The sequence below is a fragment of the Typopeltis vanoorti genome, chromosome 11, assembly GCF_054136105.1.
Source record: "Typopeltis vanoorti isolate ZY-2024b chromosome 11, IOZ_Tvanoo_1.0, whole genome shotgun sequence".
Lineage (NCBI taxonomy): Eukaryota > Metazoa > Arthropoda > Arachnida > Uropygi > Thelyphonidae > Typopeltis > Typopeltis vanoorti.
In genome coordinates this window covers 110,084,781-110,373,138 of record NC_143559.1, presented here as the reverse complement: position 1 = coordinate 110,373,138, position 288,358 = coordinate 110,084,781, and the positions used below count along the sequence as shown (strand labels likewise).

Genomic DNA, 288,358 nt, shown 5'->3' with positions numbered 1-288,358 from the left:
AAAATGCCAAAGACAAGAAGAAATTCCTAAACTGGGAGAACAAATTTTCTATATATCAATATCATACCTTCTGATAAGCCACAAGCACAAATAATGAAATGTGGATTAGTGGGTTTATGGAAATTTTTTCACTTGGCTATGCTACTAATTGTATATTGGATTTTATCCTTCATCCAAGTGTTAACAAACAAAGTTTGCGCCTGAAGTACTTTCAGGGTCGGGGAAACTCGTGGAAAAAGTGGTATAAGTTCTTATCTGGTAATGAGCCAAGTGATGAGAACTTATACCACCTTTACCACGAGTTTCCCCAGTCCTGAAAGTACTTCAGGCGCAAACTTTCTTTCTAACACTTTGATGAAGGATAAAACTGAATAATAAGATTACTGGGTTTCATGAGTGTAAATATTTTCCATATATATTCTTCAATTTTCAAGACAAGGGGCGAAAAGATATCTTCTGCAATGAAACGCAGAAGCTATAGCCACCACGAATATGTAAAAAACTTTTTTTTTAAATAAATTCTGCGTTGTACTTTAAGAAAGTGGAGTGATGTTGAAACATAAACAGAGACTACTGTTCGTTTCATTTATATACAAACTTATGTTTAATTTTACCTCAACATTTAATATAAAAATATTCCAAATTTCACTACATTTCTTCAGTAAAGGGAGTGCAGTTTGCTTAAAAAGTAAGTCTTAAATTTAGAAACCATGTTGGGATCAAACCACAGTTGTTATTCACGTGTTTAGTGCTTTGCTGACAGACACGATTGTGCTGTTTAGAGATAGCCACTAATATTTCTGGCAGAAAAAAAAAAAAGCGACATATGTTTTACCACTTAACTAACATCATTTTATGGCCTTTATCTCCAAATGAACTTAGTGGAAGCACCGTTTTCGCTATTTACAGAACTTTGAAAAGCTTGTAATAAAGTTTTCTCTATATATAATGGAATTTCTAGCTAGTAAACTTTTTTTTTTTTAGATCACACATCCAAAGCCCTGGAGCACTCTAAAACATTAACTATATGGCCTCGTAATTGTGGTGAGATAGCGACTGGTCCATTAGCTGCAATCCTGCTGCGATACTTGAATTACTGTATGTGTTGGGATAAAGGGAGAATAATACAACGCTTTGATGTTTGGCACTACGAATAAGGAGGGAAATGGCTTAGACGGCAGTGAACGTGGTGATAACCCAGGTGAAAATATTAAGCTGTTCGACTGTTTCATAAAGTACCAAATGACTCAGAACAAAAAAGGAATTTATATCTTTGCTGCTGGGTACAGTAATTATAGAATTTTTGAAGTAGTTCAACATTGTCAGTCTCAACGTTTTACTATACTAAAGCAGTATATAGACACTATAATACTCCTTATTTAAAAAAAAAACTCTGTGTACAAATAATTTATAATTACTATATTTGTAATAAAGCCTCCGTAGCTCAGTTGGCGTCACGATGCCTTTGGTGGAATGACCTGGGTTCAAATCTCGTCTAGGAATTACTTTCCACCTAAAAATGAGTTAGTCAACCTCAAACGACGGTAGCAGGATTTTTTATCCTGCAATATATATATATATATATATATATATATTTTTTTTTTTTTTTAATTGAATGGCTAGAATACGAGAAAAGTAAAAACAAAGTTTAATAGCACAACTAGTTTCAGCTTGTATTAGCCTTCTTCAGGTGCACATTAAAAAGAAATAACTATAAACACCACGAAAAGTTAGTACTGTATATACAGGGTGTTCGGGATAAATTTGACAGTTTCGTAAGGAAAAAGAAAATCTTCTTTGTATCTATTAAATTTAATGAATTGACAAAAAAACATTACAGGCAGAGTTAATTACAATACTATCAACAAGATTTACTCAAAATAACCACCATTAGCATCGATCACAGCTTCAATTCTGCTTCGGAACCTCGAACAAGCTGATGCTACAGTCTCCCTGGCCGCAAAAACTGTTTTAATTTTATCCATTAACTGGGCTTTTGTATTACTGGAAGTGCGATTGGTGTCTTTTTCAACTGCGCCCCATACAAAATAATCCATGGGGTTAAGGTCTGGGGAGTTTGGAGGCCAAACATTTGGACTGGTGAAGTCGTAGAAATTTTCAGACAACCATTTTTGACTTTTCCCAGAGGTGTGGCAAGGGGCCGAATCCTGCTGCCATACATACGGCCTACCATTGGCTACCCTTGTTATCCAGGGCTTGACTACAGTTAGCAACTCCACGAACAAAGCCCGAATTCCAATGCCAGGGTTCTTCAACACCTGTTCCTGCAGATTTGCGAGGAATTCTGCTGTACGAACGCAATCAGATCGTCTGCTAGGGATCTTTCTTCTTGCTACATCCTCGTAGTCACCATTGCAAGTCTCTAGTTCATGCCTGATTGTTTTTACTGTATTCAGGGAGCATTGGGCAGCAGTCGTAATATCCTTATTTTGATGGCGGGCACGAATCATCATGATACAAGTTATTCTCTTCCATGATTCAGGTGGGTTTTAGCTATCCATCCTTTCTGACATCTTGTATGTGAATGAAGAAGGGTCCAAACTTTTAAATGAAGAGAAGTGTGTGTTAATACATATAACTTACGGAAAAATATAATTAATTATAAATATGTCAAATTTATCCCGAACACCCTGTATATTTCAACATTAAAGCGTTGAAGTCTGCGCATTCAAAACTGTTCTCTCGTTGGCTTCATTGTTGGGCGTATGCGAGCGTATAGCATCTCGCGAACGTCAGTATCGGATCGTAGCACAGCATCATGACGGGATTGACCGTGGAGATATCTGTTGTGTGGGTAGTTTTTTTGTAAATCGAGATTTTTTATTTCTCCGAGAAACGGGTCAGTTTTAACGTCGAAAAAAAAAAGGAAGAGAACCGTTAGCTTCAAACTTAGCCGTAAATTTTATGTTCGGATGTTGATTATTTAGATGTTCAGGAGAAATTCACGGCCATGGCTGCAAATCAGGAAAATGTGATCAATATATCTTTTCCAAATTCTTGGTTTTAAAGGATAAGAGGAGATGTCTTTAACTTCCAGATCTTCTAAATAGATGTTCACAAGAGAGAGAACCAGTTAATGAAATATTCTCAAACTTAAAATCGCTGATAGAATCTAAGCAGTTCATGGGGAAGAGGTTTTAACGATAAAAACAAATAGTTTAAAAATGATTGATCGGGGAAATGACGCTGTAAGTGGAAGTAAATTTCAATAATGTGAACCGGATGCATATAATTGTGAAACAATTCAGAGTCAAGGACAAACGGAAGTCATTCCATTATGTTTATGTATATTTCGCAATGTAATATCATACAAAAAAATATATCACATACAGCTGACATACTGCTTGCAGCTGTCAAGGAGATCCTGAAATTCCAAAATCTCTTCCCCACGATTTTGTCTTTCCTCGATAAGTGATACATTTGACGTAACTCCATAGCCAAAAGTCACTTGGATTAAGGTCTGGTGAATGCCGTGGCCACAAGTAACTGATTACTCTATCCTCTGTGAAATGGTGACGCAATAATAAGCTTCCTATGTGGGAAGGTGCTCCGTCTTGCATCACCACCGTTGTGGGATGACGAAACCGTTCACCATGTCCCGATAACGCCCAGCGGTGGTACTGCAAGTCATAGGTCCGGTTCGATGGATTTCTTCGAAGAAAAACTGTCCGATAACAAATGTAGCCGTAAATTCTCTCTCCATACTGTGACTTTTAGCGAATGTAAGGCAACTTTGTTGAACTGCACGGGGATTCTATATATATATATATATATATATATATATTATAGGTATTTATTTTTATATAACTCCTGCTCCTGATAGGTTATAAGCCAATAGTAAATTAATATAATTAATATAGTTTTTTTTTTTTTTTTTTTTTTAAGTTCAGCCCATACACGAGAGATTGGTTGATCAACCTATGGTACATTAGTACCGTAGTGGGTTGGGAAAGGGGAAACTTGTTTACATTCGATTTAAAAGACTGTATATATAAAAACCCCGCTTAACGCAAATTCGATATCCGCGATAATCAGCGTGTTGAATGAAACGATACAATTCCCGCTTTACGCGAGTGATTAATCAGTTAACGCGAAATAGTTACGCGAATATTTTTGTCTCCAATCTGCAGCGAGCGGAAAAGCTGGAAGTCATTAAGAGACATGAAAGTGGCGCCAGTAATACAGTGATTGTGCGAGATCTGGGATACAGCGAGTCTACAGTTTGGACTGTATTAAATAAGAGCAAAGAATACAAAGAACAAGGAAAAGTTGCTACTGCTTTTTTAAGCATGCCGATCACCCGAAATAGAAGGCATTTAACGATCGAGATGGAGCGTCTTCTGTCACTCTGCATTGAAGATTATAACCATAAATCGAGCTGGACTGTATAACGTAAGAATAACTCTGGGGGAATCTGATAGTGCTTATAAAGATTCTGCGGCACAGGTCCGTCGCCAGATTAGATCGCGCCCTGAGGCAAACAATTAAATATGGATTATAAGACAAAAATATAAGAAAATCTCTTGTTTTTATTACAAGAGAAATATTAATGCAAAACAATTACATGATATTAATTAAATGTTTGCTCTACGAGATATCGCACAATAAAACTGTTTATAAATTCTTCTGGATTTAAATTATGAGCTATGTCCGTCTCTATCGATATAATTGCTAGACCAACCATTTCTTGTGTCATTGCTGTTTGCAAATAATTTTAATCAGACTAAGCTTGGAAAAACTTCTTCCCGCACTTGCTACACTAACAGGAATTGTTTGCGTAGCGACGGCGCCTGTCGCAATACGGCTGAACGAGCGCCCTTATTAAGCCGCGCAGTGCGGCAGGCTGCTTCTATGCTACACCCTGTCGACGGTACTGCGGGCTCAGAATCCAAGATCTAACATTATTGAAGAAATCAGTACAATTAGAAAATAACTTGGATTTAGTGAACTGGATAATGAAAATGTGAGAAAATTGCTCGATTCCCATTCAGAACAGTTAAGCGAGAATGATCTCCTTCAACTAGAAAAACAGCGTGCACATGAAGAAGAAGAAGAATATGATGATGATGATGATGATGATGATGATGATGATAAGGAGTGCAAATAAGAAGAGAAAGTTACCACTAAGCAGCTAACTGCAAAAGAACTTGAGTATGCTAATGAAATTTTGTTTGATGCTGATCCTGATATAGAACGAAGCTTCGAAATTCGCCGAATTCTTGATAATGCGATCGCCAGCTATCGCAAATTGCATAACCAGATGAAAAAGTTGAGCACGATTCTAACATCTTTACTTAATTTTTTTATAAAAAAGTAGCTCAATCAAATGTTTAGATTAAATGAAAATTTAAGCAATTGGTTTATATTAACTTTGATGATTTTATCCCGTGATATAGCTTATACAGTAATTTTGTTTACAAATTTACGCTAACTGATGGATGAATTATAATTATTCCTATTGTTTATTGTATTCGCTTAACGTGATTTCGCTTAGCACGCATTAATTGATGGATAAATTAATCGCATTAAGCGAGGTTTTCCTGTTGTATTTCTTGGGAATACAATACAGGACGCTAATCACTCGGCTACCAAAACCAGAATTTATTTGAAGTACATCCCACCCACGAAAGATTCTATGCCTATCGTATAATTAACACTGAAATGACAGTTAGTGGACTAATGGTTAAATAACCCAATAATCTTGCTTGGCAGACCAAATATGCAGATTTTTTCCAAGCCACTTGATGCTCCCAATAAACAGTATGTTGGCCCCAGACTGGAGATGAAACATCCATCTTTCGCCTAAAGATATTCACAAATATCTATACCACAGTGAGTTTGACCTAACAGGGGGAAGATTGTTCCACAATACAATAGTAGCAGGGATGAAGGAGGAGGAAAAGAAATTTGTTCTGTGGGTTTCAAGGTGTACTGTTAAGGGATGTTTGGTGGCAGCTGCACGTGTTCCAACAGACAGTACTAAGTCGGGGAATTATTAATACTATTCCAGATGAACATTTGCCATGGAAATATTTATAGAATACACATAATGAAGAAACCAAACGTCTATTCGAAAGCGAGAGGAGTGAGTTGGTAAGAGATGGATCATTGATAAGTCTAATTGCTTTCCTCTGGATTGAGTCATTTTGAGAGACTTTTCAGTTGCCCACTCCAAATATGAGAGCAGTATTCAATAGCTGAGAGGATTTGCGATTTGCATAATGTTAATAGCTGTTTAGAGGTGAAGTAACGTCTTGAGCGAAAGAGAAATCCTAGTTTTTTAGAAGCTGGGGATGCAATGGTTGTGCTGTGTTTATGCCAGGAGCCGCTTGATGTCAGGGTAATTCCAAGAAGAGAAATCTCATCTTGTCTGGAAATGTGAGTGTGTTGTCAAAAATAATATTAGGAGAAAATATTTCTTTCTATGAGAAAATAGGACAGTACTGGGTTTTACTAGCATTGAAATTGACGAGGTTATCTGAACTCCATTGGAGGATGGCTTGGAGATCAGAATTGAGGACGCTGGTGGTTGATGTTCTGTAGGTTGAAGTGAGTTGTGTAGAGTAAGGTGTATCAAATGAAAGTGAGGAGTGCAATATGCTGTCTTCTGCAGAACTGTGTATTGGATTGATCAATTGATCAATCCAATTGATTGGATTGATCAATGACCTACTCCAGGTCAACTGGAATAGGTCATTGATATATAGAAGGATGAGGGTTCGCGAAAGAACAGAACCTTGTGGAACTGCGGCATTAGTTGAATGATGAGAGAATAAGGATCCATCTATCATCATACATTGTGTACGTCCAGAGAGAAAGCTCGCAATCCAACTGCAGAAGTCCTGAGACAGACCAGCTGATAGAAGTTTGCTTAGTAAGCCCCTGTGCCAGAACCGGTCAAAAGCTTTGAAGATAACAAGTGCAACCACTTAGGATTCACCAAACTACTCCATGGCATTTGTCTAGAGATGGGTGATATATGTGTGTAGATCACCTGTTGATCGGCAGCGACGGAATCCATAGCAGTAGTCGTTTATTTGGTGGTTGTTTTTTAGCTGAGTGCCTTCGAGGTAGTGTAGGAGTTGGTAATTGATGGTTTTCTCCATTACTTTAGACAGGACTGAGGTGAGTGAGATAGAGAGAGGTAGTTAGGCGGCAATGATTTGTCGCCCTTCTTAGAATAGGTTGAATATAGGTTGAATCCAGGCTTGGTGGACTACGAATGCATTTTTAGCTGGTCTGGAAATCCTATTCTCGACACCAAACATGGGACTTGTTGAAGCCACATCCCATGCTTGCAATAAGCAAAGCGATGGTCTCATTCCGATGAAATTCATCTCCCAATTAAGAAACAAACGTGCATCTGTCTATGACTAGGAGGAATTCGAACACGGAGCCTATTAGGTGGAGAGCGGATACGCTAATCACTCGGCCATCTAGACCAGAATTTATTTGAAGTACATCCCACCAACGAAAGATTCTATGCCTATCGTATAATTAGCACTGTGCAATGACAGTTAGTGGACTAATGGTTAAATAACCCAATAATCCTGCTTGGCAGACCAAATATGCAGATTGTTTTCGAGCCACTTGATGCTCCCAATAAACAGTACGTTGCCCCTAGATTGGGGGATGAAAAATCCATCTTCCGCCTAAAGATATTCACAAATATCCATGGCACAGTGAGATTTGACCTTACAGCCTGTTGACCAGAGAATGTGGATTGCTATCCACGCGGCTAACTGGTTTACCATAATGTGTGATTAATAATTATATGTTTCCTTTCGCACGCAATCAAAAATTTTGAGAGCTCACAGAGGTATCACCCCCAGATACGAAAATAGCATTTATCAGATAGATTCGTGATTTGTGTAAATAAATAGCTCATTAGGTGAAAATAAAGGCCGGAGCTGAAGCGAAAACGTTTTTTTTTTTTTTTTTTTTTTTTTTTATTCTTAGGAACAGACATATGTAAGAAGTTTATGCCAAGGAAGAATGAAGGTTTTTCCACTAGATATTATTGCTTTCTTCTCAATATGTCTTGATGTTAAAACATTTTAACACTTTATCTGGCAAAGTAAATGTTTCCTTCATATGGAGAATACCGCTACGGGCCCTCTACTTTCCCCATAGAAAAGTTTTACATCGAGTCTCCTGAAAAAAAAAAAAAAAGAAAAACAATGGCTCTTAACTCCTCCCCTTTAAAACCAAAAGTAGGCTCACATGTATTGATTATTTATTCGATATTGGGCAACAGATATCGAAAAGGATTCAGAAGTATCGATGCTTACCTTAGCCACCTGAACAAGCAACATAAAAGAGTAAATTTTATGTTTGAACTTGAAAAGCAAGATTCCATTGCTTTCCTCGATGTATGATTCTTATGTCCTCCATCAGGTGATCTGTCTTTCTCAGTGGACTGGAAACCAATGCACACAAGACAATAGATACTTGTAGACTTCCACCATCATCACCCAGAGACTCGATGCATTTAACACCATTAAACAAACCGCATTATCAGCAGGGCCGACGACATTTTTATAATGAGTTTAATTTTATTGTAGTAAGTTTTTCACATTTGACATCACCAGACGATGTATGATCCCCCACGTATCTTATAGGGTTCTGGGAGTGAAGTCTGTGCTGAAAGAGGAGGTAGAGTCATAGATGCCCTTTCCACACAGGATGATTAGCAAGACAATCACAACCAACCATCTCATGGTGGAGGCATTAACCCTTCTGTCAACATGGCTGGCATAACAGGCTTTTTTTTTAATGTGGTTCCCAATCACGAAAGGTTTTGGAACCCTATAGTACATTCGTACCGTAAGTGGACTAAGGATGTTTTTTCTATTTTTATAAATATATAAAATATATTATTAATATATTTTACATAGTCCATAAACCCTGCTCTTGAGAACAAACATGAAACGTTTCAAGTACTTCGAGCCTCCAATAAGCAGGGCAATCGCCTCAAGCCGATGAAGTTAATCTCCCACGTAAAGACGATAACAAACATCCAGGAGATATTCCCACCTGTTGGTTGGAGAGAAGATATACTAACTACTCGGCCAACCAGACATAAATATATTCCCGTCCACCAAAATGATCCTAAATAGGTCTCGTTCGTATTTGCTACGACTAGGACTGCGTATCAGTATGCTTCATTAAAGAAGACCTTAAAAATGAACTGCATGTTATCAAAAACACTTTCATCAACAACGGATATATATAATGAAAGTACTGTTAGCAAAAGCCTGCAAAAACAACTTATCCAAAAGAAAAACTTTGGCTGCAACCATCCCTTATAACAAATAATAATTAAAAATAATAATAATACAAAGTACAATCTGAGTGTGTGACTTTCAACCCCCCCCCCCCAAAAAAATAGATAAAAAACCCACAGGAGTTTCTCCACTTCGTCTAAAGATAGATCTTCCTCCACAATTATATTATCTGGGGAGTCTACAGAATCTATTGCACATACTGCATTCCTTACATTAACAAAACAGGTAAAATTATCCTTATTAGGAAAGCGCAGCACAAGAACCTCATCACATATCCAGCTTGATGAAAGTCGGGTCTATCTGATCGTATCATTGATCCTGACTGCGCAGTTGACTGACCAGGAACCAAACTATTACACCGTATACCTCTAGTGTTATAGGAAGTACAAACCCAATCACTACGCATTTCTTGTGTGTATGCGTGTGTGCGTGCGCGCGCACTCCTGATGACATCCTTAATAATGACGCTCCAGACTGAGCAAGATTGTATCGATCTGGTTTTGATCTTTTGATCACTTCGTCTTACTAAATCTAGGTAAATGCCATCCTTCTTGAGATGGCAGGATGACATTTACTTAGATTTTGTATATGGAAGGAAATTAAAAATTCAAAATATTGGTTTTTCATGTTGGTAACCATATAGTACAGTTATCTGAATGCAAAATACGTAAAAGCAAGATCGAAACGAAGTTATGGCCAGTCACTTTGGCAAAGTACTAGAGAACATAAATATAATACTGAATTTAATAAACACAGAAAAATAAGATGGAATTTCGATTCTGTCTAGTTACGCTACTATTAATTCTTATTTGGTAGAGCATTAACATACTAGTTGGAGAATGAATGCATAAATAAGGAGATAGAATTTAAAATGGAATGGGGAATAAATGTTTCCATATCTAACTGTTTCCCCTGACGTGCCTAATTCATTTAATCAAAGCAGCGACTTTAACCATAATTAGTTTTCTGTCTTAATGTTCCACAGAATTCTTTTAATGGTGATTAAGCATAGAGAGGTGTGTATTTTTAATAATACTTAAATAAGAGCACCAATAGAATACTGGTGCTCTTAGAATAATATAAATCTTAATATTCACTAAATTTAATAACTTAAACGGTAAAGCAGAATAAGAAATCGGCAATCTGACATTTCGTTAAATGTATTGGAATATCATTAACGTTATTCAATGAAATATTTTACGTTCTTTTGTAATGACAAATATTCAAATGAATCGACGCAGCAAACGATGTTAGAGACCAGAAACGGACGAAGAATTAGTTTTAGAATAATCAATTATTGAAACAGTAATGTACATATCGCCACCTAGCGTCACGTTTTTCACTAAATTCCAATCAAAGTGAATTATAAAACAAATATGTTTAAAATTAATGATTTTCGTACTCAAAATGATGCAGGAATTCTTAAAACGGTTAAAATTGGCATATTTATTAATTTGAAAGAAACTACTGCTTCAAGACACTCGTAAAAATAATATAACATATTAATATATATAACATATAATATGTTATTATAAAGGTATGTGAGGAAATGAATAGACTTGATGTAAATAAGGCTGTAGGACTTGATGCTATTTCGCCATGTATTTTGAAGAAATGTTCCGGAGAGTTAACAATAGCTTTTATATATTTTTAGTATGAGTCTTGCACTGGGCCAAGTTCCGAAGGAATAGAAAGAAGGAAAAATTATCCTGATTCATAAGGGAGGTGATAAGACTAGGGATTTGAATTACAGGCCAGTTTATGTGTGTCTGGATTTGGGAATAGGTGTTAGACAGGTTATTTAGTATGTTAATATGACTCGATTGGTCATAAATAAAACAAAATGACAGTTGGTTAAATACACTCGGGAAAGTATAGGTAGTAAACCAAAGAATGGTTAATTCTTGATAGATATTGAAACAAAAAAAAATGTAATTTAACATTGCGAAGACTTCAAAATATAAGAAAGCTCGCCAAGGAATTGAGAATTTACTAACCTACAATAAGCAATTTAGAATTCATGAAAACAAGACTACCGATTCATCTCTTCCACAGACTAAAGTCATCCTGTCAGAACATATTCAGAAATACGTCTTTAAATGGACAGAATGGTGTGACTAAGGAAATGTTTCATTATATGCAAATAGTTCACTTATTTTACTAATGCACGAATAAAATAAATACATTTATTAAAAATACATTTAGAATTCAGTAATGTGAAATCTTTGCTTTTAAAATTTCTGACGATTTCCTTACAATAAGCAGTGCTAAGTGAATAATCGTAATATTAATAACATACTAATGCGGGTTAGTTGATTATGACGTGCTGAGGAGGGCTAATTCCAAAGACTTCGAAGATATGGTTAGCTTTTATGAACAAAGTGGGATTATCGTGCACTTTTCTATTGTTTCGTACTTTTTATGACGTGTAGACGTTAGGTGCTGTAGTTCTGTGATTTGTGAAGTGTATGGAGGTGTTATCTACTATAAAAACTACAGTGATATATTGGCAGTGAAATTCATCTCCCACTTGAAGACAATCACAGACATCCATGTCCACGGTGTAATTCGAAACCGTAGGCTGTTTGTTGGAGAGGGAATACACTAACCATCCGGCCAATTATGGAGAATAAAGGTATAATTATCCTGGTTTAATTATGAAGAATAAAGGGTGTGTGTGTGTGTGTGTGTGTGTGTGTGTGTGTGTGTGTGTGTGTGTGTGTGCAGCCCAGCATTTTGCTATTTAACAGCGATATTTATTGAGATATAATTATTTCTATTTCGTTCCCTGCAATAGATTCCCCCAAAAGTTCGTTTAAAAAATATTCAAAATAAAAAGCACACTTTTTTTATTTGATTTATTTCTACTTACCTTAAACTGTAATTGCTAAAAGTAACCGTTGGAACTGAATTATCTCCTGCAGTTCGGATAACAATACGAAACATTTTCCCATTAGGCTTGATTAAATCTGAAAGAATAAAGATGTCTTGTTCACTTCTAGAAAACCGCCTGTTTCTGCAAATAACTTTTACCGCTGGAAAAAGAATTAAATCTGACAATTAATCATCATCTACAGTCTGTAATCAAATAATTATTGCCCACCATTATTTTTATTAAGAAAGAACCCACTTTAATTGCATTATTTGCCAGAACTACTAAATGGCTCTTATTATCTAAAGCTATTTTCTTTGGTAGTTTGCTACCAATATCTTTTAAGTAATTAATAAAAATTTTGCTGCAAAAAATTCCCAAGGTTATACCATAAAGAATAAACCAGTAATGATAAAGTGTGTGTGTGTGTGTGTGTGTGTGTGTGTGTGTGTGTGTGTGTGTGTGTGTGTGTGTGTGTGTGTGTGTGTGTGTGTGTGTGTGTGTGTGTGTGTGTGTGTGTGTGTGTGTGTGTGTGTGTGTGTGTGTGTGAGAGAGAGAGAGAGAGAGATCAAATTTGTGATTAAAATGGACCACGGATTCTACAGTCTACAAATCCCAATGACGTCACGAACCATGTTTAAAAGATCAACAATTATCGAAGCATATCCCCCCCCCCTCTTTGTCAAAGTTTGCTAAATAGTTTAATAGCTTTTAAACAAAGATTGAGCTGTAATAACAGAGCGATAGCCTAAAGCTGTTTCATACTAAAATCGATATATCAATCATAAACGTATTCGAGTACGGTAATGGATATTTTCCAATGGCTAGCTAATAAAAGAGACCTTTACGTATTCCATCATGATTTCAAAATTGCCCAATTAAACGAGGTAAACCGCCTAGTGATATTGGGTGTTAGATGCTGTCAGCAGCGAGAGAAATAAGTCATTTCCGACAACGTGTTAGCATTAATCATTGGTCCTAATTTATGGAATGGTGCCAATTATAAGAGCTATTGAAAACCACATTACTCATTGGCCTCGCAACAGCCGGAAGGCTATAAACTTAACAGTTAATTCGCCAATATGTTACACAAAACTAGTCTATAATTCAATAGTGCAAGTCATCATTCATTACATACGTACATTCAACAAAGTTGTTTTTATTTCGAAATTTAAAACAGTCAACTACTCTCGTGAATGGTTTTACGAGCTGAACAAACAGTAACTTAGCAACCAACATATCCAGTCTAATCTTGGTGGAAAATAATTACATCAAAGATTCTTTTTCTTTTTCTTCCTTCACTATTAAGCATACCTAACTATACTGACTGTTCTCAAGATCATTCAGCCAACATCTCCGCCTCTATATATATATATATATATAAACGAAAAAAATCAGTGTCCCGCTGACGGTACAAATGTGCTATAGATTTACAAAAACCGTTCGTGGGTTGGGTTCATATAAAAATATGAAAATAAAGTAAACCTTCAAATATCAATTTATTTTTTTAAAAAAATCAGCTAACGCCTTTTATTTCCTTATAGGGAGTAGCCGAAGCCTTTATACCCTATCTAGCTTTATGGAGACTGAGTGGGCAGTTCAATCTCCACCGGTAGCCAATCAGAGATAGCTTGCCCATATCTATCACTAATTATAGCAGCCATCGATGAAGAGGCTGGCAAACAAGTGCTGCCATCTCTTCGTTCCTAACCCTAACAAGATATGTTACTGTCTGAAATAGTGTGGGTACTACGGTCGATTTTCTTGAGTTTACGGGATGAAAAACCCGCGTTTCCAGGAGAAAAAAAAACCCGCTTTCCCGTACCAGACTAACTCGGGAACCGGATGAAAAAAAAAGTTTAGAAAAAGTTCGTCCAGTCGGCGTCTAGACTTTAACTTGAGTCTAACTTCGAGCGACCAAGCACAGAGGACGCAAGGGCCACTTCCACTGAGTATATTTTATTAACACTAAAGCATCTATGTACAATCAAAATAAATATATGTACAACTATTTACAATATATATACACATGTACATAGAATGCTTATTCTAATTGGCATTTTGATTTACATTTCTTGATATCTTAATAATATATATTATGTACAATTTATTTTTCCTTATTTTTAACATCATAATCTGCTCAGTGTCTGCTTCTTCCTACAGTCCTTTTTTACATGAGTTGAGCAGTATTTTTCTTTTAATGTAACATAACTTTACTATCCATGGAATTCTGTATTATGAATTTAAGTTACCAGTCACATTTCTATTTCCATAAATCATATTTCCTTTTTATAATGAAATTCCTATATTTTTTGGTATATTTCCAATTACATATGGGATTCGATCTACGTTATTGTCTCTTGTGAGGGGACACCTTTCCTTAAACCTATGTAAGGTTTGTTTTAAAATATACAACAATGGATTTTATATTGCTAACTAATCTGACAATATTCATATATAAATATACATATTTATACATGTATGTACATATACACACATATATATATATATATACCTATTACTACTTTACATATAATTCGTCTTCTATGCATATGACTATTTTACTTATAATACATATAATTATTCTTTCGGAGACACTTCTTTATAGACCTTTGTTATGTTTGACTTGACACTTTTACATTTGGACTGTAAACATTTTAGATTGTACATTATACATTTACAGTATATACATTATTAACTTATCATGACGTGTTAAGCGCTATTTGCATATACCATATTTATACATACACATGTAGTTACTTTACATATCATAAATATTCATAACATATAATTACTAAAACTTGTGCCACTTCCACTGAGCTACACAGGCATACTATATCAATTTATTAATTAAGTAAAGTAAGCTAATATACATTCTCAAGATTTCACAGAAAAGTTAGAGATCATATTACATTAAACATACTCATAGAAGATAAAATAATAGATATACAATTTAATTATTTTAGCTGCATAATTGTGTATCTAAAAAGGCAATGATAGAGATGAAAAAATAAATGAATTGCAAAAAATATGTAAAATAAGTAAAGGGACGCTGAGTTAAAAAATTAAAAAAAAAGACGAGAAACTCCACTGAAGTTGTATAAAGTAATGAGCAGCCCTCTGTGGTACATTTAGAAATATGAACTGTTCTTTGATCTTTATCTTAAACAGTTCATATTTCTAAATAGAATGCTGGCAGCAGAAATGAGATTTTCAAGTTTGAAAATCTTCTCTCTCTTCTCTATTTGAAAATATTAACTCTCTCTTCTAAAGTCCTTAATGAAGACATTAGAAGAGAGTTAAGTATTTACAACTTAATGAAGAGATCAAGGAATATAGAGAGAAATAGAAAGGGTGTTTGTAGGATGGAAAGACATTGGCTACCAAAAGAAGTAGATAAATATAGACTGAATGAAAGAGAGAGAGAGAGAGAGAGAGAGAGAGAGAGAGAGAGAGAGAGAGAGAGAGAGAGACCAGCTGCAAAGCGGAAACACCATTGAAGCTGGAACAAATGTCTAATCCCTGATAAGGAGAAGCAGAAAAGTCTGTTCTCATGTGGATACGCAAAACCAGTAGCTACTTTATACCTCCTTCTTCATGCAGAAAACGAAAGAAAGAAAGAAAGAGAGAAATTGGTCTCTCTCTCTCTCTCTCTGTCTCTTTCTCCCTCCCTGAATTTCATGATAAAAATACTTTTACTTGCATAATTACTCAGTTTTTTCAACCTACATAACCGAAAAATGTTTTAAACCTGAGTGAACCAACATTTTTACGTTATGTTTTTCAGTATATTTAAATTAGAATTTACAGAGCTAAAAGGCTTCACTTCGGCGATGCAAAATTCTATAAATTAAGTGGATATAAAATCCAACATCGTTTGAAAGCCGAATACAGAAACTATAAAAGTTTCGTGAGAAAAATGACCAGAGAGCTTGAGGGAAATACACTTGCCGCAGTACTACGAGTTGCCCTAGCCGAACCTTATAGGTGACACGAAAGCTTAAAGCCCCAGTATATTCGCCTCCTATTGATCCAAGTGAAACCTTATCAAAATGGACCAATAGGAGGCGAATATAAGGGCGCTTTAAGCGTTCGTATCACCTATAGGGTTCGACTAGGGCAACGCGTAGTATGGCGGCAAGTGTATTTCGGCCAGCTCTCTGGTCATTTTTCGCAAGAAACTTTTATAGTTTCTGTATTCGGCTTTGAAATGATGTTGGATTTTGTATCCACTTAATTTATAGAATTTACAATATTTTCTAACAGGAATTAACACGCTTCTTATAAGCGCTTCTTGCCTGTCTGGTTGGACGAGTGGGTTAGCGTATTCGCTATCCAGCCAAAAGGCTACCGTTTCGAATGCCGCCTTGAGCATGGATGTTTGTGATTGTCTGTGAAAATACTAATGGTGGTGGTGACTACAGCAAACCGCAACTACAATCATCATCTTCTGCTGCCTCCGTGAATGAGTCTTTGGACTCCTTGGAGGTGTCACCTAATAATAAAGATCAAGTCAAGCTAGGTATATGACGACAACCCTACAGGCTTTCGGTTATGAATTCATTCACACAAAGATAAATATTTATTCAAAAATTAATTTACCTAAATTTCAGTCGCACCAATATTAGATTACGGATCACTTTACTCGCACGGTTTTTTATTTTATTTATTATTTTTTGATGTCAAGAGAATCGCTGATATTCGAAGAGAATTGAATACCTTCGAAAGAAACTGTATGAGAATCGGTTGATTGGTTGAAACTGAATTTATCGAACAAATGAGAGGAAATTTCATTGAAGTTTATAAGTTAGTTCAGCGAAGTATACAAGAGATATAGCAGAAATTTGTTGCAAAAAAAAAAGCGAAAAGAGAGTAAGGAGAAATGTAAGAAGTTTATTACTTTATTCTTCGAGTGTGAAAAAGTATGTGAAATGGCTTTCAGCAACCGATTAATTTATCAGTAGTGAATTTATAGAGCTTTAATATTGTTATAGCTGAAGGATAGATAAATATCAATCACAAACATCCGTGTTCAAGGTTGAATTCCAACCTGTAGCCTGTTGGTTGGAGTGCTTACCACTCGGTCAATAAGGATGGCAGTGTATATGCGAATATAAAATCGCTAAGCTGGGGATTGAAGATTTTTGGTTTAACTCATATCACTTTGATCAGGTATGCTGCTGATCTGTTGTTCGATTAGTCGGTCTCTGATTTGTAAGATTAGTTTTTCTCCGGGTTATTGCGTTTTTTTTTTTTTTTCCTCGCAAAAACATCAACACACTTGGCACTAATGTTTCCAATAAGTTAACTAGAAAATAAGAATCGTGTAAGTTGTGGAATTCGTCTTGCTATACTTGACAGCATTTTTCTCCTGATAACAATCATAATTTAAAAACTATACTAACAACATAACAAACTTCGGCTATTGCATAAAAATTACTTTTATATCCAAAACGATCCATATAATCAAAAATATAAACATTTATTTCCTCTGGTAAATTACACTTTCTACTAGCGTAATATGACTGCTTGTCTGGACAAATCACTGGTCTTTGGATTGCTTCAGTCATTCTTAGGGGTCCATTTATAGATCAATACTGCGTTTTAAAGTTATCTCCAAGAGGAGAATATTCGGAACTAAATGAATCTCCAGACTCTTCCGTTTCCACATCTTCTCCCATTCTAAAATGGATGGATACCACAAGAGCTTAGAAGTAGTATTAACAGCATACATTAACAACATTTTGCTGTTGTCATGCCAACCAGTGTATTTATAGTACTAAAATAAATTTCTTTGCTGGTGGTTTTTTTTTTTCCCCTACTGGAACTAAATCAGCCATGCTCAGTTAATAAGAATGTTTTTTAAGGGCAAACCACCACAGACCTCGGCGTCTTTGATACAACTACAAAAGCAGGATTATTCCATTCCCTCTTTCAAGCCAGCCAACTCGTCTCATTCTTTCCGCTTGTTAATTATCTGGTGTCGTTTATGTGCAAATAAGTCTAAATTAGCAAGCGGCATTATTTTTTTTTTAAGTCTGATCGAGTTTTCTGGGGAAAACAAAGCTCCTAATTACTTTGTGTGTGTGTGAGAGAGAGAGAGAGAGAGAGAGAGAGAGAGAGAGAGAGAGAGAGAGAGAGAGAGAGAGAGAGAGAGACCAGGCGCCAATAGGTTATCCCAAAGGATTTCCGAAGCTTTCTTCGTTGTTTTCCAGTAATCTCCACAGGTGACGAACTCATAGCAGTTAATTCTCTCTGATGATCTGAGGCGAGTCGCTTCTCATTACAAAATAAAGTTCAAGGGCGCAACTTGGGGATTAATTTATTGTACTTAGATTAAAACTTTCTCTGCGCTTTTTTCTCATTTTTTCTTCTCTCTCTCTCTCTCTCTCTCTCTCTCTCTCTCTCCATCCAATTCCCTTTTTTTTGCCTTGTTCATGTTAAGTATAATGTAGCTCTTCAGTAGCAAAGTACGAAAACATATAGACAAGAAAAACATCAAGGTTTGTTTTCTTACATCTTCCCGGGTGTACATCTCTTTCGTGTTCGCAGTAACAAATGCAGAATTTGAAAATCAACAACATAATTTTATAAAACAATAAAAGGATAAAGATTCTCCGCAGCTCAATTGGTTTCGATGATTTTTCAATTTGACTCAACATATTTGGGTTCGAACCCCGTCTATGACGCGAAAAACCTTTATATAACAATGATTTAGTAGGCTTCAACTGTTTCAGAGATGCTTATCCTCTTCAAAAACAACGAAGCGATTAAATCCTCCGTTTTAACACGTTCATTGCCAAATTGAAAATTGGAATTTCGTGTGGTGGCCAATTTTTTTTTATTTTTTTTATTTAGTTAACGACATCCACGCGATAACGCGTGATCAGCCGTTTGGTGAGAGCTCGCATCGCGTGATTGGCAATGAACGTTCATTGCCAAGTTGAAAATTGGAATTTCGTGTGGTGGCCAATTTTTTTTTTATTTTTTTTATTTAGTTAACGACGTCCACGCGATAACGCGTGATCGGCCGTATATAATTTTTCTTGTGTCCTCAACAATCCCAAAATGAAGACAGCAATTTGAATACATGACTTTGTAAAAATAAAATTAAAATGACATTTAAAATCTTTCAAAACATTACTTTTGAGCCACCGTGCCTGTATAGATTTGTTGGTAATAAACTGTCACAGCTGCTTTATGTGTAAAATGCATTTTATGTGGTCATTAAGTTTTACTGCGACTGTTCGTTGATGTCCAGTGTGGTATCGTGATTTCTATTCATGTCAGGCGGAGGTTGTGCATTGCATGGATCAACTATGGACCAATGATGAATGTCCGGCACAGTCAGCATTTTCATAAACCATGGCCATACTTTCAAGCGATAACTTAAGCATTATTGCATACGTTTCTAACCCAGGTTGATCAACTTAAAAAACGTCTTCATTTTGGATCATTTTTATGTGAACTCAGACTTATACGGTATGACTGTAAGTCCGAAAATGTAAAAATAAAATTCGGACTTTTCTTTTTATTTTTGTATCTGATGCATCAGAATGAGTAAAGGCGTGACTTAAGTGAGTTTAAGCGTGGTATGATAGTTGGCGCCAGTGTCTCACAGACGTCTACACTTCTGGACTTTTCACGCAAAACAGGCGTACGAGGAGTAGTGTGATAACCAAACAAATTCAAACCAACGGAAACCTCTGGAGAGAAACAGTTTATTAATGCAAGCGGTTAGAAAAGAATGGCAAAGATGGTCAGAACATCATCTCTGAATGCATAGTTCATCGTACGATCTCACGGATGAGTATAGGAGCAGACGAACATCCCGGGGCACAATGCTGTCAGCTAAGAACAGGAAGATGCGGCTTCAGTCAGCACATGATCACCAACACCGGACAGATGGCGTCTGAAGAATCCCCATTTGTACTGTATTATGGTGATCGAAGAACCAGAATATAGCAGCAACATGGACCATTCCTGTCAAATAACAGCAGACCAGGCTGGTGGCTGAAGAGTAGTGGCGTGGAAAATGGTTTCTTGCCACATGTTTACCAGTTGAACACCCCCTGAATGCCACCTATAAACATCTTCGCTGATCATATTCACCCATTCATGATTGCAGTTTACCCATTGTCGAATGGGTACTTTCAGCAAGACCACCATGCTACAAAGTAAATAGCATGTTAATGTGGTTTGGAGAATGACAACGAGTTTTTGTTACTTTAGTGGCTAGCTCAATCTCCAGACTTCAACCCAATAGAGCATCTCTTGGAAGAGGTGAACGAGCATTTGCAGCTCCAACGAATCTACCACCGCCACCACCACCACCACTACCACCGAATCTACGACAATTAGGCGACGCCATTGTGACAGCGTTGACATATATCCCAGAGGAAGGTTTAGACCCTCAATGCAGAGAATACAGGTCGTTCTTGAGGCAAAATGGGTTCCACTCGTTATCAAATGCTGTTCCTAATAAAGTGGTCACTCCGTGTATATATTCTTCAAGAACATGTTTAATCATTTGAACTGTTCAAGAACATATCCCTGAAATGAAATATTTAAGCATTAAATCAACGCAAAAACTGGGCAACATTAGTTTTGCTGTCTTTATCTTAATATCACATGTTATATAGCTCTGACAGGTACATTTTACGATTGCCTGACTCGTTTGCCCATCATTTCTATACCTGCATCATTTGAGTATTGAATATATGGGTATATTCTTTTCATTTCGATTGGATAAATTCAGATCTGATATTTACGATTAGCTCTTATATACTATAATGTAAATATCCATTATTGTTTTTTTTTTTCTTAGTATAAATGCTAATGGAGGAAACAAATCAAAATATTAGTAATAGTTCCTAATGAGTATCAACCAAACATAGCGAGTAAATAATATTTCTAAAATTCTAAGATACATTCGTGATACATTTGGTTCTTTTTAGATACTTTTATATCCCTTCGTAAAGCTAACGAACTCACTACTACTGCATGAGAAAATTTTATAATATCACACTATCAGAGAGAGAAAAAATGTGGATACCCTAACCCCATTTCTCGTTATATGTATGAAGGCAAAGGATATCCCAATAAGATATTTCCAATCCGATCTATTCCAGCGTATATACTGTCAACGTTAAGAGTTTTCTGATGCTGTTTGCCTCCTCAAATTTCTATTCCATTCGTGGGTAGCCCGAGCAAAAGACTGGTCCTCATGAATTTTTCATGTAAGGCTCAAGGGAATTTCGATATTAGTGTGTGCACACACAGCATTGTAACTCCCATTCGGTACTAGACCAACAGTCGCTCACGAAGGCTGTGTACTCTGGTTAGACTTATAATATTTTGTAAAATTCGCATCTCATCTTTGCAAATGGCCCCCAAATATATTCATGCGGGTGCATGTTCTATCAACAAGCACGCTTTGCCATGTTTCGGGTTGCTCGGGATTTTGTTATTTCGTTAAACTTTTTCCTTTTATTCATAAACAACACAAACACGAATATGAAAATACTTGCTCTCTCTCTCTCTCTCTCTCTCTCTCACACACACACATTGCAAAAAACTTAGCCCATTACAAAATCACATTTTAGACAAAATCGAAAATATTCTTACTGGGCTACATAGAAAAGAATAAAGCATTAGCAGTTTGTTGCCACAATATCTGTATATTTAAAAAATAAATAAATCGCAAGTATATATATATATATATATATAGTAGGAATCTCGTTTCATTATTTTGTCCCAAGCTTCAAAAGTATGCATCGTCGTGTTTTGAAATTTCAAACTTTAATTAAAAATTGTGACCAGCAACTTTGGCAGAAATGTACACTTTTTTTAAAGCCTTACAACTAGCACATTTTTAAATGAGACCCTTCCATAGAACAGTTTTTCCCTGAATTTCCGTTCAAGCATTTATTGTTTAAATTAAGAGGACATTAAATCCCACTCTGAGATTAGGTTTGTATCACATCACATAACATTAACCAAAAGACCATCTTCAGTGTTAAGAAAACAAGGAAAGCAGCATCAATATTCTCAAAAAAGGTCGAAACCGGTCTGGGTACTGAACTTCTCTCATAATGTAGAACAGTAATACATTTCGTAGGAGCTGTTGTTTTACATTATGGGTAAATACTAAGAACAGTGATCGGATCTTGCCCCACCTTTGCAACGAGTTGCCCTGACATTGCACTACCAGGTGTTGGCTTACGCTTGGACTCGTCGAACTTTATATAGTTTCTATATTCGGCATGAAACTCTTAGATTAGATTTCTATCTTTGAGTTTCTTATTCGGCTTTGAAATAATGTGGGATTTAATATTTCCTTAATTTAAATAATTTTTACGTCGCTGAATTGAAGCGCCTCTTGGCTCTTTATTTTAAATAATTTATTGGTTTTTTATACATCACCGAAATGAAGCCATATGGCTCTTGCTTTAGTGATTACTTTTACACCCTGACCGAGATTTCACTAATGAAAATTACGTTTCTCTGATATTTCGATTCGTACAGGGGGGAATCCGGTTGTGTCTGCTCCTATAACACCTTCAAGTTGTAGGTGTTGACGCTATCTCGATCTTCCTTCCCGATCAGCGTTCAACCCACAGGTACGTCTAGTCCTTTCGCAGTTGAAAGTTTTTCTGTCCTCCAGGTTGGGGTTGACCTGAACAAACCCGGACTGCGAAGGCCAACATTGAGGTGGTCCCAAGCCCTTTTCAGGGCGGGGTCTTCCGGGCCAGGTCATCTCCCTTCTTTTCCTGGTCATACTGTTCTGGGTTTGCTCGGCAAACTCATTCCTGTATAGAATTGTCTTCCACATAGTCTTTAGATTTATTTACACTTGTTAAATTTGCTTAGTCTCGCCTTTCTTTTTCCTTTACAGGATTTTTCCTTTTTTAAAGTGAAAAATCAACGACCGTTTTAGAAGCACCCCTGGGGGGTCAACAGCTAAAACAGGTCAGCTGAGGCCTCATTCATCTACTCTACTACTATGCACTCTATCTTTATTTCCTCTACTACTATCTGCTGAATCTCAGCCTATCTTACTCCACAGGCCAATGATGAGATACGTTGAACTCACAAATTATTATTATTTCGATTTCCTTAGTACTGAAAGAGAGTTTTTGCTCTCTGAAGATTTGTACCTGGCCTCTGAAGAGAACCAACCAGTTCGAAACAGCTGTCATGTCTATTAAGTAGTGCAAACTAAGGAAACGCGAGGATTATATTCACGCAAGCTCTCAGGTCAATTTTATGAAACTTTCATAGTTTCTACGAACAGTCGGCTTTGAAATAATGTTGGTTCTAATATCCAGTTACTTAAATAATTTTACATCGGCGAAATGAAGCCGTATGGCTCTTTCTTTAGTAATAATTTGAAGTGATTTCTGACATTCACATTAAACTTTATTTAAAAGCAATATCACATACTAAGGAAAAATACAGAACTTAGAGAAAAATAATTTCATACAAGATGAACCCTTTCTTTCATTGGTCGAATATCAAGGTGGAAACTGCCTTGTTATTTGACCAGTAAGAAATTACAACCATGAGGTATCAAAAATACCCTCAACTAACAGTAAGTTATAATATACGCCTAAGAGTTTAATTTAATTAAGAATATAATTCGTCAGTTACTGGATCAAAAGTTAAGGCGATCAGCGTAGTTCTTATTTTGAAGGTATAAAGAATTAATTAATAATATTTTAGATTTTTATTGTGAATAGCCACTGTAGTTTACAATTATTTATCTCTTTTTTACGATGAATTTCTCAGTACATAATTATTCACAGACTTTTTTAGAGACGACGTCGTTTTAGTGCACGCACGCACGCACACACACACACACACACACACACACACACACACACACACAATAAAAAACGAACCTTTCTTTAAGCAACGAGCGCTGAAACACCAAGTGTTAATTAAACTGGCTTCTTCGCTCATTTAGAGATGTTTTCCATTATCTGTGTACGTACGTTAGAATGTGACACGTGCAGAGTTCAGCATTCCGCTTCTGAGAAATGAAAATAACTAATTTACGAAAGCCACGCTGAATTTAAAAATAGTGGTGGATTTGCAAATGAAGCTGTCTAATATGTATGATCATACATTCTATTAATCATGCGTAAGTTCGATATTTTTTTTTTCATCTGCTTGGAATGAACCTGTGTGCACAATATTTGTGTGATTTTAAAACGCTACATAAGACGTTTGGGGACGATTTGTTGAAGTCCTGTGGAGAAAGAGAGAGAGAGAGAGAGAGCGGTGATCAGATGTCTCTTACGTCATAACAATTTCGCAGTTAATTTAAGAATGTTCCCCTCTGGGCCAACTTCTCTGAAATTTTGTATCCTGTATTTGTAACGTGCATTTCCCATATGTAAATTATGATTATGATTTGACAATGGTTCTGGGGACGTCTACCAGTACAAAATCTGGATGAAAGCAAAGCTGATGTCATGACTGATTGCAAAACAAGCAGTAATGGTGGCTTAATGTCTTGTATAGAGTACTGAAAGAAATGAAAATCAGTGTATCTATTAAACTCATTTCTAATCATTTCTATAGATAACCGCTTCCTCTTTCCATATTATTTTTTTCAACATTTTCATTACAAGCGTTCACCTTTTCCAAGACACAAGATTTGAATATGGCGCCTTCTCCTTACACATGGATAGCATTTAAATGAACTCGGAGATTTTATTCGACTTTAGCTAACCACGTGATCTAATCTCTGCACCAGATATTTGTCATTCATTTCTACTATTCAAAAGAAAAGCATTTACTATGTCGTAAAAATTACAGACACACCTAAGGTTTTATATATGCTTATTTAGTTTTTTTGTTTTGCGATATAGTTTATATTTTTCTTATGAAATTCTGTTTGTGCGAACACCACCCTCAGCTGCCAGTATCGATCCACTGTTCGCGATCCATAATAAAATCACTTTCGGGATTTTATTGTCGCACGTCATACATTGTCGAAATGAATATTAAGAACGGCAGTCGATAAGCTATTCTTCACGGTTCAACTTTTCTTGTAAGAGAAAAATGCTGAAGAAGTTAAACTTCGAAGAAAAAATGGAAGATCAAGATTTGCTGAAAGAAATACACAAGAGGTAAATGTTTCGTGAAAATGGGACATTATCTCCAGGTATTAAATTAAATGGATGCTGAATTTACAAGGCAGTTAATAAGAAATTCCGATTTGCAAAAAGGTATTTCAAAGTAATATAGCGATCGCATTGATTTACAAAAAAAATATTTATTGATATTTCTAGTGACCAGCAGCGGCGGCTCGTGCATAGGCACTGCGGAACTGCAGCACTCCTAGATTTTCTCGATATATAAATATATTTATTTATATTTGCTTGTAATACTTAATTTTATCATCAACAATCCCATACAATTCTCTTATTTTGTATAAAAAATAATAAAACTCCATCTTGTAGCACTTAAGAGGGCGAAGGACGCCAGCAGCACCGTGTTTACCACAGTGTCATATTGCTACGCGCGCAGGTATATGCGTCATAGTGAGATGCGAGTTATTAGCGTAATGCGGCACTGTCCGGTGCACAGTTCCACTGTTGTTTATATGCAGTTGGCGACAGTAGTAGAGTGTTCGCAGTGTTTATCGTGTTTACTCCGTCTATTTAAATATTTGGACATTACAATTAAAGCATTTAATTGTAATGTCCAAATTGAATGGATTTTATTTTTAAGTAATTTTGAATTAACTAAACTGCATAATTTATCGATAATAAACAATATTTTTTCATGTTTATTTTTTTTTTTAATTTTCACTATAATTTTAATATTTTACCCGAACACGTATACACTGTACTTACAGTGTGTATACATATTTCGAAAGTTGCAGCACCCCACGATTTCAAGCCACGAGCCGCCACTGGTGACGAGTATTTAATTAAAATAGCTGCATTTTCATTTGGTCTCCATAAAGCCTTTTTTCGATTCCAGACATTTTTTCCAATAAGAAAAAATCTTGAGATGGTTTTAATTTTTACAGTATATCACGTGATATCAATGACAGTTACCTTCACCTTTTCAACTGAAAAAAATTATCCATCTATGAGGAAAGAATACACATATGAAGAAAGCACATGTAGCGGTAAAGATCCCGTGCATGTGCAGTATGTAGAAAATGCGTGACGCTTTCCTTGGTCAATTGCGATGACCAAAGAATAATCACCATTGTGACGTATTGAAACATAACAACATCCATTTGCCTGACATCCATATTTCTGGTATTTTCTAATGCACGGAACGAGTGATACTTCTTGGACTCCGAAGTTTGTTATCTCACATGAATACCTCAAGTTTCAAAACGCTACTTTTAACAGTTGGAATTCTGTCGTAGACCAGCGTCATCCTCAACATTTTCCGAGCCTTCTGTAAAAGCTGAAACCATTTCAAAAAGTCTGTTTGCAAAACCATTTGCAAATTATTAGAAAATGATTGGGCAGTGATCATTTGAAAGCAGTGAATAGTACAGTCGAAGATCCAATGCTCTGGAAAGAGTTGGCATTCTGAAGAGTTCTCTATTTGAATACACCGAATTTGAGTTTACTCTAAATCCAAACCAAGTTGGAAATACCATTGATCGGAAACAAGAAATGAAACATGTCAGAAAATTGTAATGGCACAGCCAAAACATAGAGTAGTTTTTAAATCTATAAGACAGGAAGGTTCAAGAGTTCTCATGAGATTTCGAATGGGAGAAGTTAGGACTCGAAGTGCAAGTCCTTTTAGAAAGTGCAAACTTTGTTCCTTTTAGAAAAGCTTCCTATCTTCTGTATAATACAAAGACTTTCTATTAGACGGGTAATATGCCGGCCTGGTTCGCAGGGCGATTAGCGTGTCCGTTCTCCGGCTGGGGGTTCGAATCCAGCCGTGGGCATGGATGTTTGTGGTGGTGGGCGGTAGATGGCGCTGGTGTATATGATGGTAGTAGCGATTCGTTGAAGTTGGTGGATTGAGTGGTGGAGACAGAGAGTTGTAGGGTAGGTGCCCTCCCTCGATGAGTCTTTGGACTTCCTGGAGGTGTCGCATAATAATAATAATAATAACATTCTATTCAATCTATGAAATGACTCAACAGAAACATCACCAGAAGCGAACACCTATATTGTTTACGATCTTTATTAGGGATTATTAATGCTATAAATGAAACCTAGATTGAACAAAAAATATATTCTTAAAAAATCATGCAAATGGCATTGTAAGATACTACTTGCATGTCTTCATATCTCAGAATAATGTAAGCATATGATTCGAACTAGAACTTTATCAAGTTCGAGTCATATATCACAGCTAAAAGAACACTTAATATTTTTGTCGCCGTACCTTATTTTTTCGGTTTATCTAGAGCTTTCACTCCATTCTGTCTTCGAATCCTTCTATATATATATATATAATAGTTTAAACCTTCTTTCCTCGCCACTGTTTCTGTATATAAACTGTCTACGCTCAGAGCTTGTTCATTCTATATGATGACGTAGAGAATCACAGGGGACCTACAGTGTAATGAGCTAAAATTATGAAAAATGAAAACTTGTAGACAGAAACAATGCATGAAGAATATTCTGAAGCTGTCATTCATTAAGACTCCTTGGCGAGAAAATACTTCCATATTCAGCTAGTCGTACGCTGACCAATTATGACGGAAAATTTAAGGAACTGACTTGTCGGAGATTTTTGAAGTCTTTCTCGTCTTTTCAGAAACCTTTCGGTTTATACAAGAGAGCTTGTCAGCGGGGTAGCCTATTATATGCGTTTCTCCACAGTAGTTGCTGACAGCTCCATTGACAGTTGCTCCAGCAAAAAATAGCTTTTTTTAAAATTTAAGCTTATTAAGTAGGCAGGACCTGTGAACGATGTCGCTCCAGGGACCTCAAATAATAGTCAGCCGTCATTGCCTGCACACTTCTCTTTCTCGAATCTTGAGCTAAGTCTATACTGTATTTTTTCCTTCTGCTGTTCAGTGTTAAAGGTGCCAACTTGAAGGTCTTATAACATTTCTATTCTTGCATGCCTCTTTTTTTAACCCCAGCGGTGGGTACAGCTGAATGGTTCATATCTAATGTAGTTAATTTGTATTGCCAGAATAGAGAAAAAAAAGTCTAATAACGTTTAAACTATCAAATCTATGAGACAATTCAAAATACATTTTCTTTATCATAAAGTGGTAGCACTAGCTGAAGACCACTTGTCTACGTATGGTGTTATTTGTCTCTTGAACGTTATCATCACCATCATCATCATAAGAAAATAAGAAATAATCACTATCAGTAGCACTTTCAATATTTATATAAATACTTGGAAGAAATAAGTCCTCTAACGCCATTTATTTCCCAACGGAAACAAGAATAATTGTTCTAGGCCTAACTAGCTTTTAAAAACCGACAGGGTGTCCATCTGCACACTTAGTTCTTACCGATAACTGAGTGCAAGGCTACTGGTGATTTCGAAGTCTTAAGAATAAGAGCCTCCATTTTGTGATCCTAAATCATCGTATATTATTATTCTCTGAAATAAACTAAATTTTACTCTCTAAGATTGTGTAAATTCTACGGTCGCTTTTTCTGAGTTACAAGTTAAAAACTGGAAATTCTGAAGTATCTGTGGAAAGACGAGGCTCACAAATTGCCGATAAGATCGGCCAGCCTCATTGGTTAAGAACAGTTTACTATCTCCATGGAATATATAGGGTAATGGAAGTGCTAGAATGTCTCAGACATCTTGGGCTTAAATCCCATCAGACTCTAGTAAGTAGGACTTTACAGTCTAACACAATTAAATGGTTCGCAGCAGTGTGGTGACATCATCTTCTCCAGAAAACTATATTTCTTTTACCCCAACTAAAACAAACTACTAAAAAAAAATAAAAGTTGTTAACAGAAACATAACACACACACACACACACACACACACACACATTGTTAAACTTGGATATCAATACATTCCTCCCCATGTTAAAATTGCCATGCTTCTGAGGTTTTCACATTCGACACATTTGTGAAATGGATTATTGATTTGTTGAGTAGATGTAAGATCAGGTAAGTTGCAAAATGATCAACTAAAAATTCAAAATCTCCTTACCTTTTCATATTTCATTCGCTGGCAGCAGAGCTTCACCGAAATACGAACAGACACTTCATGCTTGGTAGCAGAGTTTACTATTCCAACCAGAAATAATACTTTGAGCTTTGGATTATATAAGAATTATAAATTGATCTAGCTGATTAATTTTTCGACCTTGTATTACAATTTACATTTGTACGTAAATCACTTGAAGCATGCAAATTTAGGATTTTTAGTGCTAGTAACAATATCGCTGAACGTTAACTGGCTCAGAAAGGAAAGATTACATAGCGTCTTAATTATCTCAAGGCAATTAAAATGACAAGGCAGGCGATTTTTCTTGCAAAGGGTATGCTTATGACACGTGCATATCAAATAAAAAGAAATTGGAACTCTGATGTTGCGTGATCTTCACTGCCTATCACACGGAAAACTCTTTTGAAATCGATAAAATGCGAATGAGGTGAAAAATTAAAAGTAAAAAGGCCCAAAGACAATTGGAAACAATTCTTCCCTCTTCGATCTCTTTTACGTTTCTTCTTCTTAAAGTACAAGAATGCCATTGAAAGTTCTGTGCTGTCCTTTATAACAGAGTTACTAAAGAAATTACTTTGGATGGCATCTTAAGTGATAGCCGGGCCATGATTAAAATCTTTCGAAGAAAACTTTGTTAAATAGGAAAGCTGAAAGATGTAGAGGGACACTGTGAAGGAAGATAAAAAAAAAAGAGATTAATTATCTCTACATTTGTGATCCTGGAAGTCTTTGGATGCGTTGATGGCATGCGATGCACTGGAAGTTTTCAACTGCGTGAAAGAGAGTAAACATTGATTAATGTTTGCAACGGCGACTGAAAAAAAAATCTCGCTTTTGAACAGACGTGTTCGTTGTTTAACCCAGAAGTAATTTACCATCTTATGAAACAATAGACAGCTTGGATTAAAGTGTTTCTTAAACAGATTTCTATCTTAAATAACAATTTCAACAGTTGGAAAACAGACTACGAAATCCTCTCACAAGGATTTTAGGACAAAATTGCATTTTCTAGCTAATGAAACCTGCTTTCCGCGCTAAGTATAAGATGGTCCACCGTCTTTTCTGATATATTCTCTTTTGGTATCGCATTAGTATTCTAATTATGACGATAATGCATTCTAAATTTGACTCTGCTAATCGTTAACTTTACATATAATCATTTTCAATGTGTTAGGCTCGAATGCTGTCACGGTAAAGTACCTTGGCGTCATGGAAATCTAATTAATACCATGATAGAACGATTAATTTTATTTGCGAAGTCTATACGTTTCTTGATCTGCGTTTTCATCCAAAGAGGTTATAGTTTAACAACGTTCCGAAGAGATTAAATAAAAATGCAACAAATCACAGAGAAGATCAAATATATATCTGAGACTTATGTAAGTGATTTTTTCCACAGAGCATTCAACTCTCTCTCTCTCTCTCTCTTCCTCACGATCTTAAAAAAAAATCATGAGTGGTCTTCTTTCGGCGATTTTCATCAAATGTGAAAACATTTGTGAAGACTGGTTACTAAATTTGGTGTTTGGAATCCTTACAAAAATTTGCCAGGTCATCTCAGTTTGCCAGTTTTCAATCTAACCATTTGCAGGGGCAAAAATGGACAGAATATGAATAATTCCTTTCTGTTTTGGTGGCATTTAAGGAAATTTCATAATTAAGATCTGTATTAAAATATTAAAAAAACAGCCATTTGGTTTCGAAGGAATTTCATGGCGAAATTAGACAAAACAAAATAAGTCTGCAGAGCATGTGCTAAACTAGTTCTACGTTCTCCCGCTGCTGTGATAACGTGTGGTGTCAACTACACAAGAATACGATAAAGAAATGCCCTTTTAATGATTATCTACGACCATTTCTTATTTTTGTGTGTATTGATTTATCATCATTTCACTTGGGCAATCAGGACACGTTTGCAAGTCAGAGACATGCTGCATCGGTCGATCAAGCACGCGTGCTTGATCGACTGGTGAAAACCATCGAGTTAATCGAAAATCAAATATTCCACTACCAACGGAAAAAATATTGTTTTCTTGTAAAGAGAGAAAATTTTACCTGCAATGATTACAATTCTGAATTTTAAACAAACTCTGTTTTAGATTAAAAAAGAATTACGAAGAAAGATGAAAACGTAATAATTAGTCAAAAGTATACTAATAATTGCCGGCCTGGCTGGCCGAGTGGTTAGCGCATCCGCTCTCCAGCCAAAAGGCTGCGGGTTCGAATCCCACCGTGGGAATGGATGTTTGTGATTGACTGTGAAAATACTAGTGGCGATGGTCGGAGATAGATGGGGTAGTGTAGATAATGAAGTAGCTGCGGTTCGTTGTAATTGGTGGATTGAGTGGTGGAGATGGAGTGTTGTGGAGTAGGTACCCTCCCTCGAAGAGCCCTTGGACTTCCTGGAGGTGTCATGTAATAATAATAATGGAAACGGAATTCATTCACTAAAATAAAGAGTCCAAAAAGCTTCATTTCGGCAATGCAAAATTACATAAATCAAGTGGATATTAAATCCAGCATTATTTCAAAGGCGAAAGAAGAAACTGTGAAAGTTTCATACGAAATTGACTGGAGAGCTTAGGGGAATACACTCGCCAGCATTTACGAGTTGTTCTAGCGCGGACCTTATAGAAAACATGATCGCTTGCCCAACTGTCAACTTCTACTCTACCTTGAAGGTACCCAGCTATTAAGTGACCACCCTTAAATGCAAGGGATATTAAGTGACCACCCTTAGTTGCATTTGATATCTCTAAAGCCTTTGGCCGGGTCTGGCACAAAGGCTTACTAAGCAAACTCCCATGATTTGGACTGTCTCAGGACTTCTGTAGATGGATTGCCAGCTTCCTGTTCGGACGCACACTATGTGTAATGATAGACGGCTCCCTATCCTCTCACCATCCAACTATTTCAGGGGTCCCACAAGGTTCAGTTCTCTCACCGACCCTCTTCCCTCTATATATGAATGACCTACTTCAGTTGACCTTCAACCCAATACACAGTTTCGCAGATGACAGCACATTGCACTCCTCCCTTTCATTTGATAAACCTTACCCTACACAACTCACTTCAACCCACAGAACATCAACCACAACTTCCCTTATTTCCGACCTCCAAGCCATCCTCCAATGGGGCTCAGATAAATTCGTCAACTTTAACGCTAGCAAAACCCAGTTCTGTCTTATTTCTCACAAAAAAGAACCATTTCCCCCAGCATTATTTTCGATAACACTCATATTCCCAGACAAGATGAGATGTCTCTTTTTGGAATTACCCTGCCAACAAGCCTCTCCTGGCATAAACACATCAAAATCATTGCATCCTCAGCTTCCGAAAAACAAGGTTTTCTCTTTCGCTCAAGACGTTACTTCACCCCTGAACAGCCGTTAGCATTATAGAAATCACAAATCCGCCCAGCTACCGAATACTGCTCTCACATCTGGAGTGGGGCTCCTAAAAGCTCCCTCAAAATGCTTGACTCAATACAGAGGAGAGCAATTATTATTATTATTATTATTATTATTATTATTATTCCTGATACCTCCAAGGAGTCCGAAGACTCATCGCGGGAGGACATCTTCAACTGTCTCTACACCTTACCTCTACTACGAATCAACGCCATCTACCACCCACCTCCAACACCACCACAACTAGTAATTTTTGTCTGTAAATTGCGTGTGTTCTGAAGGGCCGATTTGTATGTATGCGGGATGAAAAACCCGAGTTTCCGGGAGAAAAAACCCTGCTACCTCCGTATGAGATCGGCTAACTCACCATCGATTGAAATCGACCAGATAAAGATTCCTCCCGTCGCGACGAGAATCGAACTTAGGCCTATTCCAATCGAAGGGCGCAATGTACCGTCGTTCTTCCAATTGCGCTACGGAGGCGCAATTAGACGGATAAATGATCCATCTCTTACCAACTCGCTCCCCTCACTTTCACAGGGACGTTTCGTCTATGCTATTTGTGTATTCTATAAGTAATTCCATGGGAAATGTTCATCTGAAACAGCATCAATAATTCCCCCACTTTGTACTAAACCCATTGAAACACGTACAGCCACCTCCCAACATCCCTTCACAGTACACCTTGAAACCCACAAAACAAGTTTATTTTCCTCCTCCTTCATCCCTGCTACTGCGGTACAGTGGAACAGTCTTCCCCCTGACGTATTTCCCAAGGAATACAACATACAGGCCTTCAAATCAAATGTAAACAAGTATCTCCTTTCCTAACCCACCACTTATATACGGTACTAACGAACTATCGGTTGACCAGCCAACCTCTCGTATAAAAGCCCCCCCCGCCCAAAAAAAAAGCATTCCATATATTCGCCTTCTATCGGTCCTTCTATTCGCCTTCTATTTTGATAAGGTTTCACTGGCCTTACAGCTGTTTCGAACTGGTTGGTTCTCCTCAGAGACCAGGCAGAAACCTTAAGAGAGAACTCTCGTTCAGTACTAAGAAACTTGAAGTGTCGGAAAGGTGTATTATGAAATAATGCTGGATTTAATATCCACTTGATTTATATGAAATACATTGACGTAAAAAAATATAAAAAAAATTAATGACCCCAAAATTTTCTTTCAAGTTTCTAGAATTTTCATTGCAAAATCAGTTAACGAAAATAAAATAACAATTGCGAAATAAATATCAGTTAGATTATATGATGTTACAAGTGTGAGGAAAACACTATTTGTAATGTCATTAGAATCCAAAGTAACAAATACAACTTTAACAATATTAATATTAATTACTAAATAAAGAGCCAAAGGCTTCATTTCGGCTATGAAAAATTACATTGGCAAAGTGGATATTAAATCCAACATTATTTCAAAGCCAAATGTTTGTAGAAACTATGAAAATTACGTGAGTTGAGCTTAGAACTTACGGGAATGCAATCCACGGCGTCCCCACTTTGCCAATGTAAGTTAATATTAATACATAACACAGTAGTGAAGATTATTAAGTGACATAACCTCTAATACCGGGAAATTCTCGGCAGTCATGGCTATTTAAACTTGGGTGATGAATAAAAACTTCACACTTTTTTATATAATCTTTCCATTAATCATGATTGGCAAGAGACCAGATTAATGAGATTCAAATTTGGTTTAAAGTTTGAAGAGGATAAACACTGTGTAATGGATTAGTCGATGTCAACCGCATATAAAAGAATCCTCTTTAAAAAGTAAGATTTATGTGATATATTTCTTTCCAGGGTATACAGTGAGGGATACCGAAAACTTAAAAACAAAACGCTAAAAGCATTATTTCTATAAACGCATCGTTAGCTATCAAACCTGTGGCAGAAGACATTCCCGGTTGAAATATACGCATGCGCAAATCAGAAAGTTAGCTTCGTAGTTCAAAAATCAGTTTAAATAATAAATAATGATTCGCTTTCTTTCTTTTTTTATTTTTATTTTTAAAAGAATTATTTGATATTTGATTTGCTATTTCATTTATAAAATTGTGCGATTAGAAAGAAAATTATATTAATTTAAATATTATTAATATGAGGATTATTGACATGAAAGAAATCACTCGAAGTAAAGCTAATATAATAAAAAAAATATAGCAGATGTTCTGCTTCTACTGAATTAATAATACATTAAGGGTTTATAATTTCATCCTGATGTCGCATAAAGCACTATCTAAGGTAGAGAAACTTTTGTGTGGCGTGCGATTAGCGGAACAGATATTAAGTACAAGCCATTCTAGGAAGTACCGAACGTCAGGCTATAAACTATGTGGGTGAGAAACATTTAACATTTAGTGGCTGGAGGTGATAAAATAACATCCATATATCTACACGGGCAGTAAAGGTTCCAAGATAGTTAGAGGCGAGTTTTATTACAGCAAAGAAGCAAAACTTTGATAGCACCTGTGTATACCAGACTCGGAACTCAACGTAGGCTCAAGAACGCCCAAGATAAATGCTGACTGCTGATCTCTTTGCAAGTAGACGAAACCGGATAAACATTCAGAGTTCGTAGCAGAGATAAAAACGTGCATAAATTCCTTTGGGGGGAGGGAGACATTGCTAACTAAACTATCACGAACAGATGTGGCAGCAAAGTAACACAAGACAACAGGAAGTATCAGATAGTTCAGGTAATTTTTATCTATTTTTAACTGAATTTGTTCACATACATCAATTCACAAACGTTCACTAGTGCTTGTGGTGGGTGGTAGATGGCGCTGTACGTTGATGGTAGTAATATCGTGCAATTGGAGGATTAAGTAAGGCAGAAAACTTCATAATAATAATAATAATAATAATAAAGTTCGCATTATGCGGCACTTTCAGCCATTGCGATCCCCGATCACTTCCAAGAAAAGAGGCATATTAATAGAAGAAATGCAAAAATTATTGGCGATTTGGATTGAAGCCCTCTAACAACGAATAGTCTTAGGCATATACAAGAGAAAATCTTTTTTTATTGCATGCTATAAACTGATTTACAAGGAAAAAAACAGAGCTGCAGTAGTACTGTAGACTGCATATGTAATTACACAGAATATTAGATTTTCATAGTTGGTTTTCTTACGCTGACATATGCTGTTATAGTTATATATTCGATTAGATGCTGATCGAAACTGTTTTGCACAAAAATGAATTGTATCGTATGTAAGCATCTTTCAACACACGCTAACTCGATAGCTTACTTGTACAGTGAATAAGAAACAAGACAAGATCAGGTGTTTGATTAACTGACTGGCTTCGAGGGGTTAGACAAGGATACCTACTTTGTCCTCACCTATTTAGTGTTTATGCTGAAGACATCATGCCTGTTGCATTCGATAAGCATCAGACAGGTATTAGGATAGGTGGCAGATGCATCACTAATCTGAGGTAAGCTAATGATACAGTACTCGTGACACGAATCTTTAACAAAAATTAATGAGATCAGTAAGAACAGAGGACTTCAACTCAGTCCTAGCAAGACAAAGATTATGGTTCGCAAAGGAAATGTAGATAGGGAAACCCCTGAGAAATGAGTCTACCTTAATGGAGAAAGCTTTGGGGAAGTTAGCAAGTTAGAGTACCTGGGATCCGTTATTAATGGGAAGAATTGCTGTTCAGAAGGCATCAGAAGAAAATTAGAAATGGCTAGAAGAACAGTCAGAGACTTGTCTAAAACCTGAGAGGTGGGTCTATCTCTACAGGAACAAAGCTGAGGATTCTGAATGCAGCTGTTTTTTTTTTCTTCTTTCAATAGCGAATTATAGATATGAAACTTGGAACCTAAGGAATCTGACTGAAAAAGGACAGCTGCTTTTGAAATGTGGTGTTACAGGAGACCATTAAGTAATGAAAGGGGTAGCTATATGCTACCATACTAGGAAAATTATTACGAGCAAGGTGGTTTCCCGTTGACTTCTATATCCTATGACTTGTCGTACTATTATATCCTATGACTGTAGCCTGTATGTTCACTGGGCTCGTTTGCCTGCTTGCGGGATGAAAAACCCCAGCTAAACTGGCAGTAAAAACCTGCTGTCTACACCCAAGACCGACTAACTTAGCTATGGCTGAGGAAGATCCTTAAGCTCCTCAGGTTGTCGACGGGAATCGAACCTAGGACACTCCTTCCCCCTGGTATGTGGTTGCGAAGCGCATAGCTACTAGGCTAACCGCGCGGACAATATGCCTTTAAGACTCGTTAACATTCAGCCGAAGAAGGTTTACAAGAAGATTGTTAATTTCGGAGTTTGGCCGGAATGATTGGCCAAATTCTGAAATCAGGCACATAGAGCTCGAAGAAACAGAATTATAACATGTGTTTCGGACTTTAGCCGGTCAAAGTGTGCAAAATGGCTGGACATTTCGCGAAGTAACTGATTTCGGACACCTATCATATACACGTTAAACCAGCAACACACGTTTTGTTTTAAACATTATCAAATGTAGATAGTAGAAAACTAATTAATTACGAATTCCGAACTAGCCGGTTGGTTTTAAGAAACATATATTAGGAAGAGCTTAGTTGGTTCGAGAGTATTTGGACGTTGGTCTGGTTTGAGAATAGAATGGGATAATTTGTAAATAAGATCTTTTTGTTGTGTTTTGTAGCACATTGAGTAGTTCTTATTGCCAGAGATTTCGAGCAATGTCATTTGGTTTCATTTTCATGAAAATCGATAATGACCTTCTCGATTTCATGGGAATGTTTAGATTGTATTGCATGCAAAGATACTCAGGGGAGTGGGATTTTTGTTGTTGCTGGCATGCTTTTTTTTTTTTCTCTGTCATGAAGAGTAACTAGTCTGGTATGGGAATATTACAGTCACGATAAGGTTCAATTAAATGAGACTTTATAGAACAAATGGGTGGAACCAATGTAACAGGTGTTTCAGCCTAAATAGCAGTTAAACTTCTAAACAACATTCTTTCCTTTCTTTTAGGCTTACACGGTGATCCGAATACATTTTTGAAAATTATGGAGACAACTACCGTGTTTGAATAAAAACTTTAGTTTAATATAACTAAAATCTACATTCGACGTTTCGACCTTTATGTCAAGGTCATCTTCTGGAGCATACAACTATACACAGGCAACAAGCTATATTACAATCAAAATGGTTTGTTAAAGACACTGACCAACCGCTACAACAATTGTTGGCCTGACCTCTGCTGAGAAAAATAAACTAAAATAAAATAAAATAAAATAAAAATAAAATAAAATAAATAAATAAGTAAATAAAATAAATAATAAAAAATTATACATCAACGCTAGAGTCCTATTATTAGTGTTGTCTACTTTATACATATATTAACATCATTCCAGGCAGTTGATATGGAGTGGTTTCTAATACTAGCTAAGAATTGGCTAGAGTCCTGACTTATGCTGGATCTTTCATATTAGGTAGGCTGAATGTGTGCCATATAGATCCTTGGAATTTTTATGCCATCTTTGTTGTTGATATTTGGGTGGTTTATCAGGATTTCGCAGGATTCCTTAAATTTCCTTTCGTACCAGGTTTTTGTGCGGTGTAAGGAGCAGGTGCTTTTCCAGTAGATTTGGTGTAAGGTGTTGAGTGCGTGGTCTGAGAGGCCTGCTTCACCATAATGGTTATATTTAATGTGCCTAATGTGTTCTTTCTTCACCATAAGTAACTTCACCATGAAGCAGGCCTCTCAGACCACGCACTCAACACCTTACACCAAATCAACTGGAAAAGCACTTGCTCCTTACACCGCACAAAAACCTGGTACGAAAGGAAATTTAAGGAATCTAACGAAATCCTGATAAACCACCCAAATATCAACAACAAAGATGGCATAAAAATTCCAAGGATCTGGATGGCACACATTCAGACTACCTAATATATAAGATCCAGCATAAGTCAAGGCTCTAGCCAATCTTCAGCTAGTATTAGAAACCATTCCATACCAACTGGCTGGAATGATGTTAATATATGTATAAAGTAGACAACACTAATAATAGGACTCTAGCGTAGATGTATAATTTTTTATTTTTATTTTTTATTTATTTTTTTATTTTTTTTTTCTCGCCAGAGGTCAGGCCAACAATTGTTGTAGCGGTTGGTCAGTGTCTTTAACAAACCAGTTTGATTGTGGTATAGCTTGTTTCCTGTGTATAGTTGTATGCTCCAGAAGATGACCTTGATATAAAGGTCGAAACGTCGAATGTAGATTTTAGTTATATTAAACTAAAGTTTTTATTCAAACACGGTAGTTGTCTCCATAATTTTCTAAACAACATTATGGCATAGTAACATGTTGGACTGAGCTACTGTGGTTCTATGTTTTAGTAAATTGCGTAACTAGTGGCAATTCTATAATTGAATAGTTAAAGATTCGTTTTATGGATTTATAAATATTGTGGATATGAAGGAATTTTAAAATTATATGCGGTTTTCGTATTTGGCTTTGAGAAAGGACGTGATTTGGGACTAAGTGAAGAACGTAATCTATGAGTTGTTTGGGACACTGTCGAGAATGGAATATCTCTTTCAGACGTGTAATTTCTTGGTTTAAAGCAGTAGCAGAAGATGAACATTTGTAGGCGCTAATGAACTGTGTTAATATGACAATTTGTTTGATACACTAAGGGGTGAGAGGAGGTGAAATGCAAATAATTTCCAATGTTTGTGGGTGGCATTTTGGTATGATGATAAAATTTAATGAGGGTCAAATTTAAGCGGTTTATTTTTATTTTCGATCCTCAGATTCGATTATATCAGTACCACTAAGAATGAATTTGCTAAAAAAAATCACAAGACAACTCCACTACGTCCTATTGTTAGTTGTATCGGGGGTCCTATATATATAAGATTATTAAATATTTGTCAACATTAATTATTTTCAGTTAATGGTACTTATCCTTCCTATACAAGGTAAATGAACACTTAAAATTGTTGTGTAATATCCTACTACTGTAATTAATAATTAATGAACAAATAGGTGTCGCTTTCAATTTATTTAATTGATTCAAATGTGTGCATTAATTATTTATCTTATAGTCCTTTTTCTCTTTGCGATAGTGGCTTTGAAGTAGAGAAATATAAGTTACGAAAATTGGATGTACAAAGAACTTCGGGGTAATTTACCACTGAGTCCAACGTCTTATTATTATTACATGACTCAGTGGTAAATTACCCCGAAGTTCTTTGTACATCTAATTTTAGGCCTTAATAAGAGAACGTTTCCATTGTCTTTTTTTTAAAAAAAGTACTCTTAATATCACAGTGTCATTGCTAACGACGATTGATAGTCTACAATATGTGGAAATCGAAATATTCTCTACTTTGATGCCGAAAGCAATCAACAGTCTTCAAAACATACTTTACCTTCTTCACCTGCATTTATTATGGATTGCATTTTTCTATGTTCTAGACAAATACCGATTTGGACAACAGCAACTATAGTAATGGTTTGTCAAAATATCCCCATCTGCCAGTTGCGTGATTGTCTATTTTCTTGATGGAATTGCCACTCGTGAACAAATAATCTGGTGCAGAGGCGTATGTGTTAGAAAAATAGCTGAAAATAAATGACCATATCCAGAGTAATAGGTACTTTGGTAATGTGAACTTTTACCCCTCATCCTTATATAGGCAGAGAAAGAAGACCCTGAAACTTTGTTCAAATTTATCAAAGAAATTATTATATATATATATATATATATATATATATATATATATATATATATATATATATATATATATATATATATATAAAATCATTTGTATATATCTTTGTCTTTGACACCTGACGAAGTTGGCTTACCAACGAAACTACTTGTGTCCGTATTAAACTTTTATTCTTAATTATCTCGGGGTTTAAGTCATTAAAATTATTAAACACACACACACACACACACACACACATATATATATATATATATATATATACTAGGGGGATCCTCCCCCTGGCGCCTATGCCCCCCCCCCGTGTTCCGGACTGGTAGGCCGGTTCTTGAATTCTGATGACTCGAATTTCGAAGACTCGACACTCAGGGGCTACTCTGAGTGTCGAGTCTTCAAAAGGGGGCACCTCTCCCCTGGCGCCTACGGCTCACCCCTTCCCCCAGAGTTCCGGACTGGTAGAACTGTTCTCCTCGAATTCTGATGACTCGACACTCAGGGTAGCCCTTGAGTTTCAAAACGTTTCAAATAACTTGACAAAAAACGTGACATAAAAAGGCTTATCATTTTATATATATAGGGTCGATATGTAATCTGGTCGATATATATATGTTAAAGTTTTTTACCTTGGGTATAATATACGTTAAAGATACCAAGCTATTTTAAATATAAACCTGGTTTTAACTATTTCCCAAATAAGCAAACAGACAAATAAGTCAAGCTTGCACCTGCAAGTAGTGCAAGTCTTTGTGACCCCGCACGTAGTGCAAGTCTAGGCAACTCGTGGTAAAGGTGGAATAAGCTCTGATCACTATTCTTGATATTTACCCTTAATGCAAGATGTATACATTTATATACATTAACTGACTAGAACCCGAGAAAGTATAACAAAAACCTTTAATAAATCACGACTAGTTTCATCGGTATTCCGACTTCTTCAGGTGAGTAAGAAATAACATAAGACTTATAAAAATAACGAGGTAAAAAACATGGACTTTCTAGCTTAATAAAAAGAAACAGAATAATAACAGTCATATTTGAATAGGTGACCGCGTGCTACTGTTGGCATGAGTAGAATGTGTATGACAGCTAATTTTTGAGCGCCAGTATTGCATTACTGCGCTATGGGAATCAGGCAAATTGTAGCTTAGATTGCTGTTCAAGTGTGAATAGTCCAGAACTATTTCTTTTAATTCTATAATACGTCTTTCAAATTCATCCTTACATATATATAAATTGGTTGTGTGGTCCCAATCGACTTGGTGTTGCCGTTCTTCGAGGTTAGAGTTTGCGGAGAAGAGTACATGACTGGAAAGGGCGCTCGCTCGTGTTCTACTGTAGGAGATGTCACATCTATGTTCCTCAAGATGAAGTGAAACAGATTTATCTGTCTGGCCAAAATAAGATTGACCACAGTCGCACATAACTTTATAAACACAAAGAAAATGCAGTTGGTTGTGTTTTGGTTTTGGTCGACTCAGAAAAGAACGAAGTTTTGGCAGAGTAGCATAGTCGGTCTTATGTTGAATTTCTTCATAATTCTAGATAGTTTTGGGGTAAGAGAGCTGATAAATGGTAACTGTATATGAGTGACAGGGTTGGATTCAACTTCTTGTCTAGATTGTTGGCGTGGTCTCCAACGTTTAGTGATGTTACTAGATGAATATCGTTATTTACGAAGGTGTTTTTCAGGAAGTTAAGCTCTGTTTGTAGGTCTTCTTCTGTGGAAGTGAGACATCTTGCTCGATGGGCAAGGGTTGGAGATGATTCCCGGTTTCTGAGGAGGGAAGTGATGAGAAGAGCCATGCAAATATCTATCAGTGTGAGTGGTTTTCCGAAAAATTGAAAATTTAAGACAGTCAGGTGATGTACTGATCATTTGATCTAAGAAGGGGAGAACGCCGTTAATCTCTAGTTCTGAAGTGAATTTAATGGTCTGATGTTGATTATACATATATATATATATATATATATGTGTGTGTGTGTATATTATTATTATTATTATTATTATTATTTGACACCTCCAGGGAGTCCAAAGACTCATCGAGGGAGAGTGTGCCAACAGCATCGAACGATTGATCCCCTTCCAACTACTAACCGCGCTCAAACTTACTTAACTGAGCCATTAGTAGCACACACACTTAATCAATTTCCTTAGTATTTTCCCCCTGTTGTAAAGCACATCCCCTTGCGGAGATGTATGATGCTATGCATTAAAGGCAATGGTCATACCCATACCAGTTTCGACCTTTATTGAGGTCTCGTCAGTGGGAGCCAGACCTGAAAATGCTAAGGTTGAAGTAATGCAGAGCTTATAAATATTTTACCAAAACAAGTTGCCATAAGGTGATTTGACCTTATTAAATAAAATCTCTGGATGAGAGATTGCTTACTTGGGAAATAGGATTAAAAACTAAGTTTATATAAAATTTCTTGGTATCGTAAATACATAATATACTCAAGTTAAAAAACTTTCTACTTCTATCTCTCATCCTGAGATTTTATTTAATAAGGTCAAAGCACCTTATGGCAACTTGTTCAGGTAAAATTCATAAGCTCTGCATTACTTCAACCTTGGCATTTTCAGGTCTGCCTCCCACTGCCGAGACTTCAAAAAGGTCCAAACCGGTGCGGCTTTGGCTCTGATTTGAGAGGTTCTGCTTGGGGGTAGGTTTTTGCCTGTCTCTGAGTGGGACCACCGCTGAGATTATGGTTCTGCTTGGTGGTGGGGTGAGCCTGCCATTGGGTATAGTTAATGCTGAGAAGTTCTTCTCGGTGATGGGGTGAGCCTGTCACTGAGTGGAACAACGCTGAGTTGGGCGACCTTTCGGGATCGTCTTATTTTTAGAGCCCGCTTCACCTATAAAGGTTGAAACCGGTATGGGTAGTGACCATTGCCTTTAATGCATAGCATCATACATCTCGGCAAGGGGATGTGCTTTACAATAGGGGAAAAATACTAAGGAAAGTGATCGGAGCTTAAATCCACCTTTACCACGAGTTGCCTCGGAATGGCACTACGTTACCAGCAGTTGTCTCAGACTTGCACCGGAGTTCTAGGCCTACCTTTTCACACAAATGTGAAAAGGTAGGCCTAAGATGAAAGAGTCAAAACTTACAGTTTTTAATTTTTGAAAAAGTCCTTGATAGATGACTACTTCACCCTTTTAACCCTCTTCCGCGACGCACTGTCCCTCCACTTACGCAAGCAGATGATATCAGCTGGCGTCGCTTCCTCCTGCTCACCAATGTACTGCAGCGCTGCCACAGTCGTCTTAAACCCTTCCGAATGTGGGATGAGATTTTTCCTGTCATTCAAGGATGCCTCCTCCTCCTCCTCTTCTTCTTTCCCCTGTGTCACCATTTCCGCAATATCGTTGTCAGTTATTTCATCAACTTCGTCGTTTGACATCCATTCTGTAATGTCCTCTGCATCGTCACAGCTCGGTACATTTTTGAGCAACGAAACAAATTTATCGTTTTCATCTTCCACTTCGGTTTCACACACGGGTTCAAGGTTGAAATGTCCACCTTCATGGTCCAAAAGAATTTTCCAAGACTTTACAAGTGATGTGTTTCGAATCTCTTCCCATGCTTCGGCCAACCACCTTATGACATCTAGCAAGTCAATCTTTTTCAGAGTGGTTACGTAGTCTTCATTATTATCAATCGCTGACGATACTTTGTGTTATGCACACTGCACGTAGGAGGAATGTAGTACACGCCCGCTTGCAACGCCTTGGCAAAGTAAATTACAGTACGTATTCCTCATTTTATCACGGAGAATTACTGTATTATTATAATTCTCCGTGATAAAATCCGGGCTCCGGATATATATATAATTAGTTTGAATGACTATATACCGAGAATGAAAAAGAATAAGGTTTAATATTAAGATACTACTAGTTACTTAGTTACCACTAGATACTACTAGTTAACAGAAAGATTACCAAAACAAGCCTTAAAGCACAAGCCATTAGGAAAAAGAAAACCAGGACGTCCTCTTAAACGATTCAACGATGACTTCTAAGGCCGGAACAGGCCATACTAGGCCTAAATCCTTGATACGTATGATGATGATGATGATGATACTACTAGTTTCTTTGAATAAATCAACTTCTTCAGGTATCACAGGCAAAGAATTATATAAAATAACAGAAACATGATAAAATTACATCAACATATCTAGTATAAAAGACAATAGTACATTTTAAAACCTCAACTATATATATATATAGTAATGGTTTGTAAAAATATTCCCCTCTGCCATTTCCATATATATAGAAAGTTTTTTTTTTTTTTTTTACCTTGGGTATACTATACGTTAAAGATACCAAGCAAAGCAATTTTATAAACTTCGTTTTAATCCTTTTTCCCAAGTAAGCAAACAAACAAGTAAATCAAGTATGCGCTTGAAGTATTTTCAGGTCTGAGTCAACTCGTGGTAAAGGTGGAGTAAGCTCTGATCACTTTCCTTAGTATCTCCCATAATGCAAAGCACATCTCCTTGCGGACATGTATGATGCTATACATTTAGGGAAGGGCCACTTCTCAGACCGGTTTCGACCTTTAATGAGATCTCGTCCTTGGGAGCCAGACCTGAGATGCCAAGGTTGAAGTAATGCAGAACTTTTACATTTTACCTATACAAGTTGCCACAAGGTGCTTTGACCTTATTAAATAAAAATCTCAGGATGAGAGAAAGATGTAGAAAGTTTTTTTTTTTTAAATACCTTGAGTATATTACACGTTAAAGATACCAAGCAACACAGTTTTATAAACTTGGCCTTAATCCTTTTCCCCAAGTAAGCAAGTCAAGTTTGTGCCTGAAGTATTTTCAGGACTGAGGCAATTATTTGGAGTAATCTCTGGTTACTTTCCTTAGTATCTCTCATAATGCAAAGCATATCTCCGTGGGGCATGTATGATGCTATACATTTAGGGAAGGGGCCACTAGACAGAACGGTTTCGACCTTTATTGAGGTCTCGTCAGTGGGAGCCAGACCCTTAAGTTCAAAGCACCTTGTACAACTTGCATAGGTAAAATGTATAAGTTCTGCATTACTTCAGTGTATGGCCCCTACTGAGGAGCCTCAATAAAGGTCGAAACCGGTCTGGGTAGTGGCCCTTCTCTTAATGCATAGCATCATACATGTCCGCAAAGAGATGTGCTTTGCATTATGGGAGATACTAAGGAAAGTGATCAGAGCTTACTCCACCTTTACCACGAGTTGCCTCAGACCTGAAAATACTTCAGACGCAAACTTGACTTCCCTGCTTGTTTGCTTACTTGGGAAAAAGGATTAAAACCAAGTTTATGAAATTGCTTTGCTTGGTATCTTTAACTATAGTATACCCAAGGTAAAAAAAAAAAAAATTTCTCTCTCTCTCTCTCTCTATATATATATAAACTTCTCAGGTTTTCTTTTAAAAAAAATGCAAGTTGCATTTATTATTATTTTTTTTTATCCACAGGCATATACCGAAACCATTTAAACAGAAATCAACAATATTTGGTCGTTGAACCATTCAGAAAATTATTTCAGTTAGTTACCATGGATACCAAATCAAAAAAAAATCGATCGTGTAAAAAATCTGCATTTTGTTATGCCCGCTAACAAAATTAAGATTTTGCATCAAGAGCGCCATCTTCAGTGAAAGGCTACATTATAACTCATTATTGATTTTTATAAATAAATTTAGATCTCTTTTTAAATCGTGTTTATGAGGATTAAGAGGGAATATAATAATAAATATACTTTTAATATTGAATTTCTTTTTCTTTTATGCAATAATCAATTTTTAATTTCAGTAGCGCAAAAGCTATGTTTTATTAGCATGGACACCAGTAGTCTTAAGACTCCTCACTATATCTATCGTACCTCTCTTTGAAACCATTAACAGACAAAGCACTCTAATTAACAGACAAAGCACTATAATATATATATATATATATATATATATATAATAAACTGATAATAAAAATATTATCAAAGCAGGAAATATCACTTTCTCAAATAAAAATTAATTCTAGAAACATTGAAACACTTTTGGTAGGGTTTATTTTCATGGGATTATCATTGCCAACATGAATTGTGAATTGTTGGATCAAAAGGAATTTTGCCTTTGGTCAGCTAAAATTATGTGTTCTCCATTGCAATGACACCGTCAACTAATCCATGAGACGACGGCTTATAAACAGTATACGGATGTTAATTCCTGTTTATGCAGTGTCGTAGAAACGGACTGTCCATATCCTAAAGAAAATCCTCAGTGCTTGTAATTAGTTTACAGTTGGATGGATTACTTTCAGAAAGCCAAGATAATGAAGCACCCATGTATTATGTCCATTTGGCTCACAGAATGGTAGAGCTTAGTATTTCTGGTTTTCTCTATAAAAGATATTGTCATGTTCATTACCCAGTTTATCAAAAGTATCACTTTCATAATAAGAAAGTGATCGAACGCTGTGAAATACAGAAAATGTTTTCGGAAAATATGGCATTACTAGTTCGTGTTGTCAAATTTTATTTTCTTAATAAAAAAAGAAATTCATCTGTAAGTGTTTATTAAATTTACTTTTTTTTTTTCGAAGACATATCGGGAAAGGCATATTGAAAATTTACAAATTGATTATTATTTATCATAAAAGAAATCCCAATTATCGTTCAGAAGGTAACGAATTTTGTGTTATTCAGTCCAATTGTTCGATTCGTAGTCTGATTGTTCGCATATGCGCATAAGCTTGCACGAATGGCGCCGTTTACAAGAAACAAGTAAATAGTAAATGCTACTATTTTTCTGTTTCGTTTATTTCTTGTATTCGATACAATTTAATTATTGCAAAATATATTCGAAAAGACCTCACATATGAGTTTAATTTAAAAAACAAACTAATAATTATAAACAGAATCCATGCCCTAAAATTAATTAATAAAATTCATAAAAAATTAATTTTTGTTATAAATCGTTTCATTGATGACTACACTTGAAAACTCGTTTTTTTATGTATTTTACAAGATGAAAATAAATTACACGACATTCCGTAAAAAGTCACTTATTATCATATAAACAATGTGTAGTAATAATATCTGAGCCATGTTGATCATTAATCACAAAAATAATGATTTTTTGTATAAGATTTGTATGCAAAAGTCTTTTTTTTATTCATTCATTCATTCATTCATTCATTCTTTATTTATCATGAAATCTTTCAGCGGATTCATCATTCTGTTTGTCGACAGTTTCCTCTAATATAAATATAACAAAAATGAGCCTATTCTTTAAAGCCTTTTATTGGCGATTGGCCTACTTTTTGTATTTTCTGTGTGTGTGTGTTATCTTCTCTATGCAACTGCTTAACGTGTCATAATTTTAACTACAGTAATGTAATAATAAATTAAGTTAGTAGTCTGTGTAGCTCAGTAGAAGTGTCATTTGCGCTTGACTGCACAAAGGAAGACTTGGTGATTCAAATCTAGTCACCAACTAGAAGAAATTTTTCTAAACCTTTTTTCGACCTGTTCCCGAGTTAGTCGATCTCTGGCATAGGCAAGTGGGTTTTTTTCTGCCGGAAATTCGGGTTTTTCGTCCTGTAAACTCAAGAAAATCGGCCGTCGAACCCACATTATTTTCAGACTTGAAAAATATTGTGTCAGGGTCAGGGACTACGAGATGGCGGTACTTGTTAGCCACCTTCTTCACTGAATACCGATTAATTAGTGATAGCCTTGGGCCAGCTATCTCTGAATGGCTACCAGTGGGGATTGAACTACCCACTCGGTCTCCAAAAGTGAGATGGGGCTAAAACGGCCTCGCCTACTCCCTATACGGAAACAAAAAGGTGTTAGCTGATACGTTGATTTTTCAAGAATTCTGATTTATTTTGGCAGTGGTTCGATCTTGAAACTTTTCAAATGGCACCATAAAGTTATATTCCTTCTTATTGCACTTTTCAATGCAGCGAATTATTTGCTTATAAATATCGATTAAAAAAGGGTCTGTTTAGATAGCAGAGACTACCTATCCTTTTGAAAAAGATGAAAACAGAAGAATGGGAGTCCTTAGGATTTCACTTCACATCGAACTAACGAGCTCAATAATCTAGATAGGTTAGCAGGAGGAAATTTTTATGTATGTGCGAAAAGAATCGTCAAATTCAGCTAACAAAACTGAAATACTAAGTGAACTTTAAAAACTCACCCACGGGATGCTAAAATTATTAACAATTTACATTATTAATAACAGTAAAACAAATATAATAAGTGTACAGAACCGAATGTAACTAAGAATGTAAATATGGTTACGTAATAACGATTTTATATGATTAGAAATAAGCATGGCACAAAACCAAAGTGGGTCACATATGTAATAAGAAATAATTTTTAAATCTAAGACTCAATAATCTAAAAAACAGTTGGCCAAACGAAAGAGATAAGAAAGCAGGAATGAACTCGCACAGTCATACAGACCAAGATAGATTGTAGAGTTATAGAACTATATAGGCTGTATAGGCATGTATTGAGGTCCTGGACTGTTAAGGGGTAGACGTCCCTTGTCCTCACCCGAAGCTTCAGTTCATTCTACAGATGTTCAGCAGGGTTGAGATGAGGGCACTGTGGCGGGTAGTCAAGTGTGGTGACGGTCATGTCCACAAAACACACAGTTACAGGAGCAGCCTTATGACATAGTGCATTGTCTTGATTAAAGAGCCAATAGTCAGTTTCTACGAAACTGATCATTGATAGTATGGTCTCGCAGGACTATACGATCACAGCGCGACCTCCGAATTTTATTGTTCGGGTTATGCACTCTGATAGGAGAAGTTCAGCGAGTATCCACAACCGTCCATCTGCTCGTTAGAGAGTGTAACGTGATTCGTTGCGCCATGATTCGGATTTCAAAGCTTCTACATACCACTACATGTGCTCTTTGCACCGCTGAAGATGACGCTGCATGTTGGTTTGAGTAATGTGGAACTTCCACTTTGCAGTCCTACCATGGAAACCCATGTTGTAAGCACTGGTTCTAAATGTTTTTGTTCAGATTCCAGTTCTAGTCGATGTCTAGAACTCCATATTTAATGTTCCCATACTGTTTTTCGTAGCACCTACGGTTACGGTGACTATGGTAGGGCGTTCACTGCGAGTAGCACTTGCAGTTGACTCCCATCTTAGTATGGTATCACTGATATTTGATTTGGGATGGCCCGTTTTGTCAGTAATTTGCAAAACAGAGAGGCCTGGAGCATGGGATTCTATTGCAAGGCCTCTTTCAAATTCTGTCAGTTCTCTTCTCGCAACCATTTTACCAGGACACAGTTGCACTGAATTGGGAGCATCTTATTCCTCCAATTTATATCGATGACAAACACGTGACTCGTTACATGGCACGATGCACCTTGGCCATGGGAGTGTCCATATTTTCCACTTCACTATTGGATTCTGCAAACTTCCCATTATCGGATTTGATTTCATTCAATGTGCTTGTTTACGAAAGGCACACATTTAATCGAAGCTATTAAATGAAATTCCACGGACATTTCGGACATTTCATAAAACTAATTTCGATAAATGTTTCCACGAGAAAATAGCAAAAGTATGTTGCTGTTGTAGAAGCATCGTATTTTATCCTATATATCCTTAATTTAACTTATATTTTCCAAATACCGCGAGTCCCTCATTCATTACATCATCACATCCGTTTCGATGCAAGATATAAGACGAGAGGTGACTATAATGGTGCTGCTACTTGTGAAAGAGTACGATCATTCTAAAGATGGACGAATTTTCTGGATTCAAATCTAACTTTTTTGAAAAAGCTTAGTATGTAACAAAAGTTATTAGTTCATGGAGTCGGCAACTTGCGGCTCTTTGAATGAATAATTGCGGATCTTTTCGTTATTAAACGATCTATCTAAACATAGAAGTAAAAAGAATTTTTTTTTTAGGTCAGATAACCCCTAACCATATGTCGATACTCAAAAAACGTTAGTTTACATTGGGCACGATCAGCCAGGCAGAACGCTATGCGAGCGCTACTTTGTAGCGAAAAGTAATCGCTACTTTGTAGCGAATAATTATTAGTTTTAGATACATAAACTCTCAAGGACCTCAGGAAGAATTACTCAATATACTACCACTTACAGGACAAACTCGTGAAGAAGACACTGAATCTGCTGTTACCATTTGCTTGTAAGGTAAGGGTATTAATATTAACAAAATAATATCTATTGCGACCGATGGGGAGCCGAGCATGAAAGGTACAAAAAAAGGTTTTGTTTCTTTATTTAAAAAACAAATTTTGCATGACGTGTTTTCCTTTCACTGCATAATCCATCACGAGATACTTTGTGCACAAACTTTTCCAAAAGAGATAACGTTAGTGATGGATTTGGTTGTAGAAATTGTTAACGAAATAATGGCAATACCGCTACATCATCGTGAATTTTGTGAACTTCTTAAAGAAATCAATTGCGAATATTCCGATCTTCTTTTGCATAACAGAATAAGATGGCTTTCCAGAGATGCTGTGTTGATGCGATTTGCCACCTGCCCCTTGGAAAGGTTAAGTTGTTTCTAAGACAAAAGGACCTTGAATATGCACAGTTAGAAGATACTCATCGGTTACAAAAATTCTACTTTGTGGTGGATATGACTTCCCATTTCAACGCACTAAATAAGAAACTACAGGGAAAGGGAAATACAGCAGTTTTGCTTTCAGAAGAAGTGATTTCGTTTGAACAAAACTCATATTTGTTTGCGATAGACTTGGAGAAAGGCACATTATTGCATTTTCCTACGTTGAAGAAATATCAACAAGAACAAGCTGATAATTCCATAAATTTAACCTTTTTTCAAAGAAATTGTGGTAAATATGCGATCTGCATTTAATGGGAGATTTGAGGAGTTTGGAAAGAACAAGGCAACTGTCATTTTTATTGCGACCACTTGAAATTAATCCTGCCGAATTAATATTTATACCTTTTGCTGGAATTGATGAGGCTGCATTTCAACTTGAGTTAGAGGACCTGAAAACCAAGGATTTGTGGAATTCAAAATTTAGAAATCTTAAAGCTGACCTGGAGGAGTTGGAAAGACAAAAATCTACTCTTGTAATATAACACAAATGGTCTGAAATAGAAGATCTTAAAAAGCAAGATCAGATTGTATTTGACACGTGGAATTGTTTACCGGACACTTACATTCAGTTAAAAACATACGCATTTGGACTTCTATCGATTTTCGGATCGACATATTTCTGTAAGCAAATATTTTCTAATATGAATTTTATTAAAAGTAAGTTGAGAAACCAACTAAACAACGTGAGTCTTTCGTCATGTTTGAAAATGAAAATTACGGTGTATTCGCCGCATATTGAGAAACTATCCGAAGTTCAACAGCAAAAGTCGCACTACGAAGATATTTTAAATTAAAAAAATTAAATAAATAGGTGTTATTGGATTTTATACTTATGCTTTTGTAAGGAGAAGGAAATCTTTGTTTTATTATTTAATATTTTAAAATAGCATATAATTTCATGTGACATGTCACCCCTGTGTTTTACAAGTATGATAACGTGTTACTATTAAAAAAAAAAAAAAAACGTGCTGCTCCCTAATTTTTTTTAACAGATATAATTTCAAAAATGTCTCTTCAATTCCAAAAAGGTTGACGACTCCTGTCCTAAACCCTAATCCTCATATTGTTGTCAGTAATAGCGAAAGTTTTGTGGTCGATTTTTCTGAGGCTAGTAGTTAAAAAATCGATTTTTGTGAAAGGAAACCCTGCTTACATTAGTCATGAAAATAAATGTAATTAAATATGAGCTTGTTTAATTACTATAGTATTAAATGGAAAAATTAAGAGCAAGCTATACCTATATACCAAAGCGTATGCTGTTTAATAAAATCACTCAACTAGTTTCAAAGCATTGAATAAAATATCAAAATCGGCATTTCTAAAACCACTACAATTGCAGGTTTTTCCTCTGTGTTTAATTATTATTTCTAATTTTTTTGTCAAATAAAAAATCACTATTTTTCAGTTTTAGAAACTTGACGAATTTGTTTGGAATTCCAACAGAGGCAGCTAAAATTAACACCAGTGTACTGTTTTCAGTTAACTGCATGTGGGAGGATGAAAAAACTCCTTTACCCTCCGCATGAGACTGAATAACCTGTCTTCAGTAGAAAAGTCATTATAAAGAGGATTCTTTCATCGTGAACAGATTCGAATTGGGATCTTCGACCAAGGAATAAATTTCGGGTCATTCTAGCGCTGCGTTACTGAAACCGAATTTTTTTTTTTTTTTTTTGGGCGGGGGGGCGAGTTGAGTAAACGATTTGAGAATACACACATCGCATACGACCTATGACTGAGCATCTGCAATGATCGCTAATTCATAAGTATAGAAATAGAAAACACGAGACAACATAAATTTTTTAAAAAAAGAAAGGAATTTTAATTAGGAAAAGATTTTTGGAAAACTTTCTAGTTTTTTTTCTCTTTTCCTTGGGGGACAGAGTCCCCTCTGGGTGCGCCACTGCTTCTTTACCTTGCTGGAACTACATGAATGTAATTCGCAACAATTGCTTCAGCCAATTATAATACAGATTGTCAACAAAATCTTCCGTGCTTCCATCTAGTGACAGAAATTAGTACTTTAAAAAAGGAATAGTTTTGTCAAAGGAACTACATTTTTGAAATTATAAAAAAAAGTATAAATGAAGATATGACAGTGTAACATCTATTCTATTAGTATAACAGGTTAGAATATTATGTCCCTTCTCAAGTATTTAATTCTAATCTTATTCATGGAAACATCAGTTTGATTACATACCTTTATTTACTATTATTAACCACTGTGATAGCTGAGAAATTTTGAGCCCATCAGAGTAATCGTTGTAAAACAATGTTAAAAAAACGTTTAATTTTCTTGACCAAAAAGCTCTGGAAAGACTTTTAATGGGATTATATTGATCAAGTGCATATAATAAACAAATAGGTTATACCAACTAGTTTCACCAACTAAGGCTGTTGGCATCTTAAGGGCACATAACTGATGTAAGGCACTAAAAAGTAAAAAACTGTTACAAACTATAATCAACCGATTCCAATTATATTAAACAAAGAACAGAGTGCGTACAATACATGCATAGAGCGTGCATGATATCACTTGTTGTTATTTAGGAACGTTCTATAGGTGGCACTATAATTCAGTTCTGGCGAGTTGAAGGATCTGATAAGGGTCTTCCAGATCACGGGCAAGATTAGTCCTTGGTTCCTGTTAAGGCTTTGTATATAGCGGGCAACTGTTGTGGCCTCCTTAAAAATTCGGGAGCGGAAGTTCTCCACCATGTAAGGAATTGTGCTTCTATCCCACTCTGTGTATGGTTCGTTCTTGAGAAATGAAAAACTAACCCCGATTTTTCTTCTCTGTTATTATTGACGTCACCTATGTGTTCTTTTTGCCTAATTTCAAGGCTCCTTGAAGTTTGGCCGATGTAATTCAAGCCGCATGATCAGGGTATGTTATAAACTCCAGCATATTTAGAGAAAGGATGGCTATCTTTTGGAGATCTTAAGAATTGTCTAATCGTTTCTGTGGGTTTAAAGGCCACTCTTATTTTATGTGGTCTAAGGAGTCTAGCAATCTTATTGGAAACAGTCCCTAAGTATGGAATGACGATGGTAGAAATATAACGTATATCATCTTGTTGTCTTTGTCAGGGTTCAGAGAAAAGTATCTTGTGGATGAGTCTTCGAGGAAATCCATTCATGGTAAGGTTGGTGGATATCAGGGATAGTTCTTCCTGGAGGTCATGTTGATCTGTTATAAGGAGAGAGGCACGGTTCTTCAACATGTGTACAATACTAAGTTTCTGAGAAATGTGGTGGCAGGAAGTGAAATGTAAATTACCTCCTGTATTGGTAGGTTTGCAGTAAACTGAGAGGTTCATACACCATTCGGAAGCTGCTTAATTAAAGTGTCCAGAAATAATAATTGGTTATCTTTTTCAATTTCTAGAGTGAATTTGATTGTGTGGTGTAGAGAGTTGATTTTGTTAAGAAAGTCTAACAGGTCCTTTTTTGTGTGGTTCCAAACGATAAAGAGCGTCCACGTATCTCCACCATACTGTGGGTTTAGGGTCTGTTCGAGTTGAGATTTTACTTTCAAAATCCTCCATAAAGAGATCAGCGCAAGATGGAGAGAGGGGATCTACCCATTGCAAGGCCAGTCAATTGCTGATATATGGTTTTATTTCATAAGAAAAAGTTTGATGTTAAACAATGACGGAACAGAGAAGTAATGTCTTGTGGGAGCAAACTTCTTAAATGTTGATGACTTCCTCCACAGGGATGTTAATGAATAGAGAAGTAACATCCAGGCTGGCGAGTAAATCCGTATTGGAGATAGAGATGTTGTTCAGTTTCTCAACGAAATGTTGCGAATTTCGTATATAAGTATCCGAATTATGGATGTGTGGTTTGAGGAGGCCTGCCAGGTGTTTAGATAACAGATAAGTTGGCGAATTGATTCTATCCACAATCGGAAGTAGTGGTATTCCATTTTTATGTACCTTAAGAGCGCCATATAGTCTTGGTGTTAGTGGATGCATGGATTTCAATCTTCGTTTTAAGTCTATAGACCAGTTCACCATGTGACGTATTAAATCGTTGGTACCATTGTGGTTCTTTAGTGTTGGGTCTGTAACTAGGATACGGTAGGTTGATGTATCCAACAATAAGCTGTTAATCTTATCTTCGTAATCACTGGTGTTTAAAATTACTGTTGAATTTCCATTATCTGCCTTCAATATGATAATGTCTTTCTTTTTCTTCAAACTATACAATGTTCTTGTTTCCAGAGTAGTGATGATTTTGTTAGGAGTTCTGGAAGATGAGAGGATGATACTACTTTTTAATCTAATATCATTAGCTATGGGTTCCGGTAACGACGAGACTGCCTTTTCTATATCACAAATGATATCCACTTTAGGGACATTATGAGGTGTTATCGCAAAATTGAAACCTTTTTTAAGTATATTGATCACTGGTTTTGTTAATACATGATCCGATAAATTAAAAATAACTTATTTGCTGTCTGGTAGAGAAGGTTTTGACTTAAAACGTTTTGTATAAAGATCGTTAAATGTTTTTGATTTGGTTTCGTAAGCTTGTTGTAAAGTCTTTATCATAGTTAATAGTGACCATTCTGTCCAAATGCGACCATATATCTTGGTCTAAAGTACTAGAAATATCGTCATAAATCTGATAACAATCTAAATCTATTTGGCTTAAAAGAAATCTAGCATGCTGTATCCGTTCACGTAGAAGTGCCAAACATGTTTTAAAATAAATATGTTTCGCTCGTCTTGAATGGAATTGTAATAGAGATGTAACATCCAGGCTCGCCAGCCTCGATTTTACATCTCTATTCGCTAACATCCCTGTGGAGGAAGTCATCAACATTTTAGGAAGTTTGCTCCCACAAGACATTACTTCTCTGTTCCATCATTGTTTAACATCAAACTTTTTCTTATGGAATAAAACCATATATCAGCAATAATAAGAGTGGCCTTTAAACCCACAGAAACGATTAGACAATTCTTAAGATCTCCAAAAGATAGCCATCCTTTCTCCAAATATGCTGGAGTTTATAACATACCCTGCTCGTGCGGCTTGAATTACATCGGCCAAACTTCAAGGAGTCTTGAAATTAGGCAAAAAGAACACATAGGTGACGTCAATAATAACAGAGAAGAAAAATCGGGGTTAGCTTTTCATTTCTCAAGAACGAACCAAAGCATAGAGTGGGATAGAAGCACAATTCCTTACATGGAGAACTTCCGCTCCCGAATTTTTAAGGAGGTCACAACAGTTGCCCGCTGTATACAAAACCTTAACAGGAATCAAGCACTAATCTTGCCTGTGATCTGGAAGACCCTTATCAGATCTCGCCAGAACTGAATTATAGTGCCAACTATAGAATGTTCCTAAATAACAAGTGATATCATGCATGCTCTATGCATGTATTGTACACACTCTGTTCTTTAATATAATTGGAATCGGTTGATTATAGTTTGTAACAGTTTTTTACTTTTTAGTGCCTTACATCAGTTTTGTACCCTGAAGATGCCAACAGTCTTAGTTGGTGAAACTAGTTGGTATAACTTAGCTGTTTATTATATGCACTTGATCAATATAATCTCATTAAAAGTCTTTCCAGTTAGAAAACAAGTTGCATGGCTATTACAAGTCAAGCAGTGGCTGTTTTGCTTCAAATAACTATGCACCTAATATAATAATGGGAATGGTATGAAAATATTGATAATTTTCTAGATGTTCAGGGTAGTTAGGATGAGGTGGCAGCTAACAAGATAAAATATAAGTTAAGTTGTTCTAGACCTGGGAACAGAGGAAAATTAATGTGAAAGACTGTATATAAGAAAATGAACAGTATCTCAAGCTGTCTGTGAAAGATGGAAAAGGATCATATGTGTTTGATGTGGTAAATAAAATCAAATGTATCCAACTTTGATGACAGTATGCACCCTCCGTTATCTTACACCTGATTATATTAAATAATCATTGTATATCTTCTTCAGTTCCAACTGCTGAACAAGTGTATGGTGTTATACCCTGATACCTTAAGAATGTAGAATTCCCAGTTATCATGGTGTAACATGAAGAGAAAATAAAATAAAACCCCTGTATAAAAGCTAATAGATGAATTATTTAAAAGAAAGAAAAATATTCTTGCATCCAAGTAAAATATATAACAAAAAAAAAGTTTGTTGAATTTTTTTTTTTTGTTATATATTTTACTTGGATGCAAGAATGTGTTTGGCAGGAGTTTTTGATCCTACCAGGATCCTCTCTTCCACACATCAAGCTGATCCTAGGCAGAGATTTTCTGTCAAGGTATGACTTTAAATGTGATTACATAAGGAAAGAAATATACCTATTGGGAAAAAGACAATTTACAAGGAAGGGGCAAACTCCAGAGTTACGTAAGGAAGAGAGAAATGAGCCTCAGGAGAGGAATCATGAATCCCACGTGAATAAAGTGAAGAAATCATCATGAGGAGGTAATCTGTGAAAGGAAATCAAAAGTAGTTAAGGTTAAATCAGAGGTAAATTTCTGCAAGGTTAGAAAAGGGAAGAGAAATAAAAACCAAAGAAATTAAGTACATCAGTTATGAGTATATGGATAATGAATACAAAAAAAAAGGGGGGGGCAAGGATAGTACAAAAAAAATAAAATAAAAGGGGAACCCCGTATATATGATGGGAGGAACACTTCAAAAAAGAATTTTTTACAAAATTTTTTTTTGTTTAAAGGGGGAACCTTTGTTACACCCTGATACCTTACGAATGTAGAATTCCCAGCTATCATGGTGTTAACATGAAGAGAAAATAAAATAAAACCCCTGTATAAAAGCTAATAGATGAATTATTTAAAAGAAAGAAAAATATTCTTGCATCCAAGTAAAATATATAACAAAACAAAAGTGTTTGTTGAACTAACTAATAAAAGAAGGAATATATTAGTGTTGTGATATAAAAAAAAAATTAGCTAAGTAAGACAGAAAGGATTAGTCATAAGAAATTGTATGTGAGAGGCTAGAGATTAAAATATTAAGCACTTAAAAATTTGGAAGGGGGATTAATTTAGAGGCTAGCAAAAAAAAAAAAACAATAGACTATCGCTCAGGGTCAATTCCTGAATTGAGACATCGCCACGTGTGAGTCACAGGCTCACCAACCAAAGGATGTTTGGCAGAAAAACGCCACCCTAATTGGTCGGTGAAGTCGAATCAAGTAAGGGGCGGAGAAAAAGAAATTAAAGAAGGTACCATTAGGGGTCAAGGTATAAAAGGGTTAGAAACCCCCCCACACACACACACACATACAAGGCTTTTTCCTGGATAGTTTCTTCACGAGCTCCTTCGTATAGGTTTCACGTGGTTTTCTTGAGTAGTGGGATTGAAGTTAATCTCCGTCGTCACAACAAGGAAACAAAAGTGAGCGGGATTTTGATTCTGTATTTCCTATGGTAAGAAACGAGGAATGCCATTTAGCAAAAGGAAAGAAGGTATTGTCTAAGTGTTTCATAATCCAGTGACAACTACGAAAAGAGGGAAATCTGTAAAGAAGTCGGTTCCACGTGATGAGTTTCACAGCCATTGTATAGATGATTCAAAGTGTGTCCTTAATTCAAGAACGAAAAGTTAAGACACGTAAGCACAGTTTAATGCCAAAAGAACTTAGGAGTAACAGATTATTAGAGAGATCATACCAGGATAGAATAGTCGGAAAAAGGTAGAGGCCAATATAGAAAACTCAAGAGAAAAAGGTACTGTAAAAATCTTGTGTTAACTGAAAATAGTCTGTAATTGTCATCATTATTCTATTACTGAACTGTTGAAGAGACTAAGAAAAATTATACTAGGACTTTAGTACATGACTGATTGTAATGAAAGTATGCTTGTTAATATTAATATTATATAAGTAATTCATGTCTCCTGAGAATTATGCATGTATATTGTAACGTATAGGAGAGTTTTAAATGTCAAAGTTATGTGTTAGTACAGCGAAAGGATAATTTAATCTACATAGTTTTAGATAGTAAAATAGAGTGAGTTGATCACATATGTCCAAGTGCTACAGCATATAGCGTATTCAGACTAATATAGGGTTAACTAATGTGTTAATTAGATCTGGGATTATACATATGATTTATGTATTGAATTTGATATGGCGGCATGATCGTATTACCCATATAGGATCTAAGCCTTGTGATTAGCTAATGTTATTTTGTAAATATTTTCTTATCACATGAGGAGGTATTAGAAATTGAATTGTACCATGCTAATGAGTTTAATAAACTTTTGTTCATTGATAAAACAGTTGTCTGAAATTGTTGCCAATGCGCCACTTGAAAAACGTACGAACCTAATCACGCGGGAAATTAATGTGTTAAAAAACGAGATAAAGTGTCACGACTGCAATATTGTTTCACATTCAGACATATTTTAGTAATTGCTCCTTGTTTTTGTATTTAATATCTCAAACTAAATGTCCCAAAAGGCGCAGTATAATATAAATATTAGGGACACTAAGGGGAGAAATAGCTTAAATATTTGTAATTTTGGGTGATATCTCGTGCATAGATAATAGCTGAACATAGATAAGCCGAATTTCACTAGATAGAATAATAATCATAAATTGGGACACAACACTGGTTTATGTTTCTTTGCATAATAACATACCATTTACAGAAGATTTTCTCTTGACACTTCTTCACAGGCTAATTCCCCAATTTCAGCTAACAGCTTTTATTCCCTTATTGAGAGTAATTTATGAAACTTAAACATTTATGTTGCTATAAATTCTCAACTATTTGTCACAACCACCCTTATTTTACCTGAACCCAACTTGTTTAGTCTCAAGTTGTTGTTTTTTTGCATTTTTTAAAAAATTCTCAAGTATGCTGCATAAATTTTCTGAACACTTAGTAGAGATCCTCCCTCCACCACTCTTTCATTCCCCTCTATCAATTCAGCATCTGACCTTCAAAAACTTCTGAGTTATGCAGCACAGCCACTGTAAAACTTTTATACCTCCAAATTTGAGCATCATTGATTTGACGTTGTCTAATCCAGCTGCCTTTCTACATTTATTTCTGATGGCTTTTTCTCCCACTCGCATTCAAATATACTGATCCCTGTGTTTCTCTTAAATATTTTATATCACTGCTAATCACACTTAACAATTTTTCAAAGCAATTACTCCAAACAAATAGAATATTATCTTAAATTTTTATGTCACCTGTATCATCTCTGATTCCTTTATTGAATTATTTCCTTTTCTTCATTTTCAAGCTTTTTAATATAGGATCCATAGAATTTTGCAACTTTTGCATATTTATCTTACATATTCTTTCCATAGCATTACAATTGCTTTTCTTTGCATTTCCTTTACATATAGCTTATATATATTTCTCTGTATTCTTTCAGAGCACATACTGACTTGTCAAGACCTTTTGATATATACTTCTCTCGTTCTGCATCTACCATAGTATTTATTGATATCCTCACACTACTCCTCTAGTCATTTGGATTTGTTTCTTCTGACTTCACTGCATTTCCACAGAGATCTCTCTCTCTCTCCTCATATTTAGTGCTTTTTTTTTTCTTGAATTATCTTTAATGTCTCCTGTGCAACCCAACTCTTCTTTGGTTTCTCTGCCTCCAGGACGGTTTGCTCCACTGCATTCTTCATCGCAGATACCACTTGTTTCTATACTCCAGTTCCTTTTCCATAATTGATATCGGTTCTTCAAGCACTTTCCTATAAACATTCCCTGTAATTTCTTTATTCAATGTCACTTGAGTTTCAACTTGATATTGGCAATCACTAAGCCATGATCCAATTCTCTGTCTGCCCCTTGTTTCCAATATTCAATACTGCTGAACAATGAAGTATGCCACATGCTTAATGAGGTATCTGATAAAGTTCAATTCATTGAACTCAATTATTTTATACACAGGAATTATTTTATTATACTGGATACAGCAATTAAAAATTTTATATACTTAATATTACCATTTATGTAATGGAGATGGCTTCCATTCTTTTTTCCTTCCAGCACTTGTGATCAGAAATAAATCTAACATTATACACGGTGGCCCACAACATGCATGCTGCAGAAAGAGCCCATCTTTGTGAAACAACTGCATAAGTTTTTTTACATCCCCAGATTTTTTTTTTGTTAGTTATGAAAAACCACATCACATAAATGCCTTTGATTTTTGGCTTCACAAAGATGGGCCCTTTCTACAGAATGTTCCATGATTTATGGCCCACCATGTATTTCTGAAAACCATGGTTGCTGATCCTTTCATAAAATAATCAGATAAACAGGAGACTCCCCTAAATGTTATTCCCTATAAGTTGCTGTTTTTGTTTTGAGTTTCATCTGGTTTGCATGCATTAAGTGTGAACTGACGTGGTAGACAAGTTTGTAATATATAATTTTCGATTTATAATTTTTTGCCCATATTTACAATGGGAAACAGTATTGTAGTCAAAGGAGGTACCTTGTCCTCTTTTTCCAAATTTTACACATAGTCCCATACTCTGTGCAGATTTGGTTACAATTAATTGATAAATTAAAGTATTCAAAGTTATCCTGCAATTAATTGCATTGGATCAATTAAGATGAGCTCTGATATGCTATACACTCTTAAAACTTTCATACATCAATAAAAACATAATCATACAGTCAAACTGATGTGAATTTTGTAGCACGGGTTGTATAAACCACAATAGCATACCCAATCAAAATAGGCACACGATGCCACTGATATATATGTTTCAGTGTGTCTCTCAAATAAAGTCTCTGATACATCGAGATTGGAAATGCAGATTTGGCATGAATCTTCACAATTCTTTGCTAATCTTTCACTACTAGTCAGCCTTTTCTTGTGTTTCTTGGAAATAAACTTTGAAAACTAAAGAATTTTCTTCTTCAGGTTAAAGAACAGAAGGAGCAGATGTGAGATCATCACAAATTTCTTAGAAAATATTTATCTTATGCATTAATTTGAAATAGGTTTTTAGGATATTCTATTTTATTTCCCACTAGAGTAAAAAATTTCCTTTGTTTTTTTTTGTGCTTTTGGGGAGTGGGGGGGGGAATTATTCACTGTCACAGTTTTGTTGCAGTGTTTTGAAATACTGATAAAATATTATTTGAAATTTTATGTAGAGAAGTATCTGATTAATGCAGGTTGAAATATAATTATTATCTACGCCTTCAAAAATTTAAACATATCAACCAAATATACAATTTCCCTTAATTATCAGTTACTTATCCTCCAAAAATCTTTTCCTTTCTACACAGTAGCTTTGGTTTCTCTGAAAAGCACATACTGATTTGTCGCTTGCCCACCATATACATCAACCAGAAGAACAAAATGATTAGCTGCATCCTACCCCATGAGAAAGTACAAAATAATACAATTTGTCTGGTGCCAAAAATGAGCTTGTTAAAGAATGTCCTTTTCTTCATAGGAATAAAAAATAGTTTTTTAAGCCTTTTTCAAAAGCCGAGTAAGCCAGTTTTCCAGAGAAAATCGAGCCACTCATAACAATCTGGAAAAAAAATACAGCTAAACAATGTAAATAAATATGAAACACAAACATCTACTGTCATTATATTTTTCAGCAAGTACAAAAATGAAAAATGCACTTCTTAATTTTAGAAATTAATATTACTTATCAAAGGGATACTGCCATATTGCAAACAATATTTATACTGGCATGTGTACAATGTGATAAGATGCCTAGGATGATAAAAAGCATTTTCATAGCACAGTTGGAAAAACTTTAATTTTCTGTTTAAGACAAGGGATATTTATGACTTTTCAACAAAAAGTGAGTTAACCAGTCTCGTAAGAGAAATGACAGATTTTAACTGGCAGAAACTTGGGTTTTCACATCCTTGTAAAACAGCAAAGAACACATACAATTAACAGACATATTCTGTTTTAATGGCTTAATTTGCTTCATCCATAATTCCAATCCATTCCAAGTTCAAAATAAAATCCAAAATATAATAACTTGATTTGAAAATACGTTAAGTTGAAACAAGTATTCAGGCATCCTCAGTTTAAGACTGAAACATTAATATACAGGTATCCCTTGATGAACGCAATTAATTAATTCCTCGATGTTATTGTGTATATCAAAATCACATTAATCAAATATAATAATCAATGGTAAAAATTACAATTCATCCACGATCGATTACTGTATTAATAATTCACTTTAAATGGTACTCTTTTAGGAAAGATAAAAAAATGAATGCAAAGTAAATGTTTAATAGATGCTTGTACCTACATTAGTTACTGCAATTTTTTATCAAATAAAAGTTACCGAGAGTTGTTTGAATAGTTTTAGTTTTTTTCTTATAAGCATATATTCTACGATAACAAGCAAAATGACACTCTAGACCTCAGAAAACAAGCATTCTTCGATTAACATTTGGATCCATATCCATTACTTGCTGCTTAAGCAATTCTAAACTGCAAGTTTTCCATCCAATTCTTTGATTATTATCTCCTTTGGACCCTCATCTTCATATTCCATCTGTTCATTGTCTTCGTATGCGCATTGTTGTTCAATTTCAAGAAGATTGTTGTCACTGAATTCTTTTGAATTTGAATCCAATAATTCTTTATTATCTTCTGCATCAACACCATCAAAATCAAGGTCTTCACCAATTGCAATGATTTCTTCAACCACGTTGTTCACAGGATTTTGAAAATCACCCAAGTTATTAGCGCATTCTGGCAAAAGGTTTTTCCAACCAGCTCTCATGCAGCTAGAAGACACTTGCTCCCACGAGTCATTTTTACAAAATTCTTGGAGTGTAATCGCATTTTCTCCCACTGTTGTTTCTACTGCCTTTGAGAATATCTTTTTAAGAAAATAGGCTTTGAAAGTTGCTATGACGCCCATGTCCATGGGTTGTAGCAATGATGTCGTATTTGGTGGAAAAAATAAAACTTTCACATTCTCACACTGATCATTAAGAGAATTTGGATGACCAGGTGCATTATCTAAATATTTTTTTTTAAATACAGCAGAACAATTGGAGCTTGTAATACACCCACTCTTAATGCTTAATGGGAAGAAATGACATCATCATGCTCATGACTTTCTTTCTCTTGGCCAGGAGACACTCCTCGAGGATTGCATGTTTTTGCATGGCAAATTTAAAGGCACGTTAATTAAAACTCTTGCCGCATATATAAAGGGATTGTCGCAATTAATTTCAATGCATTAATCAAATCCTGTGTTAAGCAAGGGATACCTGTAAATATTTCTGCTATCACATGTTGCAGACACCATGTAAAAATATGTAATATTTTTACATACTACATCACACTCAGTTAAGAACATCTAAGTGTGATGTAGTTTCCTTGCTATGAAATTGGACCTTTGGTTACAGTGCCTGGAAGAATAAATGCTGACAGATATGCAAAACTTTGGATAATGTTATACTTCCTACTTTGTGGCAGTTATAATGACCAGACTTATGCCTCAACATGCCTATGCATTAGGTCATATTGAAGGTGAATAGTGAGATATGTCTTAAGGAAAATGATGTAAAAAAACTTGGGTGATCCATCAAAACAGTTTTGGAATGAACACTGAAACACTGGGTGAAGAGTGGACTAGTGTGTTCAAAGCAAAGGTAGTCTCATTGAAAAAAGGATGGTCCAAGTATGATCATAACCAAAGGAGAATTATTGTGGGTGAAATTTAGGTTTATTTGAAATATAGTACTGATCCAATTTCAACATAGTATGGACTAAAAATGCAGCTTAAAATGAGAGAAAGAATTATGCTGAGAAGAAAAAAAAAAGAATTGTTAAAGAATTATACAAAAGAAAAAAAAAAAGAGTTGTTAAAAGCTCTTTCACTGTATCTAGAAATACCAGACTATTTGCATAATCACTGTGCATTTTCTTTGACGTGAAGTCTGACTTCCATCCTTCCCTATTTCCAAGTAGGAAACAGGGAAGGGAAGAATTGTTCTTGGGAAACCAACTTTATTTCTTCATTTACAGCCAAGATTTATAATATTATTGTAAGTTTTTTCACTTGATTATACTATAAATTAAAGATGCCAAAAAGTGATGTGAAGTCATTAGCTTCTATATACAAGTTGCCAGTCCTGAAATTACTTCAGCTTCAGGTGCAAACTTTGTTTGTTTACACTTGGATAAAGGATTAAACCAAGAATATAATTTCTTGGCATCTTTAATTTATTTATAATATTATGATTTCGGTGTATTCACCATGTATTAATTCGGTGTACACATGGTGTAAACAATATATATATGTATGTCACCTATTATAATTATTATTATATTTTCTGTCAATAATGACAGATCTGTGCAAAAAAAAAAAAACTATCACCACTGCCTCTTTGATTTTGAGACTATTATTACCTCAAAACACAGCTGTAACAAAAAAGTAAACAGACTACATTATTCATATCATGATCAAATATAAAGTATATAAATATATTTAAATTAATATAAAGGATTTTATATAAAACTTACATGTAACACTGCTATGCATGTTAATTTTTGAATTCAGCAATTTTCACATTTCCCTTGCATTATTAAAACTAAATAAATCCTCATCTCTTTGAATAAATTCAGAAAATAAAAGGATAAAAATATACTTCACATAGTGAATGTGAAGTTCTTAATGATATACAAATCATTAAAAACAATTGGAAAGCACTTCAACAGATGTTTTATCAATTTTTTAGTACATTCAAAAATGACAAAGGAAGGACAGTAAGGTACAATATTCCTCCAGTACCAAGAATGTAGGTATTATTTACTATATAAACAGAAATCCCTTTCCAAAGATATTTGCAATTTTATTTACACAAACAATACAGCAAAATCTTCAAGAAGTCTCCAAGAAGGGAGACCAGAGAGATTGCAGCAACTATCGTGGCATCTCTCTCTGCTCAGCAGCCTGCCAGGAAAAGTATATGCTAGGTACTTGGAAAGAAGGTGCAGGGGCATAGGTGAGTCAAAGTTCCAAGAAGAACAATGTGGCTTTTGTCCTGGTAGAAGCACAACTGACCAAATCTTCACTTTAACACAAGTCTTTGAGAAATCTTGGGAATATGCCAAGAATGTCTACACATGTTTTGTGGGCTTGGCGAAGACATATGACCGGGTTCCTTGGGATAAGCCTTGGCAAGTAGTAAAGGAGTATGGAGTGGATGGCCAACTACTAGCTGCCATCAAGTCCCTGTACGAATGCCAGGAGTTTTGTGTCAGGGTAAACAGCACAAAGTCTGAACCTTTCACAGTCTCCATTGGTCTCTGTCAAGGGTGTGTTCTGTCACCTCTCCCTTTCATAATATTTATGGACTGGATTGATAGGCACAGCCAAAGCATTGAGTCTGTGTCAGAATTGGAAGATGTAGTATTGGACGTCTGCTTTTTGCAGATGACCTAGTTCTGCTTAGCTCCTCCACAGATGACCACCAGCGGACCCTGGATAGGTTTGTAGCTGTTTGTGCAGAAGTCGGGATGAAGATTAGTGTGTGGCCAAAACGGAAACATTTGTGGTCTCAAGACAACCATCCCAGTGCACTCCACATGTGAGTGGGGTCCCACTGAGGCAGGTGGAGACATTGAAATATCTTGGGGCCATATTCACAAGTGATGGAAAGTGGGACGCAGAGCCAGATACTCGAATCGGCTCAGCAAGAGTAATATTGCAGGAGCTTGGCCGTTTGGTAGTATTGAAACGGGAGTTAAGCCAGAAGGCAAAGCTGGCTGTCTTCAATACAGTTTATGTCCCCATCCTCACTATTCATTACCCAGCTCTTATGAATATCAATATTCATAAGAGCTGGGTAATGACTGAAAGAATGCAGACACGAATCCAAGCAGATGAAATGAGGTTCTTTTGAGGGGTTGCAGGGCTGACAAGACTCGACAGAGTCAGAAGCTCTGCAATTCGGGAAACCTTCAATACTTAACTGCTGATTCTCCGTGTTGGGAGATCACAGGTACGACAGTATGGGCACCTGGTCAGAATGTCACAACAGAGGCTCACCAGCAGGCTCTCTTTGTCAAGCCAGAGGGTGGAAGGCCAAGGACTCGCTGGATAGATTATATCCAAAACGTTGGGTGGACACGTCTGGGAGTCCCATCAGAACACCTGAGCTTGGTGGCTGAGGATAGTGACCATTGGAAGTCCCTCTTGCACAACCCAATTGGGAAAGGTGGGCCTCGAAGATGGATGGATGGATACAGCAAAAACTCTGTTCTAATCACTTTAAATGCAGTGATTCTCAAACATTTTACCTCTGAGCCCCACCTGACAAGAGAAAACAATGTCAGCACCCCCCTTCCAGTTTTATTTATCAAAATAGTAGTCATACTAAGTTTGACATTTTATTCAGTTTATTTTGTGTTTTCTACATACTATTTAGCAGTTTTTGACATAAAATCATTAAAGCATAACAATATTAGGCCTAGAATAAAAATTAGTTTTAGCATTTGCAATTAATCAAAATATGTATTGAAATGAAACAATATTTAACTAACAAGTATTTAATTTTTCTCTGTAAAAATAATCAAACATTTAAATGTCAAAGTCTAATGTGATGGATGGGCCTGCTTTTGAGAACAAAGTTTATCAAAACGTGGTGTCATCAAAAGTTTTTCTTTCTGTATTTTTATTTGTTGTTATTTTTAAAACTGATTTAGGAAAGTAGGAAAGTATTCTGTGCCCCCCTTTCAGGCTATTCCCCCTGGGAGGGTTGTGCCCCACAGTTTGAGAATCAATGCTTTAATGGATTTCCCTCTCCTAAAAAACAATACTAGTCAAATTCAATTGCATTACTACTTAAATTTCAAAAGTTTTGATGGTATTGTATGTTAAAGAGTGACTACAGTAATTACACTTATTTTCTATTGCCATTTCAAATATTTATTAGGAGAGGTTAGAAGTTTGGTTGTCATAGATTATTAGCTGTACCACACATTTATTCAGCTATCACAACTGGTCAAAAATAATATGGAGCTTGCTTTGAAAAATATGACTTAACTAAGAGTTCTATTTTAAATAACTTAGATTTTCTCATATTTTAAATATAACAAAATCTAAGTTACATAAATTAAAAAAAATACTAAAGATGATTCATACCCTTTTCTGAAAAACAAACTTTTTATTGCATAATCTTACAATTCACTTGTTCCTCAAATAACAGCTCTTGTACCAATAAATACATCTATTTCATTTATTCATTTTCTATCTAACTAGAAAATGTTTAATAACTTGCTCATCCTGATTATTCTTACAGTAAAGAAAAAAAAATAAAACATTTAGTTTCTCATTGAGCAACTGACTGATGACTGTTTTCAACAGTCTGAATTTCTCTGAGAATATTAACTTTTGCATTACATCCAGGATAAAAAGAATATGTCATTTTATTTTTTGTGTACAGAGACTTCACGGAATCAACTGCAAGCACCTTTTTAAAAGCTTCACTCTCACTTAATACATCAAGATCCTGTCTTGGAATTTTAATTATATCCAATACCTTACCATCAACCTAAGAAAACAAAACATTATAATTACTTTTATGAAAAAATTCATGAATATTTTATTAAAAACATGAAATGCTGATATTTTGACTATATTTGACAATAAATTTTATTCTTGTTTTAATCCTTTAGCCAAGCATAAGCAAACAAGTTTATATAGGAAGTATCTTCATGACTAGTCTACAATGTGTACAGATGCTGTTAACTTCACATCCACCTCAGTATCCCATAATGCACACTTCCTTTTGGCCATGTATACTGCCATGCATTAAGGGAAGGGTCACCATTCAGACCAGTTTGACTAATTGAGGTCTCATTAGTGGGAGCCAGATCCAAAGATACTACGGTTAAATCAATGCTGAAACTGTTTCCACATACCATATATTTCCAAATATAAGGAAAACGTTTAGTTATATGATACAGTACATATGTTAAATAAGGCTGTCATCAAAGTTTGTGATATGTTAAAAGAATGAAAGTTAGCAAATGAAAGAACAAAAGCAGTATCACACATGAAAGGAAGGATGTGGAGATGCTGGAACTATAAAGTTGTATGGTAATTTCATAAAAGCAGGGGAAAAAACCTTTAGAATCTGAAAATCATAGTAGTATGAATTTGAATTATGCACAAAATAAATAAAGCCAGTGTTAGGCAAAGGACATATAAACAAAAATATATTGAATAAACTGAAACAGATAAACAACTTATATTTATAAAATTTTTGGCATATATTGAGGTCATCTTCTAGATTACATAAGTTGAAATGAACAAACTAGAATAGGGTATTTAAATTTAAATATAACAGGCACAATGTTTAAAATATGAATTTAAACAGTGTGCCTCTGTAGCCTCATGACAATGTTTCTGCTTCCACAATGCTACACTTCCAGAAGGAAAGATTGTTATAGATTTGATTCCAGTTGTCACTAGAGGGAATGCTTTTTTAAGAGTATATCATTTGGAAAAAGTGTTTTAATTGATACACAGCTGCAAGACAGGAAGGCCTGAACATGACTATCATGCTTAAAGATAATTTATCACTTATATATACTTATACTCATTAATTTATTTTTAGGTGCTATATACAAGTAATTTTAAGATTTGTTAATTTTTAAATGGAAACAATGGGATCCAGATGGTTAATTGAATGGATTCTTCTGTTGCACATAACACCAGGAGAATCTATTATGGTCTCAGATCTATTATTCATGTTTTTTTAACAGATTTTTAGTTCATATAAAAATATTGAAAAATATATTGAATTATGGAAACACATATTTGGAACTCTTAGCAAAATTCTGGAGGTTACTGGAAAAAAAGTTTAGAAACAGAAGGAAGAGAGCACAAAAAAAAAAAAAAAAAAAAACTCAGAGATCATAAAATGAGATGAAAACTGAAGATAAGGATGTTTACAATATTTACTTTGAAAGACTGTTAACAAAAGAAGCAGTAACGAAACAGCAGTAGAAAATATTCAAAAGGAATGCAAACAAATCTACATATCAATACTTGAGGTAAATCATCAAAAACCCAAAATGTAGAAAGACAGTTGAAATAGATGATATCCAACCAGAGATGCTCAAATATGGAGGTATATATTTCATAGTTGCTGCACTGCATAATCCAGAAGTCTTGGTTGAGAATCAGAAGGCTGAATTCCAGACAATTTTAGAATGGTGCTCATTAGTATTGATAATGAGAGTATCCATATATATATATATATATATAAGGGAAATAAAACCGAATCGAATGTGACAATCACAGGGGGATTTCTATACTGTGTATTTGAAGTATAAACATCATATAAACAAACTTGAGAAAAGACTAAGAAAAATTGTGGAAGGGAAACTTGGATAAAAAGCAACCTTGATTCAGGCCAAATAGAGACTGCAGGATTATATTTTCAATTTAAGACAAATAGTTGAAAAATCATGGGAATATAAAAAAGATCTCTGTATTTAAGTTTTGTAAATCAGGAAAAAGCATATCACATGATACTAAGGAAAGTTGTTCAGAAGGCTACAATTATAAGATGTAAATGGAATTATACTGAGCAACACACAGTCTATATCTGAGTTGTAAGTCAACAATTACAATAGAAGGAAGCACATAGTATACAAGGAAGAAAGAAGATGGTTTGATGTTAAATCAGGTGTGAGATAAGGGTACACATTATCTCCAATGTTATTCACCATTTATATGGATCACATGTTGAAGGAAAGCAGCATTAAACCTGATATCAAAACTGGATATGTTAATCTCAGCTCTTTACTCTGTGCAGATGATGTTAAACTCTCAAATAAATCCAGTAAAAGTCTGCAGAACTTCCTAACTAAACTAAATAACAACTGTAATAAATTTGGTACGAAAATCAGTAATGAAAATATGAAGACTATCAAAATAGGCTGCAAACATCAACTACATCCTGAACAGGAAACCTACAGAACAAATAAAACATCTGAGCTATTTAGACACAACTTTTAGTGAAGATGGGAAATGTAATAAGGAAATAAATAGACAAAAGAATTAGCAAAGGTGAATAAATCAACGGAATAAATTTATATGAAATAAGAGAGAAAAATTAGTCAAAACTATAAACTAGCTGTATATAAGACAGTATTCAAACCAATTTTGACATATGGATCTGAGAGTAGGATTAGAAATAAAATGCTTGGTCAAAGTTTTTATTTCTACATTGGTGTCCAAAAGCTAGGGACAAACTACATTTTTAATTTATATCAAAACAATTTTCCTAAGGACATAGTTAAGCAGTTAATGTACAGGGCTTACAGAAAACTATGCGGACAGACATTTCAGTATGAAATATGTCCACTCCAAACTGTGATGCAGTTGAACATTGTATCATGCTTAGTACCAAGTGATAGAAGAATTCTTGAGGCAAACTGGGCAACTCCTCCTTCAGAGCAAGGATAAGGCCTTGTCTGTTTTCTGGAGAGACAAGATTTCAAGCAGCAATGCATCTGCCCATTGTGTCCCAAACATGTTCAATTGGGTTGAGACCTGGGGAGCGTGCTAGCCACTCGATTTGATTAATATTCTCGGTCTCCAGAAGTATCCCTGCTGCTCATGTACGATGTGGTGTGGCACTGTCATTCATAAAAATGAATTCTTCACCAACAGCAGCATGGACAATCGAACATGATGTTGAAGAACTTCGTTGCAATATCATAGTCATTGGACCAGTCATAGTCCCTTTCACCAGCACTTGTAGCTCGGCGTGTTCATTAGGCATAATGCCTTCTCACACCATGACCCCAGCAATGCTGTACCTATCCCTTTCAAGAACATTCTTACAATGGTAGCAGTAACCTTTTATGCCAGATCAAGGGTCGTCTAAAATTGGAGGAAAGAGTAATATGCCTCTCATCTATAAAGATTACATTAGCTGATTGGTGTAGAAAATGTACTCTACGATGAGCTGTGGATAAAGAGATGTGCCGACTACAGACCTTCAGGTATATAGGCCTACTTGTTGCAGACGTCTTGCCACAGTTTGTTGAGATATCTGCACACCTGTGCTTGAATGAAGTCGATTTGCAAGCTGACCTGCTGTGGCGCATCAATTATGTTTTACTGTTATAACCAAAAATCTGTCTTTGTGCTCCATGGTTGAATGAGGGCAACCTCTTAGCAAATGTGTGGTGCAATGCTTCCAGAGCCTGGATACACTGATATATGAGATTACAAACTCTCATAATATCAGTAATTCTGTGGCCTTCTTCACGCTTTCTAATAATTCTTCCCTGCTTGAAATCATCTAGATGATGTTTGTGAGACATTACAAGGCATCTAAGTTTGCAACTTTATTCCTTCATGAAAACAGCTTCCTTCAAACACAATTTGCTTAGTGCAGCATTTTGCTTTTATCCTGTTGAGTACTACCATGTGATCCCCTTGCTCGCAATTCGAAAATTTGAATGTGTACCTGCTTTCTACTCTAAATTGTCAGTTATACAAATTCACACAAGCTGATTCGTCAGAATTTGCAGTTGTAATCTTCATAAAGTGTTTGTCCTTAGGTTTTGGACACCAGTGTATTTGATCAATTGCAGTAGCAAATTAAAAATGAGAAAATTAGAAAAGAATTTAGCATTGTCAGCAGAGGTAATCTTGAGTATAGTCATTTAAAAGAATGGGAAGGGTTAACAAAAACAGGTATCTGTTTCAGGATTGCAGGAAAAACACCTAGAGAAGAGAAAGACCAAGATCTAATTGGACTGATATAGTAAGAAGTGCCTTACAAGACTGAAGTATAAGATATGACAATACTGGAGACTCAATGGATAACAGACTAATTTGGAAGAAAATTGTTGATAGGAAGTTAGTAATTATACAAACTTTTTATGTAGTATTATCATGAAATCCTGTACACACTTTGATAGTATATATCAGGAATTTGTGATGGTGGTAATGATAATGATATCTGTATAAAGGTATTGCTTAGTAAAAAATAATATTCTTTATTTTTCTGTATTATTTTACCCCAAAATAGAAATATATGCTTGTGTAAATTCAACTCGTGTCAAATTTCCTTACATAAATAGTAAGGAACAGTGCATGCATGCCCCTTACTATTGAACATGGAGGTACTGCGTATTTGTATGCAGTGTTTGTATGCACTGGAGTAGAAAACAATCATGGTTACAGGAACAGAAGTGGAAAAGTGATCTTATGCATTACACAATAAAATTGATCTTAAGAGGAAAATGAAATTTATAAAGGAAAAAAAAATATCTGGTGTTTCTCTGATAATTATCTTTAAAAAAATATTTTTTTTTAGGTATATAATGTGTTCTGCTGCATATTTAGAAGTTTTCAAAGTTGATTTTTGTGTCACAGAAGACATTAAAAATGTCTTTACCATAAGTTCCTCTTGCTATGTGCAAACGCAACAAACACTCTTAAACATGACGCGCTGCTTCCATATCACAACGATTTCATAATATAATGTGTTTCCATGACAAAAATCTCTATGTTATGCCAGTAAAGATGATTTTAACATTAGTATGAGGTGGACAAAGCACCTGGAGGATAGATCCTAATGCCTTATAGTCTTAAAAGTCCAAAGAAAAATGGATGGCATTCTAGTTATCAAGGAGCTTTATAAAGAGAAGAAAGAAGACACTGCTCACTCATCTCTTAATGCACCAGTATAAACACACTGTGAATACTTATGCAATAAAGTGTGATTAACAGGTTAGTGGATTAAATCCAACTTATGTAAATTCTGAGTTAGGTAAACTTTGCAGAAAGAAACTCTTAATATAAGTAAGAAATGTCTGTTTTTATGTCTGTGCTCACTGAGCACAGTAAAATATACACTTTATCTCTCTCTGCTCAATGAAGTTACAAAAGGATACATAACGATAAAAATTTATGCACTGTTTAAGAGATACTTGTGCCATAATGATAAGAACCATCTATATGTAAACACAAGTATAATGAAACAAAAAAAAAATCTTTTCATTTGCCAGATATTTCAACTGGAAATAACAGGTCATCTTCAGTGGCAGAAGGCTAATATGTACAAGGTAGAATATCAACAAAACTAATTATTTAAAAAGTGGTAAGGGCCATGTGATGATATAAAGAGTAGTGTGATATGGGCATGATACAGTAATTGATAAACTATTGATGTCTGATAAAAATGAGACTTCATCAAATTTCCAGCAAGGAGAGGAAGTTATGATTCAAATTAGGAGATGATTCATTAGGGTTTCATATTATTCTTCAGACTGTGTATGGATGGTTCTTCATAAAAAAATAATAACAAATAAAAAATAAATAAATATATTCAATCCTTAATTCATGAAAATTATTAAGATTTACATGAAAAAAATATCCATTGAGCTTTTTTTTGACTTCCTCTATAATTGATATTTTTAAACTATTTAAAGTTTCAAACATTAAAATATACTATGCTGAAATAATTTTTATTGGGAGACTGTTTCAGAATGAAACATTCTGGTATGTATATTACTATTGTCACATGATCTACGCTGCTGTATAAAAGCAGGGCTTAGAAAATTTAGTGCTGGCTTAACAGTCTGACATACACCTCACTCGCTAGATGTACTCTACCCAGGCTAACATCTCAACTGAATAGAAGAAATGAACTTTAACATATATGAGGGGAGGAGGAACTGAAAAGGTCTGATAAACACCTAGAACACAAATGATGGATTGTGCAACAAGAGAAAGACTTTTTTTCTCAGAGGATTGTAAATAATGCAGCAGCATTGTACCAAGTGTATAACACTTCGTGGGGAATATGCAGAATAACGTGTAGGTTACATGGTTCTGCCTGAACTCCTTCGTGGTGATTATCACAACTTCTCAGTCCCCCCCCCCCCATAAAGTGACCAGATTCAGTAATAAACAGTCATCTAATATATCATATTAGAATTATGACTTATATCACTAGTGCCATGAAATGAAAGAAGTGAATGAAAGCTATAAAGTAAGATAAGGAAATCTTGAGCCAGAATAGATCATAAAGCAAGAAATCTAGGTTTGATAACCTTTAAGAATGTCTTATTTGACAAAAGCATGTATTCCTTCCTTTTTTACAAAAGACATCATGCAAGATGTAGTTAGAACCGTTGAGCTGGACTGTAGTTGTGGAGAAGGCTAATTGAAGTTCAGTTAGGAAATGTAGATCATTTAGATGTAAGTGGTGACTTATTTATGTTTAAATTATAATGATGCATACATGTTTGACCTGTTTGTCAAATTTTGTTTTATCCAGACTGACTGAGCACTGCATCTTAAGTGTCATTAGTGTGAGCAAAGTGACTCATTAGTAAACACTCTGAGCCCAGATTACCATAAGTTAGACTGTTGCAAATTAAGAGCTGCCTGAATTTTTTTTTTTAATGTATACTGATGTCAAACTTTTTCTGATCAAACCTTGTGTGCACCAATTCTATACAATATACAGTACTAAAATAAATGATTAGGTTACCTTAATAACTAAATCCAATTCATAATCCATATCAACTTCTGGCCATGGCTGTTGGAGAACAGATTTTGTCTGTTGGAGGAACGATTAAAAAATAAATTAGTAAGTTAAGTAAGTAATGAAAAATGTTATTTTAAACTTATACTAAAACTAGATTAATTCAGTAACAGATGATAATGGACTATAAGCTTATTACCTGTTCAATTTTATAAGCCCAAGCCGTTATTTGTTACTGAACCTTAAAGAAAAAGATATTTATGAGAAGGAATTATCAGATTTTTTCAATAGGCAACATTCAATTTCTGCCTATTGGAAATCTTTAATAGCATATACATCCATCTGATTGCACATCATCATCATTATGATTCTTGTAGATAGACTTATACGTTGGTAACAAGACTATTAGATTATTTAAGGAATTTACAATGCATACTGGAATATTAATTAAAAGAAACTTTAATAAATATCTCCTATATTTCGGCAATGTCACATTGTCATCTTCATGGGAACATACAACTATGACACATGCACGCAGGCACTACAAAAAGCAAATGAGGCAGAAGAGAGAAAACTACTGTTGTTCCTAGAGTCCTAAAGGTGTCCCTAGCAGGCTATGGTGTAATCTAGCGCGCCTCCTCATGGTGCACCCTGGGTAACGCTAACTGAGCTATAGCGATTTGGCAGCCAGTCTAACACTTAGTTCTCCTGGCTAAGACATGCAGTCAAACAATACTGATTTTTCTAATTTTATTGATGATGATGATGCTAACAAAAACTGGGATTTAGTCTTAAGATGTGTCAACTGAATATCGAGGGAATTAATAGAGCAAAATGTGACTATCTCTGCAAAATACTACAAGAAAATAACATTGACATTGTGCTTCTTCAAGAAACGCATGCTGAAAACGAAGACAATCTTAATAGAAGAGGAAAAATAACTGGTTACACTCTGATTGGTGCTACATACCACCGGAATTATGACATTGCAACATATATCAAGGATGATATAGAAAATGCTCCTGTCCTGACAATGAGATGTGAAAACGATACTCATCTTGTGAGTGTGAAAGTTCACAACATGACAACAGACATGACTTTAACATCTTGGCCTATAGATGTGATACAGACTTATCAACATCCAACAGTATGGACTGGTGATTTTAATAGCTATCATGAAGAATGGAAGTACTGTGATAACAACGATTGTGGTACTACCCTCATTCAAAGGGCAGAAATAAATAATATACATCTTGTATTTGATGCCAAGGATAGAAACACCTTTAGATCATCAGCATGGCAAACAGAGTCTAATCCGGACTTATGTTTTGTTTCAATAAACACAGAAGGGCAACCATTACCAGCAAGACGATATGTACTTTCTAACTTTCCACACAGTCAACATCGACCAGTGTTACTGGGAATTGGTATGACACTACCTATAGCAAGATCCTTTCCACAACTGCATTGGAATTTTAAAAAAAGCAAAGTGGAGAAATTTTGTGAATGAATTGGATAAATGTGTTCATTGGATACCTGCTAGAGTTGCGGAGTACAAGAAATTTGTAGGAGCAATCATATCAACTGCGAAAAAATATATCCCCAGATGTGACAGAAAAGATTATGTCCCCGGATGGAATGAAGAGAGTGATCATGTTTACAGAGAGTTCCTGAAAAGTGAAGATCCTGAAATAGCAGATGAATTACTATATAGCCTGAACTCATCTCGAAAAACAAAATGGATTGATACTGATACGGTTGAAAACCTTGACTTCAAACGATCGAGTAGAAAAGCTTGGAATCTTCTCCAACAACTATCCACAACTAATCTACCTAATAGAAAAAGCACAATTATCTCTCCTGAGAAAATAGCTAATCAAATCATTAATATGTCAAGGGCACCTAGGGACCGTGAACATACCAAGAAAATTAAGAAAGAACTTAGAGCTTTAAAAACAAATGCCCTGCTTTCTCACAATATGCCTCAATCTTCACTATAGATGAAGTAAAAGCCGTCATAAAAGATATCAAAGCAGGCAAGGCCCCAGGCTTTGATGGTGTCCACCCTGAATTTCTGATTAATAGTGAACCAAATACTATAAAATGGCTCTGTGAATTCTTTAATGATATATTATTGACTGGATGACTATAGTCAGTTTAAGAAGTCAAAAATAGTTGCTATTCTTAAACCTGGAAAACTGCCCCAGGAGGCAAAAAGTTACAGACCTATTGCTTTATTGAGTTGCACCTATAAAATGTTAGAACGCCTTCTGTATAACAGATTGTCATCATCATCATCAAATTCCTGCCATGTACCCTCAAGGGGTGTACAGGATATGACAGTACTACATGAAAACTTTACATCATTACTAACTTCCTATCTACAATTTTCCTCCAAATCAGTCTGTTACTCGTCAAGACTCCAACATTATCAGATCTTATATTTCTATTGTTAAGGCACTTTGCCGTATCAATCCACCTATTGTCCATACCAATTATGCAGCATGTCCCGATTGAACAAGCTGATTTTAGAGAAAAACGTGATTGCTGTGATCAAGTGCTGCCTCTAACATCATATATAGAAGCTGGATTTCAGAAGCAAGAAAAAACATCAGCTGTCTTCTTGGACCTAACAGCAGCCTAAGATACAGTATAGCGTAAAGGTCTTATATACAAATTTCTTAGCATTGTCCCATGTAAACAGACTGCACACTTAATTTCTTCCATGCTCACTGGACGTTTCTTTCAAGTTATATTAGGAAATAAAATGTCCTGACAACAAAAACTTAATAATGGTCTTCCACAAGGGGTCAGCATTGGCACCCTTACTTTATAATCTATACACATATGACTTGCCTGTTACCATCTCACACAAGTTCTGTTAAGCTGATGACACTGTAATTGCCATTCGACACAAAAACATAAGTCAGGCTGAAGACGTACTTACAAAAGATCTGAAAACAATAAGTGAATATTACAAAAAACGGAGGCTCCAGCTCAATCCAGACAAAACAGAAGTATCAAGCTTTCACCTTAATAATCACATGGCAAATGTGATTATTAAGGTGAAAGATTAATTTTTGAAGGATGTTTGCTATGACATAATAAGTTTCCAAAGTACTTGGGTGTGACCCTGGACCGCATACTCTCTTACAAGCAACACCTAACAAATGTTTCTGTTAAGTTAAGAACCCGTAACAACATAATACGAAAACTAATCGGCACGACATGGGGAGCAACGGCTGATAATCTGTGGATTACACCTCTTGGTCTAGTTTTCTCTGTTGCCGAATAATGCTCACTAGTGTGGCTAAATAGCACATGTTAAACTTGTTGATAGCCAACTAAATAATACAATGAGACTGATTTCTGGCACAATTAAATCAACGCCCACACACACTGGCTTCCAGCTCTTAGCAACATTGTTCCACCGAATCTGCGCAGGACTAAGGCTCTCTTACAGGAATATAAGAAAATCTTGGAGAACACAGCCCTACCAATATATTTAGATCTCCCAGACTTAAACTGTACGACGATTGAGATCAAGACATCCACCTACAATTAGCCCAACTACTACTACAATCTAACTTTGACCTGAAGCAAAAGTGGCAAGAACAGCGGGAGAGCCAGACAAATGACATCACAAAATTTTCTCTCAAAGAATTACAAGAAAGTTTTGATGCTTGCTCACACCTTCCACAAAAATCCTGGACACAGCTTAATAATAGAATATGAACTGGTCATGGTGTATGTGCGGACATGCTTTTTAAATTGGGTAAATGACCATCCCAGCAATGTGATTGTGGAGCTCAAAGATAAACTGTGGACAATATTGTGACTCAGTGTTATCTCAGAGAATATTCAGGAGCCAAATTGGACTTTTTAAGTGCTACACCCGAGCTCTGAACTATCTGACCAATATGGATGTAACCATTTAATTTTATTGGTTTTTAAAATGACTTTTGACTTTTAATTTTATATGTTTTTAAAGTGAAAGTGTACTGTACTGCATGTTTTGTTATTCATGCCATATGAATAAATAAATAAATAAATATATTGGGTTGTCTTGGCTGCTGGGCTGAAGTTCTCAAGATGCAAGCTTCCCAAATTTGTTGAGGTTTAAAAAGTTTTTTTAGAGCTGAGGCTGATTCCATGAACAATCTTTCATATTTAAATTTGCATGCAGTGATGTGGCTTTCTTCCAACATATTCTGTGACAGGTATACAGAGCATGGTCTGCAAGCCCAGATTGGCTGTACTGGTGAAACCGAATGTAGTCTTTGTGTTCCGAAAACCTGACATTTACTGTCCTGCCTGTTTGGCCAAAGTAGGGCAGTTTACGCTGCAAGGGACATGGTATACCCCAGGTAGGTCTAGTGGAAGTGGTTGGTCTTTGGTGGAGCAGATAAGGAATGCCAATTTTTTATATAGTTTGTAACAAGAAGTCAGGTCATATTTTTTTTAAGATTTTGGTTAACTTTTCAGAGGTGCCCTGGATATAGGGAATGGTGATGGATTTAGTGTAATTTTTATGAAAGGGGAGGTGGGGATTGTGGTTAACTGGTTTTAATATTTTTTGGAATTTTTGGTGGTTGTAGCCATTGGCTAAGAAAGTGTTAAGGATGTGGTTTAGTTCAGTGGTTAGGGCATTGTCATCTGAACAGATTAATTTTACCCTGTTATATAGTGTTTTTATAATCCCATATTGTTGTGATGTGGGGGGGGAGGATTGCTGGTGAATGTATCTGCCTGTATGGGTGGGTTTTCTGCAAACAGAGAGAGCAAAGGATCCATCAGGCTGGTGAGTGATTAGAGTGTCTAGGAAAGGGAGAATGTTGTTTTCCTGTTTTTCCAAGGTGAACTGGATTCTGGGGTGTTGGTTGTTTAAGTGTAATAAGGAGTGGGGTGTATCTGAGCCATGTGGCCAAATAGAGAACACATCATCAATGTAGTGAAGCCAAACAGTGGGTTTTTTTGGGGCTGAGTTTAAAGCTTTCTCTTCAAAAGTCTCCATAAAGAAGTTGGCCAGGAGTGGGGAGAGTGGTGAACCCATGGCTGTCCCGTCTATCTGTTTGTAGAATTTTCCTTGCCAAATAAAATAGCCTGAGTTTATTGTGAAATGAAATAGGGCTGAGATATCAGGATGAAATTTGGCTTGGATGAGCTCTAAGTTTTCCTCGAGTGGGACATTTGTGAATAGGGAGGAGACGTCAAAACTGACTATTGTGTCAGTATATTGGAGTGAGAGGTTTTCTATACTGGCTTTGAAGTAGGCTGAGTTTTTTTGTGTGATGGTGTGGCTCACATAATCATTTCCTACTCTGCTATTTAGATCCCCAACTTTTCCTTTTTAATTGTGTCAGTTGCTTTTTCTAAAGCTTCAAAAAATTCCTCCACTTCTACCTTAGTAGAACCTTCTGTGGGAACATAGGCACAAAAAAGTCTCATTGTCCAGTTCCCCCATTCTGATATTTGCCCACATCACTCTACTTGATATTGCTTTCCATTCAAGAAGATTAGCCTTATTTTTTGTTCAATACTATGGCTACTACATCTTTTCTCTGATTGTCATTGCCTGAATATAACATTTTGTATTTATTCCTCAGAAAGATCTGACAAGTTTTGCCTTTTTTGTTTCCGTCACCCCTATTATGTCAATCTGGTACTTATCCAGTTTCTCATTTAGCTCCATTTCTTTGCCATTCAGGCTTATTATGTTGATAGTACCGATCTTGAACTGTGGTAACGACTTGGGGTGCATTTTAGGATTTGTTCCAGTAGCTGACTTTTCGCTGTTTGCCCTGATTCCCTGGCGAAAACAATGGGGACCTTGTTTAACCAGACAGCACCCCAGCCGGCATGAAATTCTGTCATTTTGTACCATCATATTATATTTTGGTTTAAGCCAATAAGAATACAATTTAGTTGGCTAAATCCCAAATTGCCATCCTCATTTGTTCAGTATCCAGGTAGATACTGTAGATTATTTTATCAAAATATGGCTGACTGTATACCTAGAGTCCGAATAATAAATCAAGTAAGGGTTAAATGGATGAATAACACCATTAAGCTTGAGCTGCAAAAAAAAAGAAACAACTATGGAGGGAATTTAAGGAGAAAGGTGACCAGCAGGCACATGAACGGTATAAAGCCCAGGCCAGAAGGGTAACGAGTGTGGTAAGAAAAGCAAAAACGGATTATGAAAGAACATTAGCCATGCAGGCTAAAGAAAATCCCAAACAGTTTTTTTGATATGTTGCAAGTAAAAGAAAAAATATATATGGCAGAATGATTTTAAAGAGTGCCGATGGTAGGGAGGTAACCGAATCAGTTGATATAGTTGAATTACCGAGCAAGCACTTTGCAAGAATATATCATCCAGGTGGTGACATTGCAGGAATTAATGAACCAATAGATTATACAGGAATTGTGGTGAATGAAGGGGAGGCAAGTAGTCTATTACAAAACCTCAATGTCAATACGTCTGTGGGATTGGATGGTATACCAGCTATGTCGTACATGAAGCAGCTAAAGAATTGTCAGAGCCCTTGACCATTTTGTTTAATTTGAGTCTTGGGTCTAGGTTAGTCCCGAGGAGATGGAAAGAGATAAATAGTTCCACTGCTGTTGTAAATTACTGACCGATTAGCATATCAGGAATCGTTGTCAAGATCTTGGAGAAATTAGTCAAGAAAAAAATACAGGATTGGATAGATGAAAATGGGATACTGTATGGGGGACAACATGGTTTTATGAAGGGTAGATTATGCCTCAGTAACTTGCTCACACTTTATAACACAGTGACAGCTGAACTGGATAAGGGTAATGGGTTTACAGTGATTCTACTGGACCTTGCTAAGGCCTTTGACAGGATACCACATGGAATTCTAATCAGTAAACTGCAGCATATGGGGATGGATATAGGGTATTGGTGAGATGGATAGGAGGGTGGTTGATGGAGAGATATCAGAAGTGGTTTATTCAGGAGTAGAGTCCAAAAGACAGCTTGTGACTAGTGGTCTGCTGCAGGGTTCTGTTCTTGGACCACTACTTTTCAATTTGTTCATTAACGATATAGGAAAGGATCTAAGAGGAACAGTTCATTTATTCACTGATGATGCAAAGTTGGGTAGGGCAATAGTGAATGCAGAAGATGTCAAAATCTTGCAGAACGACTTGGATAGATTGGAGTTCTGGGCTAAGGAGAATAGATGGCAATTTAATGTGCCAAAATGTAAGGTTATGCATTTTGGGGTGAAAAGATTAGCAGCAGTATATCACACTGGTGGAACTGTACTCTAGGAGATTGATGAGGACAGGGATATGGGAGTGTTGGCGGATAGGGAGTTGAAGTTTAGAGGCACATCACAAAAGTGACTAAATCAGCTCATCAAATCACTTGGTTGCTGAAAAATACTTTAACAAGCAGAGACAAACAAGTTATTATTCCTCTGTATCGAGCCTTGATAAGACCCCATCAAGACTACTGCGCCAGGGTTTCTTCTTGATGGGGAGGAGGTGGAAGGATCCAGAGGCGAGTGACCAAGATGACAGCAGGTCTATGGAATGAACCTTATGAGAACAGGTTGAAGATTTGTGGGTTGTAAAAATTGGTGGATAAGCGGAAAAGAGGTGATATGATTGAGACATTCAAATTACTGAAGGGTTTCTATAAGATTAATTCAGAAGATATTTTTTAGAATAGGACTGGTGGTGGGAAGACTAGGGGCCATACATGGAAGCTGGGCAAGAATGTGGTTAGCAATGGTGTTAGAACTAGGTTTTTTACTTGGAGAGTGGTGAATGAGTGGAATAAGCTGCCAGAGTCTGTTGTGGGTGCTATGACTGTGAATGAGTTCAAGGCGAGGTATGATAGATACTGTGTGAATGTTGAATAATTGTTCTTAACATGATGTTAGGGCCTCCCTCAATGAGTCTGTCGACTCCTTAGAGTTGCCCGAAATAATAATAATAATAATAATAATAATAATAATACCTAACAGGGTGCGCCACGAGAAGGTGACGACTGGACATTAGGTTGGAAGCCCTGGTCAGTTCTCCTCATTCCTTTAAAGGCAATTCAGGTCTCCTCTCAGTTATATAGCTTTGACCCTTAAGCACCCGGAAGGGCAAATGGCTAAATTAATTGTCTTTTTTTTTCTATTTTCTCATTCTATGTATGTTATATTATATTGCTCTGGATTAATAATTACATCTAACTTACATCTAATTACAATCTTATTTAAATAACTCTTAGCAGAAAATAACCCTTAATGTAAGTAGGGGATTTCCTTGTATATTAAAATAATTGATTTCAAATTAAATAAGTGTGCACAATTGTTTTTTTTTTTTACCTTATCAAAATATGACAGTCCTTTTGCAACATCAGTAAATCCTATCCATAATTCAGAGGCAAAATGTGGAGCAAATGGAGCCAACATTACTATAAGAGCAGCAAGAGTTTGTTGATATTCCACACTCGTTTTTAAAACTCTCAAAGGAACTTGCTGAAAGAAAGGAAAAAAATTTTTAAAAAAATGCATATTACACATTATTTTGAAAACAAAGTTGTAAGAAGCACGGTAGAATCTTATTTTGGTAAGGTAAACCATGTTTTATCTTATATGTTATAACAGTGCTGAAAAATATACTAATTTAGACGCTGTACTGTAAAAAATCTACTCATACTATAAAAATCTACTCATGCTTGTTCACTAATATCAAGAGCATAATATTTTAATGAACTATTGTTGGATCGTCCATCCTGTCTTTTGATCTGCCATCTTGTTTTAACGTTGTTCTTATTAAGGTTAATTAATTGTATATTGATTACTAATCCAAATATAGAGAAATTTCTATTATACTGCACCACCCTATATTCAGATTAGTCTATGCAAAATAGTGGAATCAAATATTAATTAACTTTAGCAGTCTAATTTTTATATATAGGCCGAATTTGACATCAACATTTAAGGTTCCCGCTAGGTCCGATAATTTTATGAATGGTGCAATGGAAAAGAATCACGCTAACAACAAATTCAAATCAATAAAACAAAACATTTAATGCAGAGTTATATAATATATACATAAGCATACTTTGGATACAAGATAATGCAAAATTAACTCTGTTCAACAATTCATAACATTCACTCAACTCTTGGTATAAAATAATAAATTTAGTTTAATCCTTTATCCAAGTGTGTGCAAACAAAGTTTGCGCCTGAAAGTATCTTCAGGACTAGGGTCAAGTGATACAACACCGAGCAACTCCTTGCAAAGGTGGAGCAAGCTACCAACACTCCTATCTCAGTATCTCCCATAATGCAAAACACATCTCCTTGTGGATATGTATAATGTTATGTAATGTTATGCATTAAGGGAAGGGCCACTACCCAGACTAGTTTCGACCTTTATTGAGGTCTCTTCAGTGGGAGCCAGGCCCAAGTGGAGATACCAAGGCAGAAGCATTAGCAAGGTCATCTCCTCCTATAGGAGCTGCCAAACGGTGTGCCACCTTTTTATTAAATTACTCTGGATTTTCACTTGGTCAGACTATAATAAATTTAGTTTAATCCTTTATCCAAGTGTTGGATAAAGGATTAAACTAAATTTATTATATGCAGAAAGTATTTTACCTTGGGTATAATAAATGTTAAAAATACCAAGCTATTTTAAACCTGGTTTTACTCCATTTCCCAAGTAAGCAAACAGACAAACAAGTCAAGTTTGCGCCTGCACGTATTGGAAGTCTAGCTGATCCTCAAAGTAGTGCAAGACCAAGGCAACTCTTGGTAAAAGTAGAATAAGCTCTGATCACTAATCTTAATATTTACCCTTAATGCAAAGCACATCTCCTGGAGGAGATGTATCATATTTCGTATTAAAGGCAAGGGGCCACTACCCAGACCAGTTTTGACCTTTATTGAGGTCTCATCAGTGGGAACCAGGCTAGAAATACCAAGAAATACCATAAATTTATTATAGTCTGACCAGGTGAAAAATAAACTTTCAACATCTTTCTCTAAATCCAGAGTAATTTAATAAAAAGGTGGCACACCATTTGGCAGCGCCTATAGGAGGAGATGACCTTGCTAATGCTTCTGCCTTGGTATCTCCACTTGGGCCTGGCTCCCACTGAAGAGACCTCAATAAAGGTCGAAACTAGTCTGGGTAGTGGCCCTTCCCTTAATGCATAACATTATACATATCTGCAAGGAGATGTGTTTTACATTATGGGAGATACTAAGATAGGAGTGTTGGTAGCTTGTTCCACCTTTGCAAGGAGTTGCCCGGTGTTGTACCACTTTACCCTAGTCCTGAAGATACTTTCAGGCACAAACTTTGTTTGCATACACTTGGATAAAGGATTAAACTAAATTTATTATAGTCTGACCAAGTGAAAAATAAACTTTCAACATCTTGGTATCAAACATTGAGTCTTTAAAATCTAATTTCTCCCTAATAAACAAAGATAGCTCTAAAGTTCAATATCACTGAAATTCACAGCAAATATTTTAACAATTTTATTCTCTATTTATCCCTTAGTCAGAAATCACATAGTTCAGTCAAGAGGTAGTTATCACTTTAAGGGGGGAAGACTATTAATCTTCTAGCTTCGGCTAATTTCAGCATAAACACCACAGTAAATGTTAGGATTTAACAGGAGGAGTTAATTCTTATAACTTCACTCTAAAATGCTATAAAGTACAACTGTTCTTACCAGAATAAATCCTTTCACATATTATTCACTGAGGCACACTCAAAACTTTAGTTAACTATCACACTGGAGCTACACATTTCAAAAGTAATCTTCTTTAAATTAACTTAATCTTTTATCTCAGCACATCACAAATGCAGACACACTTGCACTAGAAAATTCACTTATTCCTCATATACTACTTTGCAATAGAATCAGTTTTCCACTAATCTTCCTTGAAAGCTCTGGAATTCAACATTAACTTCAGAATTCCATATCAATATTCTGAGTTGTCAATTTACATCTCAATCCTTCGTAATCTGATTACAGCACTTAATTCTTTGTATTACAGCCTCTTACTTAACTCCGTGCTGCTAATAAATTATTTCCTCATCTCTATTGTACTGTTCTGGGTGCTGTTCTTGTGCTGAGTACTCCAACTGTACTCAGTCCCTAGTTCCCCAGTTCTAGTGCTGACTGACTGCTTTTGTTTATTCTTGCTTTCCGTTTATATACCTTCACTCCTTTTTCCCACCAAAACTTGTTCTCACCGTCTAGCTCATATCAACTCCATCTCATGTCCATAACTCATGCGCTACCACGCTCGTTCTTTCTACTTTTAACTCCATCTCCATGACAACAATTAGAGTAGTACATAAGCATAACATAACATTTTACATTTACATACAGAAATAAAATAAAAGGATATTTTTCAATTCAAATAATATAAAATTAAATATGATGAAATTCTTGCACTATTAATATAGAAATAAATAAAATCATCTGAACGTTATTTTTATACAGAAACCTTTCCATTATTAATGCATATCCTAGATTAAATAATTAAATAAAAAAACTCAAAGGTAATTATATGAATAATAGTTTATAACAAGAGATTTATATTAAATAATATCTACAATTGTAGCCTTTGATGTGATGGATTATGTTGGATTCTGAAGGAGTATTAATAATTTTAATTTCTCTTCATTCAGAATCCATCACTATTTGTGCTTTTACTATCTCTGTTGATCATTTTAATCTGAAGAGTTAAAAACAGAGTCAAGTCCATTAAGAAAGAAAAGAACTACATTTAACACTTGCTCATTATATTCATAAACATGAAACACTGCTCCTCGTTATTTAGATACAATGTGTGGAGAAGACGTTACTAAAGTTAAGAAACTGATATATATATGAAAAAAAATTATTGTAATTATAGCTCATTTCAGCTATGTTTTTATAGTCAGCATTAAAATTAAGTATGTATCAAGTACCATTACAGATGTTTAAGTAGGGGGCAGGCATTCCACTTTCTCCAGATATCCAATTTGCATGTGCCATTCCTGTGCAAAAAATATCTTCACATTTATCTTCACCTAAAGGCAATTTGTATTTTTTAAGTTTTGTTAACATGTAACAAATATTCTTTACTTGTTAGGTGTCTTACTCTGGAGAAAAATCCTCAGTGGAAATCTGTATAGAAAATCACAAAGATTGCACCCAACCAACTTTCTTCAATGTGACAAGTATTAGATCATAGTTATGCGTCTTATATTTAATTATTAAACAGTACAATTAAGAACAAAATAAGACATTTGAAGAAGATAAAGCAGATGTTTGCAGAAGCTGATTATAGTGACAGAGGAGGTTTCAGTTAAAGACCTGAACGTTCTGATGCTGCTTGGCAACAGTGTTCATGTTGTACTGACCTAGGAAGTGGCCAAGTACATGGATATCCTGCTCAGAAAAAGGATACATGATGAATTACAAAATAGGAAATTATAATCAGCTGAGGAGAATGCTAGCTCAGTCTCATGATATCATATCATGGATGGGAAGGATATTGGCAGTGAAAGCATTAAAAATTGTTAAACAATGCAATATTATAATGCATCCTTACATTATAATGCCAAGGACAAACTGAAACAATTTTATCATAGGGCAAAAAAAAAAAATTTATGAAAATTAAACCTACTGAATGCAAATGGAATGTGAATGGTATATGCAGAAGAGATTGTTCAGCTAATGAGTTTCCAGTTTTCTAAGAGCTATCAACCTCGAGTATGTGATATGGAGCTTAATGTTACATCTACATTGAATGATGTGAGGGTTACAAAAAAAGAAATCTAGTGACATACATTCATCCTTTGGTCTCTTTTAGAATTACCTATACTGCGGATATTGACTCCAGAAGACCACAGGAGTCTTGAGGTACTCTGCACAAATTAGACAATAAATTCTAGAGGTAAATGACCAAGACCTCCTGTAGACAAAAGAGATTATATCTAGAACTGCTACATGAAAGATGAAGACTGATGGAGATTAATACATTGTTTTCTTTAGCATGCTGCTCACTGCCTAATGTATTATAGGGTTAGAATCTTTGTAGATAGGAGCTACACGAAAAAGACAGATTGTAGCTTTGCCATTATAGTCAGCAATGCCCTCTGATTGACTTTTGTTGAGGAAACTCATTGGGAAATAGACATGTAAAGATACTAAGACATATCTATCACATAAAATAACAAAATGATGTATCACAACATTATTATTATTATACCCTAGATTTCAAAGAGTTCAAGCAAGTTTTTCATTGGGTTTCGAAAGTATGTCATAACTAACAAGAAATTATATCTTGTTTTTCATCTCTTTTCATCAAAATTTTATCTTATCATATGCAAACAAAAGATTGGATGTGAATGGTCATCACAAAATGACCAGTCAATTATTTTGCCAACTAATAAGCATCATGTTGGAGCTTTACAGGCTGAAGTATCAACAGGCATACTATCACTGCTTTACCTCCTATATAGTGTTGAGAGAGTGCACACTTTCCAAAATATGATTTTAAAATTAACTTACCCTCAAAGAACTAGTTAGCTCTTGAAGTCTGGAAATTGCCACACTTACAGATCCATCATATAGGAAATGATGATTAACCTATTTAGAGAAGAAAATGTAAATCACTCACACACACATATAAACTGCAGTTGCATTATGCATGTGTTGTATTCATAATAAATTATTGTAATGAAAACTTAATCATGTGTGTCCATTTTGGTTGGGTGTGCTGTCAAGTGGCATATGCAACTTATGCTACAAAATTCATGTCAATTTGACCATATGATTGCATTTTTATTGAAGAATGAATGTTTTAAGAGTGCATAGCATATCGGTGCTCATCTTAATTGGTTCAATGCAATTAATTGTAGGATAACTTTGAATACTTTAATTTATCAATTAATTGTAACCAAATCTGCAGATCAGGGAACAATGGGTTTGTTTTAAGATATATTAGAAAACAAGTACTCAAAGGTGTAAATATAATAGTAAATTTGGAAGAGGAGTAAAAGGGTTCCTCCTTCGACAGAGTCATACAATCTGCTAAAGTTCTGGCAGAAAATGGGACCTTCATTAGATCATCAACACTGTTTCCCATTGTAAATATGAGCAAAAAAGTTATAAATTTATAGAAAATTATATATTAAAAACTTGTTTACCATGTCAGTTCACACTTCACACACAAAACAAATGAAACTTAGAAAACAAAAACAGCAACTCATGACAAATGACAATGTTCAATTGGATTGAATGACACAATAATCAATCAGAGCCACTGATTACTAGGTGCTATTTTCTAAGTGCTCACCTTGCTTCACTTTATGGACAATTTAAAACCACTGGAATGCTAAGAATTTGACCCACTGCAGCATCTGTACATCTTTTCAAAGGGCTCAAAGGTGTATGTATTTGTGACCGCAAACTCGGTCTATTAACAAGAATGTGATCTCATCGAAAAGTTTCCTCTTCATGAAGCATTAGTATATTGTGTTTAATTTTAGGAATCATGCGAAGCCATGAAACAATTAGGAGAGTCTTTAATGGGAATAAATACAAAAATATAATATCAGTGATACTGCTATTCCGTGGATGTGCAGCACATATCTAGCCCACCCTGAATATTTGCCCCTGTACAAGACATATATAAAATGCAAATGCACTTTTTGGACCAAACCATGACTGAATGGTATTTGTTTTAATATGCACATACAGTATCCTATTAAACTCTAGATGCTAGAAAATGGATGTGTCAAGAAAACATGTGAATTTTGTGATCTATGAAGGACAAATAGCATAAATAGTCAGTACACAGAAAGAGTTTTTCAGAAGGGAATGACAGATAAATGGCATTTGGTGAAAATGTCTACATGAACTATTTCAGAGCACTTAAGCATTCCCAAATCCACAGCTGGAGAGCTAAAGAAACAGAGGTCCATTGGTGGTATCAAGTTCAGGCATGACAAATAGGTCCGAAAGATTGAAAGAAGCTAGCCCTTGGAAACAGTAACCATAAGCAATACAACATTTCCATGATATACAGAGTACTGCTTGCCATGACTTTCCAGAGACGAGGTGCAGGCTAAACAGTCCATTTTGATAGCAATGAAAATAAATCACTTCTGTGTGCACTCACACATAGAACCTGAACTGTGGAGCAATGAATCATTCTTCTAACATGATGGATATTCAGATGTGGTGGATGTAGTAGTTTAATGATGGAAGAATGCTTATCATGATATAGACTAGGTCGCCTAGTTGTACTGAATGGAATTATGACTACTAGATTGTACACCGATGTTCTGGTCAATTATATGTATACACCTTGATTTGGCAATACATTTTATGGTATACCACTCCTAACACTTTCCAATATAATAGCACTCCATGTTAAAGCCATAATTATAAATACAAGGTTTAAATAAGACTGGAACACTCCAGTGGCTAGTAAACAGTCATAACCTGAATCTGATAGCATATCTAAGGAATGAAGCAAAATGCAGAATTATGACATGGCTAAGACAGCTCTCTTCATTAATGAAACTTACTAATATTTTTAAAGAAGGAGTGAAGCAAAATACCAACTTTCCACTAGAAATGAGAAGTCTTAAAAGGATGAACTTAAACTATTATTAGAACAAAAGGGAGGGTAACATGTTATTAATTCCTGTCAATAAGGTCATATTTTGTTTATATATCTGCATGTATCCCACAATTTTTGACAGGAGAGTGGTGAGGTCATATGCATTTCTATATATACATCACTTCTAATCTTTATCCATTAAGAAAGAGAAATCAAAAAGCATAGATTATACTATACTTTATTATATTATACTTAAATTACATTCTTATTTTCACCTATTTCATGTAGCTAAGCCAAGTGGTTTGCTTGTACAGTAGCCTAAAAAGAGAGCAGGGACTCATTTTGTATGATATTGAAACTGAATTTATTGAGCTGTTGAGAGACAACTTCTTTAAGTAGCATGTGACAGAAGGAACTTGAGCTCAAAGAGAGTTAGATCTATTATAGTGTCAGATGGGGTTTCAGTTAAAGATGTAACACACTTGTGATGGCCTGCTGCTTATATTTAGCATAACTGACATTATCCTTATGCAAGTGATATTCCTTCCTGCCTCTGGTTGGTGACAGTGATCATGCAATATGCACTAGGGAAGGGGCTAAGTTTATGAATATTCCATTCAGAAAAGGTTACATGCTGAACTACAAAGCAGAAAATTATGACCACCTGAAAGATATGCTGGGTTCTGTGCCATGGGTCAGTTATTTGGATAAAAAGGATATCAACAATGCATGGGAAGTGTTTAAAAATACTTAAATGATGCGATGTCAGAATGTGTCCCTAGAGTTCTAAGAATAAATAAAGTAGGAGTGAAATGGATGTGTAATCTAATTAAACAAGAGATTTGTAAGTAAAATATGATGTGGAAGGAATATCACGTGCATAAGGATAATGTCAGTTATGATAACTATAAGCAGCAGGCCATCACAAGTGAGTGTTGTACAGAAAGCTAAGTCGGAATATGAAAAGAAGCTGGCTCTGCAAGTTAAAGACAACCCAAAAAAATTCTATCCTTATGCTGCAAGTAAAAGAAAGAATGAATATGAAAGAACTCTAATGAATGCAGATGATATAAGGGAGACTGATGCAGAAGTGCTCGTTCAACTAATGAGTAGCCATTTTGCTAAAAGCTATCAACCTGGTATATGCAACATTGAATTCACTGCCTGCCTCTTCACCATATGAGGAAACTCATGTGGATGAGGAGGAGGTACCAGAGTTGTTGCACAAACTGAATAAGAATTCTGCAATAGGAACTAATGGGATATCAGCACAGATGCTAAAAGAGTGTTCAGCTGAACTGGCTATTCCTTTAACAAGGCTATATAATCTGAGTCTCAGAATAGAGAAGATTCTACAGGAGTGAAAAGAATGTATGGTAATCCCATTGCACAAGGGAGGTGCAAAGACCGATGTATCCAACTATCGACCAGTCAGGATCTTAGGAGTGGTGGTGAAGATTTTGGAAAAGTTGGGTTGACAGAGAATCTCTACTTTGCAATGAACAACATGGATTTACTAAGAGAAGGTAATGTTTTAGGAATTTGCTCATATTCTAAAATAATGTTACCATTGAACTAGACAAGGGGAATAGATACACCATGATACTTTTGAATTTTGCTAAGGCTTTTGACAGAATACAGTATGGAATATCGTTGCATAAACTGAAGAATATGGAATTAGATTATAAATTATTGGTATGTATAAGAGGATGGCTTTAAAGATACAAAGAAATTTTATACTTGGTTTTAATCCTTTTTCCAAGTAAGCAAAACAAAGTTTTGCATGTGAAATATATTCAAATCTGAGCTACTTGTATATAGAAGCTAATGACTTCATATCACTTGCCTTAGTACGTATCCCATATGCAAAACACCCCCCCCCCTTTTCTGACTTTCAGGCATGTATAATGCAATGCATAATAGGAAGGGTCACTACCCAGACTAAGGCAAGTGATATACTAAGATATACTCACATACTAAGGTAAGTGATATGAAGTCATTAGCCTCTATATACAAGTGGCTCAGAACGTGAATATATTTCACGTGCAAAACAAAGTTTTGCATGTGAAATGATTACCACCAAGTATAAAATTTCTTGGTATCTTTAATGTATAATACACCCAAGGTAAAAAGCTTTCTACATCTTTCTCTTATTCAGAGATTTTTTTATTAATAAGTCAAGCACCTTTGTCTACTTCAGTGTTTCCCAACATTTTTTGGATCATGCCCCGCCTCAACGCCTCAAAGATTTTGATGACCACCCCCCCACTAGCATAATAGTCAGCCGAGTTCTGAAAAAGTATAATATAAATATGTACTTTAAATAAAAAAGGAATGTAGGTAAAACTGTTTTTAATTTGACTTTCTTCAATGAATATAAATTCTATATTACACTTTATATATTATAAAACATAAATTGAACTGAACTCGGGAAAATAAATCCAAGTTAATAAGTTAATGCGATCCTTGAGCTTGATGTCTGCTGCAAAGAGTTTTTATTTGAGGTACTAATTCGTCATTTTCAATCTCAAATCCCCATGGTTTGTGATATCCAGATGATTAATATGCACTGGAGTAGAAAACAATCATGGTTACAGGAACAGAAGTGGAAAAGTGATCTTGGTTGATAGGCAAAGAAGAGGGGATATGATAGAAACATTCAAATTACTAAAAGGTTTTTATAGGATTGATGCAGGGGAAATGTTTCAGCTGTGTGATAGTGATGGAAGAACAAGAGGTCATCTCTGGAAATTAAAGAAGAGTGTGGTTAACAAAGGTGTCAGAACAAGGTTTTTTGCCTGGAGGGTGGTGAATGAGTGGAATTCATTGCCTGACTTAGTTGTGAGCTCTTCGTCTGTAAATGAATTCAAGAAGAGATATGACAGATATTGTTTTGCTAGTTTGGGTCTCCCGCGATGAGTCTACTGACTCCATGGAGATACCCGTAATAATAATAATAATTTCTTTTTTTCAGTAGCAAGTCATTTACAGCACTAAAGCCACATTCAACTAAATATGATGATGGGAAGGGCAACAGTTAGTTGAATTTCGGTATTTCGTTTCTGTCTCGTCAGAAAGCCATGCCATTGTTCCTTTTATGTTGAATAAAGTTCTAATAGACTCATCATTTTGCTTTTCTGAGAGTTCTTCTTGATACTGTATTTATGTTGACTGCTGTACTAGTGATGTCAGCTGTTTTTCTCGGAAAGTCAGGGTTGCAACATTGACAATTTATCGCCGACAGTGGTGAGTTTTTTGAGTATATTAGTGATGAGGTGATGAATGCAACATCATTTTCTAATTGCCCCCCCCCCCTGTGGGGCATACGTCCCACGTTGGGAAACACTGGTCTACTTATATATATATGAAATATATATGACTTCTGCATTACTTCAACCTTGGTATCTCTCCCGGGTCTGGCTCCCACTGATGAGACCTCAATAAAGGTCGAAGCCAGTCTGGTTAGTGACCCTTCCCATTATGCATTGCATTATACATGCCCAAAGGGTGCTTTGCATTATGGGATACATACTAAGGCAAGTGACATGAAGTCATTAGCCTCTAAATACAAGTAGTTCAGATGTGAATATATTTTATGCACAAAACTTTGTTTTGCTTACTTGGAAAAGGGATTAAAACTAAGTATAAAATTTCTTGGTATCTTTAATACATAATACAACCAAGGTAAAAAATTTCAAAATAAGAGGATGGCTGACTGACAGATATCAAAAGTAGTATATGGGGGGTGTGAATCTCCAAGATTCAAGGTAACCAGTGGTGTGCCTCAAGGATCAGTCCTTGGTCCATTGTTATTCAATCTGTACATTAATGACATAGGGAAGGATTTGACATGTGATATACAGCTATTTGCTGATGATATAAAGATAGGTAGGGTAATTAAGAATGCTGCTGCTATGCAATAGTTACAGAATGATTTGAATAGGCTGGAATTGTGCTTTGATAAGATCTCACTTGGACTACTGCATGCAGGTCTGGTTTCTGTGGTGATTCTGATACAGTGGAGAGAGTGAAAAGGAGTGTTAAAAATTATATCACGGTTGTGGAATATTGATTATGAAGAGAGACTGAGAGTTTGTAGACTGTAGACACTAGCAAACAGGAGAAAGAGGGGTGATATGTTGAGACTTATAAACTTCTGAAAAGGTTATACAGAATTTTAGTAGATGGAATTTTTCATTTTATGGAGGGTGGGAAAAGAATGTGAGGGTATCCATGGAAGTTGAGAATGAATGCTGTCAAGAAGGGGATTAGGGCTAGATTTTTTTTCTCTCATAGAGTAGTGTGTGATTTGAATGGATTGCCATTGGATGTTATGTGTGCAAGTAGTGTGAATGAATTCAAGAACAGGTATGACAGCTGGTGCGAATAGTATGGCCTCCTTCGACAAGTTCCTGACTCCATGGAGGTCTCTTAATAATAATATCTGGAAATCTCTTATCAAGTCATGCTGTACAACTGATTATGCTTTACATCAGGGGTTCCCAACCCTATGCCCGCGAGCACCATGGCGCCCGTCGACCAATTTGTGTGTGCCTGCTGCTGTTCAGCCGTGTGCTGTATAGTTTGAAATAATCACACAACAATTCATGGCATGCTATATGATGCATGCGTTAATGACACATGACGAGTATTAAATGCATACAATGTAAAGTAGACGCGCATTCGAAGTTGATCATTCCAGTTTAAGAACTGGAATATCATCATATTCTCCTAATTATGGAGCACTGGCCAATGAAATGCAATGCCAAAGATCACACTAACTTACATATATATATTTAAATTTTTATATAACGTAAACTTTTAAGTAATAAAACATTTGATTATAATGTAAACTTTGTATGTATTCATTTAACAAAAGAATTCAAAAAATTTACTTGAAAAAATAGATGGTGCCTGTCGCCCTATCGGTATTTTAGAATGTGCTCTAGGAAACAAAAATGTTAGGAACCCCTGCTCTACATTATCTACGCTATTTGAAACAAGGTAGTGTTTTAACTGCTCTTGGCTCTGAATTGTTGTTTGTTTAAAAAATCAAGTAACTGTTATTTTTTGTTGTCAATTCAGATATTTTTTAAAACTTTGGCATATATTAGAAAAGATGGTCAGAATCTAGAGAACTAAAAAAAGATTAAGGAAATATCTTTCTTTACTCAGGTATTACTAGAAAAGACCAAGAAGGGATCAGTTTATCCTGATCCAAAAGAATATTAGCACTGTCAGAGACTTTAAACCTATGAACAGTAGATGGAGTAGTAAGATTAAAAAGCATAAACTGCTAAATGTATCTATAATACAAATACAGGTATCAACAACTTCATAAAATGATCAAAAGGTGAATCTGTTTCATGACCAAATCAATAACCTTATCTGGTCATACAACTGCTAACTTAGCTTCACAAAATGATTTTGCTATAACTAAAACATTTTTTCCACATAAAATAACACAAAAATGGACCTGGATTGCCACAGATGGAAAAACGTAGAATCAGATAAGGTTTTTATGAGTATGTAATCATTTCAAACAACAGTTCTCCAAAAACTAAAAGAACTAAAGCTACTATGGTCAGACAACAAACTAATAATTATAAACAGATTACATCTTACCAAAAATTGTTAATTCAGCACTCTTGTATGGAGGTAAAACTTCTTAAAAGAAGTTGAAAAGGGTTGCTGACATTTGAAATGTATTGCCATCAATGTCTCCTAAAAATACTCACCTGGCTTGGCCATATCAGCAGATCTAATAGCCTTCCAGTGCAAGCTCTTGAAGGTTATTCCAGAAATCGAAAAGAGAAGACCTAAAAAAACTGGATAGGCAATATAAAAAATTGAGTGTCAATCAAGAAATGGCTGGAGGATTGTAAAGAATCTTTCATGATATCCACCCCAATGATCCTATTGTGGAGTATGAGAAGAAGAAGAGATATTTTTGCACTGTTCTTTCCAGGTTTTGTGGTTGATTGAGAAAAAAAAAGTGAAACATGTAAGCATTTGTCTAATGAATTAAATGAGAATATTCAGATGGATCACAAACAATGTAATCATTCATCTCAGATGTTGACTACATACATAGAAAAATTCAAAATGATGATATGCATTTCATTCAGGTAGTCAGAACAGTGTGTTATGATCTAATACACAGGTTTTTTATATGTAAAAATATTACAAATGATTAATATCATTATTCAATAATTATCAGCTACAATGGAATTAACTACAAATTCAAACTGTGTACAACCAATAAAATTATTAAGACTAAAATCATATTAGATATGGGGAGAGAGGAATCAGCAAATGTTAACAAACAGGTGTCATATTAAAGGAGGTAAGCATATTCATATGAAACTGCACTGATTCAGAGAGAAGATTGTTTGAGACAAAATAACTGCATTAAAAATAGCTAATGTGATTTATTTGAAAAAATGTTAGTCAGAAAAACAAACAAACAAACAAACAAAAAAACGTGATTTGAACTGATAAAACACAATCTATCTAAAATATTCAAATCAGGCAGGATACAATCAACAACTGCTTTTAATTGTGCTAACTTCAGAAATTAAATTGCCACAGTGAAAATATGCAATGTACAGTAGCAAACAATTTTCTTATTTCTGCATCTTAAAACCATACTTTTATAATGGATAGTATTAAGTTATCCTTTGTATCACAATTTAATTTTTGAAGTCTCTTTTTCACTGCGGCCCATAAATTTTCTATTAATGTCAGGAGAGTTACCTGTCCACAGAGGTAATTGAATGTTGTGATTTTCGAGGAACTCTTTCACTTTTTTTTGAAGTGTGGCATGGAGTGAGATCCTGTTGGAAGATGAGTTCTTTGTCCTTCTGAATCTGTGGGGCCACACTTTTCTCCAATAGTTTTATATATTGGTCACTTTTCATCATACCATCAACAGGCACAAGTGATCCTGGACCATCACGTGTAAAACAACCCTGGAACATCTTTTTAGCTCGGTATTTAGGAGCTTGTTGTTTCATTTTGTCTTTCCTAAGGTGGGTGGGAAAAGTCTTTCTCAGCCACTGACTTGCAAACATAGGGTACTCACTCTCCTTGGACAAAGAAATGACTCTCTCATCTAAGAATATGATGAGTTCTTTGTCTTTCTGGGTATGTGGGACCACTGTTTTTTCCCAATATTTTTAGGTATTGATCACTTTTCATCATACTGTCAACAGTCACAAGTGATCCTGGACCATTATGTGTTAAACAATCCCAGAACATATTTTTAGCTGAGTGTTCAGGAGCTTGTTGAAAGTGGGTGGGAGAAGTCTTCTAAGCTACTGATTTGTGAACATAGGGTATCACTCTCCTTGGACAAAGAAATAGCTATCATCTAAGAATATGACATTCTTCCACTTCTCAGCATTCAATCCTTTGTATACTTTTGTCCACTGGAGCCTCTTTTTCTTCATAGCCTTTGTCAACAGTTGTTTCTTCTTTAGCCTGTGAACAGGCCTCTCTGCTTCCAGCAATCTTCGATGAACTGTCATGTCAATAACAACAGAAACCCACTAAGTCTCTATTTAAGTCTACAGCACACAATCTTAATTTCATTTTGTCTTTCCTAACTAGTAAACAATCTTGAGTAAGTGTAGTTTTCCTTTTTTGTCCACATTTTCCTTTCCTCTCAGGAGAAAAGGTACCTGTTTCCCTAAACCTCTTTAAAATCGCATTAACAGTACCCAAACCAACACCACTCATTGGCAATTTGCCTTCAAGTCATGGATGTGTGTGGAGAAAGAGTACATATTTCTGAATGCTTTCTTGGAAATGTACCCATTTTATAGCTACTCAAAATGAATAAAACACTACAAATGTCAACTTGTTTACACTATTAAAAACACACAACATTATTAATAAACATCATGGAGACAGTTAAAACATTAGGCATTCAACCAAAATAGTAAACTAAAACCAAAACCGAAAATAGTAAACAGAAACAAAACTATTGGGAACTGAAACAAAAACCTGACGCAAATTCAGCTTGTTTGGATTAATTTATTCACTACTGTATATAAAAATAACTTTAAAATTAACAATTAAAGCAACCATAAAACAATTACATATTTAGTTTACCTCTTTTAAACAGTAATTTCTACAATCAAACAGGAATTTATCATGCTCATTACACAGCTTTTGGCTTTCCATTGGCTTCTGTTCTTTGGTTCGATGTTTACGAAATTCGCTTACAGTAAGCCATAAGCGTGACTGCCATTTCATAACAGCTGGGAACACTAAAAGATAAAAATATCTTGAATTCTATTCATGTTTATTATATTTATGAATTAAATTTAGAAAAAAAATCAAACAATTTAGGTTAGTTAGGCTATGAAACTAGTATAATATGTTTATTAATTGTGTGCCTCCAATAAGCATGATCTTTCCAACTAGTTTATAGGATAAAAAAATTCCAAGTTTCTGAGCTGAAAAAAAACCTTGCCAATTCTGTATTCCTTATAAAGGTTTATTGTATCCTAGATAGGATTTGAACTTAGGTCTTTCCAACCAAAGGGCAAGTATTGTTCATTATGTGGCAAGTGTATAAAGTGTCTCATGTGTTGTTTGTAAGCTTGATTGACTAAGTAGATAGAATACCCACCAGATAAAATTTCACTGCTTGACGTGAAATCACTATCCTGCTTATTAGATGTTTAAAGTGGCCTTTGACCACCACACTGTTGTATATCAACAGTGCTTCACAGTACTGTAGGCAGGATTCATATTGAAAGAAAAGAACAGAGGAGAAATTCTGAAGTGGTTTTTACATGCTCCCAGGAAGGAAAAAGAAAATGAGAAAGAACAAAATAAACATGGCAAAGAATAACAGAGAAAGTTGGCTGGATGTGAGAGCAGAAGAAAAGCAGAGTTAGTATGACTTTAAACTGCATACTACATTCCCGAGCTGTTTTTTGTGTTATGAAAAGGAATGGGGGAGGTCAAACAGGTTTCTAGGAGGAAACCCCATCTCCTCTATATTAGACCAACTTAGCAGAAGATGAAAAGCCATTATATAAAATGGTTCTTCAATCCTAGATGGAATTCTAACTGACATCATCACTTCCAACTGTTCCATGAATTGAAAAACAAGATGATATCAAAATTTATGAAAGATGTATTATTACTCTCAATTTCATGCCATTTGCAGAAAACTCGACGAATGGCATTTTAAGAGTTATTAGCAAATATTCTGTACATTGAGTTTATTTATCTGGTTAAATGATAGAAATTGATATCTGGAATTTATTCTTCTTAATTGTCTTTTGATAAAGTAGCTGAAATATCCCAATATTAGTAACATCAGTGGTTGTTAGGCTAAATTATCAGGTAAGGGAATGTCTAAAAGTCATGTAATATCAGTATGATAGAAGTTTACTGTCCAAAACAAATTTTAAAACAAATGAAATAAGTAACATAGATATAAATAAGTGTACATACATAGAAGATTTTAGGTTGCTTAATGTTCTATTCTGCAATCTATGTCAATTGTGTTAACGGACCAGCAAAACTATTTTGCAACCAAAACCACATATCTCCTTCACATTGTTCTGATAGCACTATTCACATGAATTGTGGAACAGTGTAATAGAAAAAGTAAATGAATATCATCTTCCTGAATATTTAGTGGTTGTGGATGTTGGAAAAAAACTTTTGATTCTTTAAAGCAGTCAGAAAGAATACATGGCTTAAAACAAGGCTATCAAATACATCAGATTATTAAAAACTATATATATATATATATATATATATATATACACACGCATCAGAATTCAACAGCCATAAGGAATTTGGCATCAAGAGAAGTAAAGTGAGGAGATCTGAATTCAGATTTTGTTTCAGGTTTCTTCAAAATGTCTCATGGGAAAACTATGAAATTAAGCAATAATGGAAAACATCTCGATCATTTACATTTTGCATTGTTCTGTTAACAAAAAATAAAGCGGTTCAGGAAATGCTAAATAACCCTGACAGAGAAAGCAGGAATAAAGATTTAAAAACTAACATAACTAAAACAAAACTGATCGCAAATTCAGATCAAATCAAACTAAAATTAGCTGATAATCCCACTGAAATTGTGGATGACTATACTTATCTCATGACAATTACTTAGCTTTAAGGAAAAACAAGATAAAGAAATAAATAGATGAATCACACAAGGAAACAAATAATCTTTTAACACTCAAAACATTTGTTTCCTTGTGTGATTTGCCTGTACATTCAAAGAATATTTAATAGATGTATTATTCCAATGTTTGCCTATGGACTTGAGATGTGGGCAACAACGAAAAAACAGGAAGACAAGTTGCGAGTGGGCTCAAAGGGTTCTGGAGAGAAGAATGCTCCATATAACAAAAAAGAGATAAATTAGAAATAATAAAATTAGAGATGACTGGAGTAGAAGATTTGTGAAGTATTGTAAACCATGTAAATTAAGAGAGGCTGATAATATTAACAAATGAGAGATGGACCAAATTAAGCACTGAGTGGATACCAAGAGAGGGAAAAAAGAAGGAAAGGTCACTAAAAACACAAGATGAAGAGGTGACCTACAAGATTTGACATGAAATGCACATTAACTAAGGGCAGAAAGAACTGAAAAGTTAAGGGGAGGCCTATATCCAGCAGTGGATGGAAAAAGGATAAAAAAACAAGAATGTAAGATCTTATACTCAACAACATTCAAATAGCATCCAGCATTGTCCAAATCAAAGCTTCCCAAAAGAAAATTATTATCAATCCTTTCTTTTCATCGTCCATAATTTGCATCATCAGCAAATAACCGGATATCCTACTTTCAAGCCATCCATAGTATTACAGCATACTAATTAAACAGCAACAAATAGCTATGTGAAACTCCATTTGTCACATTCATTTTTTTATTCACTGTATATCCATATACACCTGTCACACAGTTACTCTCCTGACCAAGCTGTCAACCTATAATCCATTCCCATTAACTCCAGTATAGTACAATATAGTAGTGATCATATGGCATTTCGAATGAGTCTACTTCTACAATATCATGTGCAGATAAGATGAAGTATAGATGATATATTATTTATAGTAACTACCTTATAAGACTAATATAAAACACTATTAACAAGAAGCCAAATCTTTTTTGTACAATACTAATAAAAATAAATTAAAATGAATTTTTCTTACTGTAATTCTGTAATTAGATAATTATGAGTAGAGAAATTCTAAATCTTGTAAATCTTAAGTTTCACAAACAAATAACAAAACAAAACAGAAGAAAGAAAGAGGCTTCGAATTCATGTCTCTCTGAAAGTTTTGTCTGATAATACTTATACTATAATAAAATTAGTTTAATCCTTTATCCAAGTGTGAGCAAACAAAGTTTGCACCTGAAAGTATCTTCAGGACTAGGGTAAGGTGGTACAACACCAGAGCAACTCGTTGCAAAGGTGGAGCAAGCTACCAACACTCCTATCTCAGTATCTCCTATAATGCAAAACACATCTCCTTGCGGATATGTCTAATGTTATGCATTAAGGGAAGGGCCACTACCCAGACTAGTTTCGACCTTTATTGAGGTCTCTTCAGTGGGAGCCAGGCCCAAGTGGAGATACCAGGCAGAAGCATTAGCAGGTCATCTCTACCTTAGTGCATAACATTAGACATATCCGCAATGAGATGTGTTTTGCATTATAGGAGATACTGAGATAGGAGTGTTGGTATCTTGCTCCACCTTTGCAACGAGTTGCCCTGGTGTTGTACCACCTTACCCCAGTCCTGAAGATACTTTCAGGTGCAAACTTTGTTTGCTCACACTTGGATAAAGGATTAAACTAATTTTATTATACTCTAACCAAGTGAAAAATAAACTTTCAACATCTTTCTCTAAATCCAGAGTAATTTATTAAAAAAGTGTGGCACACCATTTGGCAACTCCTATAGGTAGAGATGACCTGCTAATGCTTCTGCCTGGTATCTCCACTTGGGCCTGGCTCCCACTGAAGAGACCTCAATAAAGGTCGAAACTAGTCTGGGTAGTGGCCCTTCCCTTAATGCATAACATTACACATATCTGCAAGGAGATGTGTTTGGCATATGGTAGCTTGCTCCACCTTTGCAACGAGTTGCCCTGGTGTTGTACCACCTTACCTCAGTCCTGAAGATACTTTCAGGCACAAACTTTGTTTGCTCACACTTGGATAAAGGATTAAACTAATTTTATTATACTCTAACCAAGTGAAAAATAAACTTTCAAATACTTATACTAATAAATAAAGACAATTAAACTAACAGTTAGTTGTCCAGTTACGGGGAGATGGAGGTGTTACATATCCAAGGATACAAAGCCTGGTCGTATCAATACCATATTCCTCAAATACTACCTGTTAAAAAATAAAAAAATGAAAAAAAAAACATTAAGTTATACAAATAGAAAACTCAAGCAGACACTGAAAATAAGAAAGTATTACATAATGTTATCTTAATAATAATAATAACAGTAGCTTAGAAATATATATATCACATTTTTTTAATATATACACCATTTCATCTTCCTTAATGTGATAAGTTAATTTCTAGCCAGGCTGGCAATGAAATTGCCAGCCTGGCTAGCTGAATGGGTAGCGTGTCCGCTCTCTAGTTAAGAGGCTGCGGTTTCAAATCCCGCCATGGGCATGGATGTTTGTGATTGTCTGTGGAAATACCAGTGGTGGTGGTTGGTGGTAGATGGCGTTAGTGTAGTTGCGGTCAGTTGGTGGATTGTGAGTGGCGGAAGCACAGTTGTAGAGTAGATGCTCTCCCTCGATGAGTCTTTGGAATACGTGGAGGTGACAAATAATAATAATAATATAAATATAATTTAATTTAATATATAGTATAATATTAAACAATATTAAACAGGAATTGCATGCGAAAAAGAGGCTATGGAAGAGATATAAGGAGACAGGTGAAGAGATGCATGAGGAATATAAGACACAGGCCAGAAGAGTGACTAGTGTGGTAAGGAAAGCGAAACTGGAATATGGAAGAAGATTGGCCCTAAGATCCAAAGAAAATCCTAGGGAATTTTTTAGCTATGTGGCCAGTAGGAGGAGAAATGACTGTGGAAGAATGATATTGTGGGATAAAAATGGGAATAGAGTGACTGATGCAGAGGACATAGTGGAATTGTTCAATGAACACTTTATTGGAGTATTTCATCCTAGAGGAGTCAATTTTAATGCTAGAGGGATAGGACTGGTTCGAGGTCTGGAGGTACAGGAGGAGAGTGTATTTCAGATGCTGAGTACTCTGGATGTCAGTAAAGCTGTGGAACTGGATGGTATTTCACCACGAGTTTTGAGAGAATGTGCTAGGGAATTGACAGTGCCTTTAACGTGGCTTTTCAATGAAAGTCTGGCTTTGGCAAAGGTGCCCAGGGAATGGAAGGAAGGTAAGATAGTGCCATTGCATAAGAGTGGTAACAGACTGGAAGTGTCTAATTATAGGCCAGTCTGTGTGTCATCAGTAGTTGTTAAGATCATGGAGAAAGTAGTGAGGTACCGTATACAGCATTGGGCAGATGAAGGTAATGTTATCTGTGAGAATCAACATGGATTTGTGAAAGGACGCTCTTGTTTTAGCAATATGCTAGCCTTTTATAATAAAGTTACAAGAACATTAGATGAGGGAAAGGCATATACTGCAATTTTCTTAGACTTGGTGAAGGCATTTGACAGGGTGCCACATGATAAGCTGATATTTAAGTTGCAGCACATGGGTCTGGATGTTAGATTGGTCAACTGGATTCAGGATTGGCTGGCTGATAGGTATCAGAGAGTTGTGTATGGTGGAGCAGTTTCCAGGAGGCAGAGGGTTACAAGTGGGGTCCCACAGGGCTCAGTACTAGGACCTATATTGTTTAACCTTTATATCAATGACATAGCCAGTGGATTGCAGGAGGATATTCAGTTGTTTGCAGATGATGCGAAGCTGGGAAGGATTATTAGTAATAGTGCAGATGTGGTAGCCCTGCAAGAGGATTTAAATAAGCTAGATAGATGGGCAAATGAATGGGGCTTTCAGTTTAATGCAGCAAAATGTAAGGTCTTCAGGTTTGGGAAACATCGATGGGATGCTGCATACTCTATGGGAGGAGTTATACTGGAGGAAGTAGGGGAGACAAGAGATCTGGGGTTGATGATTGATAGAAACCTGAAGTTTAGGGGACATATTGCAAAGGTGGTGAAGGTAACACAGAGGATTGCTGCTATTATGAGAAGGACACTGACCTGCAGAGATAAGAGGGTTATCATTCCGTTGTATAAGTCTCTGATCAGACCACACTTGGACTATTGTTCTCAGATTCCCAGGTCCCCAGATTCTCAGGTCCCCAGGATTTGAAGGGGATAAATTAACTGTGGAAAGGATACAAAGACGGATGACAAAGATGGTTTCAGGACTGTACAAGGATAGTTATGAGGATCGGCTGAGAGAATGTGGACTGCAGAGTTTGGTGGATAGAAGAAGGAGAGGTGATATGATTGAGACTTTTAAACTGTTGAGAGGTGGTTACAGGGTTGACACTGGGGAGTTCTTTCACTTGGTTGAACAGTGGGAAGGAGTGATGACAAGAGGCCATCCCTGGAAGTTACGAAAGGAAACTGTGAGCAAGAGGGTAAGGAGTGGTTTCTTTGTGTGGAGGATGGTTGAGCCGTGGAATGCATTGCCTGATGGAGTGGTGGGAGCGAGAACGGTCAGTGAGTTTAAAGAATGGTATGATAGACTTTGTGTTTCTCAGGGGGGGACCTCCCCTCGATGAGTCTTGACAGACTCATGGAGTCTTTTGACTCCTTGGAGGTCTGAATAATAATAAGAATAATTTAAGTAACCCTGGCTTTTTATAAACCTAATTTTGGTAATGACAGGGGTGTTAATCCCATTTTCACAGTCAGCTGTGTGTGTGCATGTCAATGTGTGTTCACTGACTAGTGTCTTGCTATCACCACCATATAAGAACAACTAACTTGTCTGCAGCTGGAAAAAACCTAATATTTTTTTCAAACTTTAGATAGGACTTGAACCTAGGTCTTTTCATCCAAGTGGCATCACTGATACTACATGAATATAGTGATATTCATATAATATCCAAGATGCATTTGTATAAATGTCTGACAATTGTAAATAATGCAGATATTAAGATGTTTTTTTCATGATTTTTTTTAAAATCATGATGTTAACTCAAACCTGAAACTCAATTTTAACTGATAATCATTGCATATATCAATTTTAATGTACTTTTGGAACATTTGAATAAACAGCAAGCACAATGATATATTAAATACAGGAATATTTATTGTGTTGTAATGAAGGTGTTATCTCATTATAATGAATACACTGGTTCATATTTTCTAACATTTTGGAGTAACCAGTTATTTTCAAAATTGCTATGGAACAAACAGAATGGAAGTATTGTTGTAACTATCACATTCTAATATGTATTGCAAAACACAACTTGAGAGTAAATAATGCACAGCAAAATCACTCTATCTCCATTTCTAGAATGAACAGTAATAGAACACAGAGCTGTAAAAACCTTAAACAAAAAAAAAAAAAAAAAATCATCTGATATCAGATACCTCTAGAACTTGTAGAACTCAACCTGAGACTCAATTTGAACTGATAATCACTGCATATAGCAATTTTAATGTACTTTTGGAACATCTGAATGTGTTAAGACAGTAGTTGCCATATTGTGGATCATAAGTTGCCAGTATGGGATAATTTTATGTGGGTATATATAAAATATGGTAGCATGTTAAAACATCATCACTACTGAGTATTAACTGGCCCTCCAGTATATTTTGTTTACCATGCCTTTCTTTCTTGCCATTAAGTAAAATGGTTGGATGTCACATATCACTGTGCTGAACAAATAGTTGTTTTGCTATGCACTGAATGATCTAGGTCTTTTCATCCAAGTGGCATCATTAATACTACATGAATATAGTGATATTCATATAATATCCAAGATGCATTTGTGTAAATGTTTGATATTGTAAATAATGCAGATAATAAGCAATTCCTCAGATAAATCAGTAAATCATTAAGTTTGTTAGAAAATGAACCCATGTCCAAGCTTTATACTACAACAATTGGTAACAATATAAAAAAAAATCTGGAATTCAGTTTCACATGCTGTTAAAATTTTGACTGTAGTTTCAATGCAACACAGACAGGGTTTAAGAAAATACACATACAGCTGTACAAGGCTATTAATAACAGTTTTTCTAATTCAATCACAATTTAAATACTAATTTTAAAAATAAAAGGCTATGTGAATGTTGATTATTAGGTTTAATGAAATGAAAACAGCATAGAGGAATGATAAAATCCAAGTTTATTAGATCTATATTTTGTCACAGTGACATTGTCAGGGGGACACAATCTCAAAATTGTAAAAGCACACACAAAAACACATAAAACAATACGCAGCAAAAAATTAGATTAAAAGTTTAAAGTCCTATTGTTCTAAAAATTGAGATACAAGTTGAAGAATTCATCATAACATATTAATAACAGAATCAATTTAAATGCCTTTATTTGTAAAAATAAAAATATTTGTACAAATAAAGACATCTAAATTAATGTAAGTGATTCCATTATTAACATGTTATGATGAATTAAAGTCCTATGAAGAGCACCCTCTATGGGTGCTGTTGGCTAGCTTTAGCTGTTGGGCATATTTGTATTTGTATATTTGCTGCAATGAAGCATAGTAGTTTGTTTGTTTTTTCCCCATTTGATTTAAACTACTATGCTTCACTGCAACAAATTTAAATTTGAAAGACTTTTCTTCAAATCGGTAACAGATTTGTTAAACCAGTCTAATCTTAATAAATATGGTTGTGCTAAACTTCCCATGATCTGGGAAACAAATTCATAGGCCTCCTGCCCAACAGCTAAAGCTAGCCAATAGCACCATAGAGAGTGCTCTTCAAAACTAGCAGCCGAGCCTTTTGGTCTCTTGCCAAAGCAATTGGCCACAACTTCTGTCCAACACTATTCCCACCCCTATCACACCCTGATGGCTCTACTGCCTCATCACCCTCAGATAAAGCCAATCTTCTGGCCTCATACTTTGCTTCAAATGCATGCATAACTGATGATGGTAAATGTTCCCCAACCATTCCAGACACCCAACATACAATGCCCCCTATACCCTTTTGCCAGGATGAAATCAGAAAAATACTGTCCCAATTAGACACAAAAAAGTCTCCTGGCCCCGATGGCATTCCCCCAATTGTTCTGAAAAATTGTGCTCCAGAACTGACCCCTATCCTATGTCACCTATATATACTCTCCTACTCCACTGGAATCTGTTCCACAAACTAGAAATTGGCCTGTATTCAGCCCATTCCCAAGAAGGGTGACAAGTCACTGCCATCCAATTACTGCCCTATCTCGCTTACCTCAGTCCTGTCAAAGTTAATGGAAAAAATCATCAATTCCCACCTCCTACACTATCTTGAAGACACTCACCAAATGAATGACTGCCAGTATGGATTCTGCACTGCCGATCAACAGGGGATCTATTCACATATGTCACCCATCTCTGGACAAATGCTATGGAGAGGTTTGGCAAATCTCAAGTGGTTGTACTAGATATCTCCAAAGCCAGGTCTGGCACAAAGGCCTCCTAGGCAAACTACCATCATTCGGACTTCTGTAGGTGGATTGCCCGTTTTCTGTTTGGATGCACACTGTGTGTGATTGGATGGCTCCCTATCCTCGCACCACTCAATTAATCTCAATTAATGCTGGGGTCCCACAGGATTCTGTCCTCTCACCAACCCTGTTCCTGCTGTACATCAACGACCTACTGCAATTGACCCCCAACCCAATACACAGTTTTGTAGATGACAGCACACTACACTCCTCACTTGCATTTGATAAGCCTTACCCTACACAATTCACCTCATCCTACAGAACATCAACCACCACCCTCCACTCCGATCTCCAAGCCATCCTACAATGGGGTTTGGATAACCTCATAAATTTCAATGCCAACAAAACCCAGTTCTGTACTATTTCTCATAAAAAAGAACAACTTTTTCCCAGTATCCTTTTTGACGATACCCAAATTTCCAGACAGCCTGAGATCTCGCTCCTCGGAATCACCCTCACATCAAACCTCTCCTGGCACAAACATATCTCAACCATTGCATCCTCAGCCTCCAAAAAACTAGGATTTCTCTTCCACTCAAGACATTACTTCACCCCTCAACAGCTACTAACATTATACAAGTCACAAATCCACCCAACTATTGAATACTGTTCCCACGTATGGGGTGGGGCCCCTAAAAGCTCTCTCAATACAGAGGAGGGCAATTAGACTTATCAATGATCCATCTCTTACCAACTCCCCCCCCCCACTTTCACACAGACGTTTGGTCTCTGCAGTAAGTATATTCTACAAATATTTCCATGGGAAATGCTCATCCAAAATAACATCAATAATTCCCACGCTCAGTACTAAGCTCATTGGAACACGTGCAGCTGCTGCACAACATCCCTTCACAGTACACCTAGAAACAAACAGAACAAATTTCTTTTCCTCTTCCTTCATCCCTGCAACTGCTGCACTGTGGAACAGTCTCCCACCTGCTGTGTTTCCCAACAAATACAATTTAAAGTCATTCAAATCAAATGTAAACAAATTCCTCCTTTCCCAACCCACCACCCATACACGGTACTAATGTACTATAGATTGGCCAATCAACCTCCTGTGTATGGGCCCAACATAAAAAAAAAAAATAGGACTTTAAGCTTTCAATCTAATTTTTTTCCCTTATTGTTTTACATCTTTTTGTGCTTCTTTTACAATTTTGGGATTGTATCTCTGAAATGTCTTTGGGAGAGAAAAGAAATATAGGATCTAATAAAGTTGGATTTTATTGTTCCTCTGTGCTGTATTTATTCTATTAAACCTAATGATGAACATTCACATAGCATTTTATTTAAAATTTGTGTTTGACATAAAATATCTGATTGAATTAGAAGAAATGTTATTAATATCCTTGTATTAATATCTGTGAAGATCCATCATTCCAGACCATTAAATCTAATAATGCAATCCTGTCTCACAACTTTATGATTTTATATTACACTATCTTCCTGTACCTCCTTCAATTTTAAATGCTGACTTACAACTCATAAAGATAAATAGGAAAACCAAACATAACAATATTCTAGATATCTGGAATAATTATTTTGAAAGACTGCTAAATGAATCAAGAAGTGACGAAACAATAGTAGAAAATATTCAAGAGGAATGCAATCAAGAGCATATATCAATACCAGAGGTAGAAATATCCAAAACCCGATAATAAATAAGTTCTACATTTGCTGCACAGCATAATCCAGAAGTGAAAATCAGAAGGCAGAATTCCAGATGAATTCCAGAATTCCAAAGTGTCGCGTCAGACAGTGTCCCCTTAGAGGAGGTTAAGAAAAATTGTGGAAGAGAAGGTTCAGGATTAGATTTTCACTTTATGATTTAAGATTTAGACACTTTAGATGTTCACTTTTTTTTTCTCATTGAGAAATCAAGGAGAAAGTAGGCAAAGATATCAACTTTCTCTACCTGCATAGTATTTATGCTAAATACAAAATTTGTATAGCACTGGATGAGTTTAAGATTGGAATTAGGATAGTTTTAAAGGAGAGGAATCTAGAGCAAGTTGCTCAAAATATTCCATATAAAAGTTAGCAATAGGGGGGTAGATAATGGCGAGCCCATGGCTATGCTCTCTTTTTGTAATTAGAAAGCGTTTTGCCACACAAAATAACCAGAACGTAATACGTTATGTTCTGGTTATTTTGTGTGGTAAAACGCTTTCTAACTACAAAAAGAAGGCACAGCCATGGGCTCACCATTATCCCCTCCCCATTGCTAACTTTTATATGGAATATTTTGAGCAATGTGCTCTAGATTCCTCTCCTTTAAAACCAACGTCTGGCTTAGATACGTTGATGATGTTTTCGTTATCTGGCCCATAGCCATTAGACACTTTCCTCAGCCACCTAAACAAACAACATAAATGCATACAGTTCACAACTAAGATTGAAAAGCAGAACACGCTTCCGTTTCTAGACACACTTGTCACATGTCTTCCTTCTGGCAGTCTTTCCTTCACTGTTTACCAGAAATCAACACATACTGGCCAATATATACACATAAATTCCTACCACCACCCAACACAAAAACTAGGTGTCATTAATACTTTAAAAAACAGGGCCTTGAAGATATGCTCCAATGAACAAGTGCTTAAAGACGAATTTAAAGTTATCAGTAATATTTTCCTAAAAAATGGTTCCAGCCAAAACACTATCAACAAAATTCTCTACAAGACCTCACTAAAAAACAAAGATAAACTAGACTACAATAAAACTATAACCATTCCATACATTAAAGGGACATCAGATAAAATAAACAGAATACTACAGAAATACAACCTTAAAGCCATCTTTAAACCTCCTGCAAAATTAAAAAGCTTATTCAATTCATCCAAAGACCCATTCCCACCCCAGAGTACACTGTATTTAATACAAATGTAATCTACCATATATATAGAGGAAATAGAATGCACAATTCTTATTAGACAAAAGGAACATAAACAATACATTAAATATAATAACTATGGTGAAGTTATGATCATGCCCTGAACACTTTACACAGAATTGACTGGAAAAGTCAATTCTATGTAAAGTGTTCAAACGTAAATTTAAGGAAGCCTGTGAGATTCTTATCAACCACCCTAATCTTAGCAATAATGATGGTCTAAAAATCCCAAGCATATGGAAGGCACATATTCTACCCAAGGAACCTTTCTCCCTAAGAGTTAATTATAAACAGGACACAAACAACACAAGAATAAAAAGTATGCTGATTATGCATACTTTTTATTCTTTCTATATCATATATTCTTTCTATATGAAAAAATGTTTCTCTGATGTTATCTTAAATACAATATAGCTTTGGTGTAGTTTCTAATTAATTTTTTAATTTTATTTGTATTTTTATTTAATTTATATATATATATATTATATTTTCACTAGAGGTCATGCCAGTAGTATAACCGTTGATCAAATCATTGTCTCTTTAGCATACTGTGTGAAATGTAACTCAGCCTGTCCTTGTTGTGTATACTCCAGATGAACCTTAATATGAAGGTCGAAAAGTCATGCAATTAAATTGGTTATAGCACGGTTCTAAAGTCCATAATTTCTAAAATGAATGCTGATCACCATGTAACACTAAAAGAAAAAATGGATGGTGGATTTCTCAAAACAGTACTTGAGGGTAAAGTCCTGGGAAAGAGGACAAGGTAAATCCTATAAACAGGACACAAACAACACAAGAATAAAAAGTATGTTGATTAAAAGATGAATGGTCTGTCTGAAATGATGGATCTTCAGGTAGTTGAATCCCTAATTATGAGGAGTTTGCCCAAACTTCGACTCATTTCTATTATTTCTCATGGAGGGTCTCCTATTACTAAAACAATTATGAGCTAAATGCCCTGTCTTGTTACAATTAAAACATCTGGGAGGCTCCCTTTTGTCTCCTTGCTCATTATTTCTCTGTGATTGAGGTAGAGACAACTCGAGTTCCCGTTCTGTCACTGCCACCAACTTTTGCATTACATCATCCAGATGGCTCAACATAGGCTGTTGAAGTCTTTCTACGTCTAGTCTGATTAATTCATTAGTCTTCTCTGGTTGAGGGATAGATGATTTTGAAGTCTTATCTGTGACTGCCGCCAGCTGTTTCAGTACTGCATCAAGACGGTCCATTACGGACTGTTGAAGTCATTCAACTTCTTGTTTAACTATAGAACGAACTTCGCTATGACTTGGACTGCTAGTGGCAACCTGGTAGACTGTCTCAGGTCTATTTTCTTCACATCCTTTCTGTGCGCTCTCCTTTTCTTTCCTCTCAGGATGTTCTACCTTTTCAGTGCCCTGATCTTTAATGCTCTCTCTCTCTCTTCTTTGACCACATTGACAGACTCAAGAATGCCTGCATGACAAATGTCTCCAAGCAGTTGCTCCCTCTGTTTTACTGCATTATAACATTCCTCTAAGTTTGATATATCCTTTCCGTATGCTGTCTCCTTAAGATCTTGTTTCAATCCTGCCCTAAAGTGCTGGAAGACGGCCCAGTTTACGTGGTGCCTGTCTTTGTCTGAAACACTTAGTGTGTTGGCAAGATCCAACAACCTGGTATGGTAATCAGACACACTTTCTTTATCCTTCTGTCCTATTCTCTGGAGCTTCCACAGATTCGGTCCCACATTCCTTACCCTTGAGAACTTTGAAATAAGGACTTCTTTAAATTTAACATAATTGGATTTCTTTCAGAACCAGTGAGGAATGAAAATAGGTTTTAGCCTTTCCAACTAGCTTGCTGCATAGCAGAATGAGCAGTTGGAATTCACTCCACCGACCAATCCTTCTCACTTCCTCAATGTACTCAAAGAATGCAATCACATCATCAGATTCATCACCTGAAAACTGAGGGAATACCTGTTAGGGATTAATCATTCTAAAAAACTCTGAATCATCTAACTCTGAGCTTGTAGGTAGGGACATACCTGCATTCATCTTACAAAATCAACACAATATGTTTTTCCTCAAAATTGTAATTAATCCAATAAATGCCTGATTGCTTGATACAATATCAAAAACCAACTTATAGTGATTAAGGATGTGTCAACTTTAAATTCTAAGGCCCTAATCACATCCTGTCGGCTGCACCATTGTTATGTTGTTGTTTTCTCTATATTTTACCTTGTTCTACCTCTAAATAGCCCACTTTCTAATCTACTGTTGTGCCTTCAAAATATTAATTCAGTATTGTTTCCTCTTCGGATATTGGCAAAATTTTTATTATGCTGCGCTAGCCAATATTCTATAACAGAAGAGACCCTTGTTCAGGGAAAATTCCAAATTCAAAAGCATATACACAACATTTATTAATCTTACGCTAGCGCTGTGCAGATTCAGTTAGCAGTCGTGACCTGAATCTCACTTAATCAATAATATCTAATTCCTTCCCGCCAAAAGGTTCTATTTCATAAGTGGTGGTTTGAATTCATAATCAGGCATAAACTCAGGTATAAGGTACAAAACATGTTTATTGGAAAAGCATAAAACATTTACAGTTAAGAAAACTCAAGTACTCAATAGAACAAAACTCACTCTAAGTTAAGGTTCCTACTAAATCACAACAATGAATTTGAGTAAGCTTCCTTCAATTATGAAAGGATAAGATTAAGTGTAAGCATAACACTAATAGGATATAATTCCTTTCACAAGTTATTCACAGAACATGCATTGAACACTTTCATTAATACTCTATCAATAACCATCTTAATTCTAAGATGGTCATAGGCATAGATAAAAAATAATTTAAAATAATTATGAAATTATTATTATTAAAAAAAATTATGAACAATTAACAGTATTCACTTCCCAAAACTTAGAGATTGGCATACAGTCTGAGCAATTGAGGTTTTACCGATTTTTGGAATCTGATAAGTTTGGCCTTGTGTCTCATGCTATTTGGCACTAAGTACTGAGTTCTTTGGAACCAGACAAAGATTCTTCATTCCAGAAAGCTCAAATTTTATCATCCTTCCTCGAAAAATGTGAAATGCTATAAAACTGTTCAAACCCTAAGTGAATAATATTTGTATATTTAAGTCTACAATTCACCTCTGAAAGCTGCTTCACTCTGATTCCTTTTAAGCATTTCTTACACATTTTTCAATATATTCAATTTTATCTTGTTCAAAACTATATGACATTCACTTCCTGTTTTAAATTCTCTGTATACTCGTGTGTCCTAAGCCAGCACAAAGATTTTGCTATCAACAATAACATGTCAGTGAGACTTTTTTAATTTCCTGTGTATTTTCTGCAGTGAATTCAGGCACATCTTTATGTTGAAACATGATGATATAATGACTATTCCAAATCCTGAAAGAAATCCAGCAGGTATATTATTATTAGCCCTGCCATCCTCTCCAAATTTTCTCAAAACTTTAATATATGCCTGGTAATCATTTCATATGCCACTGCCAGATCACCAACAATGACCAACTTTTTCTTTTTCTTTATATTAGCTGCCTTAACTAATGACTCAAAAATTTTTGGTATTCATTTCCTACTGTGCTCTTCAGATCACTGACAACAACCTACTTATTCTTTAAATTAACTGACTTCACTAATAACTCAAAAAATTTCTTCACTTCTTTATTAAAACTTTCTGTAGGAACACAGGCACAAATAAGTCTCATTGTCCAATTCCCCATTCTGATGTTTGCCCAGATCATACTCTACCTGATATTGCCTGCCATTCCAAAAGATTATCCTCATGTTGAATACTATAGTTACTCTTTCCTTTTCTGATCATTACTGCCTGAATCTCCTGTTTATGTCTTACTTGTTTCATTAATCCCAATTATGCTGATATGGTTCTTCTCCAACTCTCCTGCTAATTCCACTTCTTTTCCATTTATTTTTCTTGTGCTAATTTCATTTCATACATTTCTTTTGGTATTCATTCTCATTATATGTCCAAACCACTTCAAGCAAAGTTCACAAACATTTCTTCAACACTTTCTAGTCCCAGATGATTCCTAATATCTACAACATTTATTTTATTATTCCTTGTTTTTGCTGACATTTCTTCATCACTCTACTAGATGTTGATTGCCATTTAAGAAGATTATCGTAATGTTTATGGTTAAGTACTATAGCTATTTCTTACTTCCCTGATCATTACTAAATATAACATCCTGTTTTTGCTATATGGTATTTTAGTAAATGGCATTACTAAAACACTTGGTTTCAGTAATGCCAATTATGTACTTTTCTCACTTCTTTTCCATTTATACTTCTTATACTCATGGTGCTTATCTTGATTTCTGCTGTACTGGAGTTTGTTCTGGTAGCTGACTTTTCACTATTTTCCTTGGTTCCCTAAAGAAAAGAGTGTAAGGGGGCTTGTTTAACTGGGTAATGCCACAGCTAACATGAAATTGCATCATATTGTACCATCATTTTGTTTTGGTTTAAGCCAATAAAAATGCAATTTGGTTGGCTAAATCCCAAATTGCTAGCCCATCCTCATTCATTCAGTATCCAGGCAGATACTAATGTGGCATACCATAAGAAGGTGAAAAACAGACATTAGGTCAAAAGCACTGGTCAGTTCTCCACCTTCCTTAAATTCCTGTAAAGGCTTTTCCCAGTTATTTAGCCTTGCTAAAGCATATTAATAAAATCTTTCAGCAAAATCTTGCTGAAAGATTTTATTAATATACTTGTCATCTTAAATTTTAATATAAGGTTTCCAATTAATGAAGATTCATAAAGGATATTAAAGTAATTTTTCACTTTCTTCATGCACATTTTTACATACATTTATACTTTGCATATGCTAGGTCATATGATATTTGTTAAAGTACATTAGAATTTGTTTCATAAAATGCAAAACCTGATAAAGAATGAAATTCAAGAGCTGAATCTGATGACATTAGAAAGAATTAGAGGGAAAAAAAGAAAACAAGAAAAAAGAAAAAAAAAAGTCAAGCTATTTCAAGAGCATGCTAATGAAGTGTTCCTTAAATTTTATTTAAGAATTTCCCTGTAATTTTAAGTTACATATGAAGAACTGTATCTGTAACAGCTACCTGGTTTCAGGAATCTTAAAATAAGTTCATACAGATATCTGAGTTAATTCCCTAATGAAGTAAATAAAAATATTTAAAAATAAACTAGTCTTGCTAAAAATTCATATATCAAGGAATCACTTATGTACTCAGTATATTTCAGGAATCTTAAAATAAGTTCATACAGATATTAAAATAAGTTCATACAGAGTTAAGTCCCTAATGAAGTAAATAAAAATATTTAAAAAATAAACCTGTCTTGCTAAAAATTCATATATCAAGGAATCATTTAAATACTCAGTATAAATAACCTTGGGATCTACTCCATTATGTTTAGATTTGCTCATTTTTTCCCATTCTACCACAAGTGGAGCACCACTCCCCTTTTCTACTGGACCTTTTCTACCATTTTCTAAAAGAGAAAAAAAAATATAGATGTAGAAAAACATGCTATTCTGGTATGCAACAAAAAGTGAAAATATGTTTTGTTTTGTTTTTTTTTCAAGTACAATACACAACTTTCAACATAATTAGTTTCTCAATGGCTCCCTCACAGTCACACAATTTTTGAAGTAAGTGGATATGATTTTAAGCATTGCATCTGAGTGGTAATAATGATATTATAACATTTATTATACAAAATTTTCATTAATGATTTCTTTCTCGTCCTCAGTGAACATTATTTAGCAATGCAACTATAATAAATGATAAATAATTACACAAGTGTGATTAATAGAATAAACTTAAATTAACAATAAGTGTGCAGATATAAAGCAGAGTGATCTTAGCTATCATTTAGAGTCTAATAGAGTGCCAAGCTGCAATAATGACATTTTCTAAAACTAAACGGTTTCATGGCAATCTACTACTAACAATGTCATATCAAAATTATTTCCAGAGTTCAGATAAATAAAGTCCCTCTTTCCTATTAAAATTAGGTTTATGGAGCAGAGCCACACAACGTTTTTTTTTTTAATATCTTTCCACGTACTTCAAAAATCATGTAAAGATAGCTTTTGTGGAGAAATGTAATTTTTTTCTGCACGCATGAATTTTTCCATGCAATGGATATATTTCTAGTGTTCTTCCAGATAGATAGATGTCAATCTTCCAATCTGACAACAGTGTAATAGATCACAAGAAAGCAATACTTGAAAAAAAAAAAAAACACTAGCTTTAAAAAGACGTGGACTGAGAGAACTGACAACTACAATGGTTTCCATAAATTAAGAAACAAAGAAAAAAAATCGCAATAACTCAAAAACTGTGTGATGAATTTTTATTCAATTCTGTTCAATGTGAAAAGCAGTAAAAGAAATGTGAAAGAAATACCAATAAACATTGTAAATTAATAGTTTAATTCAATAATAAATATTGTTATCTTTGCCAAGAAAGCAATAGTCAAAAACAAAGGTGAAAATGAAATTGTCAAAGTGCCTCAATAAGGAATGCAGTCACCCCTCACAGCAATCAGTATTCAGAATGATTTTCATACTATTTATAATGGTGTCCAGGAGCTTATTTAGTAATAACAATCTCCTACAAAGCTCTCTTAAGAGGGGGCGGGGGTTGAGAGCAGAAAACACATCGACTTAGAGCATCCCATGCATGATCAAAGGGATTAAGATCAGAAGACTTGGCTGGCCTGTCCAATGATCTCTTCTTCAAGATATTGGTCCATGAGCTTCACTTGTTGAGGATAAGTATTATCATATTGTAAGATAAATGTCTCACCTATTGCATCTGTATGTGGATGAATACAGAGGTCAATAACCTCATTTCTATAAGTTGCAGCATTCACGGTTCTGCTATTCTGTGAAAAGCAATGAAAAAAACACCATAAAAAACACCAGGAGGCAATGAGATCCCCCCCCCCCCAAACTATCAAGCTATCTTCAATGTGTCACCTTCACAGATATTAGAGGGATGATAACATGTCCCTGGCTCTCTTCAGCTAAGAGAATGCATGGTATCACTTTGTAGAGCAAAGGACTAATCTGTAATCGGGACTAGCCTGTAAACCATACTGACCCAAATGGCCATGATCTAGTTGACATGGAATCTGGCCCATTTCAAATGTTCTCTACTGTGGCATATAGGGGGCATGCAGACTAGTGGTCACCAAGCATACAGATCACCTTCATGAAAACTTCTGTGCACAGTGGAAGCAGATACCAATGTTCCTGTAGCCAGATTAAATTGTACCTGATATGGGATTGTGCTCCTGTTTCTGCCAGCAGATAATCAGAGACACTGGTCACTCACTGCAGTTTTCATGAAGGTGATCTGTATGCTTTGTGACTGTTGGTGGTGGTTCCACAGTCAAAACCACAGAACGATTCACATAGAGTTATCTGGATACCTCTGCCTGACTTTGGCTAGCCTCTAGTCTTAAGATGGCTTACCACCTGCATTCATCAGTTAAATGATTTCTTTCAGCCATATCCAATAATTCTACTATTACAAAATCACTTCAGACACAAAATGGAAAACCACTCCAAAATGCCTGCTTTTAGGCTGTGGTTCATTTTCATATGCCACTGATGGTATCACTCATTTGTATACAATAACTACACTCAGTGTTACTTCTTACATATATACCTGACTTTCATGTTTTTCTTTTTCCTTTTCTCCACAAGTTATCATGATTTTTCTCTTTGGTCTTTACTTTATGGAAAATCGTTGCATGTGAATCCCTTCATATAGTTTATTCATCAGGTAATGATTACTTCCAGAAGGATAATGGGTCTTGTCACAAGTCTATTCATTCAATAATGATTCCAGAAGGCATGAGAATGACACCCTACTTCATTAGCCAGCTTGGTCACCAGATTTCAATCCAAATGTGGGATGAAGTGGAATGAGCATGCAACAAAGTTTTGCCATGGTCTATTCTGAGGAAAATATGCGATGCAACAAAGTCTGCATAAACCACATTCCTGTAGAACTTTTACCATGAATTCATGAATTTCATGCTCTGATGAGTTGATGCTCTTTGGAGTGTTAAAGAGAGTAATTACTTGCTAACAGGCTAATATAACTAATAAACTAGCCACTCAACAGTAATACAAAAATGAAATAAAAATCAAGGATTATCCATTATTTCTTCCTCTAGCATACACACTTAGCTGCCAATATATGAAGGATATCTGCATGCCAAATGAAATCCATCAGCAACATGCAACAAATAACATATAGTAGATATTGTCTATAAGCTAGCAAAAATTGCTAACAATGGCTACAATACAGGCAGTGGTGAGCTATGGAAATTTTAACAAAGAGCTTGCATCGTCGAGCAAAAAAAGCAGTATTTCACACAAAAACTTTTATTAATACGGCTTGTGTACAAATGCCAATCAAAAAGTATGAAGGGACAACCTGTAAAAGCTATCATTTTTAAACCAATATTTCATGATCTAAATATCAAATATTTGCACACGATCATCTATGTTAATTTATCTTACATAAGAAAAACAATTTTTACTATTAAAATATAATAAGAATAAAATCTTTTATAATCGCACATATGAAATAGTCCACATTTTTTTATAAACAAAATAAATTTCTTTCATTTGTGATAGAAGTTTTAATGATAAACAATCTATAAATAATAAATAAATATTATCGAAGTACGTCATATTTCTCTTTGTTTTATACTTCAAGTGATAATCAACGGTACCAATCAAGGGGCATTATTTTATTATTATTACGGGCAGCTACAAGGAGTCCTTAGACTCATCGAGGGAGGCCCAACATCATGTCAAGATCAACTATTCAACATTCACACAGTATCTATCATACTTCACCTTGAACTCATTTAAAGTCATGGCACCCACAACAGACTCTGGCAGCTTATTCCACTCATTTACCACTCTCCAAGTAAAAAACCTAGTTCTAACACCCTTGCTAACCACACTCTTACCAAGCTTCCATGGATTGCCCCTAATCCTCCTACTACCAGTCCTATTCTCAAAAATATCTTCTGAATTAATCTTATAGAAACCCTTCAGTAATTTGAATGTATCAATCATATCACCCCTTTTCTGCCTATCAACCAATTTCTGCAGCCCACAAATCTTCAACCTGTTCTCATAAGGTTCATTCCATAGTCCTGCTATTATCTTGGTTACTCGTCTCTGGATCCTCTCCACCTCCTCCCCATCGAGAAGAAACCCTTGCGCCCATATCTGGCTACAGTAGTCTAGATGGGGTCTTATCAAGGCTCGATAGAGAGGAACAATAACCTGTTTGTCTCTGTTCGTTAAAGTGTTTTTCAGCAAACAAGTGATTTGATGAGCTGATTTTGCCACTTTTGCGATGTGTCATCTAAACTTGAACTCCCTATCCACCAACACTCCTAACTCCCTGGCCTCGTCAATCTCCTGGAGTACAGTTCCACCAATGTGATATACTGCTGCTAATCTTTTCACCCCAAAATGCAAAACCTTACATTTTTTCCACATTAAATTGACATCCATTCTCCTTAGCCCAGCCCTCCAAAGTATCCAAATCATCCTGAAAAATTTTGACATCCTGAGCATTCACTATTGCTCTAAGCTTTGCATCATTCACAAACAGATACAGATGCATAGTTTCTCTCAGATCCTTTCCTATATTGTTAATGAACAAATTAAACAGTAGTGGTTTAATTTTAGCTCCAAGAACAGAACCCTGCGGCACACCACTAGTCACAGGATGTCTTTTGGACTCTACTCCTGAATAAACCACTCTCTGATATCTCTCCATCAACCACCCTCCTATCCATCTCACCAACCCTATATCCATTCTCATGTGCTGCAGTTTACTTATTAGAATTCCATATGGTATCCTATCAAAGGCTTTAGCAAGATCCAGTAGAATCACTGTAAACCCGTTACTCTTATCCAGTTCAGCCGTCACTGTGTTATAGAATGTGAGCAAGTTACTGAGGCATGATCTACCCTTCACAAAACCATGTTGTCCCCCATAGAGTATCCCATTTTCATCTATCCAATCTTGTATTTCCCTCTTGACTATTTTCTCCAAGACCTTGACAATGATTCCTGATATGCTAATCGGTCAGTAATTTACAACAGCAGTCTTGGAACATCCTTTATGCAGTGGAACTATTTTCCCCTCTTTCCATCCCCTCGGGACTAACCCAGACCTGAGACTCAAATTAAACAAAATGGTCGAGGGCACTGACAATTCTTTAGCTGCTTCACGTACGACATGAGCTGGTATACCATCCAATCCCACAGACGTATTGACATTGAGGTTTTGCAATAGACTACTCGCCTCCACTTCATACACCACAATTCCTGTATAATCTGTTGGTTCATTTATTCCTGCCATGTCACCACCTGGATGATATACTCTTGCAAAGTGCTCACTCAGTAATTCTACTATATCAACTTATTCAGTTACCTCCCTACCACTGACATTCTTTAAAATCAATCTGTCATATACATTTTTTTCTTCATTTACTTGCAACATATCGAAAAAACTGTTTGGGATTCTCTTTAGCCTGCATGGCTAATGTTCTTTCATAATCAGCTTTTGCTTTTCTTACCACACTTGTTACTCTTCTGGCCTGGGCTTTATACTGTTCATGTGCCTGCAGGTCACCTTTCTCCTTAAATTTCCTCCACAGTTGTTTCTTTTTTTGTGGCTCAAGCTTAATGGTGTTATTCATCCATTTAATTCCTACTTGATTTATTATTCGAACTCTAGGTATACAGTCAGCCATTGCCTCCTGCAAACACTTCTTAACCGCCTCCCATGCACTATCAACATCCAGCCCTTGCAGTTTTACATGCCATGGCACTGAACCAATCAAACTCCTAAGCTTGTCATACTTACCAGCCTGATAATTCCACATGTACTCTGTCTTAATTGTAAATTCCACACCTTTAGCCACCTCCCAAGTCAAGACCTTATGATCACTCTCACCAATTGGTGGCAATGCGGTCATATTCATTACAGTCAAATCCTCAGATGCAATTACTAGGTCAAGCACTCTCTGATCCCTAGTATTTTCCATTACATGCTGTCGCAGATAGTTTTCCCTTAATAACTGCATAAAATCCAATTCCTTCCTCCCACGTGTCCTCTCCTCCCTCCAATCAATGCTACCATACTTGAAATCTTCCATAATAATTACCCTCCTTCCACTCATTTCTTCTATTTGCTTATGCATACTATCTCCACCATCTTTTCCATCACCTGGTCTATAACAGCACCCAATTGTATATTTTGTTCTGCTAGCCTCAATCTCACACCAAATGACCTCAAATGTACTCTTTTCTCTATCCTGAAATTCAACTTCTATTCTCTTTGGCTGCAGCTCATCAGCTATCATCAATAATACTCCTCCCCCCATTTTATTCTCCAATTTTATAGTCCTATTTATTTATATGCAATTACTAAAAGTGGATTCTTATTTGTAAAACGGTAGTAACAGTAACTACAATATTTATTTAATAAAATCACTTTGTTAAGTTACCGTATGAGTTTGTCGCTTAATATATTTTAAAAAATCATGTTTTTTTGTGTGTTTTTTTTTTGAAAAAATAAAAAAGTAAACAAGAAGAACAAGCGGCTCTCAAATGTGAAAAAAAATGTAACAAAGGGCTCGGGCGAGTTCCCGTGAACCCTTTATAGCTCACCACTGAATGCAGGCAAAAATTGCTCACGTGTGACAATATCCATTCAGGTTTGTGCAATAATGGACAATGATTGTGACTTCAAATGACTGAAAAAAATAAGAGACTCATATTGGCCAGTAAGAATAATGGCCGTCATAGCCACTGCTGAGTGAATGGCATACTCTCTATAAAACAGGTCATACATTTGAATCTCACTGTGACTAGGATGTTTGTGAAGGTTTTCAATCAACAATTTTTGTGGCCAGTGTGAGAATAACATCCCTAAAACAGAGAAGCCAAAGTGACTTGGAAATGTGCCATCTGAATGCTAGATTAGGGCCCCAGATTATCTGATCCTTAAGCCACCCACTGTATTAGAGGCTTATACCCTTTCAAAGGTGGGATTCACATTTAAAAAAAAAACTGACAATGATGTGATAAAAATCAGGTCAATGGTGGGCACTGATCAGCTAGAGAAACAGCTGATCAGTGCAAGTCAGAAGAATTGTAAAATCAAATGGATGTACCTTACTAAAACATCACATGAATGTGTGGTACAACCAGTGTGTGTGTGTGTGTGTATGAGAGAGAGAGAGAGGATTATGTGTATCTGAAAATACAATGCAGAGGACACTATCCCAAATAGGGTAATGCCCTCTGTACTGAATCACACTGTTAACAACCATGAGAACACATATCTGCCTAACAAACGCAAGCAGTTGCAGTTAAAGTTGGAAAGGAACAGTAACAATGGACACCAGAAAGACTTTAGAAATGGTGCATGGAGTCATAATTTTGGTTGTCCCTATTATTTCAAGCAGGTGAAAGGACAAAGGTATAGCTACAACAACAAAGTCGTGGACATATGCTTGGCCACCAGGGCCGATTTTATCATTAGGCGAACCTAGGCAATCGCCTATGGATGCCAAGACTTCGAGGAGCCAGATTTTGCTACACATAAAAGTATATAAAACCAACAGGAACTCCTGTATTCCATAAAATTCATGTATGTACGCATACCATTTCTTTGCTGGATGTATATGCACGTCCAGCAAACCTGGATAATATTCTGTCCACCTGCTGAAAGAACATAGATAAGAAGTATAGTTTGACAGTCAATAATCCTTCACGCTGAAAAGAACACTTAACTAAATTACTTGGCGTGTGTAGTAGCTATGTTCAGCTGCTTACAGCAAGAAATGCAGTTGCTTGTCGTTTGCTCGGTAACCGGAATCTAAGTTATATCAGACTAAATACCTATGAGTTATATTCATTTTGCTGCTCGTTTTTATCGCATAATTATAGTTTTTAATGCCAGTGCAAAATAAGAAATCCTTTCATACGTTCTTCGCTTCATATATTATCACTATGGAAGATCAATGTCACTATCAATTTTTTGGCTAATTATTTTAATCACCAATACATTTTAAAATTCTCCCAGAACTTGATTGAAGATAATTATTTTTGTCAAACAATTATTTTATAAATTCATGAAAATCCGAATTTAAAAATGAATACAGCCTCTATCTGTTCCAAATTAAGTTTTCTTTTTTATTCATAATCTTAGTTCGAGGTTAGTTCACAGACTGCGCGACAGTCTGCACTTTTAAATTTTGCTTTATAGAGAATCATATGTAAATCTTGAATCATATCATGTAATGCATAATTTTTATAAACGTAATCTGTAGGTTTTTGCATTTCGACTTTCTTGGTTTCCCCCAATCACTCCCTACAAATTGAAATAAATGACAGTTATGAAGTCAACTGTTGTGTACATATTTTCGGTATTATGCGGCAATTTTGAAGTAGCGATATTTTCCCTACACGTTATCCTTCGAAACATGTGTAGGTGCATGCGTCAAAATGAAATTTTATTTCCAAAATTTTCATAACAGAATTAGTTCACCTTTAATGGCTAACTCCTCCCCCCCCCCTGCCTCCCAAAATTATCACCGCACACACAAAATTCTGCTAGATAACATATGTGCACTTTCTTTTTGTTGGAATTCGTTATTTTTCCAAAGTAATTGTACTGTTGCAGTTTTAAGCAAAAGACAAAGGCAAAGAATCTTTGATAAAATACCATTGGATATTAAAAACACTCACAATCGGAAACCCCGAATAATGCAGTTTAACATCATTTATTGTTCATTAAAAAATAAACAAAAAATCGTTCCTAAAATTGAAATGTGCGACCCATATAATTTTATTTTGCAAGGAAAGAAAGCAAAATGTCATATTTATTTCAATAAATGTTATTTAAAAAATATAAATATTTGACATAATATTTCCAATGTAAACAAACGTTTTGGTTATTTATTTTAGCACATGTGAAATTCGTTTTTATTTGGGAAGAGACACAACAAATAAATTGTGCAGCTAAAAAAGGGTCAAATATCGTAGGACAGTAAAGAAATTCCAAGTAATACAGTGCACATAAAGACAATAATCCATTAACGCAGGGGGGGGGGGGGGTAATTGCATTTTAGTATTCTATCTGATGAAACTTATGAAGTTTCATCAGCATTCTACATTTTTATTAGGTCAAAGGGGTTTTGAGTTATTTTTGTGTTTTTAATTAAATAAACTAGTTTCATTTTGTCACAGATGGTTTTTGCTTCTGAACTACCTGGACTATTGTTCTTATCAATATTACTAAATTACAATCTCCTTCTCTGGAAATTTTCTCTTACTAAATGTTTGACTTAGCAGTCTAATCCAGAGATTAAATATATGGTCAGTTTAACCCATAACATTCTTAAGAATATTTCATCCTGTGATTTCCCAGAATCCTGTTAGGAAAGAACAGATCGTTGAGTATTGAACTTGCGATCATTTTGATTTTGTGTGTGCTGCTGCTATTTGTATTAATTAGTGGGTAAGAGCAGTTTCTATATCACATAAACAGAGCATTTAATTTTCAAGTTTATTATTATTTATAAATTAAATTGATTTTTCAGTTCATTTTTTTGTGCATCAAGATTCTAGTTATTTTAGGGTAAAATGTTGAGTAAAAAAAGTGGATGTTAGCGAGCATAGCAAGTTATCTTTACTATTGATTGCATCTACGTTTTAACTAAAGCTGGAATTATTATGCTTATTATTGCAACTTAAAAAAAATCAAATCTGGAGTTGAATAAATCTTAATAATTGTGCAATAAAGTTGGAACTGAATTAATCCTATATATATATTATATTAAAATAGTAATAGATAACAAGATCTTAGAACAGGTGAATTCATTTAACTACCTAGGATGTATGAACACATATGAAAATGAAAAAGATATAAATGTAAAAATTGCAAAATATTTAAAAATAACAGGTGAAATTAACTCTATATTTAAACCAAACCTAGTTCAGAAACAAACCAGACTAAAAGTATACAATACATTAGCCCTACCAGTCTTAATGTATGGAAGCGAAATCTGGACAATAAAACAAACAAAGATTATTAACAACAGAAATGATGTTATGAGAAAACCTGCAAAGTATACCCTATTCGATCACAAAAGAAACGAAGAAATTATGAAAGAATTAAACCAAGAACCAGTAATAGAAAAAATTAAAAATATAAACATAAATAAATGGATGGAACACATCCAGAGAATGAAAACAGAAAGATTACCAAAACAAGTCTTAAAGTACAAGCCATTAGGAAAAAGAAAACCAGGACGTCCTCTTAAATGATTCAACGATGACTTCTAAGGCCGGAACAGATTTAGGCCATGCTAGGCCTAAATCCTTGATACGCATGATGATGATGATATATTATATGCTTTTTATGTGAATCCCGGGTCTCCCGTAAGTAAGGTGGTCTCGCACTAGGCAACAAAATTTACCTTTCACCTAAAGTTGGGTGGTTGAAAAGCAGATACGTTAACCATTCTGTCAACTAAGGAGGCATACTGTGCATGTTACTGCAAACTGAAACGTTTTATATTTATATTTAGATCCATGTTGTAATTCCACAAATATAATGATTTTTGCTACAATTTTTATTACCGTAAATTCAAAATTTTTATTTTTAGTGAGAATATCTGAACTTTACAGTTGATGAAGTTCCTATTTTTACCTTGATTAGCAAGCTTAATTTGATTGCATTTAAATTCTTTTCTTTTTTTTTTTTTAAAAAAAAAACAACTTTTATACAATTATTTAAGAAGTAACTTGCAGCAAAATAAAACAAGTGACTTGTCGCTATTATGCATTGAATCAGAAATAATGGACTCAATTAATTATGATGACATTATCATATAACCAGCCGGCCTGGTTGGCCGAGTGGTTAGCATATAAAAGGCTGCGGGTTCAAATCCCACCATGGGCATGGATGTTTGTGATTGTCTGTGAAAATAATAGTTTGTAATGGAGGACAGTAGATGGCGTTGGTGTAGATGAGACGGTTTGTGGATGAGGTTGAATGGTGGAGACGGAGAGTTGTAAAGATTAATTATGATGACATTATGATATAACCAGCCGGCCTGGTTGGCCGAGTGGTTAGCATATAAAAGGCTGCGGGTTCAAATCCCACCATGGGCATGGATGTTTGTGATTGTCTGTGAAAATAATAGTTTGTAATGGTGGACAGTAGATGGCGTTGGTGTAGATGAGACGGTTTGTGAATGAGGTTGAGTGGTGGAGACGGAGAGTTGTAAAGTAGGTGCCCTACCCTCGATGAGTCTTAGGACTCCCTGGAGGTGTCAAATAATAATATTAATAATAATAATAATTATAGATTTATTTGCTAAAACCAAAGCCAGAAAAAAAAAATTTTAGTTATTGATTTTTTTTTATTTAAATTTGATTGAACTGATTTGATTGAACTTTTATTTTTATACTTTTTTTTAAAATGCAAATATATGTATACCAATGTTGTTTTGTGTTATTAAAATTAGTTATCATGGAAATGTTGAGTTTTATTTTCAATAAACTAAAAAAAAGTGCTTATTTTTGAGGCCTCATAATGATGTTGCGCCTTGGGTCTCCAAAAGTATAAATGCAGCCCTGGACACTGCCTGTTTGTAATGCTGGCGGTGAATGCTCATTTTCTGTACTTAAATGTGTTAAAAATATTTACACAATTCGTTAAGTCAGATCCATTTGAGAAATTTGTCAATTATGTTCATAGAAAATGATATTGTTGAATTATTAGATTATAAATGTATGATAGATAAATTATATAGTTATAACTTATAAGGCATATATAATTGATAAATACTTCATTAATTAGATGTATAAAAATTTATTTGTGAATTACTGAATAGTTTAAAGTCCATTTTTTTTATAATTAAGTTTATTTTTATTTATAAATATTTCAGTTACTGGATTTTGAAAATGGATAAAAAGAAATTGGGTTTTCAATATCGCAAATGTAAAGCGGAAAAGGAAGAAAGTTTGAAAAAACAAGAAGGTGCATTTTTAAAATATCTTTGCCGAGATTGTAATCGCATACAAGAAGAAAATCTTCAAGATTATTCGTTGGATAATTCGCTATAGTTTCGATTAATGAATTGAAGGAGAAATCTACAGATACCAAAAATTGGGTTAAAACATCGAAGTAGAAATTTACAGATCACATGAGTATTGTTGATTCTGAAGCTGGTTGTTCTACAGATCCAATCATAAAAGGATTTGATTTTACAAATTTAAATTATAATGATCCAGCAACTTGGTGTCCTGTAAAATTTTCCAATATCAATCAATTACGTCAACTATTAGTTAAACATGGACCTGAACAGATTCATAATTTGGATTTTCCGAAAGATAACAATAATAGAAGATTTTCAATGACTCATTATACTCGAAGACTATTTAACGGCGAACAATGCAGCGTTTGTGGTTAACGTATTCAAAATCCATGGATTTTGCATTTTGCTTCTGCTGTTTATTATTTGACCAATGGCGAATTAACCTTGCTGATTCTGGATGGAGGGACTGGAAAAATGCTGCTTCTATTTTAGCGGCACATAAAAAAGTCAAAGACACGTTGAAAATTACCATAAGTAGAAAGAATTAGAAATTCAAATAAAAGAAAAGAAAACCATTGATGAAGAGAACTTGCTAGTTATTAGAAAAGAGGAGAAACATTGGGTGCAAGTATTAGAATGACTCTTTGCTTTAGTTCAGGCATTAGCTATTCAAAATTTATCATGTCAAGGAACAAATGAGACATTGTTTTCGCATGGAAACGGAAATGTTTTGAAATTTGTCGAATTTCTAGCCAAGTTTGATCCAATAATGAATGAACATCTTCGAAGAATAAAAGATAAAGATACATATGTGCATTATCTTGGAAAAGATATTCAAAATGAAATAATAAACATCTTCGCCAATGTGATAAAAAAGAAAATTTTAGAATCTGTTGTTGCCGCAAAATATTTTTTCAGAATTATTGACTGTACATCCAACATTGGTCACACAGAACAAATGAACATAGTACTTCGATTCGTAGACACTAGTAATAGCACAGTTTCTATAAAAGAACACTTTTTGGGATTTATAGAAAAAAAAATGCCACTAGAGAATTTTTATCAAATGAAATACTAGGAAATCTAGACAAATTTTCATTACCAATACAAGATTTACGAGGTCAAGGATACGATAACACCAGTAATATGAAAGGTGATGTAAAAAGTGTGCAGCGACGAATTTCAAATATTAACCCGAGAGCAATGTATGTACCCTGTAGTTCACATGCATTAAATTTAGTAGTGAATTGCACTGCTAATACTTTAGATGCCACAGCATTTTTTGACACGGTACATCGCTATATGTATTTTTTTCAGTTCGACTCGTTGATGGGAATGCCTCAAAAGACATAAGTAATTTTACACTCAAACCAGTCTGTGATACATGATGGGAAAGTCGAATTGACTCATTAAAGCCTCTAAGATATAATTTGTCCAATGTTTGCAAAGCACTGCAAGAAATATCTCAAGATGATAGTTTATGTGTATTAAGTAGAAATACCATGAAATTAGATACACGTAGTCTTCTTAAAACTTTAAGGAAGTTCAAATTTATCGCATCATTAGTGATGTGGTATAACATACTTTTTGAAATAAAGTTTTCAAGTAAACAACTTCAGAATACAAGCCTTGATATAAATGGTGCCATAAATTGTATTAATGATACAAAGAATTTCTTAATGAAAATCCGAAATGAGGATGAATTTGAAAAGATGTTAACAGATGCAGAAAAAATCGCTGAGGTCTTAGGTGTAACGCCTAATTTTGAACAAGAAACAGTTAGACTTAGAATAAAAAAAGAAAAATTTGTGTATGAAGCAGAGGATCAATTCATAACAGATTTTAAACAAAAATATAAGGTAGATTTTTATTTTTCAATTATTGATACTGCAATTGCATCTGTTGATGAAAAATTCAAGCACATGTCTACAATTAACGAAAAGTTTGGTTTTCTTTTAAATATATATGAATTTCAAAAAATTACTTCAGCAGAACTGCTTAAAAAATATTGGAAAATTATTTAACACAAGATAATTCTAGAGATATTGATGGAACAGATTTATGTAGTGAATTACAAATAATAGCAAGGCGATTCCAGAAAATACTTCCTCATTAGATGTCCTGTCATACATATGCAAATATAATTTAGAAAATAGTGTTCCAAATGTGTTTATTGCTCTGAGAATTTTTTCGCCATTGCCAGTATCGGTAGCAAGTTCAGAAAGGAGTTTCTCAAAATTAAAACTTACAAAAACTTCCACTCGTGCTATAAACATTTATATATAAATGTTCATAATGATATTATTTTTATAAATATCCACATGTATAGGTGTACGTGTGCTTCTGTGAGTATGACAAAATATATATATACAGCAATCCCTCGATTAGTGCGCCTAATGTGTTCTATAAAACAAGCGCATTAATCGAAAATGCACTAATCGAATATAATAACCTATGGGAAAAAGTATAATTCGTTCCTCAGATCTTTTTTGCACCTTAATTTTTTTATAAAAGAATTAATTAAGGTATGTCTCAGGACCGAGTTAAAGTAAAATCATGAAGCTGAAAGACTATAAAACATATTCAGAATATAAATTTTATTATTCTACTTCTTAACAAATAATTGTAATAAATTTAGTTTTAATCCTTTATCCAAGTGTGAGCAAACAAAGTTTGCTCCTGAAAGTATCTTCAGGACTGGGGTAAGGTGGTACAACACCAGAGCACTCCTTGCAAAGGTGGAGCAAGCTACCAACACTCCTATCTCAGTGTCTCCCATAATGCAAAACACATCTCCTTGCGGATATGTCTAATGTTATGCATTAAGGGAACTGCCACAACCCAGACTAGTTTCGACCTTTATTGAGGTCTCTTCAGTGGGAGCCAGGCCCAAGTGGAGATACCAGGCAGAAGCATTAGCAGGTCATCTCTACCTATAGGAGTTGCCAAATGGTGTGCCTCCCTTTTTTTAATAAATTACTCTGGATTTAGAGAAAGATATTGGCAACTCTTATAGGTAGAGATGACCTGCTAATGCTTCTGCCTGGTATCTCCACTTGGGCCTGGCTCCCACTGAAGAGACCTCAATAAAGGTCGAAACTAGTCTGGGTTGTGGCAGTTCCCTTAATGCATAACATTAGACATATCCGCAAGGAGATGTGTTTTGCATTATGGGAGACACTGAGATAGGAGTGTTGGTATCTTGCTCCACCTTTGCAAGGAGTGCTCTGGTGTTGTACCACCTTACCCCAGTCCTGAAGATACTTTCAGGAGCAAACTTTGTTTGCTCACACTTGGATAAAGGATTAAAACTAAATTTATTATACTCTAACCAAGTGAAAAATAAACTTTCAATAACAAAGAATTGAGCTAACGTAGTTTGGCAGGCATTTCTTTTTTTCATACAACTGGTGGTATGGCTCTATTGCCTCTTCTACTCGTTTGCAAATTTTACTGCTTCTCTATTCATCAGGGTCAGCCTCTGCATTGCTGCTTAAAAACTTCACTTGTACGAAAAATATTATATGCTGCCGATTGTTATAATCCGCTTGCAGGCAATTTTTATGACTGATCATAAACAGTGGTATTCTCGTTCCCAAATGTTGAACAGTTTTGATGTGTGAAAATTAACAATACACAAATGTTATTATGATAAATTTAGTTTAATTCTTTATCCAAGTGTGAGCAAACAAAGTTTGCGCCTGAAAGTATCTTCAGGACTGGGGTAAGGTGGTACAACACCAGGACAACTCGTTGCAAAGGTGGAGCAAGCTACCAACACTCCTATCTCAGTATTTCCTATAATGCAAAACACATCTCCTTGCAGATATGTCTAATGTTATGCATTAAGGGAATGGCCACTACCCAGACTAGTTTCGACCTTTATTGAGGTCTCTTCAGTGGGAGCCAGGCCCAAGTGGAGATATCAGGCAGAAGCATTAGCTGGTTGTCTCTACCTATAGGAATTGCTAATTGGTGTGCCACCCTTTTTTAATAATTTACTCTGGATTTAGAGAAAGATGTTGAAAGTTTATTTTTCACTTGGTTAGAGTATAATAAATTTAGTTTAATCCTTTATCCAAGTGCGAGCAAACAAAGTTTGCGCCTGAAAGTATCTTCAGGACTGGGTAAAGGTGGTACAACACCAGGGCAACTCGTTGCAAAGGTGGAGCATTGTTTTTCAGTTTTTCAGAAAAAAGTTTTTCAACATCTTTCTGTAAATCCAGAGTAAATTATTAAAAAAGGGTGGCACACCAATTGGCATTCCTATAGGTAGAGATGACCTGCTAATGCTTCTGCCTGATATCTCCACTTGGGCCTGGCTCCCACTGAAGAGACCTCAATAAAGATCGAAACTAGTCTGGGTAGTGACCCTTCCCTTAATGCATAACATTAGACATATCTGCAAGGAGATGTGTTTTGCATTATAGGAGATACTGAGATAGGAGTGTTGGTATCTTTCTCCACCTTTGCAACGAGTTGCCCTGGTGTTGTACCACCTTAACCCAGTCCTGAAGATACTTTCAGGTGCAAACTTTGTTTGCACACACTTGGATAAAGGATTAAACTAAATTTATTATACTCTAACCAAGTGAAAAATAAACTTTCAACAAATGTTATTAGGCATCTGGGTCTGAGCTTTTCGACATATTCTCAAATATTATTCTACTCGGAATATTTCCACTATAAAATATTTATCCATAAAAAATACTTAGAAAACTAAAATGACAAATTCCAGAAACTTCTTTCAGAACACAGTTTGGGAAACAATGGTATACATAGTGTACATGGAAGTAGTGTAGTATGCCATTAAAAATAACTTTGTAAAACATTTTAAATCAGTAACTAAATTATTTCATTCTGGTGAGTGATTTTTTAAAATAGTTAGGTATAAAAATGTATAGACAGAAAATTTTTTAAATCTGTAACATTTATTTTTAAGATGTATATTGGTGCACTAATCGAAGTTGGGTATCGAAAAAAATTACGCACTAATTACTATATAGAGACATTGTATAGGGGTGCCTAAATTTTATTTGCCTAGGGGCATCAGATACTCGCGCACCGGCTCTGTTGGTCACAACAGTGTCATATGAGGGAGTGACAATTTAGCATGCTTTAGGCCCTTGGATACTAGTAGAAGGGTTAAATGGTGCAGTCAACTGAACATCACTGCCATGTACATAATTTCTGTTGACCATTTATTTGAGGTGTTAAGTCAATTGAAAAAGTTCCATATTTTTATGTTGTAAACTACATTTACAACCTTTCATGGGTGGGATTTATATACATACAGGATGGACCTTAAGCCATGGAACATTCCATAGAAAGGGCCTGTGATGTGGTTTTTCATAATTAATAAAAAAAAAAGTCTGGAGATGTTCAAAAACTTATAATGCAGTTGCTTCATAAAGACAGGCATTTTCTATGGCATGTTTCATGACTTATGGACCACCCTATGTATATATAAGAGCCTCCATAGCTCAGTTGATATAGACAAAGCACTATGGTCGGAAAGACCTGGGTTTGATTCCTGTCCATGATGTGAGGAATCTTTATCTGGTCTCTTTCGACTAAAGGTGAGTTTAGACAGTCTTATACAGAGGTATAGGGATATTTCAGCCAGAAACTCTGGTTTTTTATCCCTCAGAACAGGCAAACCAGCCCCGTGAACATACACAGATTTAAAGACATGAATACCTAACATGTGATGAGGACCCTATCTTGTTATGCTCATAGTTAACCATGAGTCATATCATGATATGTTTATATATATATCTTGCTATGAACCTCAACAGTGTGGCCAGGGGCGTGCCAGTAGTGTCTGGCACCTGTGTGCAAAACTTTAGTTGGCACTCCTATACCCCTCCCACAATAAAAAAACACTTTATAAAAGCATTATTTTTAATATTTGATGCCAATAAAGTGAGTATTTCATTCTGAATTTTATCTCCTAAATAGGAGGGCATATTTTTAAAGTCAGAATCATTACCTACATCACGTGTGTTCCGATATAAAAGGATCAAACTTTTCTAACATCTCAATGCATTTTAAAAAACTGCCATTGTTGCGATTGTAAAGTTTATTACTTTTACCACAAAGAGCTAGATTTTGTTTGTGTTTTGTTTTGCCTATATTCTGCTGATAACAGCAGAATATAGAATAAAGTTAAAAATACAGCAGATTTTCTTATATATGTTTAGAGCAAATGTGAGTTTGACAAGATTAAACAAATTCAAATGCGCATCATCCTGTAAACTCATGTTAGTTCAAGTTTTTACTTGTTTGTGCTAAACTACTTGTTAGAATTAGGATCAGAATAAAATAAGAACTTATGGAATAATAACAAATAAGTGATTATAAATATTTTGTTTAAGACAAATCTATAAAATATAATTAAAATTTAAACAAAAATGTAATTTATTTTGATATAATTAATGAATAATATTTTTTTAAGTATTTCCTCCTCGCCTGAAATTTTTTTGGTGCCTGTGTGCATTACACACACACATTGCACATTTTGCCGGTGCGCCCCTGAAAGGACACCACAGTGTGAGGAACAAACAGCCATGCTGTCCACCTTAATAAGGTGTAGGACCTCCTTTCACTGCAATGACTGCAGCAACTCTATGGGGGAATACCTTCCACAAGAATACCATAGTGATCAATGGGAATTTTGGAACATTCTTCCTATAGGCATGTAAAGAGGTCCTGAACTCTTGTGGGGGCAGACATCTCTTTACCTCACTCACACTCATTTCATTCTGCAGATGTTCCCAATAGGATTGAGATCAGGACTCTGTGGACATCAGTGAATTGTGGTGACATTCACGTCCACAAACCACACAGTTACCGTAGCAGCCTTATGAAATGGAATTGTCTTGCTGAAAGAGACAACAGTCAGTTATGTAGAAATGCCACAAAGTAGGAAGGATTGCATTGTCCAGAATGTTCAGATACCTCTCAGAGTTTAATGTTAATGGCACAACAAACAGAGATCCGAGTCCAAACCAGGAAAAATGGGACAATATCATCACATTGATATTTCCAAATTTCATAGTTGGGGTTACACATACTGGTAAGAGACATTCACTAGACATCTGTTACACTCATCCATCTGTTCAACAGAGGGTGGAATATGATTTATCACTCCATAACACAGCTTTCCAAGCATCAATGTTGCACTCTACATGCTCTTTGCACCACTGAAGACAATGCTGCATGTTTCTTCAGGTAATGTTTCTTCAGGTAATTGCATATTGCAGTTCTACCATGGAGAGCCATGTTATGAGCCTTGTTTTTGTACAGATATTATTCCAGTTGATGCCCAGAAGTCCAAATTCAATGAGTCAACTGATGAATGGCAGTTTTTATATATTATCCTTCATAGCACCCTACAGGGTGCTATGAAGGATAATATGTCATGTTTGGTGAGTATGATGGGGTCATTCACTTGCAGTTGACTCCCTGCACCTCTATATCAGTATTATATCACTGATTGTTGACTTAGGATGGCTCAATTTATCAACAATTTGCTAAACGGATAGGCCTGCAAGATGGCATCCTATGACAACTCCTCTTTCAAACTCTGTCAGTTTCCTTCTCATAGCCATTTCACCTGGACACAGTTGCACTGACTTGGGAGCATCATATTCCTCCAATTTCTATTGACTCATTACATGGCATAATGCACCTTGCCCATGGGGGAGGGGATCTGTTGACTTCTTTGCAAGCAATATACAGGACACAACAAATATAACTGCCCACTTGCAAGTGGACAAAATAAAGTATTTTTTTATTTAATAAAAAATAAATGTTCAAACAAAATCTTTATAAGATAACACATGCAGCATCTAATCACTTTATGAAACTCCTACTGACTTACTGGACATATCATTAAAAAATAAGAGCAGCTTTTTTTACCCCATTTTTTGCATGGGAAAAAAAAATAATATATATATATATATATATATTATATTATTTTTATTTTATTTTTATTTTATTTTTATGTTGTTTTACTTATGATATAGTAAAAATACTTCTGTTATTGGCATTTTAATTCTGTTCCATTGTCAACATACTGAACAAGGCTTAGATAATAAGGCAAAATAATGCAACATCCATTAAATTTATTTTCATGTGTTTTAGTCTGTCTTTAATTTCTACAAACTATGATGAAGAACTTATACTCTACCATATGTTGAGCCATTAGCTATCACTAGACTTGAAAATACGTATGAAAAGATATACCAGAACAACAACCACAGCAAGTGATACAATATGAATTTAGAATTGATTCTGAGATAGCTAAGAACATGATATTACTTTGTTATGTACATTGGATGTATTCTCAGATTAATTTACATAGTTTGTTGAAGAAAATTTAGTTTTCAAAAATAAATCTTGCCACTGCCATAAGAGACCGTGTCATAGCTTAGGATAAAAAGATCCATCTACATAAGAATTTCCTCATTTTCCTTGATGGGATTCAAATCCAGTCCTTTTTATGACCTAGAGGACTGAGATGCTTTTTCAAATTGCACTAAAAAATCATCTAAAACAATTTGTAGTCACAAATAGAATCAAGGGTGAGGGAGCAGTTGCTTGACAGCCAGGCACACTACCAAAAGTCATTTCAGCTATAATATCAATATAAAAAAAAAGGAGTGCAGCAACAAATGACACATAATCTGCAACTATCAATGCAAACAAAATACTTGATTCAAATGGAATAAAGAAATAATGAAATAAATGATCCTTTGAGAAAAGCCAACTGTATTGAAATTCTCAGCAGCCCTTTCTATTATAATTATTATTATTATTATTTTGTATTCAGATACACCCCCCAACTCAACATCACCAGAGTTAAAGATCGGTACTATCAACATAAGAAGCCTGAATGGCAAAGAAAGGAGCTAGCTGAGGAATTGGATAAGTACCAGATTGACATAATGGGGGTGACTGAAACAAAAAAGACAAAAACTGGTGAGATCTTTCTGAGCAATAAATACTAAATGTTATATTCAGGCAATGACAATCAAGGAAAAGAAGGAGTAGCCATAGTATTAAATACAAAATACAAGGTTAATCTTCTTGAATAGCAGTCAGTCTCAAGTAGAGTAATGTGGGCAAATATGAGAATGGGGAACTGGGCAATGTGCCTTATGGTCCCACAGAAGGTTCTACTAAGGTAGAAGTGGAGAAATTTTTTGAGGCTTTAGAAAAAGCAACTGACACAACGAAAAAGGAAAAGTTGGTCCTTGTTGGAGATCTAAATAGCAGAGTAGGAAATGATTGTCAGACATACAAAAATATTTTGGGAAAATTTGGAGAAAAGAGCAAAGCTAATAATAATGGCAAATATCTGTTGGATTTCTGCTCAGCACATGGACTGGTTATTACTAACACCATGTTCCAACATAAAAATGTGCACAAATTCACATGGAGAGAAGAGGCAAGGAATAAGAAAAGTCTCATTCACTATGTTATTGTTGATAGTGATGTTTTCTCCCTGGTGCAGGACACCAGAGTGTACAGAGGATTTCAAATTGGAAGTGATCACTATTTAGTCTTGAGCAGGATAAAATTGAATTTCTCAAAAGAATAACATATAAGAAAGTTTTAAAGCGAATAAAAGTTGAGCAGCTCTCAGATGTGAACTATAGACTAAAATACACAAAGATTATTGAAGAAAAAATGAAAGAGTTTGAGAACAGGAATCAAACCTTGGAGATTCAGTGGCAAGCCTTGAAGAATGCCACGATTGATTCAGCTAGAGAGGCATGTGGTGAAGTTGTCTGCAAAGATAGAAAAATTAGAACTCCATGGTGGACACAGGAAGTTAAAGAGGCAGTGAAGGAAAAGAAGAAAGCATATCAAAAGTTACTCACAAATAAGTCAGCTTGTGCTGTTAGAGAATACAGAGACAAATGTAAGAAAGCAAACAGTAACTAGCTAAACAAAAGTCATGGGAGGACTTTGGCAAGAACACAAAAAATAAATATCATGACGGTGGCAAAATATTCTGGAGATTGTTGAAGAAGCTTAGGAATGGAGGAAAGAGTGCTGTAAAAGGAGTTAGAGATGATAAAGGTGACATGAAAACAAGAGAAAAAGATATCCTTGAAGTATGGAGTAATTACTTTGAAAAACTGCTAAAGGAAACAAGCAGTGATGAAACAAACACCGACCATAATAAAATCAGTTTAATCCTTTATCCAAGTGTGAGCAAACAGAGTTTGTGCCTGAAAGTATCTTCAGGACTGGGGTAAGGTGGCACAACACCATGGCAACTGGTTGCAAAGGTGGAGCAAGCTACCAACACTCCTATCTCAGTACCTCCTATAATGCAAAACATCTCCTTGCGTATATGTCTAATGTTATGCATTAAGGGAAGGGACACTAACTAGTTTCGACCTTTATTGAGGTCTCTTCAATGGGAGCCAGACCCAAGTGGAGATACCAGGCAGAAGCATTAGCATGTCATCTCTACCTATAGGAGTTGCCAAATTTTTGTGTCACCCTTAGTAGAGTAGAGAGAATAGGTAGAGATGACCTGCTAATGCTTCTGCCTGGTATTTCCACTTGGGCCTGGCTCCCACTGAAGAGACCTCAATAAAGGTCGAAACTAGTCTGGGTAGTGACCCTTCCCTTAATGCATAACATTACACATATCCTCAAGGAGATGTGTTTTGCATTATAGGAGATACTGAGATAGGAGTGTTGGTAGCTTGCTCCACCTTTGCAACGAGTTCTCTGGTGTTGTACCACCTTACCCCAGTGCTGAAGATACTTTCAGGCGCAAACTCTGTTTGCTCACACTCGGATAAAGGATTAAACTAATTTTATTATACTCTAACCAAGTGAAAAATAAACTTTCAACATCTTTCTCTAAATTCAGAGTAATTTATTAAAAAAGGGTGGCACACCGTTTGGCAACTTCTATAGGTAGAGATGACCTGCTAATGCTTCTGCCTGGTATCTCCACTTGGGCCTAGCTCCCACTGACGAGACCCGTTTTCAGAGGCCCCGAGAGAAAGCTCCATGTTCCAGTCCTTCTTCAAACCTATTCCAGCGGATTCCAGCAACAGTTTAGGAGAACCGAAAAGAGAGCTCCGATTGAAGTTCTGCTACCAACAGGGTCCTGCCTTGGTAAGATTCCTTTGTTCTTTTTGTGGTTTTTTTAAGCCTATACACGGCATTCCGCTACTTTATAGGATTAGACTATCCTTGGAATGTCTTCTTCCTTTCTTTGTTTAAGTAATGTCTTCAGTTTTACCGAGGGTAAGAATCCTCGGGTTCGAAATTGATGCTAACATTGAGAAGAGAATATTTGTGACGACTATAATTAACTATGTCGGGGCAGACAACATTTCTGGTGACATCATACCCCTTACGGGAGGGACGGTTTCAACTTGTCTGCAAAAACGCTGCAACTAGAGAAAAACTACTGAAAGGAGTCGAGTGCCATGGTAAAATTTTTCACCCTTTTGTAGTGGGAAGTCTTTCCAAAAGAGTAAGAATAGATCGGTTCCCGCTAGAATATCTTGAAGAAGACACTGACATCGTACCTAAAGTCTTCTCGAAATGGGGAGCCGTGCGTGACATAAAAATTGGCATGGACGCTGACTTCCCTCAATGGAAGTCAGGAGAAGTCACCTTTTCTGTCACGATGAAGGCAGAAATTCCGAATTTCGTCCAGAGAGGATCAGCCAGGGTAATGGTTAGCTACCCTGCTGTAAAATCTGCAAGATTCTCTGACTAAATTGAATAACTGTTGTAATAGATATGGTATGAAGGTCAGCAATAAAAAGACAAAGACAATGAAAATAGGCAGAATCATTGAAAATGTCAACTGTGTTGTGAATGGAGAACCTGTGGAACAAGTAAAACATTTCAGCTACTTAGGCACGATTTTTACTGAAGATGGTAAATTAAATATAGAAATAGACAACAGAATCAGCAAAGCTGGTATGGTGGGAAGTCAACTGAATAAATTCATATGGAATAAGAGAGAAATTAGTCGGAACACTAAATTAGCTGTATACAAGACAGTGTTCAAGCCAGTTTTAACTTATGGATCTGAGAGCTGGGTCAGAAGTAAAACACTTGACCAAAGACTAGAGACCACAGATAAGAGAGTCCTGAGAAAGATTATAGGCGTGAACAGATAGCATCAATGGCAATATCATATTAAAAACGAGGATATTAGGAAAGAACTTGAAATTGTCAGCATCCAGGAATGCGTTAGCAGAGCGAATCTCAGGTGGTATGGTCACTTAAACAGATTGGGCGAAGAAAGATTAGCAAAACAAGTGTTCTCTGCCAGGTTGGCAGCAAAACGACCCAGAGGAAGACCAAGATATAGATGGATTGATATGGTACAAAATGCCTTAGATGACAGAAATATAAGATCTGATAATGTTGGAGTCTTGACAAGTAACAGACTAATTTGGAGGAATATTGTAGATAGGAAGTTAGTAATGATATAATTTTTTTCATGTAGTACTATCATATCCTATACACCCCTTGAGGGTACATGGCAGGAATTTGATGATGATGATGATGATAAAAACATATCGGCCAGAAAATGCATGCAGTTGACACATGCATACACACAAGCATAATTTCTGTCAGTCCACTGAAAGAAATTAATAGAGATTTCTTTATATTATTATTAGGATATTATTAGTTATACAAACATAACTATCTCAACTAAACAGAAATAAGACTGACTCACGTGAAAAATCCACTTGTTGCCGTAACAAATACTGTCCTGTTTTTTGAACACGGAAACTCTGATTTCTAACTGTGCCTAACATCAGAAGGCGGGTGAAAGGCTCAGAATGTTTTAATAATCCCTGGGAGTGTAAGAAATGAGTGAAGAAACGTGCATAGTAGAGATGTAACACTCCTATATAAAAATAACAAGTAATAACATATAAAGTACCAAAAGTATTATTACATAATGTCATGAAAAAATCATGCTACTTTTGACTCATAATCATACTCACTGCATATGAAAATCTACTTATTCCATCTAAAGCAAGGATGAGATACATGAAGCTTTCAGCTCGCAATGTAGATTTTGTGAATCACATATCACATACTTGCCTAAATACATACAAATTCAGATATGATTTTAATAATTTAGTTAGCACAGACTTGTAGATGAGCAAACCAATTCCAACTTCTTTACTAAAAGAAGCAGCAAATGCTTTTTTGAAATGGCAAAAATAAGTGACAAGAAAAATGTGGAGAACCAGTTGAAAAATTTGGATGAGAAGATGGTGTAGGCATTGACTGAAGTCCACGATTGAATTTATTCTTTCAAAACTCAATGTTTAATTTATATATATATATATTTTTTTTTTGCAACCATAAAAACATTAATGTAGCTATTTTTTTAAACAACTGCTAATTGTAAATAGAGAAAGAGAGAGGCATGTTGTCCTCATGGATGTAATATACTACTATAATATAACAAACAAATAGCTTAATAGAAACTTAACAACAGCACAAAATTTTTAATACCCAGATTAGACAAGATATACTGTAATATACTATAATAATATAAAATCCGGCCTGGTTGGTCAAGTGATTAGTGTATCCACTTTCCAACTAAAATGCTGTGGGTTCGAATCCCGCCGTGGGCATGGATGTTTGTGATTTTCTTTGAAAATACTAGTGGTGGTGGTTTGCGGTAGTGTGGTTGCAGTTCATTGTAGTAGGGGGAGTAAATGGTGGAGACAGAGAGTTGTAGAGTAGGCGCCCTCCCTCGATGAGTCTTCGTATCAAATAATAATAATAATAATAATAATAAACCATTCATCCAACCTTCAAAATAACGATTCTTCAATTAACCAACTCTTACATGTCGATCAACTTCTGGTAGAGCACCATGTAATTGTACTGACCCTTCAATTATCATAATTTGCCATTTTGGTAATAAAAGAGTGAGATAAACGGTAGATTACGATGATCTGATCTCATTTTGTAGTCTGGAGTCATATTCTTTTGGCCTCTCTTTCTGGTAAAAAGAAGATACATACATTTTGTATGGGTTGGATTTGTGCAAATAAAAAGATAAAAACAGAAAAAATTGAATATATGTATACTAAAACTAGATACTAAAAATCACAAATTTAAGTTCAGATTGTCTCTAATCCATTGGACTGCGTCCGGGGTAGCCTGGAACAGGTCTGTCAATGCCCTTAAAACTCTGCAGTGGACAGTCCTGGATAATATGATTGATGGTCTATTAATCAGCACCACGGTCACATGTCGGTGATTGACGTAAGCCCCACTTATACATCATGGTAGCACATCTGGCATGGCCTGTCCTCAGGCGGTTGAGTGTGCTCCATTGTCAGGGGTAGCCTGGAACAGGTCCGTCAATGTGCCCTTTAAACTCTGCAGTGGACAGTCCTGGATAATATCAGGTCCAGGTCAAAGCCAGGGGCCTCTGTTGCGTAATGATCTCTGATCTGTAATGAGGTGTCCATTTTTTATTGTTGAAATAAGCAATTCTTCCATTCTGTTTCAGGAGAATATGTATCTGGTTGCTGAGTTTTCCATATCAGGTTGCAGGACTTTAAGTGAATAGGCAGTAGATTTTGGAGGTTCTCATGGATGGGGAAGGTGTTATTTCCCATACATTTTATCCACTCTCTGTTAACGGCAGCTTTCCTCCTTATGTCTGGTGATATGATGTTAGAGAGTGTTGGTAGCCATTCAACAAGTGTAGACTTTATGCAACCTGTGATAATTCTCATTGTATTGTTAAGTTGCACATTGACCTTGCTGACATAGTTACTCGAATACCACACTGGAGCACAGTATTCTGCACACCAGGGCATGCACAGTAGATTTTAAAGTGTTGGCTCCTGCCTCCTGCTGCTCTATTATTTTTCAGTGATTTAATTGCTTGAATCAGTTCATTTTCGGTGAATGGCATTGAGAGGTGGTTATTTTGCTTGACACTTCTATAAACATGGATATATTTGATCCTTATTTCTTTAGAATAGGATGCACTAATCTTTACGTTGTTAGATGTTTGCTGGATTCTAGTTGCTATGCAGTGCTGTAACGAGGGCATGGAGAAAGAGGCACCCACCATGGATGCAACTAGGTTTGGGGCACAAAACGTAAAAAATAAAAATAAATAAATAGATATAAAAGTCCACTATTTTATATTGTATTTTTAAAATTTGGCAATACGTCGCTTTAGACACACAAATTCTGCACCACACTGCAACTCGTTTTGATGTAGTGAATAGTAAGTATTTAACATATTGCATTTAGTAAAATTTAACTTCTTACATTTAAATTTTTCAAAATTTTTGTAATTTTTTGGGTTAGGAGGGTGCAAATTAGACACTTGCATTGAGTTAGGGGGACACAAGTTAGACACTTGCCACAGGCACTTCATACCTTCGTTACTGTACTGTTGCTATGTCTTTAGGAGTGATCCATGACTTCTTTTTGCTTAGAAACTGACGCAGTTCTGAGTTTTTGTAGTAAGGCCCAAGCCTTGTGGCTAGAGTGGGTGAAGTCTAAATTTTCAGTTGTGGTTTTCCAACATTGCCGTTGTTGTTCATTAAGCATTTCTAAAATTCTTGTTCCAGTTTCAGGATCTGGATCTTTTTTTGTATTTTTTGAATAGTTCCTCAGTTTCAGGAGTCCAGCTTGGGGTGTACTGTTTCCAAAAACCTCTTGGTATACATCATTTTGCAGCACCTATCAGTACTCCTACAAAACGTTTGTAATTTTCCACTTCAGGTTGGATCCAACAGATGTTAGATTCAATTTGTTTAGAGTACTGCTCCCAGTTTGCTTTGCGAAGATTCCATCTTGGTCTTTCCGCAGATTGTATAATCAGGATTTGTGTTCCTATAGTGACTATAACAGGTCTATGTTGAGATCCTGAAAAGTTTTCAAGTCCTTTCCTATCAGTGGGTAAAGGATTATCCTCGGCATTGCAAGTGACAAAGCAGAGGTCAGGGATTAAGTCTCTCTTCCATCCCTGATTAAAATGAAGATCAAAAGGGAGCATGTTTTGAAGGGTAAGAAGAAATTAGGAAGATCATAAATGCAAAGAATAGCTGGAGGTAAAGTAAGAAACCAAAAGCATGTCTTTCTCTATGGGTAATGATACAATAGACCATATTAGATGTAAAAGATTCATGCAGAACATTTACCACAATACTGGCCTTGACATGTTTGCATGTCAAATACATAGATAAGAAATGGCCACTGAAACTGGTGTACAGGATATGACAGTACTACATGAAAAATTTACATCATTACTAACTTCCTATCTACAATTTTCCTCCAAATCAGTCTGTTATTTGTCAAGACTTCAACATTATCAGATATTATATTTCTGCCGTCTAAGGCACTTTGTACTGTATCAATCCACCTATATCTTGGTCTTCCTCTGAGTCGTTTTCCTGCCAACCTGGCAGAGAACACTTGTTTTGCTAATCTTTCCTAGCCCATTCTGTTTAAGTGACCATACCACCTGAGATTAGCTCTGCTAAAGCATTCCTGGATGCTGACAATGTAAAGTTCTTTCCTAATATCCTCATTTTTAATATGATACTGCCATTGATGCCATCTGTTCACGCCTGTAATCTTTCTCAGGACTCTCATATCGGTGGTCTCTAGTCTTTGGTCAAATGTTTTACTTCTAAACAGCTCTCAGATCCATATGTTAAAATTAGTTTGAACACTGTCTTGTATACAGCTATTTTTGACTTGGTTAGAGTATAATAAATTTAGTTTAATCCTTTATCCAAGTGTGAGCAAACAAAGTTTGCGCCTGAAAGTATCTTCAGGACTGGGGTAAGGTGGTACAACACCAGGGCACTCCTTGCAAAGGTGGAGCAAGCTACCAACACTCCTATCTCAGTATCTCCCATAATGCAAAACACATCTCCTTGCGGATATGTCTAATGTTATGCATTAAGGGAAGGGCCACAACCCAGACTAGTTTCGACCTTTATTGAGGTCTCTTCAGTGGGAGCCAGGCCCAAGTGGAGATACCAGGCAGAAGCATTAGCAGGTCATCTCTACCTATAGGAGTTGCCAAATGGTGTGCCACCCTTTTTTAATAAATTACTCTGGATTTAGAGAAAGATGTTGAAAGTTCATTTTTCACTTGGTTAGAGTATAATAAATTTAGTTTAATCCTGCATTATGGGTGATACTGAGATAGGAGTGTTGGTAGCTTGCTCCACCTCTGCAAGAAGTGCTCTGGTGTTGTACCACCTTACCCCAGTCCTGAAGATACTTTCAGGCGCAAATTTTGTTTGCTCACACTTGGATAAAGGATTAAACTAAATTTATTACACTCTAACCAAGTGAAAAATAAACTTTCAACATCTTTCTCTAAATCCAGAGTAATTTATTAAAAAAGGGTGGCACACCATTTGGCAACTCCTATAGGTAGAGATGACCTGCTAATGCTTCTGCCTGGTATCTCTACTTGGGCCAAGCTCCCACTGAAGAGACCTAAGATCAAGTTTTCAAGGTCGACGTATGTCTCCGAGTTTGGACTACCTTAAGGATCACTTGTAAGCAGAATTCCAGTAGCAGACCAGTTGTGGTTCAAGGTCAAGTTAGAGCATCCGGTTACTTTCGAGGATTCCGGTGGCAGACCACGAGATCCCCCGAGAGATCTCCAGAAGTCTCCTTTCAACGTTCTTAAGGCTTGGATTGTGTTCCTGCGGTCATCCGAGAAAGCTCTAAGCTGGTGGTAAAACTGACATCAGTGGTAAGAATTGCTTTATTTGTTTTCAATTCAGGGCCCTTCCGTTTTGAACAACGCAAATTGTATGGGAACTTACTTTCGTGATATAGGGACGTCCTCTCTTTTTTAAAACAATGTCTTCGGTTTTACCAAGGGTGAGAACACTCGGTTTCGAAATAGACATAGAGATCCAAAAGAGAACCTTTGCAAAAATCATCATAGATAGAGTGGGGGTGGACAAAATTTCCGGTTTTACACCGTATGGGGGGGGGGATATCAGGTCGTTTGTGCGAATGCTGCAACATGTGAGCAACTGCTGAGTGGTATAGAGTGCAATGGGAAAGTCTTTCATCCCTTTGTGGTTGGAAGTGTTGCAAAAACAGTCAAAATAGAAAGGTTCCCATTAGAATATCTAGAAGAAGATAAAGATATCATAATCAAAGTTTACTCGAGATGGGGAGCCGTGAAGGACATAAAAATTGACATGGACGCTGAGGTTCCTCAGTGGAAGTCGGGAGAGGTCTTGTTCTTGATCATGATGAAGGAGGAAATCCCAAACTTCGTCATGATCGGATCAGCCCAGGTGATGGTTAGCTATCCGGGTGTAAAAAGACAGTGCTTTCGTGCGGATCACTGGAGCACTTAGGCGCGGACTGCCCCAAGAAAAAGTGCAGGAACTGCATGGGGGCAGGACATGCACTATCCCAGTGTGAAGCACCCCTATCTGAAATGTAGGGACACCACCCACAAAATCAACGTTTGTCCTAGTCGGACACTTGCAGAAAAAGCAGGAGGCACTATTTCACCAATCACAGAAGCTACAAGGCAAGACTCACTGACCGCAGACAACACAGCTACAGGCACAAACATCTTAGACCCGGACGTCTTTCCAGCACTCACAGCATTAAATGAAATAGAAACAGAAAGAGAAAACAAAGAGAAAACAGATGAAGCTCTCCCCAATCGGCCTCACAAGAAATGGTATAATGAAAGCAACGAGACATCAAGTGAGGACAAAAAAGACTCGAAGAGCCAGAAAAAAGATAAAACTACAACAACAGAAGCTTTTAAGAAATCTCCATGCAAAAACCCAGAAAGTATGAAGAAAAAAGAAGGAAAAGAAAAGAAAAAAAAATATAAGGTTGTGAATTTGGAAGATGCCACCATTACTGGAAAAACGAACAAACAAGAGAGCCCAAAGGAAACAGAAGGGGTAACCACACGGTCAGCGAAGAAGATCAAAGATTCGTCGGTCAAAAAACCACCTACTAACAACATACGAGCTGAAATTGAAACAATAGAAGAACAAGAAGAGGTCTCAGAAGTAATAGGACAACCTCATAAAGGAACTCCAGGCAAAACTGAAACAAGGGCAATACCAGAATCCACAGAGATGAAAGCGAACTCATTATTACTGCATTATTTAAAAGTGGACTCCGAGCAGAAGAATCTGCTAAAAAAGGGGATAGAAGTTTTCGGAGATGTTGAACTACAACTCACAGGGAAAAACACACCAAACGTGGTCAGCGTGGAGTGGAACGATGTCTTTATAGATTTATAGAAGATATAAATAACATCAACAATGAGGATTGCTACCCAGGCCCGAATGGAGGCGATGAAGTGGGGGATAGCTTTGCGCAGAGCCCTTGCAGCAGTAAATTACTACGGTAATGGCAAGCTACCCGCGCTAATCCTTAAAACCTACAATAGTGAAGAGGAAGAATTAATTTTCGACATGTCAAAAAGGCTCTAGATTATTAGTACAGCTCTGCTAGTTTAAAAAAAAAAAAAAAAAAAATCCTTTAAGTTTTGTTTCTGTTTGATCCACATAGAAGGGGGTATCCTGTGAACCTGGGCTGCGAAGGCCTACATCGAGGCGGTGCAGCTCCTTGTGGACTGCATCACCCAGGCCAGGCTCTTCTCCCGCTTCTTTCAGTCTTAAATTGGTCATTCATGTCACCCAGCTGTTTCTTACTTTAGGTTTGTCCTTGCTAATTGCGCTGGTTTTTTCTCATGTCCTTCTTTCAGTTCCTCTTTGCAAAAAAAAAATAAATAAATAAAAAATAAACTTAATTTTATTAAATTTCATTACTAAATATTATTAACTTTCATTTATAAAAAAAAATGTAATTTTAATCACTTTAAACTTAATCTATTGCTTTTTTTCCTGGAACTTACTCCCTGCGAAACCAAAGATCAAGTAACCTTAAAGTTAGCATATTTATTAAGCAAGAAGTGACAACAATCACCAGCTAATAGCAATTTTTAAATAGCAGTCTAAAGCAGGAAGTTGACGGATATCCTCCACAAACACCATATAAGTTTTTTTTTTTTTGATTTGGACAAAGTTAAATGCGAACCTCAGGGTTTGGTGTTTATTTTTAAATTTGTTTTATGTATGGTAATTTTTTCTTTATATAAAAATTAAAAAAAAAAAAGAAAAAAAAAAGAACAGGTAACAGGAGGTTATGTATATAGACTTCTTAGCCAAACCCACATTGTGGAACGGCAAAAATAGGTTGACTAAGGCCTCTTTTATTTCCTACTACCCTACTCTAACTTTCGTTCTTTCCCCTCACACTGTCTGCTGATCCTTAGCATGCTTTTTACTCCAAAGGCCGATGAGGAGAAACATGAACTCCCATTCGACCTCAATAAAGGTCAAAACTAGTCTGGGTTGTGGCCCTTCCCTTAATGCATAACATTAGACATATCTGCAAGGAGATGTGTTTTGCATTATGGGAGATACTGAGATAGGAGTGTTGGTAGCTTGCTCCACCTTTGCAAGGAGTGTCCTGTTGTTGTACCACCTTACCCCAGTCCTGAAGATACTTTTAGACACAAACTTTGTTTTCTCACACTTGGATAAAGGATTAAACTAAATTTATTGTATACAGCTAATTTAGTGTTCTGACTAATTTCTCTCTTATTCCATATGCATTTATTCAATTGACTTCCTACGATACCAGCTTTGTTGATAGGGGTCAGAGAGTGCTTGACCTAGTAATTACATCTGAGGATTTGGCTGTAACAAATATGACCACATTGCCACCAATCGGTGAGAGTGATCATAGGGTCTTAACTTGGGAGGTGGCTAAAGGTGTAGAATTTTCAATTAAGACAGGGTACATGTGGAATTATCGGGCTGGAAAGTATGACAAGCTTAGGAGTTTGATTGGTTCAGTGCCATGGCATGTACAACTGCAAGGACTAGAAGTTGATAGTGCATGGGAGGTAGTTAAGAAGTGCTTGCATGAAGCAATGGCTGACTGTATACCTAGAGTCCGAATAATAAATCAAGTAGGGGTTAAATGGATGAATAACACCATTAAGCTTGAGCTGCAAAAAAAGAAACAACTATGGAGGGAATTTAAAGAGAAAGGTGACCGGCAGACACATGAACGGTATAAAGCGCAAGCCAAAAGGGTAACGAGTGTGGTAAGAAAAGCAAAAAAGGATTACGAAAGAACATTGACCATGCAGGCTAAAGAGAATCCTAAACAGTTTTTTAGATATGTAGCAAGTAAAAGGAAAAATGTACATGGCAGATTGATTTTAAAGAATGCCGATGGTAGGGAGGTAACTGAATCAGTTGAGATAGTTGAGTTACTGAGTGAGCACTTTGCAGAAGTATATCATCCAGGTGGTGACATTGCAGAAACGAATAAACCAGTAGATTATATGGGAATTGTGGTTAATGAAGTGGAGGTGAGTAGTCTATTGCATAACCTCAATGTCAATACATCTGTGGGATTGGATGGTATACCAGCTCGTGTTGTACGAGAAGCAGCTAAAGAATTGTCAGTACCCTTGACCATTTTGTTTAATTTGAGTCTCGGGTCTGGGTTAGTCCCGAGCGGGTGGAAAGAGGGGAAAATAGTTCCACTGCATAAAGGTGGTTCCAAGACTACTGTAGTAAATTACCGACCGATTAGCATATCAGGAATCATTGTCAAGGTCTTAGAGAAAATAGTCAAGAGGAAAATACAAGATTGGATAGAAGAAAATGGGATACTGTATCGGGGACAGCATGGTTTTGTGAAGGGTAGGTCATGCCTCAGTAACTTGCTCACGTATTATAACACAGTGACGGCTGAACTGGATAAGGGTAATGGGTTTACGGTGATTCTACTGGACCTTGCCAAGGCCTTTGACATTTACTGATTAGAATTCCACATGGAATTCTAATCAGTAAATTGCAGCATATGGGAATGGACATAGGGTTGGTGAGATGGATAGGAGGGTGGTTGACGGAGAGATATCAGAGAGTGGTTTACTCGGGAGTAGAGTCCACAAGACGGCATGTGACTAGTGGTGTGCCACAAGGATCTGTTCTTGGACCACTGCTGTTTAATTTGTTCATAAATGATATAGGAAATGATCTGAGAGGAACAGTTCATTTGTTTGCGGATGATGCGAAGTTGGGTAGGGCAATAGTGAATGCAGATGACGTCAAAATTTTGCAGGATGATTTGGATAGATTGGAGGTCTGGGCTAAGGAGAGTGGATGTCAGTTTAATGTGGCAAAATGTAAGGTTATGCATTTTGGGGTGAAAAGATTGGTGGCAGTTTACTGCATTGGTGGAACCGTGCTCTAGGAAATTGATGAGGCACGAGATTTAGGAGTGTTGGTAGATAAGGAATTGACATTTAGGGGACACATTGCAAAAGTGACCAAAACAGCTCATCAAATCACTTGGTTGCTGAAGAATACGATGACAAGCAGAGACAAGCAGGTTATTGTTCCTCTGTATCGAGCCTTGATAAGACCCCATCTAGACTACTGTGCTCAGATTTGGTCACCTAGGTTTCTTCTTGATGGGGAGGAGGTGGAGAGGATCCAGAGGCGAGTGACCAAGATGATAGCAGGTCTGTGGAATGAACCGTATGAGAACAGGTTGAGGATTTGTGGGTTGCAAAAATTGGTTGATAGGCGGAGGAGGGGAGATATGATTGAGACATTCAAATTACTGAAGGGTTTCTATAAAATTAATTCAGAAGATATTTTTGAGAACAGGGCTGGTTGTGGGAGGACTAGGAGACATCCATGGAAACTGGGCAAAAGTGTGGTTAGTAAAGGTGTTAGAGCTGGGTTCTTTACTTTTAGAGTAGTGAATGAGTGGAATGCGCTCCCTGAGTCTGTGGTGGATGCTGTGACAGTGAATGAGTTTAAGGCGAGGTATGATAGATACTGTATGAATGTCAAATAGTTGTGATGAATATGATTTGGGGCCTCCCTCGATGAGTCCAATGACTCCCTGGAGTTGCCCGTAACAATAATAGTAATAGTAATATTAACTAAAAATCGTGCCTAAGTAGCTGAAATGTTTTACTTGTTCCACAGGTTCTCCATTCAAAACACAGTTAACATTTTCAATGATTCTGCCTATTTTCATTGTCTTTGTCTTTTTATTGCTGACCTTCATACCACATCTATTACAACAGTTGTTCAATTTAGTCAGAGAATCTTGCAGACTTGTAGTGGATTTATTTAGAAGTATAACATCGTCTGCATAAAGCAAAGAGCTGACATTAACATCTCCAATTTTGATATCATGTTTTATACCACTTTTCATCATAATGTGATCAATATAGATAATGAATAACAGAGGGGATAGTGTACATCATTGTCTGACACCAGATTTAACATTAAACCATCTTCCTGTACTTCCTTCAATTTTAATTGCTGACTTACAACTCAAATAAAGACTAAGTATTGCTTGATATAATGCTCCATTGACACCATATAACTGTAGCATATTGAATAGCTTCTCTCTTGGCACCTTGTCATATGCCTTTTCCAAATCGACAAAACTTAAATACAGATCTTTGTTATATTCCCATGATTTCTCCACTATTTGTCGTAAAGCGAAGATCTGACCCTGACAGCCTCTATCTGGCCTGAATCCAGCTTGTTCTTCATCAAGCTTTTCTTCCACAATTCTTCTCAACCGTTTCTCAAGTATACTTGCATATATCTTACCAGGAACACTCAGTAGGGAAATACCTCTGTAATTCTCACATTCAGTTTTATTTCCCTTTTTATATACGGGAACTATGAAAGCTCTACTCCAATCATCGGGAATTCGTCCCTCTGTCCAGGCATTCTGAACTATGCAGTGCAGCCAATGTAAGACTTTATACCACCATCCTTCAGCATTTCTGGTAGAATATAATCTACTCCTGCTGCCTTTCCACATTTCATGCCTTTGATGGCTTTTTCTACTTCAAGTATGGATATATTTCTGACTGCATGCCTAGTCAGTGTTTTTGATCACTGTGCTATCATCACTTCTTGTTTCATTTAGCAGTTTTTCAAAGTAATTACTCCATACTTCAAGGATACTTTTTCTCCTGTTTTCATGTCACCTTTATAGTCTCTAACTCCTTTTACAGCACTCTTTCCTCCATTCCTAAGCTTCTTCAATAACCTCCAGAATATTTTGCCACCTTCGTGATATTTATTTTCTATGTTCTTGCCAAAGTCCTCCGATGACTTTTGTTTAGCTAGTTTTACACACTGTTTAGCTTTCTTACATTTGTCTCTGTATTCTCTAACAGCACAAGCTCACTTATTTGCCAGGAACTTTTGATATGCTTTCTTCTTTTCCTTCACTGCCTCTTTAACTTCCTGTGTCCACCATGGAGTTCTAATTTTTCTATCCTTGCACACAACTTCACCACATGCCTCTCTAGCTGAATCAATTGGGGCTTTCTTCAAGGCTTGCCACTGAATCTCCAAGGTTTGGTTCCTGTTCTCAAACTCTTTCATATTTTCTTCAATAATCTTTGTGTATTTTAGTCCACAGTTCACATCAGAGAGATGCTCAACTTTTATTTACTTTAAAACTTTCTTACATGTTTTTCTTTTCAATATGAAATTCAATTTTATCCTGCTCAAGACTAAATAGTGATCACTTCCAATTTCAAACCCTCTGTACACTCTGGTGTCCTACACCAGGGAAAAAACATCACTATCAACAATAACATTGTCAATGAGATTTTTCTTATTCCTTGACTCTTCTCTCCATGTGAATTTGTGCACATTTTTATGTTGGAACATGGTGTTAGTAATAACCAGTCCATGTCCTGAGCAGAAATCAAAACAGATATTTGCCATTATTATTAGCTTTGCTCTTTTCTCCAAATTTTCCCAAAATATTTTTGTATATCTGACAATCATTTCCTACTCTGCTATTTAGATCCTCAACAAGGACCAACTTTTCCTTTTTCATTGTGTCAGTTTCTTTTTCTAAAGCCTCAAAAAATTTCTCCACTTCTACCTTAGTAGAACCTTCTGTGGGACCATAGGTACAAATAAGTCTAATTGTCTAGTTTCCCATTCTTATATTTGCCCACATTACTATACTGCCGTTCAAGAAGATTAGCCTCGTATTTTGTGTTGAATACTATGGCTACTCCTTCTTTTCCTTGATTGTCATTGCCTGTATATAACATTTCGTATTTATTGCTCAGAAAGATCTCACCAGTTTTTGTCTTTTTTGTTTCAGTCACCCCTATTATGTCGATCTGGTACTTATCTAATTCCTCAACTAGCTCCATTTCTTTGCCTTTCAGGCTTCTTATGTTGATAGTACCGATCTTTAACTCTCGTAATGTTGAGTTGGGGTGTGTTTTCAGATTTGTTCCAGTAGCTGACTTTTTGCTGTTCCCCCTGGTTCTCTGGTGAAAACAACGGAGGCCTTGTTTAACTGGGCAACGCCCCAGCCGGCATGAAATTTTGTCATGTTGTACTGTCATTTTGTATTTTGGTTTAACCAATAAGAACACAATTTGGTCGGCTAAATCCCAAATTGCCAGCCCATCCTCGTTCGTTCAGTATCCAGGTAGATACTCAACAGGGTGCACTATGAGAAGGTGAGGATTGGACATTAGGTCAGAAGCCCTGGTCGGTTCTCTGCATTCCTTTAATAAAAAAACATTATTTTTTTTAAAAATCAACTAAAATAGTGATTGGTATAATGAAGATTACTTCCCAAAACTGGGAAAATTTGCTGAAGGCATTCTTATTTAAATTAGGCTGACAAATTAGAGCTTCACAACTCTCTTTATATACTAAATATGGCAGAAAAAACAAAAGAAAAAAGTAATAAACTTTAACACCCATTTACTCCATAACATATATATCATTGTAGTCATTCAGTCCTTTTATTTTTTTGTGCCTTTTGTGCCATAATGTACAATCCTAGTAACAAAAACAGCTTTTAGTCGTTTAGTCCTTTTTTTTTTTCTGATCCTGATTTTGGAAGATAAAACATCCGCAAAACTAACTTGACTTGTCTAACTCACAGAATAATACGTAGTCCCGATACTCTTCCATGAGTACCAGTGCAAATCTATCTATGTGTCCATAATACAAAAGACCACAAGAATGATGATCCTGCTATACTCTTGAATGGAAGAGGGAAAAAAGTCGATCTTTTGGATGGTGTAAAGATGTCAATAATTTGTGAAATGGTAACCGAAAACTGCATAGTATTTGGATGAACTTTTCATATAAAGAATGGAAATCCAGCAAATATCCTCTTAAGTGGAATGAAGAGCGGTTATAGTTGTCCATGATATTAGAAATGAGATCTGAGTTTTGACCTTATAGTTGCATTAAAAATGATTGTGAAACATGATGAAATTGGAAAAAATATGACTGCGACTTATCTCTCAAGTCTAAACAACATAGGCTTTGGCCACTTCAAGCTTCCATTAAGTAAAGTGATAATATTACAGAGGGTAATGAAATGCACCGTAGTAGTTGAATTTCACTGCTCATATATATCTTTCTTCTGATGAGTGTAGATGTACCCCCCCACCTCAACTTCTATTTATGTTAGCTTTCTCCTAGGAGGCTCCTCAATTCAAATGGCTTAATAACTTTTGACTAAAGATTTTTATCCAGGACTATACTAATCAGGCTTATTTGGTTAATCGAATTTATGGCCAAAACAACTCAGGCTATGGGGAAGAGTGTTATTATGTGTGCTAATTGCATGTGTTCTAATGGTAAACCCTGCCAACTCCATATAAGACTGGCTAACTCACCGTCAGCTGAAAATGCCTGATGAAGGTTCTTCACATCCTAGACAGGATTTGAACCCAGGTCTTTCTAACCTTTGGTTGGAAAGACCTTGGTTCAAAACTAAAAAAAACCTTCGTTGGCAACCTTTTGGTTTCCAACCAAGGGAAACCAACTGAGCTATGGGGACTCATGCCTGCTAGTTTGAAGATAACAGAGGATTTAATTACTGTAAATAGACAGAACTTCACAAAATTCAGCATATACTCAGTTAGTGGTGGCAAGAATATTATTTCCATTAGCATTTTACACTTTCAAGTTTTTGCATATTCCTTAACTGAAGTGAATATCCCTTTCCCAGTTTTTTAGGCTTCAGTTATTAATGATATTCCTAATCTTAATCACAATAATTCCATTCACTACCCCAGGTTTGATCAAGCTCCCAACATAACTAATGGAAAAACCAAACTTCTAAGTCTTAGTAATGGTTTACAGTGGTAGTTAACTTTGCAACATGGGAATCAGATTTCAAATACTCAAATGAAATGTCATCTATATCCAAAATTGGGATAAAAAAAGGAACATTCCAGTTACGTTAGTTATGTATTCCAGCTAGGTATTCTAGTTACTGGAATACAATCTAGTATTCCAGTTATGGATAGATAACATTTGGTCTAGGCGCTCTGGCAGACTGTTGAGAAGCCTGCCCTGCTAGTATGGGATGAGTTTCGTTCTCACAGATGATGTTAAAAATACACTCAAAATTGAAAACTCAGCTGTAATTCCAGGAGGTCTAACTAGTCAGCTTCAACCTTTAGATGTGTGTATTAATAAACCATTTAAGGAATTTATGAAGGAGAAGTGGAACAGCTGGTTGCAGTCTTCAGATTTTGAGGTTATTCCATCAGGAAGAAGGCAGAGGCCTAGCATTTTGCAAGTTTGTGAGTGGGTCAAAGCTTCGTGGTGTTGGATACTAAATATATAGAGATTTGAGTAATTAATATTTACCTCAGAATCCAACATGATCTTCCATCACATAAGCTAGACTTGTAATTATTATTTAATGTAAATCACTTGTTTATAAAGTAATACTCATGTAACTACCTTTAAGTTCTATTAATAATTAATTAATTAATCAAGGATATATAATAATAGTGAAAAGACTGTATTAAAATATTATTAAGTTTATTTTATTTATTGCTATGTTAATATTATAAGAATTTGTATTCAACATTTTAACTGCATATTAATTGAAATGTAAATATTCCTTATTTGTTCCTGTATGTAGAGGTATAACGTTGTGCAATGCCTCAGTTTTATTATATTTTGTTTTAGTTGTCATGGAGACGTATATGTAAGATAGTGAGCACGAGATTAGAACAGAGCATGGCAGATCGGTATTGGAGGGCTGGAAAGGATTTTAGTAGAGGAGAACACGAGAATAATTTCGGCAGCAAGAAGGGATATATAAGCGGAGAACAGAGAAAACGATTCATTCGAGGAATTAGAGTGAGATAATAGTGAGTAGAGAGATAACAGCGAGTCGGCAAGAGTCAAGTAGCTCACTAAGGTATACTAGTCGAGGAGTGAGTTAGCTAGTAAGTTGCAGAACAAATAAAGCAACGGAAGATAGCAAGGTAGTAACTGGATGACTAGAGATAATTTTGTTGGGATTTTGACTCAGGACCGACCTTTCAGGGACACACAGAAACTTGAAGAATAGGACGGAGTAACTAAGAGAATAAGTAGAGGCAGCAAGGTTAAATTTAAATGATAGCTGTGCTAAGAGATATAGTGCCTAAAAGATTACTTAAATGCTGGAAGAATAGGCAATTGTGCATAAAAACTTCAAGTTAAAGAATTACCTTAGTTCATGAGTTATTGGTAGAATACTAAATTGGTCAAGTGATGTCAAAGATAGTACAAGCGTTTTGCTCCAAGCAAGAACCTTTAACTATGTGAATCATGACCATTAATTTATTCAGTTATTACTAAGAGGATTTTTTTTGTTTTTAATGAGTGATGTTAATTGTTTTAAGTGAATACAATTATAAAAGGTGTCTGTACATAAGTAGATGAACAAGGAAATTTACTGGTAAGAATTAACCAACTTTGTTACTCCTATGCAGAGATATGTGTGTGTTTCTTCCTAAAATATCCCTACATTAACAGTAACTTTTGCGGAGAATAGCTGGAGTGTGGATTTAAGAGTGTATACTTGTGAAGAAGTGTTGCCGTCCTTATATTGTCTTTGAAACTTAAGTAACTATGAGATATTAATGTAGTTGATTACTAAGGAACTTATGACACTGAACTTTTTCAAATGATTAATTGAATTTTGTGAAAGATGTATTTCAGACAATAGATTAACCATTGCCTGAAATTATATGACTATATTACCAAATGAGCTAAAATGTTTGTAATACCTTATTCAGTGACTTAAACTAAAGTGTATAATTTGTTAGCATATATTAAATGTTTGTTTTGTTGATCTAAAGTTGTACTTTGCCTGAATCTCTTTTACTGCACCGTTCATAAAATAATCGAACCAAAGCGGGTGAATTAAATAAGTTAAGTAAACTCGTCCTGTATACATAATAATAACAACACATAAAAGGGAAATAGTTGAGAGTTGGTTTTACTTTAATTCTTTGACTAATTTAGATATAGAGTGGCGCAGTCAATAAATACAAAATTTCTCTATATTTGGATTAGAAATCAACTAGCAACTTATTTTTTTTGTTTAAGAACATCGTAGTGACAAATTGACGGATCCAACAATGGGATGCTGTGAAAACTGAGACAGTGGTTAAATCATTTAAGAAGTGTGGCATTAGTAATGCACTGGATGGTACATGGGACAATTCATTGTATGAGGACTCAGATTCTGATTCAGATGTTTCAAGTGTCTCTTATTTAGGTCTGGAGATGAATTTCTGGGTTTTGACGAAGAAGATTAAAAGGTGGGTACTCTTTCTTAGTTAGATTAGGTATTTGCTGAAAGTAGACCTACTTATTACTTTATATTTGAAATACTGTAAATTCATTATAATGTTCAGTGATAAAGTTTTTTTCCTGAAAATGTGCACAAAAAAGGGGGTGTATCTTATAGGGCGGCGCTTCTTATATGCCAGCAAATACAGTACTTGGAAACACTGCTAAAAGAAACAAACAATAACAGACCAGTAGTAGAAATTTTTCAAGAGGAATGCAAACAGGAGTACATATCAATACTTTTGAAAAAACTATCAAAAGCCTGAAATATGGCTGGAGTAGATGATATTTGAAAAGAAATGCTCAAATATGGAGATATAAAAATTCTGAAAGTAGCCACACTGCATACTTCAGAGAACCTTGTCAGAATGTCAAATTCCAGAGAAAAGATTAGTGCTCTCATAGTTCCCATCTATGAGAGGAATTTCTCTTATAGACAAGAGGAGAAGTTTCCCCATCTTGCAGAGGAATTTCTCAATGTTCCAGGTAAAATTTATACAAGCATACTTGAAAATAGGCTGAGAAAAATTTTAGAGAGAAACTTGTTGGTTCAAATTGAATAGAGATTTGTCAAGAACAGATTTTCAGTTGATGACAAATGGTTGAAAATCATGGGAATATAACAATGATCTCTACTTGAAGTCTTGAAGATCTGGAAAAGGCATATGATATGTCCAGAAGAAAGCTTTTCAAAATACTACAAATATATAGGGTTAATGAAATATTATATGGAGCAAAAATAGCCTTAATTTAAATTGTAAGTTAGCAGTTAAAATTAAAGGAAATACAAGAAGATGGTTTGATGTAAAATCGGGTATAACACAAGGATGCACATTATTACCACTCTTATTCATCATCTATATGGATTATATTAAGAAAGAAAGTGGCATTAAACCAGATATCAGAATCTGAGATTATCAAACTTTGCTCTATGCAGATGATAATGTACTCTTAAATACATCAAGTCACCAGAATTCTCAAACTCAACTGAATAGCAGCTGTAACAAATTTGGAATGACAATTGGCAATAAAATGACCAAAATCATGAAAATATACAGGAATATAGAAAACTTCAGCCTTCCTTCTTTCAATAATCAAATTGCTATTATTATCATCTTTAATAGTTAAAACATGACTCAAATCAGAATAGAAAAATTAGCTAAACACATACCATGCTCTTTACCTCCAATATACAAATCAATGGGCATTAAGTCATTAACTTTATTCAAATTGTATGGCTCCAAATCATTATGTGGATCCAAAAACCTTAAAAAGTACCAGGCACTATCAACAAATGTATCCATAGTATCAGTCTCACGCTTTGCATTACTTCCACACCTGCATTTACAAAAAATTATTATTAAAAGCTTTATATTAAAAATGAATGTTTGTCTAATGTTTAAATAATCAAAAATAAATGTCATGATTTACACAGAAATGATATGCAACAGTGATGAGTATCTATCTATTGAATAAAAGATTAAATTATAATTTTTGAGATATTAATAGGAAAATGCTTAAAATATTCCACCTGTGAGAATTGAAATACATCAAACACTGTTTATATCTCTGAATCTATCATCCCTCACTAAATGCCTCTCCCTGCTCTTTTTTTCATATATGAAACACTGCCACAACAGTAAATTCAAATACATATAGTATCACTGTGGTTAAAATTAAAAAAAATTTTTGAATTTTTTGAGCTCAATTTTTTTTTTAAATTAAACAACTTAACAACTTTACCAAAAAAAACCCTCTTCTGCATCTACTTCACCAATATTCATAGCATAAATGCCTTCTTAAATGATGTGCACTGCCAACAGAGATTCAAATCCAATCTTCCATTTTTAACTGAATTGTAGCTACAAACAACACAGTGTGCCTCTACTGTCTAAATTACATTCTATGATTCTTCTGCCATGGCAGATATGACACCATTATGTCTAACCTTTTCTAATGAGACAACATAAGCACATCTGCATGTATCTTTTTTTATTTAGATCTTAAGATTCTCTAACAAACATTGTGTACAAAATTAATCATTACATATCTTTTGTTCAAATCCAGAGAAATTTTGTCTGTACATGTAAACAAGTGAGATTAGCACCCCCACAAGTAATGTGCTCTTGAATAATAAATGTTTTAATGTATGATGTGATATAATGTAACTTCTGTAACCATTGGTTGGCCAGGGACAGTGTTTATGTTCTCCAAACAATAAGTCATGAGTTTGAATTCCACTTTGGCATGGATGTTTGTGAATGTCTTTAGGAGATACAAGAGTTTCATTACTCAGTACCAAGATCACTATCTTGCTTTTCAAGGAGGTGGCTTGACAAAGTTCCATATTTAGTCTCAAAAACAGGTTTCAGAATTTTGAAATTTAGACCAACCACTGGATTAATACTAATGACCTTTCACAGGTGGGATTCATGTAAAAACTGTGGAACAGTTCATCTAATTAAATTGCTTCAAAGCATTTAAAATTATGATTAAAATTATAACAGTTGGAAAATAATGTGTGTTTCAATTTTATTTTTCATATAATTTTGTTTTAATTAACAATTAAACTGTAATGGCAGAAATTAAACTATTTCATTATTATGGTCATGTGGTGAAGACTGTGTAGCTCAGTGGATGTGGAATTTGCATGCACAAAGGAAGACTCCTTGGTTTCGCATCTAGTCGGCGACTAGAAGAAATCTTTCTAAGTCTTTTTTCGACCGGTTCCTGAGTTAGTCGATCTCTGGCATGGGCAAGTGGGTTTTTTCTCCCAGAAACTTGAGAAAATCGACCATAGAACCCACATTATTTCAGACATTAAATACGAGTGTTAGGGTTAGGGACCATGAGATGGCGGCACTTGTTGAGTTGTCTCTCTTCACTGCGTGCAGCTTAATTAGTGATAGCCTTAGGCCAGCTATCTCTGATTGGCTGCCAGTGGAGACTGAACTGTCCACTCAGTCCCCAAAAGTTAGATAGGGCTAAATGACAAGGCCATTTAGCCCTATCTAACTTTTTACTCCCTATACAGGAATAAAAAGGCATCAGCTGATTTTTTTTTTTTTTTTGGTCATGTGGTACTATAACGAACTCATAAGGATGATGGCGGTTGTACAGTTGATGGTTAAGTTTTGTTATTGTCAATTGATTTTAAAATAGTAATGAGGTCATCAGATATGACCAGGACTTCTCAGTATAGCACTGTTAAAATGCTCACTAGAACAGTGGTATAACAAGAATTGAATATAATGCATATTTTAATATATTAAGAATTAGAAATGCATTTGTGTATATACTACTTACTTAGGACACAAAACATGTAACCATTTTTCATCTTGTGACAAAGGAGAGACACCTTTGTGTTCGAATGATGATATATGAGGATGGACAACTGGAAGATTACCATAAGGAACTGGAACAATCTAATGGAAAAACTGAACATGTATAAGTTACCACTTCATTCATCAATTTTAAGGTGGTTCAATGATTATCTGTTGTGTATGTGATGTAAAATCAATTAATGAAAATAAAAAGTTATTTCTTTATTTGTTTTCATACAGATAATGCTGAACATCAAACATCTGTTATAAGTCCATTATGTTTTAAGTATGGTAAAATTACATTTTAAAATGTAACAAATAAAAGCTAATAACAGCGGATTCTTCAAATATTAATTGTATTAATTCATAGGAAATTTTTTGACAACAATTTTTTTTTCTAATATTTCTACACACTATATTTGTTAAAATCACAACTAATTTCTTTATGCAATCAGTCTCTGTTATGTTGAATCTATCAAGGTGTCTGTCAAAAATCTGTTATAAGTCCATTATGTGTTAATTATGATAGAGTTACTTATTATTTTTATGGCTATTTAGCCATAAAAATAAAATATAATATAATAAAAGGCACACTGGGATGCAGACAGCCAGCAACATCCTACAAATGTATGTCTGAATTATTCCTCCTATACATTCTTCATATATCTGTCTATATAAAACATCAATAATTGTCTAAAACTTGAATAAAAAGCCAATGACATGATAAAAGGGGCACTCCTAAACAAAAATAGGCTAAATAGCCATAAAAACAATATTTACTAAGAGGAGTAACACAGGAATTTTCCCAGAAACAATATTAATGATAGAATTACATTTTACAATAAAATAAAATACACATCAAAACATCTTATACATGTATGTATAAGATGTAAATATGTAAAAGCATATTTTATCAATTTTACTTAATTCTGTAAGTTACTTCTGTGGGGAAAAAAAAGGGGGAGGCATGCACAATATGCAAATCCAGCCACTCATGTTTCTTGAAATATTTCTAAAAATGGTCCCATTAATTAAGTTCATAAATTGTTTATTTTGAAGGCTCAAAGGGAGCTGCCATTTCTAGCTCTAATTTTTACGCTACTATTCTTGATATTTATACTGTAGAACAGCGATTCCCAAACTGTGGGCCACGAACCCCTCGGGGGCCGTACGTTTTATTGAGGGGACCGTGAAATAATGAAAACAAATTTTAAATGTTTTAAGACTACGCAGATTTTTTTTTACTCTTAAAAGAAATGTATTTAATTTTTATTATTTATTATTTCTTTTTTGTCCTTTTTTATATTTTAATGAAAAAAACCACACACTGGTGTTGGTTCACAAATTTTGCTTCTTGCATATTTCGGCGCTTAATGAATATTAGTAAATATATGCTTATTCATATAAGTTTCATTTCAAAGGTATTGATAAGAAACACAAAAAAGATTACAAATGCAAAATCTTGAATATAAATTGTATTGAATATAAATACAACAAATATCATAATAATATATGTCTATATTATGATTTTTTTTTGAAGGGGCCGTGAAATATTTTAATTTTTCCAAAGGGGGCCTTGGCATCCATATGTTTGGGAAGTACTGCTGTAGAAGCCATGCTATGTTAACCATTGCATGGCATTTGCAATGTTGTTAATTATCTGTTATTTATTCAAAAAAATGGTATAGCTAAATTCTGTTGGAGAATGAGGAGAAAAAAGTCATTATAACCGAGGCAATGTTCAAGTGTAGGAAAATGATAAGGAATTTAAACGCCTCTCCTATGCATATTATGAATAACATACCACTGAAAAGCACATTATTCATTGAAGAAAAAAGAAGTTTCCAGATATTATTATAAGGAAAAGAAACATATTTATAATAACTGAAGAATAATTATGTTACATATTTATAGTAGTACAAAGGTCTTCTAACCAAATTTACGTTGTTTTTTTTTCCTGCATCTGAAATGGGCATTTAATATATGTTCTCCTTTCCTATATTAATTTCCTTTCTTTCTTGATTTTCTTTAATAGACAAAAATACTAAGTTTGATTATAACATAAATACACTTCATTCTTTTTCATTTTGCAAACCTACCTTGAAATACACAAACCTCATCATGATTTCCCACTACCTCAAAAGGTATACAAGATGCTATGATATATATCATCACCACCTCACTCTTTCCTTAATGCTGGGATTCTAGCCTGTTATAACTAACTTGCTTCATATAAATCCAATTAATGTCCTGATAGGACAACTTAATTCGATTTGTATAGTCTATTTAATTTATAAAATGATAGTTTTATGGTGTTGCATAGATGCTAAATGAGTATATGGCTTATATAGGCAATATAGAATGGGTGTTAATTCTGAATTCCATTTTAATACATCATGTGTGATACATGTTATCTTGGATGGTTAAGATTGCTTGCTTAATGACAAACACTACTTCAGACATTATTATAATTTTTTTTTTAATCTAGTATGATCAGTACCTTACATGATGGACAATCGATAACAGGAATTGGAGTCCCCCAGTACCTCTGGCGAGAAATTAACCAATCTCGAAGCTTGCTACTTGTTAAATATCCTCCACATCCCATGTCTCTGAGTTTAAATACCACAGAGTTTCTAGCTACTTCTGGTTCCATTCCTGAAAACTAAAAAAGAAAAATTTTAGAATAAATAAAGTACAACAAATGAAATAAATTTTGTCATTGTTATTTTTTAAATTATAACTTAAATGCAATTAGCTGCTTGCTCTCTTTCTCTCAAACTAAACAAGAATGAATTTTATCTTGATATATCACTGAGTCTACATAGCTCAGTGATAAGTGATAAGCTCTTTAGATGGAAAGGTCTAGGTTCAAATTGTCTATGATGTGAGGAAACCTTTACCAAGTCTTTTCAATCAAATTCTGAGTTAGCCAGCCTCATACAGCAGTGGAGGATTTTTTTCTTCTGGAAACTCAGGTTTTTTTATCCCTCAAAACAGGAAAACTGGCCAGAATACACATGCAATATACAGATATAGGACACTATGGGAATAATGATTAACCACTTTATTCCATCGGATTTAGTTTTGAATGCCAGCCTGGTAAAATGTGGATCTATGCAGCAAGAGTGGAAGAATTCATATTGGTGATTGCATAGATGCTAATTAACTGATAGGTCTCTAGAGGAAGTGAAGAAGTTAATTTCTGATGACATTCTCACTTTTGAGAATGTCATCAGTTTTCCTCTCCCATTCTGTTTAAGTGATGACCACACCATCTGAGATTAGCTCTGCTAACACATTCCTGGATGCTAACATTGTCACGTTCTTTCCTAATATCCTTATTTTTAATATGATATTGACATTGATGCCATCTGTTCATGTCCCTAATCTTTCTCAGGACTCTCATATCTGTGGTCTCTAGTCTTTGATCAAGTGTCTTATTTTTAACCCAGCTCTCAGATCCATAAGTTAAAATTGGTTTGAACACGGTCATGTATACAGCTAATTTAGTGTTTTGACTAATTTCTCTTTATTCCATATAAATTTATTCATTTGACTTCCTACCATACCGGCTTTGTTGATTCTGTTGTCTATTTCCATATTTAATCTACCATCTTCACTAAAAACTGTGCCTAAGTAGGTGAAATGTTTTATTTGTTCTATAGGTTCTCCATTCATGATGCAGTTGATATTTTCAATGTTTCTACCTATTTTCATTGTCTTCGTCTTGTTATTGCTGATTTTCATACCATATTTTCATATTACAACAGTTATTCAATTAGGTCAGGGAATTTTGCAGACTTGTATTGGATTTATTTAAAAGTATAACATCATCTGCATAAACTAAAGAGCTGAGATTAACATCTCCAATTTTGACATCAGGATTAATACTGCTTTCCTTCATAATGTGATCCATATAGATAATGAATAACAGAAGGAATAATGTACATCCTTGTCAAATCTTTCCAGTCAAGATCCTAAAATAACTTGCTTATGGAGAGACAAATCTAACAGGTGCTTATTCATTTTGTGAAATTAATCCACCTAAAAATGAATATAAAAAAGTGCAAGGATAATGAAACAGCCTCTTTGAAATGTGTTAAGATGCAAATAATGATAAAAACACAAGATCATGTATAGCAATGTTATTTCCATGCTCATATAGAACATATTTGAGAATAAATTCAGCAAAGTGCTTATTAATCTGGAAAAAAAAAAAAAAAAACAGTTTAATGACTTTTGTTAAAAAAATGGTTTTAAAAGTACTACTTCAGTTAAAATGTAAAAAAATTTAATAAATCAAAAAGTTATAAAACTGGATTAAACAAATAACAATCTCTATTACCTTTCATGTTATTTCAGATGTAATTATTTTCTTTCTTTTGTGTGCGTGTAGTTACTGATGGCTACAATTTGCCAACTATGGCAAAAAGCAGTAGTAATTCAAGCCAGAAACTGATGTCCTTTAAACATTTTGGATTATTTATTTTTAAAAAAAATCTGTTGAGTTTTGATTACTCAATTAAAACACTAGCTTATGTGATGTATCCGATAAACCACAGAATGATAGCACAACTTTGTATCAATGGGATGTGGGTGGGACTTTTCAGTAATTATAGCAGTGTTTACTATATCAAGAGTCAACTGTATAAGTATTGAATTACAAGAAACATAAATAAAAATTTCAGTAATTTAATAATTTAAAAAGGATAATTTGTAGTTCAGTTGGTTTCAACAATGTCTCTTAGCTGGAAAAACCTGGGTTTGAATCTAAAACATTGAATTACATGAAATATAAATAAAAATTTCAGTAATTTAAAAAGGAGTGTCTATAGCTCAATTGGTTTCAGCAATGTCCTTTAGCATTGCTGAAACCAATTGAAAAATCTGGAAAATCCTAGGTTTGAATCCCATCTAGAATGCAAAATACTTTTAGTACAGTGTTTCAATTGAAGGTTAGTTATTTTTGTCATATGTAGGTAGCAGGATTTTTTTCCCTCCTGCAAAAGAGGCAAATGGCCAGAAGAAAACATGAGTTGATAGTTATAATATGCTATGCAGATATGATTAACTGCAGTATCAGAGCATTAATCAGATTTTCCCAGAAGACAAGTTACTTGGTCATGACATGCCATTGTGCCTGACACATAATGAGAAAATGGAAATAATTTAAAAAAAAGCTAAAAATGAAACTAAAAATGAATGTTATCAGGATAATTACCTCTTCAGAATTAACGAGTTTGCCGAACTCATCCAATATTTTAATTCTGTGAAGATTATGGCGACAAGCAAATTCATCATCTTCAGCAAACTGGGCAGGAATACCTTATAGAAAATATTTTAAATTTATATATAGTAATAATAAATTAAATTAATTAAAATGAATCAACTTATATATCAATACAAAAATTAAAAAAAAAAAAAAGGTGAAATCCTACTAAGTAATAAGTATAAATGTTATATTTGAGCAACAACAATCAAGGTAAGGAAAGAAAGAGTAAGCGACAGCATTCAACACCAAACATGAAGATAAGCTTCTTGATTGGAAGGCAATTTCAAGTAGGGTTTGGGCAAACTTCAAAATGGGCAATTAAACTCATTTGTGCCTACAGTACTATAGAGCAATGTTTCCCAACCTGTGGTCTGCAGACCACAGGTTGGGGATCTGCGAGATAGTTTATTTTCATTAAACTTTATCTTATCATGTTGCTCACACATGTTCATATTCTTCCAAATATCTCCATGTATAACAGTATTCCATTGTCATAAATGACACATTTAGTGTTGTAAAATTGTAATTTATTACTTCATCTTTATGATATGTAAAATATAAAAAATTTCCATTTTGGATTTTATGGGGGCCGTGGTGAATTAACATTCGCTATAGGGGGTGTCCACGACATCAAAAAGGTTGCGAAACACTGCTATAGAGGATTCTCCTAATGAAGAAGGAAAGGAATTTTTTGAGTCGTTAAATCAGGCAACTGACATAACAAAATGGAAAAAAGTGATCCTTGTTGGAGATCTAAACAGCAGATTAGGAAATGAATCCTACCAGGCATACAGAAAGGCTAATAATGGTAAATATCTGCTTGATTTTTGCTCAGAATACGAACTAGTTATTACTAATGCCATATTCCAACATAAAGATGTGCAAACGTTCACATGGAGAGAAGACATCAGAAATAAGAAAAGCCTCATTGACTATGTTATTATTGACAGTAACAGTATTGTTGACAGTGTGATATATTTATACTGATCCAAGATACAAGAGTATACAGAGGATTTAAAATTAGAAGTAATCATCATTTATTTTTAAGTAAAATAAAAAATGAATATCACACTAAAAAGAACAGTATATAAGAAAGTTTTAAAAAGAATGAATATTGAGAAGTTTTACAAGTAAACTGGAGACTCAACCATACAAACATTGAAGATATGAAACACTTCAAAGACAAAAAACAAAACAAAAAACTTTGGCACCTCAGAGGCAAACTCTGAAGAAAACATTGCTTGATTCAGCTAAGGAGGCATGTGGTAAAGTTGTCTGCTAAGACAGAAAATTAAAAACATCATGGTGGGCACAAGAAGTTAAAGAGGCAGTCCTGGAAAGGAAGAAAGCATACCAAAGAATCCTAGCAAATAAACCAGCAGCAGATGCCCTAAAAGAATACAGAGAAAAATGTAAGAGAGCAAAGCTATGTAAAATTAGCTAAACAAACGTCATTGGAAGACTTTGGTAAGAATATAGAAGGTAAATATCAAGACAGTGACAAAAGATTCTGGAGCATATTAAAAAAAATTAGAAATGGAGAAAAGAGTACTGTAAAATGAATCAAATATGATAAAGGTGATATGAAAACTGATGTTAAGGATGTTCTACAGGTATGAAGGGATCACTTTGAAAAACTATGCAACAAAAAAAGCAGTGACAGAAATGTAGTACGAGATATTCAAGAAAATTGCAAAGAGAAGTACTTAATACTTGAGATGGAAAAAACAAATCTACCAAAAGCCTGAAATGTGAAAATGTGACTGGAGTAGATGATATTTGATGAGAAATGCTCAAATATGGAGGTACAAAGTTCTGCAGTGGCTACACTGCATAATTCAGAGGGCCTGGTTAGAAGATTGAATTCCAGATGACTGGAGTAGAGCTGTCATCATGATGTCATCATGTTGTCATGTCATTATGATTGGAGTACAGCTGTCATGTTACCCAAAAGGGAAATAAAACTGAATATGAGAATTATTGAGATTTTTCTCTACTAAGCATTCAAGATAAGATTTATGCAAGCATACTTAAAAAGAAGCTGAGAAAAATTGTGGTAGAGAAATTTGGAGAAGAACAAGCTGGGTTCAGGCCAAATAGAGGCCATCAGGATCAGATTTTCACTTTACGACAAACAGTTGAGAAATTGTTGGAATATAACAAGGATCTGTTCTGTAGATCTGCAAAAGTCATACAAGGCGGCCAGAGAAATGATTTAAAAAAAAAAATTATATGGGATATATAGAACATTATACAAAGCAATACATAATCTTACGTTCAAGTTGTTATGTTGTTAAGCATTTGATCAAAGATTGGAGACTTCAGATATGAGAGTTCTGAGAAAGATTAAGTGGGTCAACAGATAACACTGCTGGCAGAATCATATTAAAAAATGAAGAGAAAGCAACCTGACATTATTAGCACTCAAGAATGTGTGAGCATGGTTAATCTAAGTAAAATAGGAGACAATAGGTTAGCAAAACAGGTGTTTGAAGCCAAAATGGCAGAAATAAGCCCAAGATCTAGATTGTATGATTCAATTAGAAGTGCCTTAGAAGAACAAAATGTCAGGTGCAGTCCTGGAGTGCTAGTAAGCAACAGTCTAATGTAGAAGAAAATTGTTAACAGGAGATTAATAATAATACAAAGTTAATCGTGTAGTACTATCATAGTATCCTGTACATGCCTTGAGGGTATATATATATCAGGAAATGGAATCAAGAATATTAATGATAAGCCATGAACCCATACCATTAATGGTTCATTCTTATTTATTTATTCAGCAAATGATGTATATATAGAAAGTCATAAGAGAATAAATATTGAAACCATTACATTAAACAGAAAAGGCATCACAGTTTAACAGATTCTGAAGAAATAAAATAAAGCTTTGGGCTTAAAATAAAATTCTATAATTATAGGATAAGAGACCACAGGCAAGTTACTAATAATACATTAATCAATTAATTAAAATTAAATAAATTACAATTAGGGTGCTTAAGGGTCAAAGCTGTATAACTGAGAGGAGACCTCCACATAGCCTTTAAAGGACTGCAGAGAACCAACCAGGGCTTCTGACCTAATGTCTAATCCTCACCTTCTCGTGGTACACCCTGTTGGGTATCTACCAGGATACTGATCGAACGAGGATGGGCTGGAAATTTGGGATTTAACTGACCAGGTTGTATTATTATTGGCTTAAACCAAAACAGCTGGGGGAATCGCCCGGTTAAATAAGGCCCCAGTTGTTTTCACCAAGGAATCAGGGCAAACAATGAAAAGTCAGCTATTGGAAAAAATCTGAAAACACACTCCAACTCAACATCACCAGAGCTAAAGATCAGTACTATCCAATATAAGAAGCTTGAATAGCAAAGAAATGGAGCTAGCTGAGGAATTAGATAAGTACCTGATCGACATAAAAGGGGGCAATTGAAACAAAAAAGACAAAAACTGATGAGATCTTTCTCAGAAATAAATACAAAATGTTATATTCAGGCAATGAGAATCAAGGAAAAGAAGGAGTAGCCATAGTATTCAACACTAGATATGAGGCTAATCTTCTTGAATGGTACGCAGTCTCAGTAGAGTGATTTGGGCAAATATCAGAACGGGGAACTGGACAATGAGACTTATTTGTGCCTTATGGTCCCACAGAAGGTTCTACTAAGGTAGAAGTAGAGAACTTTTTTGAGGTTTTAGAGAAAGAAACTGACACAATGAAAAAGGAAAAGTTGGTCCTTGTTGGGGATCTAAATAGCACAGTAGGAAATGATTGTGAGACATACAAAAATATTTTAGGAAAATTTGGAGAAAAGAGCAAAGCTAACAATAATGGCAAATACCTGCAGGATTTCTGCTCAGGACATGGACTGGTTATTACTAACACCATGTTCCAAAATAAAAATGTGCACAAATTCACATGGAGAGAAGAGGCAAGGAATAAGAAAAGTTTCATTGACTATGTTATTGTCAATAGTGATGTTTTCTCCCTGGTGCTGGACACCAGATTGTACAGAAGATTTGAAATTGGAAGTGATCACCATTTAGTGTTGAGCAGGATAAAATTGAATTTCATTTTGAAAAGAAGAACATAAGAAAGTTTTAAAACAAATAAAAGTTGAGCAGCTCTCAGATGTGAACTGTAGACTAAAATATACTAACAACAATCAAGAAAAAATGAAAGTTTGAGAACAGGAACCAAACCTTGGAAATTCAGTGGCAAGCCCTGAAGAAAACCATGATTGATTCAGCCAGAGAGCATGTGGTGAAGTTGTCGGAAAGAATAGAAAAATCAGAACTCCGTGGTGGGGACGGGAAGTTAAACAGGCAGTGAAGGAAAAGAAGAAAGCATATCAAAAGTTCATGGCAAATAAATAAGCTTGTGCTCTTAGAGAACACAGACAGAGACAAATGTAAGAAAGCTAAACACTGTGTAAATCTAGCTAAACAAAAGTCATGGGAAGACTTTGGTAAGAACATAGAAAATAAATATCAAAAAGGTGGTAAGATATTCTGGAGGTTGTTGAAGAAGCTTAGAAATGGAGGAAAGAGTACTGTAAAAGGAGTTAGAGATGATAAAGGTGACATGAAAACAGGAGAAAAAGATATCCTTGAAGTATTATGGAGTAATTACTTCGAAAATCGCTAAATGAAACAAGCAGTTGTTGGATTCTGATTATGTAGAGATTAGAGTAATTATTATTTGCTTCAGAATCCAACATGATCTTCCATCACAAAGGCTAGACTTGTAAATATTATTTAATGTATATAACTTATTTTAAAATTTAATATTCATATAACTGCCTTAATTTTGTCTAATATTTAATTATTTAATCAAAGATATATGTATGAATAATGAAAAGACTGTATTAAATATTAATAAGTTATTTTATTTATTGTTATGTCAATATTGTAAGAACTTATATTTGTAATTTAACTACGCATTTATTGTAAAGCAAATATTCTAATTATTCCTGTTTTGTGAAAGCTTAATGTTATGTAATAACTCAATGTAGTTGTATAGCCTAATGTAACATTCGCGAGAATGTTTACGTTTATCGGTTGTCATAGAGACGCGTGAAATAAACGACGAGCGTGAGTGGAAGGGAGCGTGGGCTAAATAAGAGGAGAAAATGTATATGGAGTAAAGGAGTCGGAACGGAATTTTGGAACTAAAAGGTAGCAAGGAGATAAACTAGAGAAGTAGAAGTAAATAAAAGGTTCTTAAGGGTAGGAGTTGAGTGGATATTTTTTTATAAGTGAGCAAGTTCGAAACGAGCTTTATAGTTAGCTGAGAGTATAATCAGCAGTAATAATGAAAAGGAAATTAATACTACAATCGGATAAAATAAAAAGCTGGATGTTTAAGGAAGAATTCTGAATGAACCCGGCTATTCCAGAATTGTGGCTTATTTCTGATTTGCCCTAAAAAGAACCTCACGGTGTTTAATTAGTTTATGAGTGGTAACGATGATAGTTGAAGTACCCTGTAATTGAAGTCTAGAATTCTGAAGTGCGTTTGATAGTGCTTTAAGTATAACCGTGGATAAGTCTTGTAGATGTGTTTTTATTAAGTAAGATAAATAAGTTCCATAGGTTTGCTCACAACATAATTGATGTATTAGGAACTATTTCCGGTAAGGTTTATCATAGTGTATTATTTCTATGCTTGAAGAATTGTGTGTTAATTACGCTATGCTTAACGCTACTTTAACTATGGAAACTCTTTGTGATTGAGAGTTGGAGATAAGAATTGTTTGAAAGATATTTTCAGCTATTAGTGCTTGTAATATTTTGAACTTATAGCATGACTGAGAATTGTGTGAAAACTGACTAGATTGGATGTTCAATTATATTAATTTAAGTGTAGAAACTTTGTAACCCAGAAGCTGAGAAAGTACATGTGAAGACTTGGAAGATTGTGCTATTGAGATTATCTAAACTTAATGTTTGACTTGTTTTTAGTATATAGAAATTAGAAGTAAAATTTATGTATGTGTTTATTTATGTATATGACCTATATTAAATGTTTCATTAGTTAATCTAACTATTGTATTTGCCTGAATTTCTTATTACTACACCGTTCACAAACATTCGAATCTAGCGAGAATCCCAGAAAGAAAATAAATACTTCGGCCTGAATGAATGAAAAGACTGCTAACTAACTTTGAATTGATCCTACTATTTCATATAGACTTATCTAAGGATAGAGTGGCGCAGTATAATAGAAATTTCTCTACCCTTGGATTAGTGATCAATTTACAATTAGTTGTGTTTTATTTTATGAAAGTGACTTGTAACAAGATGGCGGATTCGAACACAACATGAAGAAAACAACGTCACGACACAGTGATAGCAGAGTGGTAAAAAACACTCAACATGCATACATTAAGGATACATATCCATACTTGAAGTAGAAAAAGCCATCAAAGGAAAGGCAGCAGGAGTAGATGATATTCAACCAGAAATGCTGAAGTATGGTGGTATAAAAGTCTTACAGTGGCTGCACTGCATAGTTCAGAAAGCCTGGACAGAGAGACAAATTCCCGATGATTGAAATACCTCTGTAATTCTCACATTCAGTTTTATTTCCCTTTTTATATATGGGTACTATTAGAGCTCTACTCCAATCATCGGGAATTCGTCTCTCTGTCCAGGCTTTCTGAACTATGCAGTGCAGCCACTATAAGACTTTTATACCACCATAGTGTGTCCCAGGTAAGTGCAACCTTCTCAACCGTTTCTCAAGTATAAACTTCAGAAACGGTTGAGAAGGATTGTGGAAGGGAAGCTTGGTGAAGAACAAGCTGGATTCAGGCCAAATAGAGGCTATCAGGTTCAAATTTTCACATTACAACATATAGTTGAGAAATCATGGGAATATAACAAAAATCTGTATTTAAGTTTTGTAGATCTGGAAAAGACATGGAAGAGGAAGGTGCCGAGAGAGAGAGAAACAGAGAGAGAGAGAAGCTGTTCAAAGTGCTACAGTTGTATGGTTACAATGGAGCATCATATCAAGCAATACTTAGTCTTCATTTGAGTTGTAAGTTAGAATTGAAGGAAGTACAGGAAGATGGTTTAATGTTAAATCTGGTGTCAGACAAGGATGTACATTATCCCCTCTGTTATTCATTATCTATATGGATCACATCATGAAGGAAATTGGTATTAAACCTGACATCAAAATTGGAGGTGTAATATCAGATTTTTGCTTTATGCGGATGATGTTATACTTCTAAATAAATCCGCAACATGTCTGCAAGATTCCCTGACTAAATTGAGTAACTGTTGTAATTGATATGGTATTAAGGTCATCAATAACAAGACAAAGACAATGAAAATAGGCAGAAGCATTGAAAATGTCAACAATGTTGTGAATGGAGAACCTGTGGAACAAGTAAAACATTTCAACGTGCGTATGTTTTTAGTGAAGATGTTCTCCCCAGGATCTTTTGAATGGGCAAACCACCCGGCTGATTTTACTGACCGCCCAGCTAATGTTGTGAATTGACATGGCTAAATAATGTGCAAGAATGGAAAAATAATTTTTGTATGCCCGGCTAATGCTTCATTCCACCCGGGTGGTAAAAATTTCTGGAGAGAAAACTGTAAATTAAATATGGAAATAGACAACAGAATCAACCAAGCTGGTATGGTAGGAAGTCAATTGAATAAATTCATATGGAATAAGAGAGAAATTAGTCGTAACACTAAATTAGCTGTATATAAGACAGTGTTCAAACCAATTTTAACTTATGAATCTGAGAGCTGGGTCAGAAGTAAAACACTTGACCAAAGACTAGAGATTGCAGATATGAGAGTCCTGAGAAAGATTAGGAGCAAAAACAGATGGCATCAATGGCAATATCATGTTAAAAACGAGGATATTAGAACTTGATATTCATCCACTAATGCATCAGCAGAGCTAATCTCAGGTGGTATGGTCACTTAAACAGAATGGGCAAGGAAAGATAGCAAAACAAGTGTTCTCTGCCAGGTTAGCAGGAAAACGACTCAGAGGATGATCAAGATATAGGTGGATTGATACGGTAAAAAGTTCCTTAGACAATTGAAATATAAGATCTGATAATGTTGGAGTCTTGACAAGTAACAGACTGATTTGGAGGAAAATTGTAGATAGGAAGTTAGTAATGATGTAAATTTTTCATGTAGTACTATCATATCCTGTACACCCCTTGAGAGTATATAGCAGGAATCTGATAATAATGACAATGATGATAAATTACAAATTAATAATTAATTTGTAGATTTAATAATAAATAATAATCTTGGCACTTTATATGATTGTACATAATGCATCTGGGACAATTTAGCCCAGACCATGCATACGTGGTCTGGGCTAAATCACAGTATTCACAATCAGATCATTTGTTTATATCTTCCATGTTGATCAACCTGTTTATATCTTCCATGTCTTGTCCTGATCTGGTGAAATGTAGACCAGAGATGTCTTGAAGATCAAAGGCACTGGAACAGTGACATGAACATCACAGATGTGTTTCTGTCAGTAAAGTCTCCAAGCTAATGTAATATCTAGGGCCTCATGTAGCATATGCAAGCAGTTCTTTAGGCAGGTCATAAATTTTTGAGTATGTGTGTGGTTGATGCTTTCATGTATAAGCAAGTCATTTTTTTCAATAATTTTACTCCATAGGTGCTTAACCCTTTCTCTCTGTAATGGAGGAGGAAGAATATTACTATGAGTTAGGTGCCAATAAATTGGTATTGATCTTATTGTTCCCAAGATGGATCTCATTGCTTATTGAGATGAACAAGTGAGGCATGATGCTATTAAACAATATGGCAACACAGTAGTTTTCAGCAGGATACACTAATGCCAAAGCTGTCATGTATAAGATGCTGGCACCTTCACTCTATGAAAAACCTGTTGGTTTCTGCAAAATGTTATTGCAAGCTTTTTATTTGTCAGCCTTCTTTATTAAATGATCTTTAAACATCAAGGATCTGTCTGTTATCACTCCAAGATAATTTGAGGTTCTATTTCTTTAAAATAGACATTTAAAATAGACATCAGTCATTCAAAAATATTTGGATGACTGATTATCCCAACTCTCACTCTAATATGAAAGGCTTAATATGAAGTTGGTCGACTTTTGCTGTTATAACAACCTTCAGTCTTCTGGGAAAGTTTCCCACTAAGTTTTGGTACACTGCTATGGTGATTCTCTTCATTCATCCAGAAGAGCATTAGTCCCTGATGTTAGGCAATTCATTCTGGCTTGCAATCGCCATTCCAATTCATCCCACCGATTTTTGATGGGGTTGAGATCAGGGTTCTGTTCAGGCAAGTCACGTTCTTTCACACCCATCTCATCAAATTATTCTTGCACAGATCTTGCATGGTAATTAAATGAGATTTTTTTTTTTATGTTAAGCCCATACATTAGAGGTTGGTTGATCAACTTATAGTACAGCATTTCCCAAACGTTTCCTACAACAGAACACTTCACAAATCCTGAAATTTTCATGGAACACCATGATTATTTTGTAATGTATTAATTTATAATTAATTGTTAATTTAGCTGATTTTTATTATTAATTAATAATTGATCATTAATTATTCATCAATAATTAATTAAACATCAATTAAGCATAAACATCAAATTAATTTGTGCTGATTTTCATTGACATATCCCATTCTGATCACCAGAAATTTATAATATTATTATAAGTACTTACAAGTGAATGCAGACTTTTTCTCCTGTGTGCTGGTAGTTTTCTCCTCCTTTTGTACATCCTGGAGATCACTTTGTAGGCTGGTGGTGGATGACTCACTATCTGTTGCATCACAAACGCCTTCAATAAGAGATTTCTTACTACCAAAATTAAACAAAGTCCCTTGTCTCTTATTCGATGCTGAAAGTTTAATTTTCACTTGGTCAGACTATAATAAATTTAGTTTAATCCTTTATCCAAGTGTGTGCAAACAAAGTTTGCGCCTGAAAGTATCTTCAGGACTGGGGTAAAGTGGTACAACACCGGGCAACTCTTTGCAAAGGTGGAGCAAGCTACCAACACTCCTATCTCAGTATCTCCCATAATGCAAAACACATCTACTTGCAGATATGTATAATGTTATGCATTAAGGGAAGGGCCACTACCCAGACTAGTTTTGACCTTTAAATTTAGTTTAATCCTTTATCCAAGTGCGTGCAAACAAAGTTTGAGCCTGAAAGTATCTTAAGGACAGGGGTAAAGTGGTACAACACCGGGCAACTCCTTGCAAAGGTAGAACAAGCTACCAACACTCCTATCTCAGTATCTCCCATAATGCAAAGCACATCTCCTTGTGGATATGTATAATGTTATGTAATGTTATGCATTAAGGGAAGGGCCACTACCCAGACTAGTTTCGACCTTTATTAAGGTCTCTTCAGTGGGAGCCAGGCCCAAGTGGGGATACCAAGGCAGAAGCATTAGCAAGGTCATCTCCTCCTATAGGAGCTGCCAAACGGTGTGCCATCTTTTTATTAAATTACTCTGGATTTAGAGAAAGATGCTGAAAGTTTATTTTTCACTTGGTCAGACTATAATAAATTTAGTTTAATCCTTTATCCAAGTGTGTGCAAACAAAGTTTGCGCCTGAAAGTATCTTCAGGACTGGGGTAAAGTGGTACAACACAAGACCTCAATAAAGGTCGAAACTAGTCTGGGTAGTGGCCCTTCCCTTAATGCATAACATTATACATATCCGCAAGGAGATGTGTTTTGCATTATGGGAGATACTGAGATAGGAGTGTTGGTGGCTTGCTTCACCTTTGCAAGGAGTTGCCCGGTGTTGTACCACTTTACCCCAGTCCTGAAGATACTTTCAGGCGCAAACTTTGTTTGCACACACTTGGATAAAGGATTAAACTAAATTTATTATAGTCTGACCAAGTGAAAAATAAACTTTCAGCATCTATCTCTAAATCCAGAGTAATTTAATAAAAAGGTGGCACACCGTTTCGCAGCTCCTATAGGAGGAGATGACCTTGCTAATACTTCTGCCTTGGTATCTCCACTTGGGCCTGGCTCCCACTGAAGAGACCTCAATAAAGGTCAAAACTAGTCTGGGTAGTGGCCCTTCCCTTAAAGCATAACATTATACATATCCACAAGGAGATGTGTTTTGCATTACATTATGGGAGATACTGAGATAAGAGTGTTGGTAGCTTGCTCCACACCTTTGCAAGGAGTTGGCCGGTGTTGTACCACTTTCCCCCAGTCCTGAAGATACTTTCAGGTGCAAACTTTGTTTGCACACACATGGATAAAGGATTAAACTAAATTTATTATATGTCTCTTATCTTATTTATATTAAAATTTAAATCTGCAGGCATATTACTTTTAAAAAATCATGGCACTACGGTTTTGAAACTTTCACCCTACAATACGAACTTGCAAAGAAAGTATTCAGTATTACTAGATTTGAGAACCAGATACAGACTACCTTGATCTTCAATTTTAGTGGAAAAATTTTCTTTATACTTCCTTGCTGATTGGTCACTAACATTTGCAGCACAGATGTTATTTCTCTCAGTTTTGAGAACAGAGAATATAACATCCATTGTTGCAATCTGCTTGCAGGCAATTTTTATGATTGGTCATAAACAGCGATATCCTCTTTCCCGATTGTTGAAAGATTTCGATGTGTGAAAATTAACGATAATTCATGAATATTTCCATGTTTAAAAATATGCCGCTTGATTAACAGTTACAGGTTTGAGAACAGAGGATATGCTGCCCATTGTTATAATCCACTTGCAGGCAATTTTTATGACCGGTCATAAACAGCGGTATTCCCTTTCCCAAATGCTGAAAGGTTCCGATGTGTGAAAATTAATGATAATTCATAAATACTTCCACGTTTAAAAATACATGGCTTGGTCACTAACATTTGCTACACAGATTATTAGGTGTTCTGGGTCTGAGCTTTTCGATATTCACGAATATTATTCTCCTCAGAATATTTCCACTATAAAATATTTATTCATGAAAAATGCTTAGAAAACTAAAATGACAAATTCCAGGAGAACCTCTCATGGAACACAGTTTGGGAAACCCTGGAATAGTACATTAGTACCATATATGGGTAGCAAGTTGGGAAAGGAGGAACTTATTTCCATTTGATTTAAAAGACTGTATATTGTATTCCTTGGGAAACACACCAGGGGAAGAATGTTCCCCCTTGAAGCTCGTCAACATAGTCTCTCCAATTTAAACTGGGATTTGTGAAGCAGCCTGGCTTTCTTCCATCTTCACAAACCAAATCCTGGTTTAAATCAGTCCTGGAAGAGGAACAAGTTCTACAGAACCCAATTAACAGTTACAGAATGGAAGGTTTTAGCATACCACCCTATTTACCCATCAGCATTATCAACAGGAATCACCATGAAGAGCACAACTGTTGCCCTCCATGTACTTCTTATCCAGGTCAATGTTAAATTGACTTTGATAACACTTAAGGTAGCAAAACAGCTATACAACTACATAGAATTGGAATGTAAATAAATAATCCGAGCTGGTTAATTATTTATTTGCATTCCATGTCTATGTAGTTTTATCTTCAGCAACTGCAACATGAATAATATTTACTAATAGCAAAGTCATCTTCCTTGGAGATTTTAATGTTCACAACTACAACTGGTTTCCCTTTAATGACCACACTGAACCAGTGGGTAGAGAAGCAAGGTATTTGTAGCCACCAGCTATTTACGTATACTGTGAATAGTGGTAATCTAGGCAATTTAGACCATAATCTGGGATTGATTTCTTCTCCTATGGAGCAACATACACACACCATATTCCTTGGAGATTTTAATGTTCACAACCACAACTGGTTTCCCTTTAATGACCACACTGAACACACACACACACACATGCACGCATATGGAGCAACTTTTCTGTGGTCATTAAAGTAACCTCTGATTCAATGACAAACATTGAAATCACTGAAACAATTATTATTGGGATGGGAACAATGATTCCATTCGAAATTCTTTCTTATTTAAGTCTTCAATCCCCAGGAAGTGTGTGAAGGTGGTAAAAAAGAAAACTAGATAGATCACTGATGGAGATTTTGATGAAAGCCAACTTCCTTTTCTGTTTGTACTAAAGCCCAAAATAGCTGAAAGCAAATTAACAACACGCTGAAAAGTGATTTGAAAGAGCTAAAAGTAAGAATCTTGCAATGTGTGCAAATGGCAGTTACTTTCTATTATCTTGCTAAAGCTATTGGTCATAACTTTTGTCCAAATCTGCTTAATAATTTTGGTTAAAATGTGCTCCTACCATTCTATACTAGCAACATTTAATGTACTTTTGATTTTTTGTCAGAAAGAGATCAAAAAAATCTTCCCTAAGGTGGATAGGAAAAAAAAGTCTCCAAGTCCTGATGGCATTTCTCTGATTGTTCAAATGTATGTAGTGCTCTAGAGTTGATTCCACTTTTTCCCCCTCATTTTCTCATTTCCACTGGTATTTATTCTGCAGCCTGAAAATCAGCCCATTCTTAACCTGTTGGTAAGAAGAGTAAACTAACAGAGAAAAACTATTAATGTCTATGCTACCTAGAAACCTTTCACTTAATAAACAATTCCAGTATGAATTCTACCACTGTCAACCAATAGACTTCTTGCTTACATCACTTACCTCTTAGCTTTTCCTATATATAAGGAAAAGGATTCTATATAATAATAATAACCTTCTCCAGTTGACTGCAAATCCAATCTACAGTTCTGACAGTATACTTCACTCTTTTACAAAACTTGCATTCTACAAATCAACAAAACTTCCAGAATATCAATCTTCCACAACCCTAAAGTCTCATCAATCCAAACTTCAGTTATTTTTTTTACCACAACCAAATCTCTGGAAAATATGACATCTCTTCTTATGATAACTCTTATGATCAATCCGTTCTTGGTATAAGCATATCAACAAATATCACTTCCTCAGCAGTCTATCCTATAAAAATTAAGTTTCTCAAATACAAGCTATATGTCTGTAACAAGCCATTCTGCCTAATATATTAAATAAAAGTGAGATAATCTGTATATGACTAATACCTGGCTATGCATTACAAAATAATAAGGTAAAGAAAATCAATGATTAGAAAAGGATGTCCAACTAAGTAACACGATAACAAACAATTCATAAAAAATAAGTTTTAAAGAATACAGAGGTATTAGTATGTCGAAATATAATTCTTCACCAACATTAGCAGTAATGATATACATACCTAACTGAGCATCTGTAGCTTTTGGATAATCTGCTTTATCATAAACAAAGACAGGCAATAGTTTTTTCGTGAATGGATGGACTGCTTTAACTCTTAGAAGTGTTTCTCCAGTACAACTAGCACTTCCCCATTTAGGCAAATTTAAAAAGTGATTGGGTGAAACAGAAATAAATGAGGCTCCATATATAAATTCTGGTCTATCAGTCCAAATGGATAAAATATCATCTACTTCTTGTTCATTATCCTGAAGCTTAAACTCCACAGAATATCCATTACATTCTCCTATCCAATTCTGCTGCATCTTGGCAACACCAGACCAATCTATTAGATTAGGGTCATCTAGACCATTGTATAAGCTCTGAAAAAGAAAAAGAAAAACAAATAAAGTAATTTAATGAAATCAAATAAAGTTGCAGTGTTGCAGCTTTATTTGATTATTGAATCCTCTGCAACTATGCTAGATCACAGCTGTGATCTAGCATAGTTGCAGAGGAATGAATCTTATAAAAGATCTTATAAAAGAGGAAGCTGAATCTTATAAAAGACCTATCCAAAGTAAAGACTATAAAGTGCAATTTGTGAGTAAGAGATATCTCTGTTATAAATTACCCAGAACAAAACATTGCATACACAGAATAAACAATAAATCAATTTGTTGCCTACACTGTGACATAGTTACAGATGAAACTAAAGGTTTGAAAAATTATGTTGTTAGGTACTTTGTTTCATTAAACTACCAATAATTTTCTGCAAAAATTCTCTACTTTTATTTAGCTTTAAATGCTACTTGAGCTTTGTTTGTATCTTTAAACAGCCACAAATTATAGCTTATAAAAGTAAATAACTATGCAGGTAGAGATTCCTTGAGGCAGGGTTAACTATTACAATTTTTTACATACAATAATAATTTTGACACATGATTAGGAAACAGAAAAACACAGAAGAAAATCATAATAACAATAAAAATATCTTGAATGATAAATCAGATAATGTAGGTGTTATTCAAAATATATTTCTTAGTAATTTCTATAATGGATGTTATGACAATAATACGTTCATGCAAAACAGCTGCTGTACTGTAAAACCAACAAAAGTAAACTAACTATAAATTACTTCCTATTTAGCACACCTGGTTGATTGAGTGGTTAGTGTATCCACTCCACCCAAAAGGCTGCGGGTTCAAATCCCATCATGGGCATGAATGTTTGTGATTGTCTGTAAAAAAATTAGTAGTGGTGGTGGGGGTCATAGATGGCATTGGTTTAGATGATGATGGTGGTTGTGGTTCATTGCAGTTGGTGGATTGAGTGATGGAGATGGAGAGCTGTCGAGTAGGCGTCCTCCCTCGATGAGTCTTTGGACTCCCTGGAGGCATCATGTAATAATAATAATACCACAACTCCTCAATTAATGTCTGAATGTTAAATAAAAGCAGAAAAAAATGCTAACTTCATCCTTTTACTTTAACAATGAAATAAGATGCAGCAACTAAACAAGATATAGAACTGTAAAGAACAAAAGTAGTGAAAAGCAGAGAAATCATGGATCAATGAGATGGCAATAAATTTAAGTTCAAGATAAGATATTTGGGACAACTATTGGCAGATCTACTTAGATGCAGCCCTTAAGTACTGGAAAAGGTAATGGTATGGTATACCTATGGGAGAATAAATCTTAGATTCTCTTCTTTTTGTTGGTGATCAGGTGATGCTTGAACAGGACAAGAAGGATGAAGAATACCAGGTTAGAAAATTGTTGGATATATATATATATATAAATGTTTGGACCTGAAAGATAATCTGGTGAAAACCAAAAAAGGTGATGGCGCAACAGTTCTTGAGTTGGAGGAAGGAATCATAATATCAGTGGATGCCGTTAAGTATGTGGATAAACTTTTAACATGTAAAGAATCGAACCTCAGACACTCCTTCCCCAGGCATATGGTTGAGAAGCTCAAAGCCACTAGGCTAACCACGCAGACAACAAGTGTTTCTACACTAATGATGGCTTATTAGTTTCAAGCCAAAATATTTGTAACTGTTCGAGTATCTGGGTTCTATGATGAATAAGTCTGGTGTAGGATATCTATTTTAAAATTCAGATAACTCACACAATGAAATAAAAAATGAACTGAATTTACAGTTAAGAAGTTACGTGGGTGGTCTGAAAAGTTCTCAGCCTTGTTTGTGGGATGGCAACACTATCTGCAAGAATTTTTTTTTCTAAGTTGGTACATCTGTCATAAGCATCCATGTGAAATTGCAAGTTATTCTATCAATCAGTTTGTTTTATACAGCTGTCTGAAGCAAAAGTGTTGTCGGTATCCCTTGAAACGGATAAAATTGAGTATCTTGCAGTTATAAAATTCTTCGTAAAAGAAGATTTAATGCCAAAAGAAATTCATTCAAAGTTCATAAAAGTTCATGGGCACTCTTCTCCTACTTTTTCGACAATTTAGAAATGGGCTTCCGAGTTTAAACGTGGCCGTACCAGCCTTGAAGATCATCCACGTAAAGGACGTCCAAACAGTGTAATGATTTCTGGTGTTGTTACACTGTTTGGACGTCCTTCACATGGATCATCTTCAAGGCTGGTACGGCCATGTTTAAACTCGGAAGCCCATTTCTAAATATGATCAAGTGCATGATATGGTATTGGATGACCAGCGAGTCAAAATGTGTGAAATTGCTGACACTAAGGCATTTCAAAAGAATGTGGAGGATATACTTTGCATAAAGAATTACAAATGAAATAGCATTGCGCAAGACAGGTGCCATTTGCTCACAGCAGATCAAAAACAGACTCGAATAAAAATCGCTGAACAGTGCTTGGAGCATTTTAAAAATCAATAAAACAGACTTTGTGTATTGATGAGACTTGGATTCACCATTACACACCAGAATCCAAACAGCAGTCAAAACAGTAGACAGAAGTCGGTTGTTCAGTGCCAAAGAAGACAAAGTCGGTTCAGTCAGCAGGAAAGGTCATGGCATCGGTGTTTGGGGATGCTAAAGGTTTTGTTCATTAATTATCTTGAAAAGGTAATTTCAAAAAAAAGGACTGAATAATATTCCCCAAAAACTGGGGAATATTATTCTGATCTTTTAACCAGACTAGAAAATTCATGAGAAAAGACCCATTTTGCAGAAGAAAAAAATTATCTTTCATCAGGACAATGTACCTGCCCACAATGGTGTTTTGGCAATGGGAAAATTAAGGGATCTGCACTATGAATTGTTGGAACATCCACCCTGTTCAACAGATTTGGCTCCCTCTGACTTCTATCTCTTCCCAAAACTAAAACTCTTCCTCGCTGGTCAGCATTTTTCTTCAAATCAAGAGGTGATTGCATCTGTAGAGGGGTATTTTGCAGATCTTACTGAGAATCACTACAGGGACGGGATAATGTCAGCTGAAATAAATGTATTAGCCTTAAGGGAGATTATGTTGAAAAATAAAAATAATTTTGAAATTATAAATTTGTTTTTCATTGTTAGGCCAAGAACCTTTCAGACCACCCTCATAATAATATGGCATTATTTTATAAAGTTATTTAGATGGATGTTCAAACAAGACTTTTGAGATGTTCTTTTTATTTATGATTACTGAGATCATGCTTAGATATAAAATAAATTTATTTAAATCAGATATTACAGTGTAATTATCATTTTGTATTATCCATCGCTTTTTGAAATGTTGGGATTTATATCAAAACAAAAAAATTTGTTATATTGTAACTTATAAGAGAAACCAAAATGACTGCTGTATGCATGTTTTGAAAGTGATTAAATGAACTTACTTTGGTGCATAAAACTTATGAACCAAATAATGTTATAAATTTTGCTTGTTTCATTATGAAATTATAATTAAATAACTTTCCTGCACTACAAAAGAGTACTTCAATGCCATTTAAAGCACGATGCTATGACCAGTAATGGTAGTGTACAATGTGGGACTGGAGACGAAGTTGCTCTACTCTACTTGTGCGAACATGTACAGAAGAAGATTAACATCACTAAATGTTCAGCTGTTTTAGAATGAAGAAATATTACAACAGTAGAAGGAAAATTGTGATTTTTTTTTTTCTGTTTCTTCAATATATGAAGACTGAAGATACAGAAATTAGAAGAAAGGTTAAAAATGGAAGACAGAGAGGAAATCTTTTAAAAAAGAGATTAAAGTTCATCGTAGGTATTAATTAGTATTAGTCCATATAGAATTTATTCAGCAAAAGTTCACTTATGCTGCTTTTTTATATAGGAAGGAATTATATAGGAAGCTGTTTGAATTCTTGTGTGAATTCAAAAAAGAATGAGCATTCTGTAGGAATGAGAAGACTAAAATTTCAGAAGTTTTGTCCATTAAGGAGGATGATAACTGTTGGCTTATGCAAGTGAGGGTGGCAGTGTAGAAAAAGTTATTTCAATTGTGATCTGAAGAATATATATTAAGTTTAATATATATATATATATATATATATATATATATATATATATATATATATATATAATATTAATATATATATATTAAGCTTAATAACTAACCACTCATCCAACCAGGCCGGCTTAACATATACTACACTAAGATGGCCTGGTTGGCAGAGTGGTTAACAGATCCATTCTCCAGTCAAAATGCTGTGGGTTTGAATCCTGCCATGGGTATGGATGCTTGTGATTGTCTGTGAAAATACTAGTAGTAGTAATGGGTGGCGGTAGATAGCATTGGTGTAGTTGTTGTTTGTTGTAGTTGGTGGATACAGAGAGATGCAGAGTAGGTGCCCTCACTTGATGAGTCCTTGGACTCCCTGAAGGTGTCATGTAATAATAATAAAATAATAATATACTGGTGCTTAGATGGTTAAGTTAAAATTGATGTAATATTATGCACATTTGTGTTTTTTTTGTAAATTAAAGATTTTAATTTACAAAAAATTTAATTTGGTTATAAAGATTGTTTGAAGACATATGTGTGATATACTGGGATATGAATCTATGTGCAAGTTTGATTTGAAGTTTAGTTTCTGATGTTTTCTTTTTATTTTGAAGTTAAGAGTTAAGCCACTCAAAATTGAGGGAGGAATTCCTCAATTAAAAAGAAAAAAATACTTCCACACTAGCCCAATGTGAACTAAACAGCATTTCAAACAAGACAGGCATGTGCAGTTCTTAGAACTATGAATGGTATTTTATAGTCATATGGTCTCAAGAAAAACTAAGAAGATGCTATATCAGGTGATTATAGAGTATGATGTGAGAAATGTCAGTGTTGTATCCTCACCAACAGCAAAAAGAAACAAGTAGAAGTCACAGAAATGGATGACTTCAGATGATGAATGATAGTCCCTTGCATGGATTGTCTGAGTATATATTTAAACAGAGATGGAAGTCGAAGAGCCCGTCAATGAGAAGAATAGGGCTTGTGCCTTGAAATAGTATGGACATGTCCAGAGAATGAGAGAAGGATGATGAACGAGGGAAAAAGGGGAAGACCAAGGACTGGATGGAATGGAACCATTTTGAGATCTGTGGAGAAAAGAGGATTACAGGATGCAAAAAAATGTTGAGAATGGAATCTGAGAATAGGCAGCTGCTGAGCTGACAAGTGGAAATACCTATGAAAAGCAAGCATTGGCAGATCTTCAGTGTATCTCTTGGTTATGTGAACTGGAGAAATTTTGATTATGCATGAAGGTAAATCATCATTCTTTACCCTGGTTAGCTAGATCACGTTAACAGAAAGATCGAAAGCACAGCATAGTTAGTAATCAACGTATGAACATGTTAAATAACATTTATGGAAGAGATCAATCATTTTACAAATGCATTAACTGTACCACCAACTATCAAAAGATTTCTGCTCGACTGTCACTATCCATTTGTTATAATGAACTTACTAGTTCATATCCATTTTTGCTAATTTTTTACTGTAAAAGGGGTTAGTTACCACTGTTTAGATTACCTCAAGGTAACTAAGACCACAATGCAAATACACTATATTTGTAAACTGCATGTACTCCTAAGCCAGTTTATTTTTTTGGCAGGGGAAAGTCTTCATACAGAGGTGATAGTTCATATCACCTCTGTATGAAGCTAGATAACTCACAATCTGCTGAATTCATTATTTCATTATATTCATTAATTCATATATTCATTATATCTTCTGAGATAGGCTCAAACAAGTCTTTGCAATCTCAGTCGAAAATGTTATTGAGTTTAGCTTTATAACATTATCCAAGAACTTTCATCAAAATACCTTATTTTACATAGGGAGTCAATATGAATCAGCAAATTACATTTTATGATCTTTTAAAACTTCTTCCCTTCCCCTTTCATCTCCAAAGATTTCCCTTGTATAGTTGGTAATCTTGCAGTGGAGTGGGTGTGTCATCATCAAATTCCTGACATGTACCCTCAAGGGGTGTACAGGATATGATAGTACTACATAAAAAATTTACATCATTACTGACTTCCTATCTACGATTTCCCTCCAAATCAGTCTGTTACTTGTTAAGACTCCAACATTATCAGATCTTATATTTCTATCATCTAGGGCACTTTGTACTGTATCAATCCACATATATCTTAATCTTCCTCTGGGTCGTTTTCCTGCCAACCTGGCAGAGAACATTTGTTTTGCTAATCTTTCCTCATCCATTCTATTTAAGTGACCATACCACCTGAGATTAGCTCTGCTAATGCATTCTTGGATGCTGACAATTTCAAGTTCTTTCCTAATATCCTCGTTTTTAATATGATATTGCCATTGATGCCATCTATTCACACCTATAATCTTTCTCAGGACTCTCAGATGTGTGTTCTTTAGTCTTTGGTCAAGTGTTTAACTTCTGACCCAGCCCTCAGATCCATAAGTTAAAACTGGTTTGAACACTGTCTTGTATACAGCTAATTTAGTGTTCTGACTAATTTCTCTCTTATTCCATATGAATTTATTCAATTGACTGCCTACCATACCAGCTTTGTTAATTGTGTTGTCTATTTCCATATTTAATTTACCATCCTCAGTAAAAATTGTGCCTAAGTAGCTGAAATGTTTTACTTGTTCTACAGCTTCCCCGTTCACAACACAGTTGACATTTTCAACAATTCTACCTATTTTCATTGTCTTTGTCTTTTTAATGCTGATATCATATCTATGTTGTAATAGATATATGCAGATATGCATACCATATCTATTACAACAGTTATTCGGTTTAGTCAGGGAATCTCGCAAACTTATAGCTGATTTATTTAGAAGTATAACATCGTCCGCATAAAGCAAAGAGCTGACATTAACATCACCAATTCTGATATCATGTTTAATACCACTTTCCTTCATAATGGAATCTATATAGATAATGCATAACAGATGGGATAATGTACATCCTTATCTCACACCAGATTTAACATTAAACCATTTTCCTGTACTTCCTTCAATTCTAACTGCTGACTTACAACTCAAATAAAGACTAAGTACTGCTTGATATAATGCCCCATTCACACCATATAACTATAGCGTATTGAACAGCTTCTCTCTCGGCACCTTGTCATATGCCTTTTCCAGATCGACAAAACTTAAATACAGATCTTTGTTATATTCCCATGTTTTCTCAACTATCTGTCATAAAGTGAAGATCTGATCCTGACAGCCTCTATTTGGCCTGAATCCAGCTTGTTCTTCACCAAGTTTTTCTTCCACAATTCTTCTCAACCATTTCTCAAGTATACTTGCATAGATTTTGCCAGGCACACTCAGTAGGGAAATACCTCTGTAATTCTCACATTCAGTTTTATTTCCCTTTTTATATATGGGCACTATTACAGCTCTACTCCAATCATTGGGAATTCGTCCCTCTGTCCAGGCTTTCTGAACTATGCAGTGCAGCCACTGTAAGACTTTTATACCACCATACTTCAGCATTTCTGGTCGAATATCATCTACTCTTGCTGCCTTTCCACATTTCAAGCCTTTGATGGCTTTTTCTACTTCAAGTATGGATATGTATTCCTGACTGTATGACTGTTGAGTGTTTTTTCCACTGTGCTTTCACTGCTTGTTTCATTTAGCAATTTTTCGAAGTAATTACTCCATACTGCAAGAATATCTTTTTCTCCTGTTTTCATGTCACCTTTATCATCTCTAACTCCTTTTATAGCACTCTTTCCTCCATTTCTAAGCTTCTTCAACAACCTCCAGAATATCTTACCACCTTCTTGATATTTATTTTCTATGTTCTTGCCAAAAGTCCTCCAATGACTTTTGTTTAGCTAGTTTTACACAGTGTTTCGCTTTCTTACATTTGTCTCTGTATTCTCTAAGAGCAAAAGCTTACTTCTTTGCCAGGAACTTTTGATATGCTTTCTTCTTTTCCTTCACTGTCTCTTTCACTTCCTGTGTCCAGCATAAAGTTCTGATTTTTCTATCCTTGCAGACAACTCTCACCACATGCCTCTCTGGCTGAATCAATCAGGGTTTTCTTCAAGGCTTACCACTGAATCTCCAAGGTTTGGTTCCTGTTCTCAAACTCTTTCATTTTATCTTCAATAATCTTTGTGCATTTTAGTCTACAGTTCACAGCTGAGAGCTGCTCAACTTTTATTCGCTTTAAAACTTTCTTATGTTATTCTTTTCAATATGAAATTCAATTTTATCCTGCTCAAGACTAAATAGTGATCGCTTCCAATTTCAAATCCTCTGTACACGCTGGTGTCCTGCACCAGGGAGAAAACATCACTATTGACAATAACATAGTCAATGAGACTTTTCTTATTCCTTGCCTCTTCTCTCCATGTGAATTTGTGCACATTTTTATGTTGGAACATTGTGTTAGTAATAACCAGTCCATGTCCTGAGCAGAAATCAAACATTTATTTGCCATTATTATTAGCTTTGCTCTTTTCTCCAAATTTTCCCAAAATAGTTTTGTATGTCTGACAATCATTTCCTACTCTGCTATTTAGATCCCCAACAAGGACCAACTTTTCCTTTTTCATTGTGTCAGTTGCTTTTTTCTAAAGCATCAAAAAATTCCTCCACTTCTATCTTAGTAGAACCTACTGTGGGACCATATGTGGCACAAATAAGTCTCATTGTCCAATTCCCCATTCTGATATTTGCCCACATCACTGTACTTGAGACTGCGTGCCATTCAAGAAGATTAGTCTCGTATTTTGTGTTGAATACTATGGCTACTCAATCTTTTCCTTGATTTTCATTTTCTGAATATAACATTTTGTATTTATTGCTCAGAAAGATCTCACCGGTTTTGGTCTTTTTTGTTTCATCACCCCTATTATGTCGATCTGGTACTTATCTAATTCTTCAGCTAGCTCTGTTTCTTTGCCATTCAGGCTTCTTATGTTGATAGTACTGATCTTTCTCTGGTAATGTTGAGTTGGGATGTGCTTTCAGATTTGTTCCAGTAACTGACTTTTTGCTGTTTGCCCTGGTTCCCTGGCGAAAACAACAGGGGCCTTGTTTAATCGGGTGATGCCCCAACCGGCATGAAATTTTGTCATGTTGTACCATCATTCATATTGGTTTAAGCCAATATGAATACAATTTGGTCGGCTAAATCTCAAATTGCCAGCCCATCCTCGTTCGTTCAGTATCCAGGTAGATACCCAACAGGGTACAGATACCCAACTGACCTAATGTTCAATCCTCACCACGAGAAGGTGAGGACTGAACATTAGGTCAGAAGCCCTGGTCTGTTCTCTGCATTCCTATAAAGGCTATGTGGAGGTCTCCTCTCCGTTATATAGCTTTGACCCTTAAGCACCCCCTGTGGGCACTTAAGGGTCAAAGTGCAAAAGCTTGATATGCTTTCTTCTTTTCCTTCACTGCCTCTTTCACTTCCTGTGTCCAGTATGGAGTTCTGATTTTTCTATCCTTGTAGGCAACCTCACCACATGCCTCTCTGGATGCATGCCTGGCTGCACATGCCTCTCTGGCTCTTAAGCACCCCCTGTGGGTGCTTAAGGAGTGGGTGTGTATCCACTGTAATTCTTAGGCTGTCCCAACATGCAGGATCAATTGTTATGCACTATCTAATTTTAGCTTCTGGTTTAATCAGTCTCCATAAAGAGGTTCCACTTTTTAAATTACCCTTACAGATCTGGATCTCAGTTCTTCAAACCACAACATTTGTTCCCTATACCAAAGCCACCTGATATAAACCTAACATCAAGTGGCTTGGGTATGGGGAACTAATGACTGACAAATTAAGTTTTTCAGAGGTTTTATTTAAGTTTCTCAGAGGGAAAAAACCTATAACCTCAGACAAATTTCCTTCACATTACTCTGAAGTAATAACGTTCTGAAGGAACATTATTCCTTCAGCCTGTTAGAAATTGTTGAAGGTGGTAATAAGAAAGATGAATTTCTACTACAAAAGGTCAGCCTCTTTACTTACTGTATACTATTTATGGAAGATGTCGAGTAAAAGTATGTTACATTATTGTTATACATGGTTTGTCCACTGGCTAGTTTTGTGAATTCTCTTAGGTCAAGCATGCAATTTCCTGACTGTGTAGTAGTTATAAAAGTCTGACACATTCAGAATTTTTAGGGTCTAATATTTTAGGAAGTCTTCTTATGTTTCATACTATTATTTCTTGTTGACCATTTCCAAAACTCTCATTACAGCCACAGAAAACAGTGAATAAAAGGGAAAAACAATGTTAAAAGAAAATAATCTGATACTTCACAGACAAAACAGCTCCAAAAAAAGCAGGATATGATTTCACACTAAATGGTAAAAATTATTTAGCACTTGAAAGTGGAGGTGCTATCTACTTACTCGAGTAAATCAAAAATACATAAGTCCACTATTAATGTTGAATGTTTTCTTTTTCTTTTTTTTTATTTATTTCAAACAGGTATATTAATTCTGAACTGTTGGATAACTGTACTATACTGTAATGATAAACAACAGAAATATGTTGAGACAAAAATTATCAAGTTTTTTTGTTTCTTTGAATAAGAAATTAATTATTATGAACTTTCATTTATAAAAGAGGTAATGACTTTTTTTATCAATCTCACAAACAGACAAAATCGCCAATCAAAAAAAATTCATCATCATCATCAAATTCCTGCCATGTACCCTCAAAGGGGTGTACAGGATATGATAGTACTACATGAAAAAAATTATATCATTACTAACTTCCTATCTACAATTTTCCTCCAAATCAGTCTGTTACTTGTCAGACTCCATCATTATCAGATCTTATATTTCTATCGTCTAAGGCACTTTGTACCATATCAATCCACCTATATCTTGGTCTTCCTCTGGGTCGTTTTGCTGCCAACCTGGCAGAGAACACTTGTTTTGCTAATCTTTCCTCGCCCATTCTGTTTAAGTGACCATACCACCTGAGATTAGCTCTGCTAATGCATTCCTGGATGCTGACATGTTACAGCTATTCAACTTAGAGCAGTTGTTCTCAATCCTATGCCTGCAGGCATATTTGCACCCACAGAGCTATTTGCATGCACACACTGTCAATTATTAAATAAGGAAAAAATAAAATTAAAACTGGAAAATACAAGTCTTCAAATAGCAATAATATTTATTGAAATTGTAAAAAATGTTAACATTTATGTTATATTACGAACATTTTGTAATTCCTCTATCTTTGAGTGCGAGTGTTACCAGTGCCAGTTTTGTGTGTATGTTTTATGTATTTAGTCTACTGGCAACTGTGCGATTGAGGAATGTGTCACCACTTCATCAGTGTTGTCAGCACACTTTGACCATACATTCTTTTTGTCATCTGAGCAATTCAGGTATAAGCTTTTTATTTCCTGCTCCTGCTCTGCATATAAAGTTGATCTTTTCACCTTAATCTTAGACATCCGTGGTCTCTTCTTTCTGTAGGTTTATATTTCTATGCTAATTTGGGGATACTATTGTTATTCAACCTTTCTATGTGATGTAGACAATTTTGCTGATATGCTTCTATTTCTTGTATGATGTTTCTTGTATCTAATTTCTCTTATTTCTATGTCTTTCTTTTTATCTAACCTAGTGGGTCCCAGGAGAGGTCTTAGAAACTTTGTCTGTGCTGCTTCTAGTCTTTGTTTGTTTCTTTGTTTTAGAATCCAAGTTTCACTTCCAAATTTGAGAGATGGTTCAGAGGTCATGTTATGTAATCTTAATTGAGTTTCTTTAGTCATTTGTTTTCCAAAATTTCTTTTAATTATGCCATTCATTCTATAGTAAATTTGTAGTCTTGCTTCCAATTGTGAATCAGTATTGTATTGCAAGATTATATTTCCCAAGTATTTGAATTCTGTAACTTGTTCTATTATTTTATTGTTAAGAATGGGGGTGTTGGTTTAATGTAGCAAAATGTAAGGTCTTGAGGTTTGGGACACATCGATGGGATGCTGTATACGCATTGGAGGAGCTATACTGGAGGAAGTAGGGGAAACAACAGTTCTGGGGTTGATGATTGATAGAAACCTGAATTTAAGGGACATATTACAAAGGTGGTGAAGGTAACACAGAGGATTGCTGCAATAATGAGAAGGATGCTGACCTGCAGAGATAAAAGAGTTATCATTCCATTGTATAAGGCTCTGATCTGACCACACTTAACACGTTCATTGCCAAGCTGAAAATTGGAATTTCGTGTGGTGGCCAAATTTTTTTTATTTTTTTATTTAGTTAGCGACGTCCATCGCGTGGACGTCGCTAACTGCGTGATCGGCTGTTCGGTGAGAACTCGCAACACACGATATCGCGTGATTGGCAATGAACGTGTTAAGACTATTGTTCTCAGATTTGGTCCCCAGGATTTGAGAGGGGATAAATTAACTGTGGAAAGGGTACAAAGGCAGATAACAAAGATGGTTTCAGGACTGTACAATGTTATTATGAGGATCGGCTGAGGGAATGTGGACTGCAGAGTTTGGTGGATAGAAGGAGAAGTGATATGATTGAGACTTTTAAACTGTTGAGAAGTGGTTACAGGGTTGACAGTAGGGAGTTCTTTTGCTTGGTTGAACAGCAGGAAGGAGTGATGAAAGGAAACTGTGAGCAAGAGGGTGAGGAGTGGTTTCTTTGCATGGAGGGTGGTTGAACTATGGAATGCACTGTCTGATAGAGTGGTGAAAGCGAGAACGGTCAATGAGTTTAAGGAGTGGTATGATAGACTTTGTGTTTCTTAGGAAGGACCTCCCGTGATGTGTTTTTTTGACTCCATAGAGGCCTGACTCATTGTAGGAGGGACCTCCAACGATGAGTCTTGATAGACTTTGTGTTTCTTAGGAAGGACCTCCTGCGATGAGTCTTTTGACTCCATGGAGGCCTGAATAATAATAATAATTTTGACTTTTTGAATGTTTCCACACATTGCCATAGCTTTTGTTTTTGTTTCAGAGATTTTCATTTTAAATTTTTTTGCTATTTCATTTAGATGGTTAGTTGCAATTTGAAGTTTATCTTCTGAATTTGAAATTAGTACTTGATCATCTGCATAAAGTATTGTATTTAGCTGTATATTATTTGTTAGTTTAACTCCATCTTTGACAGTTGTTTTCCATTCTTTTAGGATTCGGTTTATATAAATGTTGAATAGGATTGGGGATAAGCCACAACCTTGTCTTACTACTTTATTTATAGTTATAGGTTCTGATAATGTTCCATTTGCCAATTTTTGTTTCTCTGTATAGACTTTTTATTGCATTAATTAATTGAGGAAGTATTTTATCACCTTGTAATATTTTCTGTAATATTTTCCAGAGTAGATTTCTGTTCAAGTTATCATACACCTTTTCGTCTTCAATATATAGAAGAAAGTGGGCAGATTAAATTCTTTTCTTGTTTCTATGATCTGTTGCATTGTGAAAGAGGCATCTGTGCATCCTCTCCATCTTCTAAAACCACACTGTTCTTTTTCTAAATAATTTGCTGTATATTTAATTAGTCTGTTCTTTATAATGTTTGCATATACTTTAGATGCTGTTATTAAGAAAGTAATGCCTCTGTAATTTCCACAATTGTCCTTGGGATCTTTTTTGTGAATATTTATTACTACTCCAGTTTCCCATTCTTTTGGGATCTTTTGTTATTTCCAGATATTACTGAAGAGTTTAAGTAGGTTTTCTTTTAAGCTATTGTCTGCATATTTAAAGAGCTCAATGCATATTCCATCCAGGCCTGGGCTTTTTCTATTTCTTGAATTTTTAAATTCTTTTTCTAATTCTTCCACTGCTATTTCTTCTGTGCTTTCTTGTGTATTGATATCTTCAATCTGTGAGTTTTGTCATTGTTTTGTATTTCTTGTTTTTCATTCCACAATGTTTTATAGTGTTCTATCCAATCTGCTTTGGAAATCAGATTATTTCTTAATTGGTCATTTTCTGCTGTTTGTAGTTGCCTGAAAATTTTAAAACCTATTCTTTGTGGTCCAGTGATATCCTGCTCTAATGATTTAACATATTTACTCCAATCTTCTCTGCGTATATTTCTGGAAAGCTTTCTGACTTCAGCCCGTAGTTTCTTATATTCTATATAATCAGCAGTGTTTTTACTCTGCAGATAGATTTTAAAAGCCGATTTTTTCCTTTTGATTAATTCCTTTAAGTCATCATTCCAAGTTCTGAGCCATTTTTTGTTTTTCCTTGATTTATATCCTAAATTTTCTTCTGCTACTTTTAGTATGGTTTCCTTTATATTTTTCCAGTTAGTTTCAATATTGTTTGTGGTTGGTTTTATTTTATCTCTTATTCTGCTTTCATATAAGTTTCTGATACTCTTCTGTTCCAGGAGGTGAATTTTAAACTGTTTATTAGATGTTGATACATTGTCTTTTTTTCTTTTGAAATATGTGGTTCTTTTTTATGAATTCAAATCTGCTTTCAACTAACATGTGATCACTATCAATTTTGCTTCCTCTAAAAACCTTTGTATCCTTGATATTATTATTTAGTTTGTTCTTAATAATAATGTAATCCATTATTGATTTAGTTCCTCTTGCTTCCCATGTGTACTTATGTAGATCTTTATGCCTGAAGAAAGTATTGCTGATTTTTAGACTGTAAAATATGCAGAAGTCTCTTAATAAAATTCCATTGTTATTGATTACTGATTCTCTCTCTCTGATCAAATGCATCCTGTTTGGGTTATTTCCCACTCTAGCATTGAAATCTCCCATCAAGATTGTTGCTTCATTTTTATTCATTTCATCAATACATTCCTGAAGTTTTCCGTAAAATTCTTCTGTCTCTTCCTCTTTTCCATCTACTGGTGCATAAATTCCAAAAATATTGAATGCTTGATTCATAATTTTCATTCTAACTTTGATTATTCTGTCTGACACCCAAGTATAATCCAAAATTTTGTTTTTCCATTTTTTATTAATCTAAATTGCAACCCCAGATGAGCCCATTTGTCTTCTGGAACTCCGAAGAAGATCATGACATAATCTTCCAGAACTTGAGATCTCTTCTTTTTCTTTTTTGTCTCAGTTATTGCTGCTATATCAATCAATGTTTCTATTTTTTAGTTCTCGGTTTAGCTCATCAATTTTGTGTGTAATTCCAAGTATCTATTTTTCATTTCTCAAAGAGAAGTCCCTGTCCATTAGCCAGATCAATTCTGATAAAATCCATCCTATTTTTCTTCTTCAGAGCTTTGCGAGTAATTGCAAATTTCCCCTGGATAGGCTATCAACCTTTTGCAGGGAGAGTTCGGTGGTGGGGCTGCCACCTTAAGGCCTCTAAAACCTGCCATTTGAGAGGGAAGGCAGACTTCTACTGTGTGAGATGGAAAAAACATAGTATAATAGGAAAGATTCACCCCTAGTCCTTGACTACTCTAATAGCATTGGGGGAGAAGGAGCAAGAGGAACAACAAGAAAGAAAGAAAGAAAGAAGAATAGAAACTATAGATAATATACAGATGTATATTGCATGAAGTAAGGCACACGGTCCAGCATCAGGTGCCTCGGTTTGCTGCTCCCGTACTCACTAAAAAGTGAGCCCTTGTGGTATTATACATTGTTTTCTCATGTTTAAAAATTTTGCCCCAAAATGAGCAATCCAAATAAAAAACAATGAACCCAGAAATTCAACACTGATTGGGAAGAAGACTATTGTTTATCCCAGAGTAAAGAGAAATGTTTTTGCTTATTGTGCGATGGTTTAATTTAGTTGTACAATAAATGTTACATGTGTATTTATCCTACTTTCATAGTTAATTAATTTGTTAATTGTTATTATTTGATATGATATGCAAGTATAAATTTTCATAGAAAAAAATATTGGTGCCCACCACTCTCTTCCCAATCTCGAATGCACCCATTACCACAACTAGGTAGTTTAGAAAATTCAGAAGACTTGTATTGGATGTGTTTATGGGTATAACATCATCTGCATAAAGCAAAGAGCAAAGTTTTGATATCTCTGATTCTAATATCAGGTTTAATGCCACTTTCTTTGTAATGCAATCCATACAGATGAAGAATAAGAGTGGAGATAATAAGCATTCCTATCCTACACTGGATTTTAGATCAAACCGTCTTCCTGTATTTCCTTCAATTCTAACTGCTGACTTACAATTTAAACGACTATGTAATTATATGTGGTAAATGACTATGTGTCATTTACCACATATAATTGTTGTTTTGAAAAGCTTTTCTTTGGGCACCTTGTTGTAAGCCTTTTCCAGATCTACAAAACTTTAGTACAGATTCTTCTCATATTCCCATGATTTCTTACCTATTTGTTGTAAACTGGAAATCTGATCTTGGCAACCTCTATTTGGCCGGAATTCAGCTTGTTCTTCTCCAAGTTTTTCTACCACAATTTGCTTTTTTCAAGTATGCTTGAATAAATCTTACCTAACATCTAAGCAGTAACAGAAGAGTTACTGTTCTGTTACTGCTTGTTACTTTCAACAATCTTTTAGAGTAATTACTCCAGACATTTAGAATATACTGCACTTATCTTCAGTTTTCAGGTCACCTTTATCATCTTTGCTTCCTTTTAGAGTATTCTTTCCTCCATTTTCCTCCAATAAGATGAGTTATTCAAGCATTAAGGATTAGGGGGAAAAAAAGAGTAAATATAGTATTCGACACTAAACATGAGGATAAACTTCATGAATCGGAGTTAATTTCAAGAAGAGGGAAGTGGGCAAATTTTAAAATGGGAAAATTGTACAATGAGAGTTGTTGTCTATGGTCACAGAAAACATTCTCAAAATAAAAACATACAGGAAAAATAAACTATTGGAGTTCTAAACTCAGAATAAGAGGTGTATCCTCAGACAGAGAAATGTTATTTGAAGATTTGGAGAAAAGGGTAAAGCAAATAATAATAATGGTAAGTGCCACTAGATTTCTGCTTAGGACGTGGATTAGCCATTACTGTTACTATGTTTCAAACGAAAATATGCATGAATTCAATTATGCATATTTTTCATTGTTCAGTAGGATAAGAATAAGTCATTCACTGAAAAGAATCAAAGTCGAATAACTCTTAGCTGTGCCTATAGACTCATATACTCAAATATTAGGATAAAAGTAAAAGAGTTTGCAAATAAGAACCAAACTATAGAGACTGGTGAAAAGAATCCGAAGGAAACATTTAATGACTCAACCATGGAAGCATGTGGCAAAGTGATCCATAAGAACAGTAAATTAAAAATGCTGTAGCAACGCAGGAAAGTAAAGAAACAGTCTGCCTGAAAAGAAAAAAATATTCAGAAAGTTTTTGGCTAGTAATCTAATATGCGCTCTTAGAGAGTATAGAGAAAAATGTAAGAAAGCTATGTATACAAGTAAAAAGCAAAAAAATGATAAATATTATGAAGATGACAAGCTTTCATAATATTATACATTTAGAAATGGCAGGAAGGGCCACAAAAGGAATTAAAGATTATAATGGTGATATGAAAATTCAAGATAAGGATATTCTAAATGCCTGAAGTAATTACTCTGAAAAATTATTAAACAAAACAGCAAGTAACAATACTTACTGTTTTGTTCTAGAAAATATCTAAGAAGAATGTGATTATGAGTGCTTAATCAACATTTAGAACAGTTTGAAAATTAGAAACCTGAAATGTTGAAGCAGCCAGAACACACAATATACCATTTGAAATGCTTATTTATGGTGGCAGAAAAATCTTGTAGTGGTTACAATGCATATTGAAACAGTTTGGTCACAAAGTTGAATTCCTAAAAAAGAGGCTATTTTATCACAATAGCCTCTTTAAGATCATTCATTTGGAAGTAGAGTTCTAGAACCAATTTATAAAAAATAAAATAAAACATCTGAATGTGGGAATTATCCAGGTTTATGTAAGCATTCTTGAGAAAAGGTGCAAAATTGATGAACAGAAAATTAGTGAAGAACAAACTATATTTTAGCCACAAAGGGGTTGCCAAGCTGAGATTTTTATTTTATGACAAATAGTCAAGACACTGTGATAAGATAACAAGGATTTCTATTTAAACTTTGATTATCTTGAAAAAGCATGTGATAAGGGTGCCAAAGAAATACTATTCAAAAAAATTAAATCACACCAAATTAAGTAGGATATAAATAGAACATTATGCAGAACAATACAGTTGATCTTGAAAAACGTGGGTTTGAACTACGCAGTTTTTTTTTACTAAATATTTGGAAATTTGTAACAATCTAAAAAAACACACAGACAAATTGCACAGCCTAGAAATAGAAAAAAAATTAAGAAAAAGTTATGTCATGAATGCATGAAATATATATAGAATACTAGTCTATTTTATCATTTACTGCCATAAAATAACACACATCTATTATAAAAGGTTAAAATTTATCAAAACTTATGCGCACAAACACTTACAGACCATATATGGCCATTTGTAGTCAAGAGAAATGTAAATAAACATAGAGATGCAGTATTAAATCATAACTGCATAAAATTAACTGTTATTAATTAGTTAAATTAATTAATTAACATAAAATAAAAATTTTATAACGATTCATTCATCAGTGTATAGGCTAGTCTACTGCGAAGCAATCATATCGATTGCACTAGGCTACCATAAAGCAATCATACTGCTGCTTCGTTATCAATGCATGAATCAATATACCTGTAAATAAATATGAATAATTTTTTTTCACATTATCTTTTCATTTTTGATGTCTAGTATTAGTAATCTAGAGTGTTTTGTATCTATTAAGACAATATTGATGTAGGTACTGACAGACATACAATTCATCTTGTAAACAGACAATATTAACTTACAGTATCGATATATACAGTACCGCACTGTAAATGTATTTTCAGTAAATTATTTGAGCCGTTTCAATAGTGCATCATCTTTGTAGTCTTCCCCCACAAGTTCTGAAGACAACGCACTGTCAAAATGGCTCACACCATGTTACTCCCACCCATGACCTTTTCCCATCAATCCTTCCTCTTCCCCCAAAAAATAGTTTCCATTTTCAGATCCTTCTCTCACCCCTCTCCAAAGTGCTCTCTACCCACCCTTAATAATAATAATATTATACATATATAAAAAAACCTGGGTTTTTTCAAATAATTCCACCACATTGCTTTACCCCCACTTTTCCCAGCTCCTTTCCTTTAACAGCTTAACTGCAGATGAATGCATATCGCCAGGATAAGGAGACAGCCAACAACATCCAAAAAGGTATGTCCGAATTTTCCTCCTATATTATTTTTCATATATGGGTTTTTATAACACATTGATAATGCCCTAAGATTTGAGTAAAAAGCCAATGACATTGTGAAAAAGGAGCACTCCTACACAAAGTAGGCTATATAGCCATAAAAATAACAGTTTACTTAGAGAGAGAAACATGGGAATTTTCCCAGAAATAATACCTGTAAATATTGTGTTTGGCAAGGTATATGAAAAAAAAAGAGATTATGAACATGCCTATGTCAGATAGCACTATTAGTCAGGATACACAAAACATGATTCAAGATGTTGAGTCACAAGTGATAGCTAACATTAAAGATGATTTTTTTTGCCATCCAGATGGACAAGTCAACTGACATCAATAGAAAAGCTCAACTCTAGCAAATATTTAGCAGGTTTGCTTGTAATAAAGACATCACTGAATAATTTCATCTGGAGAGAAGCATGAGTTGTTTGCTTATTTTGCAAACCACTTCCAAAAACAACAAAAGGTCAAGATATTCTTGATGTTGTCAACAGTTATTTTGATTCTCATGATTTGTCATGGAAATCATGAATCAGCATCTGCAGGGATAGTGCTCCCTCTATGTCAGGAAGCCTGGCAGGATTCATCACATTGGCCAAGAAAACGAAACCTTGCATTGTTTTTACACACTGTTTTCTCATTTCAAAATCAGTAATACTAAGCTTCAAAAATGGATGAGATGAGATGATAAAAATGGTTAACTACATCAAGAGTAGGTCATTAAAATCGAGATTGTTTTCAGCACTGGGTTCTGCAATGCTGTTCACACACAACTCCTATTGTACTTGGAACTGAGGTGGCTATCTTGAGGACAGGCACTTTTAAGGTTCTATGAACTGAGGAAAGAGCTATTTTTTTTTTTTTATATCTGGAATATGAGCTGGCTGATCAGCTCAGCAATGAGACCAGGCACAATGAAGTTGATATCTCCCAAGCTTTAACACTCTTAACAAGAGTATGCAGGGAAAGAATGAAAATGTTCTTATTTGTACTGGCAAAATGAGCTCTTAACATGGTTTGGCATCCAGACAAAAAAAAAAGAAGAGAACAAAGTTGAAATGTTTGAGCTGACAAAAAGTTGCAGACTGAACAAAAACGTTGTTGATTTAATTCTACAAAGTTTGTCACTGCTGAGTAAAAACACTAAAAATCATTTCTCATCATTTGATGTACCTTCCTCGGACTGGGGGTGAGAGATCCATTTGTGTTAAGTGCATGCAAATCAGCAGAATTAATTAACTGTTGCAGAAGAAGAAGAAGAGCTAAAGGAAATCAGAAATGACAGAGGGCTGAAACTGAAGCACTCATCAGCTTCAGTCCTCTGAAATGGCCTCAGCCCAGCTGACTCTTCAACAGAAGTATCCCATCATCACAAAGAAGGCAAATGAAGCACCCTTCCATTCTCAAGATCGTATCTATGTGGGGCTGGTTTCTCTGCTATGAACACAAAGCATAAGAACAGGTAACAGCTTCAAACACTGGAGGAGGACTTGAGGGTATGCTTGTCAGCCATCTAACCTCAGACAAGGAATATCATGAGAGATTGCCAAGAGGTTCCCCACCAATATTTTTATGTAAGCAAAGACTTTTATTCTTATTCATTTATGTTTTGAAAAAAATTTTCTCTAACCTTCTTCATACTTAAAGAGGGTAGGAGGAATTTTTTTAATAGAAAACAAAAAACATTAATATAGCATTAAAATTTTGCATCAGAGAGCAGAAGACTATTTTATTCAAAACCTGATTTTTCTTTATTTCATTTAAAAAAAAAAAGAGGGTGTGTACGACAAAGAAGAGGCAGAAGAGACTTTTTTGAGGCCAATGAAATATATCATAGGATTTCTTTGTTTCAGCGATATCTCATTGCATCCAGGTATATGCTAGCCACTTACTTGGTCAACCAGGCCAGCCAAGCAGTGCAATACTAGCAAAGATGTAGTAAGATCTTTGTTACATTGAAAAATTTCACCCATAACAAAATTCAAAAACATTAATGATTAAAAAATGAGTTCTTTAATTCTTGCTCAAGAAATAAGTGTCAAATTTCTCTAAAAGTATCTCACCTCAGAAAATGCTGTAGTTTTAAGGAACCACTGTTTTAAATGTCTCTTTTCCACCTTTGCACCTGATCGCCATGATCGACCATCATCATCAACTTGTTCATCTGCTAAAACAGTCTGATCAAGTGGATCCCAATTTACTAAAGACTAAAATATAGAATCCATTATTTTTAAAACCTTTATTATATAATATCACTTTTATTAAGATAAAATTATTAATACATATAAGGATTGTCTGGATAAACAAATCAATTTGTTTATCCAGACAAAAATTTAGTCTTAACACTGCAGATAAATTTAGTTATTTCAAAAATAATTCAAAAAATTTATTATTATATAATATTAAATTATTTGATATTTAATTTGATATTTGATATTATTTCATATTTTTCCAAACACTGGCAAAATATGAAAATCGAAATGCAATTTTAATAAATCATGAAATTGGCATTTAGATTATTTTGTTACTTCAAAGGATGAAAGAGTGAATAATCAGTTTGATGTTTGAAACAATAATTGAACCTTGTTTCTAGCAATTGACATTTCACTGTTATCTCTGAACTATCAATATTAATTTAGGCTCATTAAATAAAAAGAAAAAAGAAAAAAAGAAAAAAAAAGCACTATCACATTGTATGATGCCATTTTGTATCTTTTCCTTTTCTTCTTATATTATGCCTGATGAAAATATAGCTTTTAATATTTTCTATTATTCTATTCCCTCAGCTATACAGCTGGTAGGGGGTAGCTATATGCTACCATACTAGGGAAATGATTATTAGCAAGGTGGTCTCCTGCTGCCTTCCTTGCCGTACTATATCCTACGACTATAGCCTGTGTGCTCACGGGGCCAGTTTTCCTGCTTGCGAGATAAAAACCCCCAGATAAACTGGTGGAAAAAATCCTGATGTCCACACCCAAGACCAGCTAACTTGGCTACGACTGAGGAAGATCCCTAAGCTCCTCACGTCTTCAACGGGAATCGAATCTAGGACACTCCTTCCATAGGCATATGGCTATGGAAGGAGTGTCCTAGACTAACCGTAATAACTAATATTTAAGGAATTGACAGCGTATACTGGAAATATAGATTAAATAAACTTTAATATACACTTTCCGATATTTCGGCGAACGTTACGTTGCCATCTTCTTGGGAACTTACTAAAAAGACACGTGCACACAAGTACTAATACAACAAATGAGACTGAGGCTAGGACGCTAGCGTTTTCCTAAAGTCCTGATGGTGCACTATCAGGACTTTAGGCGCCCCCTGGCGGGCTATATTGGTAGTTCTTGGCCTTTGGGCTGAAGTTCTTTTGATAAAAGTTTCCCAAATTTGGGGCAGTTTCATGCATCCAAATTTGTTGAGGTTTGGCATGTTCCTAAGGGCTGAGGCTGATTCCATGAATAGTCTTTCATACTTGAACTTGCTGCGGTGTATTACTGTGGCTTTCTTCCATCTTATTCTGTGGCGAGTATCCAGAGCGTGGTCTGCAAGCCCAGAGTGGCTGTACTGGTGAAATCGGATGTAATCCTTGTGTTCTGAGATTCTGATATTTGCTGTCCTGCCTGTTTGGCCAAAGTAGGACAGTTTACAGCTGCAAGGGACCTGGTATACACCAGGTAGGTCTAGGGGAAGTGGTTGGTCTTTGGTGGAGCGGATAAGGGATGCCAGTTTTCTATGTGGTCTGTAACAAGTGGTCAAGTCATGTTTTTTTAAGATTTTATTGATTTTTTCTGAGGTGCCTCTGATGTAGGGAATAGTGATGGATTTAGAGTAATCTTTTTTGTGAGGGGGAGGGGGTGGTGGGTTGTGGATAACTGGGTTAAGTATTTTTTGGATTTTTTAGAGGGGGTAGCCGTTGGCTGAGAAAGTGTCACGGATGTGATTTAGTTCAGAGGTTAGGGCTTGATCATTAGAACAGATTATTTTTGCCCTGTTGAATAATGTTTTAATAACTCCATATTGTTGTGAGGGGGGGGGGGGATTGTTGGTGAATGTATCTGCCTGTATGGGTGGGTTTTCTATAAACTGAGAAAACCAAGGTTCCATCAGGTTGGCGGGTGACTAGTGTGTCTAGGAAGGGGAGGTTATTGTTTTCCTCTTTTTCCAGGGTGAATTTGATTCTAGGGTGTTGGTTGTTCAAGTGTGTTAGGAAGGAGAGGAGTGAATCTGGGCCATGTGGCCAAATAGCGAAAACATCATCAACATAGCGAAGCCATATGGTAGGTTTTTGTGGGGCTGAGTTTAAGGCTTTCTCTTCAAACATCTCCATGAAAAAGTTGGCCAAGGGTGGGGAAAGTGGTGAACCCATGGCTGTCCCCTCTATCTGTTTGTAGAATTTTTCCTGCCAAACGAAATAGCCTGAGTTCATTGTAAACTGGAATAGGGCTGAGATATCGGAAGGAAATTTAGCTTGGATTAGCTCTAAGGTTTCTTTGAGAGGGACATTCGTGAATAGGGAGGAGACATCAAAACTGACCATTATGTCATTGTGTTGGAGTGTAAGGTTTTCTATACTGGCTTTGAAGTGGGCTGAGTTTTTTATGTGTGATGGTGTATTGCCAGTATAGTGTGAGAGCGCTTTGGCTAAATGCTTGGCTAGTTTGTAAGTGGGGGAATCAATGCCATCCACTATGGGACGTAATGGCACATTTTCTTTGTGTATTTTTGGGAGCCCATATATGCGGGGGAGTCTAGAGTTATAGGGTTTTAGTCTGTTGGTAATCTCCAACAGACTAAAAGATTTCAGATAAAAGATCCAACAACGTTCAAGGGTCAGTTAACTTAAGGTTGGTTAATTGAGAGATCATTGTATAAGAGTAATGTTAAAAATAATATTTGAATCATGAACTCTGATTTCAAAAGAGAAAAACAGTATACTAAAAGCAAAAAACTGAATTTGTTGAGTATATGCTGTTATAAACATTGATGCAATATCTACAATCCAAATTCATAGCTTTTATGGTATACAAGAAACTGATTTCACTAACCGACAAGAAAAGTCACTGTATACAGTGGTTAGCACACAAACCTCCAGAATTCTTCTTCAGTCTCTTTAAGATCACCTATTACTGTGAGGATAGTGAAAGATATGTAAAGTGTATGATGATTATTTTGGTTTATATTAAAATGAAGTTTTACTATAACACAGTGGTTGTTTCCAATAATTTTTAATAATGAATGCTGATCACCGTACAACTATACAAGAAAGAATGTAAAGTTAGTAATGCTTAAGTGTGATTGCTTCTGTAGTGAGGCCATTAGTAATGAATACATGAAATATATAGCAAAGATATCTGTTGAAAGTTTATTATTATTATTATAGCTGCATGATTACTTCATGGAGTCCCAAGGTTCATTGCAGGACACCACTCCATGTGATACTAATTATGTTATATGACCACCCCACATGAATCTACCTTGCATGACCACTCTATGCTGTGGCACAATAAAATTGTTTATCATATTTTATTGTGCCACATGATACTGACATGATACTTCCTGTCAGTAACTGAGCAGGTCACAGAATCCAACTGGCAAATGTCCTCAAAGAAGAATGGTCCAATGATAAATGAAGCTGTAAACCTGCACCAGACAGTAACTTTGGGTGAATGCAAAAGAATTTGTTGGATCGCATGTGAGTTTTTCGTTGCCCATATCTGGCAAACTGTGGGTATTTCACAGCTTTGTTCAGGTGAAAGTGAGTCTCATCTCCCCACAAAATCATCCACAGCTTCACAGCATTCAATTTTACTTGAGCAAGGAATGTTAAAGTGAATGTGAGTCGACTTTCAAAGTCCTGCAGGCACAACTCCTCTGTCAAATATCTTGATGGGCAGATATGCAGAATATTCCACAGAATTTTCCAGACAGCTGTGTAAGCCACATCCATGTGTCTTATTACAGCATATGTACTTCAGGAACCAATGCTGTTATTCATAGCCTGCTCTGTAATGGCAGTAGTAACTTCATTCACTTGTTGTGAACTGAATGGCTTGTGACCTCTGAAGGTCACTGATTCTGTTTCTTCAAAACAACTAATCATTTGTTGCAGATCATATGGAGATAGTGGCCCTCATCAACTTTTGTTTAGGTGCTGAAATTCACACAGAGCAGCAACAGCATTGCAATTATTTAGTACATATTCATGAGCAAAGCACATTTGGGAAAAAAGTTAGTGCCATCACTGTGGATGGTATTAACAACCAGAATAAAGGGAAAAATCTCGTGTCCATCTTTTTAAACCCTCCTGGCAACTGATGTTAGCAACGCCCCTGGTGGTGAATTTTGAAACTGCTTTTTTTTTTTTTTTTTTTGGTCAGATATCACTTTCAGATGATGCACAATGTATTCCTGCAAAGTTTCGGCAGCGTTTAGATTACTGGATGGTACTTTACAAAGGCCTTAAACAGGGATACTTTAATTTTGATCACCCTTGTGTGTGTGTGTGTGTGTGTGTGTGTGTGTGTGTGTGTGTGTGTGTGTGTGTGTGTGTGTGTGTGTGTGTGTGTGTGTGTGTGTGTGTGTGTAATTTTTTTTTTTTCTGTTAACTGTGAATATTCTCTGGCTAGCTTGACTGCTTCATGAGATGAAAAACCCAAGTTTCTGGGAGAAAAACATCTTAATTCCATACAAGGCTTGCTGACTCAACTTCACTAAAAAGCCATTACAATAATTATTCACATCCTAAATGGAATTCAAATTCAGAACTCAAACTTGACATAAAGAATTTCTGTCTCTCTCTGTGTGTGCGTGTGGGGGGGGGGGGCGCACGTGCGTGCATGCATGCCTAATAGCCAGTTGAAAGTATTAACAGCATATATTACTACTATATGCCTTGACTGTGAGCATTTGTCTGAAAACTACTAGAAGAAACCATAGTTCTGCAAAGCACAGAAGCTGAAAATACTTCAAGATGTATTTCTTATTCTCTGAATAATTATAGTAGTATATCATGTCCTTTAAAGGTGCATCCAAGAGACACTTGTGGTGAGACAGACTATAGCAGAAGCTGCATTCATACCTACTCACTCTTTTTCTTTAGCAGAGAATCACTTTGTGCAACCATGCCATAGTAACATGCAACAAGTCCAAATCTTATGCTGCACACAGTGTAGAAGACATAATTCCTACACAATTCTTTGTAACATGGAAAATTTTCCAGAAATAATATCTATAATTCCTACTTTTTCGTTAGAGTTGTACTACTAGGTTACATGTAATTTTGCTAATTAAGTTAATTACATCAATCAAAACAGGGATGCAAAATGTCCATTAAAATTGCAATACCAGTAATATTCCACTGGAATAATATTCATGTAAAATATTTGAGTGAATGTTTTGGGTGATTCTTTTTCTAATTGGATTATTCTGCTGTTTATTAATTGTTTAGGATACTGGTTGTTGGACATGGTTGATATCTTTTATCCAATTCTGTTTACATTTGTTTAGCTTTTCTTCTATTATTTTATTTTTAATAATGTCTATTTTTCAGTTCTCTTCATGAATCTCATTTCACTTATTTTTATCATCATCATCATCAAATTCCTGTCATGTACCTTCAAGGGGTGTACAGGATATGATAGTACTACATGAAACAAAATTACATCATTACTAACTTCCTATCTACAATTTTCTTCCAAATCAGTCTGTTACTTATCAAGACTCCAACATTATCAGATCTTATATTTCTATCGTCTAAGCCACTTTGTACCGTATCAATCCTCCTATATCTTGGTCTTCCTCTGGGTTCTTTTGCTGCCAACCTGGCAGAGAACACTTGTTTTGCTAATCTTTCTTCGACGATTCTGTTTAAGTGACCATACCACCTGAGATTAGCTCGGCTAACGCATTCCTGGATGTTAACAATGTCAAGTTCTTTCCTGATATCCTCGTTTTTAATATGATATTGCCATTGATGCCATCTGTTCACGCCTATAATCTTTCTCAGGACTCTCATATCTGCAGTCTCTAGTCTTTGGTCAAATGTTTTACTTCTGACCCAGCTCTCAGATCCATAAGTTAAAACTGGTTTGAGCACTGTCTTGTATACAGCTAATTTAGTGTTCTGACTAATTTCTCTCTTATTCCATATGAATTTATTCAATTGACTTCCCACCATACCAGCTTTGCTGATTCTGTTGTTTATTTCCATATCTAATTTACCATCTTCACTAAAAATTGTGCCTAAGTAACTGAAATGTTTTACTTGTTCCACAGGTTCTCCATTCATAACACAGTTGAGATTTTCAATGATTCTGCCTATTTTCATTGTCTTTGTCTTTTTATTGCTGAACTTCATACCATATCTATTACAACAGTTATTCACTTTAATCAGAGAATCTTGCAGACTTGTAGTGGATTTATTTAGAAGTATAACATCATCCGCATAAAGCAAAGAGCTGACATTAACATCTCCAATTTTGATATCATGTTTAATACCACTTTCCTTCATAATGTGATCCATATAGATAATGAATAACAGAGGGGATAATGTACATCCTTGTCTCACACCAGATTTAACATTAAACCATCTTCCTGTAATTCTTTCAATTCTAACTGCTGATTTACAACTCAAATAAAGACTAAGTATTGCTTGATATAATGTCCCATTGACACTATATAACTGTAGCGTATTGAATAGCTTCTCTCTTGGCACCTTGTCATATGCCTTTTCCAAATCTACAAAATTTAAATACAGATCTCTGTTATATCGCCATGCTTTCTCGACTATTTGTCGTAAAGTGAAGATCTGATCCTGACAGCCTCTATTTGGCCTGAATCCAGCTTGTTCTTCCACAATTCTTCTCAATCATTTCTCAAGTATACTTGCATAGATCATGCCAGGAACACTCAGTAGGGAAATACCTCTGTAATTCTGACATTCAGTTTTATTTACCTTTTTATATACGGGTACTATGAAAGCTCTACTCCAATCATCGGGAATTCGTCCCTCTATCCAGGCATTCTGAACTATGCAGTGCAGCCACTGTAAGACTTTATACCACCATCCTTCAGCATTTCTGGTCGAATATCATCTACTCCTGCTGCTTTTCCACATTTCAAGCCTTTGATGGCTTTTTCTACTTCAAGTATGGATATGTATTCCTGACTGCATGCCTAGTCAGTGTTTTTTACCACTGTGCTGTCATCACTGCTTGTTTCATTTAGCAGTTTTTCAAAGTAATTACTCCATACTTCAAGGATATCTTTTTCTCCCATTTTCATATCACCTTTATCATCTCTAACTCCTTTTACAGCACTCTTTCCTCCATTCCTAAGCTTCTTGAACAATCTCCAGAATATTTTGCCACCTTCTTGATATTTATTTTCTATATTCTTGCCAAAGTCCTCCCATGACTTTTGTTTAGCTAGTTTTACACAGTGTTTAGCATTCTTGCATTTGTCTCTGTATTCTCTAAGAGCACAAGCTTACTTATTTGACAGGAACTTTTGATATGCTTTCTTCTTTTCCTTCACTGCCTCTTTAACTTTCTGTGTCCACCAGGGAGTTCTGATTTTTTCATCCTTGCAGACAACCTCACCACACGCCTCTCTGGCAGAATCAATCAATGTTTTCTTCAGAGTTTGCCACTGAATCTCCAAGGTTTGATTCCTGTTCGCAAACTCTTTCATTTTTTCTTCAATAATCTTTGTGTATTTTAGTCTACAGTTCACATCTGAGAGCTGCTCAACTTTTATTCGCTTTAAAACTTTCTTACATGTTATTCTTTTCAATATGAAATTCAATTTTATCCAGCTCAAGACTAAATAGTGATCACTTCCAATTTGAAATCCTCTGTACACTCTGGTGTCCTGCACCAGGGAGAAAACATGACTATCAACAATAACATAGTCAATGAGACTTTTCATATTCCTTGCGTCTTCTCTCCATGTGAATTTGTGCACATTTTTATGTTGGAACATGGTGTTAGTAATAACCAGTCCATGTCCTGAGCAGAAATCCAACAGGTATTTGCCATTATTATTAGCTTTGCTCTTTTCTCCAAATTTTCCCAAAATATTTTTGTATGTCTCACAATCATTTCCTACTGTGCTACTTAGATCCCCAACAAGGACCAACTTTTCCTTTTTCATTGTGTCAGTTGGTTTTTCTAAAGCCTCAAAAAATCCTACACTTACCTTAGTAGAACCTTCTGTGGGACCATAGGCACAAAAAAGTCTCATTGTCCAATTCCCCATTCTCATATTTGCCCACATTACTCTGCTTGAGACTGACTGCCATTCAAGAAGATTAGCCTCGTATTTTGTGTTGTGTTGAATACTATGGCTACTCCTTCTTTTCCTTGATTGTCATTGCCTGAATATAACATTTTGTATTTATTGCTCAGAAAGATCGCAACAGTTTTTGTCTTTTTTGTTCCGGTCACCCCTATTATGTCGATCTGGTACTTATCTAATTCCTCAGCTAGCTCCATTTCTTTGCCATTTAGGCTTCTTATGTTGATAGTACCGATCTTTAACTCTGGTAATGTTGAGTTGGGGTTTGTTTTCAGATTTGTTCCAGTAGCTGACTTTTCGCTGTTTGCCCTGGTTCCCTGGAGAAAACAACGGTTGCCTTGTTTAACCGGGCAACGCCCCAGCCGGCTTGAAATTTTGTCATGTCGTACCATCGTTTTTTATTTTGGTTTAACCAATAAGAATACAATTTGGTCGGCTAAATCCCAAATTGCCAGCCTATCTTCGTTCGTTCAATATCCAGGTAGATACCCAACAGTGTGCACCGCGAGAAGGTGAGGATTGGACATTAGGTCAGAAGCCCTGGTTGGTTCTCCGCATTCCTTTAAAGGCTATGTGGAGGTCTCCTCTCAATTATACAGCTTTGACCCTGTGGAAAAAACAATTAAGGAACATCAATATTATACTGAATACATGAAACCTCATAAGTCTGGTTGAGCACAACACAGCACTGAAACTACTCATAATATCCAGTGGAATAAAGCTCTTCTCCTCCATAGATACAGATTCAAATATGAACACCTCTTTAAAGAAAGTTGTGAAGCTATTTTACATCGGCCGAATCTAAATCGAAATGACTCTCTGTCAAAAATCTGGGAGACTTTTATTTTATGGAACCATAAAAATTAATTATCTTTAAAGGATTATTTAATAATATTTAGTAATTAATCTCCTAGCATGCAGCAACAATGTTAATTGGTGATCTACCGACTGTTCTTTACTTTGTATTCCATTCTTTTAACTGTTTGTATGACACTGAAGATGTACTGTTAATTTCAGTACGAAATATTTGTACCTTTATTAATTAAAAGTTATTATTGTGGTCTTTACGTGTTTTATTATTAAACAGCTAGTTTAGTGTTTTCACTAATTTCTGTCTTATTCCATATAAATTTATTTAGCTGAATTCTGATCATACCACCTTTGCTAAATTCTATTGTCTATATCCATATTTATTTTTTCAACCTTCATTAAAAATTGTGTCTAAACAGCTGAAATATTTTACCTGTTCTATAGGTTCTCCATTTAGTATACAGTTGATGTTTTCAATGTTTCTGCCTATTTTGATAGGCATTTTGATTAATCTTCATATTTTTATACATTATATTCGTGCCAAATTTATTACAGCTGTTACTGAATTTAGTTATGGAATCCTGCAGAGTTATACTGGATTTATTTAGGAGCATAACATTATATGCATAAAGAAAAGAGTTGATATTTACATCTCCAATTTTGATATCAGGTTTGATGCCACTTTTCTTCATAATGTGATCCATATACTGATAAATAAGAGTGAAGTTAATATATATCCTTGTCTCACACCTAAACAACTATCTTTCTGTACCTCCTTCAATTCTAACTACTTACCTACAATTCATACACCCTCTGTCCAAAAAGAAACCGAACTTTTCAAAAATAGAAGAAACTAATGGTGCCACCTGTTTTTATGGTCGAAAGCGGCACTCTTCATTAGTGTTGTGTCAACTGTTTATGACATTTGTTTCATTAGAAGACGAGTTACAGTGCCATGATTGACAGTGTGTTTTGACGAATGGTCGGAAAATGAGTTTCAAACAGAGAGCTGTGACTGACTTTTGTGTTAAACTAACTTGGTAAAAGTTTTACTGAAATGCATCAAATGCTTCAAAAAGCATAATGATGAATGCCTATCCCGTACTCAAGTTTACGAGTGGTTTAAGCGAAAAGCTGGGCTGTCCAAAAATTGGACTGAACAAAGTTAAACATCCAAAAAGTGCATGATTTCATCAAAGAAAACCCAAAATCTTCTGTAAGATTGATTGAAGATGAATTGGAGATTCCAAAATCAACTGTGAACATTTTGACCGAGAGTTTGGACCTTCATAAATTGATTTCGCGATTTGTTCCCCACAAGTTGACCGACAACCAAGAAATGTATCAAACTGAACACTGCAAGGACCTCATTAAAACCGTCCGTAAGGACTCAAACTTCCTTGAAACGATTGTTACTGGTGACGAAACATGGTGTTTTGAGTATGAGCCCAAAACAAAGTGCTAGAGTGCTGAGTAGAGACCACCAGAAGAGGGGCATCCGAAAAAAAGTCACTTGGAGAAGTCAAAAGTAAAGACAATGCTGATTTGTTTCTATGATTCCAAGGGCATTATCCACAAAGAATTCATCCTGCCTGGCCAAACGGTCAATGGTGAGTTTTATCTCAAAGTTTTGAAGATTGATAGCGAGAATTCATTGGATATGGCATGAATATCGTGATGCAGGCAGCTGGTCACTTTTGCACGATAATGCACCATCTCATTGTTTGAACATTGTGAGGCAGTTTTTGAGCAAAAACCAAGTTTGTGTTGGATCACTTGCCGTATTCACCTGATTTAGCACCCTATGATTTCTTTCTCTTCTCCCAACTTCATTTGCTGATGAAAGGAAAGCGATACGACACCATTGAAAACGTTCAAGTGGCAGTAACCACAACCCCAACAGTATCCCAAAAACTGATATAAAAAACTCATGACGTGCCAAACATTGTATTGAAGCTGAGGGAGAGTATACTGATTGAAATAAATGATTTGAATAATTATAATTGGCCTGCGTTTTATTTTCTATCAAAAGTTTGGTTTCTTTTTGGACAGAGGGTGTATACATCCTACTTATTGCTTGATATAGTGTACCATTTACACCATATAATTGTAGCATCTTGAACTGCTTTACAAATACCTTTTATAGATCTACAAAACCCAACTACAGATCCTTTATATTCACATAATTTCTCAACTATTAGTCTTAAAGTTAAAATCCTGACAACCTGGCCTGAATCCAGCTTGTTCTTCTCCAAGCTTCCCTTCCACAAGTTTTTTCAAGTATGCTTATATAAATCTTATCAGGAACATTCAGCTAGAGTGACAATTCCTCTATAATTCTCAGATCAGTTTTATTTCCCTTTTTATAGATAGAGGGATACTAAGAGAGAGATCTACTCTAATCATCTGGAATTTGACCCTCTGACCAGGCCTTCTGAATTACAAAGCATAGCAACCATAAAATTTATAAATTAAAGATGTCAAGAAATTATATTTTTGGTTTAATCCTTTATCCAAGTGTAAGCAAAAACAAAGTTTATGCCTGAAGTATTTTCAGGACTGGGACAACTCATACATAGAAACCAATGATTTCACATCCCTTGCCTTAGTGAAGTCATTAGCCTCTATATACGAGTTGCCCAGTCCTGAAAATACTTCAGGTACAAACTTTGTTTGCTTACACTTGGATAAAGGATTAAACCAAGAATATAATTTCTTGGTATCTTTAATTTATACTATAATCAAGTGGAAAAACTTCCAACAACTATCTCTAATCCAGAGAAATTTAATAATAAGGTGTGACACCTTTTAGCTACTCATATATGGAAATAAGACTTCTACATCACTTGGTATCACCTCCAGGGCATCCACAATTTGTGGATGTCCTGGAGGCCACCACCACGAAACTGGCATCTTGGGCAATCATTCACAATATGAGTGATCGTCTGGGCCGCAGGAGAATAGTCACAATAAGGGTGGTCTGAGAGTCTCCATTTATGCAGTAGGTAGCCACATCTGCCCTGGTTAGTTCTGATCCTGTTTATATAGATGACTAAATCTTCCTAGGAAGGGCAAAACCAGGCTGCAGAGAGCACAGGGATCTTCAACCAGGAAACAATTTGTTGGAAGATTGTTGGACCGTTGTTCTCTCCATGTCAGTTGTTGAGGGTAAGGCAGCTGAAGAGAGTTTGTCAATGGACCAGAAAGGGTGTCATGATTTTAAGCGAATACTAAGTGGATTTATGAGAGTCTGGGACAGGAGCAGGTTGCACATTACTTTATTAAATACTTTAATCAAAGCTTGTCTTCTCCATATATTTGGTGGAGCAATGTCAGATAGGACAGGCAGGCCAGGGGAGAGGGGTGCTTCTCAGTGTTCCACTAATTGTGCGCATGGAAAAGTTTAGCTGGGTGTCTATAATGTTAGTGTGTGTGCACTTCTTTCCCAGACAGGGGCACAGTATTCTGCTGCAGAGAATGCGAGGGCTAGTGCAGATGACCTTAAGACATCAGCAAGCCATGAGATGATATTATTTCTCGTTTTAACTTTGTTGGACAGGTTGGCAATGTGCCTTTTATAGGTTGGAGTGAGCCTGGACAGGCTCACTCCAAGGTATTTCAGGTGAGGCTCATGTTCTACCATTTTGTCACAGAAAGAGAAATTGAGATGTTGATTTGCCTCTGCATTGTTCAGGTGAAATGCTGTGGACACAGTTTTTGTTAGGTTTGGCTTCAGGTGCCACTGCTTAAAGTACCCTCCAGGATGTTCAGGTCTGTGTTCAAAGTTGTTTCCAGGTTGGAAAAGGAGGCAGACTGGTGTAGGATACCAAGATCATTGGCATATACATATTTGCTTCAGCTGGTATATGGTAAGTCAAACATGTAGATGTTAAATAGTAAAGGGGATAACATAGAGCCCTATGGAAGACCATTGTGGAGAATCTGGGCCTACTCTTTTTTCCACCAATATGAACCCGGATCTTTCTGTTGGAGAGAATGAATTCAAAAAGCTGGAAAGTTGTTTTGCACTTCATGATATTGCTTAACTTTAGGAGGAGGCCCCTGATCCAGACTGTCATAAGTTGATTAGATCGATGAAAGTGACTCCAGATTTAAGTTTCTTCTGGAGGCCTGCTTCAATCTGCATTGTCAGGGCCAGGACCTGGTCACAGCAACTTCTTCCCAGCCTGAAGCCAGCTTGTTCAATCGGGAGTGTTCTTTCAATGAGTGGTGAAATTCTTTTAAGGAGAATTTGTTCAAAAAGCTTAAAGGTGGAGCAAAGCAAGGAGATAGGTCATAGAATTTTGATATTATTTGGAACTTTCCCTGGTTTGGGCACAGAAATTATTTTGGCTTCCTGTCACAGTTTAGGTAGTTTTCCAGTTGTTATAATATTTGAGAAAAGGGCAGTGTTGGATTCTGATAATATAGAGATTGGAGTAATTATTATTTGCTTCAGAATCCAACATGATCTTCAATCACATAGGCTAGACTTGTAAATATTATTTAATGTAAATCACTTGATTATAAATTAATATTCATAAAACTACCTTTAACTTTATTTGATTTTTAATTATTTAATCAAAGATATGTATTAATAATAATATTAATAAGACTCTGTATTAAAATATTATTAAGCTATTTTATTTATTGCTATGTTAATATTATAAGAATTTGTATTTGATATTTTAACTGCGCATTAATTGAATGTAAATATTCTTTATTTGTTCCTACTTGTATAGGTTTAGCGTTATGCAATACCTCAATTTTATTATGTTTTGTTTTGTTGTCATGGAAACGTATGTTAGATAGCTTGCACGAGTTTGGAACAGAGCGTGAGGGAGAATGTTGAAAGTTTACTGAAAAGGATTTGAGTTAAAGAGAGCACGAGAACAATTTAGGCAGGAAGAGGGGATATAAAAGGAAGAACGCTGAAAATGTAAGAAAAGAGAGGATTGGCATTCGGTTGGAATCAGAGGATATTCTACTTCGGCATTCGAAGAGGGAATCAAAAAGGAGATTGATTCAGTAAATCAGAGTGCGATAATAGTGATAATAGAGTCAGCGAGTCACTCAAGCAGCTAATTAAAGTCTACTAGTCGAGAAGCAATTAGCTAATAAGCTTCAGAATAACAAGTAAAGCAACGGAAGATAGCTGAGTGACCAGAAATACTATAGCTGAAATTTAATTTCAGGACCGACCTTTCAAGGACACATGAAATCTTGAAGCATAGCACGGAGTAACTAGAGAATAAGTAGGGGCTGTAAAGTTGAAGTTTAACGATAGCTGTGTTTAGAATTATAGTGCCTAAAGGATTAATTGAATGCCAGAGGAATGGACAACTGTGCATATAAAACTTCAAGTTAAGGAATTATTGTGTGTTACCTTAATTCGTGAGTGATCAATAGTGCTTCATGCAAGAACGTTTGATTATGTGTATTGTAACCGTTAATTAATTCAGTTATTGCTTAGAAGATTTATTTTAATCAGTGCTGTATACTGTTTAAAATGTTTACGGTTATAAAAAGTGTTTGTGTGTAAGTTGATGAAGAAAGAAGATTATCGGTAAGATTATTCCAACTATTAATATTCCTATACAGAGAAGTGTGTGAGTTTCATCTTAGAATTTCTCTATACTAACAGTAACTATTGCGGAGAATTAGCTGAAGTGTAAAATTAAAGATGTTTGTTTGTGAAGAGGTGTTACTGCAATTTTTATTGTATTTTGGAACTTAAGGAACTGTGAGAAGACTGTATTATAGAGATAACAGATTTACCTTTGTCTGAGTCTGTATGATTGAACTTATCAGAGAAGCTAAAATGTTTGTGATATCTTAATTACTGATTTGAACTTAAGTGTAAAATTTGTGATTCTAAAATTAAATATTTGTTTTTGTTAATCAAGGTTGTATTTTGCCTAAATCTCTTTTACTGCACCATTCATAAAATATTCGAACCAAAGCGGGTAAATTAAGTAAGTTAAATATACTCGGCCAGTATATATAATAACAACATATAAAGGAAGGGTAGTTGAGAGTTGGTTTATCTTCAATTCTTGAACTAATTCAGATATAAAGTGGTGCAGTCTTTAAATATAAATTTTCTTTATATTTGAATTAGAAATCAACTTACAACTTGTCAATTAGTTAAGAACATCATAATAGTAATCATGTTGGATCCAAAGTATAGATTGAGAAGAAGTAGGATCCAACAGCAGCCAGTCATATTTGACCTCATTGGCCAAGATTTTTTAGAAACTTGGAGATGATACCATTCACTCCTGCAGCTTTACCATTCTTGGTGAGTTTTAAGGCTTCCTACACTTTTTCAAGGGAAACTGACTGTACAAGTTCAGGAAGCTCAGAGGCTCTTTTCAGATTTTTTCTGATGGGAGATTGCACAGTTATTTGCCTGGTAGAGCTGGGACTTATCTTGGGGGTTTTCAGTAAATGATTAGCCAGTTGATCAGGAGTTACCTCTGGTGGTTTGTATGTTGTCGGTTCTGCCCCCCCCCCCTAATTTTCTCAGAAGTGCCCAGCTTTTCTGGCTAGATTTGGTGAAGTCAAGTTCATGGATGGTTGAGATCCATCTTTCCTTTCTGTTTTTTGTCAAGCGTTGCTATGGGCACCTTAGCAATAGTTGGGTCTTCAGTTTTTTCATATTTGGCTAAAAGTTCCTCAGTATCCCTACAGAAAACAATACACGGGATGTATTGTTTTCTGTAGCCTCTAGGAATAGAGACTTTGGCTACAGTTTGATTAGTTTGACAAATCGGGGATAGCAATTAAGAGTTGGTGGTATTGCTGTAACGATTTGCTCAATTTGCTTTTCAAACATATTCCAGTTGGATTTGCAAAGGTTCCATCTAGCGATTGGTGTTCCACTGATGATTGGGATTGATGTACCTGTCTCTATTAGTGTAGGACAATGCTGGCTGTTAGAGAATCTGTTGAGAATGGTTCTGGTTGTTGGCAGAGGGTGGTCTTCAGAGTCTTTGGAGACTATGCACAGATCAGAGGTGTAGGTTCTGTTGCATCTGGCTGAGTGAAGAGTGCCTTCTTGCTTGGCATCATAGATCAAATACAGGTTATATGTAACCATTAACAAAAAACATTTGCATTAACAAAGCATCACCACTCTCTGGTGAAAAATCTAGTCCTCATGCCTTTGTGTTTAGTGAGGGAACAACAATTTCAGGCATTTTACTATTTATGGTAGATGAAGGATGCATATCATAATTAAAAAAAAAAAAAAACTCAAATCACTCTTGCTTATTCTCTCTAAAGAAGTCCATACCTGCACTGACACAATCATGCTATGCATTATGTAAATATTATGTAATATTTTATACAACAAAAATATTATAAAGCAGTTCTAAGGGTGAAAAAAATGGCACACAGAAAGTTGGAAAGCCTCAGAAATTTTCAAGCCAAAGTCTTCATTTAGTAAATATTGCTAAATATAAACACTGCAATATATAAATAATTCTCAGGGGATAACTTTAGTGAGTACATGAGTGGTGAACCTGAGGTACTTGATGCTGGACCATGTATTACCTCATGTAATACACATCTGTTATATTATCTGTATACCGGTCCCTACCCTTCTTTCTTTCTTTCTTATATTTTTACTTCTTCCTCCCAATGCTATTAGAGTATCTGTGGGCTAGGAGTGAATCTTTTCTATCTTACTTTGTTCTTCTTGTGCAATGGGAGTCTGCCTTCTCTCCCACCATGCCTAGCTAGAGCTAGAAGGAAAATGCAGCAGAGGAGTGGCAAACTGGCTGCATTAAATTGCCAAAACCCCTTATGGATAGAGAATTATTATGGAGCCAAGATAATACTACATTATTTGGAGCATATGATGCGACTATTTTTAGATCACAGGAAATAGTTGAGAAATATGCTATGTGGTCAGCTCAAAAAATAATCCACCTCCTAACATTAAACATAAGGACTCTTTTTAAACGGAAAGGCCAAATTGATGGTGAAAGAGCTGGAGAAGTTTAAGTGGGATATAATAGATATTACCAAAACACACTGGCCAGGAGATGTGGTAAATTTGAAGAATAGAAAACTGTTTTACTCAGAAAGAGACGATAACATCATAGAGAGGGTGTCACAGTATTGGTCAATAATCCCTTCCAGAACTCCATTATAACAATTAGGTTAAAAAAGAATGCCATGCCTTACAGACGGCTCTGTAAGGCATGGCATTCTAGGTCAGGAATTGACAAAAGACTGCCAATACCCAATCTTGATAAAATCTTTCCCTACCTGCAGTGAACTCTAAGTAGAGCAAAGTCATAGGGACCACAGGAATAACAAAGTTTCTTTAGCAGAGCACTATGCCTATGGGGACTTGGATTGATATTTTTTAGTAATTTGTCACAGTGAGAGAGTTTGCTATAACAGCTAGGCTGGTTGGCCAATATCATATTCACTCTCCAACCAACAGACTGTGGGTTCAAATCCCACAGTTGACATGAATGTTTTTCACTGCATTGAATTTCATTGCATAGTGTGAGGCTACCATTCTGCTTATTAGAGGCCTGAAACGACTTGAAAAAGTTCCATGTTTGGTCTCTAGAACAGGGTTTCTGAACTATGTAAAAAAAAAAAAAAGTAAAAAATACAAAATATATATAAAATAAATAAAAATAGAAAAAAAAAAATCCTTAGCATGCCCATGGCACAAATGTACTATAGGTTTACACATAAAAACTTTGGGAGTCACATAAAAGCATTTGCTATAAATGAAAATCAACTATATAGGAAAAATAGTGTACTGCAATGCTCTGTTGTTGTTTTTTATTACTCCCAGCCTTTTGGTCCAGATGATATTTTCACCTGTTCTGCTCAACATCTGTGTTCTGAAACCAATACTTGTCCAATATCTTCTCCACACTCTATCGTACTCAACTAGCATTTACCCCACAGCATGGACTTGAGTCTAGTTACGGTAGGATGGTAAACTTTTATATTCCCTTTTTTGGGATGGGATGAATATGGACTTGTTTCCATGATCCACTGTCCTCACCTAAGTTCTCTCCAAAATAACAGAAGTCAGCAACAGTCAAAATCAAAAATATATCATTGGTTTACAATTTTTATGAGTACAAATCACATAAAAACAGTAAATGTCTGGTTTACAACTTTTTATGAGTAGGAATCACATAACGGTAATTAGCAATTAATTAGCAACCATTTAGTAAGTCTCAATTTACAGCAGAGCAGTCTGCTTTCGTCAACTTTCTTGATGTGCCACAGAAATTTGGAGAATACTGTTTACCACTCTGTCCATTCACCATCATGGTGAATGGCTTCCTTCCTTCAGTTCTTCATGTATCCTTTCACTTATTCCTCTTCTTCCCATACATAAAATGACCTTGTCTCACTGATTTCAAATCCTAACTGTAGATTTGTTTATGACAGTTCACTCCATTCATCCTAATTTGACAAACCTTGTAGTGCTCAAACATTTCAAGATTCAGAATCTTTTACAATCACTACTTTACACTCTGATTTCTAAGCCATTTTTCAATAAGAGTGAGGATACCTTTTGACTCCAGTGCTATCAAATTGGCCATGTCTGTGATCTCACAAAAAGTGTCCCATATCTTATATTTGAACAAAAACACATTAGAAGAATACTAAACAACTTGGACAATAAAGTTCTGAAAAGTTCTGCTCCAAAACTAATACCTATCCTGTATTAACTCTACAATCTTTTATACTCAGCTGGAATCTATCCCAATGCGTGGAAGCAGACATTTATTCAATTCCAAAAAATGGAGATAAATGTCTGCTGTGAAACTATTTACCAATTGCCACAACCTCATTTCTCTCCAGAATAATGTAGAATGTCATGAACTGTCAACTTCTCCACTATAATCAGCCTGCCACCAGCATGGATTCTGCAAATATCTAGATCCATAGCTGACCTCTTAGCCTACTGCATCATCCTCTACTGGATACATGGCATGGAAAGGCTTAGAGAAATGTGCTGTTGCTCATAACATTTTCAGTTCTTTTGATGTGTTTGGCATCAAGGCCTGCTCAGTAGCAGCCTTCCTTCAGTCTACTTGGCATCCTCTGTAACTGGATAACCAGTTGAAAGTTTATACTATCTCTCTTTCATTGTTCACTGAGTGTCATAGATGGATCTCTCTTTAGAGCTTTGCCACCAATGAACAGGACTCTGTTCGTTAGTGGTAAACAGGGCTCTGTTCTATTAACTACTTATTCTCTTCAATAATACCTAAATGACCTAGTCTCTATTACCACTGATCATATTCACAGCTTTGTTCATTACAGTACATTTACCGTATATTTCAGATATATGTTTTTATATTAGTCAACAAAAGCTGTGTCTTTTCTAATAATTTTGAAGGAAAATGTTCTCTAGTAGTGACAATTCATTTTTATTTCTGACCATCTTCAGCAGAAATTACAGTTTATATTTTGTTGACTGCCAGAGTATTAATTCTACCATTCTGTAGAAATACATGATAAAAGTAACACAGGTATTTATTGGCCTGGTTGACAAAGTGGATAGCATACCTCTCTTCAGCCAACAGCTGTGGATTCAAATCTTCTGTGGGCATGAATGTCTTTATGTGTAAAATTTCACTGCCTAATGTGAGACTAATAACTAATTCTGGAGGCATGAAATATCTTGAAAATGTTCATGCTTGGTCTCAGAGCAGAGCTCCTATATTATTTAATGCTTAGCCCAAACATGATACTAATATTAACATACTATAGGCTTATAACCTTTTATAGGTAGGATTTGCATTAAAAAAATAAATTAACTAATTTAAAAGTGTGTGTCAACTAGTTTGTTTATTTACACCTGAAGAAATCCTGTGCAATTGGGATGAAATGTCATGTTACTAAGTAAATAAATGCTATCAACTTATCCCAGTTTACCATATGTTTTACCTTATAAACTTTAATCATATATATATATATATATATATATATAATATGACCATTTTTTCTGTACAATAAGAAGAATTTTTATAGGTTAAAGAGAATAGTACATATAAGCTAGTTGTCTATTTGTTCAACTACCATCAATAAATACATGAATGCAAAGTGTCCACTTAAAGTGAAATAATGTTTGGGTATTATTATAATAATAACAACATGGACATGCATAGATTATTCAATATATTTCATCCATATGGTCATTTGGATGGTTAAAAGAGTGTGTATAAAAGCCTTCTTAGGGTAATTATGTGATCAGTTAAAATGATTAGTCTACTGCATAGATTTAGTTCATGGATAAAATGACACCATGAATTTCTTCACCCATGAAGAAATTAGCTACATATCAACAGCTTCAGAAATTCACATTATACATAGTGAAACCTGTGGAATATTCATAACTAAAAATTCACACGTATACCACAATCATGAAATTTTAATATGTAGACATTTTGTCTTAAGTATCTTAGGACATCATCAGTACAGTTATTACAAACAATACTAGGAATTACATTCAAAGGAACAGTTAGTGTGCATGCTTACATTGGAATCCCTCTATGCATACAGTAGTATGTTTGAGGACTTAAAAAAAAAATTCAGCTGCAATTAAAATTTTTAGTGAAAAATTCATAAACATGTAGAAATTAGAAAGAGAGAGAAAAATTCATAGCTAGACCACTGTTTAAAAATCTGGCCTGTCTAAGTGAAATAACTAGTTTCTAAATATGTGAGTAAATCCATCACAGAAAATGGCATCCACAGTATTATTATTATTATTATTATGAGCCACCGTAGCTCAGTTGGTATAGATGAAGCCCTTTGGTTGGAAAGATCTGGGTTCGATTCTTGTCCATGAAGTAAGGAATTTTATCTGGTTTCTTTCAACTAAAGGTGAGTTAGCTGATCTCATACAGAAGTAGAGGGTTTTTTCACCTGAAAACTCAGGTTTTTCGTCCCTAAAAACAGGTAAACTGGCCCAGTGAACACATGGATCTACGGTCATAAAATACATACTTAATCACTCATTAGGAGGGCTCAACCAGTCCTAAGGGACAGCGGAGGAATGGGAGGAGCCATATGAATAAATAAATTATTATTATTTATAACAGTAAGAGTAAGTAACAGTAACTTTAACTAGAGAAGTCTCAGTATGTAGTGTTTTTTTTTGTTTTTTTTTGCATTTGGAATATAAACATGTTGAAAGGTAGCAGATAGTGGGAAGAAAGAGAGAAAAATAGATATAAATTTAAAAAAAATCTGGACACCATTGATTCTATAACTACAAAATGGTCAAAAAAAGCTGTACGTTTTTAAAAGAATTTACTTTTAATCACTTGTATGACTTCATGATGATCCTCTAGAAAATGCATGTATGCTAAATTATATTTATATTTATATTATTATCATCTTATCTCCAGGAACCAAAGGACTCATCTCATTACATGAGGTCTATACTCTCTCATGCAAAAAGATCATTCCATGCATCAATCACTCTCCATGCAAAGAATCTGCTCATACCCTCCATATACAGCTTCCAGGGAGGGCCTCTAGTTCTACCTTTGCTTCCTTCTACTCTATGAAAAATTTCCTTCACATTAATCTGGTGACAACTCCTCACCAATTTATGTCTCAATCTATCTCCCCCCCCCCCCTTCTTCTTCTTTATAAAAGGCTCTGCAAGTTGCATTCCCTCAATCTCTCCTCGTATCTGACATTCCATAGACCTGAAACTGACCTGGTAAACCTTCTCCGGACCTGTTCCAATACATCCTTATAACTTTGAAAATCAGGTGACCAAATCTTTGTCTTTGTATAAAGTTTAAATGGATAAATAATAATAATTTATTCTCAAGTAGGTATTATTTATTGGTAGGATTCTCATTAACAACAGTTCATGAGAATCCTACCAATAAAAGGTTATAAACTTACTGTAGATTAACTATACATGGGCTAAGGGTCCAGAATCCAAAGACCAAACCTTCAGAGACCAATCTTTTGCCAACCACTTCAGATCTCCAAATAAGCAGGGTGGTATTCTCAAACCAGGTGATGAAATTATCTCCCATCTAAATAAACTACTGGTTTATTTTCTTAATGTATTTCTCTTTCGATCTTTTGATTTTCATTCTAGTTACTTATTAAAAGATCCTGAACAGCAATAATTGAGAACCAAAATCCAAACTGTTGTAGAAAGGGTAAATGAGAAGCCTAATGGAATTGGAAAGACTTTAATTTACTTCTTAGAAAAGACAGTGGATATTATTTTTTCATCATACATTTTATATATATATATGAACATTAAGCCTTGCTCAAAATATTAATTTGGATTATTTTTAAAGTGCAAAAGTCTGGATGTAAACTAAGATTTTCTTTTGTAATTACAATACAATAGTGCAGAACTTTTGGAAATGTATAGAAATGCACAAAACAAATTTGTGGATATTAAATACTGCATGTTCCTTTTGTAACAAAGTAGGAATTTATTACATGAAACTAATTTTTTCTCACATGTTCAAACCAGTTTTAACTTATGGATCTGAGAGCTGGGTCAGAAGTAAAACACTTGCCCAAAGACTAGAGACCGCAGATATGAGAGTCCTGAGAAAGATTAGAGACGTGAACAGATGGCATCAATGGCAATATCATATTAAAAATGAGGATATTAGGAAAGAACTTGATATTGTCAGCATCCAGGAATTGGTTAGTAGAGTTTATCTCAGGTGGTATGGTCACTTAAACAGAATGGGAGAGGAAAGATTAGCAAAACAAGTGTTCTCTGCCATGTTTGCAGGAAAACATGACCCAGAAGAAAACCAAGATATAGGTGGATTGATACGGTACAAAGTGCCTTAGACAATAGAAATATAAGATCTGATAATGCTGGAGTCTTGACAAGTAACAGACTGACTTGGAGGAAAATTGTAGATAGGAAGTTAGTAATGATGTAAATTTTTCATGTAGTACTATCATCTCCTGTACAACCCCTTGAGGGTACATGTCAGGAATTTGATGATGATTAATAGCAATTCTAGATTATGGAAAATTAAATATCAAATGCAGATTAAATTTCAAGTTCCTATAAGCTGATTTGTCTGCATGGTGATAAGGTGTATATCAATTATAAGATTGGAAGTATATTTCTGGAAAGCATTACTATATCAAGTATTGCTCTTTAGTGTATAAATCATCAGAGAATACGTACATGCCTTTTATATGCAAAGCCTTTATGCAACATCTGAAGAAATAAATGCTGAGTCCATCTGTAATATGTAGGATCACAGGTTAGAATTTCCTATATAAACCAAATAAAAAATAGCATCAACATTTCAGTGTTTCAAAACATTATTTTAAAATATCATAAAATTAACTTTCTAAGTAAATCTTTTAATTATATTAGAGATGTTTTTAAGGTCACCACATATGTAATGTGGTGACCTTGACCTTAAGAAAGTTCCATTGTACAAAACTGCACTAGACACCAGTGTGTCTGTCAGTATCTTTGGAGTAGTGGTGAAGATTTTAGAGAAGTTGGTAATTAGTAGAATCAAATAGTAAAATCCTCTAGAAGGAAGGAAGGAGATAATGTTTCATTACTACCTAAATCCCTTTTATTATAAGTTGCAAGATATTATGATAAAGGAAGGGAAAAAAACATTCAAGACTGACTGATATGTGTATGTAAAGCTGATAATCTAAGAAGCATGGGGGGGGGGTTAGGACTCTCTATGAGAAATGCTGTCAATCTCCTCTCTGACTGCTCACTACATGTATCTTCTTCATCATATATATATGTAATGTAGTGAGCAGTCAGAAAGTGTGGTGTGGTTTCCATAATCACTTAATATCCTCAAAAGTTTCAACCTGTATAGACAGATTTATCAAGAGAAAAAGCTTAAAACCTTCTTTTGTCAACCTAGATTGTACAACCTTCCAAAACTTCACTGAGATATTGTAGCATTTCCACTACCAACATCCACAGTATCTGATCGAAAGAATTCTAAACATGCAGGAAAACTCACATAAAAAACTTTATTACTCTAGAATTTTCACCTATGTATCATAGGCATTGTCAGTACTGGATCACAGAATGGCAATTAAACAATAACAGACAATTCTAAAAAAATGCCACCTGAGTAGCTAATGTAAGATAACTAAATAAGGTCAATAATTTCCTAACTTATTAAAAAATTATATAAATATATACATAATGTTAAAATAAAAGGTTATAGGTCTCTTAGAGCCCATCGTATTCACTTAAAGGTTAGCAGATCACTTTTAAATTATCAACTTTACAAAGCTAAAAAATCTTTAGCTCTCTTAAACAGAGAAATCAATTCTATCAAGATTGCTATAGAATCTATATTAGTGGCTGAAATTTTTAACACTATTCTACACATTTCAACAACTTCTTACCAATGTGTTTTTAATGCTTCTCTTGATAATTTGAAGTGTAAATTTGATTCACCAATACTCATAATGTCTGTAACATGGATAGACTCGTCATCAATATTTCCAGCCACCCACTAACACAGAATGAGCTTTTTCATTTTTATCAAAAGAAAATGATTTCACTGTTTCTCCCAATAAGGTACTCATGTCGATCCTCATCTCTAAAAACAGCTAAGAGGATTTGTTTTAAATATGCAAAAATTATTTTTAGTGCCAAGCCTCTACATCCTAATATTTCTTTCTCTGATTTTAAAGCAATGAAATCATTGAAGAATAACAATAATTTAATTATTACTAAGGTTGTTCAAGATAGAAAAGAATATGAGAGAAAATGTCTCTACTACTTCAAGACTATTCAATTTATAGGATCCTCACATTTGATTCTACTTGTAGAATCAAATGTGAGTGTACCAGCTAAACAGACTTAATTCACTCACCAATAATGTTTCTAACTGGGATAAAGATTAAAAGATAAAGCTTAAAACCTTCTTTGGTCATCCACCTAGATTGTAGAGTTTTCCAAAACTTCATAAACCAGGTACCCCATTAAGACCAGTCGTACACTGTATATGATGCCTTATAAGATGACTAAATTCTTATCCAATTAACTTGCTCCTTCAAATAGATAAACTATTACTTATATGATAATTATAAAATACTTTGGATTTTAAAAATAAAATTTCTGATCTTCAAATGGGTGCTTCGGATATTATGATTAGTTTAGATGTTGTATCCTTGTTTACTAATATTCCTTTATCTGACAACACTGAATTACTTTAAGAAGAATTTTCTTCAGATATTGTTAAATTATTTGATTTTGTAGTACATTTAGGTTACTTCTCCTTTAAAAACAAATTATATCAATAAATCAAAGGAATAGCCATGGGCAACAGTGTTTCTCCTACAATAGTCAACTTCTTTGTGGAACCCTTTGAACAATATAGTTTTGATAACATTTCACCTAGACTTACACATTGGTACAGATTTGTGGATGATATTTTTGCAATTTGCAATGGCTCTCCCTCTGGTTACAGTAGTTCCTCTCTAAATTAAAGCACTTTATCCCAGGATCCAATTTACTTTAGAAGAAAATAACCCATTAGCCTTTTTTAGGTCTTCTAATTCTTCATCAACAAGATAGTAGCCTAAATTTTTCAGTTTTTTGGAAGAAGACTCATACAAGCCATTACATCCATGCTGACCATCCTAGTCAAAAGGCTGGAACTATTAAGACTTTGGTACATTGTGCTTATTCTTTATGTTCTTCAGACAAACGTTTACAGCAAAAATTTACAAAATATTAATTTAATCTTAATTATAAAATTTAATTAAGATTAAAATTACTAATCATTTTAAGGATTCTTTTATCAAAAAAGCTTTTAACAGTTTCTCTACTTCATCCAGTACAAATGAAATAACTTGCATTCCTATCCCTTATGTGCATGGCATTACTGAACATGTAGCAAAAGTTATAAAACCACTGAATATTTTTATTGCCTTTCATCCTATTAGAAAACTCTCCACATTCTGGCTTCTCCTAAGCACAAGCTTCTACCTCTTAGTTATCAAGGTATCTACCAGATTCCTTGCTCTTGTGGGTTATCTTATGTATTCATAATGTATTCATAATAGGTTATCTTATTTTGAACAAACCAGAAGAAGTTCTTTAATTCATCTAGAAGAACACAAGTTTTATTATATTAAATACCATGAGCCTGAACTTTCAGAACATTTATTGACATTAAACATAGTGTTTATTGGAATAAGATAAGAGTCCTTCATAAAAGTCATAAAAGTGTTTTTAAGATTCCAGTTTTTTGAGAAGAATGGCGAACTGATTGCTGTTGTATGTAGCAATAAATGGAAATGGTTCGCAATAAATGAAAATAGTTAGTTCACTGAAGAAGAAGAATGGGAGAGCAAGATGTCTAGAATGCTAGTTTGTTTTCCTTTACTATTTTCATAAGTGAAGCTTAAATAAAGATATAGATGGAAAAAATAGCTGTAAATGTTATTACTCTTAAATTTTTTTTTTTTTATTTGTTTGGTTAGTTTGTGATAGTGCTTTTATTTTTTCTGGTTAGCAGAGCTATATATCTTGTACACTTTACTAAACAGAAATGGAAGAAATGAAGCACTGGGATCACAAAAACAAATTTCCTGAGTGTTTTTGTCCTTACAATGTTTCATATGCTGCCACTTATTATTATTATTATTCTAAGACCCCAAAATCATCTAGGAGATCTAGGAGATTTTGTCATACATACAGCTGTGCCTTAAGTACATTCAAATTCTCTGTAGACACCACCCTCTCAGGCAAGGCATTCCAATCATTCACAACTCTGAATGCAAAAAAACTTGCTTCTCACTCCCCTGCTCATACTCTCCTTACACAGCTTCCAGAGATAACTTCTGGTTCTTCCCTGATCTCAAACCATTTTCTGTAAAGCCTCTTCAACATTGATCCTATAACAACCCCTTACTAACTTGTAGATCTCTATCATATCACTCCTCTTCTGCTATCCACTAGACTCTGTAAATTGCATCTTCTCAACCTTTCATCATATTTGACATTCCAGAGATCAAAAACTACCTTAGTCAGTTGTCTCTGGAACCTTTCCAACATTTCTTCATCATTTTGAAAACTAGGTGACCAAATCTGTGCATAGTAGCCCATGTGGAGCCTAATCAGAGCCTTATACAATGGAACAAGAATCTCCTTACTTCTACAAGTCAGTGTCCTTTGCATCATTCCGAGAATTCGTTGTGTTGTCCTACAATTTTGGCAATCTGTCCCCTAAATTTCAGATCCTTATCCACTATCACCCCAAGATCTCTAATTACCTCCAATAATATATCCCCACCAAGAGTAAATTCTAGATTGCATCTTTGTTTCCCAAATTTTAAAACCTAACATCAACACTGAACTGGCATCCACATGCCTATTCACTCAATCTATTCAATTCTTGTAAGGCAACTTCTCTACTCTTCAGTTTGTCCCAATTGTGAATCATCTGCAAAAAACTGAGTATCCCATCCAAATCTTTGCAAATATCATTAACATATAATTTAAACAGCAATTGCCCTAAAACAGACCCATGAGGCACATCACTTTGCTCCCCTATACACAACTTGCTGATACCTATCAGATAGCCAGTCTCCAATCAATCTATTAGATTATTAGTGCATCTAATCTAATCTATTAGATTAAATGCACTAATCTAATATCCAACCCCATCTACTCTAGTTTGACTATCAACTTATCATGCAGTAATCTATCAAAAGCCTTTGAAAAATCCATGCTGTCCATCAAAGATAATACCATTGTTGTCAACCCAATTCTGGATCCTAGTTCTCACCAGCTTCTCCAACATCTTAACTGCAACATCTCACATACAGATAGGCCTATAATTTGATGCTTGAGTTATACCACCTCCCTAATGAAGTGGCACAATCTTATCCTCCTTCCACTCTTTTGGAACTCGATCCAGTACAAGGCTCGTATGAAACAAATATGCCAAGGCAGATGCCAACTCCTTGGCATATTCCTTCCAAATACGTGGTGATATATTATCAAGTCCCAGAGTCTTACTAACATCAAGTTTGCTCAATTCTCCATATACCTCTTGCTCACTTACAGTCAGTCTCTCATCCTCAACTACTCTGAAACTCTCCATGACGTCACATTCATATGAATGAAAGACCTTTATGAACTGCTCATTAAGTATCTCCACTATATCTTCTGCTGCAGTTGTTTTTATACCATTTTCTCCAATCAATGTCATCCTTCCATAATCATTCTTTTTTTTTTTTTTTTTTTTGCTGGCTACATGTCGAAAAATCTCCGTATGATTCTTGTTGGCTTCATTAGCTAACTGCTGTCATACTTCACCTTTGCTACCCTTACTAACCAAGTCACCTACTTGCCTGTTCTTTGTAATCTTTATGGAATTGATTATTACCACTTCTCTTATGCTGCCTCCATAATGCCTTCTTCCTCTGTATTGCAATTAATATCTTCATTCATCCATGTCACACCTACCTTATTTAGCCTCTGACTCTTGGAATACATTTAGGCATTGCTTCTACTAGACAGTTCTTGAATATCCTCCAAGCTGCATTGATCCCCCTTTTCAGCTAATTCCTCATTCAACTTGTTCAATGCTAGTTGTAAATTTCTTCAAATGATATTATTTAATTGTTCTTTTAGTCTTATTTGATTTAGAATTCTTATAATGTCTTGTAATAATTCCATCTAAACTTTACTTCCCTTTATTTTCTTATATTTTTTTGCCTTTAATATATTCTTTATTATTATTATTATTATCAGACCCCACCCACTAGGGAGTCAAAGACTCATCGGGGAAGGCCCATATCATCTACACTAGCTATCATACCTATTTTTGCATTCATTCAAACTACTTGTACTCATCATCTATAAAACAATCCATTTTCCAATCACACACCATTCTAGAGAAATCTAGCTCTCACCATTTTCTTGACTGTATTCATTCTCAACTTCCATGGATGTCTTCTCCTCACCCTCCATAAAATTAAAAATTCCATCTATTGGTATACTGTATGCCCCTTTCAAAAGTTTTAGCTTTCTATTTTATCTCCCCTCTTTCTCCTGTTTGCTGTCTACAGTCCATAAATTCTCAATCTATTCTGAAAATTTATATTCAACAGTCCTCATATCATCTTTAACATTATTCTTAGCTTTCTCTCCACTGTAACAAAAGACCACATTTGGAAGAGGTCGTATCGAAGCCTTATCAATGGTTGTATCAAAAACACAAAATGAGTTCCTGATCTTTAAATATCAATGTTCATTTCAGCATTGCAATTATCCTATAAGCTGTTTTTGTAATATTTGCTATATGGCTTTGATTTGGTTTAGGATTTAACGGCACAAGGACAATTAAGGTTACACTGTGCTAACACATGTCATACCATTACACAAGGTAATAAATACATAAAACATAATACAATACAATACAATAAACAGGTGTAAGTGCACACAATAATAATTATATAAAACAATAAGCATAAACATGTATAAAAATGACTGTGTAAAAGGCAAATGTAAAACAGGTATATTACCAATAAGATGTATAAAATTTATACATCTTGTTAAGGAAAAATCAAGTATAAAAAAATTTTCATAAAAACATATATAAAAAAAACAATTCTTAAAAATGTATACTAAGCATTGCTACCCGAGGAAAAAAACGCACTTATAAAACTAATATATATAGTAAAAACCCCTTTTTTACACTTTTCAGGGGACTGATGGAAAAAAGTGTAAATAGCAGGAAATGTAAAAAAACATTAAAAAAAAAGGCATTGAAAGATGACTTACTGCTAGTATGTGAGTCTACATACTAGATTAAAAAATTTAATAACTGAAAATAAATGAATTTACAATTACTTAAATTTATCAATTTAAAAAAAATCTTCAATTGTTGATTGTTTATGCTTTCAGTTTTTTTTTTTTTTTTTTTTTTTTTTTTAAATATAGCTCCACATTGCTTTGCATTGAGTTCAATGCTTGACCTGTTTTTTACAATCGTGTTCTGAGTGGATACGGAGAGTCCAAGATCGTTTGATAAATGCACACATATTCTGGCATGAAAATCTACATGTCGCAAAATTGCCATCTTTTCTTCAACCGAAATACATTTTCTGTCTTTTTTCTCCATGTTACTAACATGGATAATCCACCACCGCAACTTGAAAGCAACTCTCACATGCTAAATTACATAGCAGAAATTCTGCAATATCAATTCGTACTGTGATTGAAAAATCACGATATCGCTCATCACTACATTACTGTTGCAAGCGTGCAAGTCACCGTGATGGCAAAAATGAAACTATAGCCAAAAGCAATGCCATCTGGGAACAGAAATGCACAGATTTCTGCAGAAATCGATTCGAAAATCAGTATTGCTACCCAAGAAAAAAACGCAAATCATGGGAAATAACGTCCACATCAAGTTGTTAATGGCGGGAAAACAATATATCGTAAGAATAGGCCTTAACACGGGACCAACGGAAAATGACGTAAACGGCAGGAAAACGTAAATTGCGGGAACATAAAAATGGGGTTTTACTGTGTGTGTGTGTGTATATATATATATATATATATATATATAAAACAAAAAAACACATGTACTAACCACAGTGATAAGTTTTAATACATCATCATCATCATCAAATTCCTGACATGTTCCCTCAAGGAGTGTACAGAATATGATAGTACTACATGAAAAATTTACATCATTACTAACTTCCTATCTACAATTTTCCTCCAAATCAGTCTGTTACTTGTCAAGACTCCAACATTATCAGATCTTATATTTCTATCGTCTAAGGCACACTGTACTGTATCAATCAACCTATATCTTGGTCTTCCTCTGGGTCATTTTCCTGCCAAATTGGCAGAGAACACTTGTTTCGCTAATCTTTCCTTGCCCATTCTGTTTAAGTGACCATACCACCTGAGATTAGCTCTGCTAGTGCATTCATGGATGCCGACAATGTCAAGTTCTTTCCTAATATCCTTGTTTTTAATATGATATTGCCATTGACTATCTGTTCACACCTCTAATCTTTCTCAGGACTCTCATATCTGCGGTCTCTAGTCTTTGGCCAAGCATTTTACTTCTGACCCAGCTCTCAGATCCATAAGTTAAAACTGGTTTGAACACTGTCTTGTATACAGCTAATTTAGTGTTCTGACTAATTTCTCTCTTATTCCATATGAATTTATTCAATTGACTTCCCTCCATGCCAGCTTTGTTGATTCTGTTGTCTATTTCCATATTTAATTTACCATCTTCAGTAAAAATGGTAGCTGAAAAAAAAGTAGCCGAAATGTTTTACTTGTTCCACAGGTTCCTCATTCATAACACAGTTGACATTTTCAACAATTCTACCTATTTTCATTGTCTTTGTCTTTTTAATTCTGACCTTCATACCATATCTATTACAACAGTTATTCAATTTAGTCAGGGAATCTTGCAAAGTTGTAGCAGATTTATTTAGAAGTATAACATCGTCTGCATAAAGCAAAGAGCTGACATTAACATCTCCAATCCTGATATCAGGCCTAATACCACTCTCCTTCACAATGCGATCCATATAGATAATGAATAACAGAGGGGATAATGTACCTCCTTGTCTCACACCAAATTTAACATTAAACCATCTTTCTGTACTTCCTTCAATTCTGACTGCCAACTTACAACTCAAATACAGACGAAATATTGCTTGATATAATACCTCATTGACAACATATAACTGTAGTGTATGGAAAAGCTTCTCTCTTGGCACTTTGTCATATGCCTGTTCCAGATCGACAAAACTTAAATACAGATCTTTGTTTTAATACGTAAATATTTCAAATTGTGTAAAATAATATTTTTATATATATTATCTTCTTTTTCTTTTTTTTTTTCAGTTATATTTTAATTTAATTCTATAACATGCTACTGCACACATATTGAGATTCCATTGTAATCATGCGCCCTAACTGTATGTTATTCCAAGCATTGTTTGAATTACTGAACTGAGGATGTCCCAAGATACTTGGAATGAAATATTAAAGTATTAAAATTTATCACTGTGGTCAGTATGTGTGTGTTTTTAGTGATAAATTTACCACAGGTTTCATTGTATAAAAAAATATATATACACTGCTTAGAAAACAGTCAATGAAATCTCCATGGGGATGGTGCATCATGCCAGATAATGAGTCAAGTGTTTGTAGCCAGTATAAATTCCAAGTGCAATGGCAAAATAGTTTAAAGAAGGGAAATGATGGAGTTTGAAAGAGGCATTGCATAAGAGAATGCCATGTTGCAGGCCTATCTGTTCAGCAGATTGTTGATAAATTGGGCCATCCCAGTTCAACAATCAGAAGGTGCTACGAAGGATATGTAAAAACCACACTGGCAAACACGTTGAATGTGAAGTTTTCGGGCAGTGACTGGAATACGAATCGGCACAAAAACATTCAGAACCGAGGTTCACAACATGATTTCTATGTTGTGAGCCCCAACATGAATACTATTGCTCTGCAAAAATGAAAATGACTGATCAATCTGATAAAATCTGCCTAAGAGTATAAGGGCTCAGACATATTGTGAGTATGACTGTAAAAGTGACTGCACTCATTTACAAAGTGAGGACAGTCAATTAAAATGTGAGTGATGGTTAGTCCAGTACCAGAGAACTTGCACATAGGCATGTACTCAACTTAAAGAGAAAGTGTGTGTTAAACAGCTTTGAAGTATGTGGAGCTGAGTAAGAGCAACTTCTTTTTTATGGTCCCTGTGTAGACTAGACAGCAACAATTAATTTCAGGCTTGATTTCATAGAGCTTATTATTGGTCTCAATTCCATTACTGCCACTGGAGATAACAGTTTCTGTTTGTGATCTGCTTGTAATCAGTGCAGGAGAGAGCAGATGGTGAAAGCTTGAGAAACGAGCTGGACTACCTACAGGCCTCATTTCCCCATTTCCCATAATCACAACGTGGCTTGGCAGCCAACAAAAGTGCACATTGAAATATCTTACATAACTGATAAAGGACATGTTGGATGAGAGAGACTCAGATGTTTCTGCAGCTCTAGACTTATTTCCTATAGGGAGCTCTGCAAATCTGTATATATAATGCACCTTTAGTAGTGATTCAGTCGTATGTAGTTTAAGGCAAGCTCTGTAGCATACAGCTCAGAACGTGAAGTAATTACATTCTAGTGGATCTGAGCAATATTATATTGTCTGGGAAGACAGCAGAAGCAGATAGACACAAAATCAGAGCATGTGCTTGAAAGACTTGCTGGTGGACAACAGGAGGAATGGAATATTTGGATAGCCTGCAAAAAAGAAAAGCTGCACGGTAGTGTTTATGTATGTATATATATGTAGCAATTTGTAGTATTAACTCGGAATTGGGATATGTTCATATTTATATATACTGACTATAACCAAGACTAGAATAACAATTAAATTTATTCAAAACACAACATGTTTCATCGGATTGTCCAACTTCTTCAGGCATGGGAACATAGAAAGCAAATAAACACTATAAGAAACATCGTATCACTATAAAAACGACTATTATAAAATTCAGTTAGCTTTGAACTGTAGCTACAGTCCGTGTTGAAGTTCTATTGTTAGGCAGCTGTGTGTGTTGTCTGATAGAACAACAGAACTTCAACATGGACTGTAGCTACAGTTCAAAGCTAACTAAATTTTATAATAGTCATTTTTATAGTGATACGATGTTTCTTATAGTGTTTATTTGCTTTCTATGTTCCCATGCCTGAAGAAGTCGGACAATCCGATGAAACAAGTTGCATTTTGAATAAATTTAATTGTTATTCTAGTCTCAGTTATAGCCAGTATATATAAATATGAACATATATATATGTAGATATATATATATATATACATGAATGCCATGGTGGTAGTATATTTGATGGCATTTTTGTGCAACAAACAGCCATAATATCTAGAGCTTCTAAGAGGGGCTTTTATTTACAAACCAAAAGGATATTGGCAGTCTGATGAATGTTTATACAGATTCTCTCACCATGGGCAGAAAATAGTTAGCCATGTGGGATAGCTCTTTAGTAGACATTTTATTTTGGTAGCATACAACAGGGTCAGCTGTTAACATTGAAGTGACACTTGTCTCGATATTGAGATAAGAGATCAGTAAAATTCTAAATGCTCCACTTGCAATTCTTATGACTTGATGGTAGATTGGATCCAACATCCAACCAGCACAATGCACTCTCTCTGGCAGAAACATAGAATTAAAATCCTTAAATCTTGTAAAGTTTTGATCTAATTAGTGCATGATAGAAATGGAGCAACATCTGTCAGCACTCCAAGAGGTCAAGGATCTTCGTTGCTTTAAAGCACTTATCTTGCAAATGGTATATGTGAAGGAGGAAGCTGAGTTTCTTGTCAAATATGGCTACAAGAACTTGGCTTCTAATGCAACTGAGATTCAAGTTTATCCTGGTACAAGTTCTGGATCAGAATGAAGACCACGTCTTTGACAAAAATGCATAAACTGTCTTCTGCTGGGAAAATCTGAATCTATTTGCAGTTGCCCATTCTAAATGGGCATTAGCATACTGGCAATTGTCTTTCTAACCCCACCCACCCATTATACAAACAACAGAAGATGGTGCAGTCATACATATAGAGGATATTACTTACAGTTAAAGGAAGTGGTTAAGTTACCGAGTTAACTCCCTTCTCTGAGGTAGGTATATAGTTGGGAGAGAGAGAGAGAGAGAGTGGTTCCCACTTGGAAGATTCAGTTGGATAAAAAGTTCCTAATAAAAAGAGAGATTCCCTCTGAGACCAAAGTTGTGTAGGTTTTTCAATATTCCAAATTTCCATATCATTTTCTTTGATATGCCTTTCCATATCAAAGAAAACTGATACTAAGCACTCACATTTTAGGAAGGTATCTCAAATGGATGCTTCCACTCAAACTACATGATCAGTTGTTCTGAATGATATTTGTAGAAGCCAAATTCTGTTCTGGAAAAAAACTTGTTTCTCTCCAGAAACCATAAAAGACAAGAGTTAACCATTTTTTTGTCAAATCTTGCACAAGCAGCTGGTCAGAGTAACTGGTTACTAATTTATTGGAGATCTGGGATCCTTCCCTGGCTTAGGAAAGCAATAATAATCACCTTTTGCCAGGTATCTAGGAAAATGTTCTCACAAAAAATTCTACTGAACAGGCAGCAGCAGTTGATCATTAGCAATTGGTGACAGATGTTTGATCATCTCATAATGGATGTTATCTCATCCAACCAGCAGCTGGGTGACATTTATGCAAAGCAGCTTTAATTTTTTCTTTCATGGACAGCCTGTTATACTCTACTATACTGCTTGAAGAAAGCAGAATGTGCTATTTTTCTGCTTTACATTTTTGGGCAAGGAACTCTACAGGGATATGAAGATACTGCTGATGTTTTAGCAAAAATCTCCTCAAGAGTGTCTGCAATTGCTGTTGGCTTGGCAATTGTGCACCATTATGTTCAAGGATGGAAAGTGAGTGGGTGGGTGGTATATCTTCCCTTTGTTTTCTGGATTTTTCTTATTTGCTATTAGTTACACTTGTTATGGAAGATGTGCATTGGATCCAGGATTCCTTTTGGCTCTGATGATGGATGTAACTTGCTCAGGGCATGTTTGAAAGGAATATTTGTTGTTGTGGGGTATCTGCAGAAGATACTCCAAGCTTCTAGGACTGCTATGCAATCAATGTTCTACCACAGTTTAGGGAAAAGTGGAAAATGACTAAATGTTTTAGGAATTTAAGTTAAGCAGCTTGTGTAATACACTGTCACATGACTCACTGCATTGAAGATGAGCTGACTGTTACAAAATCAAATTTTGATAAGGAAGAGTAGTTAAGCCAGGCAGCTTTCCCATTTTACCATCATGATATCCATGATGTAGTACATAGCTGCCCATGCAGAAAACTAGATATCATGGGAAATCAGTTTCCTACTTAAATTTAGAGAGGAAAAAGGGAGGGTGAGCAAACGGTTGTCAATAGCAGTGAATGTTTGGGTAGGCAAATGGAGGGTGTTGCTTCCTGTGTTTAAGAAGATGAGATTATTGTTATTGAGCATACATTCAAGAACGTTTGCTCTGATGTTAGTTTGGGTGCTACCATAGTGTTCTGTCTGTTTAAATCCCTCATTAAAAATAAAGGAGATGGCAATATGACATCATCAAGGTCATCCTGAGATATATCTGCAGAAGGAGGTAAATAGCTGCAGCATGCTGTTATAAGAGATCCAACCAAGAGTCAGATGGCAACTGCCTCTATATTTGTATTAAATGGGACTTGCTGGAAGGGGATACTCGAACATGACCTTGTCTTATTAAATCCATACTGTTCATTGCAAAGTACAGATTCTCTGTCAATCCATTTCTGCATCTGATCTCTTCCCAGCTTTTCCAAAATATTCATCACTACTCCAAAGATGCTGATAGTTAGACACATCAGTCCTTGCAGAATCCTTAAGCAATGGGATTATCATACATTCTTTCCACTACTGTGGAATCAATCCTGTTCTGATATTCAGATTATACAGTCTAGTCAAAGCATCCATACTGATATCCCATTAGTCCCTACTCCTGCATTCTTCTTCAGTGCAATAGTACCTCCTTCTCATATACCTGAATTTCTTTATCCAGTGAAGAAGTAGAACTGAGCTTAATGCAGTATACACAAGGTTTAGCATAATGGGCACATTAGCTGAACAAATCTCTTCTGCATCTGCCACCCATATACCATCTGTATTTAGTAGCTATTCTTTAATATTCATTCATTTTTTTTTTCTTAACTTGCAGCAAAATGGCAAAAATCTTTGGCGTTGTCTTCAACTTGCAGAACTAGTTTCTTTTTACATTTAGACTTACTTGTACAATATTTATAACTCTTCTGGTTTGCATCTAATAATTTTCATAACTGACATCATACTTATACAAAAGATATTCCTTCAAGATCTTCTTTTTCTTAATAATCTCTTGCTTAATAAGACTGTACATCCATTTCACTCCTACCTTATTTATTCTTCAAACTTAAACTTGTTGGAAATCCATTTATGACAACAAGGAAAAGCTAGCTACTAGTTAAACTTCTTCTTCACTAATAAACCCTCACTCTCAAAATTAAATCATCTCACTCTCAAAATTTAACAGTAGGAATTAAATTCAGTTTATTTGTAGCTTACTCACAATCTGATCATGCACCATGGTAACAATATTTTTATTGATTTGTAATTTCAATTGTGACATTTATTTTAAGTATCTATATTTTTCCAGTCTTTTTATCTTATAAAAAACACTTTGGTAAAATGATTAGCTTCTTATTTTAAGACAGAAAATTATTCACTTATACTGCAATAAAATGTCACCATTCATTGAAATTTTTTATATCTGTTAAGTTCTAGTATACATCTCTTCTTGGTATATTAATTAATTCTTATGGAAAAAACTGCTTTGCTTTCTGTTATACTATTCAGCAATATGTTATGTTTTTCAATGGATGGCTGACTATATCTACATATGCATAATACTATGAACAGGTGCTTACTCTTTTCCAGTCAAAATTCACTCCAAGTTCTTTCAACTGTTGTTTCATCACTGCAATGTTGCTAAATAAAAAGAATGAATACAGAATAAGTGAATTCAATTAATAAATGACAATCAGAATATGAGATAAAATGAACTGTATATTAGTTTAAATTTATTCAAGAATGGGAAATAAAAATATAAGTACCTGTATGTCCAGTTTTTGGGATGCTCCTTTTTTTCAATAGCTGCATTCTCTGCCGGGAGCCCAAATGCATCCCACCCCATTGGGTGAATAACCTTGAGACCATATGTAAAAAAAAAGTAAACATGAAATAATCCCTGGAATCTCAGTGTGGTCTATAATTCACAGGCAGTTTCTTACATAAAATAAAATAATCTGTGTCCTCATATTTACATAAAAAAAGAGTATTTTAATTATTTATTATTATGATAGGTACTATGTGTGCTAATCTATATTTAGTCTGACGAAATATATGTTTTACAATTTTTATGATGATGAAATTTTTTATATCCTTACATATTTTTGTATATAATTTTACATGCTAATTAAATTTATCTCCTGTTTTCACATATGAGGATGCTATGAATGTTTTGTTCATAGATATTTATATATAAATATATCAATGATTAGTAGCATTTTTGCTTTGAACGAAATATCACAAATATATGGAAGAATGTTATGAAGAAAGATAAAAAGTAAATATTTTCAGATATAATAATTTTGATTTATGAGACATTTGAACTGGAGACTGACTCAATGTTATATGATGAAAGTGGTTTCCTAACATTAATAATCTATGCTTCCAAATACTAATCACCAAGGTTATAAAGATATTTTAGAACAGTTACCAAAGTTCTTTTCTCTTGTATCAACACAAAAATAACTTCTTATTGTTTTTCTTCCTCCTTAAATGAAAAGAATGAAAATGCTATTACTGATTATCACTGAATGACCTTCACAGGACTTATGATAGGAACTCTATATTGTCACAAAGTTTCTGCATCACTCCTTAAAATTATCTAACTTTTTGCTCCCTTGCTCACTACTCTCTTACACAAAATCCAGGGATGGCCCCTTGTCCATTTGATTGTTTTCTATCCTTTCAAAAAATGTTCCAGGTTACATCTGTAAATCTCAATCGCCTATCACTCCTGCATTGTCAAACAATATCAGGATGTTCTGATTACCTTTGTATACCCCATCTCCAAAGTTTTTCATCCCTTTCAAATACCAGCAACCAGATCTAAGCAGTTCACATATCATCTTATCAGGGCTTCGTACAATGGCACCAACACATCTTTATCTCTTCTAATCAATGTCTTTCCTGTTGCTCTGGGTTGTATTTGCAATATGCTGCCCTAAACTTTGATTTTCTATCTATCATTACCCAAACTCTCTTGCTTCCTCTACTTCCTCATATTGTCCTACCAGCAGACTATATAGCCTGCCATCTGTGTTCAAGTTCAAGATCTTATAGCCAGCTACATTCCTGGCATCCTCGTGCATTTCACCTTTCCGTTTCATTCAAATCCTTGTGAAGAGCAACAACATAGGCATTATTCCTAATATTGCTCTCCAGTTCTGCATTGTTCCCTATACCTAGTCCAGCCATAATACTGTTACAATATGAACAGTGCATAAACTTTTAATCTATCAGTAAATCATTGATAGCTTTCAGCATATACAAACCATATGTATAATGTGCACATAGCAGCACTGAATGTTCGAAATTTTCACCTTTTGCACACCCAAATCATGCACACCCAAAGACTGTGAGGCCACATATCGATGGTGGCATGCACAACATCCAATGGAAATGCTGCCAATCTCACTCCAAACCGGTTTCATGCTAAAATAAACAGTTAAATTAAGCGTAGTGGCCTTGGAACTATTGATTTTTGACATTTTTGATGTTAATCAAAAGTTCAATGGTTGAATAATCAGTAAAACTACAAAGAAACCTGACAGTGAATTGATCTATTTTTGTATGGCATGTTGGAGTTTGAAGAACACAGAGGACTAAAAGATTGGATATCAGTAAGTCAGATGTTGTATAATTTGCATGTGTACTAACAGGAGAGGCATACCCCAGTCATATTGTAATATTTTTGAGGTTACTGTAATTAATATAAATTTTCTTTACCTTTTTTTCTAATGTTATTGTTACTGTGCCTTTGTAATATATCTATCTTTCTTTTAATCATCTTCTATATTTTCATTCATTAACTTTTTTATACTTTATCCTTATCCGTTACCTTTCTATATAGTCAGTTAATCTTAATACCTTTTCTCTACTTTCAATATATTATACTTAAGATTTCTAGAAATTTATTTGATTATTCCGGACTGTGCCACTAAAAATCTCTAATTGGCATAAGAAATTGTTTACCTTCAGTAAAGCACCTCTATACAGTTAATTACAGTCGTAGCTGACTCCTAACTTAAATTTTGTACCAAGGTTTAATTTCTTTCCCGCTAACAGGATCGGATTTTATTTGAGAATAGTGCAGTTGCAAAAAAGATCAGACGGCACTTCTTATAAATAAAACAAACATATTTATTCACACTAAGACAATAATACAATGTATACACTTAAATGATGTTACTATCATTTCCTCTCAAAGCTAAGCATCAAAATTAAAACATCACATAGAACAACTCTTAGGCATGTTATAAACATCAGAGACGTAAATCATCAAACAAATTAATTCTATATATCAAATAACTATCAGCCCATTTACAATCTAGGAATTATCATGCTTTGACTAATAAAATCTCCAATTCTAACTTTCACAAAAAAAATGTAACACTCACTTAGCAACCAACTTCTCACACCATTATAATTCTAAATTCTATAATTTTCTTATCAATTCTTTTAAATCATTTCAACACAATACAACATAAGCTTAAACTTTCATTAATATCCTTCAAATTATTCAAAAAGCAAACAGATTCACTCCATGCTAATAAGTTTCAATCTATTACATCCTTCAGTTCTAAGAATTCAGTCTATCCAAAACAGTCCTTCACATCACATATAAGAGAAAGTTTTTCAACAAAAAAATTTCAACTCACATTAATTCTTTCATAGGCACAATTGCACTTAGTCGTATCTTCTCTTAGGACTTATTCTGGATTCCCCTCTATCGCTTCAGACATGTCATGGAAACCGTGTTCTCCTCTGGAATTTCTCGCGGGGCTGGAGCTCGATCTTTCGGCATTGTAGGCACTAGGACGTGCGGTCTGACAGTCAAAGCCTTGTCATCCAGGTCCTGAGCCACTACTTGCTCTATAAGGTTTCGCCTCCGTTTACCCTACACGAATTCATCCGGGATTCCATGGATCGACCTCCCCTCTTCTCCCTGCGTCAGATCTCCCAATGCATGATAGTCGATGCACACTAGTCGATGCCTGTCAGTCCATTGCTGACCCTTTTATTTTGCCTCTTGCGGGACCCTGCACGAAGTTTTTAGACCCCATATATTTCCGCGCAAACTTTGAATTAAGTCTGAGATCCCCGTACCTATCACGTGCTAACTCCTTTCCTTCTAGAAAGTTCCGACTTCTATCTCCCTGAAGTGTAGTTTAATCCCTTTTTCAGTATAGCGTAACAGCTTCTGATATATACCACCCCCTTTTGCTATCAACCTTGACAGTGGTGTCGGACTGCTTTGGTTACAATGGGTTTCCATTCTACCCTATACCAAGTGATACATCAAATATATTTCCGAACTCTAAGGTAATTTGCCGCTAAACTTCTATTTTTAGATACTTGTTTACTTTACTTTAGCATGTTTAATTTCTTAGGGTCTCTACAGATGGGCATTTTGTATTACTTGTGTAGGTAATTCTAACATACTTCTGCTCTCTAAGGGATTTTATTTTGAAATACACACTATCTACAGTATCATGTAAATTTTTCTGTGCTAATTTTATATGGGCTGCTATTATTATTTACATCTATTATATACAAGTTTACAATTCTTTGAATTTCGGATGTGACTCCTGTAAAATCGATGCAATTAAACATTGTAAGAATCATGACGCTGCATCGAATTTTACAATATGATAGCAAATCACTGCTTTTTTTAACTTGTAAATGTCTGTAATGATTTAATAATGTTTTTAACAGTCATATATGTCGGATAAATGAAGAATTTTTTGATATATGCAAATGAAAAATTTAGAATAATTTTCACATCCAAAAACGTTATTCTGAATAACATGGCTTAAGGGAACACACATATACACCATTAAAAGTTCTTCCATTTCAGCGATACAATTGTCATGTTTTGTAGACAACTGTAGTGTTAACTAATGTAGCACTTTTTACTTCACTAAGAACTTTGTTTTTAACAACTGTTACAACAGTAGTGCAAGTTAAGTTTAGTCTGCAGTCTATCTCAGTGTTTGATATACTGTCCTGACTAAATTTAATAATTTACCTTAGTATGTAATTTAATAGCTTTTAATTTTATAGTCAGATACATTCCTGGCATCCTAGTGCATTTCACCTTTCTGTTTCATTCAAATCCTTGTGAAGATCCTTAATTTAATATTCCATTTCCTCCACATAGCCTTTAAAGGAATGCGGAGAACCGATCAGGGCTTCTGACCTAATGTCCAATCCTCACCTTCTCGTGGTGCACCCTGTTCGGTATCTACTTGGATACTGAATGAATGAGGATGGGCTGGCAATTTGGGATTTAGCCGACCAAATTGTATTCTTATTGGTTAAACCAAAATAAAAAAATGATGGTACAACATGACAAAATTTCATGCTGGCTGGGGCATCGTCCGGTTAAACAAGGCCACCCATTGTTTTTGCCAGGGAACCAGGGCGAACAGCAATAAGTCAGCTACTGGAACAAATCTGAAAACAAACCTCAACTCAACATCACCAGAGTTAAAGATCAGTACTATCAACGTAAGAAGCCTGAATGGCAAAGAAATGGAGCTAGCTGAGGAATTAGATAAGTACCAGATCGATATAATAGGGGTGACTGAAACAAAAAAGACCAAAACTGGTGAGATCTTTCTGAGCAATAAATACAAAATGTTATATTCAGGCAATGACAATCAAGGAAAAGAAGGAGTAGCCATAGTATTCAACACAAAATATGAGGCTAATCTTCTTGAATGGCAGTCAGTCTCAAGTAGAGTAATGTGGGCAAATATGAGAATGGGGAACTGGACAATGAGACTTATTTGTGCCACATATAGTCCCACAGAAGGTTCTACTAAGGTAGAAGTGGAGGAATTTTTTGAGGCTTTAGAAAAAGCAACTGACACAATGAAAAAGGAAAAGTTGGTCCTTGTTGGGGATCTAAATAGCAGAGTAGGAAATGATTGTCAGACATACAAAAATATTTTGAGAAAATTTGGAGAAAAGAGCAAAGCTAATAATAATGGCAAATATCTGTTGGATTTCTGCTCACGACATGGACTGGTTATTACTAACACCATGTTCCAACATAAAAATGTGCACAAATTCACATGGAGAGAAGAGGCTAGGAATAAGAAAAGTCTCATTGAGTATGTTATTGTTGATAGTTATGTTTTCTCCCTGGTGAAGGACACCAGAGTGTACAGAGGATTTGAAATTGGAAGTGATCACTATTTAGTCTTGAGCAGGATAAAATTGAATTTCATATTGAAAAGGATAACATGTAAGAAAGTTTTAAAGCGAATAAAAGTTGAGCAGCTCTCAGACGTGAACTGTAGACTAAAATACACAAAGATTATCGAAGAAAAAATTAAAGAGTTTGAGAACAGGAATCAAACCTTGGAGATTCAGTGGCAAACTCTGAAGAAAACATTGATTGATTCTGCCAGAGAGGCATGTGGTGAGGTTGTCTGCAAGGATAAAAAAATCAGAACTCCCTGGTGGACACAGGAAGTTAAAGAGGCAGTGAAGGAAAAGAAGAAAGCATATCAAAAGTTCCTGTCAAATAAGTCAGCTTGTGCTCTTAGAGAATATAGAGACAAGTGCAAGAATGCTAAACACTATGTAAAACTAGCTAAACAAAAGTCATGGGAGGACTTTGACAAGAATATAGAAAATAAATATCAAGAAGGTGGCAAAATATTCTGGAGATTGTTCAAGAAGCTTAGGAATGGAGGAAAGAGTGCTGTAAAAGGAGTTAGAGATGATAAAGGTGACATGAAAACTGGAGAAAAAGATATCCTTGAAGTATGGAGTAATGACTTTGAAAAACTGCTAAATGAAGCAAGCAGTGATGACAGCACAGTGGTAAAAAACACTGACCAGGCATGCAGTCAGGAATACATATCCATACTTGAAGTAGAAAAAGCCATCAAAGGCTTGAAATGTTGAAAGGCAGCAGGAGTAGATGATATTCGACCAGAAATGCTGAAGCATGGTGGTATAAGAGTCTTACAGTGGCTGCACTGCATAGTTCAGAAAGCCTGGAGAGAGGGACGAATTTCTGATGATTGGAGTAGAGCTCCCATAGTACCCATATATAAAAAGGGAAATAAAACTGAATGTGAGAATTACAGAGGTATTTCCCTACTGAGTGTGCCTGGCAAGATCTATGCAAGTATACTTGAGAAACGGTTGAGAAGAATTTTGGAAGAAAAACTTGGTGAAGAACAAGCTGGATTGCGGCCAAACAGAAGCTGTCAGGATCAGATCTTCACTTTACGACAAATAGTCGAGAAAGCATGGGAATATAACAAAGATCTGTATTTAAGTTTTGTCGATTTGGAAAAGTCATATGATAAGGTGCCAGAGAGAAGCTATTCAATACGCTGCAGTCATATGGTGCCAATGGGGCATTATATCAAGCAATACTTAGTCTTTATTTGAGTTGTAAGTCAGCAGTTAGAATTGAAGGAAGTACAGGAAGATGGTTTAATGTTAAATCTGGTGTGAGACAAGGATGTACGTTATCCCCTCTGTTATTCATTATCTATATGGATCACATTATGAAGGAAAGTGGTATTAAACATGATATCAAAATTGGAGATGTTAATGTCAGCTCTTTGCTTTATGCAGATGATGTTATACTTCTAAATAAATCCGCTACAAGTCTGCAAGATTCTCTGACTAAATTGAATAGTTGTTGTAATAGATATGGTATGAAGGTCAGCAATAAAAAGACAAAGACAATGAAAATAGGCAGAATCATTGAAAATGTCAACTGTGTTGTGAATGGAGAACCTGTGGAACAAGTAAAACATTTCAGCTACTTAGGCACGATTTTTACTGAAGATGGTAAATTAAATATGGAAATAGACAACAGAATCAGCAAAGCTGGTATGGTAGGAAGTCAATTGAATAAATTCATATGGAATAAGAGAGAAATTAGTCGGAATACTAAATTAGCTGTATACAAGTCAGTGTTCAAACCAGTTTTAACTTATGGATCTGAGAGCTGGGTCAGAAGTAAAACACTTGACCAGAGACTAAAGACTGCAGATATGAGAGTCCTGAGAAAGATTATAGGCATGAACAGATGGCATCAATATCAATATCATATTAAAAACGAGGATATTAGGAAAGAACTTGATATTGTCAGCATCCAGGAATACATTAGCAGAGCTAATCTCAGGTGGTATGGTCACCTGAACAGAATGGGCGAGGAAAGATTAGCAAAACACGTGTTCTCTGCCAGGTTGGCAGCAAAACGACCCAGAGGAAGACCAAGATATGGGTGGATTGATACGGTACAAAGTGCCTTAGACGATAGAAATATAAGCTCTGATAATGTTGGAGTCTTGACAAGTAACAGACTGATTTGGAGGAAAATTGTAGATAGGAAGTTAGTAATGATATAATTTTTTCACGTAGTACTATCATGTCCTGTACACCCCTTGTGGGTACATGGCAGGAATTTGATGATGATGATGAAATGTAACATATACTAAAATATTAATTATAAAAAATGATAGCAATGTTACATTGCCATCATCAGAGATCACAAAACACTGAGCAAATGCTGAATAAAGGCAATAGAAGTCAAGCCTAGTCCTAAACAGTGCCCACTAGGGGGCACTGTTTAGGACTCTAGGCTTGGCCACTGGGCTGACGTTCTTAAAATGTATGCTTCCCAGATTTAGGGCAGTCTCATGCATCCAAATTTGCTGAGGATTGGAAAGTTTTTCAAAGCTGAGGCAGATTTGATGAATAGTCTTTCATACTTATATTTTCTGCATTGTAATAGAGTGGTCTTCTTTAAGCATATCCTGTGGTGGGTACCTAAAGAATGGTCAGCAAGTCCTGAGTGGCTGTATTGGTGGAACAGGATGTAGTCCTTGTGTTTGGATATCCTGATATTGGCTGTCTTGTTGTTTGGCCATAGTAGGAAAGTTTATATTAGGTTCATAGTAGGAAAGTCGGTATATCAGGTCCCTTACAACTACAAGGGACCTGATATACCTGACAGGTCTAGGGGGATGTAGCTGGTCTTTGGTGGAGTAGATAAGGATTACCAATTTCTTATGTTGTCTGTAACTGGTTATAAGGTCATATTTACTTAGAATTTTTGTTAATTTCTTGGACGTGCTGCAGAATATATGGAATGGTGATAGATCTTGAGTAATCTCTGCTTTGAAGGAGGAGGAGGGGAGAAGAGAAGGTTGTTGTTACATGGTTTTATTATGTTTATTTTTTTTTTTGGGGGGGGGGGTTGTGACCACTGGCTAAGAAAGTGTTAAGGGTATGGTCAAGTTCAGTAGTTAGTACTCTGTTATCTGAACGGATTAATTTTGCCCTGTTATATAGAGTTTTTATAATCTCATACTGTTGGGGGGCGGGGTTGGGGGGGACGACTGCTGGTGAACATATTTACCTGTATGTGTAAGTTTTCTGTAAATGAAGAATGCCAGGGATTCTTCAGGCTGGTGTGTAATCAGAGTATCTAGAAATGGGAGACTGTGGTTGTTTTCCTTTTTCAAGATGAATTGGAGCCTGAGGTGTTGATTGTTCTGGTGTTAAGAAACTGTGGAGTGTATCTAGGACATGTGGCCTGGAGAACACATTATCCACGTAGAGTAGCCAGACAGTGGGTTTCTGTGGGGCAGAGTTTAAGGCTTTTTCTTCAAAGGTCTCCAATAAAGAAGTTGGCCAGGGGCAGAGAGAGTGGAGAACTCATAGCATTCCCCTCCCTCTGTTTGTAGAAATTTCCTTGCCAAACGAAATAGCCTGAGTTCATGATGAACTGATATAAGGCTGAGATATCGGGAGAAAATATGGCTCTCAGGAGGAAAGTATTAATTAAAGTCTTTTATAATTAATATTCTAGTATATGTTGTCATTTCCTGAAAAATTAAAAGCTATATATATAACCAGCATATAAGCTTATCTATAAGAATGTGATGTAATAGGTTTACATATCTTCTTCCTTTCACTGGAAGCAACACTTTTACTTTGAATTGTATCTGCCATTATTAACAACAATAACATAAAATGATAGTTTATAGTTTATAATTCGTGGCAAAACATCAAAATACAGAGAGATGTAATGAGCAATGATGCCATAAATGATGACCTACAGTTCGTGAAAACTGCAAACTGCACATCGATTGATTCACTTTGAATCCTATCTAGGATGCAAAGACCCTCTATCAGGTGACTTTTCAATCAAAGGTTAGTTAATGCTGGTTAGATATGGAGTTAGTAGGGTTTCCTCCTCCCAGAGAGTGAGTTTTTTCACCCTACAAAACAGGCAAATTGGCTAGAAGAATATAACAACTGAGAGCACCATGCAGATAACATTAAGTGACCTATTAAGTACCTTATTAAGTGCCCTTAATAAGGTTTCAAACAAGCTAAGTTACTTGGCTGTGACAGGTCGCTGAGCCTAACAAGAGAAAATGAGATATACATGGATACATATACACATTTGTATGCACTACAGTACACATAGTACAAATTCCATAGGATCTGAACCTTGTATCCTTTAAAGATAGTGTGCACAAACACCAGCTCATGTGAGCTGGTTAAAAATTTCAAGAATTTTGTTAACTAGTTGTTAAACCAACAATAGCTATAACTTGTACAGCAGCAAGCTTCAATTCCCAATGGCTAACAGAGTTTGGGTGATAAGCTTATATGTGGTGATACAGAAAATCGTAGGGAGCATGCTTATTTTGGCTCTCTGCTTCTTATCTCCTGCCACATTCTTTGTGCAGCAGCCTGTGTAAGGATTATAGCAATTTTACAGGAATATTATTTTTCAACAAACATCTCCTTAATTATGCTTAAGCAGCTTCTTAAGGTAATAATATTCTTCTTTTTTTTGTTGAAAGTTAGAGATAGGTAAAGATGACTTCTCCATTGCTTTCACCTTGGTATCACCACCTCTGGGTCTGGCTCCCACTGACGAGACCACAATAAAGGTCGAAACTGATCTGTGTAGTGGCCCATCCTTTAATGCATAGCATTATACATGTCCACAAGGAGATGTGCTTTGCATTATGGGAGATACTAAGACAAGGAGTGATGAGAACTTGGTCCACCTTTACCACGAGTTCCCTCAGTCCTGAAGATACTTCAGGCACAAACTTTGTTTGCTTACACTTGGATAAAGGATTAAACTAAATTTATTATAGTCTAACCAGGTGGGAAAAACTTCCAACATCTTTCTCTAAATCAAAAGTAATTTAATAATAAGGTGAGACACCTGTTGGCAACTCGTATAGGTAAAGATGACTTCTCCATTGCTTCCACCTTGGTATCACCACCTCTGGAGTCTGGCTCCCACTGATGAGACCTCAATAAAGGTCGAAACTGGTCTGGGTAGTGGCTCTTCCCTTAATGCATAACATTATACATGTCTGCACCTTTACCATGAGTTACCTCAGTCCTGAAGATACTTCAGGTGCAAACGTTGTTTGCTTACACTTGGATAAAGGATTAAACTAAATTTATAATATTCTTCTTAAGGTAATAACATTCACAATTCTAGAAATGCATAATCTGTCAAAGATTATGCATTTCTAGAATTGTGAATGAACCTAATAAGGTCATTACCCTAAGAAGTAGCCAAGGTAAACTTAAGGGGATTTGCTGATAATGGAATTGGTTTATACTTTTGGGGATTGCTATTCTCAAAAAGGAAGAATTACTATGTTTTTTTATTTTTTTTTTTTTCCCCCCCAGTAAGCTGGTTTTGTTAAATATTTACCAGCATGCCCTCTGGGTGCATGTATACAAAAAAACAAAAAAAAAAAGTGTCTGTCTGTCTGTATGACAGTAATAAATCTTGCAAAAATTTATGACTGTCATTTTAGCTTCACTGTATGGAATTTTTGTTAACTAACCAAGAAATAAAGGAAAGCACCAAGCATGAAAAAAGTCAAATTTCCTTTCCTTTTAAAACTTCCTTTAAAAAGTCAAATTTCCTTTCTTAGGATTATTCTTTTCCATGGATCCCTCTTCCTCCTTGGGAAATTCCTGCATATATCAGTGATAAATTTATAAGTCAAAGGCTTTAAACAAAGAAAAATTTTTTTACAGCATACAACAGGTAAAATTCTTAATATGTAAAACAAAATGCAAAAAGTACCATTTTAAACATACTTTTTTGCCCCTCATCATATTAAAACGTGCTACTGCATCACTTAAAGAATACACACGAATATGACCTATATGAAGTGCACCTGAAGGATATGGAAACATTGACAGGACATAAAATTTATCCTTTTGTTGCTGAAAGGGGAAAAATTTGTGAATATAAAATATATACTGTCTGAATATTTAATGCAGATGAAAATAACTAATTAATTTGCTCTTATAAGTGAGTAAAAATAATTTTAATTATATAAAAATAACTAAGGAAATAATTGTAGATAATCAGAAGAAAGGTTTGTTTCACAATTATTATTATTATTATTATTATTATTATTATTATTCAGGCCTCCATGGAGTCAAAAGACTCATCGCGGGAGGTCCTTCCTAGGAAACACAAAGCTATCAAGACTCATTGCGGGAGGTCCCTTCTAGGAAACACAAAGTCTATCATACCACTCCTTAAACGCATTGACAGTTCTCGCTCTCACCACTCTATCAGGAAATGCATTCCATGGTTCAACCGCCTCCATGCAAAGAAACCACTTCTCACCCTCTTGCTCACAGAGTCCTTCCGTAACTTCCAGAGATGGCCTCTTGTCATCACTCCTTCTCGCTGTTCACCCAAGCAAAAGAGTTCCCCAGTGTCAACCCTGTAACCACCTCTCAACAATTTAAAAGTCTCAATCATATCACCTCTCCTTCTTCTATCCACCAAACTCTGAAGTCCACATTCCCTCAGCTGATCCTCATAATTAACATTGTACAGTCCTGAAACCATCTTTGTTATCTTCCTTGGTACCCTTTCCACAGTTAATTTATCCCCTTCAAATCCTGAAGAATAGTCTAAGTGTGGTCTGATCAGAGTCTTATACAATGGAATGATAGCTCTTTTATCTCTGCAGGTCAGCATCCTTCTCATTATTGCAGCAATCCTCTGTGTTACCTTCACCACCTTTGCAATATGTCAATCATCAATCCCAGATCTCTTATCTCCCCTACTTCCTCCAGTATAGCTCCTCCAACAGAGAATGCAGTGTCCCATCGATGTGTCCCAAACCTCAAGACCTTACATTTTTCTGCATTAAACTGACACCCCCCAGTCATTTGCCCATCTGTCTAACTTATTCAAATCCTCTTGCAGGGCTACCACATCTGCCTATTACTAATAACCTTCCCAGCTTCATCTGCAAACAACTGAATATTCCTCTGCAATCCACTGACAATGTCGTTGATATAAAGATTAAACAATATAGGTCCCAGTACTGAGCCCTGTGGGACCCCACTTGTTACCCTCTGCCTCCTTGAAACTGACCCGCCATACACAACTCTCTGATATCTATCAGACAGCCAATCCTGAATCCAGTTGACCAACCTGACATCTGAACCCATGTGCTGCAACTTAAATATCAGTTTATCATGTGGCACCCTGTCAAATGCCTTCGCTAAGTCCAAGAAAATGGCAGTATATGCTTTTCCCTCATCTACTGCTCTTGTAACTTTATTATAAAAGGCTAGCATATTACTAAAACAAGAGTGCCTCTTCACAAATCCATGTTGACTACAGATAACATTAACCTCATCTGTCCAATGCTGTATGCAGTTCCTCACTAATTTCTCCAAGATCTTAACAACTACTGATGACACACAAACTGGCCATTAATAATTAGACACTTCCAGTCTGCTACCATCCTTATGCAATGGCACTATCTTACTTTCCTTCCTTTCCCTAGGCCAGACTTTCATTGAAAAGCCAGGGCAAAGGAGCTATCAATTCTTTAGCACATTCTCTCAAAACTCGTGGTGAAATACCATCCAGTCCCACAGCTTTAATGACAATCAGAGTACTCAGTATTTGGAACACACTCTCCTCCTGCACCTTTAAACCTCGAACCTTCCCTATCCCTAGTATTAAATTTACTCCTCCAGGATGAAATATTCCAATAAAGTGTTCATTGACAATTCCACTATGTCCTCTGGATTAGTCACACTATTCCCATTTTTATCCCACAATGTCATTCATCCACAATCATTTCTCCTCCTACTGGTCACATAGCTAAAAAATTCCCTAGGATTTTCATTGGATCCTAGGGCCAATCTCTTCTCATATTCCAGTTTTGCCTTCCTTACCATACTAGTCACTCTCCTGGCCTGTGTCTTATATTCTTCATGCATCTGCTCTTCACCTGTCTCCTTATATCTCTTCCATAGCTTCTTCTTCACATGCAGTTCTTGTTTAATATTGTTTGTCCACTTTACTCCAAACTGTGTCCGCTTCTTCATTTGTGGAATACAGTTTACTATTGCTGCTAACAAATATTCCTTCACAATTTCCAAAGCACTAATGATATCCCAGCCTTCCAATTCCTCCCTCCATGAAACTTCCCCAAGTCGATGTCTAAGACCCTCCTGGTTTCCATCTCTTTGATACTCCTGCATGTCTATTCATCTTCCAAGTCAAAACCACATGGTCACTCTCTCCAACTGGTGGGAGAGATGTCTTCTTCTTCTTCATGTAGCTTCCTCAGTGAGAGAGTGCAGCACCATGTCCTTCCAGTTCTCTCTGTTGGTGGCTTTCCTTTTTGTTTCTGCATACCCATGTGATCCTGTGAATGATCTTATATCTTTAAGCCATGTCCTTCATTTTTTGCCTCTTGATCCTTTTCCAATAATTTTTCCTTCTAAAACTGTTAGTATCCTCTGTCCTGGTGAACTTCTCAGTACATGTCCTGCCAATCTCTGGATCATTTCCTGTAATAAAGATCTCTGCGCTCTCATTCTCTGTAGGACATCTGTATTTGTCACATGTTCTGTCCATGGGATTTTCAGAGCTCTCCTATAGCACCACATTTCAAAGGCCATTATCTGTTGCCTTACTCTCTTCTTGAATATTCAGGTCTCACTTCCATATGTGAAAATTGGCCACACTAATGTTCTTATCATTCTTTTCTTTATCTCGATACTCACAGAACTTCTGAGAAGATCTCTATTTTTCCAGAATGCATCTTTAGATATGGCTGTTCTTATTTTGATTTCTTTATCTTGCTTTCCATCTGCAGTAAGGTAGGTGCCTAAATATTTGTATTCTGTTGTATGTTCAATTTTCATATTGTTTATGAATATTTCTGGCTCAGATCTGCTTTCTTTTGAGATTTTCATAAATTTGGTCTTTTTTGCATTTATATCTAATCCAAATTCTTTATCTTCTTCAAGTAATAGCTGCAGTAATTTGATTAATTTGTTTCTGTTTTCTGCTATTAGAATGGTATCATCAACATATCTAAGATTGTTGTATTTTATACCATTGATACTAATTCCTATTTTTTGTTTTTCAATCTTTTTCATCACTGTCTCACTATAGATATTAAATAGATTTGGTGAAAGGATACAATCTTGTCTAACTCCTCTTTTTATTTTCACTACAGAAGTCTCATCGTTAAACAGCTACATTTTCTGTTCGGTGTAAATCATTTTTATAATCTTAAGTTCATGATCTTCTATGTCTAATTTATCTAATATATTGAACATTTTTATGTTTTACCCAGTCAAAAGCCTTCTGGAAGTCTATGAAGCATATGTAAATGTTCCTATTTCTTTCAGGTAATCTTTCTATTAGTATTTTTAATTCCAGGATAGCATTAATGGTTCCCATTCCTCTTCTGAAGCCTTTCTGTTGTTCACTCAATTCACCGCTTATGGCTCTTTCAATTTGTTTGTTAACAATGGCTAAAATAATTTTAGATGCATGGGATATTAGGCTGATAGTTCTGTAATCCTCGCAATTTTGTACATTATGTTTCTTTGGAATTGGTATGCAGATAGAAGTTGTAAAAATTTCAGGTAATTGTACTGTTTTATAGATGTCCTGAATGGATTCCACTAAATAGTTGTTATTATTGCCAGTCAAAGCTTTTAACAGCTCAGTCGGAATATTATCACACCCAGGGGATTTATTATTAGGAAGATTCTTGATTACTCTACCTCCTTTCTTGTGGGTAGAGTGGTATCTGTTGTTATGTTTAACTTAAGGTGTCATGAATCATCTACCATGTTACTATTATCATCATCATCATAGAGGTCTGATAAGTACTCAACCCATCTTCCATTTATCTTTTCCTTATCAATGAGTATGTTTCCATCTTTGTCCTTGATGTTATTAGACTGTACGTTTTGCTTTTCCATTAAGTTCTTTCACTTTCAGGAATGCTTCTCTGGTTTTGTTCCTATTTTGTAATTCTTCTATCTCAGTGCACTGCCTATTTATCCAGTTTTCTTTCAATCTTTTACATAACTGTTTGATTCTTTTATCCAAAGTTTTATATCTTAACCTTTCTTCTTCATTTGCTCCTCTTTTCCATGCTCTTCTTTCATCAATGATTACCTCTTGAGTTATCCATGGTTTTTTCTTTCTTTCTTCTTGTTTATTGATGTGGTTTTTAGCAGATGTTATGATAGCTGCTTGTAGTCTATTTCACAAAGAGGGTTAATTTTCATTTGGAAACTGCGCAGACAGCAGCTCTGAAATATTTTCAGTGAATTTTGATTTTATTATTGGATTTTGTACCATCTGCAGATCCCATTTTAGGGGTTGACTTCTTAAATTTTATTGTTTTCAGGCAAATATTCATCAGAGAGATCTGTCTATGATCAGATCTACAGTCAGCAATTGGCATTACCTTTGAGTTCCATATTCCATTGAAGTAACGTTTACTGACTACAAGTCTAACTGATTTTTGTATCTTCCATCCGGACTTTCCCATGTGTAATGTGCTGTTGGTTTTTGCTCAAAATCAGTGTTAGTTATGATGCGACTGTGCTTGTTACAGAAATCAATCAATCAGCTTTTGTCCTCTCTCATTCCAAATTCCTAGTCCAAATGGACCCACGTGTGTAGATGTTCCCTCTGATCCAACTTTTGCATTCCAGTCACCCATAGCACAAATAACTCGATCTTTCTTGCCTCCAACTTCCTTTATACACCATTCTATTTCATCATACATGATTTTTATTTATGTTTCCTCATTCTGTTCTGTAGGAGCATATACTTGAATGATCAGCATATCTCTAAGTTTAGATTTCACTAGAATTGCCATTCCTCTATCTGATTTTTTGATTATATGGATAATGTTTTTATTAGTTTTCTTCTCTACAAAAACACTACACCTCTTCTTGATATTTCAACACCTGACATATATATTTTATATATCTTGCCATTTGGAAGTTCTGACTCAAAATCTGATGATCCTTTCCAAAAAATTTTCCCTTATTCCTAGCATACTAATATTCAATCTCTCTCATCACATTAGCCAATTTCCCACATTTATTCAATCCTCTTACATTCCAAGTAGCAATATTTAAGCAATTTCTGCATCATGTTTCTTTATGGCAGTCATAGTCATGGATTGACAATACCACAGGGCCTGCTATATCACCCTGACACCACAGTTACAGGGAATATTGAGTCTACCTCCTAGGTTTTAATTCTTTTCTGTGCAGACATGATGCTTTACATAGCAGCATTTTTTATGGAATGGGCATTTTATCCATGGGCCCAGAACCATCCAATCCCCAATGGAGAGATATCATCTCAGTTATTATCAACTCTTCTGATGCTATGACCAAATCCAAAACTCTTGAACCACTTGTTCCTCTATTACATGTTGCCTAAGACATTTGTCCCTCAAGAATTCTAGAAATTCCATTCCCTTATTGCTACATGCATCTTCCTCTCCCCAATTTATACTGATGTAGTTAAAATCCCCCATAACAATCATTCTTCTTGCACTTGCCAAGCTCAACTGTCTAAACATCTCCTGGTCCCCACCCTCTGTGCTCCTTGGTTTGTAGCAACATCCCACTAAATATCCTGTCTTACCCACCTCTATCTCACACCATATGCTTGCAAAATCATTATTGTCACTACCTTCCAAAGTCTCCACTCTTAGAGGACATAAGTCGTCACTTATCATAAGCAGTACTCCACCACCACGCTTTCCCTTCCTATCCTGCCAAAAAATGCTGTACCCTGCTACTTCTTTCCTGTTATTATATCCTCTTCTGTCAACCATGTCTCTGTGATCCCAATAATAATCAAGTAATAATTGCATTCTTACAACATCATTCAACATATAACTAAATGTGACAGTGCTTTTGTCATTAAAATGACCTAATGAAATGATCTGCAAATTTTATAGTGACCTAAATATCAAATTTAAAAAAAGAAATAATTATTACTTTCCTTTCAAATTGCTTTGCCTATTAGCAAAGGAGAGGAATAAATTTTCACCATTAAAGTTTTGAACCTAGAACCTGTTTAACAAGGAAAATAACTGAAGCATACTGAATTTATATAGTTTGGAATGGCTCTATGAATAAGAATGGATCAAATTATATATAGAAAGAAACTAACATTTTCCCCCAATAAACTTGGAATTATTTTTAAAAAAATCTTTTATCAAGCAGTCAATTGTTACCAAGATGAACCTAAGATTGGATTAACAATAAGAACTAATGTCCTATTTATGTTAAATTAATATTACGGTTAGAGGTCTCTTATAACTGTTTTCAAGCAATATAGGTTGAAAACATTGAAACAATTCAATTGTTTCAATGTTTTCATTGAAACAATTGAATTGTTTCATTGCTAACATTTCTGTTTCATTGCTAACATTTCTGTTGCATTTTTGTAATTATGATATCTATCTGTAAATAACTTTTGTTCCAAATGAAACAAAGTTATGTCATTCAAAAGAATTACAATGAGTAATAGCACTTCTGTAAAAATAGTACAAATGTCATAAGTTATGCAGTTCATTAAATTTATTTCCAGCTTACATGTTGCAGATTTAATTTTGTTTTGCCTAATTTTATCACACTAGAAATGGTCCACTGAAACCACAATTGATGTGACTCAACACACAAAGTTTTAATGAAAATCCTAAATACCAAATTTCATTAAATTGAATTCAGCCAGTAGAGAATTATTAACATTATTTCAAATCTTTAGTTATGGGTTGGGGAAAGCAATGGTGAACTACCCTGTAAAAATCTCTCCAGGAGTACTTTGTGGGCAATGCCGAAAGTCACCTACGGTCAGAAACGACTGAAAGGGAAAATCAGATCAGATCAGTTATTAAAATCAGTTTTTCAATAAAAATGTTAACTGAAACCAAAACTGAATCACATAGACACCTTCCTGTTTTCTTCCTAAATTCCTAATAAATTATATTTAGCACAAGTGATGTTACTGAAACATTACAACCTCTCATTTCTTTTAGTCTGACAGACTGAAATTCTCAAAAAACTTTAAATAACATAAGAACTGGTTGAAATTTGTTGAATGATGCAAAGAGAAGAAAGAAATCTCAACAGAGGAACAACCTTACACAGTCGTCTCTTCATTTTAGTTTGAATTTCTTGGAGGCCTTAAGCAACATAAGAAAAACAAGAAACAACTTAAATTCAAACTTTGGTCAAAACTGATGGAACTATGTCATCTACAAAAATGTCAGTGTAAGAGGAGATGGAAAAAAAAGTCCTCTCTCTCTCTAGTTCTTTCATTAATTGGATTTCATACTTCAAATTTGGTGAGTCACAGTGAATAACACCATTAAACAAAGGTAACAGACTGATAATATTCAACTTATAATGAACAAGAATTACAGTTGATGGAATTTGAGCTGTAATGATTCTTGCAATAAGAGCAGTCAGTAACTCTCTACTTGGCTTAGGAGTCCTTGCATAACTCTCGATAAGCAATTTTGAATCGAAAGCCAGCTGTACTTAGGCAGCCTATCTCAATCATGTTCGATAGTTTGCCAATTTAACCCTTCAAAAACATGGGAAACTAACATGCAAGCTTATTTAGATTTATGAGGCCATCAGATACTATTGTGTGCCATCTGTTGAAATATTTTTCAAGACATGCTACTCTTTAGATACTGGGTACATATGCATGATAGATTTTATTGCTGTGGCCTATAATATCCAATTATATATATTTAATCTTGCAGAAGTTAAAATTCTGCATCATCTGTTAAAATATTTTTCAAGACATGATACTATGAATGACAGTAGCATGTCTTGTATGATATATTTTACTGCTGGCCAATAATATCCAATTATATATATTGTGCAGTTAGAGTTAACTTACTACTAAAAAACATCATTTGTCTTCTAGTACCTAAATGAGTAAATTTTATCTAATGTTTTAACTCTCACCCTTAATTATGCCATATCAAACATTTAAAATCATTTACCTTGTCTTCCACTTCAGGATAAATTTTATCATTCCAAAAAGCCTCTATGTTTTTTAGAATTTCAGTAGTCAAATGACGATCCTGCAAAAAATGTACATGTATTTTGGCATATTATTTTTGCTTATGCAATAAACTTATTCCAAATTTTTTACATTGATTTATATGAAGCTAAAAATTATAACCTTAAAAAATGTTATTATAAGAATTAAAATTACTACTTCATTTTAAGTTACTTTAAATAGAATTAGTGTAACATTTTTTACTCTGTTCATCATAATAAATTTCTTGCCAGCACTGGCAATTTGTCAACAGGCAATAAACTATTCCTGTAAAATTTATAACCTCCAGACCTTTTAATTGTTTTTTTCTGAGAAGAACATAGCAGATGCCACAGGAACAGTGAATATTATAACTTATTATTTTTAATAAACGATGACCAAACTTGATAACCTTCCTTATATCAAGAATGTAACAGATAAATTAACCAAAATTCTCTACAAATACAACATAAAAGTGTGAAATTTTTTCCTGCCACATGAAAAAATATCAAGATCTCTTCATCCTCCAAAACCTCGACATCACCCAATGAAAAAACCAGGGGTTTATAATATTCACTGTTCCTGTGGCATCTGCTATGTAAGCCAGACAAGGAGATTGGGAGAAATCCACATGAGCGAACAATAAAAGGACGTACAAAATAAGAGAGAACATAAATTGGGATTGGCATTTCACACAGCCTCTACTCTACCAGTCCTGATGTACTCTGGAATAGAACAAACATGTCCTATATAGATAAGAATTGTTTCACAAGAAAATTCAAAGAGGCAGCAAACATGATTAAAATTCCTATGCAATGCAACAAAAACCAAGGTTTGATTTTAAATCAAGTTTGGTCATCGTTTATTAAAAATTTACCAATTTCAGACCTCAGACAGAGTGAGCATGAACCACAGAATGCAACAACAAATAGCATTATCTCCAACTAACAAGCATTAACAGTTGTATAGATCTGTTATTCGGTTTTTTAACGAACTGTTTAGATGTTCACATCTAGAAGTTTGTGCTTTAAACTTTTAGTTCTCTTTACCCCTGAAGATGTTAGTCTGACGACTAACAAAATTTGTCAGGTGTTGATTTTGGTACTTCTTTAGTTTTAAAAACAGTTTTCTTTAAGAAACATGTGGTCACAAAACCAGAATAATTATACTGAAATTTACTTTATGTTTAGAATGGCAACCACTGCATATGATAAATACTGTCCTGCTAGTTATTCCATTTCGGCCAATAAAAAACTGAAATAATATGTCTTCTCCCTAAAAATAAATTCATACTGAAGGCAATGTTTAGGAAAATACTTTCATTCCAGACTGCTACAAAAGTTATAAAACTACTTTACAGGAAGAAATTAAAAAAAATTTAAATGGTGAACTTGAGAAATATTGGTGAGAAAAAGTGCTTGAAAAGTTTAGGATGAAGAGAGAAAAAAAAAGAGAGATAGTCATGACAAGAGTTGAGGCATACACTAACCCAATTCAATTATATTTGTTGTCAGACAACCAAGCATTATGAACAACAGATCGGGGAAAAGGACAATTTTTTTAGATGCTGAGGCTAAATGTATAATTCCGCATATTTCTCACAAATTCTAGCTTTAAGTTAATATCTTTTGGTTATCTTCCTATATAATACTTGATGCTAATCTTCTTCTTCTTCTTCTTCTGCAGCTTCTCCCACTTAAGTGGGGTCACTGTTTGTTATGAGTCTCCTCCACACCTTCCTGTCTTGGGCTGTCACCACATCCAAGTTCTTCATCTTCAAGTCCTCTTCTACCAGCTCCCTCCATCTCTTCTTTGGCCGCCCACGCTTCCGCCTTCCTTGCACATCCATCTGCATGACCCTTCTTCCCACATATTCGTCCTCCCTCCTAATCACATGACCAAACCATCTCAACCTTGCCTCCTGTATTTTCGCTCCTAAGTTCGTAACTTTCACTGTTCCCCTGACATAGTCATTTCTCAGATGATCCTTTCTGGTCACACCGCACATCCACCTAAGCATTCTCATCTCTGCTACTTCCATCCTGCTGATGTTATTTTTCCTCAGGGCCACAGTTTCTATAGCATATGTCATAGCTGGCCTCACTACTGTCCTATAAATTTTGCCTTTCAGATTGATCGGCACCCTCTTATCACATAACACTCCAGCCATCTCCCTCCAGTTCCTCCAACCTGCTTGTATCCTGCATCCCACTTCCTTCTCACCTCCTCCATCTTCTTCCACTGTCGAACCTAAGTATCTAAAGTCTCTCACCTTCCTGATGACATTTCCTTCCAGCTCTAGGTCTGTCTCCTGGCCACCGCCCACTGCGCAACACATATACTCTGTCTTACTTCTGCTCAGTCTCATACCTCTCTCTTCCAGTACTTTTCTCCATCTTTCCAGTTTAGTTTCCGCTTCTTCTCTTGTATCTACACACAGCAAGATGTCATCTGCATACAACATTGTCCAAGGTACATCTTCTCTCACCTCCTCTGTTACCACCTCCATCACAATATTAAACAGAAACAGACTTAATGCTGACCCTTGATGCAAGCCAACTGTTACTTGAAAACTTTCTGTCTGTCCCAAACAGGTCCGAACACTTGTCTTCACATTTCTGTACATTTCCTGCACCAACCTGACATATTTCTCCGGCACCTTCTTCTCCCTCAGACACCTCCAGACTTCTTGCCTTGGCACTCTATCGTATGCTTTCTCCAGATCAATAAATACTAGATGTAGCTCCCTTTGTTTCTCTCGATATTTTTCCATCATCTTCCTATATAATACTTGATGCTATAACTATCTCAAATTCATCAGTTAATTTTTGGTATTGAGACCACTTGTTTCTTAACATATAACAGTTTTAATCAAATAAAAAATAGAACCAAAAGGTTTCATAAGTTGTTGGATGTACATCATCAAGAGCACAAAACTTATATAAAAAAAGCTAGAAAAAACTAATTACAACATAATGTTATCAGAACTTCACAATTAGTACATACAAACAAGTGACCAGAAAACCCATTGCATTGATTGTTCTATGTGTTGGCTGCATTTATTACAAATTCAGTTATCTTGTAAACAATACAGTGAAGAAACTATAATAAATTTAGTTTAATCCTTTATCCAAGTGTGAGCAAACATAGTTTGTGCCTGAAAATATCTTCAGGACTGAGGTAAGGTAGCACAACACCAGGCAACTCACAGCAAAGGTGGATCAAGCTCTCATCACTCCTGGTCTCAGTATCTCCCATAATGCAAAGCACATCTCCTTGCAGACATGTATACTGCTAGGCATTAAGGGAAGGGCCACTAACCCAGACCAGTTTCGACCTTTATCGAGGTTTCATCAGTGGAAGCCAGGCCCAAAAGTGGAGATACCAAGGCAGAAGCAATGGAGGTCATCTTTACCTATAGAAGTTGCCAAATGGTGTGCCACCTTATTATTGAATTACTCTGAATTTAGAGAAATATGTTGAAAGATTATTTCTCACTTGGTAAGACTATAATAAATTTAATTTAATCCTTTATCCAAGTGTGAGCAAACAAAGTTTGTGCCTGAAAATATCTTCAGGACTGAGGTAAGGTAGTACAACACCGGGCAACTTGCAACAAAGGTGGATCAAGCTCTCATCACTCCTTGTCTCAGTATCTCCCATAATGATTTTTCAACATTTCTCTAAATCCAGAGTAATTCAATAATAAGGTGGCACACCGTTTGGCAACTCCTATAGGTAAAGATGACCTCCATTGCTTCTGCCTTGGTATCTCGACTTCTGGGCCTGGCTCCCACTGACGAGACCTCAATAAAGGTAGAAACCGGTCTGGGTTAGTGGCCCTTCCCTTAATGCATAGCAGTATACATGTCTGCAAGGAAATGTGCTTTGCATTATGGGAGATACCGAGACAAGGAGTGATGAGAGCTTGATCCACCTTTGCTGCGAGTTGCCCGGTATTGTACTACCTTACCTCAGTCCTGAAGATATTTTCAGGCACAAACTTTGTTTTCTCACACTTGGATAAAGGATTAAACTAAATTTATTATAGTCTAACCAAGTGAAAAATAATCTTTCAACAGTGAAGAAACAGTTTTTATTATTATCACTATTATTGTTTCATATCAAATAAATAATGCAGCTGCAATTCTGGGAATTAATGTGGAATTATTATGCCACTATGTAAAAGATGTCACTGCATTCTCCCAACTTCCTCAAGCAATTTACATAACAAATAGGTATTTTTTTAATGGCACTTGTGACATAATAAAGTTTATTAGACATGAGTATTCACAAGAATAATTATTGCAAATATTTCAACCAGAAATTAACTGATCATCATCAATGTTTTAGCATAATAACAAGGTGAAGCTAGGACAAAAAATTGTACATTTTATTTTTATATATAAATTATATATTATATTATTATTATATATTATTATGTATTATTTACCTAGCTGAGCCAAGTGCCAGAAAGCCACTTAGAGGGTGGTTAGTAAAATAAGATTACAATTATAGCCAAAATTCAGTAATTTGAAATAAAAATTAAATTTAGATAGAAAACAACTACAAGAATACCAATCTTATATTAACAACAATAAACTAGAAAATTCTGATCTTGCTCAGCACAGAATGGACACTGACTATGACTTTTACATTGTGCAGGTTTAGGTGTGAGTGGTTATTTAAAGAGAGGGCTGAAGCACTTCCACACTGCCCAAATTTAAATCAGAATGACTGCCTCTCTGTTGCCAAAATTTTTGAGATTCATCCTCATAAATGGCAAGCAATGGTGCATTCCATTCCCCCCTTTTTTAATATAATGCTCTGTTAATCAATTCATTATCTGAATTTAATTGTTATTTCAAATTCATCATCATTCATCACCATGATCATCAAATTCCTGCCATGTACCCTCAAGGGGTGTACAGGATATGATAGTACTACATGAAAAATTTACATCATTACTAACTTCCTAACTACAATTTTCCTCCAAATCAGCCTGTTGCTTGTCAAGCTAACATTATCAGATCTTATATTTCTATCTTCTAAGGCACTTTGTACCATATCAATCCACCTAAATCTTGGTTTCCTCAGGGTCATTTGCCTGCCAGAACACTCGTTTCGCTAATCTTTCCTCGCCCAGTCTGTTTAAGTGACCATACCACCTGAGATTAGCTCCGCTCACCTCAGGTGGTATGGTCACAAAATATAGCTAATGAACACTAAATATAGCTAATTTAGTGTTCCGACTAATTTCTCTCTTATTCCATATGAATTTATTCAATTGACTTCCTACCATACCAGCTTTGTTGATTCTATTGTCTATTTCCATATTTAATTTGCCATCTTCACTAAAAATCTTGCCTAAGTAGCTGAAATGTTTTACTTGTTCCACAGGTTCTCCGTTCACGACGCAATTGACATTTTCAATGATTCTGCCTATTTTCATTTTCTTTGTCTTTTTATTGCTGACCTTCATACCATATCTATTACAATGATTATTCAATTCAGTCAGGGAATCTTGCAGACTTGTAGCGGATTTATTTAGAAGTATAACATCGTCCGCAAAAATCAAAGAGCTGACATTAACATCTCCAATTCTGATATCAGGCCTAATACCACTCTCCTTCACAATGCGATCCATATAAGACAATGAACAACAGTGGGGACAATGTACATCCCTGTCTAACACCAGATTTAACATTAAACCATCTTCCTGTACTTCCTTCAATTCTACCTGCTGACTTACAACTCAAATGAAGACTACGTATTGCTTGATATAATTACCATTGACACCATATAACTGTAGCATATTGAATAGCTTCTCCCTTGGCATCTTCTCATATGCCTTTTCTAGATCGACCAAACTTAAATTCAGATCTTTGATATATGACCATGATTTTTCAACTATTTGTCGTAAAGTGAAGATCTTATCCTGATAGCCTCTATTTGGTCTAAATCCAGCTTGTTCTTCACCAAGCTTTTCTTCCACAATTCTTTTCAACCGTCTCTCAAGTATACTTGCATAAATCTTACTAGGCACACTCAGTAGGGAAATACCTCTGTAATTCTCACATTCAGTTTTATTTCCCTTTTTATATATGAGTACTATCAGAGCTCTACTCCAATCATCGGGAATTTGTCCCTCTGTCCAGGAAATCTGAACTATGTGCAGCCACTGTAAGACTTTTATACCACCATACTTCAGCATTTCTGGTCGAATATCATCTACTCCTGCTGCCTTTCCATATTTCAAGCCTTTGATAGCTTTTTCTACTTCAAGTATGGAGATGTATTCCTGACTGTAGCCTGTTGAGTGTTTTTTACCACTGTGCTATCACTGCTTGTTTCATTTAGCAATTTTTCAAAGTAATTACTTTATACTTCAAGGACATCTTTTTCACCCATTTTCATGTGACCTTTATCATCTATAAATCCTTTTACAGCATTATTTCCTCCATTTCTAAGCTTTTTCAACAATCTTCAGAATATCTTACCACCTTCTTGATATTTACTTTCTATGTTCTTGCCAAAGTCCTCCCATGCCTTTTGTTTAGCCAGTTTTACACAGTGTTTAGCTTTCTTACATTGGTCTCTGTATTCTCTAAGAACACAAGCTGACTTATTTGCCAGGAACTTTTGATATGCTTTCCTCTTTTCCTTTAGTGCCTCTTTAACTTCCTGTGTCCACCATGGAGGTCTGATTTTTCTATCCTTGCACACAACCTCACCACATACCTCTCTTCAATCAATCAGGGTTTTCTTCAAGGCTTGCCACTGAATCTCCAAGGTTTGGTTCCTGTTCTCAAACTCTTTCATTTTTTTTTTAAATAATCTTTGTGTATTTTAGTCTACAGTTCACATCTGAGAGCTGCTCAACTTTTATTCGCTTTAAAACTTTCTTACATGTTATTCTTTTCAATATGAAATTCAATTTTATCCTGCTCAAGACTAAATAGTGATCGCTTCCAATTTCAAATCCTCTGTACACTCTGGTGTCCTGCACCAGAGAGAAAACATCACTATCAACAACAACATAGTCAATGAGACTTTTCTTATTCTTTGCCTCTTCTCTCCATGTGAATTTGTGCACATTTTTATGTTGGAACATCGTGTTAGTGATAACCAGTCCATGTGCTGAGCAGAAATCCAACAGGTATTTGCCATTATTATTAGCTTTGCTCTTTTCTCCAAATTTTCCCAAAATATTTTTGTATGTCTGACAATCATTTCCTACTCTGCTATTTAGATCCCCACCAAGGACCAACTTTTCCTTTTTCATTGTGTCAGTTGCTTTCATAAAAAATTCCTCCACTTCTATCTTAGTAGAACCTTTTGTGGGACCATAGGCACAAATAAGTCTCATTGTCCAGTTTTCCATTCTGATATTTGTCCAAATCACTCTACTTGAGACTGACTGCCATTCAAGAAGATTAGCCTAGTATTTAGTGTTGAATACTATGGCTACTCCTTCTTTTCCTTGATTGTCATTGCCTGAATATAACATTTTGTATTTATTGCTCAGAAAGATCTCACCAGTTTTGGTCTTTTTTGTTTCAGTCACCTCTATTATGTCGATCTGGTACTTATCTAATTCCTCAGCTAGCTCCATTTCTTAGCCATTCAGGCTTCTTATGTTGACAGTACCGATCTTTAACTCTGGTGATGTTAAGTTAGTTGGGGCGTGTTTTCAGCTTTGTTCGGCTTTGTTATTTCAAATTACTCAATCTTAATTTTGGCTTGAATTATAATCTTATTTTATTGTAGATAATAACCAGCTAGTTTCTGGTCAAAATATTTGGAATAATAAAAATTATTATTTATTCTTGTGAATACCTGTGTTAACTAAAAAAGGTATGGAACAGTGGTGTCTGGTGAAAATTTTAAGTGGGGGTGCTGCATATACAAAAAAAAAAACTTGAAGGTGCTGCAATGTCGCAGTGCTTATGTATGGGCCACCACTGGTATGGAACCTAAAGCACAGTGGTAATATGGGGTAAGCCAAGAGTTAGTAAAGCAGATAACTGGTTTTTTATTATTATTATTATTATTATTATTATTATACATGTATCATGGGAGATCCATTTGTTCATATATTAGTCATCATTCAAACAATATCTATCCTACTTCTTAAACTCATTTACTGATGAAGCACTCACAACCACCTCTGGTGACTAATTCAGCCTATTCATCTCCCTCTAAGCCTCAAACCTAGTCCTAACATCCTTGCTAACCACACTCTTACATAACTTCTACTGGTGACCTTGTTCTCTCCCTTCTTTCCATACTGAAAAAAGTCTTCAGTGTCAGTCCTATAAAACTCCTTTAATAACTTAAATGCTTCTAATATGTCTCCTCTTTTTCATCTATCAGCTAACTTTTGAAGCCTATAGATCTATTCTAAAATAAACTAATATTATTTTTTTATTTTTATTAATGCCTGAAAATTCCAATTTCATGGAAAATCAATGAACAAAGATAATAAGAATTTAGCACACTGAATCTGATATTCAAGTAAAACTGATGCAGACTGATTATTACTTTGGTTTTAAACAGAGGTCTTGATTGACTGGTTGGCCAAGTGGAGCATCTCATCTTTCTAACCAGTAGGTTGTGAGGCCAAAATCTACAGCCGGTGTGGATGTCTGTGATTGTCATACGATGTCTGGTCTAGATTAATGATATACCATAAGAACAGAGTGAATGAAAGAACAGATTTTCGTGGTATTCCAAGAATGGTGACGAAATGAGAAGATAAAAAGCCATCAAATTACATAAAATGTGTGGTCAGAGAACAAATTGGAGCCCAACTGCAAAGTGGAGAAGAGATGTAGGAGGCCTTTATATTAAGGCTGAGGTTTTAACCTTAAATTAAGGTTTAATGGAATGAAAATAGCACAGTGAAAGAATTAAACACAGGTTTAATGATTCTAATATTTTGTCTCACTCACAAAATATTTAATGGTTCCAAAAATTGGAACCATTAAATCTGTGTTTCATTCTTTCATTGTGCTGCTTTCATTAAATGTATCTATTAAACTTTAACATTTGCAACTATCATTTGATCCTAAATACTTGTTTGCTAATTCTTTGTGAAGAAAGCATAGCATATTTCTTTATACAGAAAACACAGCACGCAAAGAAAACAATATGGTAAGTGGAAAATCTGTTCATGTAGGGAATTTAACTGGGCTAGCAGTCCTAAAAGATGAAGTGATACAGGAATTATAACTGCCTGTGCAAAGTTAAAATCTACAAATGCACTAACTTTGCATTGCTAACCTTACTGCTACTAATGCAGCTATTAACTCTCTTCAATCAAGACTTCTGTGTTTAATCTGGAACTTTTGGAGCATCTGTTCTGATAAATCTGCTAATAAACAATTTCTAAAAAATAAGGAACAAACACATCAAGCAATATGACAATTTCTTTCTGTAGTTCTAATTCTCAGCTGCAGATAAAGCCTATTCAAGCTGTCATTGACCTTCCTTCAAAAAGACTTGACAAACCAGCCATCAGCATCTTATATCTTAACTTACTTAAAAATGTCTCCTCTCCCACATCACTTTTAGAGGTTACTTCTTGGAAGTACACCAAATATAAACAGATATAGTAAGGAATTCTGCCCATTTTCTCTCTCTATTTTTCTAGCTAATTTTTATATGAAGCATTATAAAAAAACATGCTCTTCATTCTGCCAATCTCAAGCTTTTTACCTGGCTAAGAAACATTAGTGATGTATTCTACATTTGGCCACACACATCAAGCTCACTCCTCCTTCACCTTAACAACCAGCACCCCAGAATCCAGTTTACAACAGAACAGGTTTTTGTAAAATTTGAACCAGCAGACTTTTTTGGTAAACAAGCAGGCTAAAAAGGCAAACAGATATAAGGAATATTATGACTGCAAATTATCTTACTTTGGACAAAATGGGAGAAAATGGTCACCTCTGAAAAATGTAAGAAACTATCTCTGGATTCTCCTTCTTCCCCTTTGCATCACAGAGTTGAATGAAAAAAAAAAAAAAACTATCCTATACAGAATTTGCTGCATATATAAAAGGAAGTCAGCAGCAACAAACTCCTTAAATATCAACAAGTATGGCTTTTTATTTGCTTAAAATGAAACAGCTATGCGATGCTTTGTGATCATAGGTACTGTGAACTCAGAAACAATACTGATAAAAACTGAATCACCCTACATCAGTTTCTATTTTTAATCCCAACACATGAGAGGTTGCAAGGCATATAACATACACATCTGTACTGTGTGAAGTAAGTGGTTAAGGAAAAAGAGGAAGCTTGTTGATGTCATTTTTTGAACTGGAGATCACAGTTCTTGGAGAAAATAGTATGAAGAAAACTGTACCAAAGAATAGAAGCAGATGGAATGAAGGAAGAGGTTAGAAGTTGAGACACAGGTTTGAAGGTGAAGGGCAAATAAATGTTGCCAATTACCTGTGTATGTGTTCACAGGTTTAAGGGAAAGAGGAGGAATTGTGGTGGCAGCCAGTTCAGCATCTTACATAAACAGCTTTAGTTGTCTATTTATGAACTAGAGAATAGAAAATTTTCTAATGAGAACCCATAGCCTTCCATCCAATGCTGATTAATACAACACAGAATGAAAACTTCAGGTGTATGTGGGAGGAGGAGGAGGTACATTGTCCAATCACAGCTTTTAAACTCACATATTGCCACATGGTAGGAAAAGTCATTACTAATTAAGCCACAAACAGTCCAGATAAACAGCTAACAATGAGAATGAAACCACTTCTTTTTTTTTATCAAATGAGTAAAAGTGTGTTGGTATGATTAATTGACAATAAAATAATAAAACAATAATAAAAATCTAATTGACAATTTTAAATAGCTACTTAAAATTTTGAACTGAATATAAATAAAATAAGTAAAAGTAATATATATTTAATTATTAAATATGTAAAAGAATTATCTCACCCATATTCCTGTTGTACTAAATATATGCCTGCAATGACTGCTGATGCATGCTGACTTCAAAATATGTAATATGTGATATTCCAATGTTCTATTCAATAATATTTTACTCAATGCCATTTTTAAGAATAACAATTAACTATCTCTGATTAAAATATTCCTGTAAAAAAAACAATCAAATAGAGAATTTTAAATTACTATTACTATAAATTACTATACAGGTTATTACATACATAAATAAGGCATTTATAAAAAGCTGTTTGCTAGTGAGACAGAAATTTCAATATGAAAATGCTACTAAACTTGGCTAAATCAAGAAATAATTATATATATATACATATATATGTGTGTGTGTGCGTGTGTGTGTGTGTGTTACAGTTAAAGTGATAAATCCGGTTATTATTAATAATTACCGGTTAAAGTGAATGATTAGAATTAATCACTTTAACCGCTTAAAGTGAATAATTCCTAGAGGAGTCTGCTAAATGTAATAAAAACATGTTTATAGGTTTTCATTCTCAATAGAAATTATAACAGCTTAAGTTAGGTTAGGGTAGATTAGTTTATAATGAAAAAAGTAAGAAAAGTATTTCTTTTGAACTCAATGATATCAGAAATCAGAAATCATTATACCTAACCTAACCTTTATTGGTTAGGTTAGGTTAGTTTATAATGAAAAAAGTAAGGAAAGTACTTCTTTTGCACGCAATGAAATCAGAAATGAGAAATCATTATAAACTAACCTAACCTAAACTAACCTGGATATTGCATGTCGAACCAGAGTGTAGTCGTAGTTTGTCATGGGCAGATTAATGGGGATGAAAGATAAACGTTGTTGTGGGCTGAGCTTAATGATTGTGGGCAGATGAATGGGGATATTAGATAAATCAGAGAGGAACTGATCAGTGTTTTTCTTCATTGATGAGGAAAGAGGTACAGCAACAACATCTTATTATCCCCATTCATCTGCCCGCAACAACTTTTATTTGTTATCCTTATTTATTTGCCCGTAATCATTAAGCTCGGCCCACAACAATGTTTGTCTTTCATCCCCATTAATCTGCTCACAACAAACTACAACTACACTCTGGTTCAACATGTGACATCCAGGTTAGTTTATAATAATTTCTGATTTCATTGAGTGCAAAAGAAGTACTTTCCTTACTTTTTTCATGATAAACTAACCTAACCTAACCAATAAATGTTAGGTTAGGTTAGTTTAGGTTAGTTTATAATGATTTCCAACCGATAAAGGTTAGGTTAGGTTAGTTTATAATGATTTCTGGTTTCTGATTTCATTGAGTGCAAAACAAGTACTTTCCTTACTTTTTTCATTATAAACTAACCTAACCTAACTTATATAAGTTTTCAATTTCTATTGAAAATGAAAACTTATATATAAAACCTATAAACATGTTTTTATTACGTTTACCAGACTCCTCTAGGAATTATTCACATTAACCGGTTAAAGTGATTAATTCTCGTAAGTTATTCACTTTAACTGGTAATTATTAATAATAACCAGATTTATCACTTTAACCGTAAAATGTATATGTACGTATATATATATATATATCCCACACACAAGAGGTACAAGAGTTTATACCACATCAATGCCTTTTCTCGCCTTTCAAGTGAGAAAGTTATTGGCATTCTTCTTGAAGAGCTATAAGTTGAAATTGTTGGGAAACAAGTCATGAAGAAGGCTGTTCCAGAGGACATAGGCAGATGGAATAAATGAGGAGATGCAGGTTTGATGAGTTCACTGTTGTACTGTAACGGGATGTTGGAAAACAGCTGCTCATTTTAACAGGTCTAACAGCAAGTGGAGGAATGATATTTGTCAATTCAATGGAGCAGTGACCATGGAAGTATCTATAGAAGACACGCAGAACTGAAACATTGCATCTGTGAGATGGTGGTTGAAGTGCGCCTGTGAGGGAAGGGTCATCTTTGAGATGAATTGCTATCCTCTGGATAGCATCAAATTAGAATACAGAACACCAAACTGGTGTTCTGTATTCTAAGGATGGATGGATGGATGGATGGATTTGGTATTTATATAGGATTAGTAGATGGGTGGGTGTAAAATAGCTTCTTGAACAGAAAAGAATGCCTAGTTTTTAGAAGATGAAGGAGCTATTGGTGTGATGTCTTTGTGCCAAGAAAGGTTGGAGGTAAATGACAGTCCAAGGAGAGAGTGAGTTCACCCTGCCTGGTGTTGTGTGTTACTGAGGATGATGAAAAGTGGGCTAAGATCCTTCCAGAGAAAAGGCAGGACTACATTTTGGTGACATTGAAGGTGACTAGGTTATCCTTGCCCCACTGAAGGATGGTATATGGAAATCATTAAAGCACTAGTTGCAGATGATCTCGATGTAATGGATGTCTGGGAACTACATGGTTTGTCATGGGAGTAGGATGATTGGAGACTGCTATCATCAGCAAAGCTATGGATAGGATTTGTAATGATTGAGAGTAGCTCACATAAGAAAATGAGGGTAGGCAAGAGAATGGAGCCCTAAGGTGCTCCTGCATTGGTGGCAAACCTCAAAGAGAGGGTGCCGTCCACCATGACACAGTGAATGATGACCAGAGAGAAAGCTGGCTATCCAGGTACAGGTAGACCATATATGGAGATTTGTAAAGTCTGCAAAATGGGCCTTGATGCCAAACACAATCAAAAGCCTTCAAAATGTCAAAGGCAATAGTACACATTTCACCGAACCTTTCCATGGAGCATGTCCAATGACGAGTGATGTAAGCTGGGATATCAGCTGCAAATCTGGATTAATTAGCAACCACCAGTATGGTGGTGTGGTTGCTGATTAACATGTAAGCTTCTAAGCAGTAAAGAAGTTAACCATTGATAACTTTCTCCATTATTTTGGAGAGGACTGAGGTGATGGCAATTGGATGGTAAGCTTTCGTCTCTCTTTTATGGAATGGGTTGGATATAATATATCCAACCCATTCAAAAAAAAGCTATCCCATCTCATGGAAACTAACATAATGTTAGTTTCCATGAGATGGGATAGGTGCCACCTGAGAATAGAAGATTGAAGAGAGACAATAGAGAGCAGGTGTTAGTTCTGGAGCACAACGTTTCAGTACAGTAAGAGAGATGTCATCGGGACCACATGATGTTGTAGCATTCAGGTTGTTTAATATTCTTTTTATGTCTTTCTGCTGAAAGGCAACAGGAGACATGTGGTGCACAGTTGCTAGTATGGAAGGAGGTGATTTATCTTCATCATCTATGCAGGAGGTACAGAAAAAGAATGATGCTAGGAGGTCAATTTTTTCTTTGGGTGCTGTAACAGTGGTACCATTGGATGGGGGAGGTGAAAGTGAAGGTGAGCAGAAGTTGCATCCAATGGCTTTTGTGAGGGACCAGGAGGCACAGCTACCATTTGGACAAGAGATGAATTTTCTGCTAGTGGCTTTTATGAAGTTAGATTTGGATTTGCTGATAGTTGATTTACGTTTATTGATGTTTCTGCATTGGCAGAGTACAAATGACAGAGTACAAAAAACTGCTTCAAGCGACATGAAGCAGTCTTCAAATGCTTCATGTCGCTGAGGATGATTTCTGTAATTCACTCAGTGCAGGTGTCTAGGTCAGAAGAACAGAAGCAATAGTCATACCATGGAAAAGAATAGTAGTTCCAGACTTACACCAGATTGTGTTCTGAATTGCCGAGAGTACAGGAGACTTCTACAGTGTGTCAGGAATGAGAACCAGTTTAAAAAAGATCAAGGGCATTGGGAGAGTGGAGAGTATTATCTGGAATAACTTAAGTATTTATTTATGTGGTATAGTTATAAACAAGCTCGGTAGGATTTAACTTTAATTGAACAAGTGTTGAAAAACACTGATTTTTTTTTTTTTTTAACTTTCAAATTCAACAAAAACAAATAACTGTCATTAAATGAAATTTTTTTTCTATGCTGCTCCCACCCAAGAAAGGTTATTTGCAAACCTATAGTACATTTGGGGTGGTGGGTGGGCTAAGGATTTTTTTTTTTCAATTTTATATTGTTTTGTATTTTTAATTTATTTTGTTTACATAATCCAGAAGCCCTGCTCTAGAGACCAAATATGTAACTTTTTCAAGCCACTTCAGGCCTCCGATAATTGGGGGTGGTGGTGTCACATCAGGCAATGAATTCATCTCACACCTAAACACAATCACAAACATCCATACCCACAAGGATTCAAACCCAGAGCCTGTTGGTTGGAAAGCAGATACATTAACCACTTGGCCAACCATGCAAGTGAATTCTCTTCCCTCTCATCCTTTCCTCAAGTTAATTTCAAAGATTATTATTATATATATTTTTTTACCACCATGGAGTCACAACACTCATTGTGGGAGATCGATACTAGTCAACAACAAGTTTATTGTGCCACTCCTTAAACTCATCCACTGTTCGCACTTTCACCACCTTCTCAGACAATACATTCCATGCTCCTGCCACTCTCCATGCAAAAAAACTTACTTTTTAATTTTTATTAACCTATGTAACTCAGTGGAAGGGGCATTGGCATCCACAGACTAGGCCGCCAGAAGAATGATGCAAATTCAAATCTAGTCCTGATATCATTTTTGTTATCTGTCTCTACACTCTTTCCAAGGTTACTTCATTCATCCCCTTCAAATCGTGGTGATCAGATCTGAGCACAGAAATCCAGATATGTCTGATCAAGGCTTTTATACAGTGCGACCTTTTATTTCTTGCAGTTAATGTCCTACTCAATATTGCTGCAGTTCTCTGATATGTCTAAAAATTTGCAATATATCCTCTGAACTTCAAGTTTCTATCAACAATCATCCCAAGATACCTTGCTTTTTCCCCCTTCTTCCAGAATAACTATGCCAAGTGAGTATGAAGCATCCCATCAGTGGATCCCATCCCCCAACTACACACTAATACCATCTCCCACTCACCACCACCAACAGTATTTCTGTCTATAAGCTGCATGTGTTCTCTTGACCAATTTGCCCATACACGAAAACCTTGTGCTTCTGGGAGAAAAACCCTGCTACTTCTGTACAAGATCAGCTAAGTTATTTTCAAATGAAAGAAGTCCATATAAAGATTCCTCTCATCATGACAAGAATTAAACTATTCCAAAAGAAGACTGCAATGTCCCATTGTTCTTCCAATTATGCTATATATACGATTTAGAAGCCAGATGATTTCCCCACACCTCTGGCCTAGATTATTACTGCATTTAAATCATTGTATCATCTGAATCTATTGGTATACTACTATTACTTTGGAAAACAGCTAAATATTTGGCTTTAAATAGTATCCAGTTCAGCTCAGCAAAATGTTTTGATGTGTTTCAATATTTGATATACATATTTTTTTTTTAATCTTGTTTTTATGTATTTAATTCTTTGCATTTAATCCATTTAGTTTCTTGAAAATTGCAGATCTGTATATTATAAACTTTCATTTATGACAGCTGTTATGCTGTATGCTACAATATGTGTGATGTTTCTGCATTTAAAAAAGTAATTTCATGGTTTTAATGACTGCCAGGAGTTTTTAACTGGCAGTCATTAAAGCTCATAAGTTTCTTTTATACCAGGATTATCCATTAGAGAATTAAGTTTTCTACTTATTTTGGTTTCTGTAGCAATAAAGCTGTTAGCTACTAAAAATTAGCCCTTTTCAATTTATGTATGTTTGGGACCAGCAATGATCCACAGCAGGTAATGACTATATATTAGATTCCTTGCTATGGTTCCAGAGTCTAGGAACAAAGAGCTAGGTCAAAAAAGTAGAAAAAAACACTACAAAAAGAACAGTTGACTCAGAACATGTAAAAGCTACAACAATGTTTATAATATATATATATATATATATATATATATATATATACAGGGTGTTCGGGATAAATTTGACATATTTATAATTAATTATATTTTTCCGTAAGTTACATGTATTAACACACACTTCTCTTCATTTAAAAGTTTGGACCCTTCTTCATTCATATACAAGATGTCAGAAAGGATCGATAGCTGGAACCCACCTGAATCATGGAAGAGAATAACTTGTATCATGATGATTCATGCCCGCCATCAAAATAAGGATATTACGACTGCTGCCCAATGCTCCCTGAATACAGTAAAAACAATCAGGCATGAACTAGAGACCTGCAATGGTGACTACGAGGATGTAGCAAGAAGAAAGATCCCTAGCAGACGATCTGATTGCGTTCGTACAGCAGAATTCCTCGCAAATCTGCAGGAACAGGTGTTGAAGAACCCTGGCATTGGAATTCGGGCTTTGTTCGTGGAGTTGCTAACTGTAGTCAAACCCTGGATAACAAGGGTAGCCAATGGTAGGCCGTATGTATGGCAGCAGGATTCGGCCCCTTGCCACACCTCTGGGAAAAGTCAAAAATGGTTGTCTGAAAATTTCTACGACTTCACCAGTCCAAATGTTTGGCCTCCAAACTCCCCAAGACCTTAACCCCATGGATTATTTTGTATGGGGCGCAGTTGAAAAAGACACCAGTCGCACTTCCAGTAATACAAAAGCCCAGTTAACGGATAAAATTAAAACAGTTTTTGCGGCCCTTCCCAGGGAGACTGTAGCATCAGCTTGTTCGAGGTTCCGAAGCAGAATTGAAGCTGTGATCGATGCTAATGGTGGTTATTTTGAGTAAATCTTGTTGATAGTATTGTAATTAACTCTGCCTGTAATGTTTTTTTGTCAATTCATTAAATTTAATAGATACAAAGAAGATTTTCTTTTTCCTTATGAAACTGTCAAATTTATCCCGAACACCCTGTATATATGTATATATATACAATTGCCAGCATTGTGCCTATGGGACTTAGTTGGAACTTTTCAGTTTCTATAGTGAGTGAGTTTATTATAATGGTTTTGCTAAAAACAGTGAATCTGTTATAATGGTGTATTTGGTATAATGTATATACTCCTTGGAGGTGTCACAAAATAATAATAAATAATCACAGCAGAAACGTTTATAACACTGTAATTGTTACAAAATCCTTCTGCACTGTTGTCAATGTAACTGATCATTTTGGCGATCTATTCAACTGATGAAAAAAATGCAACAATATTCTGGTATCGTGATAGCATTCACTGACACAGCAATTAAACCCAAAACCATTTTTAAGCAATCTTCTATTAGTTTATTTGCTATTATTAACACAGAATTTTTGTATCATTTCAAACTGTGCTAATAAATTTTATGATAAAAAAAAAAAAAAAAAAAAAAAAAAGAGGTCTAATCCTGAACAAGAACAGAACATAAGGGAATAAGTAGAATTATAGGGATATTTTCATTTTCTGAGGGATCTCATACTAGGAAGAGTAAACAATTTTAAACTAGAGGGATGTATTTAATTTAAACTAATTAACTGAGCAGTTATACATTTATTTAAACACAGTTTTATTAATGGCCATTTTGTTTATTTTGGAACAATACTTTTATTGTTGAAGGCTATATGAGATCACCAAGTGTATTTTACTCTTGAAGATTCTGTTCGTGTTCTGAGGTTGTTTTGCTTCCCTTCATCAGATTAAGCACTAATTTTAGTAAATTATTATTATTATTACGCGACACTTCCAAGGAGTCCAAAGACTCATCGAGGGAGGGCACCTACTCTATAACTCTCCATCTCCACCAACTAAGCGAACTGCATCATCTACACCAACGGCATCTACTGCATACCGCCACTAGTATTTTCACAGACAATCACAAACATCCATGCCCACAGCAGAATTTGAATCCACAGTCTTTTGGCTAGGGAATGGATGTGTTAACCACTTGGCCAAACAGGCTGGTGTTTCATTTCATTAAAATCTGTTTGGGCATAGTACAGTTGTTATATGTGGACATATGAAGTAGATGGGATAAATGTTGATTTGACTGACTCCTAATACAAAATGCTGCACCTTTTATGAATGGGAGAATAATCTGTAAAATGCATATATGTATGAGATACCATTTAAGCTGTTACATAGATGTTTATGCTATAGCCGAAGCATATATAAATAAGCTGATTGTTCTATGATTCATTTCTGAAAGAACAACACTACAGCAAAAACATGCTGATGTATATTCATTTGACGAGTCTTGATTCCAGGTGTTTGTATAATAATAATAATAAATGTAAATGGCAATACCGTATACAATCCCAAAAAAGGCTTCGGAAAAAAAAAATAAATAAAAATGTCCTTTTTCTCTGCCGATACAAGTTGCATTATTCAACCAATCTCAATCAAACTTAGTATAGTTATTTCTTACTTTGAGATTAAAAAGATGAAGGTAGCAAGCATTCTTCCAAGCACCTCCACAGGTTGCATTGTGCAAGTTTCAAACTAAGGTGGATTTATTATTGTTAGTATACAAATACCACCTTAAGCCATGACGCTTTTTTTTTTTTTTTATTTGATGCCTTGTTTCTTATACAACATGGGGTCCGCTGAAAAATTTAGCAAAATGAAACAGAAATCGAACAGAACTGATTGCCTGAGCTACCTCCATAGGTTGAATTGTTCAGCTATTTTTGCCCATATTTAGAATATAATTTCTTCCTTCCTACTTGCCTATGGTTCACGACAATATCACCACAAAGGAGACGATAAAACGATAACAAAACAAGGAAAGTAAAATAGAGTATAACTAGACAACGATAACAACTCCTCACTAAAGCCGCGATGTAAGTAAAACCACGTGACTAAGTATCCAGTATATACTGTACGAATTCCGTTAGCGCTTAACGGATGAGACGGTAACGGAACGACAGATGCGTCACCACACAGAAGAAAAGGAAATAATGAATAAACAAACAAATAATCGCAAACGACTTAATCGCCGGCAAATTTCGACAATGTCGAAATTCAAAAAAGGAGATCTGCAGGCTATATATGAAATTGAGTTTATTTTATGATGAATGCTTTGTTACCATCTGCCTTACCTCAAAATTATCATCAAGCTTGCCACCCTAAAAACAGACCTACCCTGTTCTTCACCATAAAAAATACCTTCACCCGCTCTGTCTTCCACCTCAATAAACATACTCATCCATCAGTAGCCTTTACCTAACTTAGAAGCTCCCGACTTCCCCTACCTCCTAAAACACCTCAACCACCCACTCTACTCCACCTCAAATAAAAAACTCCAACCGGACCCTGCCTCAAAAAAAAATAATAAAAAAATAAATAAAAATAAAAATCCAGGCCACCACCTCAAGAAACACACTCTGCTCTACGAAATATTGCAACACATGCTCGATCATACGACACCATATTCATCACTATATAAACTCCAGTTCATAATATAACACAATCTTCCATAATAAAATAGAAGAAATACATAATATAAAACAAAATATTCTTCGTCGAACACAAAAAACGATGCTCCATATGACGAAAGATTGAAGATTTGTGGGTAACAGAAACTGGTTGATCAGCGGATAAGGGGGGGGGGGGGTATAAGAGAGACTTATAACTTGCTAAGGGGCTTTATTATTATTATTATTATTATTATTATTATTATTATTATTATTATTATTATTATTATTATTATTATTATTTCGGAAAAGTCCAAGGAGTCGACAGACTCATCAAGGGAGGCCCTAACATCATGTCAAGAACAACTATTCAACATTCACACAGTATCTATCACACCTCGCCTTGAACTCATTCACGGTCATAGCACCCACAACAGACTCTGGCAGCTTATTCCACTCATTCACCACTCTCCAATGAAAAAACCTAGCTCTAACACCCCTGCTAACCACATTCTTGCCTAGCTTCAATGTATGGCCCCTAGTCCTCCCACCACCAGTCCTATTCTCAAATATATCTTCTGGATTAATCCTATAGAAACCCTTCAGTAATTTGAATGTCTCAATCATATCATCTTTTCCGCCTATCAACCAAGTTTTGCAACCCACAAATCTTCAATCTGTTCTCATAAGGTTCATTCCACAGACCTGCTATCATCTTGGTCACTCGTTTCTGGATCCTCTCCACTGCCTCCCCATCAAGAAGTAACCCTGTTGCCCATATCTGCACACAGTAGTCTAGATGGGGTCGTATCAAGGCTCGATATAGAGGAACAATAACTTGTTTGTCTCTGCTCGTTAAAGTATTTTTCAGCAACCAAGTGATTTCATGAGCTGATTTAGCCGCTTTTGCAATGTGCTCCCTAAACTTCAACTCCCTATCCACCAACTCTCCCAAGTCCCTGACTTCATCAATCTCCTGGAGTATGGTTCCACCAATGTGATATACTGCTGCTATTTTTTTCACTGCAAAATGTATAACCTTACACTTTGCCACATTCAATTTACATCCATTTTCCCTAGCCCAGTCCTCCAAACTACCCAAATCATCCTGCAAAATTTTGACATCCCGTGCACTCACAATTGCTCTACCCAACTTTGCACCATCAGCAAACAAGTGAACACTTCCTCTCAGATCCTTTCCTATATCGTTAATGAACAAATTGAAAAGCAGTGGTCCAAGAACAGAACCATGTGGCACACCAATAGTCACAAGGCGTCTTTTGGACTCCACTCCTGAATAAACCACTCTCTGGTATCTCTCCGTCTACCACCCTCCTATCAATCTCACCAACCCTATATCCATCCCTATTTACTCTAGTTTACTTATTAGAGTTCCATGTGGTATCCTGTCAAAAACCTTGGCAACGTCCAGTAGAATCACTCTAAACCCATTACCCTTATTCAGTTCAGCCGTCACTGTGTTATAAAACGTGAGAAAGTTACTGAGGCATGATCTACCCTTCACAAAACCATGCTGTCCTCCATACAATATCCCATTTTCATCTATCCAATCCTGTATTATTCTCTTGACTAATTTTTCCAAGACCTTGACAACGATTCCTGATATGTTAATCTGTCGGTAATTTACAACAGCAGTCTTGGAACCTCCTTTATCCAGTGGAACTATTTCCCCTCTTTCCACCCCCTGAAGACTCACCCAGACCCGAGACCCAAATTAAAGAAAATGGTCAAGGGTATTGACAATTCTTTAGCTGCTTCAAGTACGACACGATTTGGTATACCAACCAATCCCACAGATGTATTGACATTGAGGTTTTGCAAGAGACTATTCACCTCCACTTCATTCACCACAATTCCCATATAATCTATTGGTTCATTCATTTCTGCAATGTCACCACCTGGAAAATATATTCTTGCAAAGTGCTTGCTCAGTAATTCAACTATATCAACTGATTCGGTTACCTCTCTACCATTGGCATTCTTTAAAATCATTCAGCCATATACATTTTTTCTTTTACTTGCAACATATCGAAAAAATTGTTTAGGATTCTCTTTAACCTGCATGGCAAATGTTCTTTTGGATCCTTTTTTTCTTTTCTTACCACAGTCGTTAACCTTCTGGCCTGCGCTTTATACCGTTCATGTGCCTGTCGGTCACCTTTCTCCTTAAATTCCCTCCATAGTTTCTTTTTTTGCAGCTCAAGCTTAGTGGTCTTATTCATCCCTTTAACCCCTACTTGATTTATTATTCGGAATCTAGGTATACAGTCAGCCATTGCTTCATGGAAACACTTCTTAACCGCCTCCCATGCACTATCAACTTCTAGCCCTTGCAGTTGTACATGTCATGGCACTGAGCCAATCAATTTCCTATGCTTGTCATACTTACCAGCCCGACAATTCCACATATACCCTGTCTTAAATTGTAAATTCCATACCTTTAGCCACCTCCCAAGTCAATACCCTATGATCACTCTCACCAATTGGTGGCAACGTGGTTATATTCGTTAAGCCAAATTCTCAGATGCAATTACCAGGTCAAGCACTCTCTGACCCCTAGTATTTTCCATTATATGCTGTCGCAGATAGTTATCACTTAGGTCTTCAATAACCGCATAAATCCAATTCCTTCCTCGCATGTGTCCTCTCCTCCTTCCAATCAATGTTACAATAGTTGAAATCTCCCATAATAATTATCCTCCTTCCAGTCATTTCTTCTATTTACTTATGCATATATCTCCACCATCTATTCCATCACCTGGTTTATAGCAGCACCCAACTCTATATTTAGTTCTGCTAGTTTCAATCTCACACCAAATAGCTCAAATATGCTCTTTTCTCTATCCTGCAGTTCCACTTCTATTCTTCTTGGCTGCAGCTCATCAGCTATCATCAATAACACTCCTCTCCCCATTTTATTCTCCCTGTCACTCCTGAACACACCATACCCCTCACATTCAATCCCACTAGCTGTGTCATCTTCTGTGTTCCTGTAGACGAAATATTTCAGGGCATGGATAATATGAGGATAACTAGAGTTCATCCATGAAAATTGAGTAATAGTGTGGGTAGCAAGGATGTAGCGAGTAGATTTATTCGAAAGTTGTGAATGATCATAGTTGAGTGATCATAGGGTATTGACTTGGGAGGTGGCTAAAGGTGTGGAATTTACAATTGAAGACAGCTATATGTGGAATTGTCGGGCTGGTAAGTATGACAAGCATAGGAAATTGATTGGCTCAGTGCCATGGCATGTACAACTGCAAGGGCTAGAAGTTGATAGTGCATGGGAGGTGGTTAAGAAGTGTTTGCATGAAGCAATGGCTGACTGTATACTGTGAATGAGTAAAATGAATTGCCAAAGTCAGTTGTGTGTACTGTCAGTGAATAATTTCAAGGCAAAATATAAGATATATTGTAGAGGTGTTGGTAATTGTTGAATAATATTTTTGAACTGAACCTCGTGTGATAAGAGCCTGCAGCTCAGTGGATTTGGCATTTGCACACCATAGTGCTTGACCACACGAAGGAACACTTGCTCTCGAATCTAGTTGGCGATTAGAGGAAATTTTTCTAAGCCTTTTTTTGATGGGTGGCATGGGCAAGAGGGTTTTTTCTCCCAGAAACTCAGGTTTTTCGTCCCATAAACTCAAGAAAATCGACCCTAGAACCCACATTATTTTTTCAAACATTAAATTATTGTGTTATGGTTAGGGACCACGAGATGGCAGCACCTGTTTTGCCGTCTCTCTTCACTGCGTGCAGCTTAGTTAGTGATATCCTTGGGCTAGCTCTTTCTGATTGGGTACCAGTGGAGATTGAACTGCTCACACGAAAGTTATATCGGACTAAAACGGCCTCGCCCACTTCCTATACGGGAATAAAAGGCAGCTGATTTTTTTTGACCTCCTGTGATGAGTCTACAAAGTTCATGGAGATGATTGTTTAATAATAATAATAATAATAATAAATGTGATTGTCATGAAAATGCTAGTGGTGGTAGTGGTGGGCGGTAGATGGCGCTGGTGTATAAGATGATGGTGTTAGTAGCGGTTCGTTGATTGAGTGATGGAGACAGAGACTTGTAGGGTAGGTGCCCTCCATTGATGAGACTTTGGACTCCCTGGAGGTGCCACATAATAATACTACTAATAATAGTCCATGGCACTAGATACCTCGAAGAAAGAGTGTTGCAAGTACAATTCTAGCAGCCGAATAGTGGACCTTTTACTAAGCCTTTTTAGACCAGTTCCGAGTTTGTCAAACTCGGGCACGAGTAAGTGAGTTTTTTCCTCTGGGAATATCAGCATTTTTATTTTCTGTAAACTCAAGAAAATCGATCATAGAAGTCATCCTACTTTCAGAGAGTTAAAAAAACAATGTTATGATTAGGGTCCACGAGTTGATTGTACTTGTTAGCCACCTCTCTTCACTTGATGCCATATATAATTGGTGATAGTCTTGAGCTATCTCTCTCTGTATGGCTACCAGTAGAGTTTGCACTGTCCTCTCAGTTTCCAAAAGTGTTATCATAATGGAAGATTTTAACTTTCGAAACTTAACTCGATAGGAAGAAAGAGCATATGAGAGTATGGAAAGAGAGTTTCTTGAGATATTAAGGCAGTGCTGTCTTCATACAGATGATAATGGAGAGAATTCGCGGCGAAAATATTTTTTTGAAAAATCGGCCCCACTTACTCCCTTTTAGGGAGTAGGTGGGGCTATTTTAACCCTATTTAACTTCTAGGGGACTTAGTAGGGAGTTCAATCTCCACCGATAACTAATCAGATAGCTTGATCAAGACAATAATTTTAAGTGGCCCTCCAGTGAAGAGAGGGCCAAAAAGTGTCGCCATACCGTGGATTTTTGTTGTCTAAAATAGCATGAGTTTTAAGAGGATTTTCGGGAATTTATGAGGTGAGTAACCTGAATATGCAGCATAAACGCCGTTTTGACAGTGCAGAGATCACTAACTCGAGGCCGATATGTGAAAGGCCTAGGAAAAGTTTGTGTAGTTGGCCACTAGAATTCACCTTAGGTCTTTCTTCTGTTTGTCTGTTGCTGAGAATGCAAACTCCACTTCCACTGAGTTACACACACCTGTTATTATTATTATTACTTTATTCACACTATTGGAACACAGCCAAAACAAGATATTTAAAGAACAATTTGACTGGTGATATAGAGAAATTCAGATTCTACCCAAGAATCCAAGAATATTCTGTCAGGTAGGATCATAAAATATAAACTGTTCAGAGTAGTTCTGTGTTTTTTGTGGCTTGTATGTGGCTAGATCGTTGATACTAATTGAATAATTGGATAATTTCTTTGAAATTGCATCAAGTGCATCGAGAACAATTAAGAGGATTTTGGTGTATGTTTTAGTCACAGCCGGCCAACTTTGAGTGCCAGATCTCGATATTTAGTTATCTTTTTCCAGTTCTATGCAGTTGATGTTTTTATCAGTGGGTGCTACGATTTCAATAATCCAAACTTGTCGATGATTAATAACTGCGATGTCAAATCAGTTGTGTTCCAAAGGCCGATCACGCTGTATTCCAAGTCCAGATAACTTTTGCTGTTTCGTTTTACAATATTGCCTCTATGTTATCCTGTCACTAGTTATTACAAGTAGTAAAACCATATTTTTTGTATACTTTCCATTGAATAATTTTGGCCACTTGATCATGGTGGTGTTCAGAATCAGATTGGGATATCTTGCTACATGTACAGTAAGATGTTCTACACTCTCATCTTTCTGTCGCAATGATATCTGTTATTACTGATATTTTTAATTTGTGCTTTGATTGCATTAGTTTGTAACGCCTGTTCTTGAGCGGCTAGAATAAAGCCTTCTGTTTCTTTTCTTAATATATTCATATTGTAATCATTGCCAGGTTTTGGTAACTTCAATTTTTTTCCTAGGTTTCAAGAAGAAATTGGCCTTGCCATGGTTTATTTTTCCCGGACATATTTCGGTTATTTTGCTCTCAGTTCTTGTAATTAATAATGTTGATTTCTTTCCTATTGCTTTTAGAAGACATTGTGAAATGGCATGAAGCATTTGCCGACTGTTATTGTTGATGAAAATTTTAAACTAACTTATTCTTCCACAGTCTGTGTCGTTTTCAGCAGACCCCATCCACTGATTCTTCATGATAGATACAGTCAGTTAACATCACATCGTGGATGTAATGCATGATGAATAGTAACTAATTTTCGAATTTTGCAGACCAGTTTGTCCGTATCTTCTTTTGTCCAATCTATTATGATATCTGCGTATCGGATCACTGATACACATAAAGAGTTTATTGTTCGAATTGTGTTCAATCCACTAAGTTTGTTCTCAGAAAATTCTTGACTAATTTGGTGTATTCCGCTTCTGCTGACCAAAATTAAAATTGATACAGTAATTAATTTTATCTCGTTAGATAATGTACATTTATTTAATGCATTTTTTTTCCAATTTCACTTAGATGTCCTCATTGAAAATATTAACCATGTTCAGTAACGAGTATATTTGCTGTGTCGTTTTCCATCTAATTTCAAGTCATCCACGCAGTTCAAGTTTTGTTTTCTTCAAATTCATAGACAAAGGTATCAAAGAAATGTTGAAGAGCAATGGTGACAAGGAATTACTCTGGAAAATTCCACATTTAATTCCACTATCTCTGAATCATTCATTATTTACTAAGCTGTTTTGTAACTTTTCATAGACATGGCCTGAAAAGAGCACATGTTTTTACTAATTCCGAATATTTGTAATGCTTTTAGGATCCAGGAGTGTAGGAGGGAATCAACTATTTTCTTGTAGTCTATCCATGCCATGTTTAAGTTAGTTTTTCTTCTTTTTGAATTTCTGAGGATCATTTTGTCAATAAGGAACTTGTCTTTTGTTTAGATTTTTTTGAAAATTGCCTTTTTGTTTAATCTGATAAATATTATTATCAGATAAATAGAGATATGAGGACTATTCTATAATTACAGTGAACAACTGAAACATAGTTGTACTTGGGTCCGCTTGGGTAAGATGATTTAACCAAAACCGACGCAGTTCATCATTGCCAGGTGCGCTCTTGTGTTTTCAATTTTCTAGCTTATGCATTGACCATTTCTTTAGAAATAATGACATTTTCAATTTGGTTTTGTTTCACATCTGACTCAATTTCCT

The 288,358-nt window shown here is 35.4% G+C and overlaps 1 protein-coding gene across 4 annotated transcripts; it reads right to left on the bottom strand.

Moving 5' to 3' along the window:
- Positions 1 to 68,285: 68,285 nt before the first annotated feature.
- On the bottom strand, positions 68,286 to 280,590 carry LOC150101933 (putative leucine--tRNA ligase, mitochondrial). Of its 4 annotated transcripts, none has more exons than XM_090400328.1 (21): positions 280,480 to 280,590; positions 271,885 to 272,041; positions 260,882 to 260,962; positions 252,636 to 252,764; positions 241,271 to 241,362; positions 241,085 to 241,145; positions 226,690 to 226,779; positions 203,444 to 203,587; positions 181,695 to 182,052; positions 167,375 to 167,478; positions 164,651 to 164,815; positions 162,134 to 162,252; positions 159,999 to 160,165; positions 141,790 to 141,963; positions 117,271 to 117,371; positions 103,531 to 103,621; positions 99,342 to 99,499; positions 89,168 to 89,245; positions 83,964 to 84,116; positions 75,616 to 75,684; positions 68,286 to 68,637 (listed from the first exon to the last, which is right to left on the bottom strand). In XM_090400328.1, the coding sequence occupies exons 2-21, from the start codon at positions 271,999 to 272,001 to the stop codon at positions 68,416 to 68,418; spliced, it is 2,673 nt and encodes an 890-aa protein (XP_090256454.1). In that variant the 5' UTR covers positions 272,002 to 272,041; positions 280,480 to 280,590; the 3' UTR covers positions 68,286 to 68,415. The 4 variants fall into 4 exon arrangements, with proteins under 4 accessions (XP_090256454.1, XP_090256453.1, XP_090256455.1 ...); XM_090400327.1 differs by having other exon boundaries at positions 280,178 to 280,579; XM_090400329.1 differs by lacking the exon at positions 280,480 to 280,590 and adding an exon at positions 277,928 to 278,005.
- Between the last annotated feature and the right edge of the window lie 7,768 nt (positions 280,591 to 288,358).

Excerpts from the sequence above, each read along its gene's own strand:
- LOC150101933 (XM_090400328.1), bottom strand. The coding sequence starts at position 272,001 with ATGGCATTGAGTAAAATATTATTGAATAGAACATTGGAATATCACATA. Across the intron at positions 241,363-252,635 it reads ATATGATGAGGGGCAAAAAA|GTTATTCACCCAATGGGGTG; the intron begins GTATGTTTAAAA and ends TATGGTCTCAAG. Across the intron at positions 167,479-181,694 it reads AGCTACAGATGCTCAGTTAG|GTATTCCTGCCCAGTTTGCT; the intron begins GTATGTATATCA and ends ATTTTCTATAAG.